General features: G+C 35.1%; 9 protein-coding genes and 1 long non-coding RNA gene across 18 annotated transcripts; 6 read left to right on the plus strand and 4 right to left on the minus strand.

The window, feature by feature from the left end:
- The first annotated feature begins 19,715 nt into the window (after nt 1-19,715).
- On the plus strand, nt 19,716-21,136 carry LOC117315216 (spindle pole body component 97-like). The gene is made up of 2 exons (XM_033869361.1): nt 19,716-20,349; nt 20,922-21,136. Exons 1-2 carry the CDS (start codon nt 19,716-19,718, stop codon nt 21,134-21,136), a joined length of 849 nt encoding a protein of 282 aa, XP_033725252.1.
- A 10,743-nt stretch (nt 21,137-31,879) lies between these two features.
- Nucleotides 31,880-101,854, plus strand: LOC117315026. Its single transcript, XM_033869157.1, is given in 91 exon segments — nt 31,880-31,996; nt 32,353-32,467; nt 33,105-33,239; nt 34,358-34,423; nt 35,306-35,371; nt 35,784-35,971; nt 36,909-37,006; nt 37,628-37,770; nt 38,605-38,660; nt 39,353-39,500; nt 40,063-40,139; nt 41,427-41,537; nt 41,720-41,887; nt 42,357-42,497; nt 43,679-43,760; nt 46,874-47,421; nt 47,799-47,954; nt 48,501-48,618; nt 49,168-49,288; nt 49,537-49,691; nt 50,450-50,563; nt 50,956-51,090; nt 51,521-51,586; nt 51,858-51,923; nt 52,483-52,664; nt 53,603-53,700; nt 54,084-54,217; nt 54,693-54,748; nt 55,286-55,433; nt 56,086-56,162; nt 56,601-56,711; nt 57,440-57,607; nt 58,188-58,328; nt 58,927-58,972; nt 58,974-59,009; nt 59,697-60,253; nt 60,613-60,768; nt 61,354-61,471; nt 62,290-62,410; nt 62,853-63,007; nt 63,180-63,293; nt 63,474-63,608; nt 63,929-63,994; nt 64,581-64,646; nt 65,144-65,325; nt 65,803-65,900; nt 66,293-66,426; nt 67,326-67,381; nt 67,747-67,974; nt 68,637-68,747; nt 69,120-69,287; nt 70,115-70,255; nt 71,379-71,460; nt 71,798-72,348; nt 72,755-72,910; nt 73,844-73,961; nt 74,466-74,586; nt 74,867-75,021; nt 75,496-75,609; nt 76,005-76,139; nt 76,561-76,626; nt 77,132-77,197; nt 78,082-78,263; nt 78,656-78,753; nt 79,366-79,499; nt 79,783-79,838; nt 80,153-80,380; nt 80,501-80,611; nt 81,386-81,553; nt 82,109-82,249; nt 82,568-82,649; nt 83,218-83,771; nt 84,045-84,203; nt 84,741-84,858; nt 85,062-85,182; nt 85,414-85,568; nt 86,053-86,166; nt 86,852-86,957; nt 86,960-86,985; nt 87,579-87,644; nt 88,919-88,984; nt 89,321-89,493; nt 89,983-90,080; nt 90,979-91,115; nt 91,919-91,974; nt 92,580-92,807; nt 93,401-93,514; nt 97,917-98,084; nt 99,146-99,286; nt 100,156-100,237; nt 100,586-101,854. Coding segments are annotated over 90 exon segments (12,399 nt in total). The 5' UTR covers nt 31,880-31,996; nt 32,353-32,428; the 3' UTR covers nt 100,739-101,854.
- LOC117315030 lies at nt 101,509-104,532 on the minus strand. The gene is made up of 2 exons (XR_004529667.1): nt 102,304-104,532; nt 101,509-102,271 (listed from the first exon to the last, which is right to left on the minus strand). It is a non-coding gene; the product is annotated as an uncharacterized LOC117315030 (long non-coding RNA).
- Nucleotides 104,533-109,272: 4,740 nt separating this feature from the next.
- On the minus strand, nt 109,273-128,268 carry LOC117315029 (tripartite motif-containing protein 2-like). Of its 2 annotated transcripts, none has more exons than XM_033869167.1 (2): nt 127,983-128,268; nt 109,273-112,487 (listed from the first exon to the last, which is right to left on the minus strand). In XM_033869167.1, the coding sequence occupies exon 2, from the start codon at nt 112,466-112,468 to the stop codon at nt 111,263-111,265; it is 1,206 nt and encodes a 401-aa protein (XP_033725058.1). In that variant the 5' UTR covers nt 112,469-112,487; nt 127,983-128,268; the 3' UTR covers nt 109,273-111,262. The 2 variants fall into 2 exon arrangements, with proteins under 2 accessions (XP_033725058.1, XP_033725057.1); XM_033869166.1 differs by lacking the exon at nt 127,983-128,268 and adding an exon at nt 117,021-117,291.
- Nucleotides 121,529-177,728, plus strand: LOC117315027 (pyruvate kinase PKM-like). 8 transcript variants are annotated; one of them, XM_033869165.1, is made up of 13 exons: nt 132,390-132,573; nt 135,072-135,089; nt 159,000-159,156; nt 159,582-159,673; nt 160,772-160,891; nt 161,541-161,727; nt 162,154-162,296; nt 163,706-163,833; nt 164,244-164,547; nt 164,876-165,042; nt 167,775-167,893; nt 171,800-171,839; nt 174,582-174,830. In XM_033869165.1, the coding sequence occupies exons 1-12, from the start codon at nt 132,466-132,468 to the stop codon at nt 171,808-171,810; spliced, it is 1,554 nt and encodes a 517-aa protein (XP_033725056.1). In that variant the 5' UTR covers nt 132,390-132,465; the 3' UTR covers nt 171,811-171,839; nt 174,582-174,830. The 8 variants fall into 8 exon arrangements, with proteins under 8 accessions (XP_033725050.1, XP_033725056.1, XP_033725049.1 ...); XM_033869162.1 differs by lacking the exon at nt 171,800-171,839 and adding an exon at nt 133,374-133,542 and having other exon boundaries at nt 132,424-132,573; nt 174,582-177,728; XM_033869159.1 differs by lacking the exons at nt 132,390-132,573; nt 171,800-171,839 and adding an exon at nt 121,529-121,693 and having other exon boundaries at nt 174,582-177,728.
- A 1,750-nt stretch (nt 177,729-179,478) lies between these two features.
- On the minus strand, nt 179,479-188,732 carry LOC117315031 (acidic leucine-rich nuclear phosphoprotein 32 family member B-like). Its single transcript, XM_033869168.1, has 8 exons — nt 188,542-188,732; nt 186,212-186,355; nt 185,765-185,884; nt 185,101-185,257; nt 184,037-184,087; nt 183,166-183,326; nt 182,676-182,754; nt 179,479-181,938 (listed from the first exon to the last, which is right to left on the minus strand). Exons 1-8 carry the CDS (start codon nt 188,593-188,595, stop codon nt 181,871-181,873), a joined length of 834 nt encoding a protein of 277 aa, XP_033725059.1. The 5' UTR covers nt 188,596-188,732; the 3' UTR covers nt 179,479-181,870.
- A 37,054-nt stretch (nt 188,733-225,786) lies between these two features.
- On the plus strand, nt 225,787-229,543 carry LOC117315032. The gene is made up of 4 exons (XM_033869169.1): nt 225,787-226,917; nt 227,398-227,466; nt 228,036-228,125; nt 228,831-229,543. The coding sequence occupies exons 1-4, from the start codon at nt 225,826-225,828 to the stop codon at nt 228,882-228,884; spliced, it is 1,305 nt and encodes a 434-aa protein (XP_033725060.1). The 5' UTR covers nt 225,787-225,825; the 3' UTR covers nt 228,885-229,543.
- Nucleotides 229,544-230,259: 716 nt separating this feature from the next.
- Nucleotides 230,260-237,149, minus strand: LOC117315034. Its single transcript, XM_033869170.1, has 4 exons — nt 236,188-237,149; nt 233,609-233,677; nt 232,376-232,465; nt 230,260-231,762 (listed from the first exon to the last, which is right to left on the minus strand). Exons 1-4 carry the CDS (start codon nt 237,115-237,117, stop codon nt 231,664-231,666), a joined length of 1,188 nt encoding a protein of 395 aa, XP_033725061.1. The 5' UTR covers nt 237,118-237,149; the 3' UTR covers nt 230,260-231,663.
- Nucleotides 237,150-242,947: 5,798 nt separating this feature from the next.
- On the plus strand, nt 242,948-250,464 carry LOC117315757. The gene is made up of 4 exons (XM_033870109.1): nt 242,948-244,996; nt 246,808-246,876; nt 247,078-247,167; nt 247,388-250,464. Exons 1-4 carry the CDS (start codon nt 244,754-244,756, stop codon nt 247,481-247,483), a joined length of 498 nt encoding a protein of 165 aa, XP_033726000.1. The 5' UTR covers nt 242,948-244,753; the 3' UTR covers nt 247,484-250,464.
- A 1,060-nt stretch (nt 250,465-251,524) lies between these two features.
- LOC117315756 lies at nt 251,525-256,723 on the plus strand. The gene is made up of 4 exons (XM_033870108.1): nt 251,525-253,555; nt 255,470-255,538; nt 256,221-256,310; nt 256,534-256,723. The coding sequence occupies exons 1-4, from the start codon at nt 252,470-252,472 to the stop codon at nt 256,627-256,629; spliced, it is 1,341 nt and encodes a 446-aa protein (XP_033725999.1). The 5' UTR covers nt 251,525-252,469; the 3' UTR covers nt 256,630-256,723.
- The last annotated feature ends 31,635 nt before the right edge of the window (nt 256,724-288,358 follow it).

Genomic DNA, 288,358 nt, shown 5'->3' on the forward strand with positions numbered 1-288,358 from the left:
AATATTCATATTTTCTGTATCAATCTTAGATTACACAATCAATATAACTTTATGACATAACAATATGTGACCCGTAATAACTATATGGGATATTAAATACTTTAAATCACTTGATCACTCGCGAACACTTTATTTTGCGGACTAACCTCTTCTCTTCAGAAATATTCGCGAATACATGATTTCGCGAACGCTGATCTAGAAATTACTTTAAATTCGGGAATGATGAGCTATAAGTTGACACCTATATCAGTAATCGATAGTATGGTCGCAAATCAAAGGTGTCACTTTCATACAGATAATCGTGTAACATTTGAATTGGCGATTGACTCCTCCTGTATTAAATAAAGATTTTACAACATTCCACTGTATCAATTCTAAATAAAAAATAATGTTTTGTTTACCTCTAGGTATTCTGTTGGATGTTTTTGTGCTAAGAAGCTAAAGCTTAATGCTACGAGTGTGCAAATTGATGTAAATACGTATTCCTTTTGAAGTCAAGAACAGATATTTTTCTAACCTCGTCATCACTTTACTACATGCTATATAGAGAAGCAGACACTCATTATACTGCAAATCACTTATATTTCGCTTGGGATTAATTTTCGCGTTTACACGCGGGGAGAGTGAAGCACGAATTTAAATCCTTCGCGATCATTTATACGAAAATAAAACCTTAGGATGGCGACCAAGCTATCTGTTACCAATATAGGAATCTTGGCGAGTCCATGGCTTTAATAGCTCATCATTTGCGAATTAAAATAGTCATTTCTAGATTAGCGTTCGCGAAATAAAGTATTTGCGAAATCAAAGTGTTTTACAGTATCCAATATTGTTGATACCGACATAAGTGTGGGGCTGTCAGAGCCCAGTTGTTTCAAGGTGATTAGCGTAATCACTTAATTACTGAAAATCTCATTTCTCTTTTACTTCAAAATTCTAGTGTGCGTATTCCTTAAAATAGGCAGGTACGAAGAGAATGACTAGCTTTAAAGTTTCATATAATTTTGTCACGATAGTTTTACCAGAAATTATTTTATTAGGATTTTCAAATTGTTGTTAAACTGTGATTAGCCTAATCACCGTTTGAATAAATGGACCCAGGTGATTATTTTGAGGCTTCCAGATTTTCTGGATAAATAATGGTTCAAATTTTACATGGTGCACTTTACTTAGTTACATAGAGATGCATGGGTTTTTCCTGACAGCTTAAGACGATAATAGGCCAATAAAATGTGCTGACAAGTACGTTTTCTTGTGAACTGAAATATTGTAACGATGTCATTACGCTGTCTTTACATATCAACGCTGGAAAGTTTGTTTTTGTCCTGGTAAGATAGGAATCATAATCCCTATTCTTTAGCATCACTGACGAGTCTTATAAGGACGAAACAACTGTATGAGGTCCCTACCATTACTGACGAGTCTTAGAAAGACGGAGCATTTGTATTATGTCCCTAAAATCATTGACGAGTCTTAGAAGGACGAACAACTGTATGAGGTTCCTAAAATCACTGACGAGTCTTAGAAGGACGAAACAGCTGTATGATGTCCCTTCCATCACTGACGAGTCTTAGAAGGACGAAACAGCTGTATGATGTCCCTACCATCACTGACGAGTCTTAGAAGGACGAAACAGCTGTATGAGGTCCCTACCATCACTGACGAGTCTTAGATGGACGAAACAGCCGTATGATGTCCCTATCATCACTGACGAGTCTTAGAAGGACGAAACAACTGTATGATGTCCCTACCATCACTGACGAGTCTCAGAAGTAAAAAACAACTGTATGAGGTCCCTACCATTACTGAAGAGTCTTAGATGGACGAAACAGCCGTATCAGGTCCCTACCATCACTGACGAGTCTCAGAAGGACGAAACAACGGCATGATGTCTCTAACATCACTGACGAGTCTCAGAAGGACGAAACAACGGCATGATGTCTCTAACATCACTGACGAGTCTCAGAAGGACGAAACAACTGTATAATGTCCCTACCATCACTGACGAGTCTTAGAAGGACGAAACAGCTGTATGATGTCCCTACCATCACTGGCGAGTCTTAGAAGGACGAAACAACTGTATGATGTCCCTACCATCACTGGCGAGTCTTAGAAGGACGAAACAGCTGTATGATGTCCCTACCATCACTGACGAGTCTTAGAAGGACGAAACAACTGTATGATGTCCCTACCATCACTGACGAGTCTTAGAAGGACGAAACAGCTGTATGATGTCCCTAACATCACTGACGAGTCTCAGAAGTATAAAACAACAGTACGATGTCCTAACATCACTGACGAGTTTCAGAAGTATAAAACAACAGTACGATGTCCTAACATCACTGACGAGTCTCAGAAGTATAAAACAACAGTACGACGCAGCTTAATTCAATGTTTGGTTCCACTGTTTCGGATTCTTTTTTAAGCTGCTTATTTTTTTTTTCTTTTTGCAAACCATTTCGAAAGTCATTTTGTAGCTTATTTTGTTATATGAATATATTTTCGTGGATTCCTTGACTCCATGTATTGCATCATCATCTATCTACATCTATCAGTTTATCATGAAACTTTTTCTAATAACAGAAAAATTAAACAACATGAAACGGTTAGATCAGATTAAGATGTACAATGTAAGTTAACTTATAAATCCGCAGAGAAGTGTTATAGTATGTAGACATGTCGCGTGGAAAAAGGGAAAAGACAGTCATTACAGTCAAGGGAAGTCGTGTTTGGTGTATGGGAGTATTTCTTAACCGTCCATTGAATAACTATGATTTGTGACAAAGTATCCTTCGTATAGGACGACCCGACAAACAAGAGAATTGAATAGTAGTTTTGATTTAAACATATTTTTATTGCCATGAATCAAAGCAGATAGGATTGGCCACAAGTAACTTTTTTAAAACCCTTCCCCAAATAAATACAAACGTCCAACATTTGGCAAAAAGTGTGAAGAAAAATGTTACAAAAATATTCAATTCATGATCTTCACTTTTTTTGCCAAATGTTGAATATCAGTTTGTCTTATATAATACGTTTTATTATCATATTGTTTCGTGTGATATGACACATCGTCATATGATAAAAAAATAACCATAGGATGGAATTCGTGGTCAAAGGCCACAGGTTAGCCAATCAGAATTGTTGGAGGTCAGAAATGACCAATCGGAGGCTTTGAAAGTGGTTATACACCGCGGTGTGTAAACAAAAACAATAACACACTGTTACGAATTTTATCACGTGCCATATCAGTCCTGAAACGATAATAGCTACGGAATGAATATAATTATTGGATAATATTTCTGAAATGAGTAAAATTGCATTCTTTACACCAGTCAACATAAATTTTGTATTTTTTGATAATGAAAATTAAAACAAATATTAGTAGGTTTTGGTGAATGAAATCTTTGCCAAATTAAATAACTGAAATGTCCCTTTCTAGATAATAGTATAACATACAATTTTGGTTATTTTTCAGACATTGGGTCGAGATGAAGTCAAACACCACCGAAAAATGATCTTCCGTAAAGAAAGCACAAACGTTTGTGCAATCGGGAAACGTCCGTATTTTCCGGAAAAGATGATATATATGTAATCGTTTACGGAAAGTACCGACGATTGCCGATTACAAGTTTCGGTTCTATAACATTTCTTTTTAAACTTGAACTCTTTTGGAATGGAGATACATATTTAAGCATCTGGGATGTAACATTTTCCAGCTATTTAAATGCACTCGTAGAAATTATTTCTTCTACACACGCGATATCACCGTGTGACTGTGATTCTACCTGTGTAACAATATCACAATCGCGAGGTTGACATTCACGTCAAACTTTAATAAAACATGTGTTAGAAGTGTTAATGTTCAACAATAATGTTTTCTTCTTAAACGTATCCTGTTTGGGGAAAAAACTCTACGCCTTCAATAAGTGTTAATAATATTCACCATACCGACCTTCATACGCCTCTTGACTCGTTTCTGACAAATACATATATGTAACTGTTACATTTGGAAACTATCATCATAGATTTCCATTTTATTAATTTTTTTTTTGAAAACTTGTGATTTTTATAGTGTGATATTAGTTGATATTGGTTATTGAAAGATAAGTATTATCAAAATGCCTTACTTCTGCAATACATACCTTGCGGAGTTTCAATAAAGTGTTTGTTCACTAAAATGATTTTTTTCTTTTGTGTGGGATAATTCTTATACTGATTTTATGGTGCAATTTAGAAAAGAAATTTGATTTTTCATTCATTACTTGATAGTTTTGACCTGCCCTGCAGGTAGGGCGTAAGAATTGTACGAGGCGACTAAATTTGGGATCTTTTCTGTTCTCTTCTTATCAACTTTCTTCTTCCTAACGTCTCCCTTGACACTGCCTCACTTTTGGCCTTTAGTTGAGGAAGGCTTTGGGTTCTGTCCCCTGGCCGAGACATACCAGAGTCTTTAAAAATGGTAGTTGCTGCTCCTGCTTAGCGCTCAGCATACAAGGAGTGGGACGACTGGTTCGCCCGTTGTCAGTATAATGTGACCGGGTGGGGTGTCCTGCTTGGTGATTTCGGCAGTATGCTTCAGTGAGGTAGCACTATAAATCGGCAAACGTTCCGGCCTATCACAAGGAGACTTAACACGAACATACCGCAGCCTCCCAAAACACACATACGCACTCAACACACGCATGCATGTCGCACGCACGGGAAGCCGTCCTTAAATGACCTTAGCTGTTAATAGGACGTTAAACAAAATAAACCAAACCAAACCAAACCCAAAACACACATACGCACTCACCACACGCATGCATGTCGCACGCACGGGAGGCCGTCCTTAAATGACCTTAGCTGTTAATAGGACGTTAAACAAAATAAACCAAACCAAACCAAACCCAAAACACACATACGCACTCACCACACGCATGCATGTCGCACGCACGGGAGGCCGTCCTTAAATGACCTTAGCTGTTAGTAGGACGTTAAACAAAATAAACCTGTGACGTTTACAGGGTCCGTATCAGTCACTACTGATGATCCATATTGTCTAACATATAATTAGTTTTACTCGAGTCCTCAGTGCAAAAATATACAGAAATATACAGCTGACCTGGCTGTGTTTATGTAATATACATCAAGTACCAACTAGCTATACAGTTGAAATATAACACAATGATTGCTCAGTTCCTCTGAGTAATCCTACAGTAGAAATACAAATATACCTAAACAGAGAGCTAGTTATATTAACAGAACGGAATAATATACTACATGAAATAATGAGTGCTCCCTGACCAAAATGAATCTTCCCTATCTGGGGTTTATTCCGGGCAATATCACATTATACAACTATGATTACTTTATATATGAGGGTAAGAGAGTTTCAACACTCATTGACCGAGTGAGCACTCACTTTGACTGAGTGCTCACTTTTACCGAGCGCTCACTTCACTGAGTACTCACTGCTACCGAGCACTCACTTCTACCGAGCACTCACTGAGTACTCACTTCTTACTGAGCACTCCCTAGCATATATTTAACGTTAGGCATGTACGTACAGTACAATACTCGGGGCTCTCAGACACTTTCTTATAAACCACGAGCAGACCCAAGGCTATTGATATTAATACACTTACAACGTATGTGATGTACCGACCACATAGACTAACTAGAGTCCCCACGGAGAAGGGAAGCCTTACTCAGGCACATCTGCCTCCGTACTCTACCGTAAGTTATTACATACACAATAAGTACTTTGATATAGGAAAGCCTTGTTCAGGCACGTCTATATCTTAACTAATACCTTTTTGTCCGGCCTTATCTCGTTCGTGTCAGACGAAGAAGTGAACCATATCTAGTTTCGACCGCCGCCTTTTATACTCTCGCGAAAGGGAAACTAGCGCCACCTATTATAAAATCAGGATCTTTAGAACGCTTCTAAACCTCCTAGGTGTATGTTACTTACAAACGTCTACCTGACGTCGAGACTAATAAACAAAGTAGAAGACGGACAGTCCGGAACGACAGGTAACATAACACACAAACCAAACCAAACCAATGATACTTTCGACTATATGCCAATCATCGCTATAATGTCGACGCTGTGATGTTAAAAGTATTTGTAATTAACATGTATAAATTAATTACTTATATCTTAGAAGTAAGTGTTATATTTCATAGTGATGACGTAGCTTGCGTACACAATTTATTTTCTCATATGTCAAAATAAATTTCAAACAATACCTTTGTCTAGATCGTAAACAGTATTACAGAACCATCACATTGACGGTATTTCCTTGTCAACTAAAATATTCGATCTTTTGTAGCTATTATATTTGAACCTTTTGTTTAATATGGTCTCACCATTAAAGCAATGATACACAGCTTCATACATATATTTAAAATAAACTTTCCTGAAGAGCAGCAAGAGCTGTGAAAGCGCTGGAAAGTTTGTCGTTAAAGTTTTTTATTTTTGTTTAAATATTTTTTTGGGATATATCCAACTCTATATGGACGCGAACTGTTTTTCCTGGATATATATAAAGTATATTTTAATCAAAAAGTCAAGCTTATTCACAAACTACCGGGCCCAGGACAACTTCATGACAAGCCAGAGCGTCTCGTATCAAGCTAACATCCTGGAAGCTTTCTCTACACCAAAACGAAGTTGTGTCGTGTAGCTATAAATTTCGGCGAAATTAAACCACGAACAAGATTTTTGCCGCCTGACAAGTTCACCTGACCTCACATGATTACGTGGACAATTTCACTACTAGGTAAATTTATTGCTTGTACAGATGTTTTAAGTTTTAAGAAAACATATCCCATGGTGTGTGTTCAGTGACCACAGTATCATCTACTCCTATAAATGACTTGCAGGAAACCCCGCATACCTCAGAGTGTTGGGTAACTTACCTATATAAGTGTCCCAGTTTTAAATGATTTTAAACATTATTGATGAATACTATTGGACTGTACGGAGATTTCTGAATGAAGTAATCATTTCGGGACAAGTGCCTTCTAGTCTGACGTTCAGTAGCCGTTACTTCTGATGGGCCACCAGTCTTGGGTATACTGTACACGTACGTGTGTCAGGTTCGCGTGAGTTGTCCACGCTTTTATAGAAAGTTTACAAACATCTTACCTAGGACCCGTAAGACACACACTAAGGCGGCTGTTCTAGACTCAAACATTCTAGTCCATGACCAGCTAAGTTTGTACGGAAAATTTATTTCGCACGTTTTGAGGCATGTGACCTTTGACCTTTTGTCAAAATGTATTTTGGTCTGACAATATAATTTATATCTTCTTGTGTATTTTTTTATTTTGACATTTCCGGTTTTAAACGGTTGACAAATCCCATCAAAATGGGAAAGTACGAATCCTTCACCTTTTCTGAAACAGCCAGCGCTACGTCGTCCTACAAATCCCGTAGTGGGTGTTTTGTGAAGGTAACCACCGGTGTTATTTTTGCATTTGTAACCGTTGCCATAGTAATCGGAGTTGGCTTAATAGTTCATTTCACCGAAAAAGGTCAATCGTCATCTTGTGCTAACGATAAAGTTCAACTTCCGGGACATGCAGCAGCAGAATCTGGAGGAAAGAACCAAACTAATGGAGTTGGGACCACATCCTCCCCGAGGGACTTGTCCCAAACATGTAAAACCATGGCAACTGACAACAAAAATGGTATATGTAAGTATTTCCATTTAATTTATATAGCTATATAATGTGTTAGGAAATGAGTACCGGGGTGGCACAGTGGTAACACACATGCCTTTCACCTGGGCGGCCGGGGTTCGATTCCCCGATCATACGTGAAAAGGTACGGGGTCACCTGCCCGACCACGTCGGTTTTCCCGGGAGGGTTCTCCGGTTTCCTCCCACAGTAAGACTCTCGCACGCAGGGGGTGTTGTCTGATTTTTTCAGCCTTTCCTTACTTTATTTATATGGTCAGCTTAACAATAAAAAATGTTAGTCTTTTTGAATCTAGTACATGCATTTTATCACAAAGATTTAACTGGTAGGGTCCCCATAGTCTCTATTATCCTCTGACGACACACCGTCAAGTTGACCATACTTACAATGTTTTGCACCTATAACCGGGATTCAACGTCTCAATTAACTGTACACATTATGACATAATGTTGACTACCTTGGGCGGAATGTGGTGGCTGTATATTAACACTAATGGATTCCCTGTCCGCGCCTTGTAAGACAACGTCCTTCAAACACAACAACATTTTTGTATTTACACAACACACAAATTCCATATAGTTTTTCCTGTTACATATGCATTTTACTTTCTCATGACATTAAGAGATTATGACATATTAATATTTTTTTTATAAAATGTTGAATTACATTTAGCTGTCATTTTAAAGTGCATTATTACACGCTATGGTTGTGTCCAATTCTGTTATTGGCAATAAAATATGTTTAAACAACCGTATACGCTATGCAAACAATTTTAACTTCGAGCCTCTTCAATACAGTAGTATTACTCATTATAAAGTTATTATATTTTACAACTTATATTGTGTAAACGCAAAGTAATTCGTAAGATAAAAACCTATATTTATACAATATATACAATTCGACACTCGACATGCACTTTATTCATTCAAGCCTGCCCAATATATACTTGTAAGGCAGTGAGTAAACACGGACGTTTGCTAGATCAGATACAAATCTCAAACCTGCAGTTTATATAATACACACAAAACATGGTGTCATATTACAGACTAGGTAAGGCCAGTCACGTAAAATACAAATACAGAAGTTTGTTTTCATTCTGAACAACTTTTAATGCGTACAAACGAATCCCGTAGTACGCTCGGTCAGAACGTGACGTCACATGCTGTTTACCCCAGGGACTTTGTCAGCTGTGTGGGGCTTTCGTCGCTTGCAGCACATCATTTTAAACTCAAACACGTTGAGAGCTTATTTCCATTGCTGTATATAAATATAATGTTTACGCACGGTTATACGTTTCTTAACTGCCCTGTCTCTGGAATATAAAAATTATCAATAGGATTAAGGTTTATGATTTTGGTCTATAGGATATGTCTGATCCGGAAGTTCAAACTAGGTGGAACTGAGCTAGTATTATAGCCGAGCAGTTCTTAATAAATAATTTAGGGGCTATTGGCCAGTCTTAATATTTCATTCGTCAAAATAAAAAAAAATAAAAAAAAAATTGTATTAAAAAAAACATAACTTAATAAGGACTACATATTCAAGAATTTACTTTGTAACGAAAACCTAACATTAAAACAAAAAATTGTGGACGAATGTCTCTGACGTCAAAATTTTAAGAAAGGAAAGCATAACAACACAATTAAATGTCATTATAGACATTAAATACAGTAACAGATTGGGATATGGCCTATAAGACTTCCTGATGTTATTGATAAACTACCAGTTCGTCATAATAACCGCAATACCATTACGTCTTATCAAACTATAATATATAAATAGTGCCCTTGTCTGAGGGGAATATGGAGGATTGTTTCCCCTCGAGAACATTATCTTCCCGAGCCTATTTATTTTATTATACCGAATAGATATCAATTTATCGATATCCTCCTCAAATATTGAGGCAAACGTCTTGGACGTCTGCTCCATGTTTACAAGTTGTCTGTGTCACTGTTGCGTCTGTAAGAATTGTCTCCCTTCTCAATGTTCGGGATTTTCCGTAAGAAACAATCGTGCGTTTTCGGGCGGAGCGGGGAACATTGCAATATCCAACGGCAATGTTGACCGCTGTTTCTGACACTGCATATTGTTTCAGGTCATGTGATTAGGAATTGACCAATAATAAGGCGATAATCTTACATAAGGTATAATAACACTATTTGTTAAGGGCACCTGGATCTCTGGTATTGTCAATTTGGGAACGTGTAAACACTTGTGTCTCAAGAGTTTTCCAATTTTTGTTTTTACCTGGTTGATAATTTATGTATATTCTTAGAAATACGATGTTTTTTCATTATATACGTATAATTTTTTTTTTAAATGTATAACATTTTTATTTTTTGACGATAACTTTACCATGAATATATATATATATATATATAATTTCCATTTGGATAACTTTACTGAAAATATCTAATAACTAATTTATATCTACCATTGTGGGAATCATAAAATAGAAAAAAAATAATGCTGCCATAATAGATTGGGACGTTTTGAGTAGCGTAATTTACGTTGGATTTCGTCTCAACACCAGTCTGTCATGATGACATAGGCTGTGGCACTGGTAATCATATTCAACGACCCCGACCCCCCCCCCCCCCCCCACCACCAAAATAAAAAAAGAAAGAAAAAAAACAACTTGAATTCTATAAAGCTTTCCTACGTTAAAGAATCTCCTTAAAATAAGGAATATTGATAAAAGAAAAAAAAAAGCCTGGTTTTATTTCATTTGCGTGCCATAAACTTTAACAGCACCAAGCCACCAATTGTGTTTTCCCATTTTAAAACAAACGCCAAAAAGTAGTGAATCTTAACCCAGAAGTTGTTTTCTTAATTATCAATGACTTATCAAACAGTAGTTATAAAGCAGTATAATTATTTCATATCTACGTAAACTGGTTAATGGTTATTAAAATATCTAAATGTGCCATCTTTTGTACAATAGTTTCACAAATATTATCATTGTTCGTTCCTGGACTGTTCATTAGTTTAAACAATATTTATTCATTAATGAAAATAATCAATACATACACAAATATTTTTATGGGATGGGAAAACAAGCTTAGAGCTGATATTAATTCCTTACCCATGTACATACAAAGGTAAATATAAATCTTCGGGACTGGAACACCTTACATCAATATGAAATGAAATAATGATATTTATTGGTTACAATTAAAACCAATAGACATATATTTACATGTGGTGAATATAATTAATAGTAGAAATAAACGACAGTGACACCAGGTGAACAGTCATTTATACGTAGCTTAATAAGTTAATTTTATTTACAGGTCACCTGTAAATAAAATTAACTTATTAAGCTACGCATAAATGACTGTTCATTGTGTTAAATGTCATAGACAGGGCAACAAGTATGATTATTTATTGTTTGTTTTTTACCGGTGAAGTCTTAACGAAATGCCAGTTCATGTATTGGCTTTAGAGGCTCAGGATCAAAGTCAATCATTCTAACAATCTTTATGGTGTTATATATTAACAAGAAGCTGTTATGTCGTGTGGTGACCTGTTATCTCTTCTATCACTTTGATAAATTAGTTTTAACCGTTATATATTAAAATGTTACCGGAGGTTTCCGTAGAGATTATTGGCCTATTATAATGACCCTTTAGTCTAGAGGTTATTACCATCAGTGTTGTCCAGGGTAAATGGCCATCAGCTTGTCTGAGGATAACGTCTGACCTGATAACATTGATATACACATATAGGCCAATAAGTCGCCCTTACCATTCGGCTGTTGTATCCGTGAGGCGATGGACTTAGCGTGATTCTGTTGCCGCGTTACCATATCACGATGTCACGTGATTAAGATACGCTTGTTTAAAGTGTACCTTCTTTGTTAAAGAGTTCAACGCATCAAAGTGGACATATTTTTATCAATTACAATTTTTGAAATATTCTATGACCTATATATGATATTCAGAATGTATAATAGTGTAATGTATTTGTGAAGAATCTAAAAACATACAGAACTTTACCTAAACTATCTAATATTGTCATTTAATAAACTACTTGTATTACTATACAATGACTACTGACCAAAATGTCATTTTTGACTTAAATTTACATAAATGCATTATGACAACAAACTATGAAGATGTTTTTAAAAGTGCAATATCTCAAATACTTGGATGCAATGTAAATGTGGACACTTCAGTTCAAATAATTCAGATGTAGAATCACCGTACATGATTTTGAAGCTTTTCAAAATATATAAATAGCTTTTGAGTGTGAATACCCTTTTAAAGATTCTTTTTCACAGGTAGACATTAGCCTTCGTATCTCGTTAGTTTAAACAATATTTTATTTAATATTTACATGTCATATATATGCTACATAATAATAAAAGGATTCAGAAAAAAGTATGAAAATACTTATTTAAATATGTCTCCTTAAGTAACAGATTGGCGGGTGACAAAACCGTATAGCCATTTATTAATCTCATAATGATTTATCAATCAAACAGTTTTACCTAACCGATATTATAGCAATATAACACCACGTGTTCCCATAGTGTTATTCTAGTAAAACGTACAGCTAGAGAAATGAAACAATTAACGATATTTTAGTTGATTTTGAGAATACCACCTAAAGTTTAACTATAATTCAAAAAACAAAAAAAACAACAAAAAAACTTGCAAAAACCACACAAAAAAACCCCTAAAAACTAGACAAATACACTTCAAACTGAATTAGATATTTTCACAATTGAGAAGTCAATAGATGCATGATGTATTTCAGCTCTGTCGGTAAATATATATCATCATTATTGCTAGTAGTGTAACTCATTCAGAATTGTTTTCAGTTTATGTTTTGATACATATAGATGTAAATTATATCGGAAGTAGCGAGGTAACGCAACAGGACAAAAATTATTTAAAAAAAACCAAAAAAACCCCATAAAATCTTTTTAAAATGTGTCTGTCATCATTCTATGTCACGAAGACAATCACTATCGTGGTATTTAGGACGATTCGTCCGTTCGCTGTCGAGGTGCAGGATTTGTATACAGACGTCAAGTCGGACACCAAATCTCCTTGTTGATAAATATCGTCGAACAACACCCACAATGTTTTACATATTCGGCTCAGATTAAATATCCTCTACTTGCTAAACGACCCGATAATTCTACACGCCACAGTGAAATATTGGATACATGTTGCATTATTCCATACATATAATTTTTTATCATACAGGCTTTTGCACTCGCACTTTATCATTGAGACTTGAGTTCCGTGATCGGATGTGGTAACTATGGTGTCGTCTGCCAGATCACGTGGGTTTCTATCCATGTGTTCCTTTATCAGGTTCGTGCCAGTTGTACCAAACAGGTACGGTATCATATAATGGAACGCAAACGAATCATATGGAACGCCATAGCTGCCTTATGTGGTAACTTATATTATATGATGTATTCGCTTCATTATATGCAGTGATTATTTCATTTTATGAAGTGATGGCTTCATTATATGAAGTGATCGTTTCATTACATGAAGTGATGGTTTCATTATATCAGAGACCTATATACTATAGTATATAGGTCTCTGATTATATGAAGTGATGGTTTCATTATATGAAGTGATTGTTTCATTATATGAAGTGATCGTTTCATTATATGGAGTGGTCGTTTCGTTATGATGACCAAATATCTTTATGACTACACTTTTAGATTGATAATACAGAAATAAAACCGGTAGAAATATCCGGACGCTTTTAATTCCGTAAATCTTTTTGTAAATAATTGCACACACACACCGTCTTTTTCTTTAAAAAATACATGGAAATTAAACCTTTTTTAATTGTAATTTTGTGTACTTAATAAGTCCGTAAAGTGAATCTAAATGAAACAAGAGGCCCATAGGGCCTGTATCGCTCACCTGGTTGGATTTGACCCAATGTCAAAATAATGCTCATGTTCAATTCGCGTTATTTGTAAATCTCAAACAATGCTATATATGGTTATAGTGTGGGGATCCCAACTGATTTAAAGAAATAATGAAGTCCAGACTCTCTAAGGTCTGAAAGATCTCAAGAATTGTTTTTAGAACATGCATTCATCACTTAATGACTAGTAGAGATTTAGATGAATTACGTTTATTTCCCCTTATTGGGCCCCGCCCCTTTGGCCCCTCAGGGGTCAGAGTCACCATTTATGCAAAATCTGTTCCCCCTTCCCCCAGGGATGTTTCTGACCAAATTGGGTTGAAATCCATTCATAACTTATTGACAAGTAACGATTTAAAGGCATTACTTCTATTTCCACTATTGGGCCCCGCCCCTTTGGTCCCTCAGGGGTCAGAGTCACCATTTATGCAAAATCTGTTCCCCCTTCCCCCAAGGATGTTTCTGACCAAATTGGGTTCAAATCCATTCATAACTCTATGACAAGTAACGATTTAAAGACATTACTTCTATTTCCCCTATTGGGCCCCGCCCCTTTGGCCCCTCAGGGGTCAGAGTCACCATTTATGCAAAACCTGTTCCCCCTTCCCCCAATGATGTTTCTGACTAAATTGGGTTCAAATACATTCATAACTTATTGACAAGAAGTGATTTAAAGGAATTACCTCTATTTCCCCTTTGGGGCCACGCCCCTTTGGAACCTCGGGGTCAGAGCCACCATTTATGCAAAATCTGTTCCCCTTCCCCGAAGGATGCTTCTGACCAAATTGTGTTCAAATCCATTCATAACTTTATGACTAGTATCGATTTAAAGGAATTGTATCAATTTCCCATATTGGGCCCGCCCCTCCGGCCCCCATTTATGCAAAATCTGATCCCCTTCCACTAAGGATGTTTCTGACCAAATTAGGTAAAAATTCAATAAGAACTTTTTGACTAATAGCGATTTGAAACAAATGTTGACGGACGGACGACGGACGGACGGACGACGGACGCCGCGCCATGACATAAGCTCACCGGACCTTCGGTCCAGGTGAGCTAAAAATGTGCATGAAATGTGAGCGTGTTAAGGGGGATAACTCGCAAAGATGCTTGAAACAGTGATGCTGTGGGTACACGTGTACGTGACCTATATTCCTTGTTGGTTCCCTAGGTAAGTGTCATTTAAAGACTGTTTTGTTAAGGTATTCCAGATATGATTGGGATATTTTGGCCCCGGATATGACGCGACAGGTGGCGTTACTGATCAAGATGAAATATGTGATTGGTCAATGTAGCGGTCAATGCAAAATGCAGATATACAGTTAAAAACGAAACAAAGTTAAAGGAACCTCACGATAAACCAATATTTATTTTGTATTTTTTATCATATTATTGGGTATATCTTTTAAAAAAATAACCTTCTGAACAGTAACCATTCGAATTCGATGTATGTAAATAAAAACATCAATTATCAATTATTAAAAGGTTATCACAATTCGCTGATCAACAATCTGAATATGCAAAAATTTTGTGACATATACGATAAACGCATGCGCACAACAAACTAAAACACATGGAAACAAAAATGGCTTCCAATGTGAATCGACTGCGGTTGAAAACGATAACAGCTTCCGCAATGAAAAGAATAATAGGAAAATGGGTCAAACACAATCCTAGAATTAAACTTGGGAAGCAGTACAATAGACTGTAACAGTTCAAACATGAAAACAGCAGTAATACAGACGCCGCTCGTATTCTGCTTGATTGTTTGATAGTAGGTCATGACAATCTCGGTAATATTTACAAAAACTCTGTAAGATTTCCACAATCTCGGTAATATTTACACAAACTCGGTAATATTTACACAAACTCGGTAATATTAACACAAACTCGGTAATAGTTCCACAAACTCGGTAATATTTATACAGTCTGTACCAGTACATCGCTACATGTACTGTCACTATACTATATGAACAATGTTTACACTTATTTACACATAAATATGTGTGCCGTAATATATACAGAACGTGTTATTTAACATTTAAACCACTGTATAATATCGTCATCCAACTAACCCAGATGGAATATAGATATCGCCTTGTAAACGATCGTGTGTTTGTGCTGACACGATTTCAAAACAGTCACGTAATGATTTAAAAATAATTTCCGCGCTAAATTTAGGGGGGGGGATTCCCAACTAAATCGAGTGGTCAAGCTGGACATAGGGATTGACTGTGAACATTGGGACAGCACAGAAACATAACTGGAAAGAAACAAAACGCGTACATTCAGTGAAAATTGCAACGTTTTTACCGTGATGTCCCTTTTAAATTGAATGCAAGCTGAATAAGCGGATGCATCTATTCAAATGACACATTTGCAGTCTTATTATCACCAAAAATGATTCAAACTGATATAATTTTGTTATCTGTGCTGAAACTGCGCATTTATTAATTACAATGTAGTTCGTTAACTTATTTCACCAGTAGTTTTACATTATAACCACCAGCATTAAAACTATGCCGTTTATCTTTTTTAAAGATATTTCTTGTTATTTCTGTCGTCGGAACTACAGAAATCTTACGCTAGGCCTATCAACACATACAACTCGAGTCGAAACTGGGTCATACACTCTCACAGCATATCTAAACATACAGTATACGTTATATTTTGTTATCATAACTGAGATTAAACAAACTACAGTGTAGAGTATGATTACATGATATATATAGCCAACCTTTAACGTAAATGTTCCAAATGACAATGATTATTCCTCCAACGAACATAACAAAATGCAAATGTCGTATCTAGTCCAACAGCGCCATCTCTCTCTGTGTGTATGTGTATATTAGCATTTATTAGCATAAATAATGGTCGCAGGCTTGTAGCCTCTATATCATATCAATATCAATACATAGTATAATATAAATATTTCCTATGTAATTAATGGCTTTATATTAGTTCCTGTACATTCATGAATAAAAACGGTTATTTTTCCAATGATCATCCAACATTATTTCAAATTTTATGACAGAATCAGCATTGACAACAATTTGTGGCAAGCTATTCCATAAATCAATAACTCGGTAACTGAAAAAATGTTTCCTTCCATCAAGACGACATCGCTTTTTGAATATTTTCTTATCGTGACCTCTGGTTCTACTCATCTTGTCCATTTGGAAAAAGTTTTTTGTTATTCTACTATCGTATATGTTATTTACTATCTTAAAAACGTTAATCATATCTCCTCTGGTCCTACGGTGCTGTAGCGTTGGGAGATTTAACCGTTGTAGCCGTTCCGGGTACGATATATTTTTAAATCCAGGGATCAGTTTTGTTGCCCTTCTCTGCACATTTTCAATGAGTTCTATATCTTTTAATTTTGATGGGTTCCAAACACTTGCAGCATACTCAAGGTGGGGTCTAACTAGAGCTTTAAATAGCATTTTGAACAGGAGTTCGTCCAGATACACGAAAGATCTTCTTAATAGTCCAACAATACTGTTAGCTTTAATGACAATTAACTGTATGTGCGTTTTGATGTTTAAATCCTCATCTATGGTGACGCCAATGTCCTTTTCGTTCATGTTCCAGTTGGATTCTTTCTCCTCCCGATCCTTCCATATAGTATTTTCGTTTTTGAGTTGCTTTAAGCGAAATAACTAAAGGTGTAAAATGGTATCTTTCCATTCAAGTCCAATTTACGAAACCTAATAGAGAGACAGTGGAGCGAGTCACACCCCATTTTAGAGGGAAATGCCAGATCAGTCTCAAATCCGAAGATTTAGACGAGAGTATGAAAGAATCGATCAAAAAGATATATTCATCGTTTATAGAATATCAGAGACAGGGTAGCAACTGGACCCTTCACAAAGTTCTCAAAATCCAAATACATATGACCAGTTACAAACCTTTGAAAGCCTCTAGCTACATCCCTCTCTCGATGAAATTAAGGACGAAACATTCGATAATCAATGTTCAAAACAAGGACAAGAAATGCTTCATGTGGTCGGTAATAGCAGCATTGCACCCAGCCAAAAAGGATCCACAACGCGTGAGTAAATACATTCAGTTCCAGACAGAGCTGGATTTTACGGGAATTTCATTTCCGATGTCTATGACAGACATTCCAAAGTTTGAGACTCAGAACCAGATCAGTGTGAATGTCCTGGGGTATGAAAAAGGTGCTCTATTTCCCATTCACGTAACTAAAAATCGCTTCGAGAAACATGTCGATTTACTCATGATATCAGACCTTAAAAAGTCACATTACTGTTGGATCAAGAATGTAGACAGGCTTTTGAGCGATCAACACACGCATAAAACCCAATATTTCCATTGTATTTATTGTCTGCAGGGATTCACCAAGAAACGAATTTTGAATGACCACATGCAGTATTGTCGCGAGCACGGTACCCAAAAAGTCGAACCCCCGAAAGAAGAAGATAAATGGATGTTTTACAAAGACTTTAGGAAACAAATGAAAGTCCCATATACCATATATGCGGATTTTGAGTCGTTTCAAGTACCGATATCTGGTTGTTTTAAAGAGCCGAGTGCGTCATACACCGAAAAAACGACACAACACGTACCGTCTAGTTTCGCGTACAAAGTGGTAGGTCTCCCACAGGAGACATCCAAACCGCCCGTGGTCTATAGAGGACCAGACGTCGCAGATAAATTCATCGAATGTATGGTTAAAGAGCAAGATGAAATAGAACAGCGCTTTAAACATGTCGAACCAATGGTCATGGCTGGTAAAGATTGGCAGTCATTCAAAAATGCCACATTTGTAAGAAAGACCTGGGGAAAGAGAGAGTACGTGATCATTGTCACGTAACTGGCCAATTCAGGGGCGCAGCACACAATGAATGTAACATCAACTACAAATACACCGGTCGTATTCCGGTCGTTTTTCACAACATGAGAGGTACGATTCTCATCTCATCAATGCAGGCCATAGGTAAAATTCAAAAAAACAGAAATCAAATGTATACCCAATAATATGGAGAAGTACATATCTTTTTCACTGGGATGCATGGATTTCATAGATAGCTATCAATTTCTGCCAACTTCTCTTGAAAAATTAATGAAGAATTTGGCAAAAGAGGAAGTAGCAAAATTCAAGCACATGACACAACATTTTGGGAACGACCACATCGATCCTTTACTTCAGAAATAAGTCTACCCATACGATTATTTTGACGGACCCCAAAGATTCCAAGAAAAAGAACTACCACCACACGAAGCATTCCATAGTAGCTTGACGGGAGAGGGTGTAACACAAGAGGCATACGAGCATGCCAAACCTGTATGGGAGAACTTTGAGATTCAGAACCTCGGTCAGTACTCCGACCTTTACGTTCTGACAGATGTTTTAGGCCTTGCCGATGTGTTCGAGAATTTTAGGAATCTGTGCCTCGACTCGTACGGTCTCGATGCTGCCCATTTTTATACATTTCCAGGTCTAGCCTGGCAAGCAGCACTCCAAATGACTGGCGTTTAACTCGAGCTACTCACCGATATTGATCAACATTTATTTATCGAGAAAAGCTTGCGAGGTGGTATATCTATGATAACTCACCGACACGCCAAAGCTAATAATCCTTACGTCCCGGGTTATGACCCTAGTAAGGATAAAGAATATATTGCATACTTAGACGCAAACAATTTGTATGGTTGGGCCATGTCGCAGTCTCTCCCAACCCATGACTTTTGTTGGCTTAATGATCAAGAAATGGAAACATTCGATGTGATGGGTATTTCAGACGATTCACAAGAAGGTTACATCCTAGAAGTAGATCTAGATTATCCCAGTGAGCTCCACGATCTCCATAACGACTATCCATTGGCCCCCGAGCGAATTCAAGCTACTGCAGACATGTTGTCCCCCTATGCCTCAAAATTACTAGAAGATCTTGAGTTAAAACGGACATCGACTGAAAAACTAATTCCAAATTTGAACCCCAAAACTAATATGTTCTACACTATCGCAACTTCAAACAATATCTCTCGTTAGGTATGAAATTGACCAAAGTCCACCGGGTGCTCTCCTTTCAACAGTCGTCATGACTCAAGACATACATCGATTTTAATACGGAGAGGAGAAAGATGGCAAAGAATGACTTCGAAAAGGACTCTGAGGAAGCGAGTGGATGTGAAACTCGTCAACAGTCAGAAGAAAGCCAAGAAGCTAACCTGCAAACCATCATTCCATGCATTCAAGATATTCTCTGAAGAGCTTGTCGCCGTTCATATGTTAAAACAGAAGCTTTACTTCAACCGACCCATCTATGTTGGCTTCAGTATCCTCGATATCTCTAAAACCCTCATGTATGATTTCCACTACAACTACATCAAGAGCAAATATGAGTCTAAGGCAACACTGCTCTTTACAGATACGGATTCCCTGGCGTATGTCTTACGCACAAATGACCTATACGAGGACATGTTGCAAGATCAATGCCTTTTCGATACATCAGAATATGACAAAGACCATCCACTTTACAGCCTGACGAACAAATCAGTACTCGGAAAGATGAAGGATGAAACACATGGGAATGCCATACATGCCTTCATTGGATTGAAATCAAAAATGTACGCCTACGTCTACGACACAACATCAACGACAGAGGTGGATGGAGAGCTTGTGAAAACCACAACTCATGTCGAGACGAAAAGAGCAAAAGGAATTAAGAAAAACGTCGTCCAGAACCAAACACACTACGAGCAATATCAGCAATGTTTATTTGGTCGTACGCTACTCATATCAAATATGACGCAAATAAGAAGCTATGACCATCAATTGTATAACATCAACATGAACACGATTGGATTGTCACCATTCGATGACAAACGTTATTTGTTGGACGATGGGATCACTAGCTATGCATATGGACATTGGCGGATAACTAATTAGGAGAGTAAACTATCCTGGAAAGGTCTAATATCAGGACCCCGTTTCATGGGAAAGGGTTTACATATACACAGATCATTCGAGTACCATTATTCGGGTGGTAGATGAGTCTCAGTAATATAAATATTGTACATTTTAGAGTAGGTTTTATGTACAGGCATACACAAGATGGGTCCCTGACTTGTGTACTGTCTTATTGACAGGGACTATACATATTTGATGTAACAAAAAAAAAAAAAATGTCGAGTTATTTTTACCCATAATGCATCTGATACAGTATATATAAAGGGCCAGATAGCAAATTTCTCATTTAGTATCTGGACGGCGAAGAGAACGCATCGCCATGAAGCATCATTGTCATATTTGCTTTAGTCAATATATCTGGCCACAGGATTTAAAACGTCACGTAAGACAAACATTCGGACGGCGAGAATGTTTTTGCTCAGCAGCAGCAGCAGCAGCAAGAAATATCCAGTAGAGAGAGGTTGATTAAGTCAGCACAAGATGAACTTAACCGGCAGCAGCAGCAGCAGCAGCAGCAGCAACAGCAGCAGCAACAGCAACAGCAGCAACAGCAGCAGATTTCCAATAGAGAGTTTGATTCAGCCAGCACACAATGGATTTAACCAGCAGCAGCAGCAAGATTGTGTGTTTAAGCATCCTTTTACTGCAAATGTTTCCGGGCCGACCTCGTGTGGAAAGACCTATTTTGTCAAAACTCTGCTTCAAACTTGTATGGCAAAGATATTACCAACTCCACAGCGTATCATATGGCTGTACAAACGGTGGCAACCACTATATGATATCATCGCGTCAACTGTTTGGCCGAAAGTAGAATTCATCCGAGGTATTCCTTTGGATTTAGACCAGGATTCTTTTATTAATCCAAATGTTAGGAACTTGTTGATATTGGATGATCTCATGTCGACGGCGAGCAAGGATCCTCGCGTTAACGAATTATTTACGGAGGGGAGCCACCACAGAAACTTGTACAATAAAGATCAAACACAGAGGAAGAATTGTCATTATTTAGTGCTCTTCAACAATCCTATCGATAAACAGCAAGTCATGACTCTTTCGAGACAGATGTATCCTGGGAATCACGAATACTTGATGAGACATTTCAAAGAGGCCACTAATAAACCTTATGGATATCTGCTCATCGAATTAAAACCCTCAACACCCGAGTCTTCACGCATGCGCTATGACATATTTTCTGAACGGTCTATAAAAGGACCACAAAAGTACACCAACGATCATTTTGAGGCTGACACTCCAACTGTGCAGACGTATACTCAGCAGCAGCAGGAAGAAGAATTGGGAGAGCTAGATTCGGAGGATATGTCAGCTTGCGACGACTGTGGTATCATGTTTCAAGACATACACGATTTACAAAGACACTTGAAGAACTGGTGCCCCGAAAGTGATTCCCGAAAAAGAAAGCTACCATCAAACGAAGAGAATGAACCCGTAGCTAAGAAATGGTTGTCTTTGGAGAGTTTAGAATCACTTGACAAAGAATTCGATAGTGATGAACACGAGGTTTTAAATGTCATTATGGAAAAAGCCAACACTGCAAACGAAGAGGAATGGAATAAAAAGTATGAAAAATACGTTAACGAAGGCATGTCTGATGACGAAGTCAAAGAAAAAACAGAGGAACAAATGAAAGCTAAAGATATGGGTCTATTTCTTAAAGACTACGGATCGATTATTTTGTCCATTCTTCAATTACAACATGGGCCAATCCACGAACAGGTCAGGGAGGATGTGACCAATTTTATCAGCGATGGATATGAAGCCAGGAAAGCGATAAGAATGGCGCTCAAAAAGAACCGTCATGTCTTAGAAGAGATGTGGGATTATGAGGAATCAGATTCTGAAGAGGAAAATGGAGAGGAGGATGATGAATCGGATGTTGACTCCGAAGATGAGGAATCGGACGATGACTCCGAAGCGGATGAAAACTGATATAAATATAGTGTATCGTGTCTAAAAGTTTCATTTAACGTCTAGAAGTCAACAAGGAAGGATGCCTTCTTGGGAGGATTATTTAAGAGACATCTACTTCAACCCGTTAATGCAGGGAGTTTCTCTGGACCCGATAAATTGTATAGATATGTACGGAAAGACGGAAAATACGTCATCAGTAAATACAAAATAAGAAAATGGTTACAACGCCAAGAGCCATACAGTCTTCAGAGATCCCTATGACGTCCATTCAAGCGAAACAAAATCATAGTGACGGGTATCGACGACCAATGGTCGGCTGATCTCATGGACATGGTCAAGTTCAAGAGTGAAAACGACGATTATGCCTACGTACTCATAGTCATAGACGTGTTCTCCAAGTATATATCGATGAGACCTCTTAAAGACAAGAAAGGAACATCTGTATCAAAGGCATTAGCAGACATTCTCGGTCGGGGGAGACAACCCGGTCGGATCCGTACCGATAAGGGCCAAGAATTTCGATCGAAAGAGGTGAATACACTCATGGATGGATATGGCATACAACATCTCTATGCGCAAAACGAATCAAAAACAGCGGTAGCCAGCCGAGCGTGTAATCAAGACCACACAATCTAGATTGTACAGATATTTCACGCACAGAAGAAACTATGAATATGTGAAGAAATTACAAATGTTTGCCGAAAGCTACAATCAGACGTATCATAGCAAATGTAACTAAAGACAAGGAAACTTCTGTCTGGTGGAGAATATATTGGCCGAAGAAACAAAAAAGAAAAAAACCCGAGAAAAACGAAGAAGACTCATTAACCGTTCAAATTCAAGGTTGGAGATAAGGTACGGTTGTCTCATTTGAGAAACCTTTTCTCCCGAGAGTATGACGAAAAATGGACAGGAGAGATATTTACCATTTCTCAAAAGATACTACGGGGAGGTCTACCGGTGTACAGAGTCAAAGACTATGATGGAGACGAGATTAAAGGTACCTTTTATCAGTCGGAACTCCAGAAGGTGGAAGTTCGTGATGATGACATGTGGAAAGTGGAAAACATATTGAAGACCAGAGGAAAGGGACGAAACAAACAACACTTTGTGAAATGGCTTCACTGGCCTAAGAAATTTAATTCTTGGATACGCGCATCTGACGTTGTCGATTTGTAGGAGAGTGAACTATCCTAGAAAGGTCCAATGTCAGGACCCCGTAATATGGGAATGGGCGTTCACAGATCGTTCTAGTGCTATACTATGGGTGGAAGATGATTCTCGTTAGTTATAAATAATGATATTGTCCATGATAGAGTAGGTATTCTTTGTAAGGGTGGATGTGGGGATGGCTCTCCGACCTACATTCATTCCATCGCGACGGGGAAAATAAAATGTTGTACAAAAAACTTTTTTTTAATTTTTAATTTCAAATTCACCCGCAAGCCTAATTAACACACCGGATGTGTATACACTAAGGAATTTACACCTTTACACACACACACACATACACACACAGAGGTCGCTGTTGGACTAGATACATTTGCATTTTGTCATGTTCGCCGGAGGAATAATCATTGTCATTTGGACCATTTACGTTAAAGGTTGGCTATATATATTATGTAATCATACTCTACACTGTAGTTTGTTTAATCTCTGTTATGATAACAAAATGTAACGTATACTGTAGTTTAGATATGCTATGAGAGTGTATGACCTAGTTATCTTTTATTTTCCCTGATATGCATACGCATGACTTAATGATTATATTTCGCATTTTTTGTCCAATTGTAGGTCAGTCTTGTCCACATTCCACTTGTCCACCACAGTTGACTACTGCAGCGCCACCTATGTCTCCAAGTCCGAAAACGGCAGCACCACCGGTCGAATTCATCAGACTCCCGAAAACAATTGCTCCTGTTGAATATGACCTTGTGGTGACCCCTAATATGTATGGACCTGATCCGGATCAATTTACATTTGATGGAAATGTTAACATCAAGATAGAATGTAAAAATGGAACGGACAAAATAATCATACATTCAAAGGAACTTGTAATAGTGGACACGGACCTGAAACCAGAGGTGGCACCGGAAGATATAAAAATCGACAGTATGAGTGAAGATACGACACAACAACTTCTGACATTTAAGTTAAATAAGAACATGCTTCCTAATAGTATTTATCACCTGTCCATTAAATTCAACGGACCCCTGAAAAAGGACCTCGCGGGACTTTATCTTAGCTCGTATCAACAAGGAGGCGAGACCAAGTAAGTTATCTACAAATAAATAAATAAATAAATAAATAGATAAATAAATTAATTAATTAATAAATTTAAAAAAATCTAATTCAACAGAATTACGGGAGAAAAAGAAAGAAAACCAGTAAATTATTATTTCGTTTCCAAAGCGATCACTGTGTGCAACTTTGACTTACATTTACAAATGCTGATATCCATATAAACAAATGAATTTATCTAATTTACGATTGTGTTTAAAACTCAACACACGCATATTTCATTGTTGGATACTTGACGATTAGAGATTTCGATATTTTAATTGATTATATACATCTACATATACATGTGCATGCTGTTTAATAATCGAAACTGAAATAAAAACGTGATCAGTCAGAAGATAGACACATCGTCATCAATTTGTACAATGTATTACAAAAAATAAACAAATAAATTAAGAAATTAAGAAATAGCAAGAATAATATTTGGTGATAACTATGTTTCTACCATTTCCTGAATTTTATTTTATTTTCCCACCAGATATTTAGCAACAACACAGTTCCAACCCACCGACGCCAGGAAGGCGTTTCCCTGTTTCGATGAGCCAGGTTTTAAAGCCGTCTTTAAGATCACCATTCTGAGACAAGCTGGTTGGCATACATTGTCTAACTCCCCGATTGCTTCTACCGAAGACAGGTAATACCCATATTCTACAGTAGATAGGTAGTTCTCATATTCTATAGAAGATAGGTAATTATCATATTCTACCAAAGATAGGTAATTCTCATATTCTACAGAAGATAGGTAATTCTCATATTCTATAGAAGATACATGTAGGTAATTCTCATATTCTACAGAAGATAGGTAATTCTCATATTCTACAGAAGATAGGTAATTCTCATATTCTACAGAAAATAGGTAATTCTCATATTCTACAGAAGATAGGCAATTCTCAGATTCTACCGAAGATAAGCAATTCTCATATTCTACAGAAGATAGGTAATTCTCATATTTTACAGAAGATAGGTAATTCTCATATTCTACCGAAGATTGGTAATTTTCATATTCTATATTAGATAGGTAATTTTCATATTCTACAGAAGATAGGTCATTCTCATATTCTACAGAAGATAGGTAATTTTCAGATTCTACCGAAGATAAGCAATTCTCATATTCTACAGAAGATAGGTAATTCTCATATTTTACAGAAGATAGGTAATTCTCATATTTACAGAAGATAGGTAATTCTCATATTCTACAGAAGATAGGTAATACCCATATTCTACAGAAGATAGGTAATTCTCATATTTTACAGAAGATAGGTAATTCTCATATTCTACCGAAGATTGGTAATTTTCATATTCTATATTAGATAGGTAATTTTCATATTATACAGAAGATAGGCAATTTTTAGATTCTACCGAAGATAAGCAATTCTCATATTCTACAGAAGATAGGTAATTCTCATATTTTACAGAAGATAAGCAATTCTCATATTCTACAGAAGATAGGTAATTCTCATATTTTACAGAAGATAAGCAATTCTCATATTCTACAGAAGATAGGTAATACCCATATTCTACAGAAGATAGGTAATTCTCATATTCTACAGAAGATAGGTAATTCTCATATTCTACAGAAGTTAGGTAATTCTCATATTCTACAGAAGTTAGGTAATTCTCATATTCTACAGAAGATAGGTAATTCTCATATTCTACAGAAGATAGGTAATTCTCATATTCTACCGAAGATTGGTAATTTTCATATTCTATATTAGATAGGTAATTTTCATATTCTACAGAAGATAGGCAATTTTCAGATTCTACCGAAGATAGGTAATTCTCATATTTTACAGAAGATAGGTAATTCTCATATTCTACCGAAGATTTGTAATTTTCATATTCTACAGAAGATAGGTAATTCTCATATTCTACAGAAGATAGGTAATTCTCATATTCTACCGAAGATTTGTAATTTTCATATTCTACAGAAGATAGGAAATTCTCATATTCTACAGAAGATAGGTAATTCTCATATTTTACAGAAGATAGGTAATTCTCATATTCTACCGAAGATTGGTAATTTTCATATTCTATATTAGATAGGTAATTTTCATATTCTACAGAAGATAGGTCATTCTCATATTCTACAGAAAATAGGTAATTCTCATATTCTACAGAAGATAGGAAATACCCGTATTCTACAGAAGATAGGTAATTCTCATATTCTACAGAAGATAGGCAATTCTCAGATTCTACCGAAGATAGGTAATTCTCATATTTTACAGAAGATAGGTAATTCTCATATTTTACCGAAGATAGGTAATTTTCATATTCTACAGAAGATAGGTAATTCTCATATTCTACAGAAGATAGGCAATTTTCAGATTCTACAGAAGATAGGTAATTCTCATATTTTACAGAAGATAGGTAATTCTCATATTCTATATTAGAAAGGCAATTTTCAGATTCTACCGAAGATAAGCAATTCTCATATTCTACAGAAGATAGGTAATTCTCATATTTTACAGAAGATAGGTAATTCTCATATTCTACAGAAGATAGGTAATTCTCACATTCTACAGAAGATAGGTAATACCCATATTCTATAGAAGATAGGTAATTCTCATATTCTACAGAAGATAGGTAATTCTCATATTCTATATTAGATAGGTAATTTTCATATTCTACAGAAGATAGGCAATTCTCAGATTCTACCGAAGATAAGCAATTCTCATATTCTACAGAAGATAGGTAATTCTCATATTTTACAGAAGATAGGTAATTCTCATATTCTACAGAAGATAGGTAATTCTCATATTCTATATTAGATATGTAATTTTCATATTCTACAGAAGATAGGCAATTCTCAGATTCTACCGAAGATAAGCAATTCTCATATTCTACAGAAGATAGGTAATTCTCATATTTTACAGAAGATAGGTAATTCTCATATTTTACAGAAGATAGGTAATTCTCATATTCTACAGAAGATAGGTAATTCTCATATTCTACAGAAGATAGGTAATTCTCATATTCTACAGAAGATAGGAAATACCCATATTCTACAGAAGATAGGTAATACCCATATTCTACAGAAGATAGGTAATACCCATATTCTACAGAAGATAGGTAATACCCATATTCTACAGAAGATAGGTCATTCTCATATTCTACAGAAGATAGGTAATTCTCATATTCTACAGAACATAGGCAATTCTCAGATTCTACCGAAGATAAGCAATTCTCATATTCTACAGAAGATAGGTAATTCTCATATTTTACAGAAGATTGGTAATTTTCATATTCTATATTAGATAGGTAATTTTCATATTCTACCGAAGATAGGTCATTCTCATATTCTACAGAAGATAGGTAATTCTCATATTTTACAGAAGATTGGTAATTTTCATATTCTATATTAGATAGGTAATTTTCATATTCTACAGAAGATAGGTCATTCTCATATTCTACAGAAGATAGGTAATTTTCAGATTCTACCGAAGATAAGCAATTCTCATATTCTACAGAAGATAGGTAATTCTCATATTTTACAGAAGATAGGTAATTCTCATATTTACAGAAGATAGGTAATTCTCATATTCTACAGAAGATAGGTAATTCTCATATTCTACAGAAGATAGGTAATTCTCATATTTACAGAAGATAGGTCATTCTCATATTCTACAGAAGATAGGTAATACCCATATTCTACAGAAGATAGGTAATTCTCATATTTTACAGAAGATAGGTAATTCTCATATTCTACTGAATATTGGTAATTTTCATATTCTACCGAAGATTGGTAATTTTCATATTCTATATTAGATAGGTAATTCTCATATTCTACAGAAGATAGGAAATACCCGTATTCTACAGAAGATAGGTAATTCTCATATTCTACCGAAGATAAGCAATTCTCATATTCTACCGAAGATTGGTAATTTTCATATTCTATATTAGATAGGTAATTCTCATATTCTACAGAAGATAGGAAATACCCGTATTCTACAGAAGATAGGTAATTCTCATATTCTACCGAAGATAAGCAATTCTCATATTCTACCGAAGATTGGTAATTTTCATATTCTACAGAAGATAGGTCATTCTCATATTCTACAGAAGATAGGTAATTCTCATATTCTACAGAAGATAGGTAATTCTCATATTCTACAGAAGATAGGAAATACCCATATTCTACAGAAGATAGGTAATTCTCATATTCTACAGAAGATAGGCAATTTCAATATTCTACAGAAGATAGGTAATTCTCATATTCTACAGAATATAGGTAATTCTCATATTCTACAGAAGATAGGTAATTCTCATATTCTACAGAAGATATGTTATTCTCATATTCTACAGGAGAAGATAGGTAATTCTCATATTCTACAAAATATAGGTAATACCCATATTCTACAGAAGATAGGTAATACTCATATTCTACCGAAGATAGGTAATTCTCATATTCTACAAAAGATAGGTACTACCCATATTCTACAGAAGAAAGTTAATACCCATCCTCATTAATTCTCCGATTTCTTCTACCGAGGACAGTCTATACCCATAGTCAATCATCATTAAATGTATATGCCACTGTCAAAGTTCGTATCTAACGCCCTTAGGATTGATACGCCTTTCTGCTTATTACGCTATAAGTTAACATACCCGAATTCGGCTCAACTTGATTTATAATCCGATCCTAAAACAAATTTCGGAAATAACGAAGTATTCCCTCTGGTCCTGTTTGACGGTATGCTGATATTTCCCAGAAATAACGATGTTATGATAATTCCATTGATATGATCGGGGAATTAAGATAATATTAGAATCATATAGTTATCTTCTACGAATGAAGATTATTTTGATAATCATATTCTTATGCTCCAATCATGAATATGTCATAGCTATGATGTTGATCTTACCAGTAATATCTAGGAATGACGATTATCTTAGTAATCATTATTTTGTTGTCGCAGAATTAAGGGTCATCTATATAGCAGAATAATGTTGAATTTCAAACACGAATAAATAGCTTAAAATTTGCACAAAAATAGTCATGTAATATACCAAAATGTTTGTTTGGACATGTAGTGTCTTAAAATCACACCTAATTTGATGTAGATGCTAATAATTTCTTCTATAGAGTTACTTTGTGGTAAGTTGTAGCATGGAATAATTCTAAGCCACAAAACTAACCAAACCTGAAAAAAGCCCAGCTGTTATGCTCACAGGTGTCTATAGCACAGGGTAGGAGCATTTGTTTGACCGGATTTGACTTTATATGTATAAACACATATTTAGTTTTGACCTTGAAATGCAAATGGCGGCTGTGGATGATATTACACAAATATGGCATAAAGGGAGGCATTTCAGCCATTAAAAATGCTCCTATATCATACATTTAAGACATCTGATTATAGTAAGAATGACCATTTTAAGACAAATTGTCAAACTGGTGAGTTTTGGGCCTTTTTCAGAAATATATGTCTTTTACCCCAAACTCAACGGCTGAAATTTTTTTCCTAAAAACAGTCTTCCTGCCATGTCTAGAGTTCTCTATAGTATCTAATATGAGCATTTTTTACGTTTGAAATACCTTCTTATATGCCATAATTGTCTGATCTTATTCACAACCGCCATTTGCATTTCAAGGTCTAAATAAAATCAGTGTTAATACAGATCATAAAGTCCAATCTAGTCAAACCAATGCTCCTAGTTTGTGCTTTAGACCCTTGTGAGCAAAACGACATGACTGTTTTGCACAATAAATGAGATACGAATGAGTTAATTATGTCCCCCTGAAACATGCATTTTTCCCATGTTTTGTTGAAATTTACGAACTACTGAACAAATTGAATGTCAACAGCAAGGCCCAAAGTTTGACATGATACATATCAAAATTTTATCAAGTTACTTCTATTAAATTGCATACTAGTAGGGATGTATAGCCTTGTAAAATATCAACTGTTTTGGCTGGATTTGCTGTTTAGATGCCCCTTAACAGTAGAACTATTATACTTTAGCTATAACGATATTCCAGTTATAATATCTCTATTTCCGTGGAAAGAACATCCTAGTAATCAAATTGTTGAAGTTAGTGTTAGTATTTTTATATTGTTTTGTTCCAGAAATGAAATGAAGGCTGATATTTTCGCGCCAACCTTACGAATGTCGACATACCTGGTAGCTTTCGTTGTGTCCCAATTCCAAAACTCAAGCGGGACAACTCAGAACAACATCGAGGTTTGTTGTTATCTCCCTTGAACAATTGACCGATCTGCTCTGGTCGCCCAAATTCTCTTCCTTGTCGTTGGAAACATTCGGTGGCGTAATTGTAACACACTTCCCTTTCACCTTGGCGGTCGAGGTTAGATTCCCCGATCGGACGTAAAAACACCTGCCTAAATGAAACGTAAAAGTTATACCTAAGCCCCCGGTAGCGCCACCTATTGGCGTATCTTATGCCAAAGAGAAAATAATTACGTCCTAATTCTTCCCATCAACAGACTGAAATTATATATCTTGTAGCTGCCGTACTTAACTAAACTTTTATTGAAAGGTGTTAATATATCTTCTGTCTTCTGTATAATCCTTACAGTACGGCGCGTGGGCCAAGCCTGATTCTGTCCCCTACACACAGGAGGCGCTAAATCTCGGCATCAACATCATCACATTTTACGAAAAGCTGTTCGACATACCATTCCCTCTACAGAAACAAGGTTTGTTTCTAACTTCGGAAAATATGATTTGAAATTGAATTAAAGGAACATGAATTGTTATGACAGGATAAAGATTTGAATACGGCTTATTTGAAATCGCAGTTTCCAAACTATCCTGCAGAAATCAGAAATAGGGTTCATAACCTTTCGTTTCTAGAATTGACCCCAGCAAAATGAAATAAACTTGAAGACAAAAGATCGCCAATTTCCTTGTGTCATGTTTATATGAGAATAAGGATAAATTCAAGAAGCCTATGTCACTACAACTAAGTATAATTAACATATGGGCATATCTTACGACTTATCAAGTTTTTATTTTCTTTCTCCAACATTTGCTGTCTCTTTCGATTATAAACGGCCGTACATCGCAATAAATGATAATGCTGTCAGCAAATACGTCTATTGTCTTATATAACAGATATGATTGCGATCCCGGACTACCCTCTGGGAGGTATGGAGAACTGGGGACTTGTCACATACCGCGAGGAAGCCATGTTGTTCAATCCCAAAACAAACTCAGAGTACACCAAACAAAGGGTCACAAAGGTCATTGCGCATGAGCTCTCGCATCAGGTAAATTGTTATTAATGGTTTGAACTGTGTTAATGCTATGAGGTAGCTGAAAACAATGTGTATATTTTATTGGATATGGGTTAATGGTCATGAATTGATCAAAATATTATCCTTTAAATGAATTGATTGACTGCAGCTAAAACAAAATTTAATTTATTTTTGTAATTCTTTTTCTCAGCAGAATGACTCATTATACTTTTGTTGACGTTTTCTTCAATCACATCTCAGTAATGTCACTTTGTCGACTCTCTGCGCATAAAAAAGATAACATATAAACGCAAATATATAATTTTCTTATTACTATGACGTTTGACCATCAATGACCTTTGACCTGTCTCTTAACCTTTGACCTGCAGTGGTTCGGTGACCTTGTAACCATGCAATGGTGGGATGACCTCTGGCTGAACGAAGGTTTCGCTACCTACATGGAGTATGTGGGTACAAACTTCTCACATCCTGACTGGGAACATCGTAAGTATTCGTGTCAACCCAAGTATAGAGCATCGCTCACGAGATTTACAAATATGAAACAGAGATTGTTGTGGTTCTTTAGTCTAACTCTCAAATTGTATTGGAAGATGCTAGTATCTTATGTGTTTTGTATCCCCCCCCACCTATAAATGAACGATCTTTCTATCACGTGTCAGCGTACTCATTGTCCTCAATATTTAAGTGTGATGTAATTAATTAACACCTAATGTTCATTCATGTCCTTTCAAACAACTTATTTGTATGGTAAATTTTATATAGTAGACTTCTTCCCTTGCCAGAGGTTAAATTTAAAAGTAATTCAGAAACAATTAAGATTATCAGTTGATAACATGTATGCCACTCGTAGTGTCCAGGTTTTGTATCAATGTATGTCACCGTTTTGTAGAAGATATACGTTGGTTTTGCCTGTAGAAGAATTACATAGTCTTTTCCTGTTACTCAATCCAATTGTTTTGCATTTCTGTAATAAAATATTTCAGGTGACTCTTTTGACATATTTTATTACATTTTCTTTATATATTTATCATATTTTATTACATTTCTTTATATATTTATCATATTTTATTACATTTCTTTATATATATACCATATTTGTTGTTTCCACCCTGTACCACAGTTTGACCAGTTTGCCGTTGGAGACCTTTACGACGCCTTTGACTTTGATGGACACCGTACATCCCATCCTATATATGTACCCGTCAGCACTCCTGTAGAAATCGGCGAAATATTTGACCGCATATCGTACTCAAAGGTGAGTGGTTCATAGCCCTATGCATGCAGACGGTAAATACCGTAACACAGCCACACGTCAAAAGACACGTGAACCTGATTACATTTTCAGCTTAGAAAAAGAGTTAATAAGAATCAATAGTTTGATTAAAATATATTTTTTCCATAACTCTTTTCGCAATAAAAAGTAGAGTACTGCATTAATTAACCACAACATACATTAACATACCATTTCTCGTTCGTAAAATGTTTAGAAATTAATGTCATTAGTTGTATAAAAACAACAGCGAATATCGACATATCAGCGAAACCTTAATTCAAATTCAATATGGATTAAACGAGGGCAAAATAATAAAAAATATAAAGATTTGTATGGAGACTCCTTAAAAAGTACACGGAGAATAAGGACAGGCGCTCCGGAAGAGTAAGCGTCTTCTGCTTCATCGAGGATACCCCTCATACCAATCTAGGTCACGGCGACACCCCTCATACCAATCTAGGTCACGACGACACCCCTCATACCAATCTAGGTCACGGCGACACCCCTCATACCAATCTAGGTCACGACGACACCCCTCATAGATATCTAGGTCACGACGACACCCCTCATACCAATTTAGGTCACGGCGACACCCCTCATACAAATCTAGGTCACGACGACACCCCCCATTCCAATCTAGGTCACGACGACACCCCTTATACAAATCTAGGTCAAATCAAGGTTAATTAGGGATAACGGGAACATAAGTTTGATTACCCAATCAACCGGAACGTGTAAACACCGTCGTTAGGGGATAATTATAATCATAATCATTTAATTTACCATAACTATATCTATTGCGACGGCGTCAGTCCACCTTTAATTATGAATGTTCCGTTTAAAAAATAACGCTGTCGGAAAGGAATACATTCTTAATATTTTATCTCGCAATATATCAATTATCTGCAGAATTCTATCAAAGCACTTTGCTGTTTAATCGTTGAAATTTTGTGTTAAATCTATTGGATATTCGACAAAGTGATTTATATAAAAGATGATTGAATTAAATCCATATGATGTTAAAGTACAAGATCCAAATGTTGTGTAAAACATTTTGTTTGGGTACTAAATCTATCAACTTGTCATATTTTTCCTTACAGGGAGGCTCAGTTATTCGCATGATGAGATACTTCCTAGGAGGAGACACATTTGATACTGCACTAACGGTAAGTATATTGCAGATGTCAATTGAATCCATTCTATATTAAAACACCAAACGAAATCTTAACTTGGAACGTCAAATTTGTTGGTTGGCAACATTTGTATTCTTACGAATGGTTGCAAGTATAAGAATATATAAGCTTAGTTAATATGCAAATCCTAGTCCTATCATTGATGGAGAACCTTAGAAGGACGAATGAAATGATAATGTAATTTTATTCATTTAAGGATTTACTTGAAAAGTTTTGCTATGGAGATTAACCGCGAAGTTCCAAAACGTAAAAATATATTCAAGTTAATCGATAAAATCTTATATACTATACACAACCTATGGAAATCTACATTTATTGATGGACTTATTTCTGTTAGAAGGTTTATTATTACACAGCTGTATCAGCCAATCAAAAGCGACGTTACAAACGGTGATATCATTTTTTCCTAATTTTTAATCCAATGGACATTCTTATTACAAGCAGGATTAATTTATTGTTCAAATTCGAAGAATATAGATATATTTGTATGTCTTTTGTGGATTCTTTACTAGGGGAATACATTTGGAACATAACGTGTTCATACTATTACAAGCAAAACGTCCCAATACAATCATCAACAAATTGGATATTGATTTTATGCTTCCATTTTTCTTCTGTTATTTATTTAATAAAAACAACCAACATTAAACGTCACCGTTTTTATGAATAAATAGAATAACGACATAATAACGAACTATAATTCCAGCTCAAAATCGATCAAACGAAGACAAAATATGAACAAAAATTTGCATCAAAACTTCAGCAGTGAAATACTTAGCACATAAAGATATTTGCTGTAATTTTATGTGGTTGTGGATATCGATATCAGATTATAATGTTTTGAATTATTTGCAGACCTACCTCAAGGAATTGAAATTTGGCGTTGCAGAACATAATATTCTATTCAGCAAAATGAACGAGGTAAGAATCTACGGAGAATATACTTATCATTATCGTTAATTTTCAACGATATTTACGTTCATAGCATACTTCTCAACAAGTAACACGTTCAATTTAGAAATAAATATATATTCCATGCTTTTGTGAACAAATGCCCCAAATAAAAATACGAATATAATTCTTATTTTTAAGTAAAGTTTCTTAGGTAAAACATTCTCCTTGTAACAACTAAATATTTGCGGAGAATTGTGGCATTTTAATGTCCTTATTTTGAAATAATAGCTTTTAAAAAATTGCTTGATTTCTCCGAAATGTCTAGATATCAAGAAAGTTTGAAGTTTTCACAACAATCGATTCGGTGTCCCTTAAGATGACTTTTAAATATCAAACATAAGTAGAGAATTGAAATTTTAAAATCTATTCTTTTTTTCAGCAAGCAAAAAAAGATGGCAAACAATTACCATTTACTGTTAAAGACATTTTGGACACATGGATTCTGCAAATGAATTATCCTGTTGTCATGGTTACCAGATCTGAAAGCGGGAAACTCAAACTGGAGCAGAAACGTTTCCTAATGGACAGAAACTCTACTGTACCTGATAAACACCAGTCCAAGTTTGGGTAAATGGTTTATATAGCCACCTTATATAAATACACAAACCCTACATACCTAATCAATACAGTTAAAATTCTACATCAATACCCTTCTTGACGTCACCATCCATTGATAAATACAAATGTACTTTATTGACATAAAAAGCTTCAATACTGACGTCATCCATAGGCCAGTTTTATCTATTTTCCTTAACTTAAAGTAATTCCCTTACTTAAAGTTTTCCATGTGGAAGCATTACAACATTAAAGAAAAGTTTCTTAACTACGATTATTCCCTCCTAAATTATGAAATGCTTTCCCATGGAAAATTTAAAATTAAGCAATTCCCATCAGTTAAGGAATGTTGATGAAGCCATGGTCGGACAAGATATTAGCCGCTTCCTAGAGACTTGTTAAGGAAGACCAATCCGAAGAGTATCATACTTGTAAGCCAGAGGTCACGTGTTTGATCCCTAGTGGTAATATTGTAATAAATATGATAATGAACACATACATTAATACAATGCACGTGCGAGTTTTACTTTACATCAGTAGCGAAAGGCGGATTTAAACAATGAATTCTTACCAAGCATTCTAAATAGTCCACATTAAATAAAAAGTTGTTATACCAAAAATATATCCATTATTTGTATATAATGTTGATTATCCTCTTTTACATGTTTCTCCCATAAAACAGGAAATTTTGATAACAGCGAGGAATCCTAACATATGTAAAACCCAAATAACAGATCGGTACCTCAATACGACCAGAAAGCAACCTTCCACCTCATTTGCTTCTTCGATCAATTTTGTGGGTTTTTATGTACTTTTTTAATGCCGCTCACATCTGGATGAGTTCTCCCAACAGTAAATCGTTCGGTGTCAGCTTAAAAGGCGATTTGTCAGTCAAGGCAATCGAGACTGATACATTTTACAGAGTAGATATATTGATTTGTTCCTTCAGATACGTTTGGAAAATCCCATTTACATACACATCCAGCAAAGAATTCAATTTCGACAAAGATGGCACCAGTATCTCGTGGTTGGATGTAGCGAACAAAGGTAATATTGGAGTTTTCGCTTATCATGTTGAAATGAGAAATGCATTCTCATGAGGTTTTTTTTAATGTTTTTGAGTGTTTTTAGCTCCTGATGCAAAATGATTGTTGGTCATAATTTGCTCTCGTTCTATCGATTTTCATTTAGGGTTACGACTTCTTTTGCTTGTCGGCATTATGCGCTAGTTAAACGAAAATACGAACACTTTAAATTGGAATCAGTTTTAAAACACGAGTCCACAGTGCGTGAACATAACAAAGAAAAAATAATTGAGAGTGCGAGACCTTATACCTAAGTTATATTTTAAGAAAAAACCACCAATACATGTATTAGACTTGTGATCAGGTACAATCAAACAAAACATCGTCCGACCAATTATATCCGGAATTTGACCGGTCATTTCGATCAATTTCTCCAAACCGAACCCTCTGTAAACCAAACAAATATCCAGGTCTCATGTATTTTCGGTTTATAGAGGTTCCACTGTATTATATTTGAAGTTTGTCATGTGAAGGATATACGAGACGCTTGCCCTTCCGGAACCCTGGAAATACTTTTTAAAATTAATCTTTGAGATATATTTCCCAGTTATGTTTATCAGCCGTTATCTGATTGTTTATACAGATATAACCGATTCAGACCTACCCGATCCCTCTGACAAAGACAGCTGGGTGATCGGGAACCTCCAGCAGTACGGCGTGTATCGCGTTACATATGAGGACGATAACTGGAGAGCACTCATCAAACAACTCAAGACAGATCACAAGGTAAACATGTTGTTTATAATGTTTAAACCTATTGTTTATTGTAGTGTAGTATAGGTATTTATGATTTAAACATTTTAACAGTTATGCACTTTCTTGATGGTTGACTAACGTCCTGATCAAAGAATTGCAATCAGATACAGAATCAGAATTAAAAAGAATTTCTAAATATGAATTAAAGAGGCTTGCCCGCAAAGAGATCAGAAAAATTGGCTAATAGAAAAAGATTTTTTACACATGACAGATTGTTGGAATTGTTGAGTTTTTCATTTTATTTTCCTTATAAAACGCTGAAAAGTGATATTAAAACCTCATTTTTATTATTTAATCGCAACCAGCAATAAGTCTAATTTGATTGACACATCAAAGAAAAAAGCACATGCACAGTGCCGCACAGTGATAACTTCAAAGGCAGCGGCGATTTACAAAGGAGATTTGCCGTTATATTCCATACATTTCCCTCTCAGGTTGAGTTTTAAAACGTCTTTTAAATACATATTCTGTAATTGTTTTCAAGAAATAAAGTCGGAAAGCCTCTAATTTTGTCACATAGAAACGTGTACTGAAGTTTATTTAGTGATCGGAGATGTGCCGTTTACCGGTCCGTCTGCGGGTAAGCCTCTTTAAGTGATATAGTAGTTCCCCAGTATACCCCTAAGTCCCGGTTTTAATCGCCAACCCCGCATACTAAAATACCAGTATTGACAAAGGGTGTGGCGCTATAACGAGGGAGGACTTCTGTAAAGTAAACACCGAATATTAGATATAGAACTTTATCATACAATCAATGATTGATTTTGTGTGAATATGACTACATGCTCTAACATTGTGTTGTAGATAATACCAGTCATCAACAGAGGGCAGATTATAGACGATGCATGGAATCTGGCAAGGTGACAAGCACTTAACATTAGTTCGTTTATGTATCTACATACATCTAAACACTTGGACGACCGGGATTTTTGTTTAACAATTGTACTGCATCAAAACATTCAGATGACCCGGAAATTTAGCATAAAGAGTTTTATCAAATCTAAACTTTTAGATGACCCAGAATTGTCGCCCCATAATTAACCGCTTTATCAAATCAAAACATTAATTAAAAAAGTAGCTGGTTATGTAAAAGTGGAGAGTATATGTCATCTTACAGCCCATCATTAGCGTGGATTTTTCTTTAGTCTAGTGGTAAGATGTCTGCTCATTAGATGAAAGGTCAGTATTTCGAGACTCGCCGTGGATATGCTATGTTCGTTACTACATCCTTTTACAGACTAAGTGTCGTTTACCACCCAAATCGTTATAGCTATATGAGAGTGAGGCTTCCTTTAGGTAAAGAACCTGGATTACAGTTGCTTTTGCGGCAAAGACTTTGTGAAGGAGATATTAGTGCAAAGTTAGAGAATATAAGCCCACCTTAGGATAAGTAAAGCGGAAGTTTCCCCTTTGGTGTAGTGGTAGGTTGTCCGCTCGGACAGCAAAGTGGTGATAGTTGGAGACATTTCAGGGGCATGATATTTTCATAGCTCTTTCCTGTATAACACTTACACATATTTTTTCGGTATCCTAATATTGATAATTTTTACAGATCGGACCAACTTGGCATTGAGATAGCCCTGGAAACGGTTGAATACCTGGACAAGGAAATGGAGTATGTCCCTTGGCTTACAGCTAAAGGACAACTTAAATTTTTGGATACCATGTTGTCAAAGACTGATGCATATGGCTTATTTCAAGTAAATATAACCTTTATAATCTATATGAATAAAATAATGAGAATAAGATATCATAATATCCATGATAATATAACACAATTTTATCACATAACTGGCTCATTCTATGATGTAATACTGTTATATCATAGAGACAAAAGTGTAAAATATTTTTTTGTTCATCAATAATTTATGACGTCACAGAAAACATACCATCCTAGTCGAAATTTAGCTGTCTTATGTACATATATATATACACTATTTTTTCAAGTTTTCTTCTGTCATAAATGAGTTATGTGATAGATAAAATCTTACACTCGTGTAGCAATACATGTACGATTCCCTGTACAATGTATGTAAATATACCATTAAAATATTATATATAACCAGATTACATATCTGTAATAATTTTATTATGACGTATCACATAGCATACAACATCAGGTATGCATGCCAGGTCATGTATCGTGTGAAATAACACGTGACAAGTAGCATCATTATTCTTCATTCTACAATAATAAATACTAAACTGCCACGTACGACTGGTTGATATAAAACTACTCGTGTCAATTCTGAATGTTTTCAGAGTTTCATGAAGAAGAAGGTAGCCGGGCCGTATGAGAAAATCGGAATACACAAACCGGAGTCTACTCACATGGAATCGTAAGTAGACATAAACGGATAGATATGTAATACAGAAGACGTTTAACTTACGAAACACATGGTCTTTGTCTTCTGGCTTATCTAATGCTAATGTTATTAATCTTTCTCGCCATCATATTTTGTGAACAATCGATTAAGGTTTCACTAGAACACTTTAATTAATTTTTCTTTGTTTTCATGGTAAATACTCAAATGTGATTGGTCTAAAAATTCTTTTCATTCTTCTATGAAAGAAATTCCGAGAATGGCGCGAAAAATGTGACGACACAATGTGACAATTGACGTTGCGTATTGATTTGAGAAAAAGAATCCAAAAAAAAACCCGTACAATTATACAATTATAGTTATCAATACACTTTGTGTTGTATTGATATGTGCGTCGAAATTTAAACGGGTTTTCATTTTATCCCATAAAAAGATTTACTTGCTCTCCCTTACATTGGTGATTTTGTTATTTTCTGTTTTATACCTAGGTTGCTAAGGTCCCAGACTGTTGATTGTGGTATAATCTGTTTTATACCCAGGTTGCTAAGGTCCTAGACTGTTGATTGTGTCATTATCTGTTTTATACCCAGGTTGCTAAGGTCCCAGACTGTTGATGGTGTCATTATCTGTTTTATACCCAGGTTGCTAAGGTCCCAGACTGTTGATTGTGTCATTATCTGTTTTATACCTAGGTTGCTAAGGTCCCAGACTGTTGATTGTGTCATTATCTGTTTTATACCCAGGTTGCTAAGGTCCCAGACTGTTGATTGTGGTATAATCTGTTTTATACCCAGGTTGCTAAGGTCCCAGACTGTTGATTGTGTCATTATCTGTTTTATACCCAGGTTGCTAAGGAACCAGACTGTTGATTGTGTCATTATCTGTTTTATACCCAGGTTGCTAAGGTCCCAGACTGTTGATTGTGGTATAATCTGTTTTATACCCGGTTGCTAAGGTCCAGGAATGTGGATTGTGTCTTATCGTTTTAACCCAGGGTTGCTAAGGTCCCAGACTGTTGATTGTGTCATGTATCTGTTTTATACCCAGGTTGCTAAGGTCCCAGACTGTTGATTGTGTTATTATCTGTTTTATACCTAGGTTGCTAAGGTCCCAGACTGTTGATTGTGGTATAATCTGTTTTATACCCAGGTTGCTAAGGTCCCAGACTGTTGATTGTGTCATTATCTGTTTTATACCCAGGTTGCTAAGGAACCAGACTGTTGATTGTGTCATTATGTGTTTTATACCCAGGTTGCTAAGGTCCCAGACTGTTGATTGTGTCATTATCTGTTTTATTCCTAGGTTGCTAAGGTCCCAGATTGTTGCCACAGCGTGTGGGTACGGTGTTGAGTCATGCGTAGAAGACGCGGAGAACTTATATGAGACATGGATGGATGACCCGGACACTAACCCGTATGTACGATGAGTTAACATAATGCTGATATAGAATTTTAGTTTTAAAATCCTAAAAATATGCTGTTGTTATCCAGGGTGAGGCTTGTTGGGGGGATCACAACAGACTTCTTGTGTATTAGGTAAGAAAGGAAGGAGGCAATAGAGAACAATAGAACAATATAGCATGTCGTATTTTTCAGTATTCCGCCAGATATACAGGAGTCGGTATACTGTACAGCTATAGCGGACGGAGGCTGGGAGCCGTGGAACTTTGCTTTAGAACAACTCTCAAAGACTATTGATGTAGCTCAGATCTCTCTGATACAAAGAGCTTTGGCTTGTTCCAGGGAACCGTGGATCCTTAGACAGTAAGGATACCATCATCTAGGCTCGGAAGTCTTAAAATGGTTTCTTTAGTATTCATTACAATTCAACAAATTACTACACTGAACCATTTGGAATCCCCGCCGTTATGTCATTATGTAGTTAAGATATCAAACTTGTAGTCAACTTTTAATAAATTATACCAATCACAAAAACCATGCACATACTTTAAGGTTATAACTATGTAACTATGAACCGTATATCTGAAGTCTTTAAGGTTGAACAATTCATTCCAATACCGTAAATTACCGAGCCATTTGGAATCTTGGCCGTCGTGGCATTACACATGAATAATGATATCAAACTTGTAGCTATGAACTGACAACTCATTATTGAAGTGAAATAATGCATTGTTAACCGAAAGAACATTTAAGTTTCCTTTGTTATCCGAGGTTATTGTTCTTAACCAAACAATATCCATTGTTGTTAACTTTTTATATTGCTCTATCACAGTTACCTGAATTTGGCATTAAACTCCACATACGTCCGAAGTCAGGACACACTCACTGTAATAGAACACGTTGGGGACAACGCGATAGGAGCCTCATTCGCCTGGACGTTTTTAGTGGAGAACTGGGACTATATCCGAAGCAGGTAATAATACAGGATCTTTAATTTATTTTGATGTCAAAGGATATTTTATGAACGAATCTTGGATATTTATTTATCTATTTATTATTTATTTATTTATATGTATCTAATTTTTGCGTGCCGGATATTTCGACAGGATTTCAGGTCAAAATGTGAAGAACAAAATCATAGAGCCATTTTGTTGCACAATTTGCTATCTATGATGCCATTACCAATATCATGACGCCACAATTAATGTATGACTTGCGTAGTCAATGAAAGACGTTTCGGGAGATTATAACACAAATTTATATCATGGTCGAATTAACTTTCGCAAACCCTCTGCGATCACATCATGCGAGGCTATTTTTGAAAAGAACTAAAAAAAGGTCATGCTTGTTGTTAAATCCATTTTTATTCCGAAATAAAATTTGAAGCAAAAAAGGATGTATATTTCGCGGAAATTGTGAAACAGACCAAAACCAATTTTTAATTCATTTTTCCCATTTCTATCAGGTATATTGATATGTTATCGATTACTATAAACGTATTAATCTTGGTGCACTAAAATTTTCTTACATTTCCAATTTATAATAAATTAGCGCAATGAAGAATAAGCCCATTCTCTTATTTTGTTTGGAGATATAGCACATAGAAAATGTAATAAGCGCAATCATATCTTATCGAAATGCTTCAAGAGCGAAAGGCGCTAAAGTAAAATTACCTCTAAACAATAAAGTTATTTGACTAAGACATACTTTTAAGTTTACTATATTTTGTTCAGACACAATTTACCATTGAAATAAATTTTGTTATTATTTGTTAAACTATATACTGAGTGTTAACCTCTTTTTACAGGTCATGATAAGAAACATACTGATGACTATATTTATTTTTTTATTTTATTTCATTATTGGACATTGTTCCACTATTATACAGTGTTTTTATTGGAACCTAAATATATTATTGATTTCCAATACTGTTTTATCAAATTGTAGATTACTTGAAATAGGTATACATATATGTGTATGTTTATGGCAAATACTAATTAAAATTAAAAACTCTGCATCAAAGTACAATTTTCCAAAATATAAACATTATTACCAAAATACATGACACATTCAATGACATATTGGAACAACTCCTTGTTGTTATGAATGAAGTGGCTTCTTCTGTGCAGTATAATTGATGTCTTTATGTTCAAGTTTTGGAGGAGCCTGGTTTTCATTCGACCGGCTGGTCTCATCGGTGACAAAGTCTTTCAACACTGAAAGCGAGCTGAAAAAGGTAGGATATTATCAATTTAGAATCCTTAGCTCTTTATTTCCACAGATTATGTTTTCTTTCTATTTGGTTTCTACTTTAACCACAAACAATATAATAAGGAACAGTGGCTTCCTCTGTTCTCTTAATAATGTTGAAGACATTTAATGCTCCAGATCTTCAACTCATCTCATCAAAATTATCATTTACTAATATGATTTCAAATTATGTCCATGCTTAAGCTGTGTATGCATAAACCATAGATATAAAAATGCATGTGACTTCGAATTGATTAGTATTGCTGATTTATTTATTGAAAAATATCATCTTGAAAAAAGCATGCAAAACACCAACAGAAAGACACTGTAACTATTTGCGTAATATATATATAAAAAAAGCATGCATGCGAAAACACACATTCATACGAAAAGACACTTTTGGCATATCGGGTTGAACGTTTAAAATAATATACATTCATCTTAAAACAGAAAAGAAAGAGAGAGGTAAGTGAACTGTAGATAAGATAACCCTTGTGTAGTTGTATGTTAACGTTGTTTAGGACGATTTGAAAATTGCATAGCCTTCCTGGTCACCTATAACTATAACTCACACAGCTTCCCAATATCGATTATTTCTACCAGTTCTGTTGTTTTGAACTACATAATGTAACTCATGGGCATGCATATATTGTTTAGGATAAAACACTGTTTAAAGCTGGTTGATCTAGGTAAAAAACACAGTCTTTACCATTGATTAAGCAAGGGATTTATTATATTTTACGCAACTAGCATTCTATGGCATTGTTAATATCTTAATTGTCACGTGTCCATGTTATAGAGGTATTCCAAACTTAGCAATATTATTCCGGAGATTTGAGTTTTGAATTTAAGTATAATTAGTCCTCGCACTATTTAATCACCAAATCTATTGCCACCACGTTTGAACAAGAGTTATTGACTGATTAAGTGGACAGTGTTGATAGTTGTACACAGAGTGGGTGATCAGTCGAATCACCGGGAAGAACATCGGCCTTGCCTCTTAGTGCTGCACACCTGCAAACAATACTTCATACACAACCCAACGCTATCCTCCTGCTTAACGCTCGTCATTGGGAGTGGGAAGACTAGTTCGTCCGTCAGTATACTGTGACCGGGTGTGATGTCCTGCAGGATATATTCGATATTATAATGCAGCAATGTAGCAGAATCGCGAGGAGGCTAACAGAAAGATATCATAGCCTCAAAAAACATGAGCATCAACCACACGCATTCACCCTACAATCATACAATGGAAGCCATCCTTAACTGGCTGTGTTCATAGGACGGACGTTTTACAATACAAAACCAAACTGCTATGTACATGCGATTTTGAAAAAGAGAAAAACGACATTGAAAAGTAAACGGATTTCTTAAAAACTCAAATTCGACACTCTGACGACAAAATAGGAACACATTTTTGATCCTTAGACAAAATACAGGGATAATAAGACCGTTGGAATATGTGCCTTGCCATGATAATCTGCGTCAAATCCGGGTCAAGTCAAATTTAGACCCATTTCCGTTGGTTGGTATCAAGGCCAACAGTTGTGTCTAGGAGGCAGAAGGGGCTAATCTTTATCCCGCCTCTAAGTGAGTCTGAATTCCTATCCATTCGGCCTGAGTGAATTTCAAACGTAAGTCGATCTCTCTCTCGTCTATTTTCTGGCCGGCGTTTCCTTTTATAGTGTTTTACCCAGAAACTACCAGGGATAAAGGGTCTGTGTATTTATCAGCTGTATATCGAGCTAGTGGTGACTAGGGGCAGTTCTTTGTATATCAAGCTAGTATTTACTAGGAACAAAATTGAACTTTATAATCGGAAGAAGACCACGCGCATAATTGCCAAAATCAAAACCACATAAAACATAGAATTTACGATAAAAATATGTTAGCATTTTATTTTGTAATGGTATTTACAAGTAAACTGATATACAGTCAAATGCCATTGTATGGAATTCTCAGTATTCGAGTATATTTTACCTAGAACTTTATCATTTAAATTGAATATTCTCTTCGAGTAAAGCAGAGTCTTCGAGTTATCAAAGCTCGAGTAAACGATATTTACTGTGGTTCTAATTATACAATGATTGACAATAATCGTCCAAATGTAGTGACCGGGGTGAATTTCTGTATGTGAAACACCGTATCAAACAGAGGCAATTACATGGGTAGCAAGTATCAGACAAATGTCCGTTGTCTCATTACGTCATACGTTATAAATAATAAAATTGGGAAGTTTTCTTACGTTACTTAATATGATTTGATTTTTCGTAGTCACTTCCTCGGTTCTGATTTTGAGAGCATTACTCTACTAAGATTTGACATAGATTTAGATTTGAATTTCCGTTAAGTTTCTACTTCATAATTCATTTTTAATGAATTATCTTGAAAAATATATTCAATCTTAAAAAAACAAGTTTGATATATCTATAAAAGTTTTCGGTGGAGGAACAGATGTATTTATATAAAGTAAAATGTTGGTTTGTCCAAAGCTATTTGTTGTATAAAAAATATTCCGTATATTTCAAATTAGACCATTTGCTTTATTTTCAGCTTTTAAAAGATACATAGGACGATAATAATGTGTGGGAAGGGACAGAGAGAAAATATCAAAACAGTATTAAATAGCAAGGACGATGAATGAATGAATGAATGAATGAATGATGATGAGAAACCGGAAGTAATCCAACCAAGACATCTTATAATAGATACATGTAATTATAAAATAAGATTAAAAATAACCCAAAATAAATAAATTAATTAAAAAAAAAAAATAATAATAAAACAACAAGACATTTCCAACTGGTAAACAAAATAATGATCAATTTTTAGGGCAATACATAAACAAAAGATATATTCACAGGCCTATCCGTGGAATAATACTAAGTAAATTAGATCACGTGCTATGGAATAACGAGTGGCTTAGTATCAACGACCGTTATATATCTCAAATCAAGATAATCCCACTCCCTCAAAAAGAAGGCCGTGATAGCGACTTTAGAGCCACCTGGTATGTCACTTAGTTTTGAATGTATGATATGTAATTTATATTATTTATACTTACATTATGTATTTGTAATTTTCTTTTTAATTTTACAGCTCACAGATTTTATCGATACGCATCCGGATCTTGGCACGGGAACCACTGCCTTTTCACAGGCTGTTGAAAACACTAAAAACCAAATGAAGTTCATGGAAAAAAATTTCAAAACGATAAAATCATGGTTACAGCGAGTTTCGACTTCAGATGATGATGATGTCGTACAAGATGTACGTTTGCCTCGTAGTGTTAAACCTTACCATTACGAAGTGGAACTCAAACCTGATATGTATGGTACTGATCCGTCCACCTTCCGGTTCTATGGAAACGTTAAAATCCACGTAGACTGCTTGATTGACACCGATAACATTACACTCCATATCAACAAGCTGAAGATTAACGAGGACAGCGTGACAGTGTCAGATGAAGGGCAGGCGAAAGTTGAGGTCACAAGATTCGGTTATGATGAAGAGAGACAGTTTTTCATTGTCTACACTAAACTTTCAGCAGGCAAGAAATATACGCTAGCTATAGACTTTGATGGGCCGTTAAAAGATGATATGACAGGTCTCTATCTGAGCTCTTACACAAGAGGAAATAAAACGATGTAAGTATAATTAATTCGTGACGTCACATAGAATGTAAACATAGTACCATTCTGCTAAAAACGTATGAAGTTAATTAAAAAAGACATCAAATATTCATATGTCTTTATAATTAAGACATTTGAAGATCTAAGCTTGTTTTCTTCAGGCTCCTTTAAAATGTTTTTAAAAGTAAACTTTTTGAATTACAGAATAAAATACTGTTTAACACTAATACTAACCTCACTTAACGGTTACATTTGTCGCCGTTACCGTGTATATTATCTTAACAATTTAACATAATGAAACATTTTGGATATGAAGTAATAATCAACAATAGTATAAATTCTTCTACATTTTTCCAAAACCTAACTCATTTTTTGTGTTGCCATGGTGACAGTTACTTGGCGACCACCCAGATGGAGCCTACCGATGCAAGGAAGGCGTTTCCATGTTTCGATGAACCAGCGATGAAAGCAACGTTCCAAGTGACGTTGTTACGAAAACCACATCTGATGTCTCTATCGAATATGCCTAAAGAAAGTACAAAGAATAGGTAAGTTTGAGCATATGGCATGTCGAAGTGTAAAATAATAAAGGTTTACATATGGGCCGAAAAATTCCCTGAAAGGCTTTTAAGATTAAAACACGCTGGTGTGTGTGTGTGTTTTTTTTACCTGCTTGATATGAAGAATAGCGAAAACAGTTTACACCTAATAGACAAATCTTTTCACCTTAAAATCAAAACAAACTTTTTACATCACACAGATTACTGTAAACATACTTAAATTGATGATCTCAAATTTTAGCACAAAGCGACATGAAAACAGTTTAGCGAATTGATGATTTAGCGCACCATCAACAATTGACATAGAAACCAATGTAAATAAACAGCTCTGATTAAGTGGAATGATTCTAGCGCGAACAACGCTAAAATAAGATTACCTCGCTTACAGTATGATAAAACGTTGTGTACCTTTATGTTAAAAGTATGATGCTGATGATGATGATGATGATGATGATGGTGGCTAAATGTATATGTATTTGTCATTTATAATATCTATTTATCAAATTATCACGAATAACGTATTATGCGTTACAGTACTGACGGGTTTCTAGCGGACCGCTACATGACGTCTAGAAAGATGTCAACGTACCTTCTCGCCTTCGTCATCAGTGATTTTGTTGGGAAAACAGAACCAACGGCACACAATATAATGGTAGGTTTATTCTAAACCTTGTCAATATTTAATAGAAATCATCATTTTTTTTTTTACAAATCCGGGTAATGTAACCAGAAAATGAGAGGATTCCTTTGGTCAACCATGTGTTTTTTTAATTAACGGAAGTAGGTTTGATCCACAAAAACTAGGGGTGTATACTAATCACTAACTCAAGAGATTACCAATTAGGAAAGTCCTTTTTGGTTAATTCTAATTTAAACTTATCTAATGTTTATCTTTGAAAGAATCATTTATTCATACATTGAAAACATGAAAAACCTAAAACAAAAAATGAAAACCAAAAATTAGAACGCTGACGTTGTATAGACTATATAGGGTCCGGCTTGTCCTCACTAATAAACTTTTTCTTTTCTTTTGTTAATTCTAAATAATTACGAATGTGTCTTTTTAAAGTAAGTGATAAGGAATTGCATTTTTGAGGTAATACAACATGACTTCCTAGGAATTCCATACATGGTATTTTATCTATGTATTTTACTAGTTAGAGATTATTAGGACATTACAATGCTTTGTTGTTGGTTCTAGTACGGAGCCTGGGCCAGACGTGAATCTGTTGAACAGATCGACATGGCACTGGAGACAGGGAAGGAAACACTAACATTCTATGAAGACTTCTTTGGAATTGGGTTCCCTTTGCCTAAACAAGGTACATCAGTATTTGTTATTGGGTTCGTTTTGTCAAAACATTTTATTAAAGCGAGACAGATTGGACGCTTGTGATTGATAGTGGTATGTATTACTGTAAAAAATGCTGCTTGTACATATTTAAGACCATAATCGAAAAGATAAGCCAAAAATAAAATTGATTAAAAAAAACACGTTTCTCAGAATGCATTTTACAGCTGTTAGATCTTACTTTGTTTAATTGCTTTTTAAACTGTCCTCTGTCCATAGACATGATAGCCATCCCCGACTTTGCCGCCGGCGCCATGGAGAACTGGGGACTGATTACGTACAGAGAGAACTCAATGTTATACAAGAAAGGTTTATCCTCTACATCCGATAAGCAGTGGACAACGGAAACTATTACACACGAACTCGCACATCAGGTATGAATCAACTGTGAACGGATACGTATCTATTGGAGCTGTAAAAAAAAAACCCAAAAAAACCAAGCAATATTCGTTTAGAAAATACACTATTCGGAGTGAGAGCGCTTTTTTTGGATGGTAATTCAACATTGATGACACAAATATTGATAATGTATTTAAGGCTTGTAGGCAATGATGACATCTGAGTTAATCTGTATATGTCTAAACTTCTCCTTACTCATTTTTATTTACATACTAAAACTACATCAACTTTTTTGAACTGCAGTTCAATCAAAGGAACATCAAATCATCTGCAGAATCTTTTGCTTTCTTGTTGTATGCTTAACAGATCATTCGAATTCCAAACTAGATCTTCTGTCCCCGTTGCATCTAATACGATGCATATCTTGCGTTTTAATGATTATTATTCTCATTGAGCTTGTTTTCTACTGTTATTTCAACTTTATACCGGTCCTCATACTGTAAACCAATTTATTTTCGCGTATTTCGCGGAAGATTGAAATTCGTGAAAATTAATCGCCACAAAATTGTTTCAATGACAGGTACTGAAGGCCTTTATGACTATAACTCACGAAATTAAATCACCGCGAAAAAGTCCGTAGACTGGAACACACGAAATTAACTCGCCGCTAAAATTAGCAGGTTTACAGTATAACTATTTGAACCTGTCAATTCCGAATAAAGTTAACCTAAAAATAATCGGAATTAATCCTGTTTTAGTGTCTAACTTGATCTAATTATCGTCACTCTTGCAGTGGTTTGGCGACCTTGTGACTATGAATTGGTGGGATGACCTCTGGCTTAACGAAGGATTCGCTACATTTGTTCAACATCTGGGGGCAGATCACATGCACCCTGATTGGAAAATGGTAAATGCATTAATGGTCTAAACTACTAAAATAAAAAAGTCGGTTTGAAATTATCATTGATTTCGTTTCTATTGTCATACAGATATCAAGGTCTTACAAATGATTATCATGTCTTTGAATCAATGACGTATGAGTGATGTTTGATAAACTGATATTTCTATTGCTGTTATAGAAGCAATGGCTGAAATGATAATAGATATTTAAGCGTAAATGTGGCATTAATTTCATAGTGTGGTGTTTACAAAATCTGCTTATGGGTATAAGAGAATAAACAAGAATAAAAGAAAGTTCTGGTGTTGTTGGCTGATGTATCAACAGCAAGGTTAACTTTCTGTAAGGGATTTTACTGATAAAAATCGAAGTATGTAAAAAATTAATATGTTCCTCTCCAGTTTGACCAGTTTGTGGTGAAAGAACTCCAGGTCTCCATGGATTTTGACGGTCTGATATCCTCCCATCCTATGTATGCTCCTGTGAAGAACCCAGCCCAGATCAACGAGATTTTTGATAAAATTTCATACTCAAAGGTAAATGCTGAAGTCAAATTAAAAATGAAAAAAACCTTACATATTTTAACAAATGCCCTTAATTCTAAAAAAAAATCGAAAGAAGAGTTGCAAAGCAGTAAAACAATGTCATACGGAAATATAAAAGTACAATGATATTAGTGGTTATTTTCGCAGTGGTCGAACTTCACGATTTCGTTAGGTAAATTTCACGCATACTGTTATTTCAGTGATCGTTTAGGTTTTTCTTTTGCCCATGTTACATAAATAGCACATATATCGCAAAAAAAAACAAAAAAAAAACGCCTAGAGGAAAGTAACGCGGTCTAGTGACCTATGTATTTCTATGAAAGGATAAGCAATTATCTCACATAATACAATTGGCAATTGTTTCTATTGTATTCTTTCTCTGATATGGATAACTTCAGGATTACCTACATTTATATCATAGGGAGCAAGCATTATTCGAATGATGAGATTCTTTATCGGAGAGGACACGTTCAAGAGGGGAATCAAGGTGAGTACATTGAAATGAAAAACGTCATTAATAAAGTCATATTGGAGATTGAGAATGTTGTTGATAAATGTTTATCTACTTTACTAACTTGGATTTTCTGTTATCGCACACGGATACATATCTAAATAATAAATAGTGCAACATCAATTGCAACTTTATCACAGTGCTGTACTGTATCCCATCAGGATAAAATCTGTTATAGCATTAAGCAGTCTGTTAACTACATTTCAATTAAGACCTAGTATATATTACATTTTTATTTGTTATTTAGAAATACCTCCTGGACGCTTCTTACGCTAATGCCGTCCACGAAGACCTGTGGTATGCCATGGGGAATGTGAGTAATATTTCATAAAAGTTAAATTTTAACCAATACAGAACATTACAAATTATTCCCTCTCAGAGGTTTAGAATATTGGTATCTCTAGTTTCAATGTTTTTATTCAACCATTATTTATATTCAATTCAATATCTTCACTTATATACATTTACATTATCCAGATTAACGTTATTTTGATTATCTATTTTTTTTTTTTAGCAAACACAGTTTTATAAAGAGAATGTTATTATTTGAAGTGATTTTTTTCAAGACGATTTTCAAGATATTTCCATTAGTTTTCAATTGAAAGTTTAAATAGTATAGACTGCGAGAGAGAAATTCATGTCCTAATACAAATTAAGATTTCTGAATGCAACATAAACATTTATATATACATGTATATATAAATTAGATGTAATCTAACATATTTAAGAATAATAACCTGTTAAAAAATGGCAATATCTAATGTTGTTTTACTACTTTGTCTCACACTGTTAAAACAATTGCAATAAAATATTGTCTAAAACCAAAAAGGAAAGACATTTTGAGCATAAAAGTTTGTGTTCTATATTTACAGCAAACCATGATTGATGATCACCCTATTGACGTTAAAGCCATAATGGACACATGGGCATTACAAATGAATTACCCTGTGGTCACTCTCACTCGTATGGATAGTGTGAAGGTCAAGGTCACACAAAAGCGGTATCTACGGAACCCGGATGCTAAGGATCCTGGTCGATTTACCTCAAAATATGGGTATACATATATTTATTTTATTTTCCTGTTTTCCTGCTTGTTTAAAAGTCATCAGGTGATTTTAATCTTCATGGTTTACTGTAATCCGGTATGTCATTTGTCTGAAGAGTACTGTGTAGTTGGTAATATTTGAGGGAATTTAATTTCGCTATGTTCGCGGTCATTACATATAACGCAATAATGATAACCCTTTAAATATTAAGATATACATATATAGAAGTGTTTACTGTAGAATGTCTACAAGGCGTGCAAGTGCGTCAGTTGATACCTGCAAACTTCGCCGAATTGGACAAACGCAAAATATTTACCTCGTGAATTTTAGCAAAAGAATAAAGAAAATAAAAACATTTTCGCAATGATTCGTACAGTGAAACATAAGACAGATGAAACTTTTTAACATTGTAATGGCTCACGATTTATATTGATCATGTCAGATAGATAAATAAATCATATATTGAAAATAGTATTGACTTTGGTAAATTATGATTTTCCTGGTTCATGACATTATATCATGTCGATGTTTATGACATTATATCATCATGCTATTGTTAATGACATCATATCACCGTGACACTGTTTAAAACATTATATCATACTTTCACTGTGTATGACATTGTGTCACCGTGACAGTATTCATTACATTACATCATCATGTCGGTCTATGAAAAAAGTTAGATACCTCGAAAACTTCGATTTGTAAAAATTCGAACCATACAGAGGTTCGTTAGTAGCGTTATATTGTGAGAAAATTCGGGACCAAACAAAAAGTTCGATACAGTGAGAAATTCGAATCAACGAGATTTGACTGTAATTTGTGACAATCATTATTGAGCATATATGTACTCCGTCTAACTGACAATCAAACATACCTAAAAATAGCATTTAGTAAGACCATGTATTATTAAACGCTGTAATATATTCATTCTATCTTTCAACAGGTACATGTGGACTATACCTATCACCCTAACTACCAGTACAAATCCTAACTTTCAACAGACATACAATGACGTTAAACTATTTGGAGGCAAAGACCAAGGTGATCTATTGAATTAATAAGCACATATATTTTATCTTAATTCTTTATCACACCCCTCGGCACATCCATGTCAGCAGTAAGTTGCTTCAGAAAAGAGTTCTCTGCATTTAACGTAAAATATTTTGTATTTTTATACCTGTACTAAACAGATATAGCAACACGTCATTCACACAATCAGATGACGGGTGTGTTGTATGAAGTTTACGTAACAGAAGTGTTGTTACGTCCTTTACAACGAAATTGAGGATGGATACTTATACTACTAAATATAGTTTTTTCTCTTTTTACCAAGAAGGGGTGTCGCTAGATCAAGTACAACCAAAAGGAGGATGGGTTCTGTAGTCTTACTTTATAGATTATATTTGTTGCTTTTTACGTCACAGAGATGTCGCTGGGTACTTCCCTTCCGGACGACGGATGGGTTCTCGCTAATGTGATGCAGTACGGTTACTACAGAGTGAATTACGACAAACAGAACTGGAGAGCTCTTATCCAGCAACTCAAGAACGACCACTCGGTTTGTACATTTCCTATACCATATATCCAATATGTTTTTACATTTCCTTTGTCATAAATTCACTATGTTTGTACATTTCCTATATCATTAAATCAATCTGTTTGTACATTTCCTATACCATATATCCAATATGTTTGTACGTTTCTTGTGTCATAAATTCTCTTTGTTTGTACGATTCCTTTATCATTGATTCACTCGGTTTGTACATTTCCTGTATCATAAATTCACTCGGTTTGTACATTTCCTGTATCATAAATTCACTCGGTTGCTACATTTCCTGTATCATAAATTAACTCGGTTGGTACATTTCCTGTATCATAGATTCACTCTATTTGTACATTTCCTTTTTCATAAATTCAATCGGTGTGTACATTTCTAATATCATAAATTCAATCTGCTTGTACATTTCCTATACAATATATTTACTATGTTTTTACATTTCTTATATGTTTATATGTTTAAATATCGTTTCTAGGTTATCCACGTCACCAACAGAGCTCAAATCATCAACGATGCTTGGGCATTGGCAAAGTACGTACAGGAAATTAATGATCTGTCAATTTTCAATGATGTTTTTCAATATACATTTTCCATTGCTTCAAAAAAGGATTAAATTAAATATAGTTTTAGGTTTTGGAGATATAATTAAACAAATTGAGAGTTCTCATAATAGACCGCGACGTTAATCCATATAGATTAACTTACTATAAACAATCCATGTGATAACTGATTTTATTGATAAACTACTCTCCCGTAGAAATTATTACGCAGCTGTATCAACCAATCCAAATTGACGTTACAAACGGCGCGATTTCTTTTGCACGTTTTGTTACATTGAATTATCACAAAATGTCATAGAAGGAGTTAAAATTCATAACATATCATTAAACAATGGTTTTGTTTGTATTGAAATTCACACAAAATAATGTACTGAAATTACAATAAGCGTAATTATAATTTAGCGGAATGTTTCAAGCAGAATGAAACTCACTAAATATCAATACCGCTTAAATTTTTTCTTGTAAAGTATTATTTTCTGTGTTGGTATAAACAAACTTTCTTTGACAGATCCGGGGACCTGGACCTGACTATTGCTCTAGATACAATGGAGTACCTTGGAAAGGAGCTGGATTATGTCCCTTGGTCAGCAGCTACTTCAGAACTCTCCTATGTGGAGACGATGTTGGTTCGAACTCCATTGTACGGACAGTTTAAGGTACTTGTTTTAGCAGAAAATCTATACACATTTCACTTGTTGATCGATAACTAGTTTCATACGTTGTATGTATTCATGTGTTTTATTTTGTTAAAGTCTTTAATTGATTTTTTTTACTAATAATTAAAAATAACGTTATCATTACAAATAAGCAAAAGTATATCTTTCGGTGTAAGTTTCATTTTTAAGATGCTACATTGCCGAAAACTGTAATTATGATCAATCAAAACATAAGAAAAGACTTATACATTGTTACACAATACCAAAAGCTTCATGCTTACGTTACGGTATCACCGCCGTCCAAACCTTTGACCTTCTCATGTTACCTTTTTCAAATCTTAGCAGACAAATGATTTTTGCATCCCTAATAATCCTATCGTACTCTAACTATTTATTTTGCATGTGACTTTTCGTCTTTGATACGTGTGTTATTTGGACCCTGTCATTAAGTTTTTTAAACCCTCTTATTGGTGTTATAGATATATCTTTTATTATAATATAATTTGTGTAGGAAGCATTGCAAACACTGTCAGCTGTGTAGTATATATTTGCTTAAAGTTGTGGATAAGCTTTGATGCATCTGTGTCTTCGAAACCTTCCAGTATTTGGGTTTGTAGCTGTTGTGTTTAATACGAAATTATTTTCATCACAGAAATTTATGCACAGAATCATAGAAAAGCCCTATATGAAACTTGGAATAGACAATACAAATTCTAGTCACATGGAAAGGTGAGTATTTTTTTCAGAAAATTACTTTCAAATTAATTTCAAATTCCCACAAAGTGGAAATGATCACGATAATCTAGATATAGAGATAACTTGTTCAAGTAACTTCATAAAATTGATAATATTAATGTCCTTCGCTTGATACGTCTTAGCTTTTATTTCGTAAAAGATACGCATCTTGTAAAGTTCCCTTATTAGAGAAATGGAGCTTTACCGTTCGGTAAGCGTTACTATTTTGGCGTGCACAAATTTCAATAAAATACAACGATAAAATGGACTACCCAAAGTATTTTCTATTGACAAAATGTATAGAATATGCAATTAGGACCATTATGATATAGCTAATGTTCAAGCGCGGAAACGATATTACCGCTAAAATACGTACAATTGCAGTATAAGGCGCTGTATAATTCCCGTATTGAATTAAATGTCTTTCCACAGCAAGGCGCGGGCTATTATTGTATCAAAAGCCTGTGGTAACGAGGTGACGGACTGTCAGGAAGAGGCCAGTCAAAGGTTTCAGGATTGGATGGATCGCCCGGACATTAACATGTAAGTAAACGGCAATCCACAGTTTTGTTTCAAGTCATCTATTGAGGTCAATGTTGCTTTCCATTAAGTTTTGACTTCGCCTCATTATGTCTCTAGTTTTTTAAAGCCTTATTTACATTATTATTTGTAGTTCGTTGTTTAATATCCCGCTCTGTTTTTGTTGTCATTGCTTTCATTATTTAATTCGAGCTCGATAATTGGCTTTTTCTCATATTTTTGAATAGCGTTGTTGTTTTCATTAATCCATAATTTCTTTTAACTTTTTTTTGTAATACAGATAAATTAACTTTTCGTATATATCATATTGCGTTATGTTTCACATATCTTGTGGAAATTGGTTGTCAATTTAGATATATTCATATATTCATTTTCTAATAATAAAAATTCTCAACTATCTTAAACGCATTCAATACTGTGGATGTAAAATAACAATACAAAAATGTTAATCATTTAATGAAATAATTATTCAATAGATCGATATATCGATCAACAAAACAACTTCCTGATCAGATTAACCTTTCGATCTCCTAAAATATTTGTATTAAACGTTATTGACACAAAATGATTCACGAAATTAACAATATTTTTTTTTACAATGGACACAAAATACAAATTCAGAATAAGATAAGTACAGCTAAAAATGGTAGAACAGCTTCAAAATTTGATCTCTCATTTGATTGAAACATTTTCTAGATAATCAATTATCAATCAATGACGTACTGTTGAAGGATTGATCCTGACGTGAAGAGGTCAGTCCTGTGTGGTGGTATCAGTAAAGGTGGAGCTGACGAGTGGGATTTCCTGTACCGACAGTATAAACAATCAAATGTGGCCAATGAAAGAGTGATGATGTTGTACGCCCTGGGCTGTAGTCAACAGCCATGGATTCTCAGCAGGTAGCAAACAATGATTGAGATAATAAAGATATATATTATAAATATAAATATATATTATACAGGTAAATAATGTCCTTGTGATGAATGTACAATTATAATAAAACCACAAACCATGAAATCACTAGCGCTTTTCAGGTGAAATGAAAGGTTTTCTTTGTGCTAGGCGCGCGTATGGTGTTATCGGGGGTATCTAAGAAAAAAAACCACTAGGTACGTGACTGGTTCTTTCATTTGTTCGTTCGCATTTTTCCTTCATTCCGACGTTCATTATTTCTTCCTTTCGTTCGTTCGCTCGTTCGATTTTGTTTGTTTGTTGTTTTCACCTGTTTAAATTCAAACCAAATCCCTGACAGACTTGGTAAAAAGAGTGCGCTTTCAACACCACACGACAGTCAGTTATAATGGCCTTTATATTTATTTGGTGATACCTATACGATGATAATATCTGACACAATGTATTCATTCGCGCGATATAGTACATTTGCTTATGTATACGATCAATGTGTTGATTAAGTTTTTTTTACATGACTTAGTGTTCTATACTTTCTGTAGTCATTGATAACACGTGCTTACATTCCAGGTACCTGGCAATGTCTTTGGATACTAATGAAGTTCGTAAACAAGACGCTGATTACGTCATCAGATACGTCAGTGGCAATCCTATAGGAAGAGATCTGACCTGGAATTTCATGCAAGAAAACTGGTCTCTATATATTGAAAGGTATGCATTTACTTGGTTCTTTGAAGATCTATGGAATCAATTGTATTGATAATATTTGCATTTTCTGAAATAACAATAAAGGACTTACCTTAATATTTGAAAATACCTACGTGTGTAAATAAAACTTGATTTTACTCCACGTCGGAATCGGGAGTAATATCTACCACGGAATAATCTATTGTGTGTTCATATTTCATCCAAGCAAGGACTGAAAAGAAAATTTCGTATAGAGTATTGATAGTGCTTTTTATGTTATATAGATACCAATTATCTCTGACACAAATGTCAAGACTAGACCGGAGGGTCCAAAGTACATGTTTCTATATAGCGATATAGTTAAGGAATTGTAAGGACATGATATAATTATCAAAAGGGATTGAAACAAAACAGGTTCGATTTATGCAGGTTATGATAATTCCTCATATATATCAAACAATTATCTATCAGGCCTTCCTGTGAAGGTTATCAGAGAAAAATATTGTTATCATTGTAAAGTAGAACACAACAGGTAAATATCCCAGTCTAGGTACAGGTGTACTAGAGCCATGTTCGTATATGTCGTTTATAATATGCTTGTTTGTATTTATGTTTTGGAAAGATACGGAACCGGAGTGTTTTCCTTCAGTCATATGATCGGGTCGGCACTTGGACTCCTTCAATACAGAACTGGAACTAGAACAGGTAAATAACTCATTATAATCCTAGAAACACTAGAAATGGAACTAGAATAGATAACCGGTAGGTGACACGTGTGCCTATAGACATACAAATAGGAAAACAAATGAAGTTGACCCTTGATATTTTTCAGTGTGTTATGTACACGTATATAGTGAACATAAATTTGATCCGATTTACCACTTCCGGTTTAAGATATAGGTAAATGAGTGGCCGTCGTTGTGCCATAGTGCATGGGTCGTGGTTGTCTTCGGCGGAGAAGACTTTGTGAAGGAGCGAGTAGTGTAACATTGGAGAGTTTAGGCCACTTCACTTGCTTAAGCTAGCGGAAATTTTCCCTTTTGTGTAGTGGTAGGATGCTAACCTAGAGAGCGAGAGGTCGTCAGTTCGAGCCCATTTTCATTACTGCTACTTATACTTAGATCTGTATAATACTGCATTTACCTTTCAAACTAATATAGCAATGCAGCTAAATAAGTAGACATTTTCTTGAGTATCATTATTGGTTTGATTAGAAGGACGATACACATGACATTTGTTACATACGTCTATTGCATTCTTCATTTATATCTATCTACATATACATACTCATATCTGAAACAAAGACACACGTCATTAGGCAAATGAAGCTTGAATAATTTGAAATTGATCACTTGTACTATATAGATATACAACATAATTAATCAATTTCAGATAAAGGCATTCCAGGCTGATCATCCAGATATGGGATCTGGAACTCGAGCTTTCGAACAGGCCATAGAGAAAACTGAGGGCAACGTGCGCTGGATGAAGAGAAACTATGATACTATTAAATCGTGGCTGGACAAAACCATGGGTACAGAAACAAAGACTGCCGTAGAGGATGTTAGACTTCCAAGAGCAATTATGCCATCTTTATACGAATTGGAAATCTTCCCAGACTTTTACAAACCGGATCCAAAAGATTTTACTTTTAACGGCACAGTCAAGATACATATCTCATGTGTAGAAACTACCAAAAATATTACGCTGCACACACACAAGCTTTCTGTGCAGGAAAGTGATATAAAATTGGAAGCAGTTTCCGGAGAGCCAGTTCCGGCAATTGTAAAAATTACCCATGATGAAGTTAGACAGTTTCTGATATTGGACCTAGACGGAGACCTTAAGAGTTCAGTTGATTACACACTGGAGATGAAGTTTAGTGGGCCTTTGGTGGATGATATGGTCGGAATGTACTTTAGTTCATATCAACAGGGTAGTGATACAATGTAAGAGACTTTTCACTTCTCTCCCACTTAAATCCATCCGCTCAAAATAATCACTTCTAATATAACCCTTCCAAATAGATTTAATTTTTTGACAACATTGTAATATTATGTTTCTATAAAACTGATGTCAAACGACTACGATCATTAGCTGTCGTAAACCGGCTTCGCTATATCCGTAGTTTTCGTTTATTTCTTAATACAAAACTGTTATTGTACTTTTAAAAAAATTGTTGCCCTGCAATTACATTGTTTATTTCTGCAAATGTTATTATATATACACCAATAATGCATTCCCCAATTTTTCTTAGTAAAACGAAACTATAGCCCACAGTTTTTATCATATGTATGTACTTAATTAGGTATATGGCTACAACTCAGTTGGAACCAACAGATGCAAGAAAGATGTTTCCTTGTTTCGACGAACCAAATATGAAAGCACAGTTCAAAGTGACAGTCATCAGAAAAAAAGAACTCATCTCCTTATCAAATATGCAAATACAGACATCAGAACCAAGGTAGGTGTCAGTACCAGAATTTAACCTAACGAAGATCACATCAATATATTAAAATGAATAAATAAATAAAATTATAGAATGAAATTGATTGATGCCCTTAACATATGTTACTATCAATTGAATATTCGATATACAACTCATAGTGCGTAACGTCACCGTATATATATTTTCAATACATTCTGCTGCTATTTTTAAGCCTGTTGTACAGTTCGGTCGAAATAATACTGTGACTGGTGTTTGATCTATTATTACGACTATCCAGTTTTCTTAGCAGTGTTTCGAGTCTAATACGGAGAAAAGTCTTGAAAAGTGTATGTCTTTAGGAAAGTATGATTAGGGTAAACGTGTATTTGATATCTTGACACCAAACCAGATGCTACCCGTTGCCAAGGACAAAGATTTTTGTTGAGACTGCAGTGTGGAGAGGTTTTTGAGAGAAACTATGGGTGTGATATATTACATAACAATCCAGATATTTGCTATTGTTTGTACAATTCACGGCTCTAATACAGTGCAGTGATGCTGTAACTTGGATATCTATTATAACAATACCCCGGGTATTTGTCATTGTTTTTATCATTCCAGCGTCGCTGGTTACATGGCGGATCACTATTTTGTATCACCAATCATGTCGACGTACCTCGTAGCAATTGTTGTATGTGACTTCGCACATATAAACGGTACAACGAAAAATGGTATATATGTAAGTAAACTATATAATTAATATATCATCTAAACATTAAATGTCGTAACGAAAAATGATATATATGTAAGTAAACGTTATAGATAATCTATCATCTAAAAATTTAATGTCGTAACGAAAAATGGTATATATGTAAGTAAACTATATAGTTGATATACCATCTAAACATTAAATGTCGTAGTAGGATATCACATATTACATGTATATTGAAATTTAATCACTATGGTATATATGTAAGTAAACTATATAGTTAATCTAGTTCATATGTAGGTTTGTTTGGTTTGGTTTGGTCTGGTTATGTAGGTAATATTATAGAAGGGGATATTATATAAAAATGCAAAATCGCGTCAAAACTTTATATCGACATATGCAGATACGTCACAAAGTGTAACTGTGCATATAAAAATAATGAACGATTTTATGAAATATGTTTTGTCCAGAACTATTATGAGCATATAGTCTATAATGTCTTCTGTCGAACCCCGTTATGTTATCTCGTAGACAGCGGGGTATCGTTATATCCCATGTATTTGATATACAAAACTATATTTATCACACTTTTTACTGTAATAATTGCCTATTAACTTCGATTTAAAGAGAACCTCGAGATAACAGAGTTCAAGGTTATTGAGTTTGCCTGTATATGATGAAACAAACGTAATGACTTTAAGTTTAAAACCACATCTTTCAATAAATGTCTGAGATATATTTTTGATCTCTCCGTTGTAATTAATGTCTTCATTTATTGTAACGAAGGCTGAAAGTCTTTTTTGCATAACGTATGGAAACAGTATGACCTTGTAACCTTTATACTCCAGTACGGAGCATGGGCACCGAGAGAGTTGATAGACCAGGCAGATTTCGCTCTCGATGTTGGTATTGATACGATTACGCTATACGAGGAGTTCTTCGATATCAAGTTTCCACTAAAGAAGCAAGGTAAATATTTATTCATCAGTTGTTATTTCATTTTTGGCGCATATGAATGAAAAATGTCTTTGATATGAGTTTTATTCGGGTATTGTTGATGACAGAGAAGACGCTTACCCCCAGGAACATTTGCTCTTATTCGACGTTCTGTCTGCGTTTGGTATTAGTTTATGGGTAAACAATGTTCGTTGTATTTATATTTGTGGTTCAATAGCTAACACAAAAACACCGAAAGTTTTTACTCAACGGACATTTAATGTTATACAGTAGAAAGTGTTACGATATAGTAATATTTACCACCGATTAACCGATTTTGTATAAGAATTACGGTTTCGTTATTATGTCGGTATTCTCTGTTATTGCTGTCCTTTTTGTATCAATTTTCAGATGGAATTACATATCACATACTTGCTTTTTCTGACTTTATGTAATGATTAATATTTCTCGCTAGAAATGATCGCCATCCCCGACTTTGCGGCCGGCGCCATGGAGAACTGGGGACTAATTACATACAGAGAGACAGCCATGTTGTATGAACCAGGCGTGTCTTCAGAGTCTAATAAACAACGTGTCACTACCGTCATTACCCACGAACTCGCTCACCAGGTAACGTATCGTCATGGTAACGTGCATTTGGTGCGATTGCAGTGCTTATAATACGAAGCAATACATCAATCAGTCAGTTAATCGCACTAGTCACGGTGAATGACACATAACTTGTCGGTTGAACATTTGTACATTCCTTTTTCCAACTAAAGACTTTACTAACATTTTTCAGTGGTTTGGAAATCTTGTAACCTTGGACTGGTGGGATGACCTCTGGCTCAATGAAGGATTTGCAACATTTGTGGAATACTTTGGAGCCGACAATAAATTCCCGGACTGGAATTATGTATGTACCGCTGACTTAAAAAAAAAAAAAGATTATTGCATTGCAATTTTGCAATGTGTATGAATGTCGAAAGATTTGTTTTTCACAGGTTACTAAAACCATGTGTCGACCTTTTCAAAAGAATATAGTTGTGTAATGTATCTATTTTTCAATTGATGTGCAACTCTCTTTTTCTTTTAGTTTGATATCTTTACGATCGAACAAGTCCATGATGCGTTTGATTTTGACTCTCTTGTGACGTCACATCCGCTGCTTACTCCCGTATATACTCCAGATCAGATCAACGAAGTGTTCGACACTATTTCCTACGCAAAGGTCTGTAATATACTTTCATTACGTGGATATTAGATAAATTAATACAATGAAATAAGTGACATATTTGAAATTTTTTTCTTCCAATGTATTGACAATAATTCAGGATATCCATCATATATCAAAATATGTTACTTTTAGCAAAGAAATTTTATGAAAACCAAAGGTTTGAGTTGAGTGCACGAAAGAACTCGGAAATTTTTAATGTGAGAGGAAACCGGTTTTGAGAAAAGAGAAGAGTTCCATCCTAGGTATAACCAGAACACCCTGTCCTAGCTGATTTTTATTTCAGACAAAACTCTCATTATTTTGTTTTATTTAAGGGCGCTAGTGTTATACGGATGATGCGGTTCTTTGTCGGAGAAAGAACATTCCAGCTCGGAATACAGGTAAAGATAAGTTCCGTCTTGCCTTTTGTAAATCGATTTTATATGCTAATCATCACATCCTTACCCAACCATCAGTAATCAAGTCGACCGTTGTGCTTTAATCCTCGTTTTGTAAATGTTGCCTGTCGATGTTACAAAATTCCTTGTATATTGACGCTGTGATTTGCTCTTTTTTTCACTCACGTCGGTTGTACGTGTAATTTGTGTTTTCAGTTGGTTCGGTTAATTTTTTGTCTGTGTTTATTTATCAAATACGACAACGATATGTTTTGTCCTTATTGACGAAAGTGGTTTCCTTATTCTATAATCAAATCCTTATCATAATTTGATCTTTAATGTTGATGGTGTGGTATAACATTTGGCATCTGATTTTTTGTAATTTTTGTGACATTTTAATATGACTTCCTTTGAATTATGACAAATCTGACGTTCTTGTCTTGTATAGTTTTGTCTATGTGGGAATTATATTTTTGTGAGTAATTGTATTCTTTAAAAAAACGCCGATATTTACGGCATGGGTAAGGTTAAGTTTTATTTCAATTTATTAAAACTACAATAATTTTGAGATATATTGATCAAATTTTAGAAATACCTGAAGGAAAGAAAATACAAGAATGCCGACCACAATGACTTATGGACGGCCATGGAAGAGGTTGGTATTTCATCAATGACAAAACCAGTGTGTCTTTAGATTATTTCTTCTTCGCAAATAACAGAAAAAACTATAGACAACTTACTACCCAGACCACAGAAAATTCGACTATCACTGTTTACATTAGGCAGATACAGTTTTATTGTAAACAATGGCGTTGTACCAAGTAAGAAGAACGTTGGCATAATTGATGAAGTGTATTCACAATTCATGACGAGTTTTCCCTATTGATTTAAGTAATGACTTGGAGTCACAATTGAAGATGTTTATTTACAATACAAAAAGAGAATATCGTCTTTAGATACTTTTTGTATTCTTTATTAATTAATTTATTTATCTCTTTTGCGAAAATTAGAAATATATTTTACGTAAGGGACAGAATTTCTTATTTTCTTAATTAACCTTGATTGCTTTGTGGGAAATCGCATTATAACGCATATTAATTATTGAATTCTTCACGCGTATTTTTCATGGTAATGTTACTTTTGTTGTTTTAGCAAATAAAAGAAGAAGGTCGTGCCCTGGAAGTAACGAACATTATGAACACGTGGATCCTACAGATGAATTACCCCGTCGTTACCCTCAGTAGAGTCAATAACTCACAACTTCGGGCCACACAGAAGCGCTTTCTCACAAATCCTAACGCCAAAGACACGGGGAAATTTGTCTCCCCTTACAAGTGAGTAAACTCTTTCTAATCTGTTATTTACATATATATGTATTTACTTTACATGTCTATTCCTACATGTTGCCACATTAGAGTTTATATGAGAGAGAGAGAGAGAGAGAGAGAGAGAGAGAGAGAGAGAGAGAGAGAGAGTATGTCAAAGTAACAACTTTACAAATAATTTCCCTGATTTACCGAAAGAGTTGTATCAAAAAAAATAAATTAGAAGAAGTTGCTGCAATAATGATACAATACGATAGATTCGCCTTTCAATGCCGTAAATCACTCTGCATTACGATAAGACTAATTGCAAATTAAGATTGAATTGATAATGAATGTGAATTGAATTGAATTCACATGAAAAACAAGATAAAAAAAAAACCCAAATGGATATAGTTAAATAGACAAATTGATAATATCTACAAATTAATGGCATCTCCTGAGCTTTGTTTTAACATTATTATTTGTTTATACATTCTACACCTACAGCTACACATGGAGTGTCCCCGTTACAGTTACTTACAAATCTGACGTCAACTTTAACCAGACCAACGCGGATACTTATTGGCATAGAAACAAAGAGGATGGTGAGTCGTGTAGAACGGGGAATAAAAAGGTCACGTGATCTCGAGACGTTATCAAATATAAAACATTTATTATTGAATTTATTGGTTATTGATTTTTCTATGTATGTTTAACCGATTATAACATCTCATTCTCTGAAAGTATGCTGCAGGAAAACATATGTCCCTGTGGGTTACACTGCTGGAAAACCGGACTATTTTGTGTCTCGGGCCATTATTTATCTAACTATAGTTTCTGATAATTGCGTCATGTCTTCAAACACCAAACTAATACATTGAATGTTTTATTAAAACATTATATTCTCCGGCAACAAAAACAAAATATCATCAACCATTTAAAATTCTTTTCTCTTGGATTGCATAATTGTATTCTCATATCGTTCATTTACATTTAGTGATACAACTCCGAACGCCCATTCAGGATGGAGACTGGGTACTGGGTAATGTCCAGCAGTATGGGTATTACAGAGTTAATTATGACGAAAGCAATTGGGCTCTGCTGACAGACCAACTTAAAACAGACCACAAGGTATGTATCGAAATGAATATATTACAAAGTCGACTGAAAATGTCATAACATTCTGAATCTTTAGAGACCGCGTCCTTCTGTCTATCGAAATAAATATTACCAAGTCGACCAAAAATTTCAAGACATCCTAAAGCTTTGGAGACCGCGACCTTTTTGTCCATTGAAATGAATATATGGAATTAGATATTACCATGACGACTGAAAATTTTATGACATCTTAAATCTTTGGAGACCGCATCCTTCTGACCATTTATTGATGTCATGATTACGACAATATTTCTGCTCAATGAATGACATGAACATTCCAAACTTTACATGTATACCATACATGGTGAACATACTTGATCAGTTTTTATCCTTCACTTTCACCGAAACGGGGGATATTTATTCGGGTTTGTCCGTCCGTCTGTCACACTTCGTTTCCGTGCAATTACAACAAATATTATCGGATTTTCTTAAAACTTGGTAACAATATTAAATGCTTATATGGCGCCTCGGTCATGTTCGATCGGCCATAACTCCGCCAAATAACGTGCGTGGAAAAAAAAGCCGATCAAATATGACCGAGGCGCCATATAAGTATTTAATATTGATTGATGAAAAATGTTGCTAATTGACGTTTACGTGCAATTACAACAAATATTATCAGATTTTTCTTAACACGTGATAACAACATTAAATCCCTAAATGGCTGGGCGAACTTTGATGACCACTTTTCACGGACGTTATTTGGCGGAGTTTTGGCCCCTTGATAAACGAAAAATGTAATTTTTGGATATTTCCGTGCAATAAACGGTAACAATTATTATCAGATTAACCCCTCACGAAAGGGAGGAAAGCGGGGGATATATATCCTACGAATTAGCTTGTTAAAGTCTTCATGTTTTTTTCTTTGACAGGTTATTCACACAATAAACAGGGGACAGCTGATCAACGATGCGTGGAACCTTGCAAAGTATGTTGTTATACCTATTTCTATGACATTTCATGAATGATATAAATAAAAAGAACAAAACTGGATCAATGGTAAATCAAGTATGTACGCCCAATTAAGGCAAATATTACGTTGGGGCGTTTCTTAACGATCATGACAATGCATTAAAGAACTTCTTTCTAAGTATTACTTTCTTTAAAGCTTCATAAATAACCCCCGAAAAAAGAAATTGTCCTATAAATCAATATCACGAGGAAAAAAGGAAATAAATAAATTATGAGGAAATGAAATATTTAGAATACACCTATATCACATAAAGTGTAGGTAATGTAGAATATAACATCATCAGATGGATTCTGACCAATGATAAACGCCATTTTTTTCAGCGCTGGCGAGATCCCTTTGAAGATAGCCTTAGGCATGATAGATTATCTTCAAGATGAGATGGATTACGTCCCTTGGCATGCTGCCCTTGTCCAGTTGGGATATACAGATTCCATGCTGATGAGAACGGCACTTTACGGCAACTATACAAATGCTATGCGGAATTTGATCTCCAAACCGTTCGAAAGCGTTGGTCTTGTTGCAAAGGACACTGATGGTCATCTGGAAAAGTACGAAATATATAATTATACCAATAAATATTCTTTCAGGAATACTCAACAAAAAGATATGTCCGTGTATTGACCATAAGTTACATGATTGACGTTGCCGTCAGGTAGCTGTTTTATCGATTTTAAGGTTGAAATACATTTCTGCTTATATATTGATATGGTATTTGTGAAAGCTGCCTCTCTGGTGGGTGACCAATCTGAATTAAATGAATATCATTATACTTAAAAAGATAAAGATAAGGAAGAGCAAAGACATACTTCTGACACCTAATCAATGTTTTGTTATAAAGTTGTCAGCTTGGTAAGACACGACATATTGGCACTCTTCCATTGAATGATAAAACAATTTTATCGACAGATGTTAAAGCAAGGAGATCTTTATACACACACAAGTGTACTATGTTTCAAATGTAACCAAATCGACTTGAGTAATTGATAAGCGTATACTTGCATTCGTCAGTGTATATTGTGGCATTATCATAGATTCACAACAAAAAGTCCCCGCAGACTTTAGATGCAAAATACTTAAAACTTTTTTTATCAAAAATAGGAGAAAAAGTCGGGATAAAAATGCCACTAAAAATTCAGATGGCGATGTCGACAATGAGTTTGCCATTATATTTAACATGAATTTTAACACACAACACCTTGGTGTATAACAGGATGTTGCGTATCTCGATATCGAGTCAGGCGTGTGGTTACGGGGTCGAAGAGTGTGTGAGGACAGCTAAAGCTATATTCCAGGAATGGATGGTTGATCCTAGCAATAACAAGTAAGTAGAAGAATGGTATTCTCACGAATAACAAATCTCTGATAAAAAAGATCAGAAAGTTTTGCTTTGTAAAGGGCAAACGGTACTAAGTTTTAAGAAAATTTGATTGAAATGATGGTTGGCCGATCAAATACAGCGTTACATGTCTCGTGAAACAGTATTGTTTTGATAATAAAATATTCTAATCAGAATGTGTGTTTACTTTTTACGTGAAATATATACTCGATCAATTTGCTATAATTCACCGAGTGTAGGTACTGTCTGTGTGGTTGTTTGTCAGTTGTTGGGAATTGCTTGAGGATCTCATTACGGAACAGAGCGATGTTCTTGTAGTGACCCACTGCTGCATTTAAATGTGACTTTTCTCCCCAGGATTGATCCTGACGTGAAGCAGGCCGTGTACTGTACTGGTATTGCGGAGGGTGGTGCCCTGGAGTGGGATTTCCTCTATAGCCAGTACAAGTCAAGTAACAACGCCGCCGAAAAGAAACGAATTCTCTACTCTCTGTCGTGTTCCAAGGAGCCATGGATTCTAAGCAAGTAAGTGTGGCTATCACGTGATGGTTTTGGAAATCAATTTGGACATTTAGTACCTGTATCATTTTGTTTCATTGTGTTACGGAACTACAAAAATTATTTTGAAATTAGTGCTTATGTTAACATTTGTTACAGGAATGCGAACAAAATAATGCTTTAGAAACAAAGTGTTTGATTTAAAAAAAAAACACCAAAAATTACTTTCCTGCTCTATTTTAATTTGTAATTCCTTATATATCAATATGGCTACATAATATCTAAATTGACCATTGCAGCTAAGGTTAAGGATACTCTAATCTAACAAAAGTCTTCATTTTCGATAGTGATTTACTCAAAAGATTATATGTACTATATATAAGCATACATGTAAATCACACTCTGATAGAGTTTAAATTCCTTACGTTAATAACACCTGTGTGTATACTTGTGTACAATCTTAAATACTTTTTCATTTATAACTTCAAGGCAACCAGTATAATTTCGATTGTGAAGCCATCTTTCCGTGATTACTTACAATTATATTTATACATATAATGTTCGTCGCAAGAATATCACTACAGACCTTCTTTTACTAGGTTATCCTAATAAACGATTCTAAACGGAATTTCTTGACCGTTGCTTTATGATTATTTTGGTCATCATATGCCTCAAAATGAGTTAAGTATTTAAAAATCGTCAATATGACTGTTGTACCGGAACCGGAAATAGGTATCTGTTTTTTTGTTTTGTTTTTTGTTTTTGTTTAATTGTTTTTTCATCAAAATACCAATTTACGTTTCTTAGGTAATTAAGTTAAATGAGTAATTCTAGCAGCCATATTTTCTCATCAGATACCTCGAAATGAGTTTGGATGCGCGAGAGGTCAGAAAGCAGGACGCTGGTTACGTCATTCGATATGTGTCCGATCACTCCATTGGCCGAGACCTAGCCTGGAACTTTATCCGGGCTAAATGGGATGTTCTATTGACCGAGTGAGTATTGTTATCTACAAACCCTGTATTCAACTACTAGTACGCGTATCTCAAAATAATTAAGAAAATCCATATTTCACAACTGACTTGAAGGTATGCCTAACGTTAATGACTGCGTTGTCATCATGGAATGTATTTTATGTACACGTCATTTCCATCTAGAGACTGGTGTTGGAACTTGTAGTTAATCTTAAAAAGGCCTATATTATATTACGTTACCATTTGAGAACATTAACATCCTTGATAGCTGTGGTCAGTAAACCGATGACAGTAGAATGCGTCAGACCATTTTCTCCTCGTGAACCACAGGCAACAGCAGGGGATAATATTTTGAATAGTTGATTCCCCGCCGGTAGCTCTTTGTTCCCCCCCCCCCCCCCCCCCCCCCCCTCTCCCAATATCCAAAACAGCCCTCGTTCCCCTAAAGGCGTCTATATATAAGCTATATATACCTTTTATTATTTGTTAACCTTGTAAATGACAGGGAAAAGGTTATCTTCATTTTGTTTCATTTAGTAGACTATAAAAGTGTATTTTATAATATGAATTATGTATTAGAATCCAAGATATTCATAACGACTGATGAGCAAAGATAACTGAAATATCGACTAAGTATATGAAATTATTATAAGAAAAAACAATGGTTAAGGATATGTCATTAGACGTATACATGCATACTAAGTACCCTGCTCAGAAACAGAAATTGGTCACAGTATCGTAGGCTGCTTATGTTTTAATTCATTTGAATAAGGACATTATTAAGAAAGTACACATGTACTTAACGGTCTTCAGTTATCCAATATTGATTTTTTTTAACTTTAAAAAATTCATGAATTTGTTTACACCACCCAACCCAGATTTTGACATTTTTGGACCTATATCAAGTTTTTGATAGCCTATTATGTTCGCTTAAGGTCTTAAGCATCACAAGAAGGACCAAACTGATGTATGATGCAGTTTTAATTCATTTTGGCTCTACTGTATCCAACTAAGCTTGGTTTGAATGGCGCTGATACTGGTGTTGCTATCGCACAACCATTCCGCATTATATAACATTGATGAATAACACGAACAATAATTTAATGAATTAATACTTAACAATAAAAATCACATTATTTTACAGATTTGGTGGCGGATCGTTCTCATTTTCAAATATCATATCCGACACTACTAGTTCCTTTAACACCGAATTTGACCTGGAACAGGTTTGTAAGATATTTAAATGTGTTGAAATGGAATAGAACGGATACAAAATGTCAAATTTATATTTCTGTTACTGATTCTATATGTGTTCAAACTCTCATCAAAATATTGGTATTCACAATAATATATTTCTGTGATATTAAATGAAAATTGCCTTGTATAATGTGTTGGAAAGAAATATCACCGTTTATGTCTTATCCCAGTTTGAGACATGTATCAATATATCAGAAATTGTTATATAATTTAACCACAAAAATATTTGTCCTCCAAAAACAATTTTTTAAGAGTTATGCACACCCATTTGGACTTCTTAATTAATGTATTCGTATTTTGTTATAGCTTCGAAATTTTAAAGTTGAACACCCCGACATGGGCTCAGGAACCAGAGCTTACGAACAAGCAGTTGAAAAGACAGAATCCAATATTCAGTGGTTTAAACAAAACTTCGAAACAGTTAGATCTTGGTTGAGAGACAACACTAAAAAACAAATGGATGTTACTGATGTCAGACTTCCAAGGTCACTGCTGCCATATTTATATGAACTCGATATTTATCCAGATATTTATCAATCTGATCCGAAAGATTTTGAATTCACAGGGAAGGTTACTATTCACATAACCTGTGTAGCGTCTACTAGCAACATTACACTACATACCCATTTACTTACCATTGATGAGGATAGCGTCATTGTTACTTCCGGTTCCGGGGTCAGAGTTCCAAACGTGGTGAAGATTACGTATGACTTGGAGCGACAATTTCTTATCCTGGATTTAGACAGTGACCTACAGGCTGGATCGAACTACACGCTATTCATCGCCTTTAGTGGACCATTAAAGGACGACATGGTCGGGTTGTACTACAGTTCCTACCAGCAGGATAGCAAAACTGTGTATGTATATACATCTTTCGACCATGTTTTTGGTTTTACTTGTTTGTTTTTGTTTAAATTTGCCGTAGATTTCTTTGGCTTTCTTAATCATCAAATTCATGATAACGTAAAATAATCAATTAAATATGAATTTTTTAACATGATTTTTAAAAAATATTAATTGATTCGATCCTACTGGGAATCCATGACGATTGAGCGCCGCGTAAATTATGCTTCTACAATATATCGGCCATGTTTACTTCTGTACGTCATGGATCCTAAAAGGTGACGGATTTTTGGTTTATTCCTCTTCAAATGATAAGCAACAATTAATCAAAATTTAATGCACTATAGTTCATTCAACAAAACGGGAGAGGCATTCGAAACCTGCATCAATAAACCATATTTGTATGTATTTGTATTACAGATATATTGCCACCACACAGATGGAACCGACAGATGCCAGGAAAACATTTCCCTGTTTTGACGAACCAAACATGAAAGCTCAGTTCAAAATAACAGTCACCAGACAACCAGACTTGATATCATTATCAAACATGCAGATCCAGCAAACAAAATCAGTGTAATTATATTGACCAAAGACGCTTTCCCTTCTGGAGTATCTGGGCTCACGTAGCTCGACCACAGTGGGAACGCTGAGCATGATATAACACAATGCACCGTCGAAAAAGATATTCATCAACATGATAAAATTATTATTATTGGCATTCAGCACCAGGGTCCGTATTCATGAAACATAATATTTGTGCTCAAGCAAGTTTTTTTTAGAACTCGCTCAAAAATAATGAAATAACGGTTTAAATGAAAAAGCTAAACATCAAGCTCACTTGAAATTAATTTAAATTATTGACAAAGTATTAATTCAGATATCAGATTTATCATCAAAAGTATTTGAGCCTGAGCACAAAATTGGCATGAATATACGTTTGAATGAATACGGCCCAGTTTCAAAGTATCCAAGTGTGTTTCTATCCTTTATTTGTACTTTTAACTTTGGATGTAGAATTACGTTTTCCTTTAGGATTCAGTATTCTGTTGTCGTTGTTGTTTTCGCATTAAACAACCTTGATCAGTTTAAAAATAATAAAGATTACCGACATGAAACCACAATTCCCAACTCCAAATTGATAAAATGATGGAAAGATATCAACGAATTGTAGATTGCTCGGATACCAGAAAGTACAATGTGAATCAGACCAGATCATCCAGAAGAGGAAGCGTCTTCTGCTTCATTGACGCCTGTGTAAACTTAGACCGACATAAATATTCTTCTGAAGATATTTTACATTTGTTTTCTTGACCATAGTAAACTTTCAACTTACTATTTGTTATTAATGCCTTAATAATGAAATACTCCGAAATACAAAGCAACATTTCTTTCAACTATTTTGCATAAATGATACATAAATGGTTGTGTGACACCCGTTCTAACCAGAATGAGGTTATAAAGATCTATTATAATTCATTTTATGTATATTTGATTACTTTACTACAGAGATGGCGATCTTCGGGCTGACCAGTATTATGTATCGCCGATTATGTCCACGTACCTCGTAGCATTTGTTGTCTGTGACTTTGCCCATATAAACGGTACAACGAAAAATGGCATATATGTAAGTACAATTATGTAGTGAATAATATTATCGTAGATAAATAAGATAATTGTGTTTACTGTATGTATCACTACAACTTAAGTTTAACATTTTGTACCTCAAAAGCGAAAGCTGGTATAGTAAATAATAATTAGTTTCATTTAATGTTTCATAGATAAAAGAAAAAAACTGGAAGCATTTAAAACTAATATATCGGGGGAAAAAAATCCCCCCGATTTTATGGCAACTGTTCTAAATGCTTCTATAGAGAGGAAGTCAGAACGTCGCAGTAATACTTGACCAAACATAAACCAGTATTCATTTATACTTTTAAAACGGCATAAAATTCTTTACAGATCGATCTATATTGATTATTTTCCTGATGCTAATCATACGATGACGTCATTTTTATGACGTATTATGCTATGGTGTATATATAAAGCGTTCTGTGAATATGAATATGAATATGTATATGAATATGCATAGGATAACATCATTTTACCGCAATCCTTGCTTAATTCATAGTATGGAGCCCTGGCACCCAAGGATATGATAGACCAGGCAGTTTTCGCTCTCGATGTTGGTATTGATACGATTACTCTATACGAGGAGTTCTTCGATATCAAGTTTCCACTGAAGAAGCAAGGTAAGCATGGCTCCTGTCATTACCACGACATTTAATGTGACTTTTCGGAAAATAACTTACATGTTTTTTATCGATTGAGTTACTAAACAATTACAAGACGGCATAAAATAGTGTTCTGTAAGAAGTAAACTGTAAATCACAGTACAGAATCGTTTCGATTTAACAAGCATGATTAAAACGGAAGTATCTACTTCATTTAATTTTAGCAACATTTTGGCAATAAGAAATTTGACAGTTTTGTTTTGTTATCTAGTGATTTAATTGGTTGATATTTCTGCAGAAATGATCGCCATCCCCGACTTTGCGGCCGGCGCCATGGAGAACTGGGGACTAATTACATACAGAGAGACAGCCATGTTGTATGAACCAGGCGTGTCGTCAGAGTCCAACAAACAACGTGTCACCACCGTCATCACCCACGAACTCGCTCATCAGGTAACGTGTCGTCACACCCGAACTCGCTCACCATGTAACGCCACATATTTCTGCTTGGAAACCTTGTATACATATCTACAAAAAAATGTTTACCAGTTGTTTAAGAAAGCATTCATTATCTTATTTCAAATACAGACTTTTTTGTTGATGAGTGAAAGCCCAAAACAATCATTTTAAGAAACAATAACTTGACTCAAGAAACAATATGGTAATATAGCTGTTATCCTCCGGCTATCACAACAAACCATGTGACATCAAACTTTTTTATAGAGCGAATCTTCATATTTTTGATATCTTTACACTCTTCCTTCAGATTTGTATTTCATTTTCATCAAAATTATGTTATGAACCCTATTTACAGTAATTTGAACTTGATGTATACAATGCAATTTACTTTTTCACCTCAACAATTGATTATTTATGTTATTTAAGTGTTAATGTTCTTGTAGGAATTTGTTACCTTTATTTTGACAGTGGTTCGGAAACCTTGTGACACTGGATTGGTGGGACGATCTCTGGCTAAATGAAGGATTTGCAACTTTTGTGGAATACTTGGGAGCCGACAATAAATTCCCGGACTGGACCTACGTATGTTTTCTAATGTGATTAAATGGGTTAAATTTCGCGATTTCGATATGTAAACTTTACGCGTGGGGGTAATTTTCGCGATTGCCTTCATTTGTGGTTTTAGATTACTCAAAGTGATATCAAAATAATACGCGTAGTGGAAATTGTTCGCGATCAAGAGGACTCCGCATATTTAGCGTAAATTTGTCCCTCGCGTAAAATTTCCACGTTTACAGTATGAAAACAATTGTAATAAACCGTCTCTATAAACAATTTATTTCATTCATGCATTGCTCTTCAGAAAACAATGTAAATGTAGGCCAATTAATGATTATCATTATTTCGTTCAGAAGACACATCATAGATTTATAATGCTATTTTGTAATACATGTAAAGCGTTTTCATGTTTTTTGCAGTTTGATATATTCACCATTTCGGAGCTCCAGGATGCGTTTGACTTTGATGCTCTTGTGACATCACATCCGCTGTTCGCATCAGTAGCTAATCCTGACCAAATCAATGAAGTGTTCGACACGATATCCTACTCCAAGGTCAGACACAAGCAGTAGCGATTTTTTTAGTATTTCAAAGAACTTTACCATACATATTACAACTATTTCAATATGATATTCAAAAGAAAGGTATTGAAATATCATAAAACAATTCATATCCAGAAAACGTCAATGGGTTTAGGTACATTACGTACATATCGAAAATAGTTTCATATGATACAGTGTGAATGATTTCTTACAGAAATAAAAAGAAATAACCAACATGTATTTTTACTGAGAAATGTCTTTGCTTTCATTAACGTCACAACAGCATTACGTCACAGGTGTATTGTAATTTACGAATCATCATGTGAAAATAAAAGCATACGGTGTAAGCATAACAATGTCTAATCCTTTGTTTTGCATGCAAAATTTTATTACACGCTCTCAGATAAGAACATAACCTTATGATATTTCTCAGGGAGCCAGTGTGATCCGAATGATGCGGTTTTTCTGCGGAGACAAGACGTTTCAGCTTGGAATTCAGGTATATATTTTATCAGTTTTATAATTTTGGATATTTGATGACTGAAAGAAACATATTTTTAATCGATGGAATTATTCATATTATTTTCCTAACAAAAAAATAAAATATGGCTTCTCAATATATTTGCAAAGGACAATTACAATGGCATTTTATTACAAAATGCAACAATGATAATAATGTGAAATTTGCTAAATTAATTGAAAAAATATCAATATGAAATATTTTCTTTCACTGCTATGATTTAGAAATATATTACGAAATGTGTATTTGATAATTCCTAGTTTGGTTCGCAATTGAATAGACAAAACTCCTTCACTTCATAGCGTAAATAAATTATATAATGCAAATATAAATGAGGTAATGTAAATGTAAATAATGTAATATAAAGAAATCTAGCAGAATTTCTTATTCTATTTATTTTCTTTATCAAATGTCACTTGCCCGTGCGCATTGAGGTATTAGACTATTTTAAATGATGCAATCTAATATCTTCTACATTTTTCAGAGATACCTCAAACAGAGAGAATACAAAAATGCCGACCACAATGATTTATGGACTGCAATGGAACAGGTATGTATTGCTGTAGATACCTAAAACTTGACATGAGTCTCGAAAATTAAAGACTTTGTTCCTGTCAATCAAAACAACACACAATACCAACATATTAATGAAACTGTAATTCTGACTAAAATTCGGTTAACGTGGACAAAATGAGAACAAAAATATATATTTGCATCAGTACAGTTGAAAAAGTATCGAGAAATCAAGACCAGGTGATAAATGGGAGTTAGCGTCGTCTGCTTCATGGTTTAGTCACATTTTCAAAATCAGAACTAGGGTAGTGACAACGGCACCACCAGGCTTCGTTTAGCATCGAATATGACAGACTCAATATCGTATCAGGAAAAAGAATATTTCAAAATGAGATCATGTTGTTGATAAGAATTTCCCCATGGTCTTTATCAACCTGCATCTCTCAAAACCATGTTATGGCTTCATTTCTCCGTTATTCGTCCACATCTGTCACGGAAATTGTAATATTGGGAACAAGCTCCTGAATATCGATTAAACTTGGACATATTAACACCGTAAGTAGGGTAAATATGGTCACCTATAACCTCTATCATCAGTGTTTGCTCTTTATTATGGAAACAATAGCGTTCTAAATTTTTGCATCTTTTGAAAATTATCAAAATATCTCGACATCTTTCTGCAGCGCTATAAATAAACACATATATGTTGTATTCATAATCAAACATTTTAACATTTTTTGTTGCATGAATGTGGACAAATCGTAATTACTGTAAATTATAAAATTCATTTCTCGCAAGGTTTTTCCGATAAATGTTAATTATGAATAATTAATCTGTTTTTTCCCTTATTTTAATTTTGTTGTTTATTTTAGGTTTGCACTTTACTGAAATATTTCATATCAATTTATTCTATTATGTTAGCAAATTAAAGATGAGAAACGTGACCTTGAAGTGAAGAACATTATGAACACGTGGATACTTCAGATGAACTACCCCGTCGTTACCCTCCGTAAAGTCAACAATACACAATTACGGGCCACTCAGAAGCGCTTCCTTACCAACCCTAATGCCACAGACACTGGGAGATTTGTCTCCCCTTACAAGTACTTATGGATAATCATGAATTGCACAAGTATAAATCATCAATGATGACATTATTTCATGTCACAGAAAAATAAAGTTTAATATTATGCAGCTTCTTTTTTTCAATTAAAAGATATTTTTGTAGACGGTTTGGATATATGTAATACATTCATATGTTTTATATGTGATCAGCTTAGTCATAAATTCGTTTTTATTCCTTTTAAATACGAACTTTGTCAATGTTTTTTTTATTTATTTCACAAAACGGCTGTAAGATGGATAATGTTTATCTCGCATCAACACAATTGAGTTCATAATATTACTATTCAGCCTTTTTACCCTAAAATTTTATTCATAATTAATATGTATCAACGATGTTTTAGAAATTTTAATTAGATAATTGTTTCCATAGTTACACCTGGATGGTTCCAGCTACTGTTACTTTCAAATCTGATGTCAACTTTAACCAGACTAGTGCAGACGTGTACTGGCACAAAAACAAAGTAGACGGTGAGTCTTATTATCTTCATATGTATATTGTAGCAAAATGTCATTCTTTTTAAATATCATATAATTGGAATTAAGAAATTAGATAAATGGACGGGCTACTGCACGTGCCCGTCCAAATTTTGACATTTTTTTCATGGAATTTTGAGTTTCCGCCCTAACCTCATCGGTGTTAACACTTCAAGCCATTAGCACCACTTACGAGTCCCAGATGGACGAAATAGCTGTGCGATGCTTTTATTTTTTAATTCATCTTGGGTATAATATTTAGAATTTTGATTTATATTGATAGATACTATATCCTTGGTGTCGTTATAACAATGTTTATGAAAAAACAACAGATTTGTGAGAAATACCCCCCCCCCCCCCCTCCCCAAAAAAGGGAAAAAATAATAAAAAAAATCTCCAACCGACATCACTTAACATGACTCTCTGTTAGCTATTCGTCGACACCGTTGTTAGTTTGAAGTGGCCAATAGAGGAGCATATTGGGGAAAACATAATCCAAGGTAGCGTGTAGCTAACCAGGCGTCACTGATTTGTTTATAATACATATATATCGGAGAACAAAATATACAAAATGTCAAATATTTTCACGAGACGTTTATCAATCAGAAATAACACTGAAGAAACCTATGCAAGATGGTGACTGGTTTTTGGCAAACGTCCAACAATTTGGATTTTACCGGGTGAATTATGATAGTGACAACTGGGCTGCTTTAACTAATCAACTGAAGAATGATCACAAGGTAGGTAAAACCGATATATTTTTTAATGAATTACGTTAATTAAGTTCGTGGTACATAGCTACCTTTTTTTGTTTTTGTTTTTTGTTTTTTTGTTGACTGCAAAGAGGTAGTATATAGTTGTCTTGTTTTTAAACTTGACATGCATACATATCGCATGAAAGAATAATGAAATATCATCCCGTGGATATAGAATCCGGGATGTGAATCCCTGGGATGAGTGTGTCTAAGTTGCCAATTTGGGATACGTACATGTATAAACTATTCACTTGTGTATTCATAACAGGTTATTCACACTATCAACCGGGGACAGCTGATCAACGATGCCTGGAATCTTGCCAAGTAAGTGGTATCATAAAAGGGTATTTATCTAGAAAACAACAAGTGTACAATGTATTTTGTACCAATGCCTCTGCTTTATACTGGGAAGTAAAAACCGATCGATTTCTACAAAAAATCCGTTCCATACAAATCAGTTAATTCCTTAATGGAATTGTAATTGATAATTATTTACCACGGATTTGATATGAAACACGCTAAGAAAATAGTAAAAGAAAACATTAAAAAAAAAAAAAAAAAAAACCCAACATTATTGAATTATGTTCCATTTCCATGAGTTAAGGTGTGTGCGGTAAACACGGTGGTATATTTGACAGTGCTGGTGAACTGCCGTTGGAAACAGCCCTGGACATGATAGATTATCTGAGGGACGAACTGGATTACGTCCCTTGGCATGCTGCCCTCGCCCAGCTGGGATATGCCGACGAAATGCTGATGAGGACAGAACTATACGGAGACTTTACTGCAGTCATCAGAAATCTGGTCTCCAAACCGTTTGAAAGCGTCGGGCTGCGCGCAAAGGATACTGATGGACATCTTGAAAGGTAGATATAGGGAGAAGTCGTAAGACTTACTGACCTTTGTAATTTTACATGCCAATAAGATATGTTTAAACTGATAAAAACTGAATGATTGAGGTCAATTGACTGTTGTCTTTGTTTCAGGATGTTGCGTATCTCGATGTCGAGTCAGGCGTGTGGTAACGGGATCGAGGAGTGTGTGAGGACAGCTACCGACATGTTCCAGGAATGGATGGTTGATCCCAGCAGTAACAAGTAGGTCTTACAACAAGATACAGGCTGTATCCAACTGATTTGTCCCTTTTGATTGATTATCATAGCTCTTACTATATTGTACTCTAGGTAGGGGTAAAGGTTAAATGATATTGCACGGATATGAGTGTTTTCTCAGTCTGTGATGGGAGATATACACGGATTAGAATACGCCTTGTACATATAAAAACAAAACAAAATAAAGAGCCTTTATAAAAATAATATTAAGCTTATCTATACGTGGTATTCTCTCTTCTAAATATATCAAGAGACTCCTTGTGTAATCTATTGAAGCAACAACACAATACTATCAGAGAGAAAGCCTCTTTTCTGTGATCTGATTCGGTTTGTTCTACTGTCTTTAGATCTTCAAACATATTTACTTTCCCCTGGATTTTCTCATTGACGTTCCAATAAGAAAAATCCCTTTTGTCTTTATTTTGAATTTTTATCGAGTACCTTTATAGACTGTTCATTACATTTTGACACTCTTCAAGCAAAATATTTCTGAAGTCAAAGTATGTAGTCCTTTTATACAATCAATTTTGTAATGGACCTCAATGGAAAAAGAAATATTCCAATACGCAATAAATGTACATATATATTTTTTTGCTTTCCGTTAAGAAACAAACAAATTGTGTTATGTATTGACTAATCGAGATTTTAAATGGTTTAAATCAAGAGGAAATATCAGCAAGTTAAATTACTCGTCAATAAGTGGAAGAAAATATCATTTCCATGATCTTGATGGGATATAGTATTTTGTCTCTTCCCCAGGATCGACCCTGACGTGAAACAGGCCGTGTACTGTACTGGTATTGCAGAGGGTGGTGCCCTTGAGTGGGACTTCCTCTATAGCCAGTACAAGACAAGTAATAACGCCGCCGAAAAGAAACGAATCCTCTACTCTCTGTCGTGTTCCAAGAAGCCGTGGATTCTCAGCAAGTGAGTTTAATCACCAAGGGCTCAGAATAATAAGATACAACAGCGAATTTTTTTCTGTTACAATTTCATTATCATGTGTTTGTCTGAAGACAACGTTTATAACACGGAATATTTTCTGTTGAAATAACGTTTTCAATGGTTTGGTATTTTATTAAAGCATCTTTCCGCACATCAATGAACGAAAATAATAATAAGGATAAAATTTTAAAAAAAGAAGATAAAAACACTTGGATTTCACGTACCGTTTGTATTATGATTTGTTGATTTTTGCCTAAATAGAATCTTATTACAGCTGTTTTATATATTGAGATAATTGGTAATGCAGGGTACGACAGTTTATTAGGGTATAATTGGTTGTGTATCGATACCATTATCATTCACTTGATTTGATAAGGCTTGCCATGTTCCTTTATAAATCGAACCTTACCAGAGAACATTATTTTTACAATGTATAAAAAGACTAGACATTCAATTGTTTGAATTTTAAGCGATCAAGTGAGTTGGTCCTTCATTAATTTATCGCACATATATAGATGTGTATGGTTCATTTTATAGGTATCTCGATATGAGTTTGGATTCAAACGAGGTCAAAAAGCAGGACGCTAGTTACGTCATTATATATGTGTCTGGTCATTCCATTGGTCGGGATCTGGCATGGAACTTTGTTAGGGCCAAATGGAACACCCTGATGACAGAGTGAGTTATATTTAATGTCTCGTAATGGTCGAACATTAAGTTATAAAAGATAGATATGAAAATAATCATAAATCTGCATACACTAGAACCCTGACAAAGGTAGCACCTTCCACAAAATAGGTTTACTTTTAACGTTAATGAAAATGTTTTCCTTCCATTAAACACATTTGATAGAGCTATTTTCTGGTTAACGGTTCTAGTTTGCATCTTCTGATATATCTCACACGTTTCTGGCGTATTTATAGATTTGGATGAAGATAGTTTTCCTCTCTTTACCTTCTATTATGATGTCTCAAACTTTCCTGGCTTGTATTGTAGATTTGGAGGAGGATCATTTTCCTTTTCAAGTCTTATTTCTGGGGTAACTAGGTCCTTCAACACCGAATTTGACTTACAGCAGGTAAGTTGCGTTTTGCCAGCGCTTTATCATTAAATTGATTCTGTATATGTTTGATTATGTTTACTTTAAAAAAAGCATACTGCATTAATGTTAATTTCACGTCTAGAAAACATTAATATCCTATTCAGCGTGTTTATAGACATTCGCGCTGTATTTCATATTAGCAAATTAAAAAATGATTTCCCGTTATATTTTCAACTATACATTATTAAGCTCTACATACGGCGAATTGCGAAATGCAAAAACGTTTAGAAAGCACAGTGCTTAACATGTATATACCATATATATATTGTTTATTATTAACGGTCTATGCATTTAAAAAATATATTCTTTTGGCTACGGTGGAAAATTATTGAAAGTTAATAAGTTGACATTTTGTAAAAGTACAATAGATGCCACCCTTGAATAAAAACCATCGACATACACTTGTTATGTATTTCTAGGTCACTAACTCAAAGAACCGAAAATTGGGAAATAAATTGGGTATCTCTGATCGTGAGTTTACGTATAATTTTGTAACTGAAATGACAATGTAACTTAGCTTTAATAATACCATCGTTTTCTTCAGCTTAGAGACTTTAAAGTTGAAAATCCAAACATGGGCTCCGGAACCAGGGCTTACGAGCAAGCAGTAGAAAAGACAGAGTCCAACATCCAGTGGCTGCAAAAGAACAAGGAGACAATACGAGTCTGGCTTGGAAACAATGCTGGGAATGATCCGTCTAAAGTATTAACGGACGTAAGACTTCCACGGTCTGTCCTTCCGTCCTTGTATGAGCTCGAGATGTTCCCAGACTTTTATAAAACAGACCCGCAACAATTCACGTTCAGTGGTAACATAACAATACAAGTGTCGTGTGTAAAGAAGACAGACAATATCACATTACATCAAATTAATTTAGAAATTGATGAAGAGAATATTCGACTTGTTGACCAGAGAGGAAGTTCGGTGGGTGTGTCTAAAGTATCATATGATGATGAAAGACAGTTTATAATTATACACCTGTTGAAAGATTTGGCTGCTGGTCAGAACTACTCACTACATATGGCGTTTAGCGGAACATTGCGTGATAATATGGTTGGCATGTATTACAGTTCCTATCAGCATGGAAACCAAACAATGTAAGTTTTTGAAAAACTATTTATTTAATATTATTTTCGATGTAAATTTAAAAAAAAAAAATTTGATATATTTTAATGTAAGTTTTAAAAAAAGTTATTCATAATCATAAAACATGCTGCAAATAAATTACATTTTTGTTGAATTTGAAACTTAAATTGTTAACTTTATATGGGTGATTCATTTCTTATTAACTCCGAACAGTATTTGATCATTGTTTTAAATGTAAATATTTTAAAGATTCCATTAACCAAATACTAATTTAATTTTATCAGATACATGGCAACGACCAAGATGGAGCCAACACATGCCAGAAAAGCATTCCCTTGTTTTGATGAGCCAAATATGAAAGCAAAGTTTAAAATAACTTTGATTAGGAAATCGGAACTTGTTTCTTTATCGAACATGCCAACGGAAACCAAGGGAAAGACTTGGTGGGTTACGTTGAGTTAATAACATTAGAACAAATAGTCGTGTTATTACTGCTTCCACATAAATAAAACCGGATATGTATACGACGTTTGTATCTCAAATGTAAATAATCTGAGGCCAAAATATGAGCAAAACATATTTACACAGAAATGTTTGATAAAGTACTAAAATATGGTTAAGCAAGCATATTCTGCTTCAAAGTCTATGTCAATCCCAGGTAATGTCATGCTCTCAAAATGTGAACAAAAAACGGAATCAATATTCCAGAGAGAAATGTAGAGGGAAAGGAGCCTACATAATGCCCGCCTAGGTTTTCCTGATACTCTCTGATTTCATTAGATATTTGCGTATTAAAATGGTTTGATAGCATTGCTCGGTTAGGAAATATTTATAAATTTGGTGGCCAAAATGTGAGTCATATCGTAAAAGTATTATTTCTTATGAGTATGCTTGACTATTCAATTATTGATGAGGGCGAGTGCATTTTTAAGTCATGTGGTCATTATTGTCCAATCAGATTAGCCGTTTGATATTTTCAGGAAAGACGGATTCGTTGCTGATGTTTACCAGGAATCTCCAGTTATGTCTACATATCTAGTGGCCATGATCGTATGTAATTTCCAGAGCAAGTCTAACCTGACAAAAAACAGCGTTACGGTAAGAATTAAACATGTGCACATTGGTCAGCGTGAGAACAGTTTCTAACCTATAAAAATGCCTTTTCTGAAATAATTAGTTTTGTAAGTGTAATTTGCATGCATGTGTATTAATTTATGTAGGTAATAATGCGATAATGTATACAATGCAGCATTTTTGTGTTTGTGATGTTGTTGATGAAGATTCTATTTACTTTTATATAGTACAGCGCCTGGGCTACACCAGAAAAGGTAAACCAAGCTAATTTTGCACTGGATGTTGGGGTATCAACATTAAACTTTTACGAAGACTTCTTTGGAATAAGGTTCCCTCTACCAAAGCAAGGTATGGATGAAATGATTACTGTACCAATTCACATGCCCATTACAGTTAGCATCGAATGATCTTTTAACAACAGTTGTTATTGTTCATCAATGTCTTAACGTATCATATCAATGTATATTTTTTTTCTTCGACGAGGAAAGTGCATGAAAATGTTTTAAAAATGAAATGTAGATTTATATCCTTGTGCTGAATCGTATCTTGTGACTTTAAGTTTTAGCTATTTGTTATTAGACATGATCGCCATCCCCGACTTTGCGGCCGGCGCCATGGAGAACTGGGGACTAATTACATACAGAGAGACAGCCATGCTGTATGAACCAGGGGTGTCGTCAGAGTCTAATAAACAACGTGTCACCACCGTCATCACGCACGAACTCGCTCACCAGGTAACGTATCGTCACGCACGAACTAGCTCACCAGGTAAGGTGTCCTCACGTACAAACTAGCTCACCACAGGGACGAATTCACTTGTCGATATCTCGAATCAACGCACGCTATAACCCTCCTAGGAAAACCAAAAGGATCAACTTCAGTTGAGCAACGACATTTATTTTTGATATTGTAATGTCAAAATAAAGCCAATGCGGGAAGAAGAAAATCCAACTTCTCCACTGTAGAATCCATGTTTAACATAATGATTATCTTTTTATTATTGGTTTACGGTTTGTTCTGTAAACTTTCTTTTCCTACTACCAACAAGGATTTTCAAATGTACAATACAATTGTATGTATATAATGTAGGATAAACACACATTTGATAAGTATGGATAACATTACGTGCATAGTCATGCGTCACAGTAATGACTGCTTTATAAAGACACCAAATCTTTCACCAATATTATCTTGACATCCGCCCATTGTTTAATTTAGTGGTTCGGAAATCTAGTGACCATGGACTGGTGGGACGATCTGTGGCTCAATGAAGGATTTGCGACGTTCGTAGAATATTTTGGAGCAGACCATAAGTTTCCGGACTGGAAATATGTAAGTTAGCATGCATACACTTGCTAATAGGATTCACATATTGACGTAGTGGCGTTCATTTTCCTTATGCTTTGGTAAATTTTTGAAAACATCTATACTTAAAACCAGTTTATGATAAAAGGGAGGATATAGCGTTCTGTACGTGTGCTCGTCCAACCTTTTTCAACGACCTCATTTTAAAACGAATTATAAATAAACTTCATACATTATTCAAGCATGCAAATAACTCGTTCGTGTTTCCAGGTGCCAGGGTCAAGGACACGGCCACTATTATTATTATTTTTTTATTAGATTTCATCTCTTAAGCGACTTCATTTAAGACCAATGTTTTGATATACTTTTATGAAACAATAAACGAGATTGTCGCAAAACGTTTTGCAGTATGTTTAAGAGGTTTAACTGCAGGGGATTTGTGTCGATTTGATGACTTTTGTGTATAAACAACGGAGTTATAATTAGCTTTGGTCATGTATAATTACTGAGTTCGGCATCGATTGACCGAAGACGACTGAATGTATTATCTTAATACTTTGTTTTTATTTTCAAGGATATTGGTGTATAAGATAGCTTTATATAGGATTATATAGATCTTATTATTATTGTAAAATGGCAGATTTGATCATAATTGAATGCCACTGTTTTTTTAGTTTTTGAAACCTGAAAGTGTATTTCAACTTCCTTACAGTTCGAAATATTTGTCGTCGATGAACTTCAAGACGCTTTTGATGACGACGCCCTTGTAACGTCACATCCGATGGTTGCCGCTGTATACAATCCTACTCAGATAAAGAAGTCTTTGATTCCATATCGTATTCAAAGGTATCTATGATATATACTCTTGTATATCTATAATATATTCGCATGCGATGTATAGGATTTTTTGTGGTGCAGTATGATGTTGTTTAAGAATCTATAAAAGAAAAACAAAAATTATTGTTAACTCAGTTATGACGTGTCCCGTGGGTAGTCAAAATGTGGATTGATGAATCAACTGGAAAAGAAAAAAATCGTAACCTGTTTGTCACGTTTTTATTCATTTGAATATATACATATATTTAACGTTCAGCTGAGATCCAGAATTTAAAATAATTGAAATTCAATATTTCTGTTGACCTATTTCGAGTTTCGAGTTGCTCGCCTTTTATAACGAATACATTTGATCCACAGCATCATTGACGAGTCTTAGAAAAAAGAGGCAGGTGTATGATACCGCTTAATTAAGCTTCTTCTTCTTCTTCTTCTTCAAAGCGATGCTCTTATGTGCATTCCAAAGAAAAGGGTCGAAGGCTTGGAGAAAAACGTTTCAAAAGTCATAATCATTTCATGAAATTATCAAAACGGGCTCACCACGAAGACGATATTTATTCTATTTATAAGGCATCAAAGTTATGCTACAGTGTTGTGTGTTGCAGGGAGCCAGTATAATTCGCATGATGAAATTCTTTGTCGGGGACGACACCTTCCAGTTGGGAATCCAAGTAAGAATCCATTTAATTGCACTTAAAAATCTTTCTTTGCGAAATATGAGTAATCATGATCCTTTAAAAAACAAAAATAGGCTGTTGTATGTTTTTTATATCAAAAGTTATTTATGCATGCTCCACATAAAACTAAAACCAATGATTGAATTGAAAAGGCCATCTTATACAAGATGACAATTTATTAAAGAAACATGAAAAATATTATCATCAGAAATATTTTGAAAAGCTCATCATAAGATGGCTAATTCCGCATCATTATTAGAACAAAATACAAATTGTATGACAATTTACATCCTTAGGTGGGTATTCGACAGAATTACGCCACACAGCAAACAAGCATTGTTTTGCTGCCCCACCAAGCATATAATTCATGCTATCACCAACCCCTCAAATGTTTAGACTTCTCATTTTTTCCCCCCAAAGATAACCCAAAAGAAATTCTCTGGTGTTTCGTCTCCGTATAAACAATAAATATTTGGCATTTCTGTTTTTCATTCTTTGCTTTGAATAAGATACATTGCTACAGCCTGGATGACATTTTATGCAATGTGTGACAATAAGTGGATATGACGTAGGCGGTGTAGCATGTTAAATGGAAGTAATTAATATCAGTCGGACGCCTTTCTAAATCACATGCTGAAGTCAAGATTTTAAATACGTGTAAGAGATAATAATTTCGTACAATATGTATTGATTGATTGATTGAAAAAAAATCACATGCCACAAAGCAATTATAACAAATATAAAAACAGTAAAATAACACTCCTTTCCACAACGCAAACGAGACAGTTGATGAATACAAATACTTCGTGTATCACTTATTTCCTTGATCTCGAAACAAGGAGGTTTAATTACAATGGGATGATGACATTGAGAGGCCTTTATCTCTGAGAAATGTTTTGCTTTTAAAGACCTCATCCTGCAAGTTTTCCTGACGCGACAACATGGTTTAGCAAAAAGGAAAATAAATTGTTAACCATTTCGAAATGTTAAGATAAATGATGTACATATTTTTTATATGTTAACCAATTGGAAAATATATTTCCTCGTTTCCACAGAGGGCTATGGGGTGTTTAGAAATGGAGAGAAAATAACTCGAATGCAGAATGCAAACTATTTCCAGATGTATACCATAGCTGGAGATTCTTTAGTAACATATCACATATACATTTCAAAACGTCCTTAATGTGTAATGCAGTGATCAATGATATTCTTGGAAAAGCAGTTCTAATAAAAGAGACAGCCTCTTCATGTCACTTTGTTTGTTACAGAGGTACCTTAACAGTAAAATATATCAAAATGCTGCACACGACGATCTATGGAAGGCAATGACAGATGTAAGTAGTCTTCCTGCTCACAAAACTACCTATTTGAACGGTCATCTGATACGAAAGAGTAATGAGGTAGATGATATGTGTGATTAAAGAAAACAAGCATTATACAAAAACATCAATGCTAATGACACTTTTATTTATGAGTTGAGTAATGGATAGTCCAATGAATCTTACGGGGATCAAAGATTTCTTGAATCTGTAATCTCAAAACTTTAGTGCATATTTTAGTTAACATAAAAGCAAGCATAATTTTCATTATATTTTTTACTTAATATATATTATTTAATATAGAACATTATATAATACTATGATATTTTGTTTTTAATTTACCTGATACAGGTTTCTCCGCAAGGGTTAAAGGTTAAGGACATCATGGACACGTGGACGCTTCAGATGAACTACCCAGTAGTAACGATGAGACGAGAATCAAACACTGTCATATCTGTATCACAGAAACGCTTCCTTGCTAACGCCAATGCCACCGATCCAATGAGATTTGTCTCACCTTTCAAGTACGGATATTTTTATGGAGTCATGTTAGCAAATTACTCCTTAAATTTTTTTTTTACATTCATTATTTAGTGCAGAAAACGGATAACTGTTTTATTTCTGAAATGATGTTCACGGCAGTTACAAATTCACTGTTACTGCCGTGCATTATTTCTATATTTACCAATTCATATTTGAATGCAATCCCAAACTACTGTATATGATGCATTTCTACTATAAATATGTTGCTCGTTTTAAACCCAGATCTGCATGATGAATATATTTAGACTAATAACGTCTGTCTCTTACAACCCATCAGAGAATACTTTCACTGAAACGAAATGGTAATCATTAATTCTAAGTCTATGAAACTAGTGTACATACGGGGAAAATGGTGTACACGTCTTCATCAACAACACGAGGCATTAAAATGTGTCCCGATACTTGATACTATAGGAATATAATTTATAACAATACTAAATCGAAGATGCAATATTGTTTCTAACTTGTAGGTACCAGTGGAAGATACCCGTGACGCTGACACATCAGTCCCGTCCAAACTTTGACGTGTCCAGTAAAGATGTTCTTTGGATTAATGACGCACACAGTCGTAAGTAGATTACCGTGTGTGTTCCATACTGTAGAACATTCCACTGCTTGTAAAAACTCTAAATCGCATTTTTAATTAAAAGATAAAATGTTTGTAAAATGCTCCATATACTCCTCCTCTTTAGTGGAAAATAAAACAAAAACTAGCATGTGAAATATTAAACATAAAATCTCAATATGTGGATACATAAAAACTTTACGTATTTCAATTATCATTTTTGTTTGAACAATTGAATTGAATATCAGGTTTATGCCTGTTTAAATTAATAACCACAACATTGTTTTATTAACACTAGTAAGAAATGGAAAATGAAAGTGTATTTTTAAAAAGTATATACTGTAAATGCGTGTCAAACATTGTTAAGATACGTAGTAATATTATTGTATTGTATTCTTGTTATTTATATGGGTTGATTTGTTATTCATTTTCTATGTTTTGATTTTTTATTGTATCTGTTGTATTCATCTTTCGATATTCCTATTGTTTATTTACTATTTTTATTGTATTTTTATTGAATTGATTGCATTGTATTTTTATTGTATTATTACAATATGAGTAGCAAAAATACAATGTAAATGTCAAATATACAATATGAATAACATTAATATATAATTATCTGAATATTGCAAATACAATAATAATACCTAGATATACAACAAAAAATAACAATAAGATTTATTTTCTATACCTATCTTTAGTTAAATTGAAAATATTCAATATTTGACTGAAATATTCTCTCATTATAATAATTTACATTCGATCTTATTAATTTATTAAATGTAATTATGTATTTACTATGCATTTCTGATTAATTTATTAAATGTAATTATGTATTTACTATGCATTTCTTATTAATTTATTATTTCTGATATCACACTTAATGTATTTCTTCCTTCAGAAATACGTTTAAACGGCTCCGAGATCAAAGATGGTGAATGGTTCCTGGCAAATATACAACAGTTCGGTTACTACAGAGTAAACTACGATCAGTCCAACTGGAATGCACTTATCACCCAGTTAAAAACTAACCATACGGTCAGTTTGTTTGTAATAGATTGAACATAATGTGAACGTGTTTTTCGTGGTGATACAAATCTAACTATTTTCATTTTAAAAATTCCGCTAAATTATAATTGCTCTGAATTTGTTTATGTACACTGTTTTTTTATATTTCACATGCCTAATGATGAGGTCAATTCATAATGGTGCTATTCTGTTTAAATAAGGTCGTTTACAGTATTCTAGAGTAATTTTAAATGTTCTAATTTATTATTCAAACTTCACATCAGACATGCCGGTAGTTACTACTATGGTGTCGGACTATTTGTTTGTCCACCTGTTCATGTCTTTGTTTTTTTAATATTCCCATCAGAAAAGGATGCCTAATGATGAGGTCAATTCATAATGGTGCTATTCTGTTTAAATAAGGTCGTTTACAGTATTCTAGAGTAATTTTAAATGTTCTAATTTATTATTCAAACTTCACATCAGACATGCCGGTAGTTACTACTATGGTGTCGGACTATTTGTTTGTCCACCTGTTCATGTCTTTGTTTTTTTAATATTCCCATCAGAAAAGGTAGGACGCATATTAACCCCCCCCCCCCCCCCCCCCAATCTCTCTCTATGCTTTACCTTAATAAGCATATTAGCAATATATTGGTTTATCGCAAGCGCAAATAATTTAAATAAAAGGCGCAAAAATAAGATTACTGTATTTATTCTAGAGAGATAATTCTAATGTGATGTTTTGGAATGTCAATTGTTGTTGTTTTGTTGATATCATACGTTATGTCCCATTTTGAAAAGTTATTTGGTAAATGTTTTACCTTTTGAAGGTCATCCATACGATCAATAGAGGGCAAATAATAAACGACGCTTGGAGTTTAGCAAAGTAAGTAAGCTGAAAATGCCTAAACATCTCATTATCAGAACCATGCAGTTTTCCTTCCTACAGTATACACATTTTACAATTTTCCTAGGGACTATAAATTTTCATCAGGACAGAATAAAAACGCCAAATGGATAGTCTGAAAATGAAATAATTACAAGCCGTTTTTATATTTTTCAACAAAATACATTGCTTTAAAGTATTGGTAAACCAGTAAAATTTTAAATCATAGTGAAAAAACGTTTCTAGTAGTTTCTTTTTAAGAATAAGAATGTGTATCACACTTTGTTGTAAACATCACAACATGATAATCAAACATAATTTCCTTATCTTTTTATCAAATAGTTGATTCTTGCTTGTAGCAAGCATTTTCATTGGCTTACAATTTATGTTATCTGTCCGTAACGTTAAATGACGTGGCCATTTGTAATGCCGCTATTGATTGGTTGATTTAGCGGCAAAGGAACTTATAACAAAAAAGAGTCTATCAATAATTTTTACTATAACCATATCTTATAAATCAAATTAATATAAAATGCGCTGTACTTTAAGTATGTTAGCGAAAATATTGAATTAAGTGTTAGTTAATATCTCCAAATGCCACACAGGGCATCAGAACTGGACTTCTTGACGGCTCTCCAAACCATTGAATACTTGGATAAGGAAGATGAGTACGCTCCCTGGCGGGCTGCGTCAACTCAGTTCACCTACGTCTCCAGGATGCTTATGATGTCAAGCGTTTACGGAAAGTATTCAAACGTTATGAGGACATTAGTTACTAAGCCATTTAACACCGTAGGCATGAACTCTTCTGATGCCGAGGGACATACGAGGAAGTAAGTACTATATAATTTACATAGATAATATTATATTTGATAAATATGATAGATAATAAATATGACATATAATAAAATATGATATACTCCTTAACCAGTTTATGATTCAGTTACGAGGAAGCAAGTCATTCATGTAGTAAATAAACTCTATAATATAATATAATTATGTATACATGAATAGTATCTCCATACTGCCTTTACATTCTATGTTGCATTATTTACATATATTTACAGTTTAACATGGTTATCTATGTAACATAGTATTGACATATGATTTATATGTCTGGTAATTTGACGTATCCGAGTAGATCACGAAATAAATCAATGAAAAATTAACAAATGATTGAATATTTACCCATAAAACAACCGTATTTACACTGTAACTGGCTAATGTGCTGCATGTAAAAGAAACAAATAAACAAACAAATTGAAGCCATTAAAATATTACAGCGCAATTGTGAGTCTTATGATAGCTGAATTGTTCGATTTTGTAGTAACATAATCATTGTATGCACATATTTTATTAAAAATAACAATGTTATTGAAATTCTGCTGTATTTCTCCACTCATCTTTTAAATATTTCTTTAAACAGAATGCTCCGTATCCTCCTAACCAATTTAGCCTGCACCTACAACGTCGAGTCATGTGTGTCTAACGCTAAAGTTCTGTTTGAAACATGGATGGACGACAGTCAACATGTTAACACGTAAGTTTTTACAAATGGATAACTAACGTAAATTATCCGGCTTGTCCAACTATCCAATCTCGTCGAACTATCCAGCCTCGTCCAACTATTTAGTCTCGTCCAACTATCAAGTCTCGTCCAACTATCCAGCCTCGTCCAACTATTTAGTCTCGTCCAACTATCAAGTCTCGTCCAACTATCCAGCCTCGTCCAACTATCCAGTCTCGTCGAACTATCCAGCCTGGTCCATCTATCCAGCCTCATCCAACTATCCAGTCTCGTCGAACTATCCAGCCTGGTCCAACTCTTTAGCCTCTTTCAACTATTTAGCCTCGCCCAACTATCCAGTCTCGTCCAACTATCCAGCCTCGTCCATCTATCCAGTCTCGTCCAACTATCCAGCCTCGTCCAACTATCAAGTCTCGTTCAACTATCCAGCCTCGTTCAACTATCCAGCCTCGTCCATCTATCCAGTCTCGTTCAACTCTCCAGCCTCGTCCAACTATCCAGCCTTGTCCATCTATCCAGCCTCGTCCAACTCTCCAGCCTTGTCCAAATCTTTAGCCTCTTCCAACTATCAGTCTCGTCCAACTATCCAGCCTCGTCCAACTATCCAGTCTCGTCCAACTATCCAGCCTCGTCCATCTATCCAGTCTCGTCCAACTTTCCAGCCTCGTCCAACTATCGAACCTCGCCCAACTATCCAGTCTCGTCCAACTATCCAGCCTCGCCCAACTATCCAGTCTCGTCCATCTATCCAGCCTCGTCCAACTATCCAACCTCGCCCAACTATCCAGTCTCGTCCAACTATCCAGCCTCGCCCAACTATCCAGTCTCGTTCAAATAGCCAGCCTCGTCCATCTATCCAGCCTCGTCCAACTATCCAGTCTCGTCCAACTATCCAGCCTCGTCCATCTATCCAGCCTCGTCCAACTATCAAGTCTCGTTCAACTATCCAGCCTCGTCCAACTATCCAGCCTCGTCCAACTATCCAGCCTCGTCCAACTATCCAGCCTCGTTCAACTATCCAGTCTCGCCCAACTATCCAGTCTCGTCCAACTATCCAGCCTCGCCCAACTCTCCAGCGTCGTCCATCTATCCAGCCTCGTCCAACTATCCAGTCTCGTCCAACTATCCAGCCTCGTTCAACTATCAAGTCTCGTTCAACTATCCAGCCTCGTTCAACTATCCAGCCTCGTCCAACTATCCAGCCTCGTTCAACTATCCAGTCTCGTCCAACTATCCAGCCTCGTCCAACTATTTAGTCTCGTCCAACTATCAAGCGTCGTCCAACTATCCAGCCTCGTCCATCTATCCAGCCTCGTCCAACTATCCAGTCTCGTCCAACTATTTAGTCTTGTCCAACTATCAAGCGTCGTCCAACTATCCAGTCTCGTCCAACTATCCAGCCTCGTCCAACTATCCAGCCTCGTCCAACTATTTAGTCTCGTCCAACTATCAAGCGTCGTCCAACTATCCAGCCTCGTCCAACTATCCAGCCTCGTCCAACTATCCAGTCTCGTCCAACTATCCAGTCTCGTCCAACTATCCAGCCTCGTCCTCCCCAACTACTTCACTATCAGCCTCGTTCCAACTATCCATACGCTCGTCCAACTATCCACGCTCGTCCATATATCCAGCCTCGTCCAACTATCCAGTCTCGTCCAACTATCCAGTCTCGTCCATCTATCCAGCCTCGTCCAACTATCCAGTCTCGTCCACTATCCAGTCTCGTCCACTATCCAGTCTCGTCCACTATCCAGCCTCGTCCAACTATCCAGCCTCGTCCAACTATCCAGTCTCGTCCACTATCCAGCCTCGTCCAACTATCCAGTCTCGTCCAACTATCCAGTCTCGTCCATCTATCCAGCCTCGTCCAACTATCCAGTCTCGTCCAACTATTTAGCCTCTTCCAACTATCCAGCCTCGTCCAACTATCCAGCCTCGTCCATCTATCCAGTCTCGTCCAACTATCCAGCCTCGTCCAACTATCCAGTTTCGTCCAACTATCCAGCCTCGTCCATCTATCCAGTCTCGTCCAACTATTTAGCCTCGTCCAACTATCCAGCCTCGTCCAACTATCCAGCCTCGTCCATCTATCCAGTCTCGTCAAACTATCCAGCCTCGTCCATCTATCCAGTCTCGTCCAACTATTTAGCCTCGTCCAACTATCCAGTCTCGTCAAACTATCCAGCCTCGTCCATCTATCCAGTCTCGTCCAACTATCCAGCCTCGTCCATCTATCCAGTCTCGTCAAACTATCCAGCCTCGTCCATCTATCCAGCTTCGTCCAACTATCCAGTCTCGTCCATCTATCCAGTCTCGTCCAACTATCCAGCCTCGTCCATCTATCCAGCCTCGTCCAACTATCCAGTCTCGTCCAACTATCCAGTCTCGTCCAACTATCCAGTCTCGTCCAACTATCCAGTCTCGTCCATCTATCCAGCCTCGTCCAACTATCCAGTCTCGTCCAACTATCCAGTCTCGTCCATCTATCCAGCCTCGTTCATCTATCCAGCCTCGTCCAACTATCCAGTCTCGTCCAACTATCCAGTCTCGTCCAACTATCCAGCCTCGCCCAACTATCAAGTCTCGTTCAAATATCCAGCCTCGTTCAACTATTTAGCCTCGCCCAACTATCCAGTCTCGTCCACTATCCAGTCTCGTCCAACTATCCAGCCTCGTCCAACTATCCAGTCTCGTCCAACTATCCAGCCTCGTCCATCTATCCAGCCTCGTCCAACTATCCAGTCTCGCCCAACTATCCAGTCTCGTCCAACTATCCAGCCTCGCCCAACTATCCAGTCTCGTCCACTATCCAGCCTCGTCCATCTATCCAGTCTCGTCCAACTATCCAGCCTCGCCCAACTATCCAGTCTCGTCCACTATCCAGCCTCGTCCAACTATCCAGTCTCGCCCAACTATCCAGTCTCGTCCATCTATCCAGCCTCGTCCATCTATCCAGCCCGTCCAACTATCCAGCCTCGCCCAACTATCCAGTCTCGTCCACTATCCAGCCTCGTCCAACTATCCAGCCTCGTCCATCTATCCAGCCTTGTCCAACTATCCAGCTTCGTCCAACTATCCAGCCTCGTCCAACTATCCAGCTTCGTCCATCTATCCAGCCTCGTCCATCTATCAAGTCTCGTTCAACTATCCAGTCTCGCCCAACTATCCAGTCTCGTCCAACTATCCAGTCTCGCCCAACTATCCAGTCTCGTCCAACTATCCAGCCTCTTCCAACTATCCAGTCTCGTCCAACTATCCAGCCTCGTCCATCTATCAAGTCTCGTTCAACTATCCAGTCTCGCCCAACTATCCAGTCTCGTCCAACTATCCAGTCTCGCCCAACTATCCAGTCTCGTCCAACTCTTTAGCCTCTTCCAACTATCCAGACTCGTCCAACTATCCAGTCTCGTCCAACTATCCAGCCTCGTCCATCTATCCAGCCTCGTCCATCTATCCAGCCTCGCCCAACTATCCAGTCTCGTCCAACTATCCAGTCTCGTCCAACTATCCAGCCTCGTCCATCTATCCAGCCTCGCCCAACTATCCAGTCTCGTCCAACTATCCAGTCTCGCCCAACTATCCAGTCTCGTCCAACTCTTTAGCCTCTTCCAACTATCCAGACTCGTCCAACTATCCAGTCTCGTCCAACTATCCAGCCTCGTCCATCTATCCAGCCTCGCCCAACTATCCAGTCTCGTCCAACTATCCAGTCTCATCCAACTATCCAGCCTCGTTCAACTATTTAGCCTCTTCCAACTATCCAGCCTCGTCCATCTATCCAGTCTCGTCCAACTATCCAGTCTCGTCCAACTATCCAGTCTCGTCCATCTATCCAGTCTCGTCCAACTATCCAGTCTCGTCCAACTATCCAGTCTCGTTCATCTATCCAGTCTCGTCCAACTATCCAGCCTCGTCCAACTATCCAGTCTCGTCCATCTATCCAGCTTCGTCCAACTATCCAGCCTCGTCCATCTATCCAGCTTCGTCCAACTATCCAGCCTCGTCCAACTATCCAGTCTCGTCCAATTATCCAGTCTCGTCCAACTATCCAGCCTCGTTCAACTATTTAGCCTCGTTCATCTATCCAGACTCGTCAATCGAGTCACTTATCCTGTTATCATTTTTCGCTTGAATTTCACTTGAATTTTTTTTACGCAGCCATTTTAAATGAACTTTTCCATGCAATCTAAACACTTTCTGCTCTTACTTGGTAGCTGTTGTCAAATGAGTGTGTTATTGAATACTGCAATATATATTGCAGTAATGTATATTGCAGAAGTTGAATAAAAAACAACAAACAAACAAACAAAAAACCAATTTATTCTACCTTCACTTCATTTGCCCCTATATGCTGAGTAATTCAACACTAGCTTTCATGACTAATATTTGCTTTTAATTTTCATGTGACATACAGGATCGACCCTGACATCAAACAGGCGGTGTATTGTACGGCTATTTCAGAGGGCGGAGCAGATGAATGGGATTTCCTCTATAGCCAATACAAGACAAGCAACAACGCCGCCGAGAAGAAACGAATCCTCTACTCCCTGTCGTGCACAAAACAATCCTGGATACTGAGCAAGTGAGTAATTTACCTTCATTATTGCAACAATTAATTAAAAAAAATGCTATACTGCAGCACATAATATCGTTAACAAGGATGAATTATCATTGTCTATTCTGCCATAGGGATATACGTGAAACCGAATGAATACCATGCTCTCTAAATAAGAACCGGAATAATGACCGCATCAAGCTGGTCTAACAGCTTTTCCAAACATTAAGGCATTGTCACGTTTTGATTCATTTACATAGTGACATGTTTCAGAATATACATGTGTACTTAAAGTTCTTTAGAAATACAATATAATACAATATCCAAAATTATGAAATTTAACGAAATCATGGGTATTTGGTAGATGTACTTAAAGTTTTTAAGAAATACAAAATAATACAATATTCAAAATTATGAAATTTAACGAAATCATGGGTATTTGGTAGATGTACTTAAAGTTCTTTAGAAATACAATATAATACATTATACAAAATTATGAAATTTATTCAAATTTTGGGTATATGGTAGATATACTTAAAGTTCTCTGGCAATATAATATAATACAATATTCAAAATTATGAAATTTAACGAAATCATGGGTATTTGGTAGATGTACTTAAAGTTCTTTAGAAATACAATATAATACAATATACAAAATTATGAAATTTATTCAAATTTTGGGTATATGGTAGATATACTTAAGTTCTCTGGCAATATAATATAATACAATATTCAAAATTATGAAATTTAACGAAATCATGGGTATTTGGTAGATGTACATAGAGTTCTTTAGAAATACAATATAATACCATATTCAAAATTATGAAATTTACTGAAATTATGGGTTTTCGGTTCCTCCCCACACAGTTTTGACATTTCCATTTTGCTGTATTGACTAAAGTCGCCTATTATAACCATTTAGGCCCTTAGTATTACTGACGATTCTTGTATGTTGCAGCTTAATCCATTATGGCTCTACTGTATCTAACTCTCAAGTTGTTTTGAATGGTTCTTATATCTGTTGTGTCTTTTGATCAATCTTGAGGACGCTGATGATACATTAAATATTACTTACATTTTCTGTTAAGGTACCTGTCCCTCAGCTTGGACCCTAAAGAAATACGAAGACAGGATATAGTATATGTGATATCCTATGTAGCTGAACAATCCGCCGGACGAGACATTGCATGGAACTTTGTTAGTGATAAATGGGACTACCTAATTCAAGAGTGAGTATCGAGTGAGACAGAACCCAGAACTAAAGGTTTATCAGTTTGATTACTAAGATAGCGAATCATGAAATCGTGATATCGCTAACCGAACTGGTATCGAGTGGGACAGAACCCAGAACTAAAAGTCTAGCAGTTTGATTACAGAGATAGCGAATCGTGAAATCGTGATATCGCTAACCGAACTGGTATCGAGTGGGAAAGAACTCAGAACTAAAGGTTTAGCAGTTTGATTACAGAGATAGCGAATCATAAAATCGTCAGATGATATAGCTAGCCGAATGAGTTACTTTCATGTAGAGTTAGGGGGAAGCTGTGTATAAAAAGAACATAGATTTCATCTAGGTTGGCTACTATGAGTCCTATAGGGATGATATTTCTGCACGATGGAGTGCTGTACAATGCATTATTCAGCATACACTCAATCTTCTGTTTGATTCATACCCAAAAGCAATGTTTAATTGCATATCTTCAATTCAATATCAATCGTTATTAAACTATATTCATAACAATCAAACTGAATCAAGTGCACATATCATTTTTGAAACAGGAAATAGTCATTTTAGGTAGTTATTTGTTTAGTGGACGTGTGCATTATTTTGTATTGTTCAATCCTGTTAATCAGTCTTTCATATGTAATACAGCCGAACCTCGTTATCTCGAAGTGAATGAGTGACCATGTTACCCTGAGTGTTCCAGGAAGCCGTGTATGTTTTACAAACATATTTTACCGTCGTGACTGAAAAAAAGTTTAATTCGAGTTAAGCAGGATCTTCGAGTTACCAGAGCTCGAGATAATGAAATTTTACTCTATCAAAAATGTATGTCAATCAAATAGATCACAACTTATTAAATACTTCTTGTTTTAGATTTGGCCAGGCACAGTTTTCTTTTGCTGGTATCATCAAGGCGACATCTGTAACATTTAACACAGAATTCAACATGGACCAGGTATGTTGTTCAAATCATTTTAGGGCATGTTTTCTGTGAATTTGATTAATTTATCAAACATTTTAAACGTGATGGTCTTATTCTATTTTATGAATTTAATATCGATTGTAAAAGTTACATTGAATTGTCAAATTTTAGATAAATGAAGAAAAACCATTGTCAGTGCGAATTATATGCGAATCAAATATATCAAATATATATAAATTCTTTTATTTAAGATTAGAATTTATTTCATTTTATAACATAATTATAACACATTGATGTGTTTTTAAAGTTTTATAAAATTAAAGATTTTATAAAATTAGACATAAAAAAGTAACCTAATAAATATTTGTCTATCTATAACAGCTACTACAGTTCCGAAGAAATCATCCGGATCTGAGCTCTGGTAGACAGGCATTTACACAAGCTCTCGAGAGCACAGAGACGAATATACGATGGATGAAAGAGAACCTGGGCGTTATCAGTGATTGGTTGGACAATAGGATGAAAACCAGATAAAAGTGTCACGTGTTAATTCTAGATGATATATTATTCGATAGCGACACCTAATATGATAAGGAATAACATTATACTATATAAGTTGATGTATATAGAGAAGTCCGATGAGGGATTAAAGTGAGTGTTAGGAACAATTGTTTATTGCTGTACAAACTTTCCAGCCACCCGTCATCGCTATATCTATATGATTGATAATGGCTTTATGGCGTCTGATAATTAATGTTGATTAATATTGATATAGAAGTGAAATATATATGAATACCTCATTTTTATATCACTTATTATTTTTTTTTTTTACCTTAATGTACTTTTAATTTGATGCCCCGGTAATGTCAATTACATATTTCAGAAAGCTCTTGAAATAATAGACGAAATAAATTAGGTAAATCAATGCAAATAAAATGCTTTACTGTCAAACGTTAAAAGTTCATTAAACGGACTAAAACATTATCCATTATTTTTCATTTTAAGTAAACGTTGTCTGGATTAATTGACATTACCTGTGCTGTTATCGACAATCATCACGTGATTCGTGTAACTTTTACCTCAGATGTTAACTGTTGAGGAAATACATGGATCACTTTATCTGGTTAATGGTTGTGTGCGTGCGTGTATATGACATAAATCACGTGATCAAGTATTCAATGAAAATATTAACGTTATGCTTCCAGAATAAATTTCTCATATCATTTAGATCATCAATATACTTATTTTCATGTGATTTTCATGTGATTTTCATGTGATTTTCATTGTGTATATGTTTTTTTTTAAAAAGAGGCCGAAAATTAGATATTCTTATAATGACAAATTGGTAGAATGCTCTAAATCGTCCTCGGTCGATATTTTTTTCATGTTGATAAAACATCTATCGACCTAAAAAAAAGGGCTATAATTACATGATGAAATATTTTAACCAGATTCACACTTTGATGCTGATCATGATTTAACATGATACCGGATTATTAGTACAATGTGTCCCCATGTAATATGGTAATAGATTCAGGAAATATGTATATATTATGTGAGGACAACTCATTAAATCAAGATTATGCACTGACATGTCATTACAATAAAATGTAAATATTATAATTAAAATACTTCATAAGAATATACAAATTTAATGTGCTTTGTTATTTATTTTGAGCACGATGCCAGTGTTAATTAAACTAATGAACCTGCTGCAACTATCTCAAAAAACAGCCAGCAAATTGAATCTTCAATGTCCAGTGCTTAATATATGTGTCTATATTTTCTTTAAAATTTATTGTGATCATATTGTCATTCATTATCAGAAACCCCACATGGATATAAGTCGCTTTTGACATTAGAATTGCGTATCCTTCAAAGCGATAAAGAATGTAGATTGTCTCTTGACCTTATTAATCAAATTGGTTCCTATTAATGTCTACTTGACGAATGGATTATTATTATATGGACAAGTTTGCCTTGTTAACCGTATAATGTGACAAGGCCTGCTGTCATGTCGTTGTGTCTACGTATGGCATTTCAGTGTGATGACACTATAAAATGGACCTATTTGGTCCCGATGACACTATAAAATGGACCTATTTGGTCATATCACCAATGCCGACGTATTTACATAGCCGTTATTGCTCCCAGGAGGTAAAATCGGCTTGCACTGCAAGTAGAACCTGGTTAATCTGTGATATACACGTGGATGGCGATATCATTTGTTTCCAAATTTTTAATCTGGAGGATCCGCAGTCCATTCACTCATTGTTAAGGAAACTACAGAATCTAGAGCGCATCAATTTTAATCACAGGGGCTTGACACGTTTTGTGATACAGAAAATAAATTAACCCCATGGTTTGATCCTTAAAACACTTCTTACTGGCAAGGGTCGGACCCCTCAATTACTTATTATTGTCAATAATAAATAATCTAGGGGTAGACAATCTTATATTTTGATTTCGGCCATAGGAACGTGTCAAGCTCCTGTGGTCTTAACGAAATATTGTAACCTAAATTAACATAAAATGCCACACATCATGTTATTGTCAAATAGCAATATTCTTCTAATATAAAGAGAAACAAAATCGCTATGTTATATATTTGTTTATTAGTAATTTGCAATACTTTATTTAGCAAATGTACAATATGGTACTCTAAATGAGAATTAATGTCTCTCAAACATATTTTAATTAGGTACAGATCAGACTGACTTATAACGAAATACAAAAATGAAAGAGGTATATTAACATTATTATGACAGAGGGAATCAAATGTAGCAAGACAATCGATTGAGTAAAAACAACAATAACACAAGGCGGTACACAAGTAACTTAGAATAACATTAAGACCATGTATTTCTGAAGGGTGAGCGTCGTTTGTTTCACTGATCTTGTACAATAGCACCATATGTTACTGGAAAGCGTCTTTCTCTTCATGGATCTTATATAATCCTTATAAAATAGGAACATGTGTACCTGAAGAGTGAGCGTATTTAGCTTTATAGATCGAGTTGAGTAGGACACTGGGTTCCTGAGAAGTAAGCGTTACTTGCTTTATTAATATTTCATATGTAGGACCCTGTGTTCATAAGGAGCATGCGTCTTTTGTTTCATTAGTGATGTTAGCACATAAATCTTGAGAAAATCCAACCATCTCAACTTAGGGTTTGCTGTTACGTTCCAAATGATAAAAAGTACTTTAAGTGTTATCAGAGACATAGAACATAATCAGATTGTATAGAAGGACATTGTCCAGTTGATCAAAAGGTGATGACCTTAATTACATGATTAGATTAGTGATAATCTAATTACTCATTTCCCTCAAAACTCGTGTCGGTAAATTAGTACAAATGGCAGGCAGGAAGGAACTGAAGAGTGCTATAGAGTTTTTGTAAAATTAAGGTAAACACTACCAGATATATGTCTATCAGGATTTTTATTTTTTGAGAAATTCCAATTAGCCTAATCGCCTTTTAAACAACTTGGCAATTTTTTATGCTACCCTGTGGAACACGTCTACAACATTAACATGCTTCAATTCCTTAAGAGGTAATTGTCAAGACTTTGATGGCTATTGGTTCGGTTCAGAATATGGACCTGTGTTTCATGTACTTTAGAACAAAATTCAAATATATATATAAAAAATGTTTAAAAAAAAAGATTATTTATTTGGCTAATACAATTACCCTGTCATATTTCAACATTTGTTCACATCCTAGGTTTAGTACCAAGTCCTAGATTATCGTGTAGTTTTATATTAAAGATTCTATATATTCAGTATCGGTTATCAAATTCATTTTCATGGAGATTTCCACTTACTATAATCTCTACACACTACACTTAAGCTGAATATGTTACTACAAGCCAATAACCGTAATGTTAGTCTATGATTGCACCAAAATACCCGTGTACGTTATAACAGTAACCTTGACCTCAACGTTAACAAAAATTCTGTATATTTTATAATATTCGCGGGGGATTTATTTTCGCTATGTTTGCGGTAAAAATAACAACCCAGGTAATAAATGTTATTAGTCTATGACCACACCAAAAGAAAAAGACATAATTTCAACTGACAATAAATTCTGTATTATTTGATGATATTCGCGGAGGAGGGGGGAGGGGGGGAGGGGGGGGGGGTAATTTTAAAAGTACATGATTACAGAATATTGATTAATGAACTGTTTACTCATAACGTCTACAAAGCATGGTTGCGTGAACCTTAATTCGGTCCGCGAATAAGGTCCGATTGAAACAACCTCAGAATAATTGCCCCGGAAAATGTAACAACTGTACATATACATTATTACAGTATGCATATGCTGGTTCTAACAAATCAACAACTCTACGTGATAATAAACGATAATTGATATTAATGATAGTAACAGGAATCATCGATTGAATACGCAAATATGCAAGTAACTATAAATATATAAACAATTTTAATTGTGACATTGTTTATGACGTAATACCAATAATATATGAATTCATACTTTAAATAATATAGGATGTTGTAGGTATATTGTGCAACTACAGCAAGAGAAACAAAACCAGCCAGCTATAGTACAACCACGGTCAATACAACAAACCCAGTCAGCTATAGTACAACCACAGTCAATATAACAAAACCAGTCAGCTATAGTACAACCACAGTCAATACAACAAAACCAGCCAGCTATAGTACAACCACAGTCAATACAACAAAGCCAGTCAGCTATAGTACAACCACAGTCAATACAACAAAACCAGCCAGCTATAGTACAACCACAGTCAATACAACAAACCAGCCAGCTATAGTACAACCTCAGTCAATACAACAAAGCCAGTCAGCTATAGTACAACCACAGTCAATACAACAAAACCAGCCAGTTATAGTACAACCACAGTCAATACAACAAAGCCAGTCAGCTATAGTACAACCACAGTCAATACAACAAACCCAGCTATAGGACAACCACAGTCAATACAACAAAACCAGCCAGCTATAGTACAACCACAGTCAATACAACAAAACCAGTCAGCTTTAGTCCAACCACAGTCAATACAACAAAGTCAGCCAGCTTTAGTCCAACCACAGTCAATACAACAAACCCAGCCTGCTATAGTGTAACCAGTCAATACAACAAACCCAGCCAGTTATAGTACAACCACAGTCAATACAACAAAACCAGCCAGTTATAGTCCAACCTCAGTCAATATAAAAAACCCAGCCTGCTATAGTACAACCACAGTCAATACCACAAACCCAGCCAACTATAGTACAACCACTGTCAATACAACAAAACCAGCCTGCTATAGTACAACCACAGTCAATACAACAAAACCAGCAAGCTATAGTACAACCACAGTCAATACAACAAAACCAGTCAGCTATAGTACAACCACAGTCAATACAACAAAACCAGCCAGCTATAAGTACAACCTCAGTCAATACAACAAACCAGCCAGTTATAGTACAACCACAGTCAATACAACAAACCAGGCCAGCTATAGTACAACCACAGTCAATACAACAAACCCAGCCAGCTATAGTACAACCACAGTCAATACAACAAAACCAGGCCAGCTATAGTACAACCAGTCAATACAACAAAACCAGCCAGTTATAGTACAACCACAGTCAATACAACAAACCCAGTCAGCTATAGTACAACCACAGTCAATACAACAAACCTAGCCACCTATAGTACAACCATTATCAATACAACAAACCAGCCTGCTATAGTACAACCACAGTCAATACAACAAACCAGCCAGCTATAGTACAACCAGTCAATACAACAAACCAGTCAGCTATAGTACAACCACAGTCAATACAACAAACCCAGCCAGTTATAGTACAACCACAGCCAATACAACAAACCAGCTAGCTATAGTACAACCACAGTCAATACAACAAACCCAGCCAGCTATAGTACAACCAGTCAATACAACAAAACCAGCCAGTTATAGTACAACCACAGTCAATACAACAAAACCAGCCAGTTATAGTACAACCACAGTCAACACAACAAACCCAGCCAGCTATAGTCCAACCACAGTCAATACAACAAAACCAGCCAGCTATAGTACAACCAGTCAATACAACAAACCCAGCCAGCTATAGTACAACCAGTCAATACAACAAACCCAGCCAGTTATAGTACAACCAGTCAATACAACAAACCCAGCCAGCTATAGTCCAACCAGTCAATACAACAAACCCAGCCAGTTATAGTACAACCACAGTCAATACAACAAAACCAGCCAGTTATAGTACAACCACAGTCAATACAACAAAACCAGTCAGCTATAGTACAACCACAGTCAATACAACAAAACCAGTCAGATATAGTGCTACAGGCAGCTTATACTACAACAACAACAAAACCAGCCAGCTATATTACAGTTGCGGCCAAAATAACAAACCATACAATAAAACCAGTAAGCTTTATTTCAACAGTCAGCTTATACTACAACAACAAAGGCAGCAGCGACGACCACAGGCGCTTGCATAGAAAATGTTATTTTCATTTTTTTTTGACAGTGGTATGTGTAATCTGTTAACAGATTACACATACCACTGTCATATCAAAAAAAAATGAAAGTCATATTTTCTATGCAAGCACTTAACAGATTACACATACCACTGTCATATCAAAAAAAAATTGAAAGTCATATTTTCTATGCAAGCGCCTGTGGCGACGACAAGCAGGACAGCAGCAACAAAATCCTCATATGTTGGAAGACCCTCAGATATATTTCTGAGAAATAAAAATATTATTAGCAACAGCGATGACAATAAGACTCTTAAATATGTTTTAAATCTAATGATCATTCTTAAACATTTTTCTAATCTTGTTATTATTCTTAAATATTTTTCTGAACTAATCACTATTCTCAAATAGTTTCTGAACTTGATATTTAATATATTTACAAAATTCAACAATGACGATAACAACTGCATGGTAACGTGTGGGAAGACTGATAGAGATAGAACGCACTATGGTTCAAATTTACGTTTCCTTGATGTTCTATTCTGGTGTCATGGAAACCACATTTCTAGATCAGGCATCTATGGTAAACTAATTACAGACATACAGAAAAATTTTCCGGAACTTGGAGTTGAATCTGCTTAAACGTTAAAAACTGTAATCCGTACAAGTACATTATATATAACTGTTGGTATCGCCGGTTTATTGTATACAATACAAAATATACTACGTTAGTGGAATGAAAAATAATCCGAGCGCGGCCATGTTTTATCAAAGCCACCAGAGTCTATATAAAATATATAAAAAGGTTTTTGCCAATCCTGCTTAACGTTCAGCATAATAATACAGGATGTTAAACAACAATAAACAAAGCAAAACCGCAGAGACTACAAAACCGCAGAGTCTAAAACTAGAAACTACTAACGTCCGGAATGGGGACCCTGGCTGTTACCTCTGATTGTTTTATTGTGTCGCCTTCGATGGATGTCGGAAAGGCGGTACTTAGGAGTTGCCATGGCGACGGTGGCGACAACGATATTAAAGTTTTGAAAGGAAAATATGTTGCTCGTCTACTGATCACTTCTTGGAACAAAACTGCAAAACGGTTCTATAGCATACATGTTAGCGAATGATGATGATACCTAACACTGCTAGACCCAATCCATTACCAGGGGATAGGTTTGGACAAGGAGATAGGTTTGGACCAGGGATAGGTTTGGACCAGGGATAGGTTTGGACCAGGGATAGGTTTGGCCCTTGGAGCCTTTCGAACAACACCTTAGAAAAACTTGCATTATAGTTTGCAGCTCAATTAAATCAAACCCTAAAATTCCTGCTTTTGACCCAAAGTATTCAACCCAAAATACCAAAATTACTGTCAACAATTGGTATCCAAATTTAAAATGTCCTTCATAACATCAAAAAGACCAACATAGCTGAAATTATCATATCTGATGTTCCCCCATGGAACATACAAAAACTAATTTTAATTTCCCCTTTGAGAGAGGTACACAAACGGGCATATGGTGGTTAAAAAGGCAAAGGCAAGATCTAAGATGTTTGCTGGATTCTTTGTCTTATTACAAAAATAATGTTTCTTAAAATAAAATATTCACTATGAAAATAAACACTGAAAAAATTACTAAAAAAAGAAATTTCAACAATGATATAATAGCAATTATGTATATGTATTATAATCCGTGAACAGTTGTCAGGTTTGGTATATTATACACTATCGTTTTCATTTCAAAATATTTTATCACATCAAATGGTTTGACGGAATGGTCTGGTGTGAACTGGGCAACATGCTATACCTGTATAACCCGTTGACCACCATAGTAATGATATCGGTTTATGAACCCTTTTAATATTTCCAGTTTAGAAGGAAACATGTATGTATTTTGTGTTCATATGCTTCAAAAGAAAATTTAACAGATCAGATGATTTTGGAACATATGCCGCTTCAAATGTGAAGTGGTCAGATTAGATGAAGAAAATTGAACATATGACACTTCAAAAAGAAGTGAACAGATTATAGGATAAAACTGACCCGACTGAGGACACAATCGTTTACTTTGGCACACAACTAAATGACTAGTAATGTTACGAAGGTAAAATTAAAGGAAGCACGTGGATTTGTTCATCTTATGGTGTAATTAAGATTTTCATATACCAAACAAATATCAACATAACCTCAAAATATAGTGTTAACTGTAACCAACATATATTGTACCGGTGAACATAAGAATAAGCCAGTGTTCAAGGAAATTCAAAAACATTTGTGGATGTGAAAAAATGACAAAATCATGTTACAAAAATATAACAATGTCAAAACCATGACCTGCATGCTATTCCATTAAACACTGAACGGGAAACTTTGTGACTCGGACCTATAAACTCTTTCTATCCAACATGTGTTTTCTAAATATACAAATGTATAAGGAAATCTGAGTCATTCATGGATACTCTGGCACAAGGTTGTTGAATCGTGAAATATTCAGACTGATTTTCAGAGGAATAACGTCTAAATGAATCGGTGGGAAGAAGCTGGTATTGCACCATGACAATATAAAACAAACATAGAATTAATTCAAATTGATGACAATATAATTTTATATAGTTATACAAAAGTCTTTGTTTTATATGGTGTCGAACAGTAACTCTTACTTAGTATCTTACACGACTACCACTACAAACGATAATCTACCTACTCTATAAAGTGTTATTATATTGCTGCATGGTATACAAGTACATATATATTTTTTAATTAATCTCAAAACTAATACATCACATGTCTATATCGTATTCAAAGTTTTACAAATAACACAAAATACATGTATATCACAGCCTTAATAAGCGGAAATCATAAGTTTAGTTCATATGCTTCAACAGAAAAGTTCGTAGATTAGATGATGGATTTGGAACATATGCCGCTTCAAATAGGAGCTGAATAGTTCAGATGATGTAAATGGTAAATATGACGCTTCAAATGTGAAGTGGTCAGATTAGATAATGACAATTTAACGTATGACGCTTGAAACTGGAAATGAACATATCAGATAATGAAATTGGAACATGTATCGTTTCTAAAAGAAGTGAACAGATTGTGGATAAAATAAAAGCCATGTTAATTCAAAACAGAAATTAGCAGATTAGAAAATGAAAATTCAAATTGCTTAAAAATGTAAACTCATTAAAGGGTAAAATTCGAACATATAATACTTTAAAATATACGTGAACATATTATGCAAAATAATGCATTTGAGCAAGAACATAAATCAGTTAATTAATTATGTTACTTCAAGCACCTGTTAATGGTATGAAGATGGTATAAGTTTTAAATGATACGATTTCTGTGGTAAGTTACATTATTTTGTGACCTTGTGAATGCTGTTTCCATAATAATATACTGTCAAAAACTGACACATCTGTTAAAGATGCTACAGTGCCGACAGCTTACACACTGCTTCTTACAAAACAGCAGAACACGCCATTACATCCAATACATCTAATTAACACCAGCAAAGGAAAAACTACATCAGTATCCCAATAAAACTCGCTACTAAGATACAGATTACAGAGACAGGGTTCGATAGAATTTCTCTGCGATGCAATATATTAATACAAAATAAACATTATTTTAAAATATACATCATTAATACTTTCCTTACGGGTATAATGATATTGTGATATCACTTTCAGCGAGAATAATGTTAGGAAGAGATGTGAAAATGATGTCTGGATGTAAAACATATAAATAACTGCATACATACTCAACTATCTTACTTATGAGATATACTTCAGATATCACGTTAACATTCCACTACTTCCAATGAAACTTTAAACTGTCAATACTACAAATGAGTAAAATACCTGACACACCCTGTTCCAACCATATTGGTTTGCACCTCTGGAATATTTTCATCCAGTTTTAGTGGGGAATGGAATCGAATGATCTAGAATGCAAATGAAGCTCTCGATAAAGCTGTTCTTTCCTTTTCATTACTGACGGCAGCACTACCGCCCAACGAACTCCTTAAATAACAAACGGTGAAGACGTTGAAATGCTTCATTATAATCTATCCAATCGGGCAGAGCATTCTTCTCATCTCCTTATATATAGTCTAATCAGATTGTGGCTACCACTGTCCTCGCATCGCCCAATCAGATTGTGTCCTCCATTTTATTCACATCGAGCAATCAGAGAGTGGCCACGGAGTTCTCCAAATCGTCCAATCAGAGAGTGGCTACGGAGTTTCCAAAATTGCCCGATCAGAAAGTGGGTTCGGAGTTCTCCAAATCGCCCAAACAGAGAGTGACTACGGAGTTCTCCAAATCGTCCGAACAAAAAGTGGTTACGGAGTTCTCCAAATCGTCCGAACAGAAAGTGGCTACGGAGTTCTCCAAATCGCCCAATCAGAAAGTGGCTACGGAGTTCTCCAAATCGCCCAATCAGAAAGTGTCTACGGAGTTCCCCCAATGGCCCAATCAGAAAGTGGCTACGGAGTTCTCCAAATCGCCCAATCAGAAAGTGTCTACCGCTGTCGTCATATCGTCCATAGAGACAGCGGCTTTCTCCTCACACTGGGATGATAGTCTCGACCGTTATCTTTTTCAGAGTCCAGTAATTGTAAAACAGGAAGGAGTCATATTTGGAATTTACGTCACCTATACCTTGTCTATCGGTCAGCTTCCCGTATCTATATGGAGAAAAGTGGATACTGTGTCTATAGAAGGTCGACGGCCAGTGAATCTCAGGACGGCTTTGTGCCAACTGTTCCTGTAAAGATTTCAGCTCTTTGAACTTCTGACAGGCAGATCCTACTGTTTGAACAGCCCTTGCCATTTCTAGAAGATTTTTGTGATTACTGATATCAACTTCCAGTTGATCCAAATGAACTTTAATGTCGGCGTTTTTTTCTGTGTAGCACGTTTCGATCTGACGTAAAGTGGAGTCTTTTTTATTATCGATCATTACTCGGAGTTCCTGCGCTCGCTTAATCGCTTTATTCCGCATCGACTCGTGGGAATCTTCGAGTTTTTCGTGGAGGCGAGACCAATACGCACGACACTTTTCTAGTTCTTTAGATACTTTTTCAACGTCATTTATCAAACGCGAAATATCCCGTTGTACACTTTCCACAGTCGAACTAACGGGCGAAGTGCGATGTCGCTGATGAGACGGTAGTTGGCAGCATTGTTCGCACACTGGCTTTTTACATGGTACACAAAACCGCGTCATCCTCGAACCTGGGTGGTCTGGACAATCCTCGTCCTCTTTGTGACTGCGAAGTAAGTCATAGAGCTTGGTATCCCTGATTTCGTTAAGATTCACGGAGACATGCTCAGCATGAAGCCTCCGGTGTTTCTTTTCACATTTTTGACACAAATACCTGCAACATTCTACACAGTAAGTAGTTGCTGCGACGGTCTCTGCATCATCACACATCTCACAGATTTCGTCTTCCGGAATTTCTTCTTTTTCTTCTTGATCGTATTTCTCCAGCATTGACAAACAGTCCATAACCACATAATTCTTCGGGAAATTTCCCGCATTTTTTCCTTTCGGAAAGAATCGGGTTTTACATAATGGACAAAGGGCCGAGTTGACCCCTTCGGGATATTCCATGTAGACTCTTTGTATGCACACCAAACAGAAGGTGTGACCACACTCCAGAATTCGGGGGTCTTTCAGAGTATCTCGACAAACACGACATGATAAACATTCCTTCGTCTCCTCACACAAGTCCCCGATGAAGTTTGGATTCGGTCCTCCAACAGCCATCCCACGTCCTGGTTGAGTTCTGAAAGATAAAATTATGTTTTTAAGATCATACACGTAGATACGGAGATCTGAAACTGAAATATGATTCATGAAAAGATTAATTTCATGGCTCCACATACCGAACTTTTCCGACAGCAATTTGAGACAAATCGTGAATGCAATCGCAACATCTCGGGGGAATTTCCGGCAACACTCGGAGATTTCCGAGTGTTGCCGGAAATTCCCCCGAGATGTTGCGAATAATCTTGAATGGTAACATAGATGCAGATAAAATAAATTGAAAAGTTATTTAAAAAATATCCAGGACAACCTCGAGCACTGATTGCGATTAAATAAAAGCTGAAATGTAAACAAATCTCCGAATTAATATGCCCGTCAACACGAGTTTCTGAAATGAAATCAATTAATGTGGAAATTTATATTTTTGAAACCAGCTAGGTTTACCTGTTGTATGTTTGAAAGATATCACAAAATGAAAGCATGTATCTGGAATAATTAACAAAGAATGTAAAAAGTTATACTTGAGGGCGGGCTACACAAATAACCCCTGAACACAAATAGGGACATGTACAGTTTTAAGACTGGATTACTTGTCCTTGTTATTTTATTCCTCGCTAGGCTATGCTCGTTAATACTTTCAAAATAACGCAATCGGAACCCCTCGTCATTTTCTACCATCGCAGACGGAGGCGAAGTGTTCCGATTGGAAATAACGATTACAAATTATGAAGTGTAATAGGAAACTTCCGGGTTAGCCGACTAACGGGGATCTTACTGACGAAGTACCCGGATACAAACACTTCAACAATTACGAGGTCAAATGTTAATACACAAATAAAGTGTGTGTCTTAAAGCGTTTTCAAGTGGCAGATCATGTCAAAACCTGAACGATATAAAGTATGCTTAATAGATAAACAAGTTTAACAGTATTACATGCGTCTTGTAAACGACAATAAATTCGAATTGTCAACGTTCTGATCTATGAGAGTTACTTCCCTTTGCTACTCTGTGTTGATCAGTAGGCTGGACAGGATCTGTCAGTAACTAAGAAAAGTCTCATTATTTTTCATGGGGATGATGAAAATATCACGTCCAGTTTCTTTTCTTTACTCTATAGGTTACTTTTTAATTCCACTACCGGTGACCTTCCTCTCCGCGCGTGCTTGTGTACGTACTTGCACGAACGCCAAAGTTTGTCAGACCTCCAGTGACTTTAATCCAGGAAGGAATGTGATCAAACTTCCCACAATTCGAAAGGACCATAATATCTCGGACTGTTTAGAGTCTCAGGATTGTTGGGTCAAGGTCAAGGGCAAGGTCAAGGTCAAGGACAACGTTCCTATTTTTAGGAAGTCCTTGTCAGCGCTGTAGCGGGGGTCAGTTTGGGACATGATTATAATGCTTATCAACAAAAGTCAACGTTCGTTGTGTTTCCATATAGATAATCAACATTTATAAATATTTAATTTTTAATTCCTAATTGTAAGGACTATTTCTGTGTAAAGAATAGTTCAATGATTTGTAAGGATTCCATCCACTACATACCCGAGATTTATAAATAAATAAACTTAAATTGAAGTAAGGAAGCAAAACGAAGTATGTATGTCTCGCACCCTCTGAACTCAACCTGACGTCCTAGATAAGTCTCCTTAGTCAGAGGAACACATAACAATTCATAAAGAGGCCTCGACCATTTAAGGGCTTCATTCCAACGTTTATTTATTTTACCAGTCAGACACACTTTTATGTGCAAACTAAACTTGGTATCGTGTGCACGTATGCATAGTTAACAAGGTAGTGGGTGGTCGGGTAGCACACGTCTTTCACCCAGGCGGCCTGGGTTCGATTCCCCGATCGGACGTAAAAAGGTATGGGGTCACCTGCCCGACCACGTAGATTTTCTATGAGTACTCGGTCGGTTTCTTCCCACAGTAAGACCACAGGCGTCTGCTTCTGGTCTTTATTAATAGAAAACGCTATTAGACCCTTATACTATATCAACTTAATATATAGTAGGCGTAGGGCTATATTTTTTTCTATTAATATTAACCAGAAGCAGACGCCTGTGGTAAGACCCTTCGCGCGCTTCCATCCGGGCCAACAAGTGATTAATATAAGTTGATATAACTTGTTTCGGAATTATTGTAAAATAAATAAAACTAAATTTTAAAAAGTTATATGTAGTGCATTAAAATAAACATCAGTTGTACATTCTTCACTGCAGTGCATTCATGTTCACTGTCAATTTCAAGTTTTCAACTGAAGTTCACATGGTAGTGCATACCATGTGAACTTCAGTTGAAAACTTGAAATTGACAGTGAACATGAATGCACTGCAGTGAAGAATGTACAACTGAACATGAGCATTCATGCCTAAAGGTAATAATATACACATTCCAGGTATGTATATCTATTAATATTTATATTTCCACTCCATTCAGACTCAATGAACCTACCACAGTTAAGTCGAGTCATTTTTCAATGAACTATATCAAGTCCAGCGTAGGAATACATTTGTCGAGCTTGGACTATATTTCTTTAATTCCTTTTCAAAAGTGATCATATTTATATGAAATAAATTCCTTTAAAACTAATATTTGTTTTAATTCGCTATTAAGTTTGTTCACGAAAGAAATCCTAAAAGTATTAACCATATGTAGACGAAGAGTGATGACGTACATTTCGGTAAGTACTGTGGTAGACTTGCACAAGTCCCTATTTGTCAAAGACAAAATATTGTACAAAATATCAAAAAAATATAAATATAAGGATTGAATAAAGTTATGTTGAGGTGTATGGGGGTATAAACCTCAATAGGTCTTGAGACAAATTTATTATGAACTGCGAAAATGGTTTATACCCCCATACACCCAAACATAACATTATTCAATCCTTAAATATATGGTGTATGATATCTAATACATTGTTATATTAATATACATCAATGGTATTCACCTGTAGTGAAGTTTACTTTGTGGGGAAGCATAACATACTTTCGTGAAAATTCCATTGAATTCATTGAACAATCTCTGTAATCATATGAATTCCAAATCACCCGTATCGTTGCCGTGCGTTCTAGTGCTAGATCCTTAGGGATTTGGCTAACATCTCTAATTCTGGACTAAATACCCTCAATTATTTGCAATATTAAGTTAGAAAATACACAATTTCATAAAACAAAAAGTCGAGAAAGTGCAAACGACATAGCGACTTTCGTTTCAGAGAAATCATTTTTCTTGAAATATCAGTGGTGACCAACTGATATATTTATATACATTGTACCTTGTATTATGGACTAAGGGTGGGTAAATAGATATCTGATGTTGAGTAATCTACATGACACAGCATATTATTGTAATCTCAATAAGTCCAGCACAACAATTTAACTTATCTTATTACCTAAATATAGAGATATGTTTAGATAAATATGAACCACAGACAAATTATACATATACGTATGACCGACCAATTAGACGAACGGGTATTCATATAATTCGTTTCAACTTGTTGACAAATTGTACGAAATGGGAAGATGAACCGTATTAGTATTATTTTAATATCATTTATTATATCTTTTGGTTTGAAATGTTTGTTTGTCCTATTTTCCTGTTTATTGCAAATAAATATTTAGTAGAACGTAAATGTTTTCCCTCTCGTCCCCTCCCTCGCCAGCATCTTCTTCCTCTCTTTCATTTTTCTTATATCAACGCTTCAACATTTTTTTGTCTGGAGACTAGATGGTAGACATACACGCCCACGTCTCTAAAATATTGAAATTATAAATAAAATTGAGTTTATAATATATCTGATCTTATCTAAGTCTTAAACTTGCGGGAGATGGAAGCAGATAGAATTTATCTGGGTAATTCTTTACAAGAAGTTGGGGGCTGGTAGCCAGTCTAGTCAGAAGGGGCGTTTCCTCAACTTGGTTTGTCATGAATATGTTCGCCGTGCGATATTAAAATGACTTCGCGATCCAGGTGGTCCTGTGTATACTTTCATTCACTTGTTCGAGTTTAGAAAACTGTGAAAACTGTTTACATTTTGTGTAAACTAATTTCATAGCTTAAAGTACTGTACTGTCATTTTGTGAATTTTTGTTATGTTTGTACGTAGCAAGCCATTTTGGTAAAAAAGATGCATTTATTGTAAATGAATAATTAATAATGATAAATGAATTGTTAATATTAATAAATGATCACAAGAATTATTAATATTAAAAAAACAACAGAATTTATCAATAAAAATAAATAATTTATTAATATTGATATATAACCAAACTTTTTTTCTACAACGGTTTGTCATATAAAAGATAACTTTAATATAAAAATGCATGAATTTATAATACGGCCTACTTAAACGTCACTACCCAGCCCAAGTCGATCGCCTTTGACCTTTGCATATGGCAAGCCGTTTTAACATTTAATCCCATTTCCTCTTAAGGTAAAATATGCTTCAAATTTATTTCACTAAAAAATATATACAATGATAAAAAATGATTGAATTATTTAAAACCAATTTTCCTAAGTATATATATTGTATGAATACCTACCGCCAGAATACTGTCACCTCTCACCTCACGTAGTGACGAAGGACCTCGTAATATATCCTTCCTGGAAGCTCGAAAAGTAGGTCAGATGGAAATTTCCAGTGTCGTACTCTCACAAGCCGCCATCAAATTTATATCCACATAATTTGGGCACGAAATCAACATCACTAGTGTCTAATTATATCAAAATATGAATAAAAAACTAGTAGTGTAAGGTATTATTGTATACAACAAGAAGTTTCATCACCACTCGATGTCGGCAAAGCTGTACGTTATCGGAAACCCCCTTTTTCTAAATTTAGACTGTCTGGATTTCTGTAAACCGAGTCTGACACCGTTTATCTCCCCTTAATCTGAAATGCATTATCAAAGTTTTAATTCTGCATCAAGCATGTTTAATGCTTGTTGTATACCATTTGTGAATACACTTAATTGAAAAATATAAATTTGTTTATTGTGAGTATACACTCGTTTATCTTCTTAACTAGATGTTTATATGTTAATATAAAAAACAATAATGATATTATAAAAAAACAACAACACACAAATAAAAAAAAAATATAAATATGATAATCGATAATCAGGGACATATAAGTCCCCGTAATAATGTTTACTTTTAAATTCTAATGTTGCTGAAAATATATATCATGTATGACCGATAATTGATATATGAATTATTAAAGTTTTGATAAATGATTAAATTTTGTTATTTCAACCTGCTGAACATTATTTTCCGAAATAGCTAGCACGTGCATTATTTCTATAATTAATAAGAACAATAGAGAGGATCCAATATTATTAACATAATGTTAATTAAGTCATCTTTAATGGTCTAAAATGATCTATACAAACAAAGACAGATCGAAATCCACATAGAACAAGTTATGAAGTCCCCGTGTTACAATAAGTAGTAATACATACTGTATATCGTTGTTAATTTCTACTTCAGCTCTCTAAAATTTCTTATGTTCCTACGTTCCTATGACCCAGAATGAAATATTAACCAAATGGTTGGACCCCAAGATCACTTGTTGATGATAAGCGATGATCTAGGGGTCGGATTCTGGGTTATTTTTTTTATTCTGGGTCATAGCAACGTTTCAGACCCATTTAACCTGAACTGGATATTAGTACCTATCTATTTATGGCGGAATGACAAAGACTTCTCACTCGACGACCATTCGTCTTTGGGTTTGTTTGTTTTTGTTTAACGTCCTATTAACAGCCAGGGTAATTTAAGGACGTGCCAGGTTTTGGAGGTGGAAGAAAGCCGGAGTACCCGGAGAAAAACCACCGGCCTACGGTCAGTACCTGACAACTGCCCCACGTAGGTATCGAACTCGCAACCCGGAGGTGGAGGGCTAGTGATAAAGTGTTGGGACACCTTAACCACTCGGCCATGGCGTCCCCTCGTCTTGGGGCTCACAGGGATTTCACTAAAATTAGCCACGGTTAATATATTATTATATAACATATACATCAATCAAATGAGGGTTTGGAATTTGCGTCAATCGCTTGTGTCGATTCCCTGTGTTAGGATATATCATTGGCCTTGTAACATAGATGTCTCTTTTTTCAAAAAATATTTTGTTGTTGGCCTAGAATCATTGAATTTGGGCTCAGAATCCGATTATGTTTCCCGCCTTTCTATAGTTCAAGAATCACATATACTGCCATGTAGATGTTTATAAAGTGTGCTTGTAGTCACTACCCCAATCAAATCTTTGAGAAACTAACATTAAATAATGTGACCTAGATTAACACGGCGGATGTTGTAAAAACATAAAATCTATTTATTTTACAACATTTCCCAAACTTATAATAATCAATCTTGTTGGCCCGGATGGCAGCGCGCGAGGGTTTTACTGTGGGATTCCGGAGAAAACCCACGTGGTCTGGCAGGTGACCCTCTCCCATACTACGTTTTGCCATATCGATCTAATTGAAGACGGGTACCCTTCTGGAACACCTGGTTAGCTGTCCTTGTACTTTCATTTCTGTGACAGTTCCACACCCCAGTATTTCGTATGTGTACTTTTAAAGCCTTTATCGCCCCGCCTTCATATCGAGATGTTCACCTTCCATCCCCCGGGTGTTTCATCGGCAACATAACTACAGCTAGGTATATCGATTCCTTGTAAACATGTGCATGACGTCAGGTAAAATACTTCAAAATCTGACATTCTGTAAACGTATTTTTCATCGAACGACATATTGATATTAGATGATATGAAAAGTCGATAATTCTGAATACAATATAGATGTATTTGTACATTTAGGCAGTCTTCTTTCTAATCGATAAGGTGTTGTGATCTATGTTAATTATAAAAAGGACTTCAGAACATAGGATTCGAATATGATTTGTATCGTGTCGTTATCGTATGGTATCGTGTCCTGAGTAGTATCGTGTCGTTATCGTATGGTATCATGTCCTGAGTAGTATCGTGTCTTTATCGTATGATATCGTGTCCTGAGTAGTATCGTGTCGTTATCGTATGGTATCGTGTCCTTAGTAGTATCGTGTCTTTATCGTATGATATCGTGTCCTGAGTAGTATCGTGTCGTTATCGTATGGTATCGTGTCCTGAGTAGTATCGTGTCGTTATCGTATGGTATCATGTCCTGAGTAGTATCGTGTCTTTATCGTATGATATCGTGTCCTTAGTAGTATCGTGTCTTTATCGTATGATATCGTGTCCTGAGTAGTATCGTGTCTTTATCGTATGGTATCGTGTCCTGAGTAGTATCGTGTCTTTATCGAATGGTATCGTGTCCTGAGTAGTATCGTGTCTTTATCGTATGATATCGTGTCCTGAGTAGTATCCTGTCCTGAGTGGTATCTTGTCGTTATAGTAAGATATCGTGTCCTGAGTAGTATCGTGTCGTTATCGTATGATATCGTGCCCTGAGTAGTATCGTGTCGTTAGTGTATGGTATCGTGCCCTGAGTAGTATCTTGTCGTTATCGTATGATATCGTGCCCTGAGTAGTATCGTGTCTTTATCGTATGGTATCGTGTCCTGAGTGGTATCGTGTCGTTATCGTATGGTATCGTGTCCTGAGTAGTATCGTGTCGTTATCGTATGGTATCGTGTCCTGAGTAGTATCGTGTCGTTATTGTATGGTTTCGTGCCCTGAGTAGTATCGTGTCGTTATCGTATGGTATCGTGTCCTGAGTAGTATCGTGTCCTGAGTAGTATCGTGTCGTTATATAGTATCGTGTCCTGAGTAGTATCGTGTCGTTATTGTATGGTTTCGTGCCCTGAGTAGTATCGTGTCGTTATCGTATGGTATCGTGCCTTGAGTAGTATCGTGTCCTGAGTAGTATCGTGTCCTGAGTAGTATCGTGCCCTGAGTAGTATCGTGTCCTGAGTAGTATCGTGTCCTGAGTAGTATCGTGTCCTGAGTAGTATCGTGCCCTGAGTAGTATCGTGTCCTGAGTAGTATCGTGTCCTGAGTAGTATCGTGTCCTGAGTAGTATCGTGTCCTGAGTAGTATCGTGTCCTGAGTAGTATCGTGCCCTGAGTAGTATCGTGTCGTTATTGTATGGTATTGTGCCCTGAGTAGTATCGTGTCCTGAGTAGTATCGTGTCCTGAGTAGTAACCACGATAGCCAAAAATAATCAAAATAAAAAACATACTATACACATGTAGTCAGTAATTATAACATCAGTACAGAGGCTGTGAGCGGACAACGTTAAAATTAAGTTAACATGATATGTTCTTTCCTTTTTCTCTTTGTTCTCTAAGTTTGTTTTTTGTCGCATTTTCCTTTTTCCTTTTTTCTTCCCAAATATGTCCAGTGATATTGTAATTTGTAATGTAACCTTGACTCCTCATATTCCTCTTTTCTATTATCTTCAGCTTTTCGACATGTTGATTGAAGTTACCCTCGGGCCATAATTTCTTTCTTAAATAATTTTTTTCTACAGAGGAAAGATTCGTAAAATTTAAAAGAACTTGTTTTAAAAATGCTCAATCACCAAGAGTGATTATGATCAATTCAAAACAAGAATATGATGTTATATATTTTTGTATAATTTAATCTTGCTTGTAAAAAGCATTTTAGTGGCTAAGAAAATCAAAGCCCCAAACGTAAAAAAAGACTCCGCTGTTTGTAACGTCGCTTTTGGTTGCTTGATACAGCGGCGTAATAATTTCTATGAGAAAATAGTTCCGTCAATAAAAAAAAAGAAAAAAAAAATTTCCACAGGGATTGTGTATAGTACTGTGTTAGGCTAAATTATAAGTATCAACTTGAATATATTATTCTTGTCATTCAGCTATGACACAAAAACTGCTTCGCGTTTAGTTATAGTGCACTCCGTTTTTTTGTTATATCTACAAAACATAAAAAATATAATCAAGCCGTAATCCTGAAATAACATCTATACTACATGTAGATCTAGTTCTTATTTCCATTCGAATCAGTGTATGGGGTTTCCATTTTCCATATCAATTGTTGATGACGTCATAGTTTATGACGTTGGTTTTTTGACGTTTGCGCAAACGTCATATTTTCCTGTGTATTATGAGAAGCTTGTCTTCCTTTACCAAGTTATTAAGTGTATGCTAGTTATTCGGCCTCATTGCTTTGTCAGACGATGTGAACTATTTGTAGAGACATTTGGGCGAAGAATCGGGAGCTTTGGAAGCAGGGGACTAGAACCGAATTGTGTAAGATTGAATTTTTAAGCTAATTGCGGCTTCGGTTTGACTGGTGACCGTTGCGTAACCAAAGCAGAATCTTGATAGATTATGAATCTTGAAGTTTTATGTCGGAAGACTATTTTATCCTTGAAAAATTATTCTCTTTTATTAACAAAATCGACGGCCGTCCAATACACATGCAGGGATGTGACAATTCGTTACAGCACGTGTCCTACACCCTACAGTAGTGTGCGTAGCACAGTTTTGTTTTGTTCTTTGTTGATTTTGCTGGTGGGGATGGGGATGCGTGGGGGTGCTTACCAACAAATTAAAATAATTGCATTAAGAAATTTATTAGTGGTTCTGATAATACAAATGTATTAAGGAAGATAGTGCACGCAACCTAATTCTATACTGTATTTTTTTTTCTAGTATTTGTTAGATTATCCTTGAAATAAACTAATCTAGAATTTTATTTTGATATGTCCATTATATACAGGTCTGAGGGTAAAATGTATAAAACAATATTACTACAAAAGACATTCTGTTTTTAAATTAATCCAACTATTATCTGTTAATAATGTTAGAGAGTTGTCAAATTTAGGTTAATATCTATACTTGGCTTGCAAAAGTGTAGATAATTTTATATTGAACAGTTTTCATGTACATGTATGTAACACTCTCCTGTACACATCTGTTTAATGTTATATATCTTATAGGCCTTAGAGCTCATCTGCACCCACCACTAGACCAGTGATTCGTTGATTTATTTCACCAGCAGTTTTACAGTATAAAAACCAGCATTAAAACTATGCCTTTTATCTTTTTTTTGTGATATTTCTTGTTTATTAGACAAATGCTATAGCAAAAGTCTTAAGTAAAATGAAAAAAAAAAAAACACTGTCATGTTTGATGATTGATTATATTTTATTATTTAGTATTGAAAACTTTGATAGTGCTTAGGTCATGTACCAATGGTAGATCTTTTCTTCTTTGGCTTTCTGAAAAAAAAATCAAGTTTAATAAGTATTGATACATTATGGTATAGAATAGGCAGAGAAGCTTCTATAAGATTTAAATTTGAAACATTCAAATTTCAAATACCCTGCAGTAAATTCATATACCCCAAATTAGCTATTATATTCCAACACACTCATTCCTCGATCAATCCCTGCAATTCTGTATCAAATATCTGTTTTGAAACACTAAATAATTTACAAAAAGTATAATATTTAATTTAATTTACATTAGACTGATTTATGCTTTTTTCAATTAGTTTCAATTAATGCATTTCTTTCAATAATGGCTTTATTATTCATGAGATCAATGTTAACAGAAGTCATGATTATACTATATAAAATTCTACAGATTATAGCTATCAAATCACTAATCTAATTATAAATATGATATTAAAGTTGAATTGAATATAATTAATGGATAGTTTAAATTATATACACCTTCCAGTTAAAAACAAAATAGACGATAGTATACCAGCCATCTTTTTCTCTTGTTTTGTTTACTAGCTAATTTTCACCGGGCAGTAACTAAATATTCACAATGAATTACACAACAAATTTGACTAAACGCGATACAGTAACTATCGAGCAAAATCATTTGAAAACCATTTTGAAATTGGTCAATAAATAAAAAAGGAGTTAATTATATAAACTGAAACCATGTAGCACTGTCCTTAACACCAGCCATTCACATGTACAGTATAACCATAAATTGTTTTGTTTACTTATTTTCACTGGGCAATAACTAAATATTCACAATGAATTACACAACAAATTTGACTAAACGCGATACAGTAACTATCGAGCAACAATTATTTGGAAACCATTTTGAAATTGGTCAATAAATAAAAAAGGAGTTAATTATATAAACTGAAACCATGTAGCACTGTCCTTAACACCAGCCATTCACAGTATAACCATAATTTGTTTTGTTTACTTATTTTCACTGGGCAATAACTAAATATTCACAATGAATTACACAACAAATGTGACTAAACGCGATACAGTAACTATCGAGCAACAATTATTTGAAAACCATTTTGAAATTGGTCAATAAATAAAAAAGGAGTTTAACAAGTAAACTAAAACCATGTAGCATCGTCTTTAACACCATACATAAGCTAACCAGCATGGTAATCGCCGTGAAAAGAACGGTCACATGTGCAGTCTTCCGAACATAAAGTACGACGGAATACGTTTGGAACACCAGTTTACATAAGAAATAATTGCACTTACGTTTGATTCCCGTGATTTGTAATCGGACAATAGTCTTCTATGAGCTGTCATAAAGCTGACCGTGTTTCAGGCGTACGTTCAATATGGCGTCTAAACACTGTTACAGTAGGAGCAGCAATGCACTATGGGATAAATTACCCGAACTTCCGCTCGGCGGTGACGTTTGGTAAGCCAAAGAGCTTGTTGCGAATCCCTAGTATATAGGTCTCTGGTAAAAGGTTATGCTTGAGGGCGGGCTACACAAATAACCCCTGAACACAAACAGGGACATGTACAGTTTTAAGACTGGATTACTTGCCCTTGTAACCTTTTTCCTCGCTAGGCTGCGCTCGTTATAACGATTACAAATTATAAAGTGCAATAGGAAACTTCCGGGTTGGCCGAGTAACGGGATCTTACTGACGAAGTACCCGGATACAAACACTTCAACAATTACGAGGTCAAATGTTAATACACAAATAAAGTGTGTGTCTTAAAGCGTTTTCAAGTGGCAGATCATGTCAAAACGCTGAACGATATAAAGTATACTTAATAGATATCATAAACAAGTTTAACAGTATTACATGCGTCTAAATTCGAATTGTCAACGTTCTGATCTATGAGAGTTACTTCCCTTTGCTACTCTTTGTTGATCAGTAGGCTGGGCATGATCTGTCAGTAACTAAGAAAAGTCTCATTATTTTTCATGGGGATGATGAAAGTATCACGTCCAGTTTCTATTCTTTACTCTATAGGTTACTTTTTAATTCCACTACCGTTGACCTTCCTCTCCGCGCGTGCTTGTGTACGTACTTGCACGAACGCCAAAGTTTGTCAGACCTCCAGTGACTTCAATCCAGGAAGGAATGTGATCAAACTTCCCACAATTCGAAAAGACAATAATATCTCGGACTGTTTAGAGTCTCAGGATTGTTGGGTCAAGGTCAAGGTCAAGGACAACGTTCCTATTTTTAGGAAGTCCTTGTCGGCGCTGTAGCGGGGGTCAGTTTGGGACATGATTATAATGCTTATCATTAACATTTATAAATATTTAATTTTTATTTCCTATTTGTAAGGACCATTTCTGTGTAAAGAATAGCTCAATGATTTGTAAGGATTCCAATAGCGGTCTCATCCACTACATACCCGAGATTTATAAATAAATAAATGAAATTAAAAAAACCCTGAACTTTATTCTGCTAAAGGACATAATTATTTTGACAAACATAAATATTTTTTGAAGTAAGGAAGCAAAACGAATTCTGTATGTCTCGCACTCTCTGAACTCAACCTGACGTCCTAGATAATTCTCCTTAGTCAGAGGGACAAATAACAATTCATAAAGAGGCCTCGACCATTTAAGGACATTATTCCAACGTTTATTTATTTTACCAGTCAGACACACTTTTGCGTGCAAACTAAACTTGGTATCCTGTGCACGTATGCATAGTTAACAAGGTAGTGGGTGGTCGGGTAGCACAGTGGCAGCACACGTCTTTCACCCAGGCGGCCTGGGTTCGATTCCCCGATCGGACGTAAAAAGGTATGGGGTCACCTGCCCGACCACGTAGATTTTCTATGAGTACTCGGTCGGTTTCTTCCCACAGTAAGACCACAGGCGTCTGCTTCTGGTCTTTATTAATAGAAAACGCTATTAGACCCTTCTCATACTATATCAACTTAATATATAGTAGGCGTAGGGCTATTTTTTTTCTATTAATATTAACCAGAAGCAGACGCCTGTGGTAAGACCCTTCGCGCGCTTCCATCCGGGCCAACAAGTGATTAATATAAGTTGATATAACTTGTTTCGGAATTATTGTAAAATAAATAAAACAAAATTTTAAAAAGTTATATGTAGTGCATTAAAATAAACATCGGCGTGCACTACCATGTAAACTTCAGTTGAAAACTTGAAATTGACAGTGAACATGAATGTACTGCAGTGGAGAATGTACAACTGAACATGAGCATTCATGCCTAAAGGTAATAATATACACATTCCAGGTATGTATATCTATTAATATTTATATTTCCACTCAATTCAGACTCAATGAACCTACCACAGTTAACTTGAGTCATTTTTCAATGAACTATATCAAGTCCGGCGTAGGAATACATTTGTCGAGCTTGGACTATATTTCTTTAATTCCTTTTCAAAAGTGATCATATTTATATGAAATAAATTCCTTTAAAACTAATATTTGTTTTAATTCGCTATTAAGTTTGTTCACGAAAGAAATCCTAAAAGTAATAACCATATGTAGACGAAGAGTGATCACGTACATTTCGGTAAGTTCTGTGGTAGACTTCCATAAGTCCCTATTTGTCAAAGACAAAATATTGTACAAAACATCAAAAAAATATAAATATAAGGATTGAATAAAGTTATGTTGAGGTGTATGGGGGTATAAACCTCAATAGGTCTTGAGACAAATTTATTATGAACTGCGAAAAAGGTTTATACCCCCATACACCCGAACATAACATTATTCAATCCTTAAATATATGGTGTATGATATCTAATACATTGTTATATTAATATAAATCAAATGGTATTCACCTGTAGTGAAGTTTACTTTGTGGGGAAGCATAACATACTTTCGTGAAAATTCCATTGAATTCATTGAACAATCTCTGTAATCATATACATTCCAAATCACCCGTATCGTTGCCATGCGTTCTAGTGCTAGATCCTTAGGGATTTGGCTAACATCTCTAATTCTGGACTAAATACCCTGAATTGTTTGCAATATTAAGTTTGAAAATACGCAATTTCATAAAACAAAAAGTCGAGAAAGTGCAAACGTCATAGCGACTTTCGTTTCAGAGAATTCATTTTTCTTGAAATATCAGTGGTGACCAACTGATATATTTATATACCTTGTATTATGGACTAAGGGTGGGTAAATAGATATCTGATGTTGAGTAATCTACATGACACAGCATATTATTGTAATCTCAATAAGTCCAGCACAACAATTTAACTTATCTTATTACCTAAATATAGAGATATGTTTAGATAAATATGAACCACAGACAAATTATACATATACGTATGACCGACCAATTAGACGAACGGGTATTCATAATTCGTTTCAACTTGTTGACAAATTGTACGAAATGGGAAGATGAACCGTATTAGTATTATTTTAATATCATTTATTATATCTTTTGGTTTGAAATGTTTGTTTGTCCTATTTTCCTGTTTATTGCAAATAAATATTTAGTAGAACGTAAATGTTTTCCCTCTCGTCCCCTCCCTCGCCAGCATCTTCTTCCTCTCTTTCATTTTTCCTATATCAACGCTTCAACAATTTTTTGTCTGGAGACTAGATGGTAGACATACACGCCCACGTCTCTAAAATATTGAAATTATAAATAAAATTGAGTTTATAATATATCTGATCCTATCTAAGTCTTAAACTTGCGGGGGATGGAAGCAGACAGAATGTATCTGGGTAATTCTTTGCAAGAAGTTGGGGGCTGGTAGCCAGTCTAGCCAGAAGGGGCGTTTCCTCAACTTGGTTTGTCATGAATATGTTCGCCGTACGATATTAAAATGACTTCGCGATCCAGGTCGTCCTGTGTATACTTTCATTCACTTGTTCGAGTTTAGAAAACTGTGAAAACTGTTGACATTTTGTGTAAACTAATTTCATAGCTTAAAGTACAGTACTGTCATTTTGTGAATTTTTGTTATGTTTGTACGTAGCAAGCCATTTTGGTAAAAAAGATACATTTATTGTAAATGAATAATTAATAATGATAAATGAATTGTTAATATTAATAAATGATCACAAGAATTATTAATATTAAAAAAACGACAGAATTTATCAATAAAAATAAATAATTTATTAATATTGATATATAACCAAGCCCTTTTTTTCTACAACGGTTTGTCATATAAAAGATAACTTTAATATAAAAATGCATGAATTTATAATACGGCCTACTAAACGTCACTACCCTGCCCAAGTCGATCGCCTTTGACCTTTGCAACAAAAAATATATACAATGATAAAAGAATGATTGAATTATTTAAAACCAATTTTCCTAAGTATATATATTGTATTAATACCTACCGCCAGAATACTGTCGTCTCTCACCTCACGTAGTGACGAAGGCCCCCGTAATATAGATCTCTATCCTTCCTGGAAGCTCGATAAGTCATTTAGTGGGTCAGATGGAAATTTCCAGTGTCGTACTCTCACAATCCGCCATCAAATTTACATCCACATAATTTGGGCACGAAATCAACATCATTAGTGTCTAATTATATCAAAATATGAATAAACAAATAGTATTGTAAGGTATTATTGTATACAACAAGAAGTTTCATCACCACTCGATGTCGGCAAAGCTGTACGTTATCGGAAACCCCCTTTTTCTAAATTTAGACTGTCTGGATTTCTGTAAACCGAGTCTGACACCGTTTATCTCCCCTTAATCTGAAATGCATTATCAAAGTTTTAATTCTGCATCAAGCATGTTTAATGCTTGTTGTATACCATTTGTGAATACACTTAATTGAAAAATATAAATCTGTTGATGTGTGATTATACACTCGTTTATCTTCTTAACTAGATGTTTATATGTTAATATAAAAAACAATAATGATATTATAAAAAAAAACAAAAAACACACAAATAAAAAAACATATAAACATGATAATCGATAATCAGGGACATATAATTCCCCGTAATAATGTTTACTTTTAAATTCTAATGTTGCTGAAAATATATATCATGTATGACCGATAATTGATATATGAATTATTAAAGTTTTGATAAATGATTCAATTTTGTTATTTCAACCTGCTGAACATTATTTTCCGAAATAGCTAGCACGTGCATTATTTCTATAATTAATAAGAACAATAGAGAGGATCCAATATTATTAACATAATGTTAATTAAGTCATCTTTAATGGTCTAAAATGATCTATACAAACAAAGACAGATCGAAATCCGCATAGAACAAGTTATCAAGTCCCCGTGTTACAATAAGTAGTAATACATACTGTATATCGTTGTTAATTTCTACTTCAGCTCTCTAAAATTTCTTATGTTCCTACGTTCCTATGACTCAGAATGAAATATTAACCAAATGGTTGGACCCCAAGATCACTTGTTGATGATAAGCGATGATCTAGGGGTCGGACTCTGGGTTAACTTTTTATTCTTGGTCATAGCAACGTTTCAGGCCCATTTGACCTGAACTGGATATTTATGGCGGAATGACAAAGACTTCTCACTCGACGAACATTCGTCTTTGGGTTTGTTTGTTTTTGTTTAACGTCCTATTAACAGCCAGGGTAATTTAAGGACGTGCCAAAACCTGGAGGTGGAAGAAAGCCGGAGTACCCGGAGAAAAACCACCGGCCTACGGTCAGTACCTGGCAACTGCCCCACGTAGGTATCGAACTCGCAACCCGGAGGTGGAGGGCTAGTGATATAGTGTCGGGACACCTTAACCACTCGGCCATGGCGTCCCCTCGTCTTGGGGCTCACAGGGATTTCACTAAAATTAGCCACGGTTCATATATTATTATATATCATATACATCAATCAAATGAGGGTTTGGAATTTGCGTCAATCGCTTGTGTCGATTCCCTGTGTTAGGATATAGCATTGGCCTTGTAACATAGATGTCTCTTTTTTCAAAAAATATTTTGTTGTTGGCCTAGAATCATTGAATTTGGGCTCAGAATCCGATTATGTTTCCCGCCTTTCTATAGTTCAAGAATCACATGTATACTGCCATGTGGATGTTTATAAAGTGTGCTTGTGGTCACTACCCCAATCAAATCTTTGAGAAACTAACATTAAATAATGTGACCTAGATTAACACGGCGGATGTTGTAAAAATATAAAATCTATTTATTTTACAACATTTCCCAGACTTATATTAATCAATCTTGTTGACCCGGATGGCAGCGCCCGAGGGTTTTACTGTGGGAGGATTCCGGAGAAAACCCACGTGGTCTGGCAGGTGACCCTCTACCCTCCTACCTTTGCCATAACGATCTAATTGAAGACGGGTGCCCTTCTGGAACACCTGGTTAGCCGTCCTTGTACTTTCATTTCTGTGACATTTTCACACCTCAGTCTTTCGTATGTGTAGTTTTAAAGCCTTTATCGAATACGATTGGCGTACGGTCCTGTTACCTGCTTTGTATCATGTCGTTAATGTATGGTATCGTGCCCTGAGTAGTATCGTGTCGTTATCGTATGGTATCGTGTCCTGAGTAGTATCGTGTCGTTATTGTATGGTATCGTGTCCTGGGTAGTATCGTGTCCTGAATAGTATCGTGTCTTTATCGTATGGTATCGTGCCCTGAGTAGTATCGTGTCGTTATCGTATGGTATCGTGTCCTGAGTAGTATCGTGTCGTTATTGTATGGTATCGTGTCCTGGGTAGTATCGTGTCCTGAATAGTATCGTGTCTTTATCGTATGGTATCGTGCCCTGAGTAGTATCGTGTCGTTATCGTATGGTATCGTACCCTGAGTAGTATCGTGTCGTTATCGTATGGTATCGTGTCCTGAGTAGTATCGTGTCGTTATTGTATGGTATCGTGTCCTGAGTAGTATCGTGTCGTTATCGTATGGTATCGTGTCCTGAGTAGTATCGTGTCGTTATCGTATGGTATCGTGTCCTGAGTAGTATCCTGTCCTGAGTGGTATCGTGTCGTTAGTGTATGATATCGTGCCCTGAGTAGTATCGTGTCGTTAGCGTATGATATCGTGCCCTGAGTAGTATCGTGTCGTTATCGTATGGTATCGTGCCCTGAGTAGTATCGTGTCGTTATCGTATGATATCGTGCCCTGGGTAGTATCGTGTCGTTATCGTATGGTATCGTGTCCTGAGTAGTATCCTGTCCTGAGTGGTATCGTGTCGTTATAGTATGATATCGTGCCCTGAGTAGTATCGTGTCGTTAGTGCATGGTATCGTGCCCTGAGTAGTATCGTGTCGTTATCGTATGGTATCGTGCCCTGAGTAGTATCGTGTCGTTATCGTATGATATCGTGCCCTGAGTAGTATCGTGTCTTTATCGTATGGTATCGTGTCCTGAGTAGTATCGTGTCGTTATCGTATGGTATCGTGTCCTGAGTAGTATCGTGTCGTTATTGTATGGTTTCGTGCCCTGAGTAGTATCTTGTCGTTATCGTATGGTATCGTGCCCTGAGTAGTATCGTGCCCTTAGTTGTATCGTGTCCTGAGTAGTATCGTGTCCTGAGTAGTATCGTGCCTTGAGTAGTATCGTGCCCTTAGTTGTATCGTGTCCTGAGTAGTATCGTGTCCTGAGTAGTATCGTGTCCTGAGTAGTATCGTGCCCTGAGTAGTATCATGCTCTGAGTAGTATCGTGTCCTGAGTAGTATCGTGTCGTTATTTATGGTATCGTGCCCTGAGTAGTATCGTGCCCTGAGTAGTATCGTGTCCTGAGTAGTATCGTGCCCTGAGTAGTATCGTGTCGTTATTTATGGTATCGTGCCCTGAGTAGTATCGTGCCCTGAGTAGTATCATGTCCTGAGTAGTATCGTGTCCTGAGTAGTATCGTGTCCTGAGTAGTAACTACGATAGCCAAAAATAATCAAAATAAAAAACATACTATACACATGTAGTCAGTAATTATAACATCAGTACAGAGGCTGTGAGTGGACAACGTTAAAATTAAATTAACGTGATAGGTTCTTTCCTTTTTCTCTTTTTTTTCTAAGTTTGTTTTTTGTCGCATTTTCCTTTTTCCTTCTTTCTTCCCAAATATGTCCAGTGATATTGTAATTTGTAATGTAACCTTGACTTCTCATATTCCTCTTTTCTATTATCTTCAGCTTTTCGACATGTTGATTGAAGTTACCATCGGGCCATAATTTCTTTCTGAAATGATTTTTTTTAAAAGAAGAAAGATTCGCAAAATTTAAAAGAACTTGTTTTAATAATGCTCAATCACCAAGAGTGATTATGATCAATTCAAAACAAGAATATGATGTTATATTTTTTTTTGTATAATTTAATCTTGCTTGTAAAAAGCATTTTAGTGGCTAAGAAAATCAAAGCCCCAAACGTAAAAAAAGACTCCGCTGTTTGTAACGTCGCTTTTGGTTGCTTGATACAGCGGCGTAATAATTTCTATGAGAAAATAGTTCCGTCAATAAAAAAAAAAACAAAAAAAAAAAAAAAGATTTCCACAGGGATTGTGTATAGTACTGTGTTAGGCTAAACTATAAGTATTAACTTGAATATATTATTCATGTCATTCAGCTATAACACAAAAACTGCTTCGCGGTTTAGTTATAGTGTACTCCGTTTTTTTGTTATATCTGCAAAACATAAAAAAATATAATCAAGCCGTAATCCTGAAATAACATCTATACTACATGTAGATCTAGTTCTTAATTCCATTCGAATCAGTGTATGGGGTTTCCATTTTCCATATTAATTGTTGATGACGTCATAGTTTATGACGTTGGCTTTTTGACGTTTGTGCAAACGTCATATTTTCCTGTGTATCAGGAGAAGCTTACAGTCTTCCTTTAGAAGGTCTACCAAGTTATTAAGCGTATGCTAGTTATTCGGCCTCATTGCTTTGTCAGACGATGTGAACTATTTGTAGAGACATTTGGGCGAAGAATCGGGAGCTTTGGAAGCAGGGGACCAGAACCGAATTGTGTAAGATTGAATTTTGACCGGTGACCGTTGCGTAACCAAAGCAGAATCTTGATGTATGAATCTTGAAGTTTTATGCCGGAAGATTATTTTATCCATGAATAATTATTCTCTTTTATTAACAAAATCGACGGCCGTCCAATACACATGCAGGGATGTGACAATTCGTTACAGCATGTGTCCTACACCCTACAGTAGTGTGCGTAGCACAGTTTTGTTTTGTTCTTTGTTGATTTTGCTGGTGAGGATGGGGATGCGTGGGAGTGCTTACCAACAAATTAAAATAATTGCATTAAGAAATATATTAGTGGTTCTGATAATACAAATGTATTAAGGAAGATAGTGCACGCAACCTAATTCTATACTGTATTTTTTTCTAGTATTTGTTAGATTATCCTTGAAATAAACTAGAATCTAAAAACTCAGGAGTGCCGGGAAGATCCAAACAACTGTGAATCAATGTGTGACTTTAAACTCGTTCAATATGTCCAGTTTATCGAGTACAGCAGAAGGACTACTAATCATTATGCATACTATAGTAGTGATATTTCTATCAAAATCAATATTTAGATCTTTGCATACATGTTTTAACGCTAGGTCTAGGCTGGTACTAAATTAAATTTCCCGCCATATTCTAATTATTTTATACGAAACTAAATAATTTAAATTATTTTATCTGATCTAAAACAATCTAATCCCAGCAACAATTAGGTAAAATGCAAGGTATAATGTCAAATAAAGTGTGTGCGATTTCGGTGATACTTATACAAGATTTAATTATATGCCCGGTCGTTGATTCGAAGGTTATTCACAGCGGTGCAAGGTCACCGATCACTTGCCGGAAGTGTGCAAAAAGCGACTTTGGGAAGGTTGACTGTGACCAAGCGAGGGAGATTTGGAGAGGATAGTCGCATTTTACACTGAAACATTTAGGTGCATCTTCATTGTCAACGCATTTGGACTAGCAGAAAGGTGATTAGGAATGGGCTGTGTTCGATTTTCTGATCTATTTAAGAGGAAACAATAGCAAAAACTAATTTTATTTTTATTATAAGCCTGAATCTGATTGTGTGGCTACGCTCCGTCTGTCACTGAGTCAGCTGTATTTTGTGATGTTATGTAAAGTATCCCTGTATGTTTCTCGGCATATGACTAAATTATGATCGATTTATGTGTCCCCGGCCATAGATAACAATTCAACATTATCGTGATTATGTTGTTTTTTGTCTCAAATATTTTATTCTCTTATAAATGTAGACCTACATCATGCTCTCCCACGGATGCTTTCACAGGTGAATACACGTGTGCCCGGGGGGCATGTCTGATGAATTATGATTTTTTTTTCTTCAAAATCCAACAGGCCTCTTATTAGTGTCAAGGTTTTAGGTGCAGGTAATGAATATCATACCCAAAATTATAAACCAGGTTTGGAACTCCTCAAAAATAGTCCTTTTTCTAAATGCAGGGATCACTTTGGGCAGAGATTTGGGGATTTTTACCCATGTTTTTCAAAAAAATCTCATTAAAAATTCAAAATTGTACCTCTTTATACAGACAAATCTCATAGGAATTTTGCTAATCTCATAAAATCTCCCATAGGTTTTAAGAGCCAGAGTTATCCCTGTAAACGGATAGAATCTAGATTGGTCAAAAATCATTTCACCCGAAAAAAGTCATAATGTGAAGATTTGAAGTTGATGCAGATTGCTATAAGAACCAGTGCACTCAATGGACTTCATTGCCTTGGCAGACCACTAGGCTGTCAGATTTTGAAATGAGTTAACCAGAGCAGTCTATATACTATTCATGCAGCCAAAGGTGAAGCCCCTTCAGTGGGATCTAAGGGCATGTCCCTCCAATGCAACCAAGCCCAGCTGATACCATACCACGGGGAGAATTGAATTCTGGATACAGTTCTCTGTATTATGGTTCATTCGGAGCATGAAATATTAAATTTTATATCAAGAGGTTATCCAGGGTTTTCTAAGATTTTGAAAATAAAATTATTGAAGTAAATGTAGAAAACTTGAGGTGGACATAATACATTGTTAATTTGGTTGAACATGTTGGCCAGGTCTGAACATTCTGGCAGCCTGACCAGATTCCAGGCAGAGCAGGGATAACTGTTAGTGGCCATCCCTGTAATCTCATTGCAAATGATACACTCTAATGCTATATTTTCTGAAAGTAATTATGGAGCAAGACATATAACATAATATATCGTTACATAATTAGAAATACAGCTATACCACTAAGATTATTTATATTTATGATAACAGAAGTACGGAAAGGACCTGTATAGGCTTAGCCTGTTGTCCAATCTATTTTTATATCTAAATTATATCTCTATTATGAAATATTGTATGTAAATTAATTAAAATGCTTGATTGAATAAAATATTTTGAAATGAAATGGAGCAAGACTGAAAATGCTCAACACCCCATTGAGAGGTTTTTATTGGCCCAAGGGAAGTAACTCTATGTACATTCTTTTCTTTTCAGATGTCCAACCAAAAGCATGTAAGTACAATGTAATTACTTTGAGTTTGATGTTCATTTTCTTTAGTTCATTAAAATATAATGTACATGAAGTAATGAACCAAGTCAACTTAAATTTCTTGCAAGTATATATATTTTTTTTCATTTTCAGCACACCTGTATTTTCTTTTGTGTCTATATACTACATGAATACATAGATATATATATATATATACAGTATTATGTTTCATCAAAAAGGTTTTATCATGGCTGTCTGCCAGATTTGTACAGCAAGCATTGATCAAGAAATTTAACACTTGAGATTTTATCTTTAGTTTCTTTATTTCTGTCTTATTTTGTAACATAGCATGTATCACAGGTCTATTAAATTGGTTGGACTAAATTCAATTGAAAACAATAATCGTCCTCATTCACCCTAATTTCTCCAGATAATTAAAATTATATGTACTAGCAATTTTGAAAATAAACCTCTATGGTGAGTTGTAACTTGTAGGTAAGCATGTATCGGTAACAAGGAGGTTAGCGCAAGTTTACATCTGTCCGTCAATGTGTCTAATGTCTGGTGTTGGGGCCAGAGGAAACTCGGGTTACATGTACCTTGGTACAGAATATAAAATGCATATTCAGGGGTTTCTAAGGGTAACTCCGGAAATACAGGCTACTAAATATGTAAACCTTTACAACACATAATCATATGCAGGGGTTTTTCTTGGCCGATAATGGACCTAATTTCCAGTGGAATATATTCTGTATATAAGCCAAGTTACCGAAATCTGCAATTTATTCCTGAAAGTAATTAGTTTCTTTCCCAATTCACCAATTTTCTTTCCGGAATGAGACAAAAAGTCTGATATATATGTGTTAAATGATACCTTAGGTTTACTAGGTAAAGAAAGTATTGCTCTTGTACATGATATGCCTTTTGGTATGAAGTGGTTTACATGATGTCATTACTTTCCTAGACTGTATGGAAGCAAATTATTAAAATCCTGAATATTACTGTTTCTGAAATACAACTCCAAAACATTAACTGTTAAAGAAAACATCATGAAACCTGGTACACGCATTGCTCAAGTGGTGCCATTTGGTATTGAGTGGTTTGTATTTTGTATTACTTTCCTAAAACCATGTAACTATATAATGACAGTAAGGAATGGGAAAATGTGAGGACAGTATGTTTTATAATCAGAGATATTTAAAGAAAGGAATAAATTGATTGATGTCAGATAAAATAGATAGAACGGAAGACAAAGTTAAGAGCAGGATGCTGTTGTGAGATAATGTATGATGTAAAAGAAGACAGGAAACTTGAATTGAACAAAAAGTTGTTGGATTGACTGGAACTGGGAAAAAAATGTGACTGGAATTTCTAAGTTCTGTGGGTTTCTGTATGGTTAAGGGAATAAATGAAGTCGCCTTTCCATTTCCAGCTTTTATTAAGTCTTCAGTTAATATTGGATAGCAATTAATCTCACACCTCCATTCTCCAGTATCGAAGGTCTACTCCTGATGTTACCTCTCTCTTCACAGACCTACATCATTGATGGTATCTCCTATGACTCTCTCCTCTCTGAGTAAAGGCTTTTAACATTCCTGATGGTATCCTCTCTGACGCTGTCCTCTCTGAGTAAAGGCTTTTAACATTCCTGATGGTATCCCCTCTGACGCTGTCCTCTCTGAGCAAAGGCCTTATATAGCTACATTCCTGATGGTATCCTCTCTGACGCTGTCCTCTCCGAGCAAAGGCCTTATATAGCTACATTCCTGATGGTATCCCCTCTGACAGTGACACTCTCCTCTCTGAGTAAAGGCTTTTAACATTCCTGATGGTATCCCCTCTGACAGTGACACTCTCCTCTCTGAGTAAAGGCTTTTAACATTCCTGATGGTATCCCCTCTGACGCTGTCCTCTCCGAGAAAAGGCCTTATATAGCTACATTCCTGATGGTATCCCCTCTGACAGTGACACTCTCCTCTCTGAGCACAGACCTACATTCCTGATGGTATCCCCTCTGATGCTGTCCTCTCCGAGCAAAGGCCTTATATAGCTACATTCCTGATGGTATCCCCTCTGATGCTGTCCTCTCCGAGCAAAGGCCTTATATAGCTACATTCCTGATGGTATCCCCTCTGACGCTGTCCTCTCCGAGCAAAGGCCTTATATAGCTACATTCCTGATGGTATCCCCTCTGACGCTGTCCTCTCCGAGCAAAGGCCTTATATAGCTACATTCCTGATGGTATCCCCTCTGACGCTGTCCTCTCTGAGTAAAGGCCTTATATAGCTACATTCCTGATGGTATCCCCTCTGACGCTGTCCTCTCCGAGCAAAGGCCTTATATAGCTACATTCCTGATGGTATCCCCTCTGACTCTCTCTATCTTGTACTGTCTTTGACTTTTGATGAAATTAGGATTTACTCAACTGACTGATGTTTCTATTGGTCAACTATATATAGGTGGGCTTAGCATCCAGAGATGGAAAGCTGTTTGGTGGTCCATTGTCAACTATGTATACTCTGTCCAGAGTTTCCCAGACTAAAATCAATAAACAACTTGTTCTCGTTAAGCAAAAGGCCCAGAGACCTGATATTGGGCCTTTAGCATGCTGGGGTGAACAAGATTGACCTCAAATTTAAGGTCACAGAAATCAAATCTGCCAAAATATATCAAAACTCAGGGGACCGTTAAGGCCCTATAGGCCTCTTGTTTAAGCTTAGTTTCTTATTTCCTTACAAGAGCTCAGGTCAGCATAATCTGATTTACAAATTATGTGGACTGCGCAATATGCATTGATATATACATACATAATTGTTTTACCAGATAAAAGGATGCATAATTCATCAAGTATATATAAATAATATGTACTGACTGGTTCAAATTTGTTACATAATATGTATACATATCTAACGTTGCAGATGTATTGGACATCTGTGGTCTAGCTCACAGGAGTAATCTTATTATGGTATAAATCGCATATACCTATATATAATCTGCCCACAAATAAGCCCCTTTCTAATTTTTAAAGAATCATCAAGTTTGAAATTCAGTAAGCTTGAAGTTGTTCACAAATAAGCCCTCCCCAAACTTTAACTTTTACACTAGTGGTAGGGTCTTATTTGAGGTTCTGGTAATAAACCCATGTCTCACACACAAGCACATTCATGTCTATTTACTCTAATGCGATTGTACAGCATCTATGCAATCAAAATACTTAAATTGCTATTTGATTTTTCTGCAGCAATACCATCCTATACAAATTTAATGTGTTGGCCTCTACCTCTCCTCTCCAGCTTTTAAAGGATACATTAGTACATATTATAATACAATAAAAAAACATGTCATGTCTGGAACAATAAGTCATCAGCTATTGAAATCAGAATTGATTAAAATTTTATAATGCTTGAACCAATTTTGCTGATCATTAGTTGTGAATGAAATAATTATTGATTTTCTTTAGATTTAATGGCCTGTCTGTGACATCATAATGTGTCTGATATGTACTTGGGTTCTGCAGGCTACTGGTGCCCTTTGAGGAAAAACATTACATGCTGTATCCAAAAAAGGAAATCATATCAAAACAATGGTGTGGCTGGGGCCTACATTGGATCAGGGGTTTTCTCCTGCTCTTGTGGCTTATATTAGGTGGCATGAAACTTTGATGAGACCAAAATTGATCTAGTCAATCAGTTAACTCAATCTGTATCTTCAATTTGAATCTTCATCTTCTTATTTCTACTTATGACCCCCAGCCACAATGAGGTTCTGCTATTGAAAATTTAAAATGCTTGCATGATTTCCCCTTTCTAATTAACTTGGAATTTTAAGTTTTTGCATGTTGATGATGTCAATATTGATCAGCTGATTTCTCTGTGTTGTGAAATCGGCGAAGAAGGGTGTGCTACATGCGAATACATTGTACATACTACATGTATATTTGTGCTGTTTGAGTTTTTCGAACAAGTGTTCAGGCCAAATACAGGTGATCATACAGGTTTGATATCTTGTTTAACTTTTTATGTAATATATTGATAATATTCATGTATATAAATGAATTTGCATGTTGTTGCTGGTTTGTGAAATTATGTTAATTTCATGCACCATGCATATGGAATGGTGTTAATGCTAAAGAGTCATTTGAATTTTTTGCTGTTTTAAGTTTGCTGCATAAAACAATTTTGTCAACAGGCTAATTTATTTTAAGCTTCTGGGTTAACATTGGTAACTTCAGATGTCATAATGACATCCTGAACGTAGAAAATTGTAAATTTAGATGAGCTGCTACCTGTTCTGTAGTGATTGTGTATATGTGTGGAGACTGTACTGTGTACACTTGTGTAACAGTTTTTACAAGCCTTACGAATGTTACATAAGCTCTATGGCTGTTTCTTGTAGTATTGGTTTAGTTACAATTTCCAGGATTGGACACGTGCACACCGGCGACGTTTTGAGACATGAAAACCCAGTTAACATTGTCTGCCATTCTGTCCTTTCCTCTGTCAGTCTGACTTTCCTCTGTCTATTTGTACATTTGAATTCCCTGAGTAACATTTGAATCTACAGTCAGCATGTTTGTAGCTGACTTTGGCATTCAAGAAGTGAGGGCATACATGACCTTGAAAAATTTAAAACATAAACAGAATAATTGGAAATTTATTCTTGTGTTCATGAATTTTTCTGATGAAGTATTATATGGAATTTGCAGCTTGCCTCTTACTCTTAGTGGACAGAGATTTTGGGAGTTAATAAAGCTTGCACTTACATGCATGTAAGTAGGTACATGTGCACTTAAAGGGATTTTAAATTATCTACACACTTTGGTTGTTGATTGTCCTTATAAATTGGTAAGTGATGATTTATTATACTATGTAGACAACCATGATGATTTATTAATCATAAGTTTTTCATTAAATATGCTTACAATGTATAGTGCACAGTTATTCATTCACAGATCATTAATTTTTAATTTTTTATTGCATCGCTCTTCCCGTTCTGCTCCATGAACCTTAATCCTGGAGTTACAGAGTTAAAGGATTCAGCAATGAAGTATTTTCTGGATTGATGTTAGTTTAATTCTGGATGGAATGTGATCCATTGGTATAAAACATGTGAAAATAAAAAAAAGGAAGAAAAAACTACTCAATACACCTGAAATACACTTTAAAGGTTCACAAAAGGTCTTATTGAACTTGTAAATTGGCATGAAAACACTTGTAAAAGGTAATTAATACACGTGTAAAAGGTCATTAATACACTTGTAACAGGTCATTAATACACTTGTAACAGGTCATTAATACACTTGTAACAGGTCATTAATACACTTGTAAATGGTCATTAATACACTTGTAAAAGGTCGTACACTTGTAAAAGGTCATTGATAATCTTGTAAATGGTCATTGATAATCTTGTAAATGGTCATTTATACACTTGTAGAGGTCATTTATACACTTGTAAAAGGTCATTAATACACTTGTAAAAGGTCATTTATACACTTGTAGAGGTCATTTATACACTTGTAGAGGTCATTAATACACTTGTAGAGGTCATTTATACACTTGTAGAGGTCATTAATACACTTGTAGAGGTCATTTATACACTTGTAGAGGTCATTTATACACTTGTAAAAGGTCATTTATACACTTGTAAAAGGTCATTTATACACTTGTAAAAGGTCATTAATAATCTTGTTAACGGTCGTTAATAATCATGGAAATGGTCATTAATACACTTGTAGAGGTCATTAATACACTTGTAAATGGTCATTGATATACTTGTTAAAGGTCATTCATTAATAATATACAGTAGTTGTAAAAGTTCTAATACACTTGTAAAATTATACACTTGTAAATGGTCATAATAAGGTTATTTTTTTGTTAACACTGGTTACATACAGCAGTAGAGCTCTTGTTTTATCAATGTGTGATAGTTTCTGTCAATAGATATACACAGTAGTTGATAATGATAAATTAAGATATGATAATGTCAGGAGCTGTTGACATCAAAATGTCTTTTGATGAATGTTTACTTGTCATTGGTACTGTGGTAGCTTCAGATATTTCTCTCTAGATGATTTAGTACTGCAGGTAAGGAATTTTAGGTCTGAGTACAAATAAAGAATTGTCTTCCTTCGTCGTATCATGAAAGTATGTAACAATAAAGGATACAGAACAGCCGGATATTGATTCTACACTGTTAAATTTAGAAAACTTTTTAATAGAGTCAGGTTCTAGTACATATATTTCAGTATCTACAGATTTCTTACTTTGATTTTTACAATCATCTTCCTCTTCAAATTTGAGATGTCCAGCCACTTTGAGTGCAATGCAGCATCCCTATAGGTATCCCGTAGTTATATCAACCACTGGCACTGCATCAAAGCTTTATTCTGACATTTATACTGCTGGTAAATCAATCCTTAGTCTGTCTGAAAAATACTCACAGTTATACATCATTTTACATAACATAATCCTGTATATTGGGAATAAATCTGTCTTTGCAAAGATCGATTCCTGATCTTGTCAGATGTTTCTGGTGTGGAAAGTCCTGGATCCATTGGATCTGATGGATGTATATATTGTTGATTGTGCTGTAGGTATAATGTCATTATTGTTGTTAGCGATAACCTTGTGTGGGGATTGTGCCAATCGCAGGTCTGTTTTCATCATACTGGTGGTGCAGTACTGCAGACGGCTGCTATATGTAGCTCAGCTATATGTACATATACCACCAGACACATGTATACACATCTCCAAGCTAGTGAAGAACAAGCTAAGTGTGAAGGACATTTTCTCTACCTTGCAAGGTTTGCCAAAATCAGGGCCTGATAGACAGTACCCATCACCAGATCTGCAGTTTCTGGACATTCTCTAGGTAAATATCAATTGTCATAAATATTGAACTTGTGATTTAAATCTGGTGATAACTGGTCAGTTTAACCTTGACCCCCTAACCAACTTATCCTACTGGACATGAATGATATCTATTATTATGTATGTGTTCTTGTCAGAAGTGTACAGTAATGAGGTTAGATTTCCCCACCTGTTAGTAAGAGAGTCTTGCTACACAGTAGTATAGTAAGGTGAGGTATAGTAAGGTGAGGGAGATCGCAAGAAAATAAGGAACATTTAGACAGGTGAGGAGCACAGCCTCTTTGGTAAGGATTTAGTCTCTATAGAAGTGACACAACCTCTTTGGTGTGGATTTAGTCTCTATAGAAGTGACACAGCCTCTTTGGTATGGATTTAGTCTCTGTAGATGTGACACAGCCTCTTTGGTATGGATTTAGCCTCTATAGAAGTGACACAGCCTCTTTGGTAAGGATTTAGTCTATAGAAGTGACACAGCCTCTTTGGTATGGATTTAGTCTCGATAGATGTGACACAGCCTCGTTGGTATGGATTTAGTCTCTATAGAAGTGACACAGCCTCTTTGGTATGGATTTAGTCTCTAAGAAGTGACACAGCCTCTTTGGTATGGATTTAGTCTATAGAAGTGGTACAGCCTCTTTGGTATGGATTTAGTCTCTGTAGAAGTGACAACCTCTTTGGTGTGGATTTAGTCTCTATAGAAGGGCACAGCCTCTTTGGTGTGGATTTAGTCTATAGAAGTGACACAGCCTCTTTGGTATGGATTTAGTCTATAGAAGTGACCCAGCCTCTTTGGTAAGGATTTAGTCTCTGTAGATGTGACACAGCCTCTTTGGTATGGATTTAGTCTCTATAGAAGTGACACAGCCTCTTTGGTATAGATTTAGTCTAGATAGAAGCTTAAGTGACACAACCTCTTTGGTATGGATTTAGTCTATAGAAGTGACCCAGCCTCTTTGGTGTGGATTTAGTCTATAGAAGTGACACAGCCTCTTTGGTATAGATTTAGTCTCTATAGAAGTGACACAGCCTCTTTGGTGTGGATTTAGTCTATAGAAGTGACACAGCCTCTTTGGTGTGGATTTAGTCTAGATAGAAGCTTAAGTGGCACAGCCTCTTTGGTATAGATTTAGTCTCTATAGAAGTGACACAGCCTCTTTGGTATGGATTTAGTCTCTATAGAAGTGACAGAGCCTCTTTGGTATGGATTTAGTCTCTGTAGAAGTGACACAGCCTCTTTGGTATGGATTTAGTCTCTATAGAAGTGACACAGCCTCGTTGGTATGGATTTAGTCTATAGAAGTGACACAGCCTCTTTGGTATGGATTTAGTCTATAGAAGTTACACAGCCTCTTTGGTATGGATTTAGTCTATAGAAGTTACACAGCCTCTTTGGTATGGATTTAGTCTCTATAGAAGTGACACAACCTCTTTGGTATGGATTTAGTCTATAGAAGTGGTACAGCCTCTTTGGTATGGATTTAGTCTCTATAGAAGTGACACAGCCTCTTTGGTATGGATTTAGTCTATAGAAGTGACACAGCCTCTTTGGTATGGATTTAGTCTATAGAAGTTACACAGCCTCTTTGGTATGGATTTAGTCTATAGAAGTGACACAGCCTTTTTGGTATAGATTGAGTCTCTATTGATGTGACACAGCCTCTTTGGTATGGATTTAGTCTATAGAAGTTACACAGCCTCTTTGGTATGGATTTAGTCTCTATAGAAGTGACACAGACTCTTTGGTATGGATTTAGTCTCTATAGAAGTGACACAGCCTCTTTGGTATGGATTTAGTCTCTATAGAAGTGACACAGCCTCTTTGGTATGGATTTAGTCTATAGAAGTGACACAGCCTCTTTGGTATGGATTTAGTCTCTATAGAAGTGACACAGCGTCTTTGGTATGGATTTAGTCTCTATAGAAGTGACACAGCCTCGTTGGTATGGATTTAGTCTCTATAGAAGTGACACAGCCTCTTTGGTATGGATTTAGTCTCTATAGAAGTGACACAGCCTCTTTGGTATGGATTTAGTCTATAGAAGTTACACAGCCTCTTTGGTATGGATTTAGTCTCTATAGAAGTGACACAGACTCTTTGGTATGGATTTAGTCTCTATAGAAGTGACACAGCCTCTTTGGTATGGATTTAGTCTCTATAGAAGTGACACAGCCTCGTTGGTATGGATTTAGTCTATAGAAGTGACACCTCTTTGGTATGGATTTAGTCTCTATAGAAGTGACACAGCCTCTTTGGTATGGATTTAGTCTCTATAGAAGTGACAGAGCCTCTTTGGTGTGGATTTAGTCTCTATAGAAGTGACACAGCCTCTTTGGTATGGATTTAGTCTATAGAAGTGACACAGCCTCTTTGGTATGGATTTAGAATCTATAGAAGTGACACAGCCTCTTTGGTATGGATTTAGTCTATAGAAGTGACACAGCCTCTTTGGTATGGATTTAGTCTATAGAAGTTACACAGCCTCTTTGGTATGGATTTAGTCTATAGAAGTTACACAGCCTCTTTGGTATAGATTGAGTATCTATTGATGTGACACAGCCTCTTTGGTATGGATTTAGTCTCTATAGATGTGACACAGCCTCTTTGGTATGGATTTAGTCTCTATAGAAGTGACACAGCCTCTTTGGTATGGATTTAGTCTCTATAGAAGTGACACAACCTCTTTGGTATGGATTTAGTCTATAGAAGTGACACAGCCTCTTTGGTATGGATTTAGTCTCTATAGAAGTGACACAGCCTCTTTGGTATGGATTTAGTCTATAGAAGTTACACAGCCTCTTTGGTATGGATTTAGTCTATAGAAGTTACACAGCCTCTTTGGTATGGATTTAGTCTCTATAGAAGTGACACAACCTCTTTGGTATGGATTTAGTCTCTATAGAAGTGACACAGCCTCTTTGGTATGGATTTAGTCTCTATAGAAGTGACAGAGCCTCTTTGGTGTGGATTTAGTCTCTATAGAAGTGACACAGCCTCTTTGGTATGGATTTAGTCTATAGAAGTGACACAGCCTCTTTGGTGTGGATTTAGTCTCTATAGAAGTGACAGAGCCTCTTTGGTGTGGATTTAGTCTCTATAGAAGTGACACAGCCTCTTTGGTATGGATTTAGTCTCTATAGAAGTGACAGAGCCTCTTTGGTATAGATTTAGTCTCTATAGAAGTGACACAGCCTCTTTGGTATGGATTTAGTCTATAGAAGTGACACAGCCTCTTTGGTATGGATTTAGTCTCTATAGAAGTGACACAGCCTCTTTGGTGTGGATTTAGTCTATAGAAGTGACACAGCCTCTTTGGTATAGATTTAGTCTCTATAGAAGTGACACAGCCTCTTTGGTGTGGATTTAGTCTCTATAGAAGTGACACAGCCTCTTTGGTATGGATTTAGTCTATAGAAGTGACAGCCTCTTTGGTATGGATTTAGTCTATAGAAGTGACACAGCCTCTTTGGTATGGATTTAGTCTCTATAGAAGTGACACAACCTCTTTGGTGTGGATTTAGTCTATAGAAGTGGTACAGCCTCTTTGGTATGGATTTAGTCTATAGAAGTGGCACAGCCTCTTTGGTATGGATTTAGTCTATAGAAGTGGTACAGCCTCTTTGGTATGGATTTAGTCTATAGAAGTGACACAGCCTCTTTGGTAAGGATTTAGTCTATAGAAGTGACACAGCCTCTTTGGTATGGATTTAGTCTATAGAAGTGGTACAGCCTCTTTGGTGTGGATTTAGTCTATAGAAGTGACAACCTCTTTGGTGTGGATTTAGTCTCTATAATGAAGTGAATTTAAGTTAACAGGCCAGACTGAGTTTCCAGTCAATAGGGGATTATAATTTGTCATCTGTTGATCATGTAAGGCTCATTATCCCTCTACAGTTAGACTTAGGTTTTGCATCCAGTTGCTATATTATAAATTCTCATCAATAAGATGAGGGCAACTTTTCTTATGCATTTAAAATTCCTTTTACTTATACATGTGAAATTAACAATTTTGAAGAAAATGTTTCCATTCTGCAGATGATATTAATGATTTCTTCAATGGGTGCGAGAACATTTCGCTTTTATGGATGTGTCAGATTATGTTAGTGAATACCTGTGAAATTAAGTGTGGATATATTTCCCTCCTTAGCAAATGTCCATGAATTCTATACAGCAGTTGTTGTTACCCTTGATTTCCATGAATTTTATACAGGAGTTGTTTCCCCTGCATCAGCCTTCACTCTGTTGCCTCAGATTTCATCAGTATAGAAATTGAAACAAATTATGTGAACTTGATTTAAACTGGTCTAGTTCTTTGACAGATTGACTAATGTCCTAGTATTCTGTGTTGTAAGTCTGCATTGCTTGGGGCCAAAAGGTCAGGGTGTATATTCATTTACATTGATAAACTTGTAATGTGGATTTGACACACTCATAATGGTGTTATCTGAGTAAACTCTAGCTATGAATATAGCTGATATAGTGACTTACATGCTAAACTTGTGGACAATTCATTCAAGACAAGCTGTTTTAAAAGGTATTTCTTTCAGTGAAGTTCGAGTGGAGGTTTTGCAAGAGTTATTATATTCGGGAAAGTCCATTATAATATTTGGGAGATCAGTTTTCAACTGGTTATAAAATGCAATAATTTTCCTTTTAATTCTTGAAATGTCTGACATTGCATTGATCTTGGAATATGCATATTTTAACATAAATGATGAAAAAAAAAAACCCAACATTTTTATCATTTTTAGCTCACCTGGACAAAGGACAAAGGTGAGCTTATGCCATTCCGTGGCGTCCGACGTCTGTCCATCTGCCAATTATTACCTTGTGAATATGACAACTTGAGTAAATATCAACGAAGTTTGATGAAACTTTGCATATAGCCATATATTGAAAAGATCTTTGATGAGTTCGAAAATTGGAATTATTCAACTGACAGAGTTGTTGCCCTTTGTAATGATATTGTACAAAATTAGCTCACCTGGCCAAAAGGATAAATCTTTTAGAAACGCTTCTAGTCCAGAAAAAACTAAATGGATTTTGATGAAATTTGGTCTTGAGAATTATTTGGAGAAAGGGGGCTCAATAAGGGAAATGTAGCAAAAAAAAAAAAAAAAAATAACACTTTTTCAAGAATGACAGGATTTAGTCAACCTTGTAGTTTGAACCATTATTAGGAGAGTCAGTTCAAAAATAGGAAAATATTTGAAATTCAACTTGAATCAGAGTATTTTGCCATACTTACTGAACTATCCAGGTGAGCGATACATGCCTTCTAGGCCTCTTGTTCATCATTTTCAATAAAATTTAAATTAAGTTCCATCATTTTGAAATGGAATCACTTTTAATTTCTACACCAGTAGATATGTGGTATAATCCCTAAAGTTGCAATGAATTAAAACTCCTACAACATATAATGTGTTTGAGGTAGATGTAATGTGTTTGAGGTAGATGTAATGCCTTAGCCATTTGAGATGCTGAAGTTTTTATGATCTATACTCAGTCAAGTAAAATAATCCTAGCAATTTTGGTATGTAGACAGGACAGAAATGGCAGAATTGATATAAATTCTGATCAGTCATGTTAAATCAGTTTCTCATAGACAAATCAATATCACAGGCTTGTTATCATACACAACACATACCAGTCGGTATATAATATATAAACTGTAGGTATGTTATACACGGCAGGATGTCAACCAAGCATTTTGTTTATAAACATCTACACAAAAATAGAAAATTATATAAAAATATCACCAGACAGATTGATTGTGTTTTTACTATCACATCAATCACGAACAGAAATTCAAAGAAAACATTTTATAAAATTATATAAAAACATATGTGTATTGAGAATATAGAGTGCATGCATTATACAACAAAAACAACCTGTCGGGCGCAGTAATAGGCTTTGGATGCAGTACCACATGTAGCTATACATTACGTCTGTACAAACAAATGTACTCAAGCATGCAACACTTTTGTTCCTGACATTGGGAACTTCTCGCGGCTGCTGCCAACTTGTCTTTATTGTAGAGTTTATCTTCTGTTAGTGCTGGACTGCTAACACCAAAAAGGCAATAACATGATCAACACTGGACGTGTATTTTAGTGTTTCATTGAATTTTAAACCAACTAATCAGTGGTAAGTATTTGGAATTTTTTTGTGGGGTGGCTGGTTTTTGTACATGTGTATTTGTTAAATGCTAATTGCTTAACATGTTTGTACAGAACATTACATGGTTTTAAAAAGATTGCAAAATTATTATTTTTTTAAAGATATTAAAAGCAAATTGCAAAAATACTTTAATAAACAGAGAGAGAGAGAGAATGAATTTTTGGGCAAATACTTAGATGGCAACTATGGCCAGCGAGCATTGATTTCATTGCATTTTTGAATGGTCTGCTTATGATAAATGATAAATGTAAGAAGCAATCATTTTCAACCAATGACCTTAGGACCAGTTTATCAAGCTTAGTTCTCTACCAAGTGGTCATCCTCACTGACTAGTAGGTAGGAAGTGGCTTTATATTGTAAAGTTTATCAAGCTTAGTTCTCTACCAAGTGGTCATCTTCACCTGTCCCAATCTTCACCAGTTACAACCTTAGTTCCTTAAGGAAGCAGTTTACCAGGATGACATGAAATGTAAGTCTACCGTATCAGATCGTCATGACAGGGGGACATGTTCTCATGAAACATTTAGTTGGCAAACTTCCTCAACACAACTCAGGTTTGGTTAGAAATGAAACAACTGGGGTCATTCTTTTGATTTGTCAGCCAGGTTGCATTCACACCAGTAATAAATACAATCTGACAACTACATACTTGCCAACTTTCCCGATTTAGTCGGGAATTTCCCGATTCCAGACACCCTGCCCCGTCTCCCGATCGTATAGATAAAACATAGTGTATTCTCCCGATTTTGGAGAATATGTCTTGATAACCCCGTATGGAGCCCCTATTCATCTTGTTAGATTCACTTAGGCCTATGACAGGTAACGCTTGCTGGCTGGTGAAAGGCATATGTGTGGGGCATTGGTCAGTTAACTGACCTCAGAGACCTGCTCACAGACCGTAACGAAATTCTGACACTTCACTGGCTGCAAGGGGTGACAATACCCCGATAAATAAACAATTAATTAAAACCAATTAAGCTGAGGACGCGTGGTGAAGGTTTTGTAGCAGGTCAGTCATGGTTGATTAAACGCTTGTAAATGGCTTCGTATACTGCCTTTGATGTCAAGCGCATAAACGACCTCTACTTGACAGTATATCTCGGACAGAAAAAGTGAAAACAACACTGTCAATGTTATCAACGGAGTATCAAATTTGACAGATTACTTATTAAAATGTTAACTACATTTAAACATTGGCTGATCTTTAGATAATTAGCACAAGGAAATAAATTCACAATAACGACCATATAGGCCGAAGGCCTGGTTGCCGGTAGGTAACGTCGTTTCAATCACTGTAGCATCAGCATACTTCGTGTCAATTAGCAGAGACTTATTTTGGCAGAAACTTTCCCAATTCACATTTTGAAAGACAGAAACATGTCCACAAATACTCACTTTCTTAAACTAAATACTGTCATGTTAAAACTTTGAATTTAAGTATCAGTCCCCACCTACAAAGTACTGAGTTGTAAGCCTATATAGTGATTACAACGGCTGGTACAGCCCTTTTTATTTTATTTTTTGTATTATTGTCTTTGTTGTAATCCAAAGGAAACATTTGAAATTTCATTCAGATATTATATTGTACTCTAGATATTTATCGTGACAGTTTAGGTATTTTCTTTTGAAGTTTACTGCTGGAGAGAAAGCTTGATAGAAAGCGATATCATTGTGATAATTTGCATTTAATTGACTGACATCTATCTTACAACATAATTTTCATAACATATCTAAGTAAATACTTTTATTTAGAGTGAACAGTGAGTTAAATCATTTCCAGAAATAATTAAAAATGATGTAATTTTGCAGTTTTTTTTTCTTTCTTGTAACTTGTTGCTTAAAGAATTATCTTTCCAAACTTGAATAAAAAAGATCATTGGCCAAGCTTGAAATAAGTTTTTTCCCACCTTTTTTCAGTGAGGGAAGGAAGCTTAAGTGTTCATGCAAGGAATTTATTTTCCAATAGCAAATTATCTCCCCTTAGTTTTTGTTTGCTAAATGTGTCGCGCGTGAAATGTGTTTTCCGGTCAAAAAAATGTCGCCCACGCACTTTCTCCCCCATGAGAATTTTAAAAAGTTGGCAAGTATGCAACTAATCCATTGAATGGGTTGATAAATACCCAATAATTCATGTTAACTGGTAGCTAACTGTCTGATTGTCGTTGACATGTGCACCTGCCATGAGAGATAGTTGACTGGTGATCTCTCTGACTCAAGACTGTTTAAGCTGATATGTCCTCCTCCTCCTCCTCCTCCTCCTCTATAATTTTACCTGTAAGTGGTTTCCTCCTTTGAGTGGTATACCAATGGTCAGTGCTAGCTAGCTGTCTCCACTTAGCAGGCTGAGTGTGTTTGTGTACACTGTGGTCCAGAGGCTGGGGCTTGCCAGCCAGACACACTCTAGTGTCAATCAGTAAGTGGTCATCTGATACAGATCTGTCTGGAATATTAGCCAGGTAGCCAGGCGTTTAATTTATTGTTAAAGGTAGGTAGTAGATACCAATGGCAGGAATTGCTTATATATGCTAATATGGGTGAGATATGGTTTCATGATTGACTATCACCACATTGACGCCTTTTAATCTTCATCAGATTAATTTCTTACAACACTTTCTTGTATTTCGTATTCATACACCTTCAACGGTAAACAAGGTACTTCACTATATCACTATAGTAAACAGGTTTACTGTTTCTAGATTAAGTCACATTAATTTCATGAATTTATAAAGTGTTTGGAATCTGTATTTTTATAGAGAGTATATAGCTTTACACAGAACACCAGATCATCGTGTCTGGTATAAAGTGTTTGGAATCTGTATTTTTATAAAGAGTATATAGCTTTACACAGAACACCAGATCATCGTGTCTGGTATAAAGTGTTTGGAATCTGTATTTTTATAGAGAGTATATAGCACAGAACACCAGATCATCGTGTCTGGTATAAAGTGTTTGGAATCTGTATTTTTATAGAGAGTATATAGCACAGAACACCAGATCATCGTGTCTGGTATAAAGTGTTTGGAATCTGTATTTTTATAGAGAGTATATAGCACAGAACACCAGATCATCGTGTCTGGTATAAAGTGTTTGGAATCTGTATTTTTATAGAGAGTATATAGCTTTACACAGGACACCAGATCATCGTGTCTGGTATAAAATGTTTGGAATCTGTATTTTTATAGAGAGTATATAGCTTTACACAGAACACCAGATCATCGTGTCTGGTATAAAGTGTTTGGAATCTGTATTTTTATAGAGAGTATATAGCTTTACACAGGACACCAGATCATCGTGTCTGGTATAAAATGTTTGGAATCTGTATTTTTATAGAGAGTATATAGCACAGAACACCAGATCATCGTGTCTGGTATATTGATCAATAAGTGACATTGGTGGTTTGACCTTGACGGTTTGACATTGAAGCCTGTTGGTGCATCCCGCCAGATTACCCTGGTGGTGAAAGGAGTTCTGTAATTGATAGACCTGGTTTGATGATTGTAGTATTTTACAAACCCTGGCTCACCTGTTACACAAATGTTAATGTAGGAGTTCTCGGTTAATCAGATTTCAAATGCGAGATTAAAAAATAGATTAACAACTTTTGAAGTAGGATCAAAAGCAGATTTTGTCAAATATTTAAATGTAGTTGGATGCAAGTTCTGAAAGGAAATATCGAAATTTGTTTTTAAAAAAATCTGAATATATATATTACTGGTATATATGCCAGTATGTGAACATATTGGTATTATCATTGGTGGTTTGAAATTGTGTTGCAACCAAAAGTATTGTTTTTGTACATCCTTGGGCGAAGACGACTCCATAGTTCTATAAATGTTTGGTCTTGTCCCCCAAGTCAGAGGGGTGGAGCCCAATTAGATGTTAGGATATCTTATCGCCAAATATCGGCTGTTTCCCCTATGCCAAAAATGTTGTATTTTTACCAACATTTCAATTAAGTTTCCCAATTAATAAAGTTGAAAAAATTAAAAAATTAAAAAATTTGTTTCTTTTATCTACTATCTGAAAATAACAACATCACAATTTTCTAGCCATAAAGTAATTTCCAAACCTAACTAATACGAACATTATCACTTCAAACATATTACATCATCCTGTAGGCCTAGAGGCGTGTGATCTTTGGTTTATCACTCAGGAGACCTGGGTTTGATTCCTGTCGGGCACTTGACAGGAATGTTTTACCCCTGTTCTTTCACATCTAAATACATTTATAAATTTATTAGCATTATTCTACAAAATTATTTTGATTTGGGTGCTAGGTTTGTTCTGTGTAGATCAGAAAAAAATTGTTTATACATTTTTTGTTATAATGCATGGCTGCATGTTCTCTACCAATAGATTTTAAACATCTCATTTAAATGTAAATATATAATAAGCTGTTGTAATGGCTGTCTTACACTTATGACAATAAAATCATAAAAATCCCAAACAGGAACAATTAATTCTAAATATACCTCACCACATAGCCTTATCACTGTCCACTGACCGATTACCATCCAGTGAGAAGTGGTCAGTTTGAATACTACATTTACTGTAGCCTGTGGAAGAACAAGGAAATGTGAACATAGCTGCTGGGAGAGCTATATTTGCTGTAGGTCAAGGTGAAGTCACCTACTCATGTATTTAAAATTTACCAGCTAACACTGAAACGCTTCAGCCAGTACAGTGTTATGTACAGGACTGGTGACACAGAAATATACTAAAACAGAAGGAAGGAAAATATGATACCAACTCATGACTGAAATTCTTGAAGATAAGTCTGATTTACTGTTTGTGATCTGTCTGTGAGGATCTGTTTTCACTGTGTCTGAAGACAGTTACAGTACAGACGGCCTTAATCCACCAAACATGGCCAAAGTTTCATGGGAAGAAAAAGAGAAGTTCTCAGCCCAACAGAGGATGATATACCATGATCAGCTGAAACCCAGCAATGGCGAAGAGGTGATCACTTATTTATTAATACAGCAATGATTTGTTTCTCCAGAAATGCTTTTTTTCCCCTCATTTATCTAATGCCCAATATATATACGTGGCAATTTTCTCTGGTGATGGTTTTAGATTTTATTGTAGATTTGACCAAGATACAGACATATTTGTTTTACATTTAATACTAAAGTGATCATCTGTTATTTAAAAGTCCAAGTTTATCTGACTGATTTCATTGATTCGTGTTTGTTTATTTGGATATATTTAGATAACCCATCCTGTTAGGTGTATATAGCATCAAACTAACAAGGCTTGTGTTTAATTAGCTAGATTCCCTATACAGGAGGCCAAGGTTATGGCTGATATTGGTCACCGACTTAATTTGGTCTGATAAAGGGTTTAGGGGATCCACAGATGGTATTTTCTGTCCAAACAACATGGTGACAAATGACAATAAACAAAGCTATTTCAAATCTGTAGTCTCCACTGCATATCCCCACCATGGATCTCAGTATTCCATTTGAATAAAATATATAGCTTATATCATTTTTATATGTAAACAATAGTATATGATCTGATATCAAGTATAGACTTTTATGTATAAGTTATTGAGTGTAACTTATGTCAGTGAATTAAATAATAACATGCATTATTTTCGAAGCCAATAAGATCCAGGCTATATGTACAGATTCTTCACTCGTTCACCACTTTAGATTTTGTATTGCTGTTGTTCACGTATATTATGATTGTGTATATATTATGTACCAACAGGCAATATGGCCCACAGTTTATAAAGGTCAGGAACTGATGTTTATATTAGGAAACTTCTACATTATTTGAGTAAAACAAGAAAGGTCAGCAGTGTTTGGATCTGTTGTTAATGATATATATGAGCGTGTCGGTTTATAGCCGATCAACTTACATAATGTCTGAAGGTCGCTAGTGAAAAACTTGTAAATGTAATTATACCCCAGAGATTTTTGCAGTCTTGACGTCAAATGCTGATGTCAAAAATTAAAAGAGGAAAACAACAACTCAATGTCCTTGTGTGGTTGATGGAGATTTGTGTACGTAAATGCATTGAACAGTTTTTAATTTCAATGAATAAAATCCCTGGTGTGACGCATTTTAGCTTGTTATGGGACAGTTTAATTATCAACCTTTTCTTCCTTGAATAATAGCGCAAGAATGACAAAAAAGCCTTTGATAATGGTATTTCAACAATAAAAAGTTGGAAAGATTTGTATCCATTTTCAAGGTTACAGAGGTCAAATCTTTAGAAAACAAAATAAGAAAAATAAAAATCTGCATTTCAAAGATGAGACTTCATGGCCAGAAATAGTTATATTGGATAGTTATATATGCTGGAAAGAACTATAATGTTGTTGAGTTTGTTTAGGTAGATGACATTCACTAGCACCCATAAGTCAAATTAATGGGGTACTTATGGTTTTAATTTGGTTAAGAGAGTACAACATGCTGGATACACAGGAAATCAAGAATACTCCAATGCAAGTCTGAAAATCAGTCAGTTTTGTTAAAATTAATAGCATTGACCAGTTATCATGGTAATGAATAATGTTAAAAAAGTCTGGATTTGAAAGACTTTGACCCACACTTTTAAGGTCATGTGCATCAATATGTTAATTTCAAGGAAAATTGACAGGAAAGCAAATATTCTGAGATGAATGGCTACAAAAATTAGTATTTACTTGAAACTTGTAATTTATGAAAGTGTAGATTTTGCATTTTGAACTGGGTCTGAAGAATTCCAATAAAACATGCATTAGAACAGCAGACAGTAAAACACATAATGGTCAAGTTTGAAAATAAATTGCCTCATGTCTCCGAAATAGTTGATATTTTTGCAGCAAGCTAGAACATCAGTGAAGCATAGTAGATCTACATTGCTCTGCCATTTTGACTGAGTTGTTGGGTGGTTGCATATACATTTAAACCTTGGCAAACTTGAGAAAGAATCTGGTATATTTTATGTAGATTTTGTTAACTGTGGAACTGAATGTTTTCTTCAGTTAAGCAGGATCTTGACTGTGTATATATACATATATTATCCCAAAGGTAAACATATGGATGTAATGTTAGATTAAAGGTGGTATTTGCACAGAAATGGAAAAAAGATAATCGCACAAAAATTTGAACACATTGAGTTTAAAATGAAAGAAATTTTGCCTCACGCCAGGAGATACCGTGTATGTCATACATATATCAATAGTCGACCATTCATTTTCTTCAAATGAAATTTCTTAAGAAATTTTAGAAACTTGAAATGGAGTGTATCATATAACACACTTTAGTTGACCTCAGTTTGAGCTTTAATTATGAAAATCCATAATTAGGTTTTCACTTAAAGGTATGTCTGACTGATCTAATACCTGTGTCTTCCAGGTATTTAAAACACAATTCTAGTCAGTAAACAACAAAAACCTTGCTATCTCTAGATCTATACAACACCTCAGTTATGTGATTGTAGTACTACTATTGACCTAAATAATGTGCTATTATCTCTCAACCTCAAGGTCAAATCACTACCCGGTTATACGACCGAATTTCACTCCCAATATATAATGCACTCCCAATATATAATGCACTCCCAATATATAATGCACCTAGTGTCGACACACAGGCAGCAGGTGTTGGTCATCCTGTTATACATCACAATTTGACCACAGGTCAAAGATTAGACTGGCCCCCTGTCTCTAGAATATTAAAATTATAAATAAAATTGAGCTTTATGATTTTGATCCCTAGGATATGTCTGATTCTAGACTAAATAAAATTGAGCTTTATGATTTTGATCCCTAGGATATGTCTGATTCTAGAAGTTTCAAACTAGGGGCAGATAATCTGGTATTAGAATTTAGCTTGGCAATTCTTAACAAGAAATATCTTTAAAAAAGATAAATGGCATAGTTTTAATGCTGGTGGTTATAATGAAAAACTACTGGTGAAATAAATTAACGAACTACGATGTAATTAATAAATGCGCAGTTTCAGCACGGATAACAAAATTATATCAGTTTGAATCATTTTTGGTGATAAGATATAAAGACTGCAAATGTGTCATTTGAATAGATGTATCCACTTATTCAGCTTGCATTCAATTTAAAAGGGACATCACGGTAAAAACGTTGCAATTTTCACTGAATGTACACGTTTTGTTCCTTTCCAGTTATATTTCTGTGCTGTTCCAATGTTCACAGTCAATCCCTATGTCCAGCTTGACCACTCGATTTAGTTGGGAATCCCCCTCTAAATTTAGCGCGGAAATTATTTTTAGATCATTACGCGACTGTTTTGAAATCGTGGCAACACAAACACACGATAGTTTACAAGGCGATATCTATATTCCATCTGGGTTAGTTGGATAACGATATTATACACAGTGGTTTAAATGTTAAATAACACATTCTGTAAATATTATTTATGTGTAAATAAGTGTAAACACTGTTCATATAGTATAGTGACAGTAGCGATGTACTGGTACAGACTGTATTTGTGTAAATATTACCGAGATTATCATGACCTACTATCAAACAATCAAGCAGAATACGAGCGGCGTCCGTATTACTGCTGTTTTCATGTTTGAACTGTTACAATCTATTGTACTGCTTCCCAAGTTTAATTCTAGGATTGTGTTTGACCCATTTTCCTATTATTCTCTTCATTGCGGAAGCTGTTATAGTTTTCAACCGCAGTCGATTCACATTGGAGGCCATTTTTGTTTCCATATATGTCACAACATTTGCATATTCAGCATTTTGCATTGACCGCTACATTGACCCATCACATACTTCATCTTGACCAGAACGCCACCTGTCGCGTCATATCCGGGGCCAAAACCAAATTAGACGGCTATGCCGGAAAAAAACAAAAACTTAGGGTCTGGTGGCCAGTCTAGTCAAAGATAGCAAGACCCTCTACAGACCAGTATTGGAATAATGGCCTATACTCAGTAAGATTGTAATCAAGTAAGAAAAAATCTATAGTTGTATTATTTTTGTTTGCAGCGTTTTGGTACTTTCTTTCTATCGTGATATGATTTTGATGCAGTAGCTAACAGTAACACACTTTGAAAACTTACAATCACATGTGTAGAGAAACAAGAATTTAAGTTACAATTTTGTTGACTATGTTAACTATACTACAGATTTTTCTTTGGTCTAATTGACAGAAACATCTGATATTATATATATATAAAGTGAAACGAGAAAAATCGAAAAAGAACCCCAAGAATGTTCCTGTTAATTTTATTTATCGCTTTTTATGCTTTTATTCTGACCTTGAGAATAGCAAGCATAAATCACGGAAAATAAACAGTTAGGTCCTATTGTACATAATGTATAACATAAAATATTCCTGGGTTTCAAAGTTAAAACTTTATGGGTACACACAAAAAAGTATTAGTGTGGTATTGTAATTTGTGAATGTTTAAATGCACAACTAACAATGTTCATGTTGTACGTATTACAGTAAGAAAGTGTTACAACACTTCAGTCTGATAATAAGGTAACAATCTTCAGTGTTGGAACTTCTCATCTCCACAGTGTCAGTTTGTGTGTAAAATCTCGCGCAGCTGTAATTTCACCTTGGGATTGATAAAACAAAGGAATGATGTGAACAAAAATAAGATTTGCATGAAGATACATTAAAAAAGTAAAAGGAGAAAAAGACGAGGTTTTCTAGAAGGGTAAACGTCTTCTGCTTCATCAACAATATGTAAATCATCTCGGACGAGAACAGTTAGGGTATATAGTCACAATGGAACTACCAACAGGCATACCAACAAGTACCAAACACATCTGACTTCACATTGCACAAGGAAATCAAATATATTTCTCCAATGAGATTGTGATATCAACCATAAAATTGTCTGATCAGGGTCTTCAAGTAATCATTAATTTACAGAGTACAGCTGATATTATTGTATTGTTTTTCCAAAGCTATGAATTGACAGCATGATAGTAGTTGCATCACCTAATTAATAATTATACATTTAAAAAAGCAATTTAAATAACTTATTTATAAGGAGCAAATCCTTTCACTATATATCTGTTGATTCATACCTGTGTAAACTTTTTGTTATAAAGTCTCTATAGGGAATTAATTGATAAACTCTGATGGTTATACAGTAAAACTCGGATAAGTTGAAGTCGACGGGACCAAGCAAAAAATTTGACTTATCCGATGGTTCGACTTATCCGTGTTTGTATACGGAGACAAAACCCGACTATCATCGGTTGTATGCAGAACAAGTGCTTGCATGATAACATAGTCGAAAATAAGCAATACATAATAACAAAGAAATTAATTAATTGTACATGATAACAATTATTCCTTTATCTAATAAACAATATTGTGCACAGTTACAGATAAAAACAAAGTTCATGCGTAAAATAGTCTTTGACATAGACACACGATTTACACACGGGAGTCGCAAATGACAGCATAATATTCTATGAAAACGTTACCTCCAATTTAACAATATTAAACAATAAACAGTCCGGGAAAATTGATCGACCGTACGCGTGCTGATTTTGTATCAAAGGTGAAGGCCGCGGTCAGTGTTTTATCGGCTGCATAATCATGCATTGCCACAATCTTTTGAACAGAGTAAAAACATCCCGCATAACATTGTTACTATTGCATCGTCGTATTCAGAATTTAGGCATATATAGATAAATCAATGACAGACAGGTATTTTTCTTTGCATTTTTCGATGGAAGATATGTAATTTATCGTTTACTTTTTCCTTATTTTTTTCGGCGGCCTTGTGCATGTAGTTTTCTTACCTACGACAATGCTCGCAGTACAAAACTGGTAAACAGCTATAGAATATGTTGTTTTGTGTATTTTTTATTTGTTTGTTTACCTTGATGCATGCTGACCATTTGTGGTAATGTGATACAACTTTTAAATTTCAGTTTAACATCCAAGACATGGAGCACACTGGAGATTACTATGTCCAGTCTCAGCAGCTCCAGACCGCCTCAGCTCGGTCACTTCTCGAACATATCTCCAGACTGGACATTGACTCTGAGCCGCATGAGGTCAGAAAGTCTGGTATCATCTGTACCATAGGTAAGGGAGATAACTCACAATTAAAAAGGATCCATTTTAGAATGATAATTTCAGAGAGATACTAGTTTAAATTTTGTAATTATCTATAAGAGAAATAACTGATTTAAATTCAAAATTATCTAAAACGGAGGTAACTCTTCTGAGTTTTGGAAAATATCCATAAGGGAGATAACTCATAAGATAACTCATAGATACAATTAAAAACATTCTATACCATAGTTATTGGATGAGAAGTTAATCTTTAAAAAGTAATGCTGACTAGATACAGCTGCATTCATAACTGTATAAACGCAGCTTCTCTTGGAAGTGTTCGTGTAGGGACATATAGTGGAAATGAAATCATAATATGATAACAAGCTAGTTATGTGGAACTCGGATAGTTAACATGGATGTGTCCAGGGGAGATAACTCTTCCTGTTTTATAGGTCCTGCCTGTCGGGAGGTTGGCGTTCTACAGAAGATGATCATTGAAGGAATGAACATCGCTCGTCTTAATTTCTCCCACGGAACACACGAGGTAATGTCTTGTTGATATAAATATTTACAGGTTAACCCCTAAAGACTTAACTGAATCCTTTACTTTGATAAAAACTGAATCCTTTACTTTGATAAAAACTGAACCCTTTACTTTGGTAAAAACTGAATCCTTTACTTTGGTAAAAACTGAATCCTTTATTTTGATAAATGTGCCTGTTGAGTAGAATAATAGAGATTAGTGTAACATTTTGGTGTGTTACATGTATTATTGGTTTTTAAGCGTTCCTGACTTTCAGTAGGACCAGTGTTGTATACAGCAGGTGGAATACAGTAGGAATCCTGCTGGCATCTCCACATGCATCAGAAACTTGTTTATTCAAAGAAGAAATCTTAAAGAATTACTCTTTTAGACATAAGCAGCTTTTGACATCTAGGAACATAGTTGCCATGTAATCATATTTTGACATCCTCAGGCTTTGTTTGTAAGAAAAATCTTGTATTACATTGATTTTATATCTCTGAGACTTGTTTTAAATCTTTATGGTCATGAGAAGGCAGTGTTTTAGCAACATTAAAGGGGATGATACTGCTTGAAATTTGACCTCAAGTACAGAAAAATCAAGTGATCAGGTGATTGTATACTGATAATGTGTACACATATACATGTATACATCACAGTACAGTGAACTGTGAAGTGTTACATACCTACATAGTTTATTACTAAAGAAGATTTTTTAAATGTTTCTGCAATATATACTGAATTTAAAGAAAATTGCTAAATTACATTGACAATCTTATGTGTCGGCCAAGCTCCAGTTTCACCAATAATACTTCTCTTTAGGAAGTCCCGTAGTAAAATGATCAATAGAAAGATCAAACCGATTTTAAGGAAATCTTCAACTAGGAATTTTTTCCTTAAATCCAATAAGGCTATCCAATAGAAAATTAAGTTTATAGGGAATATTTATGAAACTGGCCAGGTCTATTGCCGGAGTGACACTCTGAATTAATATGGTTAGTTTCTAGGATAGACAATGATTAATCTCTTAAACAGAGGTTTGAGATTCACTCGGCCAAGATTTATATGTACATTTGTACTGATTTTCTGTTTCCATCACTTGTGATATTTTGTTTGCAGTACCATGAAGGAACTATCAAAAACATTCGCACAGCCATTGAGGGCTTCTCCAACCGCCGCCCTGTCGCCATCGCCCTGGACACCAAGGGACCCGAGATCAGGACAGGTTTACTGGAAGGGGTCAGTTTTGTAGTCACTTCACCTACTCGTGTAATAAGGGAGGGGCAAGCTTCAGGGCTTTTTCTGAGGGCTTTGTGGGGCCGTTAATGGGCCCCATTCCCAATCCGGAATTATTTTATTTTAAATTAAATTCCCCAAATTGGCAGTTTACTCCTGAAAAAATCTTTCCCAGTTCACCAATTTTCTTCCCAAAATAGGACAAAAAGGCCCCATCCCAAACCAGTGAAAAAAATAGCCCTGAGCTTAATTATAGGATCTTGTCAGTCTGGGTGCCTAGTTATTGAAAACATTATGCCAAAATCTCCACCACCATTAAGAAGTTAAGAGATCTTGGATGTTGAGAAACCTGTAATGTAATGTTCCCCATATAGAGAGCTGAATACAATAAGTTATCTGACTAAGAACATCAACTCTTTTGTCTGAAACCAACAGGAGAGTTCTCCTATCCTTTATAGTTTTTCCTACCTTGATAAAAAGTTCACTGCAGAATTTGACCTTTCATTGACTGACCTTTCAGTTACAAGAACTGAACTTGACCTTACTCCCCCATTTGTAATCAAAACAAGATTTATTTTCTTCTGTTCTATCTGGCCTAGTTTCCTGACCATGTGCCTGTTAATCTCTGTAATATTTGACCTTGACCTTGTAGGGGCCATCGGCAGAAGTGACTCTCACTACAGGAGCTACTATTAAAATAACAACAGATGACCAGTATAAGGAGAAGTGTTCGAAGGACCTGCTCTGGCTCGACTACAAAAATATCACAAAGGTCATGAAGGTCAAGGACAGGATTTTCATTGACGATGGTCTCATCTCGGCTGTCGTACAGGAAGTTGGTAAGTGGTCGTCTTTCTGTTAAGTCTTATCTATATTATTGATGGATGCTTATCTTGGCTATCATTCAAAACATACACAGGCAGTCTCAGTATGGAAAGAAACTGGAGAGAACTTGTCCAGAGAAAAGTGATCAGGCAGGTGATCAAACCATACGACTGTAAGTCTGGTCTGAAAGTCAAATGTTATCTCTCCACTGTGTCATCCTTGTATATTTACTTTACATGTGTCAAGATTGTATTCAATCCCTCTATGATAACAATTTACTAATGTGTTTAATTTGTTTCACATGTCAATATACAATTATAATGTATTAAATAGGATCTAAAAATTCTTGATCAAAATTATATTTTAGACAAATTAAAGTAGATCTGATGATTCTTGACAAAAGTTATATTAGTGACGCTATGAAATCCTGTGTTGTCTAGGTGCTGACTTCCTGATCTGTACCATTGAGAATGGAGGAGATCTAGGCAGTAAGAAGGGCTGTAACCTCCCCGGGATCGCCGTAGATCTACCCGCTGTGTCAGAAAAGGACAGGGCTGACCTTCGATTTGGTGTTGAACAGGGTGTAAGTGTGCCATGTCATTAAATTGTTTGTCATATATTTGTAACCGAAATCACTTGTTCTCTGAAGTAAAATTCAGAACCAGATATATGTTGAGGTATAAGACAGATTTGTTTATAAACAATAAATTGGACTATCTTAAAGAACTAATTTATCAATACTGTAAACTGATCTATGTTGGTGCACTCAAATTTAAGTGCATAATTAAATTTGAACAGTTTATCATGATCATTGTATTTGCACATCCACAGAACTTGGTGTTGAAAACAAAATGCTCAAACTAAAATCAGCAAAGCGATTATGTAGTGGAAGGCTTTTAAAGTGAAAAGTGCTGTTCCAAAATTACTTATGTAGGAAGTATTAAATCATATTGAGTATGAGGATCTTGAAACTTACACCATCACACATCACATTTTAACAAAAGTGCCCCCCACCCCTCTCAGACAAATAATTCTGTAATAGCCCTAACCACAAAAATGTTTACATTTACATAATCCCAAAGTGTCCAGGCGAAGACTATATTGAAAAAGGTCTTTCTCAGATTGATAGTACATTAAGGTTATTCCAATAAAATTAATATATAAATGTATCCAAGAGGATTTCTCCAGAAATAAGAATTGCATGTAGTGTGGGTGCTGGAGAAAATGTGGCTAATTATAATGATAGTGTTCGAATTAAGTCTATTCTGTTGGACAAACTATGAGTCGTCCTGTTATAGCTCAGATAGTTAGAGCGCCGGCCACATAACCTCAGGTCAGAAGTGAAGGTCAGGAGTGAGTGGTTTGACGCTCCCTACCCGTGTTGGTTTGTGTTTTGCGGGCAGCTTAGAAACGGTCAGTCTGTGCTGTCTTTGTTATTAGTCCCCTGCCGTTTGAAAAACGGGGGGACTATAGGTTTACCCTCCGTCCGTCTGTCTGTCTGTCACGCAATAGTTGTCCGGACAACTCCTCCTAAAGTACTACTCCGATCTTAACGAAACTTGGTATACATGATCAGTATAACATGTAGTTGTGCATCCCACATTTGTTTTTTTCGAAAAACCATTTTTCAAAAAAAAATGGGAAATGAATAGCTGCACTTCTAGCTCAGGCAGGGGACTTTGTATTGCTGTTGCAATACTATCCATCCTTGTTTCCTTGGGAAAGACACCTTACCTTTATTGTTCTGGATGGCATGCGATGGGCCTCCAATATATTATTCAGTAAGGCTGTCGCCAACTACTAAAGGAGACCTAGCCTCAAAATTACCCTAGTTGTACACGGGGCGAAAAACCCAGTAAACAAACAAAACCTCACATTAATAGGAAGACATTTTACTGGTCCAGGAATAGCCCTTACATTGAATGTTGTAAACATCGGTAAGATATTGTGTCTAGAAATCCTGATCATAGCACTGACTTACACTTACAACAGGTGGACATGGTGTTTGCTTCCTTCATCAGGAGTGGACAGCACATCACAGACATCCGTAAAGTTCTCGGCCCTGAGGGCGCAAATATCAAAATCATTGCCAAGATTGAGAACCACGAGGGAGTGAAAAGGTAAGGCAGGCCCCATGTTGACTGATATAACATATAAGGCATCAGGATGAAAAAGAATACAACCAAAAGTATAAAAAAAATCTCCTTTTAAATTATTTTTCAAAGCTCCAGGTGTATAGGCTTTAGTTTGGAATCTGTATTAATGTGTATATCTTATCTTGGTAGAGGAAAAATCCTAACATCTCAGCTCTTAACTCATAGTTCTGATGCAAGTTTAAATGTGTACTTGGCCTGTAGAATTTGACATCTATTTGCTTTTCTTCAGTTTGTATATTACAGAGGACTTGTTAGGTTTTAGCTGCGATAGTGAGGCATTATAATTAGTTGTCCAGATTTGAGAGAAAGAATGGAATTAGAATAACACCATGATTGCTGTTATAATGCTATATATACATTTTATTGGCTTGCAGATTTGATGAGATTCTACAAGAAACTGACGGCGTCATGGTGGCTCGCGGGGATCTAGGTATTGAGATTCCAGCTGAGAAAGTTTTCCTCGCACAGAAGATGATGATCAGTCGCTGTAACCGTCAGGGCAAGCCCGTCATCTGTGCCACACAGATGCTTGAAAGTATGGTGAAGAAACCCCGTCCGACCAGGGCTGAGTCTAGTGACGTTGCCAACGCTGTCCTGGACGGAGCTGATTGTGTCATGTTATCGGGAGAGACTGCCAAGGGAGACTACCCACTTGAATCTGTCAAGATGATGCATAAGGTACTTGTTGAAAATAGCTACAGGGAGAGAAACTTACTTAATATTTCATTTAAATTCTGGCCTTTCTATGCTTCCTTTAAATTAAACTAGCTGCTCCTAAATGTTGTTAATATTTCTAAACAGTCTTCTGAAAGAATAGATGATAATTAATCAGTAAATACATATATATTAGGGCCAGGGCTGGCATTCCACTTATATTTGAAGGCTGATCAGTTTTTACAGATATAGGCCTATAGGGTTCCTACCCTTTCACATTCCTGTTTTAATAATGAATTAATTTCTGAAATAAATAGTCAACCTTGTGTAGATGTAAGGTGAATGTTTACAGATCTGCCGGGAGGCCGAGTCGGCCGTGTATACCAGTCAGTACTTTGAGGAGATCCGACAAGACACAGCTCTGCCAATCGAGGTCACCCACACTGTCGCCATCGCCGCTGTGGAGGCATCCTTCAAATGTATGGCTGCTGCCATCATTGTCATCACTACAACAGGACGGTAATAATCATCCAAGCCAGAATCTGTGTTCAAGGCATAACAATTCTGTCGGGTGAAAAATATTGATATTGCTTTCATAGAAAACTAAGAATATTTAGGTACAGCCAAATAACAGTCACAGAATCGAAAGTTCAGTTGGAATGATTTTTAACAGGAAAATAAGAACAAAAAGATATAGTTTCAAGGAAGGCTTCACAGAATGAAAAATGTGTTCCCACAAGATTTTCAAAAGAAGGTCATAAAATATATTTCTTTGTATGTTATGATAGGAGGTTGCTTTAGTTTTGCAAGAGGGGCTTGATAGACCTTGTACATAATGAAATGGAACTGTCTTTGTTTTTCGGTAAAATTATAGGATTGTGAGCAGAATTGATGGTATTGTAAGATAAAGTGATGGGATTGTGATATGAAGTGATGGGATTATGAGATGAAGTGATGGCATTGTGATATGAAGTGATGGGATTGTGAGATGAAGTGATGGGATTGTGAGTTGAAGTGATGGCATTGTGAGATAAAGTGATGGGATTGTGAGATGAAGTGATGGGATTGTGAGATGAAGTGATGGCATTGTGAGATGAAGTGATGGGATTGTAAGATGAAGTGATGGGATTGTGAGATGAAGTTATAGGATTGTGAGACGAAGTTATAGGATTGTGAGATGAAGTGATGGCATTGTGAGATGAAGTGATGGGATGGTGAGATGAAGTTATAGGATTGTGATATGAAGTGATGGCATTGTGAGATGAAGTTATAGGATTGTGAGATGATGTGATGGGATTGTGAGATAAAGTGATGGGATTGTGAGATGAAGTGATGGGATTGTGAGATGAAGTGATGGCATTGTGAGATGAAGTGATGGGATTGTGAGATGAAGTGATGGCATTGTGAGATGAAGTGATGGGATTGTGATATGAAGTGATGGCATTGTGAGAAGAAGTTATAGGATTGTGATATGAAGTGATGGCATTGTGAGATGAAGTGATGGGATTGTGAGATGAAGTGATGGCATTGTGAGATGAAGTGATGGGATTGTGAGATGAAGTGATGGGATTGTGAGATGAAGTTATAGGATTGTGAGATGAAGTGATAGGATTGTGAGATGAAGTGATGGCATTGTGAGATGAAGTGATGGCATTGTGAGATGAAGTTATAGAATTGTGAGATGAAGTGATGGGATTGTGAGATGAAGTTATAGGATTGTGAGATGAAGTGATGGGATTGTGAGATGAAGTGATGGCATTGTGAGATGAAGTGATGGGATTGTGAGATGAAGTGATGGGATGGTGAGATGAAGTGATGGCATTGTAAGATGAAGTGATAGGATTGTGAGATGAAGTGATGGGATTGTGAGATGAAGTGATAGGATTGTGAGATGAAGTGATGGGATTGTGAGATGAAGTTATAGGATTGTGAGATGAAGTGATGGCATTGTGAGATGAAGTGATGGGATTGTGAGACGAAGTTATAGGATTGTGAGATGAAGTGATGGGATTGTGAGATGAAGTTATAGGATTGTGAGATGAAGTGATGGGATTGTGAGATGAAGTTATAGGATTGTGAGATGAAGTGATAGGATTGTGAGATGAAGTGATGGGATTGTGAGATGAAGTTATAGGATTGTGAGATGAAGTGATGGCATTGTGAGATGAAGTGATGGCATTATGAGATGAAGTGATGGCATTGTGAGATGAAGTGATGGCATTGTGAGATGAAGTGATGGGATTGTGAGATGAAGTGATGGCATTGTGAGATGAAGTGATGGGATTGGTGAGATGAAGTGATGGGATTGTGAGATGAAGTGATGGGATTGTGAGATGAAGTGATGGATGGTGAGATGAAGTGATGGCATTGTGAGATGAAGTGATGGGATTGTGAGATGAAGTGATAGGATTGTGAGATGAAGTGATGGCATTGTGAGATGAAGTGATGGGATTGTGAGATGAAGTGATGGCATTGTGAGATGAAGTGATGGGATTGTGAGATGAAGTTATAGGATTGTGAGATGGATGGGATTGTGAGATGAAGTTATAGGATTGTGAGATGAAGTGATAGGATTGTGAGATGAAGTTATAGGATTGTGAGATGAAGTTATAGGATTGTGAGATGAAGTGATGGCATTGTGAGATGAAGTGATGGCATTGTGAGATGAAGGAATGGCATTGTGAGATGAAGTGATGGGATTGTGAGATGAAGTGATGGCATTGTGAGATGAAGTGATGGCATTGTGAGATGAAGTGATGGCATTGTGAGATGAAATGATGGCATTGTGAGATGAAGTGATGGGATTGTGAGATGAAGTTATAGGATTGTGAGATGAAGTGATGGCATTGTGAGATGAAGTGATGGCATTGTGAGATGAAGTGATGGCATTGTGAGATGAAGTGATGGCATTGTGAGATGAAGTGATGGCATTGTGAGATGAAGTGATGGGATTGTGAGATGAAGTGATGGCATTGTGAGATGAAGTGATGGGATTGTGAGATGAAGTGATGGCATTGTGAGATGAAGTGATGGGATTGTGAAATAGCTGGTTCACAGGGACAATAGAAAAATGTATGACTTCTATAATACAGTTGCAATAATAGAAGATCTAGGTTACCGAGAGCTGTAACCCAGACCTGGATTTTGAATCGAGAAACTCTGATCCATATGAGATAGTTTAATACATTCCTTACACATTAAATTTATGTTTTGCCTCCGTATGGCTATATATCTGTGATGTTGTGTTACAGATCTGCACAACTGATCTCCAAGTACCGACCCCGCTGTCCAATCCTGGCAATCACTCGCCAGGCCCAGACCGCTCGTCAGTGTCACTTATATCGTGGCGTGTTCCCCATACATTACGCAGGTAGGTGTACAAATTTAGAAGGATGAACTTTGATCTGTACTTCACAACTTTATACTTTCACTTCAGATTTAAAAGCTAACAGCTTAAAAGCCTTCATTTCACAACTTTCTATTTACACTGCACAATTTGAAAGTAATCTTCACCGCTTAAAAAAATCTTCACCTCAGAACTTCAACAAATGATAGACCCTGCAGGACTGTTTGTGGAAGGATTTTGACTTTTGGCATTAAAAAAAAAAAAATTAAACATTAATTTTAAGGACAAGTTCAGAAGTTTTCAAAACTTAACACTGATGAATGATACAGCACAAATTATTTCATGACTGAGCTGGAGAACAAAAACTCAATACGGGGTACAGAGCAAGATTAACTTCTGTAAATGTTATACTATTACTTAAAGTTAGATGTCAATGGGTCAGAGTTCAAAGTTCATACAGAGGTGTAGGAAGATTTCATTGTTGTTTCTATTAGTTTTAAGTGTTGCTAACTTGCTTATCCCTGTGTGTACTTGTTTCTACTTTGCCTTCCTGCTTGTGTAATCATCTACCTGCTGATTTCGTTCACCTTGGCCCTTTGTGGCTGGTTTCTTAAGTCATGTGTAATAACTTGTCTTTGTTTATACATAGACTAGGCCAAAAAAATGTGTGTTTCAGGTTTCTGTTAATTATTATGCTTGTTTGTTTGATTTTGATTTTCCGTATGTCCCACTCAACAGTTGTAATGGCTAAATAAAATGTTTGATCTGCAAATCAGAATTTGCAATAAAATCCTACCTTTCCTTTAAAAAAAATAAGGCAGGGGCATTTAGATTGAGGTTGCTCTACCAACCGACTGCGACAAAATTTTAGCAAGAGACCTGAAACATGACATAGTATTAGTTTTGCTTTGCCTGCCTGTACTTAAACTGTCGTCCCTAACTTGCATGTCCTTGCCTGGCGTTTTAACATTGCAGAACCACGACAACACCTCTGGACAGCCGACATGGATAAACGTGTGTATGAAACACTCGGCTTTGGTCGTGATAAAGGCATACTTAAAACTGGTGACTTGGTTGTGTTATTGAGCGGCTGGCAAGCTGGAAGTGGCAATACCAATACTCTCCGTATACTGGCAGTCACAGAGGGAGATAATCCGCCAATTCACCATTGTCTCCCTAACACTTCACATACCGATTAAAGCTACTCCGTCCTTAGTGATCAAAGTTCCATGAACATTTGGAATAAACATTTCTGTGTCTGTGATACAAGATAACGTATATCTGTGATAAAATATAAAAGTTTTTAAATGTTAACAAGTCCTGTGCTGTTTTATATGAAGACTTTCGTCTGATTTTCATCAAGAATTTGAATGGTATTCCTACTGTGATAAACTGATTTTCATCAGGAATTCAAATGTTATTCCTACTATGATAAAGCTGTCCATCATACCTTTATGTAGCTGACTCTACAGTTTACTGTAATAGCTGTTGTATTCAGTACCAATCAGTTTTTAAAAAAAGTCTAGTTTAAAAAGTTTAAAACATGAAACAAACTTATTTATATCAAGTTCATTTATTCGACTCGTATGTACTGAAGGGATATTCCATTAAAGTATATATCCTACGGGAAGACTCCAAAATAAAATATAGAAATTCTATACATGTTGGGACCTGGGAGAAAATGATGTCTTATTATAATAATTGTGTTTTAATTAAATTAAATTACTTTAGTTGGTGGTCCCAGCCTGGAGTCCTCCTTATTCCATTGGGTAGATATTTTATTCGAGTAACCTTAAAGAACAAATTAGTTTGATTTCTAGACACATCTTAAATACAGTTTTGTTACTGGAGTATCATTACTAGGATTAGATGTCTGATAATATCACTAATGTGAGGAAGTAAAGCCGATATATTAGTGGTTAATAAGACTGATTATTTGATACTGGGATCGAAGGAGGTACATGTTTACAGGGGATCCTAGTTATACTACAAACAAGTGCTAAGTACTTGTTAGAGCCTAACTCTGTTATAAAATCCTGTTCTATTTCTGGGCTTCACAAGTATAACAGGCCGATTATGTGATAAAATCCCGCTCTATTTCTGGGCTACAAAAGTATAACAGGCCGATTATGTGATAAAATCCCATTCTATTTCTGGGCTACACAAGTATAACAGGCCGATTATGTGATAAAATCCTGTTCTCTTTCTGGGCTACACAAGTGTAACTGGCCGATTATGTGATAAAATCCTGTTCTCTTTCTGGGCTACACAAGTGTAACTGGCCGATTATGTGATAAAATCCTGTTCTATTTCTGGGCTACACATGTATAACAGGCCGATTATGTGATAAAATCCCGTTCTATTTCTAGGCTACACAAGTATAACAGGCCGATTATGTGATAAAATCCTGTTCTATTTCTGGGCTACACAAGTATAACAGGCCGATTATGTGATAAAATCCCATTCTATTTTTGGGCTACACAAGTGTAACAGGCCGATTATGTGATAAAATCCCGTTCTATTTCTGGGCTATACAAGTATAACAGGCCGATTATGTGATAAAATCCCATTCTATTTCTGGGCTACACAAGTATAACAGGCCGATTATGTGATAAAATCCCATTCTATTTCTGGGCTAAACAAGTATAACAGGCCGATTATGTGATAAAATCCCGTTCTCTTTCTAGGCTACACAAATGTAACACTACAAATATGTGATAATAGTATATCTTTCTCTGCAGTACACAAATATAGCTGAAAATGTATTTGACCTTAATTTTACTATCAAAAGAGAAATTTGATAATAGACAATGTTGTGGTAAGGCTACAAACAAACAGAGTTGTATGTTGTTTTGAAGTTTATTTTTGTTGTTGTTGACCTGTTTTGTTTATCTTCCTTTTTACCCGTTTCCTTTGATGATAATGTTAAATTGTGCAATATTTTAAATGTTAGGAGATTTCCTTTGTTTTGTTGTCCCCCATTTGTAAGTGGACTTGGCAGTACCTCCACACCCAAATCCAATGTATATGATAATGTTACCGAAAAACCATACAATTCTGTAGTCTTACAGTTTTCTTAACTAACTTTGATAACAGGTGGTTTAATCTTTAACCATTTGACATTGATCAAATATTAGATTACCTCGAACAAGTTTGTGTTTCAGGGTGTCAAGTTCAAAAACAAGGTCATCATTACTATTTATAGAAAATCTCAGTCACTCTCTGCTGAATTCATTATTTAATGTTTTTTATCAAATTAGTCAAGAATGAGAATACCTCGAAAAAATTAGTATTTCAGGGTGTGTATATATGTGTGTACATATAATATTGGGACATCTGAATATTCATCTGTATAAAATTGTTTATCCATCCACTCGTCCATTGTTTCGTTCCACCATGTATCCTGTTAAATTGAGTGGTGTATGGTTTCAGTCTAAACTGTTGTACAAATTGTTTAGTTCCCAAGTCTGAAAATAATTCGCATAAATTTCTCACAATATTGCTCCCTCTGCTTTTATATGTAAATGGCTTCTATCACCACACTGTTGTAATCATACTGAATTTATTTTAATCTGTCTACTTAGGGTGAAGCCATGGTAATGATATAAGTAATTAGTGGGGCACGGGGTAGGTACATTTTACATTAAAACCTCGGTCTGGTTCCCTAGTTTCTAGATTATACTTAGAATGGGATTGAAACCAATATACCGGTAATTAAATTTTGACATGTAATATTCACTCCTCCATATTGTACAAGTATTGCAGTGTATTGTAGAGAAAAAGAAAGTCTCATTTTGGTTAGAATGGGTTGAATCAGGTTTACACATTCTAGTTACGAATATAAAGATACGTTATTTATTGAAAAAATTACATTAATATTTTGAAATGTCACACATTTTGAATTTTCAAATTGTGCTGTCTCTTTTGAAGTGTACCCCTGATGAGTTAGAATTTCCGTCGGATACTCCAGGTACAGTGAGTTCGATCCTGACCCAACAGTTTTGTATGCTTGCATTATATTGCTTTGAGAAGCATGGCAATGTTGGCTCCTATATCAAAGCGTACTATTTAACAAAGCTCTAGTTTTGTTTGTTTGGGATCTAGCTACATGAAGCCATCGTATGATATTGTAAATATTCCTCATTTTGGCTGTGTTACTCTAGTTTTACACAATGGATCAATCCCCAGGTTTTTACCACCGGTACTCGATCATGATACTGTATCAATGCCACAGGTTAAGTGTGCATTATTCCACAACAGTAAAAAAATAGAATCTGTTGCCTTTTAATCAAATACTTCATATTTAACATTTTGATATATCAAGAGTTACTTCCCTTTGTTCTTCCCTACCAGATGGTATAGCGATAAGCTTGACAACTGATGGGGGCCAAGAATACATACCAGGTACCCAGTATGTGACTGTTGTAGAAGTTTTGTAGGCTCCTTAGTCTGACATTGTTGTTCATCTTCTGATCGTATCCTTCTCCTTGAAAGTATTTTGCGTATAAATCCTGGTTTACTATCTGGTGTTGTAATGTTTTTGAAATTAAAAAAAAAATTGATCTGGTTATTTTAGGATTGTATTTTTTAAAGCACTTCCATTGTATAAATAATGAAGAAGAAAAAATCCATTGTGTTTCTTTTCTCTGCAAAGTGTTGTGAATGATTTCTGCCCTCAACATTTGTAGAAACTGCAGCAGTATACATTAGTATACAGCACTGATTTCAGTTATCATAGATCCAAAGTTTGTCAGATGTTTTTTTTGCATGAGTTAGTGATTTTGTTCATTACTGATTTGTTGTGCCTGAATCTTTTATTCTCTCCTTACCGTGATGCTGTTAATAACATTAAAGAAGAACAAGTTTATTGATACAGATTCATACATATTTCTGTTTAGACTGGATAGATAATGAGTAAATCATAAGGCTGTTTAGACTGGATAAATAATGAGAAAATCATAAGGCTGTTTAGACTGGATAGATAATGAGTAAATCATAAGGCTGTTTCAATATAATGACTTCTCTGTCTGTCAGGACCACTTGGATATGAATATAAAACTAATGTCGGATATATATAATAAACGTAAAAACAGAATATTTTAAACAATATACAATCATAACCCTGTATTGACATCTGTATAGTGAATTATGAACCATTAGGAAGATTATATTTATAATTTTTCCTAAATGTTGAAATACATGTATGTTGAAAATTTTTAATTCAGCAATACCTAAATTTTTAATGCTTTTATGTTAATTTATGTTCAAGTTTGAATTAATCATTTTGACAGAAGTTGATTTGACTTAATTCATTATTCGCATCCTTCAAAGGTTTATGATCTGTGTTGAAATCTTGAAATTTTCTAATGATTACTTTTAGTTACGAGGGGATTTGTAGCCAGTAGCTTCGTCAGATTGCTATTCTACATTTTACATAATTATTGGAAATCTTAATTCTTTCAACTAAATATCAAAAAATTTCACAATTGATGTCAAAATTTCCTTGTCTTCAAAACTATGGTTTTAGTTGACAGATTTGAAATTAAAAAAAAAATGTACTAGTGATGAAGCAGAAAACCAGTACCTGTGAATTGTTAGTAGAAAATAAAGTCTAATGTGATACCTTGACACAACATGATGTAGCATAATGCTCTTAGCAGTTGACAATTTGATATCTATAGATCCGATTGTTTGTAAGCTGGCTGAAATGTTTTGACTGAATCCCTTGTTTCGTTCTGTTGTGTTACACACTCAAATTCCTTACCACAGTTTGAATTTTGCTGGTTTTGTTGAGGGGTGTTCAATTTCACTAAGCCCCAACTCACAGGTAGTAGATTTGATGTCTGTATTTAAGGAAGATTTTCAATATACCATGAAATTATGAGTTGGCATTGTACCGGAATCTGCCAGCAGGGTTTACATAGAACAGTGCTACTCCCAATATGAAATTGCACACCCCTATAGTTAGTATGTATTGTCATTTGTGGCATGGATTGGAACAGTAAAAAAATCCTGTACATGGTATCAAAATTATGTGTTACTTGAATTGATTTGTGTTCATTTTATGTTATATCTGATTTGGAAACAAAGTTTATTATGGGATAGTTAAACTAATTTACACTTCAATTTACTACAGTATATTTAAATTTTTATGTTGTCATATTTCATGATTAATGGGGTCGATTACTGGCAGCAAACAGTTTCTTTAACATTGATATTTTATTACTGATACTGAACATATTTTCAGAAGAAAAATTAATGAGTGGAAAAAGTGTAATTTGGTGAGGTCAGTAGTGTATGTCTTAAATAATTTGTTCAGATAAGTTTTAAAAAATGTTCACCTTTAAATTTTGCTGAAATTGACCTGATAAACAAAAAATATGATTGGAAAATGTTTTTGATATTAACATTAGTTGACTGAACCTACATCATCTACAGTCTCAGTATTTAATGCTTGTACACTCATTTACTGTTAAGTATTCATTTAGCATCGCTGTATTCTGTAGTCGTCATAATTTTGTTTGGATATTTTGAGCTTCTAGAGAGGACAATAAAACTATTGTAAGTACATGTATATCTGTATATACTTTGTTTAAAACTCTTTGTCATATCTTTTAAAAAAAAATTTTGAAGAAATTTGGTATATATTGTACTTGTCATTTTATGAAGGCAAATGTGCTTACCAATTCTTATATTTCTTGTTTTGCTTCAGAACCTGTCCTATCGGAGTGGACTGCAGATGTTGATCGCAGGATCTACAAGGGAATTGACGTAAGTATGAGGCGTGGCTTTGTCAAGGTCGGCGACCCTATTGTCATAGTAACAGGGTGGAAACCAGGATCTGGATCAACAAACACCATGAGGATCATCAACGCTGTGGAGACTGGCAAAATCGATAATTTGGCCCCGATCACCGGAATCTCCAGTGTGCCAAGTTTTACTAAAGCAGAAGAGAAAAAATAATGATGCACAGCTGATCTAGTTATAATTTCTACTATCATAGCTGTTTTTGGATTGTGCCCCACGGGATGTGTTTATGGTAATTTTGTGTAGAAGTCTTCTCTTTCATTTAAATATACAGAACTATATGCTCCTACACTGCATTCCATTGTGTATGTTGTCTACGAAGTAGCTTGGCTCATGGGAAGGAGATTCTTGTGCGTAAAACAGTCTAATTTGATCAGAAAGATGATATGGTTCGTACAAACCTTGAAAAGTGCTTGAAAAGTTGAGCAGTGCTCGAGAAATCATCAGTTTGCTTCACCAAAAATAAATTTTGAATTTTGACATATTGTCATTAAATTTTACTGAAAGTGCTCAATTTCATATTGAGTGCTTGGAAAATACTTTGGTGGAACTGTACGAACCATGGATGGGAAAAGGCTGACTTTCAAAATGAATAGAATCTGTTTAATTGGAGTTCTTGCCAAAATAGAATTAAATGCTGACTATGTATGCCTCCCACCTCCCCCTAATGTCTTAGTTGTCCTGACCAGACCAAAGCATGGTCAAGTCCATTTTAGGTAGAGAGGGTTGTCTGGTTCTGTAGTGAAATTATTTTTCAGCCCTACAACATACAACCCTCATTACTCCAGTACATTATTGTAAAGAGTGTTATTTTATTAGTGGAGCCAACAGTGTGGACATTTATAAATTAGTTGTAGGATTTTTCACGGTAATGCAGAAGTTTATAAAGTTTTTTTGTATGAAAATGTTGTTTGTTATTCTAGGGTGTGTCTGTCCATGTTAAATTATTTCTGAACAGACAGGGTATAGGAAAGGGGAGATAAATCTGACAGGATTAACGAGCATGTGATGCTTAGACTCAAAGTTATTTGCGATACATGAATTTAATACTCTGTTGTATCATTGTGATGTGGAATTGTTGAGAACAATAGAAACAAGATATTTTGTATGCTGATAAATCTTTTGAGGCTAGCTGTAGGACTTGGTCTCGGACACATTGTAACCCATACAGTTTTTGATGTAGAACTCACAGGTTGGGAGCTGGTATCCCTAACAGTGTTTGTAAAGTGGACATAGTGTCCAGGCACTGCTTGTGGGGGAAATAAAACATGTGAACGTTTTATGTAAATTGAACATGGAGTACTGCACTGTTTAAAAAAAGTCTGGAATTAATTGACTGGACAAATCAGATTTTTGGATTGGGGAAGTACTGCACTGTTTAAAAAAAGTCTGGAATTAATTGAATGGACAAATAAAATTTTTGGATTAGGGAAGATTTAACTGTGTTTGTAGATCATAGAAAAGACCATAAAGGTGTAAAATTTAAATGTATTATTGTGTATGAATTTAAGAGGTACAACTGTTGTTTAAGCAATGACATGTTGGTCATGCTGGATTTGTTGAAAACTCTTGTGTGCTATATCTGATGTTTCACATACAAAAGTTTGTTACTAAATATAAGATGTTACTAAATATAAGATATTGTTAATATTTTCAATCTGTCTTGAAATCTTTGTCCAGTTATTGTTGTCAAAGCTTATGTATCTGGTTCCATGGATAAACACAACATCTCTCTTAAATATGGCGATTGTTAATAACCCCATAGACTGTGTTTAACTGGTATTGAGTTATTGAATATCAACTACATATCAATAATATTTCTCCCTGTGACCTTGATGTACTGCCTCCGTACCACCAACACAGGACAACTTTATCTTTATTTCATAAAGGGCACTTCTTGTGGTCAATTCTAACCTGCTTTTTTTAAATCTTGAGAAATCATTAAGAATTCTTCATTTCAATTGCTGTCAGTTTTGTTCATTGATAACTCAGCTATAAAGATATCAAGAAGGGATGGGAGAAATTTGAATTTAGTCGGGTCAGTTTTGAGATAGGAGACATATGAATTTAGAGAGGCTGTTTATAAGATGTGAGATGTATGAATTTAGACAGGTGGATTATGATATGAGAGACTATAAATTTAGACAGGTCGATTATGGTAAATTTCAACCAACAGGAGTTGGATACATATGTATTGTACTTGTATATTACGATTATTCCTACCAGATTAAAATGATCTGTATAGAGATCTGTTGATTACATTAATTAATTATGTGAGAGTCGGTGTAAAGCCATATTTCAAATGTGAAATAGTCATCGGTGTTACTGTTCTCAAGCAGGTGGAGGATGTTGAATTTAAAGGAGGAAATAAATTTCAATCTAAGTTATAGAGATAAATCTGTGCTGTGACGATAATTCAAATATAGGTATTTAAAAGAACAAAGTGTGAAGAACTTCACAGTAGATGTGTCGTGAGAAATGTTTTTTTCTGCAGTGACTAGATGTTGAAAGTGCTACCGTTAATTATTTGTCGATTCATTACTTTTATGTTTTGAATCTAACTAAAGTGCTATTAGTGAATACTTTTTGTGTTATAGTTATATTTGTTAGCTTGCAAAGCGCATATAAATGCCATATTTATTTTACCCAATTAAATTATATTCATTATTGAGTTTTCAGATGCCATTTCTCAAGTGTGCATATTTTTGAGGTAGTTATCTCCCTTATATAAGCTTGGATATATTAAGTTGTGTAAAAACACTAATATGATAACTACATTTAATAATTATTTATTTTATGACGTACCATATTTTTTTTCCCTGAGTTTATTTCATTCCTTCTGAAGACTTAAGATAATGAAATTGTGTTATTACGATATGATCCTGAGTACCGAAAATTTCTGATATTATTTCTCCACAGCGAAAATCAAGCCCTTGTCTTGTAAACAGCTTTGTTTGTCTGCCCCAAGTTGTTACTTCAAACAATAGAACAGCCATGGAAATTGTATGTTTTGTTTCACTGTAAACAAATAAAAAAATACTGTACAAGTGAATTTTGTGTTTGTCATAATTTGTTGCTGTGAGGTTGGGGATATTGTGCATAAGATGCAAAATTTCAGGCTGTTCTGTACATTTTAAGAAAATTTTCTAATGACTTCAAAAACTATTCTCAGCTTCAAATATCTTTCCTGTGGTCAGTTTGGACAAGAAAAATTGATGGTAATACCTCTAGTTATATGTAATTAGACCCCCGAAATAAAGCAAATTGGGGGATCCGGAACTGATGACAAATTGGATAGAAGATTTGATGGAAGTATTCTTAATTTCTGCTGGAATAACAGTTTCATTGCTTCGTAAGTCTTAATTTCCTGTCAATTTTACAATGCAGGAAAAGAGAGTTCCTTTCCTAATAAATGCTATTTTAAACACTTTGAATTGTCCAAAAGGACTTTTACCCAACTGTATACGTCATGTACTTGGTATTACTTTGTGGATAAGATTCTCTTCTGGTAAAAACCTTTGTTTTCTCAAGTAAATCTGATGTAGATACAAATCAGAAGCATTGAACACTAAAACTTTCGTTTCCAATTGATAGATTCTACTTTAAAGTTGGGAAAGTAAGCTACAACTAGAACTGTCGCCAGGATGGCTGACTAATATCCCCGCAATCTGCACAAGTCAATGGTGAATTGGAACTGTTAATTAGAGGCTAACTAAGATAACGCAGTAATATAGTGACCAATTGCCATAGCAACCATAATTTTGAGAAAAAGAAAGTGGCATGCACATCTACACATGGTCCTCTATATTTGTGTGAATTTTCATTGAAATCGGCCCCTGGGGAGTTGTCTGGACAAACTTTAAAGTTATGGTTATTATCGGAAAACCTGTTTATAGTGACCAGTTGCCATAGTAACCATAATTTTGAGAAAAAGTGGCATGCATATCTACACATGGTCTCCTATATTTGTGTGAAGTTTCATTGAAATCGGTCCTTCGGTTTAGGTGAAGTAGTCCGGAAAAAATGTGTCTACAGACGGACAGACAACCCAATTCCAGTATACCCCCCTAACTTTGTTGCTGGGGTATAATAACATGAAGTGTTAACAAGGTTTTAAATTTTGACATATTTATTGAGTTTTGCCTGTAAGTGTTCTCAGCAATAGGATTGATCGGTGACATACATGTCCCTAGATTTATATATCTTCCATTCTGATGTAGTTAGGAGTGCCCTGTCCCTTCCACGGGAGAGTTGCTTGATAGTTATAGAACGAAGGAATTTTGACATATTTAAGAGTTTTGCCTGTTTTCAGCAATAGGATTGATCAGGGACATGTACTCTATATATGGTCCCAGATTGATATCAATCACTTCCATTCTATGTAGTTAGGAGTGCCCTTTCTTACAGCTGTGTCCTTTTCTTTGGAGCCAAACACCACAAAGTGGAGCATAACTAACTTTTTTCCTCCAAATTTCCCCCTTTGTCTTACACAAGTGAAAGTTAGTAATTCAGTACGCTAAGTATTTCCTTTCTTTTTTCATCATAGCTATTATGGCTTATCTTGACCATGATGATCCAAATTGTACAGTGGAAGCTGTAGTTTGAATTAAGACTTCTAGATGGAAAAGGCAGCAACACAAATTTTGTATTTGAACTTGGACATTTTCAGTTTTCAGTTAAGATAAAAGCTTGAGCAAAGTTCCACATAAATACAACTTCGCTAGCCAAGGGTGTTACGATACTCTTCTTTCTTTCAAAGAACACCCTTGGCTAGCGTAGTTCACAAAAATAACACAACACAGTTTTTACTTATATTTGCATATAAAGATGCATTCTATTTATTTACAAAGACCAAAACAAATATTGGTCCAAGAGTATGGTTTACCATGCGAGGATATCTCCCCACACTCTAACATCTGGACACCCAAGACAGTCTTGGCTGACCCAAATCTTCGCTCAGAGTTATCTCCACCAACCCAACATTTGTGAACACGTGTATTTTGTGACATTCTAAAAATATCGGTCTTAATTTCTCAAGATACAGGGCTTTCAGTCGACTCTTTTGACACGGAGCAATATGAGAAATTAAATCACAAAATTTGAACTTAACAGTCGCAACTAATTTTTCCATTTTTCCAGAGCCAAATACACAAAGTTAAGAGTCAAGTAAAAACCCTGTCTGATCAAATATGCGGTAGATTCTTTCTTCAGTCGATCAGCCCTTTGTTCCAAGCTTAAAGTGACCAGGAAGATAGTTTGATTGCCAATATTGTCATGTAAAACTTAAGACTGACCAGTCTTGTGGTTGCTGGATCAAAGGGCTGGACTGTACAGACTTTTTTCAGAATAGTTGCACCACAAAAATCTTCACAAGAAAAGTTATAAACTAAATATCGACCATCTAACAGGTTTATTTTTATCAAATGCAGAAAAAACGTGTCATTTCAAAAGTTTGAAATTTTCACAGCATTTCAACTGAATAAATAAATAATGAAGATGTAATGTAAAATTAACACTTTTTCATCATTTCATTTCCCAACACTATTCTACAGAGTCATAATTGGTTTGGTTAAATAACTCTAATTCACATCTCTTCCAGTAGAACAATACGGTGGCTAAATGCAAACTTTCAAAAGACATTCATGAGAAGATCCTCAGCAATCATTCCAAACAGTGATTTGTGCAAGAAATACGTTCCCTTCCACATCAAACATGCTTTCAAAATCCTTTACATAACACTCATAATTATGTACCAACAAAACTCCAACCCAAAATGAATGTTTTAAAACTCCTTTTGCTATATAGAATAAAGAGTTCGGACCAGTTAATAGTCAACAGAGATTAAAATTTCAAAAGAATTCAAGAATTCTTTGTAAACAAATTTGAATACATTCACAATGGGAGAGATCAGGCACTTTTCAAATCTTAACAAAACAAAGCATCAGTCAGAAACGGTATGGTATAATTGGATATTTCATCATTTCATGAATGTTCATATTCATCCAACAATAAACCCAGATCTTGAAACAAGCCCACCTGTATGTATGTACGACTTATTGGAGCACCGACTGATATATAATGGCACAATGACATCGCACACATTCCACAGGGATGTATATTGCTTTTCATATAAAATTCATATCATATTAAATAAACCCAAATCCATGTCATGAAAATGTTTTACCTTAGGTTTATAGCAGGATAAATACGATAATTTCACGGATTTAATAGTATTTCCCATTTTTACAAAACAATCTCAACGATTATTTCGGTGTCTTATAACAACCATGAAACAATAAAATAGCCAATTATCGCCCAAAGAAATTAATCGCTTACAATTTTTATCTGTTTACAGAAAACATATCATATCTACAAATTATTTTCCAAAACAGAAAATTCAACAGGTGTAGTACAGCTTCTGTCTGTAGTATTTTACAAATCAATCACATTCATTTCCCCAAACTTCATCAATGGCAGGCGTTTCCATGTCGACAGCAAACCAAATTAGTCCATACTAATACGTGTACACCCTCCAATAACTTGAAGTCAGGTCAGATGCAATCACAAGTGGTGGTCCTGGATTCTGTCCAGTCTTATCACTATTCTTCTTAATTTGAAATGTTGCTTAAACTTGAAGTAAGCCTTTTTCATTTTCATGTTTACAACAAAATGTTTATCATATTTGAGGAAAAAACTGGGATAATTCTGTGTCATGAATATTATTTGATAAAACTTTTTTTTTAAAGAAAGTTGATAAGATTTTCATGTACCATACATTTTTGAAGTTTGAAGTAAGAATAAAAGTCAAGATCCAGAAACTTTATCACAAAATTATCCCTGAAAATTCCACATTCAAATCATATGACTAACAAGCATTGTAAATTTTAAGATGAATGCAATATATTTTCCTCATTTCAAATTCAGATGAATGAAACACTAAACAGGTAATCCTGAACATCCTGTGTGGATCCAATATTGGGAGGATACAGGCAATTGAAGCCGCCAAGAAACTCCTCACAGAGCAAGTCAGTTCTCGTCAACACACAAAGTCAATTATTATACATAATATGATGATGAGAGAATGTTGACTCATTGTCTTTCAATCCATGTTTTGGATGGAGTTTAAGATGAAAATGGAGATGAATATTTAAATGACAATGAAATGATAGACCCCCTCTTCCCCATGTGTGTGAACTAATCATCTTCCTCATCTTCCACTTCATCGTCTCGTTTCCTCTTCACACCCTGGGGGACTACTTCTCCTAAAACACAAACAAGCAACATTTTATACAAAGACTTATCAATGACTTCACCAGGGATGCGTTTATTCAATCATAATGGCATAACCTAGATTTCTTATTGCCACTTTGACAAAATTTTTGAAATTTGTATTTCACAAAGCGGTATCAACAGAAATACCATACAGAGGGTAGTTGTTTTTTTATCATAATTTTGGTTGGAATAATTTTCATCAATACTTTGGTTGGAATTAGGCATCTCTGAATTCCTAAATTTAAAAAGTTCCAGATTTGCAGTAAGGAATATAACAACTTGTTTATACAGTGTCCACCTTAAATTATGATGTGGAAGTCTAGGCATAACAAAATGAAGTCTGTACATGAAAAATGGCCAAAAGCTGAACAAATTTATTCACTTCAATGAGTACATTCGTTTAATACAAAATTTCTCGCAATTTTCGACACAAGTTGCATCAACATCAGGGATAACTCTGGCTCTTAAAACATATGGGAGATTTTATGAGATTAGCAAAATTCCTATGAGATTTGTCCATATAAGTGGTACAATTTTGAATTTTTAATGAGATTTTTTTTGAAAAAAAAAGGGGTAAAAATCCCCAAATCTCTGCCCAAAGTCATCCCTGCAACATATCTCAATTTATTCTTGTTTTAATGAGAAATTACAGGAATTCACCACTCTGATTAAATATCTTACAAACCCAACTGTACTACAGAATACTATCAGGTATTGTTATATTTACCTTCTTCATCCTCATCTTCATCAAAATCTTCATCCTCATCTACATCTCCGGGTTCAAAGTCTTCTCCTTCTGAATCATCCTGGTAAAATCAAAACAATTACACAAGTTAGAAATATTTGTTTTGATATTATTTAAGCGAAGGTCATTTAAGAGGGCTTTTAAAACCATAATTATAATGGATTCCACTTAAAAGCTTCCAACTGAAATTATTTCATATTAAGTAGTGAATACCTTAAACTTTGCAGTTTACCTTAAACAATCTCATTCCAAATTCACTTGAAATTCCAAGTGTATAGAACAATTAAAACAAATCATACTGCATATATGCATCACTTTTGTATCAAAACGTGCAAGTTAAGGCAACCTTTTCTCCTGTACTCTTCAGCACCAATTTTTTTAAAAAGTTTTTCAGCACAAAATTCATTCTCTTCAATTTTAAATTTTAAAAGTTGACAGGTATGAAAACACTGTTATCAACAATAAATTTTACCTCAATGTTGTCTTTCTGTAACATTTGGAGTGCTGAGGCATCCTCATCATCTTCTTCATCATCATCAATGTCTTGTACTTCATCATCATCATCCAAGTCTTCATCATCGTCTTCGTCATCGTCGTCTTCATCATCATCTTCTCCATCCTCCTCTTCATCATCTAATACAAAAGAAATTTGATAATTTCAAAATGAACTCAACGAAAAAGCACTGAATCTTTATATAGTTCTATCGGATAGGAATTCTCCAGTACAAATTTGTACAATCTCTGGGTATGATATTTTTTTAAGACCTGGCTATGATATTTTTTTTACAGACCTATGTGTAAAGATCAACATTTTTAAAAATTCAATTCATAAAGACAATATTAAACATCAACCTGTCTTCTCTATGTAAATCTCTATGAACATATGTTATGGCAAAATAAAACAAGAACTGAATGGTAACAAGCAAAAGCCAGTGGGTACACAAGTAGTGATGTATTTCTAGTATCCTGTACATGTTGAGGCTAGACATTTTGTCAGCAGTGGCAAAAGGCGAGATCTGCACCAACAACTAAGTAGTTAAGTGCTCATGGCAACTACTTTTCAACACATTCACAGGGATTGGGAATACCAAGTCTAGGTACGGGCCATTTACCACTGTTTTATCAATTCTTATGAGCCTTTTTCTCTTTAATTTGTTATATTTTCAAATTTCTATGGGCCATAAATAATCTGTGTGCCCCCTGTCCTTCCCAACCCCTGCATTCACTACTGTAATATGTGAAATTATCTGCCTCTTGAAACAATGAAATAGCTAGTTTTTCCAAAATCTGATACGTTACAAGGGAAATATTTCCAAAAAATTGAATTCAATTTCATCACGTACCTTCATTTTCTTCTTCATCATCTTCCTCCTCATCTACTTCACCATCAACACCTGGAAATAGATTTAGTAAATAAATTAATCAAATGCAAGAATTATAATATTTTCCCAACAGACATGTAATTGACTACCAGTACCATAGTTATCTCCCTTTAACTACTTCATCAACCAACAAATGTTTCCCATTTCGATTCAAAACACAAAATTTGTAATACCCTTAAATTTCTTAATCAGATATTACATACAGCTGAATTCAAATTTGAAACTCTCTTGTGTCAATTCATTTCAACAATTAATCTGCTTTTTCAATCGTCCAAAGCAGAACTCCCCAAATTATCATGCCGACCAATATTTTGAAGGAGATTTAAATAATGCAGAGTTAAATCTTCATGCCAGTCCAGCATTCTGTACTTGTAGAATTTAGATGGGACACAAATGCTTTCTCGACATATTTAAATTTGAAATTGTGAGAATTTGACCCTAAACAACTCAAATTGCTGATAGGCGGTAAAACAATACATGATCCATTGTCAAATTGATCTTTTTTTTATTGTTAGCAATATAGTCTATAAGAATATTCTTTGCTGCAAATTTGTTTTGTCCTTGGCCTATGGGCATGATATTTTGTCCTAATTGCCCTGGGTAAAATGCTACAGACCTCACATGCTACACTGTTCATTTAGGTAGTTACTACAAAGAGCCAAAATTTCCCTGAAATCCAACAAACTTATCATAGTTTGGTGTCTCGGGGCTCAAAGCGGTGCCTTAAATTCACCATTGGTGACCAATTATTGACTTTAAGGCGCCTGCATAGCCCCTACATTTTTTTTTGTAATTTTGCAATTGTGTTAATCTTTCAAAGCTTGCAGTCATCAGTGCTAAAATGACATTCACAATCGAAAAAGTTAGAGAGATGTTATACTGTATTAAAGAATTTTTTTTTTTTCAAATGTTAAGACAACTTGGTCGGGTGACTAATTTTTCCGATTGGCACCTAGATTTTAGGACTTGGTAGCCATATAGGCCACCTGGTAGAAATATCCACTTTGAGTTGTCTTATTACTTACCTTCATCTTCATCCTCGTCAGCCTCTCTGTCATCCTTGTCGTAACCGTCTAAGAAATTTAGGTTAGGTAGCAATTCAAACATTTTCTCTTTATAGTCGTCTAATGCTGTTACTTCACAGTTAAATAAATCTAAATTTGATAGATTCTCCAGCTCTGCCTGAAATTAGAAGAATGCAAAAATGGCATGAACACTTGTTTGATTAGATTGCCAAGTTGTCAGAATTCATTCTTTAAACTTTACCAGCCTAACCACAAGAACGTTCAACTTTCAAATGAATTTTTTGAAATCAGTGTATCTCAGTTATTTTATATCTCCAGCACATCTAGACCAAAAATACCATTGCACTTTTTTGAAAGCTTTGAATTCCAAAGAAATGTACTGACATTCAACAGTAATTATTCGTTCAAGGATGCAGGTTGCAAATTTCCTGAACGACTTAGAATTTGAGTTAATTATCCTATATTCGCATTTCTGATTTGACAAAATGATTGCTTTTTCTACTTTGACATCAATCAGCCAATTCATTTCATCTTCTCCATTATCATTATCGAGAGGTTGCTTCTAAAAACTCCCAACTGATTTGCATCAATTAACAGCACATTCCCAATAGTTTTAAGCATTCTTACGAAAATTGAGCACGACTGGTGACTCAACAATACTTACCAATGGTTTTAATGTTTCAATATCTTTGATTTTGTTCCCACTTAATGTCAAGTGTTCCAGCTTTGGGCATCCTGCAAGATGGTTGAGTGTCCCAGAAATTCTGTTGTCGCTTAGTTCCAACTGAACAAAGACAAGATCACAAAATTAATTATTAAATCATTATCATTAGAATGTAATCAACTAAATCGTTCCAACAATATAATTTATACATTGAAAAGATATAATATTGTTCTGTGTACATTTTCCCAGTCTAAATCTTATTTTCCATTCTCAATTTTATAAACCCAAATCCCCCTTCAAAGTCTTTCCATCTCTTAAGAAAAGAAAGGAAATGTTATCATGGAAGGAAGGATATTTAGTTAGCACTGGAGGTAGAGGAAATATTCATATTTATATGTAACAAAATAACTTGATAAACAATTAACAAGTCAGTAAAACCATTCTTACTTTCTTTAGATTTGGTAGATTTGGGAATCCTTTTAATGTGGTGAGCCCAACATTAATGAGACTAAGACTTTTGAGATTTGTATATTCATCTGTAAGTCCTTCAACTTGTGTGGCTCTGCAGTTATCAAGGTTCAACTCCAAAATCTGAAGAAAAAAAATAAGATAAATTTCAAAAGTCAGTTTGTATAGAACAAACATAAGCTCAGAGACACAAAAAAAACCCACTACTGATTATTAATGTAATGTTCAATATGGCACATTTAAGCATGGCTATTTTAACTGTTCTTTCGACAATATTTTTTTAAAAGAAACATATTTTTGACAAGATTTAAATTTTGCAATTATTTTTTTTGTAAGTAACACAATTTCCTTAAATAACAACACAGCAATTATTTTAATTCGATATATTGGTAAGTATGTGTGTATAACATTGAATACTCAATGCATACAAGTATTTTTTCGAGAAAAACAAGGAACTAGAATGACTGGAACTATTTTTCTTCCTTCCGCGTAGCAATACGTAAATAACCTTATGACGATCACGTGACCAAGCACCTTGGCAAGACATCGCTGTTAAAGCTTAAGTACAAGCAAGTGAAAACGTATGATTTTACCAGCAATTTTCATTAAAATGGCCTCAGTGTATTTATAATTGACCAAATTTAATACCAAAATTACTGTCATTGATTTTATATCCGTGAATTCGCTGGTATCGTGAAGCCCCCGCAAGGCAGTGGGTCTACATTAGGTTGTGCGCAGTTAGGACGCTTGAGTGTACAATATGCGAACAAAGGCACTTTATCTCGACAAGCCATTGACGTAGCACCACCACGTAAAACGCTACGTTATATCCTGAATTAAAGAGTGAATTACTCGCGCTTAGGTATTTGGTAAGTTTTATACCAACTTTACTTGTAATATGAATTTGAAAACATCAAAAGAAATTGTCGAATTAAGTCAAATGTGGTCGGAGAATGTCGACCTGAATGCCGATACTTTGCAGTAAGAATTCAATATGGCGGACCGTGAAAGGTAACGCTAACCAGAAGCAAAGTGAGAAAATAACTTTCTGCAAAGTTTTCTGAATTAAAAATCATATCAAAAGATCAACAATCAACAGTTTTAAGGTGAATTTTTTGTTACATTTCATAATACCCTATATTTGCTCCATTTGTGATCAATCGATTTTCAGTGAAACATGGCCCAGTACGTGGAAGATTCGTTTGTGTGACGAAAGTAGGTCACCGACCTGGATGTGTTTTGCACTTTCCAACCTATCAAAATTCACCAAGACATTTATATAATGCTTCGGATTGGTACAAATGGTCTAAATGAATCAAAATGATGTAAACACGACCTGTAAAGTGTGAATTTATCGTAGATGAAGCTAGACGGGCTAATGGCGGACAAACCATATACAAGTCACTGTGACCGTGGCATGGCTCGTAGGGTGCCACTGACAAGACTGGTTTCTACAGACGCGCTTGAATATAAATGAGGCCGCTGTTTCGTGAAAATGATTTTTATAATATTTTCAACATTTCATGCATGTATATACATCAACTAGCCGGAAGAAAGATGTTGTGGACAGATTCAACATGGCGAACCAATGTTGTTGTCGTTGAACGTTGTTGCATTGAGGCCAGGCACCATCAAGTTTACAATCACTCGTGTTAGACGAATGTATTGAGAATATTGCTCTGTAAGGTCATCGTTACAATATATATAATTACATGTACATGGGAATGGGTACAAACAAAGCAAGGCATGTGTGATGAAACCAGTCCATTTACCGGACAAAGCGGACATAATCGGTCTGAAAGTTTTCATCAGCAAACACAAGTTGTGGGTCCAGTTGACTGGTGACCATATTAATCGACATTCAAGTTGAAACCAACATGTCACATGATATTTATATGTATATGCAACAATTATTATCACATGTATTCAGATGATTAGTCGTTAATTTGCAGGATAGAGAGATATTCTGAACATTGACAACTCATTCTGTACAAACAAGAGGCGCCATATTTGAGCCGACATCAGAGTACAGACTACACAAAAACATGCAGAAGTAAACAATTTTCTCTGTACATTCATCCCTGAAAAACACTGCCAACACAACTAAAATTATCCTGTTCAAACTTCTGTCTTTTTAGCGGTCGATTTCAAGCCCAAAACTTAAAATTATATTTGAAAATAGCCTTGTCCCCCTCAGAAGACACACTTGATAAGCACATGTTCGGCTGCCCCGAGGTCATGTAAACACCAAACAAACTGATAAAATGCTATTTAAATCAGGAAAAAAGTAAAGAAATAATCTGTACTACCTCACACGTCGGTTTCTTCCTCGACTCCAACTCTATCCTTTTTGGCATTTCCATGTTTGCACGTTTTTAGTATACAATATCACCACCTACTTGCGGCAGAAACGATTGTTGAGAATCCAGAGTGCGCGGGCTGATCAATTGTTCCTAGAGGGGTCTCGGAATTGGTCAATTGTAACACCCCAAACATGTGAATCGGATATGAATATGAATGAGGCGTGTGACTTCTCAACCAATCAACATCGAGGGATTCTATGATGTCATCCTACATTTCCCACAAACCACAACAAATTTTACACACGCGTTTTACTACGATCATCGACGACAAAAAAAGGGTTCATTCAGAAAAAGAATTAATTAATTTACTTTTAACTCAAAATTAACATCATTGAAATTAAATTCAGACAAAATAATATCGGAATTTGAACTTAATTGAGAAAGATGAACAACCGAAACAACAGGATTAATTAAATCTGATATAATTGGCTATTTAATGTTTATTTATTAAATAGTATAAATCAAAAAATTGAGGTGATACAGAAAGTTGAAGAATTTATTGATATAACAGTTATATACACATATCACTGAATGCAATAATCAGTGAACAAGTTGAGTATCATGTTAGGAATTTTCAAAACAATAGCTTAAAGTTATAGATACAATACACTCTGACATTCACTGTGGTTTGATAAACGTGCTATTATATCGGTTTATTTACAATGCAGAAATTATTTTAGCAGAGAATATTATGAATAGTGATATTTTAGCCTGTTTTATAGCCAAAAATAGTTAATCTTTATAAAATTGGGTAGTACCTCCCACTGTAAAAAAAAAAAAAGGATTTCTCAAATTTTAAGTAGACACAGGGTGTTGTTTATGTAAGTTGGAAGTAAGACTCGGCATGGACTTTTTGAAGTTCGAACACAATTTTATGAAACATACGTGTTGTGTTACTTCATAGAACTATGTCTCACCAAAGAGTACTTTCGTGAGGAGATTTGAGGATTTTATCAATATTTTTACAGAAAATGTTAGTGAATTTTTCCTGAATTTACTACATTTGTTTATATAGAGTATGAAAATCAATTTCAAATTATTCAAACTTTTAGAGGGCTAATTTTTGGGTACGATTAAAGATTTTTTTCTTCATGTTACTGAAAACCTCATTCATTTTTTTTAATCCTAGGAATTCTTTCATATCGGTCATAATTATTCCTGTTTCGTTATATATCGTGTGACAAATAATCATACCAGTCTGATAAAAAAAAAAACCACATATATATATTTAAACAATATAAACATTTGAATATAATATATACCATGTGAATATCTGATATGAAAATATATTTTCTACAACTTGGATTTTGAGCACAAAATTTAACAGCACAATGTATTTCCACCTCGACTATCAGTACAAATTATATTATTGGAAACTTCGAATTTCAACAAGTTACTTTATTTATAAAATTACGAGAATAAAATAAGAACAGGGCCCGGATGTTCCAGTGTCTCTAAGTTAAGGGAACTCATTAGTCTTAATTTTTCTATATAAAAGCATTATTGGATTTAAAGGGGAAATCTTAGGTAAGGAACTTTCCTTCAATTCGTTAATGTTTTTAATGACGAACAAATAATAACACTAAGTGAAGAAGTGTCCTTACGTTAAGGAATATAGATTGTTAGTTTTATTTTAAAAGCGTTAGCCTGCACTGATACAAAAATAGGAATAAACAAAAATACTTAAATGTTTTTTATTTGAAGCGTTGCTCTCATTTCTCATCGCTGTATTCTTTCGAAAAATAATTATCAATAAATGATTATATATTTTGAATTTAATATAAGGAATATTAGTATCCTTTGTTTAAAAAAAAAAGAAAGAAAGAATTAATGATGATATCTAAGCAGGTTTTAGACGCACGGATAATATATTTGTACTGCTGATTACTGACACTTGCTATATTACTGCGCTTCACAAGCTTTCAGGGGCCTCCAAGAAATTACCGAAAAAGTCTAGATGTGACATACACTATGCCAAGGTAAGTTCAGAGAAAGCTTTTTATGTTACCATGGTTAAAAAAGTCTGAATACATTTAATTTTTCACATCCATTATATTAACTGAACTGATTTTTTTGATATTTTAAAAGGACACATCCTGCCATTTTAATACACAAACGTATTTAACGTCTTGCAAAGTCCAAGAAAGTGTCAACATGATCGACTGAAAACAGAACAGTTTGTTGTTTATTTTATACAAAGTTTAAAATGACATAGTGAATGCTATCCACTCTCCAAAAGTTTGAGTTTGTCTGAAAATTTGAAGTTATTAATTCCACACGAAGAGATATGACCTGCCCTGTCTCTTTATATTGGACATGCTATTTCCGGTCTTGTAAAGAGATCTCGTTCAAGAACGCTGTTATTTTTTCCCTGATGTTATTTAGATATATTTCTATATCGAAGATGCAATTTTAGGTCGATGAATTTTGTAACGAACAGTTTTATACGCTGTCGGCGGTATTTCATCTTTAAAGATGACCTCAATTTAAAAATAGACGATATAATATCAAAATAAGCATTAGTCCACGAAAAAGAATAATTAACTAATTGGCAACAATGTTTTAAACTTACGAAGATTAAATTGACTAATAATACGGGCTTTTGTTTAACTGTATGCGTCCGGAACTTTCAGCTGACAGTAATACTTGTTTCATCGTCCAAGAATTAGTTTTAACGTTTATTTGCCGAATGATATCACATTGGTCGCAGGCCCTGAATCTTGAATGTAAAAGCTCTCAAATTGACAGAATGCATGAAAATACTGCGTGTCACTTCCTTATTTTATAAGCATCATCCAATCTTTCGGTTCTCTATCTTTTTTCTCTCCCCACGTTCCCGTTCTTTTATGTAAAATATACTATTTGCTGATCATATTTAGATCATTGCTATATTTTGTGCATATGTACATACTTATTATGGATAGGACATTGATAAGTTGCGATAACTTGCGTCAGGCCAATGCCCATATGGAACTCAAATTCCAAATATTTCTTATCAAATTAACATATGCAATCAACTATTTTTATTTTTCAAAGCGGTTTGTATTATGCACACCAAAGATGACTCGTTCATCATCATCATCATCATCATCATCATCATCATCATCATCATCATCATCATCATCATCATCATCATCATCTTTCAAAGCGATTTGTATTATGCACACCAAAGATGACTCGCTCATCATCATCATCATCATCATCATCATAGAATCATCATCATCATCATCATCATCATCATCATAGAATCATCATCATCATCATCATCATCATCATCATAGAATCATCATCATAGAATCATCATCATCATCATAGAATCATCATCATCACAGAATCATAGAATCATAGAATCAAAATTGGTCAGAAATGTATATCAATATTCACTGTCACAGTCGGTGATATTGGCAAAATTATTTTTTAACGTCCTGAAACGAATACACGGGTTCTAGATGAATTGTCATATTAGCATTCTAAGCTGACAATGAGATTTAACAATGAGAAAAAACATGAAATAAAACAAATTAAGGTTAATTAATCATAAACAAACAAAATATTTACACGAGAGTGCAACGATTTGAAGACCAGAAGTACAAGTGTCCATTGTTTGAAAAAAAGAAGTGAAAGAACTTCAGTATATAAAACTTTGAAACAAAATCGATGAACCGAAGATTAGTTATGAACAAACAGAATATTTACGCGAATGTGTAACGATTTAAAGACCGGAAGAGCAAGTGTCCGTGGCTTGGGACCAAAAATTGAAAAGAATAATGGTAAATAAATCGTTAATTATGAACAAACAAAATATTTAAACGGCTAGCTTCAACATAGACCAACGATTAAAAACCAGGTTTTCTGCAATGGCTTTGTGTTGTAAATGAAGGCCAAACCCCCGAAATGGCACGTTCCCGAAATGAAAACCGGGGCAGTGCAATACCGTAAGATACGTTCAATTGATATAATGACGATACCTATGAAACCTGCATGTACGCGGTACTCATCAACATGTCTCCATCCAATCACGTGATGTTTGTATGTCAAAACATGCCACAAAAACGCAATACTGGAGACCGGCAACTTTTTGTTGTTTTTTAACGACGACATCACTTTGTAAATGTAGGTCAAGGTCATATCTTTTGACTAAACTTTTTGGCTTTATTCCATTAAATCATAACCAGAAGTCGTTGGAGTGATTACACATTATATCCTTTTGTATCGGTTTATAAATTAATTTTTTCCCCCGGAAACTCTTCATGACTTCAATCCAGGAAGTTATTAGCGAAATATGAGTCTGCTGATTAGAAGAAGCCGTTAGATTGTTAAACAAATATGATCACCGTGACCTGGGTTATAGGTTAACTTTGTTTTGTTTCGTCACACTGAGTTGTTTGCCCAAGATTATTACTCCTTGTCTGTTATTATTGACATACCAACCCTTTGGACAGGTGATCCAAACTAAAGCTTTACTACAAATAGATAAATAAGTATGTAGATAACAGAAATCCATCAGAAATAAAAAGGAAATCAAGGTGAAACACCCACATGTAGACGATAAAATCAATAAAACGATGGCAAGATATGAACAAAATGACAGATTTACACGGAAACGTTTGAAGAAGAATGAGACCAGGTGTTCTGGAAGAGAAAGCGTCTTCTGTACAGGAAGAGATGTAAAGTTAGGTCAAACACAGACCAATATAACGGTCTTAATATCAGGTTACTAGTCTTTGTAAAGGAAGACATGTAAAGTTAGGTCAAACACAGACCAATATAACGGTCTTAACATCAGGTTACTAGTCTTTGTACAGGAAGACATGTAAAGTTAGGTCAAACACAGACCAATATAACGGTCTTAACATCAGGTTACTAGTCTTTGTGCAGGAAGACAGGTAAAGTTAGGTAAACACAGACCAATATAACGGTCTTAACATCAGGTTACTAGTCTTTGTGCAGGAAGACAGGTAAAGTTAGGTAAACACAGACCAATATAACGGTCTTAACATCAGGTTACTAGTCTTTGTGCAGGAAGACATGTAAAGTTAGGTAAACACAGACCAATATAACGGTCTTAACATCAGGTTACTAGTCTTTGTGCAGGAAGACATGTAAAGTTAGGTAAAACACAGACCAATATAACGGTCTTAACATCAGGTTTCTAGTCTTTGTACAGGAAGACATGTAAAGTTAGGTAAACACAGACCAATATAACGGTCTTAACATCAGGTTACTTGTCTTTGTACAGGAAGACATGTAAAGTTAGGTAAACACAGAAAGCTTCCCCAAGTTTCTTGAGAGGGTGGAAGGAAAGAAAGCTTCCCCAAGTTTCCTAGGGAGGGTGGGAGGAAAGAAAGCTTCCCCAAGTTTCCCTGAGAGGGTGTGAGGAAAGAAAGCTTCCCCAAGTTTCCTTGAGAGGGTGGGAGGAAAGAAAACTTTCCCAAGTTTCCTTGAGAGGGTGGGAGGAAAGAAAGCTTTTCCAGGTTTCCTTGAGAGGGTGGGAGGAAAGAAAGCTTCCCCAAGTTTCCTTGAGAGGGTGGGAGGAAAGAAAGCTTCCCCAAGTTTCCTTGAGAGGGTGGGAGGAAAGAAAGCTTCCCTAAGTTTCCTTGAGAGGGTGGGAGGAAAGAAAGCTTCTCCGAATTTCCTTGAGAGGGTGGGAGGAAAGAAAGCTTCTCCGAATTTCCTTGAGAGGGTGGGAGGAAAGAAAGTTTTCCCAAGTTTCCTTGAGAGGGTGGGAGGAAAGAAAGCTTCCCCAAGTTTCCTTGAGAGGGTGGGAGGAAAGAAAGCTTTTCCAAGTTTCCTTGAGAGGGTGGGAGGAAAGAAAGCTTCCCCAAGTTTCCTTGAGAGGGTGGGAGGAAAGAAAGCTTCCCCAAGTTTCCTTGAGAGGGTGGGAGGAAAGAAAGCTTCCCCAAGTTTCCTTGAGAGGGTGGGAGGAAAGAAAGCTTCCCCAAGTTTCCTTGAGAGGGTGGGAGGAAAGAAAGCTTCCCCAAGTTTCCTTGAGAGGGTGGGAGGAAAGAAAGCTTCCCCAAGTTTCCTTGAGAGGGTGGGAGGAAAGAAAGCTTCCCCAAGTTTCCTAGGGAGGGTGGGAGGAAAGAAAGCTTCCCCACGTTTCCTTGAGAGGGTGGGAGGAAAGAAAACTTTCCCAAGTTTCCTTGAGAGGATGGGAGGAAAGAGAGCTTCCCATAGTTTCCTTGAGAGGGTGGGAGGAAAGAAAGCTTTCCAAAGTTTCCTTAAGAGGGTGGGAGGAAAGAATTCTTCCCCAAGTTTCGTTGAGAGGGTGGGAGGAAAGAAAGCTTCCCCAAGTTTCCTTGAGAGGGTGGGAGGAAAGAAAGCTTCCCCAAGTTTCCTTGAGAGGGTGGGAGGAAAGAAAGCTTCCCCAAGTTTCCTAGGGAGGGTGGGAGGAAAGAAAGCTTCCCCACGTTTCCTTGAGAGGGTGGGAGGAAAGAAAACTTTCCCAAGTTTCCTTGAGAGGATGGGAGGAAAGAGAGCTTCCCATAGTTTCGTTGAGAGGGTGGGAGGAAAGAAAGCTTTCCAAAGTTTCCTTAAGAGGGTGGGAGGAAAGAATTCTTCCCCAAGTTTCGTTGAGAGGGTGGGAGGAAAGAAAGCTTCCCCAAGTTTCCTTAAGAGGGTGGGAGGAAAGAAAGCTTCCCCACGTTTCCTTGAGAGGGTGGGAGGAAAGAAAGCTTCCCCACGTTTCCTTGAGAGGGTGGGAGGAAAGAAAACTTTCCCAAGTTTCCTTGAGAGGGTGGGAGGAAAGAAAGCTTCCCCACGTTTCCTTGAGAGGGTGGGAGGAAAGAAAACTTTCCCATAGTTTCCTTGAGAGGGTGGGAGGAAAGAAAGCTTCCCCACGTTTCCTTGAGAGGGTGGGAGGAAAGAAAACTTTCCCAAGTTTCCTTGAGAGGGTGGGAGGAAAGAAAGCTTCCCCACGTTTCCTTGAGAGGGTGGGAGGAAAGAAAACTTTCCCAAGTTTCCTTGAGAGGGTGGGAGGAAAGAAAGCTTCCCCAAGTTTCCTTGAGAGGGTGGGAGGAAAGAAAGCTTTCCATAGTTTCCTTGAGAGGGTGGGAGGAAAAGAGGTGGGGCGTATAACAAGGATGGTTATCCAATGTTCAGAACAACAAAAGACACAGGAGATGAAAACTCGTCCAGATCTCACGGGATCTGGTATTACTCGTGTCTTACGATTATATTTAGTAGATACTGTTTGACTACTGTATTAAATATATTAGATATAAGGGAGGTTATTTATGGACGGTATCAAATTAAATGGGACAAATACGTGGATCGTTTAATAGCACCATTTTACTGAAATGTCATGTGGCAGACCATTTGGATGACATCACTTCCGGCTAATTATATATGAAACTGAATGGACCAGCATTGTCGTCTTGAGCAAGATCTCCGTTGTTGACCAGACACATCGGCATGTCATCATTTCCGGTTAATTATATTAACACCTGAATGGATCAGCGCTGTCTCATTGAGCAGACTGTACATTCTTAAGCAGACACATCGGCATGGCATCGCTTCCGGTTAAGTATATTGACACCCTAATTGACTAGCTCTGTCTCATTGAGTGAATTCTCCAGTCCTGAGCTGACACATCGGCATGTCGTATACCCCAATGCTGTCACCAGAATGGGCCAGTGGTGTGTGTATGTCTTCATTGTGACAGAGACAACGAGGAAGTAACAAGAACCATTTCTAATGAATTTAGTATGCCAATGGCTTGGGAAAGAACCGTAGTACTAGTAGCTCTTTATTGGAGTGAACGTTCAACCTAAAGACCACAATGGAGGCAACATGAAGGGAGACATTAGAAAAAATAGTTCAGATGAAAAGATAAAATCCAAAGCTAGGTCGCATCATATGATAATGCAATGCGGACAGCAGGTCATATGTCCTTACAGTAATTATTATCTATAAACAATATCACAGCAACCGACATATAAATCAAGAGATAGAATCACTTTACAGTATGACCCACCTTATCTAAAACCAATGTTTGCATATAATTGCGACTGAAAAGCCTGCAAATTATGACTTTGGTTTCGACGGGAAAAAGTGAATGACTATCGCGGAGTCAACATCTTGTGGATAAGTTGTTGAGTACAAAAAGTCCAAGAAGGAATTTCAGAAGTTTAAAATGCTTTACGAGGGATGGTATCACTACATGTCGCCTGGGACAATGACGAGATTCTGATGAGAAAACTAGGTGTAACATGTTGACCTTGGAAAGGTGTTTGCAATTTCGAATTATAGAACTAGCAACGGCTAGGGTTGTTTTCGAGTTAATGTTTTGGAAAAGAAGCTTTTCAGTATCTCATTTCTCTATGTAATCTGCTAGCTTATTTGCTTCCACGCAAGGACTTGTCACAGGTGATAAGAACAATGGTCAAAATCGAATTCACCTGATCCAGAATAATAGATAGCAACATGAATAATCAATACTGAATCTCATTGAATCACGTACCACTGATAGGATGTCGGGTACCCACAAAATATATAAAGCCAGTGATGACCCTGTGATATATTGATAGTGCCAGTGATGACCCTGTGATATATTGATAGTGCCAGCGATGACCCTGTGATATATTGATAGTGCCAGCGATGACCCTGTGATATATTGATAGTGCCACAAGAAAACCTATGATAGACTGACAACGTAACAAGGAATCCTATGATAGACGGATAGCGCCACAAGAAACTATATGATATACTGACAGAGCCACAAGAAACATTGTGATAGACTGACAGCGCTACAAGAAACCACGTGATAGACTGACAGCGCCAAAGAAAACATGTGATAGACTGACAGCGCTACAAGAAACCCTGTGATAGACTGACAGCGCCACAAGAAACCATGTGATAGACTGACAGAGCCACAAGAAACTCTGTGATGGACTGACAGCGCCACAAGAAACCATGTGATAGACTGACAGCGCCAAAGAAAACATGTGATAGACTGACAGCGCCACAAGAAACCATGTGATAGACTGACAGCGCCACGAGAAACCATGTGATAGGCTGACAGCGCCACAAGAAACCACGTGATAGACTGACAGCGCTACAAGAAACCACGTGATAGACTGACAGCGCCACAAGGAACCCTGTGATAGACTGACAGCGCCACAAGAAACCCTGTGATAGACTGATAGCGCCACAAGAAACCCTGTGATAGACTGACATCGCTACAAGGAACCCTGTGATAGACTGACGGCGCCACAAGAAACCCTGTGATAGATTGACAGAGCTACAAGAAACCCTGTGATAGACTGACAGCGCCACAAGAAACCATGTGATAGGCTGACAGCGCCACAAGAAACCACGTGATAGACTGACAGCGCTACAAGAAACCACGTGATAGACTGACAGCGCCACAAGGAACCCTGTGATAGACTGACAGCGCCACAAGAAACCCTGTGATAGACTGACAGCGCCACAAGAAACCCTGTGATGACTGACATCGCTACAAGGAACCCTGTGATAGACTGACGGCGCCACAAGAAACCCTGTGATAGATTGACAGAGCTACAAGAAACCCTGTGATAGACTGACAGCGCCACAAGAAACCTTGTGATAGACTGAGAGCTACAAGAACTCTGTGATAGACTGAGAGCTACAAGAACTCTGTGATAGACTGACAGCGCTACAAGAAACCCTGTGATAGACTGACAGCGCTACAAGAAACCCTGTGATAGACTGACAGCACTACAAGGAACCACGTGATATACTGATAGAGCTACAAGGAACCCTGTGATAGACTGACAGAGCTACAAGAAACCCTGTGATAGACTGACAGAGTCACAAGAAACCCTGTGATAGACTGACAGCACTACAAGGAACCACGTGATAGACTGACAGAGCTACAAGAAACCCTGTGATAGACTGACAGCGCCACAAGAAACCCTGTGATAGACTGACAGCACTACAAGGAACCCTGTGATAGACTGACAGCGCTACAAGAAACCCTGTGATAGACTGACAGCACTACAAGGAACCCTGTGATAGACTGACAGCACTACAAGGAACCACGTGATAGACTGACAGCGCCACAAGAAACCCTTGGATTGCTGGATAGTACCACATTTAATAATGGAATAGATTGATAAGGCCACAAAGGTGCATAGGATATTTGATTGCGTCACAAGGAAGTTCGGGATAGTGCGATAAGGAATCCTTGAAATATTCCAAGGATTGATAGCTTCGCAAATAGCCTTCAGCGACTGCCAACTTGACTACTCGGAAGCAGCGATCAGACGGTAAAAAATGATGGAATTCAAATTCCGTACGCATGTTGCACAAATGCAGATTTAAAGTATATTTCAAATAGAAAAATAAGAACAAAAGGATAAATTCAAAATTTTCATCTTTTTAAAATCGGAAAAAGTTCAAAATTTATACTTACGAAAATTTGAATATACTATACTTTTTTGTACATGTGTTACACAGAAGGAAACCAAAGAATATAATCGAAACTCCATTATCGTTCCATTGGAAATCAAGCCATAAAGATTTACACTACAGACGTATTTATTGACGGACACACTAAACAGTGCTGTTGTGTAATGACGGGAGTTCCACGTGTCGGGTTCATTGACATGTGATAACGCGGATTAATACAAGCCTTACATATAGATCTAGCCTGAGGATCTATTTCAGACGAAAGTATTGACATGGGGCCTAGGATTGCTTCATTTAATATTTAAAATAAAACAATTCTTGACTTTTTTATTAATCATAAATCGAATAGAAAATATTACTAAATGGTATATTATGTTATTTGCTTAGGTTCGTTGGAATTTTCATGACATCAACATTGCCTGCCTGGTACTATTTCTCAAGAATATATAATTAGTTTTATGATTTTGGTTTGTAGGATATGATTGAAGTTTCAAAGTTGGGGGATATAAGCTAGCATTAGCATTTCGCTGAGGAATTGTTAACAAAACAAAAATAAAAAAAAGCCTTGCTGACTGGCGGCTAGTCTAGGTATGGACTTGATATCTAAAAAAATATCTGAATTACCAACATTTTGATCCAAAAACCGTATTGCATTGGTGATAACATAGGCAATTCGAACTTTACTGACAAGACCTTTTTATAGTGCTATCACAGTGGAATGCCACCACTGAACACCAGTGTGACATCCTACCTTCTGGCAATATACTGACTAACCAATACTTATTGCAAACTTTACAGCTAAATGTCAAGCAAAGAACTTAGCGTGCCTAGCAGAAACCATGGATTCTAAGATATGTATTCATATAAAGATAATTTAGTGATATAAAAAGTAGGTGATTCCATAAATATGTCTTCTTTTCATTAAATGTAAAAATTTAATAAACCCACTAGGGGTCCTCTCCTTCTGTGTCTTTTGTGTGTAGAATATGGCATTGTCAAGCCAAATGTTTGTTGTTAGACCTTTTATTGGTTTCTGACATAAGCCTGACCAATCTGTTGGTAGTTGAAATATTTTTGATTTCATAATATTTTATTGTCAAGATGGTACAGACAAAGGGAATTGGGCAACAGGACAAGCCTATAAAAGCCTAGTTGACATATCATTAACGCTAGTATAATATGAGCGGCTGGAGTGTCACACTACTGTGTCTAAGTTTGGCATTTCAGTGTGATGGCACTATAAAAGTGTTCCTCAGTGGCCAAATAATACTAAACCAATCCAGACACCATAGGCGAAAAAATGGCATTTCACCCAAATTGGAAACTAATTTGCCCATAGCTTGTACAAAGCACTTGGTATTGTCATCTAATATAACAATGGTATAGAGAAGATAATGCACATGAAGAAGGAACCAGGGATATCGACGATTTGTGATTTTAGGTAACATTATATCTTTATCTGTGTGTTAATCTTTAGTGTGTATATCGACGATTTGTGAGTTTAGGTAACATTAGATTTTTTGCTCTGTATGTTCATGATCATATGTTTAGTGTCGATATCGACGATTTGTGATTGTTTACAAAATTAAACTTTTTCGCTGTGTGTTTTTTTCAATTCGAGGTAGCATTCCACAGGAATCCAGTACCGACATGTAGCCTCAGGTTAGTTTTCACAACTTATTATTATAATGCATCGTGTTTGTTATTCAATCTGAAATTTGCGTGAAATTGTATATATAGAAATCTTGTATGTAATGTACATAAGGATTTAAATGATTTTAGATAGATAATGTAAAACTTATATTGATTTTTAAATGATTTTCAAATGTTTATGTGTTATTTATATATGTTATTTTTATTATTTATCTTAAATATTGTGATTATCACTCAAAACTACTTCAACTCATTGAAAGGTCTTGTGTATAATTCACATAGTTATCTTAAAAAAATGCAAATTATACTAATTTATAAAGTGAATTTTAGTCTGTTATTGATATGAGAGTACGTTATATTACAATATACCTTAGAGGAGATTATCTTGAATATTTTTTCGCATTATCAACACCAACATTTAATTCTGAGTATGTATACGTCAATGATTCCGTTTCTTACATCAGGTAGAGTCTGTGATTATGTTTCATAAAGATGTTGACAATTCATATCAATTTTAGGTTTTGTTTAAAATCTATATTGGTTTCTTTTGATTTATTTCGAGATTAGGTTTTTGTCGCCTCCTATCATCAACTCTTTAGACCCTTAGTGTCCTAGAGGTATGACGTAGTTTAATTTATATATTTAATTTTCAATGTTTAAGCATTGTTACATACACATGTACCATTGTAGTTTACTGTAGTTTCTGTGTGTGTTATTTACATAGAATATAACTTACAACACTTAATTTAAATCATTACCCATGCATGGGTTATTTCACTTCTTCCACTATATTAAACATTTCTTTGTGGCCATTTTGATTTTCATGACTTTCCTCTGGATTTTTTTTCAAATTTGATTCCTAAAATCACTGACGAGTCCTAGAAGGACGAAACAGTTGTATGATGTCCCTAGCATCACTGTCTAGTCCTAGAAGGACGAAACAGTTGTATGATGTCCCTAGCATCACTGACAAGTCCTAGAAGGACGAAACAGCTGAATTATGTATCTAGCATTACTGACGAGTCCTAGAAAAACGAAACAGTTGTATGATGTCCCTAGCATCACTGTCTAGTCTTAGAAGGACGAAACAGTTGTATGATGTCCCTAGCTTCACTGACAAGTTCTAGAAGGACGAAACAGCTGTATGATGTCCCTAGCATCACTGTCTAGTCCTAGAAGGACGAAACAGCTGTATGATGTCCCTAGCATCACTGACAAGTTCTAGAAGGACGAAACAGTTGTATGATGTCCCTAGCATCACTGACAAGTTCTAGAAGGACGAAACAGCTGCATAATGTATCTAGCATCAATGTCTAGTCCTAGAAGGACGAAACAGCTGAATAATGTATCTAGCATCACTGACGAGTCCAAGAAGGACGAAACAGTTGTATGATGTCCCTAGCATCACTGACGAGTCCTTGAAGGACGAAACAGTTGTATGATGCCCCTAGCATCACTGTCTAGTCCTAGAAGGACGAAACAGGTGTATGATGTCCCTAGCAGCACTGACGAGTCCTAGAATGACGAAACAGTTGTATGATGGCCCTGGCTGGCATCCCCGTCTCTAGCATCATACTCGAGTCATATAAGGTCTGAACAACTGCATGATGTCTCTAGCATCACAGACGAGTCCCCTACAAAGGACTAAACAGCTGTATGTTATACCTAGCTTCATAGACATTTCCTAGAGGGACGAAACAGCGAAATGATGTATTCAAATTCATTATTCGGTGTATTCTCCATCTATTAGTTTAGTTAAAGATGCTTTCTCTCCTTGGGTTTGGGTTGCACGTGTTTAAGATCACTTGGTCGGGTGGCACAATGGATAGCACAATACGCATTTTAAGCAAAAACGGACGGGAATCGATTACCGATCGGTTGTTTGAAATGATTTGGCCTTCTACTAGATTATGTAGACTATCTCCGGGGATTACCGTTTTCACAGATATTTTTTACAAACTGTTGGTGCTTCCAGGCCAACAAGAGCAACCATAATTAAATGATTCAGTCTGTTTGATGATTAAAGTAATGAAGTTTAATCTTATTTTGTCCGGGTTTTTGTTCCCTGTTAGTATTTTTTCACACAAACGCCCCCTTTATTATTACGCCCCTTTATTATAACGTCCCTCTTTATTATAACGCCCCCTTTATTATAACGCCCCCTTAATTATGTAAAAAATAGCGTAAAATAATCCTCGCATGTAGTTTATGTATTTGGTTTTTCAGATAGCAATCTATTTTCTCTTGAGACAATTATCGTTATACATCCATTTCAAATTTGGCGCCTTTTAGGTCACATGACCACGTGATTGTTAGGGCAGTAAATGGCTGATGTCTACCACCCTCCTCGCTAGAGAAACAGGCAAATTTCCCTTATATTTCGATGTAAATAGATCACTTACCTGGGTCTAAATTTTGACAGCCACCAAATGATGACGCTTAGCCATTCTCAATTTCATAGGTCTCGCACAAAGTGGCTCTTTTCCTTGAAATGTCAATATTAATACTGAAAACAGTAGCAAATACTGTCTTTTCCATTTTCATTAAATTCCTGATGAATCAACTTGGAAAAATCAAATAGTATTTTGTTAATTAATGTTGTTAAGGCTGCTATACTTAAAACCTTGTTGTAACTGCAAATCTCAAAATTCAATATGGCGGCTGTTGGGTTATGCAGTCAATAGCTAACGACAAACGCCTAGATTCTACAGAGCTTGTCTCGCCCGTAATGCTACTACCCCCCTCTACCAAGTATTGCCGAGTCGGCGTGGGCCTACGTTATTACTACCTATAGTGTATATTTTAGTAGGATGATATACCTACATTGATTAAAACACGTGCTACGTAGGGAATTGGTGTATATGACACTCATGACAGACCAGAACCGCTGGTGTAGTACTGGGCTATGTATATATATGTAGACTGGACCATACCGGTTTGTTTGTGGTATCTGGGTCACACACTCAGTCAGCACACAGCTGACACGTTCATATGACGTCTTCACGAGGCAACCATATACCAAAATATCTAAGTTTATATCGACAATAGGGTAATAAAATAAGCACCAAGTGTAGAGAAAATTAAAAAAATAATAACACCATTATTAGCAAAAAATCTTATTAGACCAACTTTAATTTTATCTAGTTTAAGCTGACAATACTTTGTCATGACGTTTAAATTGTTTACTTGGCTGTACACACGTCTGACTATTATGTCTAATGGTCACAACCCTTGCGGCTGTTTACATGTCTTGTAATACATCCCGCCCGCCAAATTTCTTCAATTGTGTCGTCTGCTTCTAAGTGGTAATATCACGTGCCTGGTCTGAGCGCTAACGTTTGTAGCCGAGACATCCACCTGCATGTTTGAATGCATTGTACAGTCTGCAACAGGCACACTATTTCAACATCTCGGCCATTATCGACAAGACTCGGAAATCAAATTGTTTGTTCGGAGACTTGACGGAATTGGCCGAGATGTTGCGATTGGTCCCTCAGTAATGTTCAACCCGAGTTCGTAATCGGCAGCCTTATTCATATGACCCCTATGACCCCTAAACCCCTGATACAAACCAGATATCATTGCACAGGTGGTTCGTTGAAAATAAAAATATGAATTAGAAGGGAGGCTACTCCTAAACTCCTAAGTTGCGGGAACATTGGTGTGATGTGATGATACGTTTGGACGAAGCCATCATTTGATGTAATGTCAAGTGTTATATTCTACTGATTTAGGTTGTCTGATTGACTTACAATATTGCAGCTATATATAGATTTATCACAGGATAGTACAAGGGAGACAGAAATTTGGTTAAAATATCATCAATGATAAAGTTTAATAATGATGAAAATTATATCAATACTAAATATTGATCATACTTCTATACTGAATAGATAATATGCTATGCTATATCATTACACATACTAAGATCAATATGCTGAATAGCTAATATACTATGCTTCATCATGATAAATGAATAATAATAAAAATATGAATATTTATAAAGTGCGCTTTCTAATTTGCAAAAATACCCTAATGCTCTTTTCAGTGTTATACAATTTACAGAACATATTATTTACGTCAATATCTCAGGATAAGCCGTCAACATCGGCGAGTTCACTCGAAGGAATATTTGACAATATTCATCAAAGAAAACCATCTTAAAATCCAAGAACGAATGAAAGAAAAGAAGAAATATGTTGCAGATGAATTAAAACGTGTGGTGAAACTGAGATGATGTTTGGTTATTAATGTATAAACCGAGATGATGTTTGGTTATTAATGTATCAATTGAGATGATGTTTGGTTATTAATGTATCAACTGAGATGATGTTTGGTTATTAATGTATACATTGAGATGATGTTTGGTTGTTAATGTATAAACTGAGATGATGTTTGGTTATTAATGTATAAACTGAGATGATGTTTGGTTATTAATGTATAAACTGAGATGATGTTTGGTTGTTAATGTATAAACTGAGATAATGTTTGGTTATTAATGTATAAACTGAGATGATGTTTGGTTATTAATGTATAAATTGACATGATGTTTGGTTGTTAATGTATAAACTGAGATGATGTTTGGTTATTAATGTTTAAACTGAGATGATGTTTGGTTAATAATGTATAAATTGAGATGATGTTTGGTTATTAATGTATAAACTGAGATGATGTTTGGTTATTAATGTATAAATTGAGATGATGTTTGGTTATTAATGTATAGATTGAGATGATGTTTGGTTATTGATGTATAAATTGAGATGATGTTTGGTTATTAATGTATAAACCGAGATGATGTTTGGTTATTAATGTATAAACTGAGATGATGTTTGGTTATTAATGTATAAACTGAGATGTTTGGTTATTAATGTATAAACTGAGATGATGTTTGGTTATTAATGTATAAACTGAGATGATGTTTGGTTATTGATGTATCAACTGAGATGATGTTTGGTTATTAATGTATACATTGAGATGATGTTTGGTTATTAATGTATGAACTGAGATGATCTTTGGTTATTAATGTATAAACTGAGATGATGTTTGGTTATTAATGTATGAACTGAGATGATGTTTGGTTATTAATTTTTAAACTGAGATGATGTTTGGTTATTAATGTATAAACTGAGATGATGTTTGATTTTTAATGTTTAAACTGAGATGATGTTTGGTTATTAATGTATAAATTGAGATGATGTTTGATTATTAATGTATAAACTGAGATGATGTTTGGTTATTAATGTTTAAACTGAGATGATGTTTGGTTAATAATGTATAAATTGAGATGATGTTTGGATATTAATGTATAAACTGAGATGATGTTTGGTTATTAATGTTTAAACAGAGATGATGTTTGGTTATTAATGTATAAATTAAGATGATGTTTGGTTATTGATGTATAAATCGAGATGATGTTTGGTTATTAATGTATCAACTGAGATGATGTTTGGTTATTAATGTATCAACCGAGATGATGTTTGGTTATTAATGTATACATTGAGATGATGTTTGGTTATTAATGTATAAATTGAGATGATGTTTGGATATTAATGTATAGATTGAGATGATGTTTGGTTATTAATGTATAAACTGAGATGATGTTTGGTTATCAATGTATCAATTGAGATGATGTTTGGTTATTAATGTACAAACTGAGATGATGTTTGGTTATCAATGTATAAATTGAGATGATGTTTGGTTATTAATGTATACATTAAGATGATGCTTGGTTATTAATGTATAAATTGAGATGATGTTTGGATAGTAATGTATAAACTGAGATGATGTTTGGTTATTAATGTATAAACCGAGAGGATGTTTGGTTATTAATGTATGAACTGAGATGATGTTTGGTTATTAATGTATAAACTGAGATGATGTTTGGTTATTAATGTATAAATTAAGATGATGTTTGGTTATTAATGTATAAATTAAGATGATGTTTGGTTATTAATGTATAAACCGAGATGATGTTTGGTTATCAATGTATAAACTGAGATGGTGTTTGGTTATTAATGTATACATTAAGATGATGTTTGGTTATTAATGTATAAACCGAGAGGATGTTTGGTTATTAATGTATGAACTGAGATGATGTTTGGTTATTAATGTATAAACTGAGATGATGTTTGGTTATTAATGTATCAACTGAGATGATGTTTGGTTATTAATGTATAAACTGAGATGATGTTTGGTTATTAATGTATAAACTGAGATGATGTTTGGTTATTAATGTATAAACTGAGATGATGTTTGGTTATTAATGTATAAACTGAGATGATGTTTGGTTATTAATGTATAAATCGAGATGATGTTTGGTTATTAATGTATCAACTGAGATGATGTTTGGTTATTAATGTATAAACTGAGATGATGTTTGGTTATTAATGTATAAACTGAGATGATGTTTGGTTATTAATGTATAAACTGAGATGATGTTTGGTTATTAATGTATAAATTGAGATGATGTTTGGTTATTAATGTATAAACTGAGATGATGTTTGGTTATTAATGTATAAACTGAGATGATGTTTGGTTATTAATGTATAAATTGAGATGATGTTTGGTTATTAATGTATAAACTGAGATGATGTTTGGTTATTAATGTATAAATTGAGATGATGTTTGGTTATTAATGTATAAATTGAGATGATGTTTGGATATTAATGTATAAACGAGATGATGTTGGTTATTAATGTATAAAACCGAGAGATGTTTGGTTATTAAATGTAATGAACTGAGATGATGTTTGGTTATTAATGTATATATTGAGATGATGTTTGGTTATTAATGTATAAATTGAGATGGTTTTTTGGTTATTAATGTATAAATTAAGATGATGTTTGGTTATTAATGGATAAACCGAGATGATGTTTGGTTATCAATGTATAAACTGAGATGATGTTTGGTTATTAATGTATACATTAAGATGATGTTTGGTTATAAGTAAATAACCCGAGAGGATGTTTGGTTATTAATGTATGAACTGAGATGATGTTTGGTTATTAAGTATAAACTGAGATGATGTTTGGTTATGAATGTATAAATTAAGATGAGGTTTGGTTATTAATGTATAAACTGAGAATGATGTTTGGTTATTAATGTGTAAAACCGAGAGGATGTTTGGTTATTACTGTATGAACTGAGATGAGGTTTGGATATTAATGTTATAACTGAGATGATGTTTGGTTATTAATGTATACACTGAGATGATGTTTGGTTATTAATGTATAAACGAGATGATGTTTGGTTATTAATGTATAAACTGAGATGATGTTGGTTATTAATGTATAAACTGAGATGATGTTTGGTATTAATGTATAACTGAGATGATGTTTGGTTATTAATGTATAAACTGAGATTGATGTTTGGTATTAATGTATAACCTGAGATGATGTTTGGTTATTAATGTATAAACTGAGATGATGTTTGGTATATTAATGTATAAACTGAGATGATGTTTGGTTATTAATGTATAAACTGAGATGATGTTTTTGGTTATAATGTGTAAACCGAGATGATGTTTGGTTATTAATGTATAAACTGAGATGATGTTTGGTTATTAATGTATAAACTTGAGATGATGTTTGGTTATTAATGTATAAGACTTGAGATGATGTTTGGTTATTAATGTATATTGAGATGATGTTTGGTTATTAATGTATGAACTGAGATGATGTTTGGTTATTAATGTATAAACTGAGATGATGTTTGGTTATTAATGTATAAATTGAGATGATGTTTGGTTATTAATGTATAAACTGAGATGATGTTTGGTTATTAATGTATAAACTGAGATGATGTTTGGTTATTAATGTATGAACTGAGATGATGTTTGGTTATTAATGTATAAATTGAGATGATGTTTGGTTATTAATGTATAAACTGAGATGATGTTTGGTTATTAATGTATAAACTGAGATGATGTTTGGTTATTAATGTATAAACTGAGATGATGTTTGGTTATTAATGTATAAATTGAGATGATGTTTGGTTATTAATGTATAAACTGAGATGATGTTTGGTTATTAATGTATAAACTTGAGATGATGTTTGGTTATTAATGTATAACTGAGATGATGTTTGGTTATTAATGTATAAACTGAGATGATGTTTGGTTATTAATGTATAAACTGAGATGATGTTTGGTTATTAATGTATAAACTGAGATGATGTTTGGTTATTAATGTATAAACTGAGATGATGTTTGGTTATTAATGTATAAATGAGATGATGTTTGGTTATTAATGTATAAATGAGATGATGTTTGGTTATTAATGTATAAACTGAGATGATGTTTGGTTATTAATGTATAAACTGAGATGATGTTTGGTTATTAATGTATAAACTGAGATGATGTTTGGTTATTAATGTATAAACTGAGATGATGTTTGGTTATTAATGTATAAACTGAGATGATGTTTGGTTATTAATGTATAAACTGAGATGATGTTTGGTTATTAATGTATAACTGAGATGATGTTTGGTTATTAATGTATAAACTGAGATGATGTTTGGTTATTAATGTATAAACTGAGATGATGTTTGGTTATTAATGTATAAACTGAGATGATGTTTGGTTATTAATGTATAAACTGAGATGATGTTTGGTTATTAATGTATAAACTGAGATGATGTTTGGTTATTAATGTATAAACTGAGATGATGTTTGGTTATTAATGTATAAACTGAGATGATGTTTGGTTATTAATGTATCAACTGAGATGATGTTTGGTTATTAATGTATAAACCGAGATGATGTTTGGTTATTAATGTATATAACTGAGATGATGTTTGCGTTTATTAATGTATCAACTGAGATGATGTTTGGTTATTAATGTATAAACTTGAGATGATGTTGGTTATTAATGTATAAACTGAGATGATGTTTGGTTATTAATGTATAAACTGAGATGATGTTTGGTTATTAATGTATAAACTGAGATGATGTTTGGTTATTAATGTATAACTGAGATGATGTTGGTTATTAATGTATTAAACTGAGATGATGTTTGGTTATTAATGTATAAATGAGATGATGTTTGGTTATTATGTATAAACTGAGATGATGTTTGGTTATTAATGTATAAACTGAGATGATGTTTGGTTATTAATGTATAAACTGAGATGATGTTTGGTTATTAATGTATAAACTGAGATGATGTTTGGTTATTAATGTATAAACTGAGATGATGTTTGGTTATTAATGTATACATTGAGATGATGTTTTGGTTATTAATGTATAAGACTGAGATGATGTTTGGTTATTAATGTATAACATTGAGATGATGTTTGGTATTAATGTATAATTAGATGATGTTTGGTATTATATAGATTGAGATGATGTTTGGTTATTAATGTATAAACTGAGATGATGTTTGGTTATCAATGTATAAATTGAGATGATGTTTGGTTATTAATGTACAAACTGAGATGATGTTTGGTTATCAATGTATAAATTGAGATGATGTTTGGTTATTAATGTATACATTAAGATGATGTTTGGTTATTAATGTATAAATTGAGATGATGTTTGGATAGTAATGTATAAACTGAGATGATGTTTGGTTATTAATGTATAAACCGAGAGGATGTTTGGTTATTAATGTATGAACTGAGATGATGTTTGGTTATTAATGTATAAACTGAGATGATGTTTGGTTATTAATGTATAAATTAAGATGATGTTTGGTTATTAATGTATAAATTAAGATGATGTTTGGTTATTAATGTATAAACCGAGATGATGTTTGGTTATCAATGTATAAACTGAGATGATGTTTGGTTATTAATGTATACATTAAGATGATGTTTGGTTATTAATGTATAAACCGAGAGGATGTTTGGTTATTAATGTATGAACTGAGATGATGTTTGGTTATTAATGTATAAACTGAGATGATGTTTGGTTATTAATGTATAAATTAAGATGATGTTTGGTTATTAATGTATAAACCGAGAGGATGTTTGGTTATTAATGTATGAACTGAGATGATGTTTGGTTATTAATGTATAAACTGAGATGATGTTTGGTTATTAATGTATAAATGAAGATGATGTTTGGTTATTAATGTATAAATCGAGATGATGTTTGGTTATTAATGTATCAACTGAGATGATGTTTGGTTATTAATGTATAAACCGAGATGATGTTTGGTTATTAATGTATACATTGAGATGATGTTTGGTTATTAATGTATAAATTGAGATGATGTTTGGATATTAATGTATAGATTGAGATGATGTTTGGTTATTAATGTATAAACTGAGATGATGTTTGGTTATCAATGTATAAATTGAGATGATGTTTGGATATTAATGTATAAACTGAGATGATGTTTGGTTATCAATGTATAAATTGAGATGATGTTTGGTTATTAATGTATACATTAAGATGATGTTTGGTTATTAATGTATAAATTGAGATGATGTTTGGATATTAATGTATAAACTGAGATGATGTTTGGTTATTAATGTATAAACCGAGAGGATGTTTGGTTATTAATGTATGAACTGAGATGATGTTTGGTTATTAATGTATAAACTGAGATGATGTTTGGTTATTAATGTATAAATTAAGATGATGTTTGGTTATTAATGTATAAATTAAGATGATGTTTGGTTATTAATGTATAAACCGAGATGATGTTTGGTTATCAATGTATAAACTGAGATGATGTTTGGTTATTAATGTATACATTAAGATGATGTTTGGTTATTAATGTATCAACTGAGATGATGTTTGGTTATTAATTGATATATTGAAATGATGTTTGGTTATTAATGTATAAATTGAGATGATGTTTGGTTATTAATGTATAAACTGAGATGATGTTTGGTTATTAATGTATAAACTGAGATGATGTTTGGTTATTAATGTATAAATTGAGATGATGTTTGGTTATTAATATATAAACTGAGATGATGTTTGGTTATTAATGTATAAACTGAGATGATGTTTGGTTATTAATGTAAAACTGAGATGTTGTTTGGTTATTAATGTATAAACTGATATGATGTTTGGTCATTAATGTATAAACTGAGATGATGTTTGGTTATTAATGTATGAACTGAGATGATGTTTGGTTATTAATGTATGAACTGAGATGATGTTTGGTTATTGATGTATGAACTGAGATGATGTTTGGTTATTAATGTATAAACTGAGATGATGTTTGGTTATTAATGTATAAATTGAGATGATGCTTGGTTATTAATGTATAGATTGAGATGATGTTTGGTTATTAATGTATAAATTGAGATGGTGTTTGGTTATTAATGTATAAACTGAGATGATGTTTGGTTATTAATGTACCGTATAGCGGGAAATTTTAGCCGTCATAAAATTTGGCGATTTGGTCATGAAAACTGAAAGTTAAATTTTGGCGGGTTAAAATTTAGCGATTTCCCTTAAATCTAGGATTTTAATTTGGCGTTGAGCATATACATTACCTACCGGTATATATAGATAATTATGTTATGTCCATACATCCTATCCATGTTGATTAAGTGTGTTGTGTATTATCAATCCTCTGTCTCGAAACCGGAAACTATTACCAAAAACAATTAAGACGAACACATACAGAGTGTACATGTAGATTTGTCAAATTAGTGTTTATATGAGTATGTGTACAAGCAACAGACAAAGAGAATTTAATCAACCGTGTGATATTGCAGTGGTCATCTATTTTATTATGTGTATATGTACAGGTAAGTTAAACAATGAGTCTACAGGTAAAGTGTTAACATCAGTTCACTGAATGGTTGGGTAGATGGCTTTGTTTTCACAAAAAATCAATTATGATGGTGATAAATGTCATACTTGTATTGCTATACATGTATCGTGAGTAGTTGTTCACTAACTATTCGTATTACATGTACCTATTGGCATTTTGGCCGAAAGTTGCCAGGCAGCAACCAATGTTACGCACCAGTCGTTACTCTCGGAAATTATCAAAGGTAAATGGCAGTCGGAACAGAAACTATTGGCGAAATTGAAATTTTCGCGTCTTTTTAATTGGCGGTGTTAAAATTTGATGGGTTAAATTTTGGCGATCTATATACGGACCCGCCAAATCGCCAAATTAAAGCCCCGCTAACATTTCCCGCTATACGGTATTTATTCCGTCCTCATATGACTGGTTGTGCGAGGACGTTAAACCCCTGATACAAACATTTATTTGTATACTGATACTTTACAGTTGTATATCTATGAAGAAAATATTCTAAAGGTTTACAATGCTTGCTTTTTTGTTTTGCATTGTTTTACGTCCTACCAACAGTTTTGGTCACTTAAGGATACCTTTTCTGTGTTGGTTCACGTATAATGGAATGCTATATTTTTAGCACTATTTAGCTCTTTAGTCAGGTACGAATTTTAAGATACCAGAGTGGTGCAGAATGCAGATCGTTGACCATAAATACATGAAATTTCTATTACAAAAGGGGGTCTTAAAGCTGACGGGAAATCGTGATTAGAAAAAAAAAAGAAAAAAAAAAAAAGAATGAAGCGACGTTGTCTATGAATGATGCCTTAAAACAGTTCAAAAGTAGGTAGTTTGCAATTGGCTACTGAATACTAAGATCAAACTACACTTTAATACATGGTATAAATAAACAGAAATGCAAAGAAGATGTTACAATCGAATGCGGATAGGAAACACAACAAAGAAAATAATCCCACAACAGACCATATTTGCATATTAACTATTCTAAGCGAACACACAATCAAATTTAGGTATCCCATTCCAACTACATGTTCTATTAAAATTCTTAGGAAGAGTAATCATCGGTTCAAAACAAACACACACACATGCCTCACGTTAAAAACAATCTAATATAATATACACGTATTAAGTTGTTTTTGTTATGGCTTTGTGTAATTTCTTTTGCTTTAGATTTGGACGTTTATGAACGTTCATTTATATTTCTTCACATTTCTTGACACTTGGACTCTTGTATCAATGAAGAAACACAAAAGGACGAAACAACTGTATGGCAGATTTTTATGTTACCATCACAGACGAGACCTAGAAAGGTGGGACAGCTGTGTGACGTAATTCTTTATCGCCATCACTGATGAGACCTAGAAGGACGAAACAGCTGTATGATGTAATTTTACGTGGAAGCAGAAGACGCCTATTCAACAGGAGCACATGGTCTGATTTTCCGTGTATGTTTTCAATGGTCTCCATGCAAATCTATATTTTTTGTTCATATTTTGTTCCTTTTTATCGATTTTGAATTAGAATTACGATTTTGTTATTATATCAGTATTCTCTTCCTATTCCCTTGGGTGTAGGAAAATTATAAAAAAGTTAAATTATAAATATTTTAAAACAACATTCTCTTATGTGATTATCCAAAACTTTCAAGGGAAAAAACAGTGTTGTAATCACACTTTTAGTCTTATGAAATGGGGTAAATTATATCTATTCCTTTCGCATTGTTAACCACGCTATTTAAAGTGTATATTTGTTCTACATAAAATTATTATATATTCATTAAGAGCAACATTCATATGTGTGTTGTATCCAAAGTGTTTAAAGATAAATAAAGAATATTGTATTGCCATGCGTTAAAGAGAACGTTGCAGTGCAGCGTAATTGTTTAAGGCTAGACGAGTTGTCTTCCTTTGTAAACGTATTGCGTCCCACATGTTTCCTGCGTTAAACTTGTGAAATGATGCATTTTATTAATTATTTGACAAGCGCTGTACCGATTACTTCATAATAATACTGTATATAGAGGATATGCAACAGTATCCTCAGTAAAAGCAAATATATTTTCCGAATTGGGCTAATATTTTGATATTTTCGCACGAGTGAAAAATCTCAAAATATTAGCCCCATTCGTGAAATATATTTGGTATTACTGAAGATACTGTTAGATATTCTGTTTATTATATTTTATAGCAAAACATACAAGGTCACCTCTTATTTTCCTCATTATCGTCTGTAAGCAGCGTTTTGATTGGTCAAATCAGACAAATATCAGAAAAAATGAGACAAATATGACTTATAGAATGAATATTTTTCGATTTTTCACTGGTAAAAATGTAATAAATAAAGCTACTACATCGCCGACATCTTATACAATGATTATCAAAAAATTGAACGTATTTAATAAATATAAATAAATAAAACAAAGTTGATAACCGTATGCTGTACAAAATACAGAGGCAGAACAGGAGAGAATTTCCCCGATATACAATCAAACTTTATTCACTTTAAATTAAAAGATAAAGTATGAAGCTAAAAATCCCGAAGGGTGACAATAGCGTTAATGTCATATGCAACTATTGGTTATGTATAAAGATTAAAAAAAATCTATTGTATCATGAAACTGACCTTGTGTCGGAGATGAAGCATGAAGAGTGCACGTCAATGGTAAGTCCTTCCATTAGGGATCTTATTGGTATGAACTAAAGTTTCTAATTATTGAAATGTTAAGAGCCCAAAATTGTGCATTATCCTGTTCATCTGATATAAAATTATGATCATGTTCGGTATCGCAGTAATCAAAATTGTACAGGAATGGAAGGAATGATAAAATATTTGCTCTAAAACTATCGTACAAATCTGTCAGATAATGAAAGTAAAATCAACAATTGTGAGAAGGAAGAAGAAATAAATTTGGTACAGTAACGTAATATGTTGAAATTAAGTGATTACATTCTTTGCTTCATAAAGTATTTTATCAAATATTGTTTGTCAAAGTAACGTATCTATCTATACGATAATTGCACTTACCGTTTTAGAGAGGATTTATATGCAGTGAATATGTTTATAAAGGTAAGGCAGGAAGATTGGTGTAAACTCTTTGCTCCATTGGAATCCCACTGGACACAAAAATGGTACAAAACGTGAATGTATATCATATACATCAATCTTAAAACTTGATAGAATCATTAATCGTTTCCATTCGGATTGACGATTTACACAAAGGCCAAATTTACAATATTTCTATGAAATGAATCTTTTTAAGGCGAAATAAACTGTCTATTAATGTCAACTAAATACAAACAATTCACAAGCAAAATCGTGGTAATGTTACACATGTACTTATGTTCATTAAGATTACCTCTGCTTAACGATCAGCATTTTGAATGTGAAGTGACTGGTGTGCCCATTGTCAGTTTAAGGTGACCGGAAGTAATGTCTTGGTGGGTGTCCTCAGCAGTATGCTTCAGTAAGGTAAGTCTTTGAAGTCGGCATCAGTTTCACGCTATCACAAGGAGACAAACACGAACATACCACAGCCTCCACAAAAACACATACACTCACCACACGCATTCATCTCGCACACAGAGGAAGCCGGCCTTAGATGGTCATACTAAACCAAACTAATAAGATTACTCACGAACTTTTTCTCTCTTCTTTTAAGCCCATGAAAGTTTTTTAAGGCTGTACGATGCATTTTATGGATTTTGCAAATGTTGTGCTTTATAACAAGAAACGTTCGTCCTGTATGAACTTGTTTTCATTGTTAGTTTAAACAATACTTTTTTCGAATACACACTACATCACAATACAATTAATTCTTTCAGTAGGAATGGAAAAAAAAACTATATGATCATATTAATTCCTCAGCTATGGAATCACAAATATAAATATAACGAATATTACCGTATATTTTATCATAAAAAATATTTTTTGTATGTATTAATGTTATATTAGTGTTATACCACGAAGGTTTGTATCCACAAATATAATTTGATACCTACAAACCACAAAAGAAAATACACGTATAGTTCATGTTATACTGTATCTATTACAGAATCATGTTAAAGCTGTTAAATCTTCCCATTGTGTAATTTTGCAAAACTCCGTCCGATGTGGAACTTTGCGGTATAATACGGATTATACAATAGACACACACGGTATTAGCACCTTTCAATACATGATGTAGACATAGTATATCAATAAGTGTCTATAAATAGAAGCTAATAGAGTAAATAACATATTTTCTGGAACAATGGACTCCGTACAAAAAAACTGTATAGGAGTTTATTTTGTGGTAAGTGTTGAATTAAAAAAAGACAATGGGAGGCATAGGCCTGGAAAGTAATAGATGAAGAAAAGCTGGAAACACCTGCAAAATTAAACTCTTTTCGCTGCTTCAAGCTTTTCCCCATATATTTCATACGTTAACCAATGCTTATACTAATGTTTTGTAAAGATTTCATGTCTTTCGAGATATGCTGATTTTCAAGGTGCATCAAGCCAAATACAGCGGGTAAAATACTAGCTTAAGAATTTATTCCACATATCGGTAGAAAATTTGGGTTAAATCTATCATTTTCATCAAAATCAGAAATATATGAAAAAGGGTAACATCAGCTAAAAAAACATTTATAAAACATTAATGTATATTCATTGCTTGTCAGAAAAAAAGTTCTATTTGCCTGGTAAGCCACATCGGCTCAAATAAGTTTTTGTAGTGCTTGTCAATAATGATGTAGCATATTTCTACTCAATGCTGTAAAAGTACTTATTTTGTCGCGATCAAATTTTTAGCGCATAACCAAATTTTAACAGAATGGTGTAGTGATTGATTGTCGCACCAACATTATTTTCTACATAAATAGTATGGAGAAAGTGTTATTGGCGCAAATACCGCTTAAATAAGTTTACCGCTAAAACATCAACGTTTTTGTACGTCTATAGTATATAACAGCTGAGCACAAAGACAGAGGTGCTCACTGAAGTTACACAGAAGAGCAAAGTTAACCTGTAGACTGTACCGGGCAGACCAGACTGGTTTGGTAAATGTATGTCTTGTTAGCCTTACTTATGATTGTTAAAAAGTCAATACCTGAAGTCGTCCTAAAAATACTGGATATTTCTTTGGGCTCAATTTTTCAACGCACATGATCTGTGAAATGTCTTCACAAAAACATCGAATTGTCTTGTAAAAACGCCTCTGTGATCATTTCACAGACCATTAATTTCTATTATATTTGCAAACAAGAGTTCTTTCCCCTTTACCAAATACGTATTGTAAACATATTTTTATCAAACGCATGACATGTATATGGCGTCCAGCAAGGGGCCAGTGTCATCAATATTCTTTAAATCCCTGCAGTTAAAAGTTTCAATAAGAAAGCATTACAGTATTTAAGGAAGGTTTCTCAGCTAAGATTTCCCCGTTAGATTCTGTGATAATTTGATTTATTTACCTTCCTATAGAAAATGTTAGGCAAAGGACTTAAGAAAAGAGACTTTAAGGAATCCTTTTGAAGTATATATACTATGTAAATTATAATGAATTAATTAAAACAATGATACAAAAGCACCTAAACAACAGATGAGATATCATGAAACCAGGCAAAACCATAGACGCAAGCAGTCGCCATTAAAATCAATACGAAACTAGGCCGTTATCATAATGGAAACGGCATAATTATGAATCGAGTACCTAGTTGGGTACATTAAACCTGTTAAACATACATATTTGATGCTATGAGTTCTAGAAATGGGACAGATTTACAACATTATGGCCATATAGGACTGGGAGAGTAGCAGGTTGATGAAGACCATGTCATAGTTTTATGGTAATATCACTGGGAAATATGTTATAACCTTGTGCGATATCAAGTCAGGCGTGTTCGATGATTGTTGATAACCTTATAGCTCTATTGACACAACACAAGTTCTCGTTTGACCCAGATTTGACCCTGATTTGACCTACATTTGTATGCCGTGTGCTGTCCTCCACCTACAAAACCTAGCACGTCCTTAAATGACCCTGGCTGTTAATAGGACGTTAAACAAATACAAACCAAAAGTATATACATAATTATCATATAACTACATAATAACTAAAATACTTACGAAACAGCAATTCACTTCCGCAGATAAGCCAGTTCCCCTTTCATTTTTATTTGAATGAACACATCTTAGATATTTGCTTATCAACATGTATCATAAAATATCTCCTAAACATTTCCAATGATTAATCAATCAATTAAAATTATCTCTTTAACTGTTTATGAATAACAATGGATCTTTAAAACACTTTTGCATTCCTATACTTAATAGCTTATTTTTCAAATTACCATTAGATAAGTATTATCATATCTTTCTCTCTAATAGTTGACACTTGGTTTTCACCTTGACGGCCGGGGTTCGATTCCCCGATCGGACGTGGAAATGTGTGGAGTCACATACCACATCACATGGGATTCCCTTAGCACTACGCTTTCCTTCCACAGTAAGACCCGTCGCGCACTTCCATCCAGGCCAACGAGTGTGATTATTATAAGTTGATATACTTTGTTTCGCAATTATTGGAAAACATATAAAGTTTACATTATTTATTTCCCTTCTTGAACAGTTAATCAGTGTCGTTCTTGGATATTCTATGAAGTCATGCATGTCGTTAATAGTTTATAGAAGGATCTAGATCTCCATTGAAAATCAATAGACTCGTAAATGGCCTATTACCGCAGCTTCCTAGTGGCTTTCGCTGACTCTACCTGAGACTCTACCTGACAATGCGGAGATGAAAGGTATATGTGATGACATGCCTGGAGAATGGTAAATAGAATTGGGAATTACGGAAATGTACCTAATACCCATAAAGGGCAAGGCATGTCACGTTCGGCTGTTCATGTATCACGTACGCTGTGACAAAAATAACGAACGAAAGCAAAGATGATGACATTTTGACCTTGAGTGTATGACATGACACTATAAATGTGAAGGATTAAGAATTAGAAGTATTCCAATATGACTAAAGATGCAAACAACATTGCTAAACAAAGACTTATAAGCATGTTAATATTACCATGGATACATATAACATTGAAGTCTGAAGAAGAATGACCACTGGTATTGATATCATTAATGTATGAAGAAGTAAGACCGAGGATATTGACAGCTTTGAAGTATGAAGAAATATGACAAAGAATATTGGCATCATTGAAGTATGAAGAAGTATGACAAAGAATATTGGCATCATTAAAGTATGAAGACGTATGACAAAGAATATTGGCATCATTGAAGTATGAAGAAGTATGACAAAGAATATTGGCATCATTAATGTATGAAGAAGTATGACAAAGAATATTGACAGCATTGAAGTATGAAGAAGTATGACAAAGAATATTGGCATCATTGAAGTATGAAGAAGTATGACAAAGAATATTGGCATCATTGAAGTATGAAGAAGTAAGACCGAGAATATCGGCAGCATTAAAGTATAAAGAAGAATGGCCATTCCAACACGACCGAGGATTTCGGAAACATTGAAGTGTGATTATTCCCAAATGACCTAGGATACCTGATGACTAAGTGATGACATTGAAATCGATGAATCGTACTATGATATCCCAGGCATTGTACTTTTCCTACTATTGGTAGTCCCAGGCCTTGTATTACTTCTACAATGCTGACGACATTGTGATTTAAGATATCCATGTCGCCTGTTCTTTGTGTCAAACATTATATATATAAGATAAGGATTACACTGGGAACATTTTTCTGAAGAGCCTTGATACAGGAAGTGTCGTATCGTAAGTATAATTACGTTACTTGATAACGATTAAACTTATTTGTTCTGAGTTTTCTGAATGGCACAGTATTTAAAATTAAAACAATTTATTATTTTCTATTCATCTATACTAACTCCAGCATATAATAGAGATTCATGGTTGCCGTCTCTTTTCCTATTCCAGTACGATGTTATGAATGGTCTGATTGGTAACATTATCATATTGTAATTATCGACCAGAGGAACAATTAAGTTATTGAAACTCAGAGTGTTTGTGGTTCTCGAATTGTTAGTCTCAATATGGCTATAGAGTGTATTTATTTAGCACCAATCGCGAAACAGATTATATCGTTTTATATCAACCACTCTTGCTTGCCCAGATGGAAGCGTAAGAGGGGTTCTACTGGGGGAATACCCGGAGTAAACCCAGGCAGGCGACCCCATACCTTCGATCAAGCTATGTCAGTAGTCTGGTAGAATGAACAGCCGATAAATGAACGATCGGTACATTTCCGAAATGTCTAAAAACCTACATAAATGAGTTACACTTTTTGTAAAATGGAAGAAAAAAAAAAAAAAAAAAAAAAAAAAATCAATGTTTAAGAGGATCGCATACATATACTGTTTGAGTGATTTGAAATTAATTTTGATATGCATTTCATTCCATTTGACATTGATAAGAAAATAATTAATTATTTTTTAAGTAATCGAAATTAATGACCATTTTATTTTACGGGCTGACTGGCCAATATTTAGACCATTTTTAATGAATTTGGTATGTTGGTGACTTTTACATCACAAGCGTCATCAAAAGTTCAATTTTCGGATTGAATACAAGCACAGCCGTTCTTGGTGAAATTTGAAATATCATCAGATGATACATCTTAGGCAGTATAACACTTTAAAGCAACTATATCTGCAGATTTCATACTCATTGAGCGGCTATATCTGTTGATTTCACACTCATTAAAGCGACTATATCTGCAGATTTCATACTCATTAAAGCGAATATATCTGTTGATTTCACACTCATTAAAACGACTATATCTGTAGATTTCATACTCATTAAAGCGACTATAACTGTAGATTTCACACTCATTAAAGCGACTATTTTGTAGATTTCATACTCATTAAAGCGACTATAACTGTTGATTTCACACTCATTAAAGCGACTATATCTGCAGATTTCATACTCATTAAAGCGACTATATCTGTTGATTTCACACTCATTAAAGCGACTATATCTGCAGATTTCATACTCATTAAAGCGAATATATCTGTTGATTTCACACTCATTAAAACGACTATATCTGTAGATTTCATACTCATTAAAGCGACTATAACTGTAGATTTCACACTCATTAAAGCGACTATTTTGTAGATTTCATACTCATTAAAGCGACTATAACTGTAGATTTCATACTCATTAAAGCGACTATATCTGTAGATATCATACTCATTAAAGCGACTCTATCTAAAGATTTCATACTCATTAAAGCGACTTTATCTGTAGATATCATACTCATTAAAGCGACTATAACTGTAGATTTCATACTCATTAAAGCGACTCTATCTGTAGATTTCATACTCATTAAAGCGACTCTATCTGTAGATTTCATACTCATTAAAGCGACCATATCTGCAGATTCCATACTCATTAAAGCGACTATATCTGTAGATTTCATACTCATTAAAGCGACTATATCTGTTGATTTCACACTCATTAAAGCGACTATATCTGTTGATTTCACGCTCATTAAAGCGACTATATCTGTAGATTTCATACTCATTAAAGCGACTATATCTGTAGATTTCATACTCATTAAAGCGACTATGTCTGTAGATTTCATACTCATTAAAGCGAATATATCTGTAGATTCCATGCTCATTAAAGCGGACTACATCTGCATATTTCATACTCATTAAAAAGACTATATCTGCAGATTCCATACTCATTAAAGCGACTATATATGCAGATTTCATATTCATTAAAGCGACCATAACTGTACCTGTAGATTTCATACACATTAAAGCGACTATATATGCAGATTTCATTTTCATTAAAGCGATTATATTTGTAGATATATTAAAGCGGCTATATCTGAAGTTTTTAAAACAATGTTTTCTGTTTGTAAAGATTGCTACACGGACAAAGCCGAGTGGAGTCACGAGGGTACGAATGTCGAATCCGTGTACAGCGTTCTGCTTACGATATGTAACTGATTTAGATATTTAAAGAACACGAATGCGGACGCTTGATATTTCCGGTATTAAGTGAAAGTATTCATTATTTAATAAAAAAAAAAAACCCAGAGAATACCGACATAACTTCGAAATTACAATTTAAAATTGATAACACGAGGGCAGGAATATGAGAGAATACCGACATGATAACGAAACTCTAAGTATCGATAAAACGAGGACAACATATAAACAAAAACTCCATGTAAACGTCATAGAGATACCAGAAAAAGTACAATGAGAATTAAACCAAGTGTTCCGCAAGGGTAAACGTCTTATGATTTATCGACGAACTGATTATACCTTAATTTACTAGATGACTACAATTTAAATATATACTGTAATAAGTCTTTATGATAGTACAGAGTAAAATCTCGATTATTTTAATTGTTAAATGTTTTTTACTACATCGAGTTTAAATCTCCAGGGGTAATATCAGTAATTACATTTTATTAACAAATCGAGAACCGAGTGAAGAATGCAGAACGAATAACAAATGTTTGTAATGTCTATAGAGAAATGATAGTACTATATATCATCACGTTTTTACAATATACCATTATTGATTTTCCTCATGATTAATTTGATGTCGTGTTTTATTATTCTTGGTGGTGTTGTCGTAGACAGACAGTAACATTAACAATGGACTTCCCGGCAGGACACAATACTGATCTAAAGTGTGATAAATAGAATTATCGTGTCATCAAATGATGATTTACACACAAACATTAATACTGTAAATAATGCATGGCACATTACTAGTGATTTTGTTTTTATCAATATATCGCATCGACGAGGCTATGTTATTGATATCGGAGTTATATTTATACTATATTACATATTGCATGACCCCATATTGTTGGGGCCGCGGTGGCCGAGTGGTTAGGGTGTCACTTTATCACTAGACCTTCACCTCTGGGTCGCGAGTTCGAAACCTACATGGGGCATTTGTATAGTAATGACCGTAGGACGGTGGCTTTCTCCGGGTGCTCCAGCCTTCCTCTCCGCCTCTAAAACCTGGCACATTCTTAAATGACACTGGTTGTTACTAGAACCAAATCATACTGTTGTGTTCAAACGTGCGACAAAACAGATGACGCTCTTGTTTTTTCCTATGGTTACGCTGCATAAAATGGTGATGTCATAACACTGACTGTGAGTCTTGATCTTCTTAGAATGAAGGCGATTGGAGTTCTTTCCAACTTAAGGAACGCCTTCGTTCTCTTGAAAAGAGCTCCCTTTTCAAAGAAGGCGTTTAAAGCGGATATACTGTATGAGTTCTATACGGAAGTATATTTCTTATTTTCGTAAACATGACTCTGGATCATAGAAAAAATATACCGAAAATGCAATCGACTGAGTTTATCGCGGCCTTGAACAAATGACCTTCTTTGTGACAATTGTAATAACTATATATACCATTCATGTTAATTTAATGAGTAGCTATCGATATATCTCGTCCACAAATGAGGTTACAACGAGACACACTCACAGCTTGATCCCACTGTGAGTTACAAGGACAGGTCTTCTACGGCATCAATAACCATATCCAATTTATATACTCTAAATCACGTTGATTTCGCAAATAATTTATTACGTGCATACAATGATTTCTCAAACGCTGATCTAGAAATGACTTTTATTTCGTGAATGATGAACTTGGCGTCATGAACTACGCAAGGCTCCTATATCGGTAATCAGCGCTTGGCCAACATCTAGAGGTGTAAGTGATCTACAATATTGGAATTATTGTCGATATCAAGAAATATGACATTATTTTTTTATCTAATATGTTAGATATACATAGGGATTAAGGCATCTACATTATATGCGACCACTGGGTGGGAGAGAGAGGGGTGTCTGCTCGCATGCTGGCTATAAATTTGAATAATGAAATTGTTTCTGTGCAAAAATATCTGATAACAGTTTTACCGTTACACTATAACTATAGGACAAGGTACGAAATCAGTTTTACATAATGCATATAAAGCGCTTTTACTTTATCTTTGTTTCCTTAACCTTTTGGTTTGTTTTTGTTTAACGTCCTATTAACAGCCACGGTCATTTAAGGACGTGCCAGGTTTTGGAGGTGGAGGAAAGCCGGAGTACCCGGAGAAAAACCACCGGCCTACGGTCAGTACCTGGCAACTGCCCCACGTAGGTTTCGAACTCGCAACCCAGAGGTGGAGGGCTAGTGTTAAAGTGTCGGTACACTTAACCACTCGGCCACCGCGGCCCCATTCCTTAACCTTACTATCAATGTACTGATAAGACTTCTCATCATGAAGTATCGAACAAAAACGAAACACGTGAAAAGCACATGGGAATTTTGCAATAGATAAAGTATACACCAAATGATGGATATAAACTGCATCATGTAGTCAATAAAATCAAATTCGGCCTACTTTATGTACACTTACTCTTCCTGAACACCTGGTCTGATTATCTATATGTTTTTCAGTAGTCTTCATGCGAATCTATATTTTTTGTTTATATTGCGCTTCAATCTGATGTATTTTGATTTTTAATCATGGTTTGATTATTGTGTCGGCTTTCTTTTATAGGGTCTAATTCATACGTGTATCGATGTTTATTTTAGTATACTTTGCGATGTATTAAAGCACTGAAGAGTCCAATATTGACTCAACGCCATTGCCATCACATATCACTTCCTGCTGTTGAGGTCTATGTCAATGCAAACAAATAATATAATTGTTTGTTCAGTGCAGATGGTGATGTGGTGTTGCGTCGGAAGATCGCCGTATTAGACAATACTGATTTAAGCTTCGGATTTTCATCCATCAGAGTGTTCCTGATTTTTTTTTTATATCATTTGTATAATAGATTTTTCAACACATGAATCATGCTAGCTTTATACCTTTTATTTATTTAGCTTGTGCTAATTTTATCGATCATTCTTCTCTTTCTGCGTTTATTTGGATTTCTGTACAACTTTTTATCTCTATCAATGGCGCCTCGAATAAATTTTCCAGCATAGCTGAGATCACGGAGCCTCCTGTCCTGCCGTTGTTGAGTCCTAATATTAGGTATCTTACCCTCTCTTGATAGCTACCAGTTACTACACAGCATACCCACTTTTGATGTGGCGATGAGATTGGGTAAGCATGTAAACAACATCAGAAGGGTATTGTAATCATTTTCCTCTTTTGCAGAAACAAAGACTTCATTGAAGGCGCAAGAAATCTCGTTACAGAAGACAGCTACCAACATTTTGGTCTTTGGACAATAAATACAGAATGAAACACAAGCAAAGTGAATATTGCACAAGAACTTTAAAAGAACTTCAGGAAGAACAATGTGTCAGAAATCCGTAAAAATGATTCCATGACCACGTGGCAAAACTCTGTCACATGATATCATATATGATTTATACATGATTGATTGACAGTTTGATCTACATCACGTTTATCAAATTATCTACAGTGAAATATGTCAGGTATGATCAACCGTCATACAAAAGTTACAGGAAAATTTACTTTCCGCAATGCCAGGACGCCCGTAACAAAGGTAAGACCTTTAGGCGAACACCGGCAAAGAAATCCGGATGTCGAGGGTCAACGGTATGGTCAGAGAAATGCCCTGCTCATAGCTCTCCGGCCACTACTATTGTGCATGACACTCAGTGGAACATTTGACCACTGGAAGATCGAAGGAGGACATAACTCTTGTAGACCACTGATATCGAAATGTTTGAAATGTTATCGAATTACAATGTTGGTATTATTTGTGATAAACTTTTTCCGGTATATTCCAACTTATTTGGAAATAACTGCTTTCGGCCCGGATCTGCTTACAAAACTAATGGTACACCTCTGGTACCTGTTGTGCATTCTTAACGGATATGCTTGTTACAAAATGGTGGAAGATCATGGTAGACTTACGAATCTGTTACAGTTGATAAATAGTTATCAAGATCAGTTCGAAAATGAAGAAGAGAAAAAGGCTGTTTATTCCAAAGTTAGACTAATCACAAACATTAGCATGGGCCTCGGGTGGTTTTTCAATATCGGAAATGTGGTGTTCGCTGGCTACATGCTCTATAAATCGGATATATTTGATAATTTCATCGCTCCATTTACAAACAAAAATTCAATGTCATCACTTATTAAAGCAGTGTACTTATTTATCCATTTTCTTTTATCCTGCACGTGGATTTTTACGTGTATAGCTACGATGATATTTTCCTTAGCAATATATTTCCTTCTGAAACGATTTGCACGTAGGATTGAAAAGATCAAAACTCGGAGTACACCGGAAGTACAAAATATACTGGAGAGTTACCGGAAACAGCACAATGCATTGTGTGAAATGATTGACGTAGCAGACGACAGTTTTAGTTTATACGTGGCTTTCAGTTTGACGGTTTCCATGTTGCTTGCCCTGATGCTTCTCTACAATATCTGCTGGTATGAAAGTATAAGGTCAGATCCCGGCCAGCTCATCTCTCACATCTTCTGGTTGATGGCAGTTCTTTCCAATCTAAGTGCTGTAGCCATATCAACTGGTATGATCAACCAATGGGTAAGTCCATTCTCCAGCATTATATTGTATGGTGTAATGTACATTCCTTGTCTTTGGTTAAGGTGTAACGACGCTTTATCACCAGCCCTCCACCTCTAGGTTGCTAGTTCTTTTGGTTAAGGTGCAACGACGCTTTATCACTAGCCCTCCACCTCTAGGTTGCTAGTTCGAAACCGACGTGGGGTAGTTAACTGCCTGGAACTGACCGTGTTTTTTTTCCTGGTATTCATCTTCAGGTTTAGGCTCATTAATAGTTTCTCGATTTTACAGATTTTGTGTCTATTACTTAATTGTATACGCTTGTGTGTATTTGTTAAATCCATTGAATATTTCTATGGAAGCAAAATAGAATCCATGGAAAAATACATTAAATAGTTTGAATAGTTTAATCCAAATGTGATTCAACACTATATTGTCTATCAACGGAGTATAAGATAAGATAGTTTATGATGGATTTTATGTCTTTTTTTCCCTAATCAGGCCCATGCTCCTTTGCGCACACTCTACAACCTCTCTTTGACTGATGTCTCCGGAGATTTCTCCCTGCAGGTGAGAATACACCTCAGATAATTACGAGCTACCTTTTATATGGAAATTCTATGTGAGTAAATTTGTATCAAGGGAAATTAGTAAACATGTAAAGTTTACCTTTCTGTTCTTCGATCCTTGCATTGACCAGCTTCCGTTTGATGATTTCTCATTCCAGATGAAAGGTTTCTTATAACGTAAGAACAGTAAATACTACACATATTTTTTCGCTTACAACTGGTAATTGACATGTGCGTTGTTTGTGTTAAATTATTGCCGTTGAAGATCATCCATCAGTATTCTGTTCTCATTGATTTGTTTTTAATGTTTACTTTGAAAAAGAGACCATATATTGTATTTGTTTATTGATGTGTATTTGGTTTTGCTTATTCCAGATGAATGTATTTGACCATTCGTTGTGTTTTGTTTATTGATATGTATTTGGTTTTGTTTATTCCAGATGAATGTATTTGCCTATTCGTTGTGTTTTGTTTATTGATATGTATTTGGTTTTGTTTATTCCAGATGAATGTATTTGACCATTTGTTGTGTTTTGTTTATTGATATGTATTTGGTTCTGTTTATTCCAGATGAATGTATTTTTACAAAGACTGAATGGTGCTCCTATAGGTCTGTCAGCGTACAAACTCGTCCTAATGGATAAACATACCTTTATCCAAGTAAGTAATTGTAGGCGCCAATGCTTGGTGTTTCTAAGTAAATATATCACATAATGTTTTTATGTTTAGCAATGACAATCAAACCGAGTTTGTCTAAATCATAGTTCAATTGCCTGAGCTGTCGTGAATATTGGGTCACATCAGATGGATTCTTTCTTGTTCCCCCTGTGCTTCTCTCCCAAAGAACATCGTCATTCTCAGCTTCCACCAGGACCAAATATAGTTCCTAGGTCAGAAATCTTACAAAATGTGGCTACATTTTTTTTTATCTATGATAATACATTCTTCCCCTACATCTAGATGCATAATCCAATTGTTTCTTTACTTGGCTGGAAAACTAGATAGGCAGAACAGTCGTCCTGATTAGATTATATAGACATACTTGTTAGAGACTGGTATATCAGTTTTGAAAATAAAACAATAAAACTACGCCTTTAAGATCGTTGTTAATACCTCCAACGAGTAATGGGATACAGCGAGCCTTAGTTCTTACCTCAGTAATGTCCACGTACCAGACTTACATAGTAGTGCCACAATTAGTCACCTCCCACGACTTGCAGTGAGATAAAACATGCATATTCTTTTTTAGCTCCCGCTGGGGTTTAGGGTAGACTTATAGTGATCTATTCATTTAGATTTTGTCACTCTTTCCTAAGTTATCAAACATTATATGAGATCTTTTAATGTCGATTTTTTATATTACAGATCGGAGGAGTCCTAGCCACGTATTTTGTTGTGTTACTTCAGTTCCAGCAATGACTTAACATAACGGAAAGGAAGACAATTCTCACCTTTGTGACAATCGATGGATATCGACTCGTCAATATCAGGCCGGAAACTGTTGTCGCAATATCATTCTGTCACACACGAGTTGTTCAACTGGACTCATTAATGACCGCATTTTAGTACAATGAGCCTAATATCGTAAGATCGATTTTACATCCAAAAAGAAAACGAAGAATTTAATTCAGGAAACAGGAAGTGTTTTTTCAATTGTCTATCATTTTGTGCTTTGTTGCGATCGAAAAGCACCGAGCGTTTGTTTCCTAGATTGTATATTGACGTTGGTTGTTTATTTTGCAATTGCATTCCTTAAGCGTTTCATTTTTGTTGATAAATTGTGCATTACGTTAACGTGAAACAAATTATTTTTGATTGACGAGAATTAAAAATTGTTTATTTTTGTGGTATGAACGAGATAATTTACTTGTAATTTTGTTAAAGAGTATATAAAAAGTAGTTAAAGATCTTATAACACAAGTACAACTGGAACTGTTATCCCAAAGTAAACAAATATCCTCGTTACCTATCATTTTCATCCGTTTGTACAGTTCTGATCGGCGAATATACAAAGTACTGTGTATTGTGACATGGTTACCATGGTAACTTTTAACAACTTTAGAAGTTCATCTAGCTTTCACATCTACTATATACTCTGAAATATTGCTTAGGTCTTTTTTTTTTGTTATCATGACAACCAAATGACATCCAATATTTTGAAAAATAGTACCAATGAAATTACCATGAAAAAACTTTGACTAATCTGAAGCCTCATTATCTTTCCATAGTAACGGACCTGTTTCTTTTATTGAGTAACATCTTGACCAAGTTAAATTGTGAATTATATGATATTACACAGATACCTCTGTTTAAAAACTGATCTGCATACATATTTACACACGGTCCTTAACAAGTCTGTTAAGGAGGATTTGTCCGGAAATCTCTTAAACGACAGGACGGAGAGACAGGCAGAGATATATGCCGTTTTGATGCAATATGATGTTTTGATTGCATCATAACGCGTCATTGTTGCACTGAAAAGCGACCAATTGCAGGAATGAAAGTAATGTTCCTTAGGATCACTGGCATCGATTTTATGAAATGTTTTAAAGGTTAATCAAAAGTCGCTTGATATTTATTTGCAACATATCTCGATTTCATACATCAGGTAATGTGAAATCGATTACCTCGGGTATGGAAATCCAGTTATTACAGTAAACGTCAACGCTTATAGTTAAATAATAGATTACCACAATGGTGACAATGTCTGAACATTAGTAATAAACAATATCGACATAGACTTCGGTCCAATGGGGACTTTTTTTAGGTTAATAAAACCACGTGTCAATCGAAGTCAAAAAGGTTATACAAAATTTATTACAAAATGACAGCTTAAGAAAACAACGACCACAAGTTACTACGGTATTAAAAGATACTACACTGATCAATAATGAGACATTTGTAATAATTGAATGAACTTTTTTCCAAACACTATACAATTCAGATTGTAAGACTGTGCTTGAAATGCTTCAATGCATATTGATGAATATGAAATAACTCAAACGTTTCAGCGATATATATAACTTCTTCATGAAGTTGTTTATATATTAGACATTAAACCTTCCCAAAGGTAATTTACTAAAATATATTATAAAGAAAGGTCCTGTCATTTAACTTGACACGTGACGCTCATATATGTATTGTGAGGTTATCTTTTTATAACAGGAAGAAATAAAATGCAAAATTAACATTAACAAAACACCGAAGCGTAAACATCCCTCCTTTAAAATCAATTACATGAGGCCAAACAAAATATTATTTTAGACATTTGAAAAAGTAAAATGGAATAATGTTCTTTGAAGACACGTGTCCTTTACGTCATCGGCCTATTCCGGGAAATGCAACGTCCTCAAAATGAGAAAAATGATGTTGCCATGGGAACAAAAAAACATTGATACTTTTCTCTTCATAGAAGAGTATAAAATAAAGTCTGCTTAGACCAGAATGTCAACCATAAAACGTTCATATTCCCTCAGCTCTTAAAAATATAAACATGATTTCTTTTGCAACAATTATGAAACAATTATATCAAATAATATTAATCACTCGTGTTGACCCAGATGTAGGCGCGTGAAGTATGTTTCTGTGGGAAGAACCCGAAATTCCCGGAGCGAACCCATGTAGCTAGACAGGTAGCCCCCGTTCCTTTTTTCACGTCCGATCACTGATGCTGAATATGAAATTATGATTTTAAAGAAAATCACATTGCAAATATAGCCATCAATATCATATGTAAGCCTATGTAAGCCTACAAAGAAGTATAAAACAACAGAAACTATTTACGACATAGCCCTACATACAATCGAGCCAAAATGTAAAGGGAACCATTTATCGTGTTATATATATTCATTTCAGTCAGGTGACATAACTCGGAAAAAAATATATATACACAGGTGTATGGATATAAAAAAGTGACAAAATCGTAATTCAAACTCGATGATAAGACATGACAAGGACATGAGGTCATTCGAGGTCTTTGATAACGTTGTAAGAAAAAAGACCCGGCCCAGGTTTCAGCAATGTTCTTCAGTCTTAATTGAAGAAAATTTCATAGGTCAATAACTCGATGCAATCAAAACATTCCCCGCAGAAACAAAATGCATGAACTGATCCAAAGAAAATGTTTGTCATGTTCCGCTTTCTCACACCTGTGCTGTATCACATACTAGTTCCAAGCTTCTTGGATTTAAATGCCATTTTAGGCTACTGTATCATTTAAACTGGTTGCAGCGGTACCAGCTGCTGATTGCTGAAACTGGAGCAAGACAACAAAGTAGGTGGCCAGTATTCCCGCAACCTAAAACGAGAAATGTGAGATAGTCAACATAATTTAATCAGACAGAAGGAGTGTTCCTAAAGATCATAAGAGACAATTAATATATTTCTATCTATTTCACTAATGTTGGCCCCGCCGAGCAGCAACTTTCGGTCGGTCAGATTTCTTGGTATTTCCATATGTACTTAATGAATCATAACGTATGCTGAATCATGAATACCAAAGACATGTTTCGTCCTTTTTTGGTCCAAAAAAATGTCCATGAGAAGTAAGGTGAATCAATGCCCGAATGCATATTAAAATATAGAAAATGAGGTTAATTAGTTAAATACGTAATAAATATGAATACATCATTATAGAAAAAGACATATACACCAACCCTGTATATATAGACTGTAAAACTCGCCAGTAGTGCCTGTATATTTGGTAGGGAACATTGTTATAACAGTATACACATGCACTTTGTGCGTGCGATTTAAAAGGACAGTTTGCTCTATAGAACCGAAGCAAAATAGCTGGAAGCTTCTTCTCATCTCACCTTCCCAAATTACATTTTTTTCCTGATATTATTATTTTCACTCCTGTGATACCCTTTGCTACTTCTTACTCTGTCGTATATATTGTAAGTACTTACACTGACAATGACCTGATTGTCTATCACAAACAGGGACCATGCCGTTAGACCGATTGGTGGCCCGTTCAGTCGGTGTAGGAATACATTCACCTGAAAATAGTACCGTCAGAAAAAGTAGTACCGTAATGGATTTCGCATATATCGCTTATTAATGAAATAATGGTATTAGTGTGACAATTATTATTTCCCGTTATTGTAGGAAGCATTTTCCTAGAGTTTCCTCCCCTTACACATTCTCCGGCCTGAACCGCAAGAGGTCACTCAAAACAAGAATATATATATAGAAGATATTGAATGGTTTCCCGTTTAATAGCCTATAACATATATTTAACTAGTATGACAGAATATCAATATTTTTACAAGAGCGAAGCACGAGTGAAAAATATCGAATTATTCTGTCCTACGAGTGAAATAAATGTTATATTTAACAGGAACCATTCAATTTTCTTTTTATTGCATTTCATACTTAAAAACAAAATTAAAAACATCGAAAAAATTAATAGTTTCAAAAAGTGCGGGAATCGGTAATGACGTCATTTCTTTGTGACGTTACTCCACGTCAACTTGACGGCGCTATTATGAAAGGACTGGTCAACGCGATTTAAGCGTTTTCTGCTGTTATCGGAGAATCTGTGAATGAATAGCTAACGTCAAGTGAGTATTTTGTCAAAAACTAGTCAGAATATTTCAGAAATAGAGCAGAATAACCAATTTATCTACCTCCGCTTCGATTGGAAAAATCGGTAAGTTTCAATGAGGTGAATACAAACGTTCACTCTGGTTGGTCAAAAACGGAAAACTTATATTTTCACTGCAAAATCTTTATATTTTCACTGTTCATCGCTGCAGTGAAAATATAAGTTTTATTAGTTTGATTATTTTCTATATCTCACTGGCAAAAATGCAATTAATACAAATATTTTGTTTTTAAATTTAAAAAAGTTTTTCCGTCATGTTTTTTTCCTTCTAATATTCAATCAATGATATTGATATATTGTATATCAAGTAGAGGACGATACATGATGGCTATATTGAGATACATTCATACTACATATGGTTAAAATCGAAATAATCAAAAATGATTGATGCAAAATTATGATAAGTGTTGTCTCATATTACACTGATAATCATGACGTCATCATTACGTCATGATATTGTCACGTGATGTAAAATGTATCTTAGGTCATGTGGATGAAGATTTGTAACGAAGTATAAGTCGATGATAAAACTTACTTGTAAGGCGAAATCAGCGGTGATGTCTTTCATTGACAAATTGTATATGAATTTTGCAGGTTCGTGGGCCTGTGTAAAATGAATAAGAAATATTATGATACCTACATATTACTGTTAACACTTTCTATACTGGTATATACTTATCGAAATATAATGTTTGATGCATAAATGCTATATGGCTCCTATTTTCTGACGTAATATATGAAATCAAACGTGCTCTGTGGTTTTTGATATGCCTAATATTTCCGTGGTCACAACTCTGGTTCTCGTTTCGTGAATCTGAATTAACCCAGATTTGACCTAAATATGTATGGCGGGTGTCGCCGTGACCTAGATTTGTATGGCGGGTGTCGCCGTGACCTAGATTTGTATGGCGGGTGTCGTCGTGACCTAGATTTGTATGGCGGGTGTCGTCGTGACCTAGATTTGTATGGCGAGTGTCGTCGACGAAATATAAGACGCTTACCCTTCCAAAACACCTGTTCTTATTCTCCTTGATCTTTACAAAGGGTCTACGCAAATCTATATGTTGTCCTTGATTTTTTTCGCTAGAATTACATATTTAGAAACGAGGAACCAAGGTGAGCTTATGCCATACCGTGGCGTCAGGCGTCCGTCGTCCGTCCGTCCGTACTCACTCAACATCCTTGCGGGGGGCATTCACCGATTCATTGCGTCAAAATATCTTCGTCGCCTATAGGTGACGAATGTAAAAGTATATTTCTTTTTTTACCCATAAATCAACGTTAAATCTCACTACGCATGTTAGCGACAGAATGAACGGAAATAAAATAAAAAATTTGAAATTCTGATTGACTTGCGCTGTGCACCCCACAAGTTTACAGACAAAACACTGCACCCCACTAATCGACCCTGGCCGTTCGACTATCCCTCCGTCAACACAATTGACTTCTTCTTCTGAACCGCTGATAAAAATTTAACCAAATTAGGTGGCTGGGATTCAGATTTATACAAATGATGGGCTGATGACCCAGGGGCCTGAGGGGCGGGGCAAACGGGACCAATTTGACTATATTGCTATAAAGGACTTCTTACATTTTCGAAACTATCAAGATCAAGCTATGAATACAACCCTGATGTAAAATTAAGCCCATGGGTCCTTCCCCACCCCCAAGGGGCTTTAGGTTTCTTTAAACACAATCATGTTGAGTCTTCTAGGTTATATTTTAATAAAATGACATTAAATGGACATATTTCATACTTTGTTGTTCTTGAAATATACATATATCCTACAAACATAGCTAAAGTCGTGTCTTGCTGATCTTGAGGGAGATTTATAGCATAAATACAATTTAAATCAATAAATATAATTTATTTCATGGAAATAAATACATTTGTGTAAGATGGTTTTTTCCCCTTTGCTATTTTTAACATTTTAATTGTTCTGATACTATTGTGTGTATCTATATGCATGGTTAATTCATATGAGGCTGGCTCTAGATTATGTGATTAGAGGTTATTATTTTCAGTCCGTGGTCATCTCCCAGTTACTGACCAGCTGTGGCTATTTTGGCTATCACGTGTTTTGGACATGCATGCCTTATCCCTTAGGGAGTCATCACGCTTGATCAGTGCATGGGGGTCAGCATGACCCTTGCCGTGTTAGCCCCGACTGACCAATCATATAGGGCGTGTATTCTGTGGACCAATCCGCGTTGCTCACTGCCCAGCGGAGATTCTGGCCATGCATCGCCATCTTACATTAGTCATATAATTCCGTGCGTCTCCACGTGTTTTTCAGCCATTCATATGCTGTGGACATTTGTGTTTATAAAACCCACCCTTTTTTATCCCACCCTTTATGTTTATTCTAGAGCCAGACCTGCCTATCATTTGTACCCCATCTTTGTTACTACATCATTATATTCAGTAAATACACTCTGCTTTTTCCATTAAATCAAACATTATTCATGTTGAATAATGATATATTGTGGACTCGCAAGAGTTCATCAGTCATTCAATAAATGACCTTTTAACTACAATATAATTTTTGCTGTCTTTAATTTGCGAGTCATCTTTTTGCAACAAACAAGCTTCAGTCTCTGAACATGATCCAGGCTTACACAAATACATTTATGTTGTACATCGAAATATTTATATATTTTCAGTTAAAATACAATTTCTTATAAAAGTGAGAAATAGTAAATACATTGCCAATCGAGTTCGCCACAAAAGTGAGAAGTAGAAAATTCAAGGTAAATCGAGTATGCCCATCTAAAATTATCTGGCGCTATTAGCCAATCAAATACATGGATTCAGGTCATGTGATATCAACAAAAAATTAGATGGTGGATAGGCGCTCGGAAATGTTTGGTCCCACCGTAAGACGAGGACTGCTTGGGTGAGGCCGACGTAATGGCTGACATCAGGAAAGAAAACACACGAACAAACAGTTAACTTTTACTTTTGGTGTAATTTTGGAAAGATGACACAAATCTAACGGTTGATGACATTAAGTAACGGAATGTGGATGAACGGAAACGAGGGAAACAATAAGAACGTATGTAGTCAAAGTTACAGCCATAATTATAGAAGACAATTGAGGTTAAACGACTCACCCTGATGTTCACGAGAGAACAAACAGCCATGACGATGGTTGCCATAGAAACCGCCCCTAAGAGCCAAAACACATGACCGAAGAGTTGTCCTAAATCCCCCCGAACTGCGTCGTGCCAGCAAAGGTTGTAAAGTAACAGAAGAGTGTTGAAGATATGTATAAATATACACATCCCGACATGGTTCTTTAGTACCATATCACCAGTGTCTAACATATCGCAGAGGGCTGTGTGTTGCATCCGGATAGCTTCCATGTTTTCCCGTATTTGTGAAGAAGACAAATTTTGTGTCATTTTCTCAATTCTTAGGACGAGATTTTTAAATTCGTGATATACAGACAGAGATAAAACTATAAGAAAAGTAGCGATAAACATCCAAGTGGAGGAAGCGTACGCTAAAGCAATTAGGCCGAAACCTGCAATCAAGGGAAATAATTCGTGCGTGTTTGTAATTGGTTCAAGGAGGTTTGGTTCACTATCCGGATGAAATATCAAATAACAAATAAAACTGATATTTGCAATAAAAAGACACAATGTCACAAACGTAGCAATTGTGGCGTGTTTTCGCATTTGCCTCCACGAACATTCTTGACCGTCATCCGGTGTATTCGGCCCATTCTTTACCATCATCCAATACTGTTTCCATTGTGTAAAAAACCGAATTAGATTTGTAGGATACTGCACCATTCTGTAGTTCGTAACAGAATAGGCGAAACATAGAAAGAACCAAGCATGTACATAAATTGTTGTAAGCAGATCCGATCCAAAGTCAAAAGAATGATATGCCAGGAAATAGCGGGAAAAGTTTAAACCGAGGAGACAAATTACTCCTATTTGGTATAATTTGAAAAATGTTCTTCTCCATCCGGGTTTTTCATCTCCGTAGTTAAAGATCTTCCAAACATCAAACAATCCAACGAATGACATGGACATAAGTAATGGACTTAAGGCAGATACCAGGCAGTTCCACGGTTTCTGATCTTCTGGTGTTTTGCATATGGTTTCCGATTGAATTTTAGAAGATTCTATGGAATCGCTGATTCCTAAACTGACTGCCGAAATCTTTGTCTTTGTCATGACGTATGTTCGGTATATGATCAGCTTCTTTGTCTTAGTCCAGGAAGTATCTTAAAAAAGCAACATTCACAATGCAAATATATGTGTTAATAAAGATATAAGGCATAGTACTAAAGTATTAAAATACTGCTCAATTTAGATGTTCCGGTTCCTGAATCAACTTCATAATTTAATTAACATCAATACAATATCCATGATAAACAAAATATCTATGATATAAGATTCTCTCCAGATACGAACGAAATCATACCAACTGTTGTTTTAATGATAAGAGGCTCTGAAATATATTTTCTTTGTATTGATATTCAACTTATCGCTTTTAACTAATCATTAAAATATTGCTAATTATTTATAATTTGTCGATTTACTAAAATTTGGTTAATGTTTCTGATACCTGATTTTTCCAGGTGAGAATGACAGGATATTAGATATCTCTTTATGATATGTCGTCCTGAAGGATATTAGATATCTCTTTATGATATGTCGTCCTGAAGGATATTAGATATCTCTTTATGATATGTCGTCCTGAAGGATATTAGATATCTCTTTATGATATGTCGTCCTGAAGGATATTAGATATCTCTTTATGATATGTCGTCCTGAAGGATATTAGATATCTCTTTATGATATGTCGTCCTGAAGGATATTAGATATCTCTTTATGATATGTCGTCCTGAAGGATATTAGATATCTCTTTATGATATGTCGTCCTGAAGGATATTAGATATCTCTTTATGATATGTCGTCCTGAAGGATATTAGATATCTCTTTATGATATGTCGTCCTGAAGGATATTAGATATCTCTTTATCATATGTCGTCCTGAAGGATATTAGATATCTCTTTATGATATGTCGTCCTGAAGGATATTAGATATCTCTTTATGATATGTCGTCCTGAAGGATATTAGATATCTCTTTATGATATGTCGTCCTGAAGGATATTAGATATCTCTTTATGATATGTCGTCCTGAAGGATATTAGATATCTCTTTATGATATGTCGTCCTGAAGGATATTAGATATCTCTTTATGATATGTCGTCCTGAAGGATATTAGATATCTCTTTATGATATGTCGTCCTGAAGGATATTAGATATCTCTTTATGATATGTCGTCCTGAAGGATATTAAATATCTCTTTATGATATGTCGTCCTGAAGGATATTAGATATCTCTTTATGATATGTCGTCCTGAAGGATATTAGATATCTCTTTATGATATGTCGTCCTGAAGGATATTAGATATCTCTTTATGATATGTCGTCCTGAAAGATATTAGATATCTCTTTATGATATGTCGTCCTGAAAGATATTAGATATCTCTTTATGATATGTCGTCCTGAAGGATATTAGATATCTCTTTATGATATGTCGTCCTGAAAGATATTTTGTTTGTAGTTTTTAGACTATATACTTGGGAAGTAAATATCATCTTATTGTCAACACTTCACTGCAAACCGAAGTTTATATATCTATATCTGCAAAAACAGCCTGGTTCTGGAACAAAAACAAAAAAAACAAAAAAACTCTGTGGAATTCTCCGGTCCCTCATTTAGGACTAGGTGAGTATAAATTCCGCAAAACTAGAAGAAATGAATCAACAGCCTCGCAACGGGTGTCCTGTATCCTCATCAACTTACCTTTCTATAATGTTATCCTTACACTCTCGCAATGGGTGTCCTGTATCCTCACAACTTACCTTTCTATAATGTTACCCTTACACTCTCGCAATGGGTGGCCTGTATCTTCATCAACTTACCTTTCTATAACGTTACCCTTACACTCTCGCAATGGGTGGCCTGTATCTTCATCAACTTACCTTTCTATAACGTTACCCTTACACTCTCGCAATGAGTGTCCTGTATCTTCATCAACTTACCTTTCTATAACGTTACCCTTACACTCTCGCAATGGGTGTCCTGTATCTTCATCAACTTACCTTTCTATAGCGTACACCTTCCGGAAATGCCTATCTCAGGGCAGTCAAGTTTTCCTTAATTAGCAGCTGTTAATCTAGTGTTCTGTTGGTAAGTTACGGTTTGATTAAACTCGTGAGAATTTTGCTTTTAAAATTATCACGTGTTCAACATAAAATTATCCATACTTTATAGGAATACCAATCCATGTGATAACAGCTTCAGAGTAAACAAAACGATCCAAACACCATTACAGTAATTGAGGAAAAACAATGACTTTTCTAACAATGGCTATTTGTAGTATATTAGAATCAGAGCCATATCCATTAGCTAGCGGTCATCTTGATTTCATCCGAACAATTTCACAATGGCCTTTTGATGTATTATATCCAGTGTCAATCCATTATCTAGCAGTCAGTTTAATTGCATCTTATATGTTCACAATAGATGTTCATCGACAATTTTCAGGTTAAAAAAGTGATCGATATATACTGTATATGTCCATGATTACAATTAATCAACCTTCCTTTTAAGTATATACGTTAATTTCGTGATTTCGATATATAAACTGTTTCTTCGTTTGAAGTTCGAGATTACGCAAATTGATATATTGCGTAGGGAATTTTCGCGATCAAAAGTATTTCTTCACCCAAACGAACACTGCCAAATCAAAGTAAGTATCTTATATACACAAAAGGTAATGCTGGCATTTCCAACACAATGCAACAATGAGATCTACAAAATCAATAAATATGCGAAAGGTAAAAGACCCTTTCCAAAGTATTTTTTCACCCAAACGAACACTGCCAAATCAAAGTAAGTATCTTATATACACAAAAGGTAATGCTATCCGACTTACCTTCTATACTATGTAAATTTGCCGATGTCTCTTTACTTTACTTTACTTTAAACATATTTTATTTCAATAAAGGAAAAGGGATTAGGCACAAGTTATTGCAACTTACTAAGGCCTTCTCCCGATGTCTCTAATGGCCGTGTGATATTTCGTACTCCTCTGATGAGTGGTGTTGTGTCTCAATAAAAAGTTCAGTATGCTTTAAGCTTGGTAAAGAATATGATATAACGAGTAACTATTTTTAAAATGACATTTTGATAGATGTTTCAATAACAGTATGTAATTTGATGCATATTGTCATTTATGCTTTTGAACCTCAAAATGTGATTAGATGGGAAAAGTAAATTTTAAAACGCAGTGAAAGCAATAAGATAACGTTACACTAGGGAGAGCAGCTTACCCAACCCTATAATATCTGTGTTACATATTCTCACCAGTTTTCTGTTATGATAATTGCTTTCATTGAAATTGCAGACACCGAACCTTCCAATTTCATCGATTTCTATATATAATAACTGTCATGTTTACATGACGATATTCTCCTGTTGATCCTGGTGATCAATATCATCCATTAACTTAATGATTTATTAATTGCAAGTGCGAAAACCAACGGTTTGTTTGCTTTTGATCAACAGATAAAGTCGTTTAAGAACGGCATTGACAATAGTCGAGTACCCATGGCTGGTTGAACTACTCTAGGGCTACCATTGGGTATCCGACGATGGACATTGAAAGGCTATTTTAAAGTGTTATCACACTGAAATACCACACCTCGATTCGTTAGTACGGCACTCCGTAATCTTCTTCCTGTGGCGAACGCTCTACTTAAGTCGGCATCGGCCAGGGAGCAATTAGGGGGGAATATTGTTTATGAGGAAGAGAAAATATAAAATCCCAAATTTAGTCGCCACTTACCTGTCGTAGATACAATTCTTGCCCCGTTCCTGCAGGGACTAGAAAGGAACACATTGACATGACACTGTCATATATACTTTGTACGTTATATATTTTGACGTTAATAGTTTTTAAAAATTGCTTCGAACCAGAAAGTCGTTTAAAGGAACTGATGACTGATAATAAAGTAATCTAACCACATAATTTATCAGGAGTAACAATCACTATCCCAGCACCACACTATCCTCATAATAATTACACCTAATCCCATAGTATATACTTGTACGTAAATTTAGAACAGATATCTTTTCTTTTCCCCAGAAAAGTTTCTTCCTGCGTAAATCTGCCTTCACACTACCTTATGTCTGTCCCCCGACTCGAACGCTCTGTGAAGAAAACTATAGTTTCTGTTCCCAAGCCATCAAATAGTATATATTAACTAAGCTCTCTGGTTGATGCTCAGAAATGGAGGGCTTGCTCAAACGACAAAACTGGTCATTCAGACGTCAGTATAAAGGACAGGAAATGATGTCATGCCAGTGTGCCTGGAACATGACATTTCAATATCCTATGCACAGGACATGGTATCGGCCCTATTCCAGTAGACCTTGTGCCTTTAATAAGCTTTTTGTGTTGCTGTTAAACAGTACTTAATGATATTTCGGCCAAGAATAAAGTACACTTATCAGTGGGTCATATGATATACCCACCAAAACATTAATTTACTATATTGATCAACAGTGGTACTAGTCTCTGAGGCTTTGCTCCAGTTCGTAAACCCCTCAGGTATTTATTATAAACTCACGTATAAAATAAATCCATTAATTACACTATGTTCCACTAAGCTGATGAAGGAAATAACCCCATGTCTGGTCCAGAACGTGGGATATATATAACAGAACCTGCCAAATCTATAATGTCAATGACAGGACTCTTATGATGACGGAAGCGATAGAAAACTTAATAAGATCTCTTTTAACATTGTGAAACATCAGATCTCTTCTTATGACAAAAAACGATGACAAAAACTACTCTCGTTCTGTGAGGAAACCATAAAAAAATAAATAAAAAAATCTTGGAATATCGAAGGTATAATCTTCCGAAGATTTCATTTTGCGCTTTGTTGAAGTTCATTTGACCTTATCATAACTAGCAGCTAATGAATCAATATTCTAATATACATTATGAAGTCGATTTCAACAATTACGTTGCGAAATCGATTTAATTGAGTTTAAATCTAAAAACGTACAATAACGAGATATTAGGACCATATACCCACAATTATTTTTATCGATTTCATATGATTTATAATTACATTTATTTGCTGCAGCTCACACGGTTGTGAAAAACAAATATGTACTCTTCTTTTTACAGATCAGTCCAGCAGTAATTAATACTTTCTAAACGCGACATATCCACAATCAATTAGTGGTGTTTATACAAGAGAAGGAGGAGAGGCATGCAGCAGTTGTCACAGTCACAGGAAACGTCAGTAACGAGGGGCAGTGTCGGACCATGCGGATGCCCGATGGAGGAATTTCAGACGTATGTCACATATTATCAATACTTGAATTGGTAAGATATTACCATGCTATGTTAAGAACTGTGTCTAGACTATGACAATAAGCGTTAAACTCTGTGGGACGAGCATGCAATAAGCATTACGTAAGTTGTGCTGGTGGATACTCTCCAAATATCGATGCTTATTGTGTTTTATGTCAGTGAATAAGCAGTTATAAACGGTATATATACTTGGCGGTAACCGCTTAATGTGTTAGTTGGTGTTAGGTGAACAATAAGCAAGGGGAGTTATTCACCTAATCTTAAGATAAAAAGCTTGTTAGCTTGACATGAAGCCAGTGGCGTCAGTTCGGGATGTCTTCGCTTAAAACTATCCACTTACTGAAAGACGAATTAGGATAGTCGGTCGTTTGTGATGACTAGTCTGCACCTACAAAATATCGGCTTACTGTTAGTGACACAACGAACCATGAAAGTCGATTGTTTGTGATGACTTGTGTACGCTCAGAAATATCGGCTCATTGTTAGTTAGGCAAAGAGCCATGAAAGTCAGTTATTTGTGATGAATTGTGTACGCTCAGAAATATCGGCTCATTGCTAGTTGAACAGCGAACCAGGAGAGTCGGTTATTTGTGATGTCGGTTATTTATGATGACTTATCTACACCTACAGATATCGGCTCATTGTTAGTTAAACAGCGAATCAGGAAGGTTGTCTATTCATGGCGATTTGTCATCACCTACATATATCGGTTCACTGTGTTGGCTGAATAAGAAAAGTGTAGATTCTGACTTTATATACAGATAACGCCGTACCGTGTAAACTGAAGAAGAGATTTGGGGAATCAGTTCTATTTCGCTCACAGAAAACGGTGGCGATGTTAGTCGAATAAGAAATGAAGTGATGAACCCTGTTATGACGACCGCTTATTGCGTAGAAAATAAGTAGACGGCCGCTTGTACGAATCTATCGGTAAAACTGTGGTGGCTTGGAAAGCAGTCAGAACATTTGAGCCGATGATTTTAATTGACGCTTTATGATGTGGGGATAAGCAGGTCTTTGAGCATAGTTTTCTACCGTTAATAAACAGTGGTTTTATCTTATTGTCAGGAAAAAGTCAACACTTCAAGTGTAATTCGTCTCTGGAAATACTCATTAAAATAATGTGTGGATTAACACGTAAATCAATGTGATTCGTGGAAGTTATTTAATCAATGATCTCGTGGGATTAACACTCTCAATTAGTAAACAGCTCTTTAAGTGACTCGCAATCCACCTTAGATTTTAGGATATTTTGATAATTACAATTGTTAGGAAGTGATGTTTGTAGTATCGGTGGAATAATTTGAGATGTTTTACAGGAGAAGAAATTTGTCAATACATGTTGATGGCTCTGAAATGACCGTGTAAGAAGTGGATACTATAGACATACATTATCGTTAGAACTATAAACAATTCGACATGCCGAGCACAAAAATATCGGTAGCAAGTGTCGGAATGATTAATTCTGAGGAATCTTCCAAAGTACACTGGGAATCTGATTTCAGCACGGAAAAGGTGACAGCAGAAGATGCTAAACGTTCGAATTGTCTAGTATCGGCTTTACGTCCATTGCTCCTGTCAATGTCGTTGGTGGGTTTGTTTGATATTTGGAAAATTCAAGAATACGGAAATGAAAAATCAGGAAGCAGAAGAGCTTTTTTCAAGGTATACCGATTAGGGATACTTGGTATATTGACTTTTAATTGTATCCGATTTTTTCTGGCATATCAATCCTTTGAATTTGGATCCGAGCTACTTTCATCCATTCTATTACACGCTTGGTTTATTCTTTGTCTCAGTTACGCTTTAACATGCTACAAAATGGTTGAAAATCCTACAAATCTTGTTCGCTTTTTCAACCTTTGGCGGAAGTATTGGAATTTGATAAAAAGCGCGCAGAATGAATCCAGTGCCGAGCAAGCATGTTCCTGGCGTCGAGTCCGAAAATATGCGATCGTTTCCACGGTCATTGGATGGTCTACAGTTCTCGGAAATATAGGATTTTGCAGTTACACCGTGATAACCGGGACAGCCTTTAAAAACATACTAGAACCATTTCCAAGGACACATGATCTTTTCCCGGTAATTGCAGCATTATTCCATGTCATTATTGTATGCCTTTCTTGTGCATGGCCATTTGCTACAATATTGATGATTGTGCTAGCCTTATCAATGTATCAAGAATTTAAACATTTCGCCGAAAGACTGGAGAAAGTCACGCAAAAGTAAACAGGTTTCAGAAGTGCAGGAAAATCTAGAATCCATGAGGAAGCAGCATAACGCCCTCTGTAATATGTTAGATATTGGGGATGACGTCTTAAAACATCAAGTCGGTCTTTGTCTGGTCCTAAATGTCTTCATTACGCTCATACTTATATACAACATTTGCTGGTATGAAGCGGTTCGAAAGGATATTGGAACACTCGTCAGTCACATCTTCTGGCTCTCTGGTTCAGGCACCATGTTAATTTCCCTGATGGCGGTCTGTTGTATGGTAAACATTCAGGTGAGGCATTAAATTTATAGTAAGAATGCGTTCGATTACATCGAACAAACAAAACAGTGTGTAGTGCATTCGATTACGCAATAATTGCAAACTGAAGCCCACTGAGAAGTGGTTACAAAAATGAATTGTGTCAAGTCTTTTATAAATGTCCCAGGAGACAGACAATTTAAACTAGGAGTTCTACAGTAGAATCGAAATACATCAAAACAGCTTGTTACTTATTTGTGTAATATACAATCTTTTGAGATTAATTGACGGCAGGCTTTCCAAGAGGATAGTTGTCTAAAACCGCTTTGTCATGTAAACACAAATTAACAGTGATATCGGTTAAAATGAATGACGTTTCTGACTTTCTTTAAATTAACTGAATAAATATCAATAGCCATTCTATGCCATTTTTATCCAAATCTCTCATTTTGTGCTCCCCATCTTTCATATCTTAAGTAGATTTTCATATTTGGATTTTCATACATTTGGTCAATAGAATTACTGATAAGATCAATTATAGCTAAAAAGCTGTATGACAAATATTTATATTCATTACACGACATTTTTTGTTTGTTGAATTGTTGTCGTTTGTTTTGTTAATATGTTATAGTGATTTGGATGTATATGCTAATTCTTAACTAGCTTATATCTCCTTCAACTGTACCAAAAGTTTCGTAAAACATCGGGACCCATAACATTGTAAAATAAAGATCAATATGCGAAATTCCTGTACTTGTCAGTAAAGATAACCTCTGGGAAGATATATAAATATCTTGTTTAAAATGTTCGTTACATATCTTCACTCCAATGATATTGATGATTCAATAATCATTGGTAATCGATAAGCGTTCACATTATCATCATCTTTATTGACGTCACTACAGAACAGACAATGAACGATGGTTATCTCTGCAGTAATATATATGTTACAAAGTCAATACTAATTCCAAAGAGTCAACAAATACGCCGTTATATATTGTGCCCTATGAACTCATTAGCGGTCATTGTCTAGCCGACAATAACATTGATCTTTACTGACGTTTGTTGTTTTGTTCGCTGGTTGGCATCCTTGCACTATCTAATACCAAATTAAGATGTGCACAAAAGATGAAAAACATTGCTTAAGCATTACAATTGAATAAACACATCAGTTCTGTTCTTGATTAAAAACGTACGTGAAATTATGTTACTGGAGTATGTGAAAGCACGATACCGGAGTATGCGAAAGTCCGTTCAAAATTTTATTCACGCTGTGGTTATTTTTTAACATAACAAATACCACAAACGACTCACCTAAGGTTTTAACAAAAAATCACGTCAAACATTAGCAGTTATTACGTTAGGTTAACTATGTTATTTCTAAATATGTAAAGGTAGGTCAGTTATTACGTCACCAGTAGGTTAACTACGCTAAAATACGTTATTTCTAAATATAGATGTAGGTGAAGGCTATTTAACGCATGTGTGACCAGGTTAATCGCCTGTTACCATCACTTGTTATATAACAGGTCTAACCAGCAGCCATTTTTTCTTGGCAAAGTCATTTCTATGTTACGTATTTAATTCTTCTTTCTACCGTTGTAGGAGTCTGTTACTATAGGTATAGTAGATATATATATTATTATATATATTACTAGAAATCTCGTAACAAGACACAAGATTATCTAACAAATGACGATGGCTTCTTCACAATATACCACATAGCGAATTCAGGATGTAGTATTGGAAAACATCTATGATATATATATCTAAATTAACAAAATATCCTGCCGAAATGACTGGTGAGAACAATGTTTGAATATAATGTGTATTTTTACGTTCAGGCGCACGAACCTGCAAAATTCATACACAACCTTTCCATGAAAGACGTTACGGCTGAATTTGCATTGCAGGTAAGTACATATTCTTTTGTATATGTTTGCATCATAATGATAGTGTTCCCCTTGCATGTAGTTTTTGTTCTTTAACTGCCCAAAGACGATATTTGTAGAATAATAATAATACTGCCAAAGACGATATTTGTAGAATAATAATAGAAATTCTGTGGAATTGTGGATGCAAACGGTACTATTTTGTTATGTTTCTGTTTACAGGTTACTGTATTCCTACACCGACTGAACGGACCACCCCTTGGTCTTACGGCTTGGTCCCTGTTTGTGGTAGACAATCAAGTTGTTGTCAGTGTAAGTAACGTACACACAAATATAAACTCCAAAGACTACTGATAATTATATGATCAGGGTAAAACAGCAGCAATAAAAGTTATACTAATCCTAGATGTTAAACAATGGTGATTTCTAGTAAGTACGGACATGAGGATGTTGTATAGATCTTCGCAGTGTTATTACAGAAAATTATAATGATAAATTAACAAATAATATCAGATATGTTTTCTCTCTTCAGGTCGCTGGAATGATTGCAACCTATTTCGTTGTACTGCTACAGTTTCAACAGGCATCGACTACACCGAATACCGCTGGGAATACCACATTAACGTAGAATTGTGATGGAGCATATTACAAAATATTAACTACCAAATATATCAGTTTGAGTTCCGAAATAACTAAAATGTCAACAACATGTCGCAAAAATAACAAAGAACTCAAATTGACAATGAGAATGGCACAGTTTTGTTTAATGAAACCAAATTACGTAGCGAAAAGGTAATGCTCTTCTCAAAATGACTGGGGATTCCACAGTTGTTTTTAATGATCGAAAAGTATATAAAAAACCCCGTATTTATACTAAACTTTATTCGGTAGTTTTAGAAGGAATTTAAATACTCAAAATAAGAAATAAAATACCTCTGTTAACTACACTGATGCCAGACGAAATACGCTATCTACCATGGTAGTTATGATTACATTACATTGTTTTGTAAACCAAAACATTGAACGAAATATTGATATTTTATTGCTTTTTTGCCTTTGAAATAAAAAAATTTATCAAATTGATGAAACCTTATTTTCACTGCATCGATGGGCAGTAAAATTTGTGAGATTTTTGTAGCGAAAATATAAGGTTTTCGTTTTTGACCAATCAGAGTGAACCTTTGTATTCATCTCATTGAAACATGCCGATTTTTCCAATCTAAGTGAAGATAGATAAATTGATTATTTTGCTGTATTTCTGAAATATTCAGACTAGTTTTTGACAAAATGCTCACTTGATGTTACCTATTCATACAAAGATTCTCCGATGACAGCTGAAAGGCTACAATTGCGTTGATCAATCCTTTCAAAATGGCGCCGTCAAGTTGACGTGGAGTAACGTCATCCAAGAAATGACGTCATGAATTTCCTACACTTCTTGACACTTTAACTTTTTCGGTGTTATAAATTTTGTTTTTAAGTATATAAAATGCGATAAGAAGAAACTCGTATGACAGAATATTCCGATATTCTATCATATTTGTGAAATATATGTTATATTAAATGGGAAACCTGTCAATATCCTCCATGTACTTACATGATTGTGGAAGTTCCACATTTGTCTAAGAAGACGGCCAAAACAACCAAAACAAGGGTTAGTACAGAATCAGATGTTTTCGGTCATGATAAAGAACTAAACAACTAAGTATCTAACAATATCACAAAATAAAAAGTTACAATTAAATACTTGGTTGATTTAAACATGTCAACAAATAAAGCCCATTAACTCACGAATCCCTTGTTTTTGAAGCTCCATCTTTTACCTACTTGTTACTAATTATCATCTATTAAACTCTAGTAAAAAGCTCTGGTATTCACCTTCGATTCCTTCACCAAGATTTCTACCAACCAGCACTGTGTTGAACCACTGCTGTGTGTTATGCTACCTGTCGTTCCGGACTGTCCGTCTTCCACTTTGTTTATTAGTCTCGACGTCAGGTCGACGTTTGTAAGTAATATACACCTAGGAGGTTTAGAAGCGTTCTAAAGATCCTGATTTTATAATAGGTGGCGCCAGTTTCCCTTTCGCGAGAGTATAAAAGGCGGCGGTCGAAACTAGACAGGGTTCATTTCTTCATCTGACACGGACGCGTTAAGGCCGTACAAAAAGGTAATAGTAAAGATATAGACGTGCCCGAACAAGGCTTCCCTATATCAAAGTACTGTATTGTGTATTTAATAACTTACGGTAGAGTACGGAGGTAGATGTGCCTGAGTAAGGCTTCCCTTCTCCGTTGGGACTCTAGTTAGTCTATGTGATCGGTACATCACATAAGTTGTAAGTTTATCAATATCAATAGCCTTGGGTCTGCTCGTGGTTTATAAGAAAGTGTCTGAGAGCACAGAGTGTGGTACGTTCATGCCTAACGTTAATTATATGCTAGGGAGTGCTCAGTAAGAAGTGAGTACTCAGTGAGTGCTCAGTATTTTGAGTGCACGGTAGCAGTGAGTACTCAGTGAAGTGAGCGCTCGGTAAAAGTGAGCACTCAGTCAAAGTGAGTGCTCACTCGGTCAATGAGTGTTGAAACTCTCTTACCCTCATAGTAATTATCGTTGTATAATGTGATATTGCCCTGAATAAACCCCAGATAGGGAAGGTTCATTTTGGTCAGGGAGCACTCATTATTTCATGTAGAATATCATTCTGTTCTGTTAATATAAATAGCTCTCTGTTTAGGTATATTTGTATTTATACTGTAGGATTACTCAGAGGAACTGAGCAATCATTGTGCTATATTTCAACTGTATAGCTAGTTGGTACTTGATGTATATTACATAAACACAGCCGGGTCAGCTGTATATTTCTGTATATATTTGCACTGAGGACTCGAGTAAAACTAATTATATGTTAGACAATATGGATCATCAGTAGTGACTGATACGGACCCTGTAAACGTCACAGCACCTGAAGAAAGTTGGACTGTTCTGTCCCGTTTTCTATAGAGCTCTATCAGAATACTCCGGTATCTTCCCTCGATTCCTTCAACCAGACATCTACCAAACAGCACCTACAGAAAGTTGGACTCCTCTGCCCCGTTTTCTATGGAGCTCTACTAGAATACTTCGGTATCCACCCTGGATTCCTTCATTAAGTACATACAGGACGTTGGCCGTCTTCTCATCTCTGTGTTGTTTTCACTTTGTAAACATACATATCTTATTTTTAATAAGCGGTTTTCTTATTTTAGCGTTTTTAAAAGGAACAAAAATCATTATAGCTCTAAATGCATTATGTACATGTATATACCATATTCTACTCGTCATTGAGCTTATCTATGTTTAAATCCCCCTTTTTGCGCTTGATCCTGAGTGAGCCAACATACATACCTTGATGTGATAAATTAAACAACATCACTATGTATGATTTATAAAATTGACAATTCTTACAAGCTCAGTAAGTGTTCGACAGCGTAATGAAGATTTTGTATATTGGGCTGCTATGAAAAGGTACACAGCTACATTTTTTTTTAAATTTAAAATTCGTTTTTGATAGTGAAATCTTCCAAATTGAAGAATGATTTCTTTTTGATTAAAACAGTTTGCTTATTATTTCGTGTTATTGTTATTGTTTTCTATGAGTCAAATCGTCATTGTGTGTCCATGCAATTCAATAAACAGGGAAATGGTTATAAGATAAAATGAAACATGCTACATGCGGTTTTTCTGGACTTATACATAAAAATAACAACAGACCAAAAAACAACAAAAACAGAACAAAACAAAAAAAAAAACAAAAAAAAACAGTGGTATATTCGGAAGACTACATTTTGCGCTTTGTTGAAGCTCACTTGACCGTATCATAACTAGCAGCTAATGAATCAATATTCAAATAAACACTGTGAAGTCGATTTCAACAATTACGTTGCGAAATCGATTTAATTGAGTTTAAATCTAAAAATGTACAATAACGATAAATAAGGACCACATACTCACACTTATTATTATTGATTTCATATGATTCATAATTACATTTATTTGCTGCAGCTCATACGGGTTGTGAAAATACAAATATGTACTCTTCTTTTTACTGATCGTCCAGTAGTAATTAATATCCACAATCAATTAATGGTGTTTATACAAGAGAAGGAGGAGAGGCATGCAGCAGTTGTCACAGTCACAGGAAACGTCAGTAACGAGGAGCTGTGTCGGAGGATACGGATGTTCCGGAGTAGGAATTTTAGATGCATGTCACATATTATCAATACTTGAATTGGTTAAACATTACCATACTATGTTAAGAACTGTGTCTAGACTATGACAATAAGCGTTAAACTCTGTGGGACGAGCATGCAATAAGCATTCCGTAAGTTGTGCTGGTGGATACTCCCAACATATCGATGCTTATTGTGTTTTATGTCAGTGAATAAGCAGTTATAAATGGCAGTATCTATACTTGGCGACAACCGCTTATTGTGTTAGTTGATGTAAGGTGAATAATAAGCAAGGGGAGTTATTCACCTAATCTTAAGATGAAAAGCTTGTCAGCTTGACAAGAAACAAGTGGAGTCAGTTCGAGCTGTCTTCGCTTAAAACATCCTTTTACTGAAAGACGAGTTAGGAAAGTCGTTCGTGTGTGAAGACTAGGTTGCACCTAAAAAATATCGGCTTACTGTTAGTGACACAACGAACCATGGAAGTCAGTTATTTGTGATGAATTTTGTACGCTCAGAAATATCGGCTCATTGTTAGTTGAACAGCGAACCAGGAGAGTCGGTTATTTGTGATGTCGGTTATTTATGATGACTTATTTTCACCTACAGATATCGGCTCACTGTTAGTTAAACAACGAACCAGGAAAGTTGGCTATTAGTGATGATTTGTCATCACCTACATTTAGCGGTTCACTGTGTTGGCTGAATAAGAAAAGTGTAGATACTGACTTTATATACAGATAACGGCGTACCGTGTAAACTGACGAAGAGATTTGGGGAATCAGTTCTCTTTCGCTAACAGAAAAAGGTGGTTATGTTAGTCGAATAAGAAATGAAGTGATGATTGCTGTTATGACTACCGCTTATTGTGTAGAAAATAAGTAGACGACCACTTGTACGAATCTATCGGTAAAACTGTGGTGGCTTGGACAGCAGTCAGAACATTTGAGTCGCTGATTTAAATTGACGCTTTATGATGTGGGGATAAGCCGGTTATTGAGCCTAGTTTTCTACCGTTAATAAACAGTGGTTTTATCTTATTGTCAGGAATAAAGGCAACACTTCCAGTGTATTTCGTCTCTGGCAATACTCATTAAAATAATGTGTGGATTAACACGTAAATCAATGTGATTCGTGGAAGTTATTTAATCAATGATCTCGTGGGATTAACACGCTCCATTGGTAAACAGCTCTTTACGTGGCTCGCAATCAACCTTAGATTTCAGTATATTTTGATAATTACGGTTGTTAGGAAGTGATGTCTGTAGGTACCGATGAAATAATTTGAGATGTTTTACAGAAGAAGAAGAAATTTGTCAATACATGTTGATGGCTCTGAAATGTCCGTGTAAGAAGTGGATATTATAGACATATATTATCGTTAGAACTATAAATAATTCGACATGCCGAGTACAAAAATATCGGTAGCAAGTGTCGGAATGATCAATTCTGAGGAATCTTCCAACGTTCACTGGGAATCTGATTTCAGCACAGAAAAGGTGACAGCAGAAGATGCTAAACGTTCGAATTGTCTAGTATCAGCTTTACGTCCATTGCTCCTGTCAATGTCGTTGGTGGGTTTGTTTGATATTTGGAAAATTCAAGAATACGGAAATGAAAAATCAGGAAGCAGAAGAGCTTTTTTCAAGGTATACCGATTAGGGATACTTGGTATATTGACTTTTAATTGTATCCGATTTTTTCTGGCATATCACTCGTTTGAATTTGGATCCGAGCTACTTTCATCCATTCTATTACACGCGTGGTTTATTCTGTGTCTCAGTTACGCTTTAACATGCTACAAAATGGTTGAAAATCCTACAAATCTTGTTCGCTTTTTCAACCTTTGGCGGAAGTATTGGAATTTGGTAAAAAGCGCGCAGAATGAATCCAGTGCCGAGCAAGCATGTTCCTGGCGTCGAGTCCGAAAATATGCGATCGTTTCCACGGTCATTGGATGGTCTGCAGTTCTCGGAAATATAGGATTTTGCAGTTACACCATGATAACCGGGACAGCCTTCAAAAACATACTAGAACCATTTCCAAGGACAAATGATCTTTTCCCGGTAATTGCAGCATTATTCCATGTCATTATTGTATGTCTTTCTTGCGCATGGGCATTTGCTACAACATTGATGATTGTGCTAGCCTTATCAATGTATCAAGAATTTAAACATTTCGCCGAAAGACTGGAGAAAGTCACGCAAAATAAACAGGTTTCAGAAGTGCAGGAAAATCTAGAATCCATGAGGCAGCAGCATAACGCCCTCTGTAATATGTTAGATACTGGGGATGACGTCTTAAAACATCAAGTCGGTCTTTGTCTGGTCCTAAATGTCTTCATTACGCTCATACTTATATACAACATTTGCTGGTATGAAGCGGTTCGAAAGGATATTGGAACACTCGTCAGTCACATCTTCTGGCTCTCCGGTTCAGGCACCATGTTAATTTCCCTGATGGCGGTCTGTTGTATGGTAAACATTCAGGTGAGGCATTTAATTTATAGTAAGAATGTGTTCGATTACATGGAACAAACATATCAGTGTGTAGTGTATACAGGCAATATTCCTTCACGTGTAATTCACGTGAAATTAACATGAAATTCATGTGAATTTTTTCATGTGAATTTCAGTTTTTTGCCCTTTTCACGTGAAATTCACGTCAAAATTTTTACGTGAATTTCACGTGAACGAATATTGCCTGTGTATTCGATTACGTAATAATTACAAACTGAAACCCACTGAGAAGTGGTTACAAATATGAACTGTGTTAAGTCTTTTATAAATGCCAAAAAGACACAGACAATTTAAATTAGGAGTTCTACAGTAGAATAGAAATAAATGAAACAGCGTGTCACTTCTTTGTTTGATACAATCTTTTGAGATTAATTGGCGGTAGGCTTTCGAAGAGAATAGTTGTCTAAAACCGCCTTGTCATGTAAACACAAATTAACAGTGATATCGGTTAAAAATGGATAAAGTTTCTGACTTTCTTTAAGATAACTTAATAAATATCAATATCCATTCAATGCCATTTTTATTCAAATCACTCATTTTGTGCTCCCTATTTTTTATATCCTTAGTAGATTTTCATATTTTGATTTTCATACTTTTGGTCAATAGAATTACTGATAAGATCAATAATAGCTAAATAGCTCTATGACAAATATTTACACTCATTACACCACATTTTTTATTGTTTTTTTGTTGTTGTCGTTTGTTTCGTTAATATGTTATAGTGATTTGGATGTATATGCTAAATCTTAACTAGATTATATCCCTTCAACTGTCCCCGAAGTACCGTAAAAACATCGGGACCTATAAAATTGTGAAATATAGATAAATATGCAAAATTCTTGTACTTGTCAGTAAAGCTAACCCTGGGAAGATATATGAATATCTTGTTTAAAAACATTCGTTACATATCTTCACTCCAATGATATTGATGATTCAATAATCATTGGTAATCGATAAACGTTCACATTATCATTACCTTTATTGACGTCAACACAGAACAGACAATGAACGATGGTTATCTCTGCAATAATATATATGTTTCAAAGTCAATACTTATTTCAAAGAGGCAAACACACCGTTATATATTGTGCCCTATGAACTCATTAGCGGTCATTGTCTAGCCGACAGTAACATTGATCTTTACTGGCGTTTGTTGTTTTGTTCGCTGGCTGGCGTCCTTACACTATCTAATACCAAATTAAGATGTGCACAAAAGATGAAAAACATGGCTTAAGCAATACAATTGAATAAACACATCAGTTCTGTTCTTGATTAAAAACGTACGTGAAATTACGTTACTGGAGTATGTGAAAGCACGATACTGGAGTATGCGAAAGTCCGTTCAAAATTTTATTCACGCTGTGGTTATTTTTTAACATAACAAATACCACAAACGACACACCTAAGGTTTTAACAAGTTGTTTGGAAATAAAATCACGCCAAACTTTAGCAGTTATTACGTCACCAGTAGGTTAACTACGCTAAAATACGTTATTTCTAAATATAGATGTAGGTTATGGCTATTTAACGCATGTGTGACCAGGTTAATCGCCTGTTACCATCACTTGTTATATAACAGGTCTAACCAGCAGCCATTTTTTCTTGGCTAAATCATTTCTATGTTCCGTATCTAATTCTTCTTTCCACCGCTGTAGTAGTCTGTTACTATGGGTATAGTAGATACATATATTTTACTAGAAATCTCGTAACAAGAGACAAGATTAAGTAACAAATGACGATGCTGCTTCACAATATACCACATGGCAAATTCAGGATGTAGTATTGGGAAACATCTATGATAAATCTATCTTAATTAAAAAAAATATCTTGCCGAAGAGACTGGTGAGAACAATGATTGAATATGATGTGCATTTTTACGAACAGGCGCACGAACCTGCAAAATTCATACACAACCTTTCCATGAAAGACGTTACGGCTGAATTTGCATTGCAGGTAAGTACATACGTTTGTTTTATAGATTTGCATCATAATGATAGTGTTCCCCTTGCATGTAGTTTTTGTTCTTTAACTGCCCAAAGACGATATTTGTAGAATAATAATAGAAATCTTTATTCACTTCTTCTTCTTTTGTTAATAAAAAAGCACTAAGTCACGCGAGAGTTGCTCACTATCTAATGTCAGCAAACGGAAATTAAAAAAAAAATTAAAAAAAATTGGATGCAGAATCTCTGACAGTTCAATGTAAGACTTTATATTTTCCTATTTTATACTTCATTAATTTTGTTATTGTATTATATATTTTACTTCCTTCCATCTACATTGCTTGTGTGTATATGTAAGGTTGCCACTATGTTTTAATTTCTTATCATTTCGAGTGTTGTTCTAACCACTTGGTTCATGAAGATGATGGTAGTGATATATATATAACACAGTTTATATCATTCTTCTGTGCTACCAGCACAAGTCAAATACTTCAGTACTATAGTATTTACATTTTAATCTGCTAGTATTTCAGGTAAATGTATTCCTACACCAACTGAGTAACGCTTGCATCTGTCTGAGGACCTTTTCGTATTAGAAAATGAAGTATGAAATACAAGTTATGTAATCTAATATTAACACTTCAAGGTTACATAAAGCAAACAGTACTATTTTGTTATGTTTCTGTTTACAGGTAACTGTATTCCTACACCGACTAAACGGACCACCTCTTGGTCTGACAGCTTGGTCCCTGTTTGTGGTAGACAATCAAGTTGTTGTCAGTGTAAGTAATGTACACACAAATAAAAACTCCAAACACAACTGATAATTATATGATCAGGCTAAAACAGCAGTAATAAAAGTTATACTAATCCTAGATGTTATACAGTGGTGATTTCTAGTAAGTACGGACATTAGGCTGTTGTTGTAATGATCTTCGTAGTGTTATTACAGAAAATTATAATGATAAATTAACAAATAACAATAGATATTTGTTCTCTCTTCAGGTCGCTGGAATGCTTGCAACCTATTTCGTTGTTCTGCTACAGTTTCAACAGGCATCGACTACAACGAATACCGCTGGGAATACCACATTAACTTAGAATTATGATAGAGCATATTACAAAATATTAACTACCAAAAATAGCAGTTTGAATTCCAAAATAACTAAAATGACAAAAAACATGTCACAAAAATAACAAATAGCAAATAACAAATTGACAATGAGAATGACACAGTTTTCTTTAATGATAGCAAAATTACGTAGCGAAAAGGTAATGCTCTTCTCAAAATGACTGGGGATTCCACAGTTGTTTTTTATGATCGATAAGTATATAAAAAACCAGTATTTATACTAAACTTTATTTGGTAGTTTTAGAAGGAATTTAAATGCTCAAAATAAGAAATAAAATACCACGGTTAACTACACTGATGGCAGACGAAATATAGGTACGCTATCTACCATGGTAGTTGTGATAACATTGTTGTGTAAACCAAAACATTTAACAAAATATTGATATTTTATTGCATTTTTGCTTTTGAAATATAGAAATTTATCATCAAACTGATTAAACCTATATTTTCACTGCAGCGATGGGCAGTGAAAATATAAGATTTTGCAGCAAAAAAATAAGTTTTACAGTGAAAATATAAGATTTTCGTTTCTGACCAATCAAAGCGAACCTTTGTATTCATCTCATTGAAACATGCCGATATTTCCAATCGAAGTGAAGATAGAAAAAATGTTATTTTGCTGTATTTCTTAAATATTCAGACTAGATTTTGACAAAATGCTTACTTGACGTTACCTATTCATGCACAGATTCTCCGATAACAGCAGAAAAGGCTAAAATTGCGTTGATCTATCCTTTCAAAATGGATCTGTCAAGTTGACGTGGAGTAACGTCACAAAGAGATGATGTCATAAATTCCCACACTTTTTGATACTATTACTTTTTCGGTGTTATAAATTTTGTTTTAAGTATATAAAATGCAATAAAAAGAAACTCGTATGACAGAATATTTCGATATTCTATCATACTCGTGAAATATATGTTATGTTAAACGGGAAACCATTTAATATCCTCCATGTACTAACATGATTGTGGAAATTCCACATTTGTCTAAGAAGACTGCCAAAACAACCAAAACAAGGGTTAGTACAGAATCAGATGTTTTCGGTCGTGATAAAGAACTAAATAACTAAGTATCTAACAATATCACAAAATAGAAAGATACAATTAAATACTTGGTTGATTTAAACATGTCAACAAATAAAGCCCATTAACTCACGAATCCCCTGTTGTTAATGCTCCATCTTTTACCTACTTGTTACTAACTATCGTCTATAGATTTCTTTTAGAATACTCCAGTATCCACTCTCGATTTCTTCAACGAGACTTCTTCCAACCAGCACCTACAGAAAGTTGTACTGATCTGCCTCCTTTTCTATGGAGCTCTATCAGAATACTCCGGTATCCACCCTCGATTCCTTCAACGAGCCATTAAGTACATACAGGACGTTGGCCGTCTTCTCATCTTTGTGTTGCTTTCACTCTGTAAACATACATATCTTAGCAGTATTCTTATTGTAACGTTTTTAATTCCGCTAAATCATGATTGCTCTAGTTGCATTATGTATATACTATTTTCTAATCGTCACTGCGCTTATCTATTTTTAGATCCTTTTTTGCGCCGAGTCTTGAGTGAGCCAACATATATACGTTGACGTGATTTATTTAACATCATCACTATGTAAGCTTTATAAAATAGACAAGAAAACAACATCTTGCAAACTCAGTAAGAGTTCGACAGCGTAATGAAGATTTTGTTTATTGGGCTGCTATGGAAAATAACTCAGATCAACATTTGTCGTTAATTTTATCTTCGTTATAGGCGAAATCTGCCAAGTTGAGGAATGATTTCTTTTTTATTAAAACAGTTTGATTATTATTTTACGTGTTATTGTTATTGAATTATCAATGAGTCAAACAGTCAGTGTTTGTCCATGCAAATCAATTAACAGGGAAATGGTTATAAATTAATATGAAACATGTTACATACGGTATTTCTGGACTGATACATAAAAATAACAACAGAGCAGCACGTTCGTCTTTTTAGATGACGTGGCTTTGTGTAATTAAATTAATAATTCCTGTCAAAGTCTACAACGCCTGAAAAGTTGATGTATGGAACTGAAGACATTATGAAATCTATAAAATACAATGCACAATTTATCAAATCAACATTAGTAAACACCGCACATTTCAGTGGACATTATATGAATTGCTTCCCTTGGCACATTGTTTTTAAATACAGAACTGTACATCATTTTGTTTTGGTCAATGTCGAAAACTCTTGATAAATGGATATAGTTCATTGAAAATTTCAATCAATGGTGGCTTAGAAATTACATATGCTTATGTCTGTCTAGAAAATGATGTGACATGTTAACAACGTATTACACTAAAGCAAAATATTGTTTCTTTGTTCCATCCGTATTCCATATCTTATTTTTCAGTCCTTTTAGGGTTGCATTTGGTAGACATGGTAAGTGGACGTTATATAAACAATTAAAATATTCTGATAAAAGATGAAAATATTCGTAATATCGGTTTTGTCTCATTATGCGCTGAAAAGTTATGCATACCCTTTACATAAATGAAAATAATTATAGAATATTATTTCATAGTCCGTATTTAAAAAAAAAAAAAAACTAATGAATATTGATATAATAACAAGAATATAATTTTAAGTCAAAGTGATTGAAATGAGGGGAAAATAAAATAGAAATATGAATTTGCATGGAAACTTTTGAAAAAGACTAAGGATAATAAACCAGATGTTCCGGAAGATTAAGCGTCTTCTGCTTCATCGAGGATACCCGGCTTACCAACCTAGGTCTAATCCGTGTAAAGCTGCAATCTCAAAAGAAATTCAAGGTAGTGATAACGCAACCATTTAAAAAAAATGGCTGAAAAATCAAAACGGCGCAAAACGGTTTAGAAATAAAGAGGGGAAGGTTCGCAAAATCAAAATATGTGGTAAACTTTAGATATTACAAAACAGCATCGATATAACTTGTCTTTGCTGAGCAGACAAAACTATTGGTAGGAATTCTAAACCTGACATTTAGGATAACGATCAACTTCAGAGATGTACGTCCACCAGCAAATCTTAACTTCCAGACAAACTTGCTGGTTCCGAATATACACCAATGTTTCATGTTGTTTTAAATAATCCTGATTCAAAATACAGGACACTGACAATATTTACTGGTTACTTCACACAATGATCGATACTTTAAGACTTAAAACAAGTATTGTCTTAGATTTCGCCATAAGGAAACGAAGAGTTCGGCCTATGAATAATGAACTATACCCATAATAAAGACAAGGATTGTTGCAATTTTAATTCAATTAACATATAGAAAGTATTAGTTTTATAATAAACTCTTGGAAAATATCACGCTTTGTATTTTTTCTGTTAGTGTTTTTTTTTTTTTAACTTTATAGTTCGTTAAACATCAGTGACAAGTCCTGGATGGACAAATTAGTTTAATTAATTTTGACTCTACTTTATCTAACTCTCAAAAATTTGGAAACAGTGTAAATGTATGCTGTCTTTTAACTACACATCGCGACATGGATCGATGTATTACCTGGAATCTATAGAGGTAGCTTTAAAAATAATCCTAACGTTAATTTTTATCCATTACAATCATCGTAGTTATTTCGTTTGTTTGTTCAACATTCTGATACAAGTGCAATCTCTATCATCATCTGATTTATATGGTCCGTTCATTGTGAATAGATCGTGCCTCCACACAACAACATTTAACGTTGATAGATGGAACCGCTCTATTGCTATTTCGTTGTTTGCCGTCCTTTTTTTATTATTTATTTTTTTAATTTTGCGCTGACTACGAGATAGTTCGGATTTCAATGAGGAATCTACTTTGTATTCCACTAAAATTCTGTTGCCATAATATCATATTAATGATCGATTTCTGTTGTAATTTGTATTTTCAGCAACTTGCTTGATGTTAAATTTTACAATTCTGCAGTTCCTCGATTTTAAAAATAACGTGACACCAGGGCCAGGTGTGGCATTATAACGTGACGGCACTATACAAGTATAACATGGTTTTTAGACAACACAATTCCGAAACATCGGGCCTTTTTCTTTGGGAAAATATCAAAATAAGTGGGTTTTCGTACCGATTATAGAATTTATCAAATCTATGTTACAAGTGTATTAGCATTTTGAAGTGTAAGAGTGATAGAAAATATAAACAAAAATTACAAATGAACCAAATTTATTTATAAACATATCATCATGTTATCAAAGTGAAAACTTTAACAGGAAATAACAATTGGTTTACAAAACAATTTCCTTGAAAGAATAGCATTCTTTTCATACAAACATTTAGAACATACTGCTACCAGACAAATATATCATAATAATATCAAAATATTTAAAAAACACAAACAAAAACATTAAGTGGTTTATTATGAAATAGAGTTACTACAAACATATTTTTTTTGCGTAGATATTATTTTTGCGCAATTATTGTTGCAATATCCCGCTTATTAAAACTCCGCTAGTTTCAGTTTCTTCTGAACACATAATGCGATATGCTCTTTCTGTTCGCTATCAATATCAAAAGTAAAACAGATAGAGCATCCGCTAATCGTGCCTTATATTCATAAAAAATTAATCGGTAATCAAATCTGTAGATAAAGATCGTCGTTAGTGTAAGCAACGTACAGATAAATACAAAATGAAATAAATTTGACAAAATTATGATAACATTTAATGAAATTAATCAGCAAAAAAATGATATTGTATTTCATCGCGGTAAAAGGGTAGAAATAAAAGGAAAATAATACTATTCCTGGATGTTAGAGCTAATCGTCAATAAATACTATTTCTCTTCTCAGGTTGCAGACTTGCTGGTAACCGATTTGTTTGTGTTACTTCAGCTTCAATCGGCATCGACGTCGGCGAATAACAAATATTTGAATGTGACAGTAGTTTAAGATGATGACAAATGTATGATACGAGTTATCAAGGCTCATTTCAATATTTTGCAAATTAAAGTCAGAGTATTTGTTCATACAGAATATTATTCTATACAATCAAAATAGTCTAATGATCTTCACGAGTATGCACAGTTCAGAAAATGATAACAATTACGATCACTACGTCTCGCCACTGACAATGTTTTAATAAAACATGTGAACATTTATGTTAAATTAATATTAAAGACCAAGTATTATGAAAATTGCTTGAGGCCTGTTTTTTTCTATTTTCGTTTTGTCATGTTAACTGCAGCACGAATGTGCTTTTTCCCCCTGGATATCTGCTTCATTGACATTACTAAGTCCCTTTAACAGAGCAGATTCGCCTCTTGCGTTTACATTGCTTCATGATAAATATCTGGGTCTAATGATGGAGTAGGAAGATCACTATTAAATGCAGTTTTATCCTCACCTACTTTGTTACACAACAGGCATGTACTATCTGATAGTTCTACATTATACCATCGACCCGATTCTAAATTTGTGGTTGTAAAGGGCCCGTATTCACGACACCATTCTAATGTTCAAACATGAAGTTTACTCAACCAATTTGTCCTGAAGAAATTAAATAAAAGCAGGAAGCAAAGGACACGATGATGTGTAATAATCATATAATTTTATAATGTTATCAATTTATCAATGTCATTATATTCATAACTATAAAACACAATACACATTTACAATGTTTACATAAAATGCAGTAGACATATAATTATGAGTTCGCTCCCTTTATATATTGATGCCACCAGAAGGTACATCGATATGCACAATACAATTATAATTCTCTATGAAACTTAGCAACCGAAAACATTCAGATTAATGTCAAACTAACAACGTTTAGTTGTTCCTGGGGATAATATTTCGCGATTACCCCTTTCGGAATTCGTTTCACAGGTTGGGGTTTCAAAATGGCCTAGGAAGCAAATACGATAGTTTATATGTGCTGTTGGTAGCCTCCGTAGTCCTACATTACAAATATGAGTTTTGTGCAAAGTAATTAAAATTGATCGACATAAAGTCTACTCAACCAATTGAGACAGGAAGCCAATGTAACGATGATTTACAATAACAATATATTTTGAAGGTGCTACACCTTAGACAAATAGTTTTTTTCTATCAATTAAAAACACGAATAGAATCATATTATTTTTCTACAGCAATAAAAGTTACACACTTTACACTATTACCAACCTCAGAAATTGTCATCTTCTTATTCATCTTTAAAATCAAAAAAAGAAACAAAATTGATTGCGTCCCGAAGAAATTCCATTTCGCTCTGCCTCCATATTGAAAGAAATACTGATTGCGCATGCGCCGAAAACAAAAACACAAACAAGAAATGGCGATCGTACAAGGAAGCAAGGAAGGCCACAAGTGTTAACATCTCCAGAAAAGACGGAATTTTGATTATGAAACGAATGAAGGGAAGGATTTTATTCTGAAACTGCATAGACAGGTAGAATTATATATATATAAAGGACAATGAAATCGGAACACATGCGGAAATGGCACAGTTTTGTATACGTAGGTAGTGTAACGTTCGGTCATCTCTACTGAAAACTGTAAGCATATAAATGGTTAAGATTTATTTTGTGATATGTATTGATTGCAGGTTGACTATTTATCGTTCACCAGCTTAAACATTAAAAAATCCATAAAATGGGGTCAAAGGGGGTAACGTAAAGAAACCTTTTCAGTTCGTGAGTGGCAGCATGCAGAGGATCGTGATTTTTCATGACAGATGATACTGATATTTTGTTTTTATGTCTTTTTTTTGGATTAAAACCTCGGCATGTTAAATTTGTAGTTATGATAGTCAACATGCAGTATTTGCCCCAGCTGAGTTCAACTATATTTGTTTTCTTCTGTATGTAAATCTCCCCATAATGCACTGCGATCAAAGTCACGTGCATGCAAATGTTGGTCTCTTTCGGGGGCATGGATTTTCAAAAGTTTGTAACTTCTTGGCTTCATTACGACACTTTTTGACGCTATGATTTGTTTTACTTGTAAGTCTTAAATAGGCATACATATAAGGACAAAATTTAATTTATTGTCAAAATAATAATTTATTACCCTCTGTCGTAGGTGTAGCATCTTTAACAATGTTTTTATATCTGTACTGTCATAATATCTATAATAATATAAAACACAATATATATATTTACAATATTTACACACAATACAGGGGACATATTTTTACGAGAGTTTCCTCCCTTCACACTGTGATATATTGATGACACGAACAGAAATTACACCACCAGATTTATGTTAGAATTGCCCACCGAATTCATGCTAATAACAGATTATCTCCACCTAGTATGAAACAACTTAGGCTAATCAGATATATCCTAGGGACCAAAATCATAACGGTCAATTTTCTTCATCATTTTGACATTCTAGAGACAGGGGGCCAGTCTACGGTATGCATAATGCAGGTATAAATCTCCATGAAATCGAATCCATTCTGATCAATCTCAAACTAATACAGCATAGTTGTTATGTTTTACGGGGCTAATATTTCGCGATTACCCCAGTCGGAACTAGGTTTACGAGTATCCAATTTCGCGCAACACCGTCTTTTGCGATGTTTATCTATATTTCTCGCTTCATTAAATAAACGCGAGGATAGCGAAATTAAATTCCTCGAAATTTAACCAACTATGCAGTAACGAAAATGGATAATTGGTGATAGAGGTGATACTTCACGATACAGTCATCATTCATTTTTAATAAAAAACGAATGTTAACTAGTTCATGACATGACAGTAATAAATAAGTAATAATAAAGAGCAGGAAACACATACAATTACGTATTTAAGTGTTTAACATAACAATACCAATGACCATGAGATAAAATTTCTTTGTGTAAATCACCCGCCAATCATGCATCGTAAATATACATTTATCAGTGACAATAGTACATCGCGTTTGAATAAATCATACATCGATGTGGGCTCCCGTGGTCTGGAGCACTTTTTGTTTTGCAGTATTATGTTTTATTGAGCGTGTGCTGTTGCCAAGTGACAGTTTGTTTGCGATGACACTCCTCGCATATGTTATTAACAGATGAAAACAACAGAGGTCATAGGTCATGTTGACTACGAATGATTCAAAACAACCTTAATTAGTGTCTTCGCCAACATCGCAAGTATTTGCTTAAATTTTTAAGCCGTCGTAACACTAAGGGTCATCGGTCACGGTGACCATGGCTGATTGGTCAACTCAAATGTCATAACACAATGATAAAAACAACATTAATTACTCTCTTCGCCAACGCCATAAGTATTTGCTTGGCTTTCTAATCCCTTGCAACACGAAGAGTCATAGGTCACGGTGATCATGACTGAATGGTCAAATGTGATGACAACGCATATATAATACAATACGGATCTGTTACACGTAGCATGACGTGACAAACCAACCGTGCATATTGTCCTTATAAAAACGCTCTATCGACTGATAACCAAAGTAAATGATTCATTGCTGTAAACCAATAATGTGTCGATGGTGTTTAATTACTTCTTGCTGAATATCATATATATTTAACGAGTAGAAGTAGAACAGAATATCTCTCAATCTATTTTGTTCGTTAACATCCTCGCAACAGTTAGGGTCATGCACGTGTAAACACGCGTGTGGTGATACACGTGTGAACACATTTGTTGTCATGTACCGAGAGGATACAAAACCACAGAAAGACGGGGGATACATAGATTTGCAAGCGGGTAGTCAGTGTTATATTCCCTTAGTATAAGACTGCCGTAATCACTGAACCATCAGACGACAATTTGTTTAGGTGTACTAACATAGACAGCAAAGGTAAAAAAGAGAAATTATACATAGGAATGACAACACAAATATGTTAACTGTTATATCTTAGCATTCTGTCCATGGTATTAACACTTTTAAAGCATCTAAACAACACCCACGAAACACTGGGAAATAAATAAATAGATAAACAAAATTGAAAAAAATAAATTAAATGCAAAAACTTCTCACAGTAATTAAGTTCATAGTCGAAAAATACGATAATATTGCGAATGTGTGAAGACGAGAAACGACAGGCTCTTGCTGTCATTTTAAAACGTCAAACGAAAATGAACAACCAGTTTAGTATTACTCTATCAAATGATAGACACATAGATAGACTAACGATGAACAAACAGTCCAAGACTAAGGCGTTCATATCGTGTAACGTAGGGACATACTGAGCCGTTTTAAAGTATGGAACAACGCCATCAGTATGCATGAACGTCGAGTGTGTCCGAGCACAGAACAGAATAATTTCAACTTGCATCCACCGTATCTTCATGTTTCCTTATAATTGAATTGGTACACATGCTGTAGATTATATTGTTATTTAGCCTTGGTCTGGTTATTGATGAATCTCGTTTTAAACTTTGCAGGACCGATAATCTCCATTTATTCCGAACATGCATCACGAACTATTTTCTGAAAGGTCTGCTGTGTATTTGTAGATGGCATTTCTATTTGTATTAAGACCCTGTAGTTGTCTTTAAGGATAATTTCTTATCCTTTACACAAAGTTATAATAGCTTCACCTGCCCGACGTCTTTCCGCAGCGAAATCGGACAACAGAACCGTACGTTGCAAGATATCCAACCTTTCTAGCCAAAACCGTCTAACAACACTCACCAAATTGGTGTAGTACGAAGATAGGCGATCAAGATAGTGTGCATCACACCATCGACTGTGCTACTGTATCATTGTTTCATAAGTGAATTTACAGTGATAAGATAAACTGTTAAACTGAGCTAACCTCAATATTGTTTGTGAATCTTTCAATAGAACTCAGTAGAGAAAGCATAGAAGAATATAACAAATCTGCCTCTTCCCCTTTTCACGCATGAACAATCTCTGGTTTACATCTGATAATTGTTTCAAATGGTCACGGAAACGTCCATAGCTAGTCTATGATCCATCCAAATATCATTTATTGTGTCGGTTGAACTGACTGAAAAAAAGATGACGTCATTTCTGAGGACAGGGAAGTCAACCTATGTTACAATCAGCCCAAGATTCATTTCCCTTATTTCGAGAGTCCAGAATTCTTCTTCTGCCAAAGAATCTGATCATGTCGATGACGTCTGGTACCACAATCGCACTGATACAAAATACCAGAAAGACAATGGCCGCACTTCCGAGTGTAATACTGCTAACACGTGACTCATATATGCTTGTGAACTGACGTCGATAAAGCGACGTATTGGTTTTCTTGACAGTCAGTTGTAACCTTAGTTTCCGAATGGATTCTAGCAAATCCTCCTGATTTATTGTCACGGTGGTGGTGGTGGTGATAGCAGCCGTTATTTCCTTCACAGTCGATGTTGCGGATGTAGAGCTTGGTACCGTTTTCATTGTAGTTTGTAATTCAGACGTTTCCGGCGTTTCTGTTGTGGTTGTTGATGTAGCGACAGATGATGAATCAGTTGGGGTCGATGTCGTTGAAGTAACGGAAGCTGACGTTTCCGCGGCCGACGTTGAAGTTGTAACGACTGGCGATGCTGTAGTAGACGGTGAAGTCTGTTCAACGGCTGGCGTTGTTGATTTAATAGCACCTGTAATAACAGAACAAAATGTATATGCTCGTTTAAAGATTTTGTTCAGCTCCATTTTAGCTTTCGCTGATTCAAAGTATGTTGAAACACAATTGCTATATAATTCTTCCTGATAAAATTATCTTAAAACAGCAAACCATACCGACATAATAAAAAAATCCGTATTGGATATATATTGAGAGGAACTAGTTGATACACAAAAGAACGCGTCTTCTGCTTTTCGGCGACACCCGACACGAAAATAAGGTCAAAATTGGGTCACACTCTGAAATGAGAGTTAGAATTGTGACAACGGAACCACTAGACATAGCAAGAAGCATCGATACTGTCCGCGTTTAAATTTATAATATTACGTTACAATGTGTAATACAAAAAAAGCATGGAACTTAATTTAACCTCGAATGTTACGCGGAGAAAAATGAATTTCATTTGTTAAAAAATGGTAGATAATTATTTTCGGTATGATAAAAAGGTCGAATGAAACTCCGCCTGTTCGAGTTCGAACTAACACGATAGTTGCGCAAGCACCTGGAAAGCGAGAGGAAAAATGTCAATAAAATCCACGAGGCCGTGGTCTTAGGAGGCGACGGAAGACCAAAATATATTTGAAAAAGTCGTTGTGGACAAAGCTCCCTCCATTATAAGCCGATTCGATTTTCCGTCTGGATATATATTGTCAAATATTTTGCGCATTCTAGTTTGTACACAAGTATAGAAGAAATCTCAATTACCGGAAAACCTCGATTTCTTACCTTCCGCCAAAACATATCGTCAATTTAAGAAATAATTAACGATGATTCGTGTATTATTGCAGGATATACAACGAGGACGAGGATATTTTGCAATTGAATTAATAACGAAGGCCGCACGCCTGAGTTATTAATTAAAATTGCAAAATATCCGAGTCCGAGTTGTATATCCTGCAACAATACACGAGTCAAAGTTGATTATTTCTATTCTACCATGTACTATTTAGTTCTTAGATCGATCTCTTTCTAATAGAAAAAACAGCAAAGAAACCCCGAGAAAACCTTGTAATTTATTTCTTGAGTATTGCATTATTTGTTGATGAAATATACAGGCAATACAGTACTACGATCAAGAGCATCTTTCATATGGCATTGATTTTGAAAATAAAAAAAAAAGGATAAAAAAAAAAGGTGGGCCTCCGTAGGATTCGAACTCGCGTCGTGATAAAAATAAATGAATGACTAACCCATTAGCCCACTCGGCTATAGTAACCTTTAATAAAATCGGTGAATATTAGATATATAAAATTGTTACAGCCGTGACTCCCGACCGTGTATTATTGGCACGAGCGTGGGTTATTGGAAAATAATACATAGTTTTAAACCAATCAAAACTGGCCTTGCATAGCAAACATGGTAGAATACCATATAATGTCGGGGAAAAGAAAAGACTATAGGATATATTTATGCATTTATTCAACCTGAGAATCTTTTTGCTGAAAACCTGACATCGGTATTAACACATAAATATTATAGACCATATGGCTTTAAGGAAATCGAATAGCACAGCTATGGAAAACACTTTAAGATGGTGTTTATTAACCTGGATCTATCAAAATTTCAGAAGTCGACGTCTTTTACGGAAATTGTGATAAGTCACATTTTTATTATGTTATTTGTATCCTAAAAAAGTCTACTTTTGATTCCAGGCCAAGAATTGTTATCACTATTTTTTGGGAAATACTGGACAGATTTCGTACACAGATCTCTTTTCAGTTCCTTTCGTATCATATTTTGGTATATTACGATGGCCGACAAGAGCCTTGCAAAATGAAATGAACAGACTGTAACACTTTTTTAATAATACAGTTTTTTCACATCTTTTTGTACCAATTTTGTAATAGTTTAAATTTTTAATGGTGATCCCATTTTTGAGCACTTTTCTGGAAAAAAAAGTTCCGCTAAATTATTATTTTGCTTATTTAATTCCTGTTAACTGTTTTCTCATGTTAGCATTTTGCGGCCCCGTAAACCACTTTGAGTGCGTTTAATTAAATTATAATAAAACATATATTGCGTGATTCAACAATGTTGCTGCTCACCTCTCTCGCATACTGCGATGTTTTTTTGGTCTGTGCATGCTTTTCGGTGTACCTTCTCGTCCTTCTGATGCACGTGTACACATTGGTCAACATCGTCGCACGTTTCAGGGAACGTGGAACACCACCAGGCTACGTTAGTGGTGTCGAAACACCCTGTTGAACCACAAAGCGTTGACTGATATTTGTAGCCAAGCCAAAAATTTTCATCTCTGAAAAACATCAACAACAGTATTCTCAGCATCAAATGAAATGTTTTTTTTTTATAGTTATCAGTTTAGTTTGGGTCTTATAATCAATTCTTATTTTGTCATTTTAAGAGTTGATTCGAAACTTTGGGTGTCATTTCATTTATTTGCTTTGTGACAAGCAGTGTTTACACCGTCATCGATGTAGCTTTGAAATGTCAATGATGATTGGTGCCAGATGTGTAATTCAAATGTTAACTAAATTATCGTATTTGTATATGCATATCATATTTCGTATTTACCAAATATTGAATATTTATTACTACACCGTTACGAATTCCTTTATAATGACACACGCCTTTTTACCATCTCGCCAAATAATAAAGGCAAAACCATATTATTTTAAATTAATAGAAACCCTGGTCTTGTAATAGAATACCTTTGATTAATTGATTGGTATATATGCTTACTTAAATATGCGACATTACCAAGAAAGAGTAAGTAATTATAATCAATTAAGTGGGAATAGGCTGCTGCATATTATATTATACCCAAAGATACATACTAAAGCTAATCTAAGAGAATAATTGATAAATTACAATAAGAAAACATATATATATTGACCTTCTCTCCTATATTTCGTTTGTAACAACTTTCGGAGTTATAGACAATCCGTTTCATGTTACAATCTCCTTCTTATATGTTTTTGTTAATATGTTTTATCCCATAAGCAGCCTATTATCCTGTAACTTCAGTGTCATACATTTGTATATATCATTAGTTTAACATATTCTGGGACTTTGTTTCATTGACTGCGCTTGTCAGAAATCGACTATGACGTCAAAATAATGACAATGACATGTCGTCATGAACTGTGTATGGCGAAACAGTCCTAAACATTTTGACAAGGAAACCTGAAAAAATTAAAGTTTCCTGAGTAATATGAAAAAGTTATCTTAAATTTGTTTTAATGTGATACAATACTGTATCAAACTCATCTTATTTTTAAATATTTTTGCTCGCCAGTGTTTGCAAAAATAAAAAAAAACTTCCAAGACTCCTTCAATAAAATCTTATATGAAATGAAAACTGATTTAAGATACTTTATTTCTGTCTTTTGTACAATTCCTAGATATACATTTGTTTGTGGCAACCACTGTAATTACTGCCGGTAGTGTGTCACCTTAAATTTACTGACTCTAACTCAAAGGAAACAATGTTAAAAGGATCAAACTACTCAATCGAATCCGCTACTAGCAACCTTCTACAATATTAATTTTTTTTTTTTTTTTTCAAACAAACATTTTATTCACTCAGATTTATAGCAATACACATTACAATATTTGTCCTCTCACAAGAGGGCTCTCACTCGTCATACTTCATTCACACACTGATTTAATTTACTAGTTTCCATATTGTGTACTGTACCTTATATATCTATTGACTAGGCCTAAAAAATAAAAATAAAAAATATATTACACGGTTTTTGTGTTGTTTTTTTAAATCCGCTTATCCGACGACCGTATCGTTGTATTACCCGCCATGCTTACATTTCCGGTTTATATTGGGCATGTGGATTGTGTGTGTGCAGTGTACGTATCGTCTATTATTAAAATTCTATAGAAGTGAGGCAAACTATAGATAACATGAAAACCCGAGTCTTACTTAAGAGACACTTGAAACAGGTCGCTCGCTTTGAAGTTAATCCATTTCTCTTGGGTGTCAAAAACAATGACGGTTCCATTATTCTGGTTACAGTAGAGCTCTGCCTCTGAGTAAATCTTCTCATCGCTACTGATAAAGAAATCTTCGGATCCAGAACCAAATCCCCCTAAAACGTAAGGAATGAATTTTATTAAGTCTTAACGTACAACATTAATTTGTATGCACTATATTGCGATTGATTTTGATTGTGGCAGGGGGACATGAGCTTTTAACAATGTAAAACAATATCTCATCAAAACATCTACACATTACAACAAAATGTATACATTTCTTAATATAAAATTATTTATTATCAAACAAATCCGTCTCTTACGACAAGCTGTTTACGTGTAACAATATAAAACTTAAAATAAAAATAACTTGCCTCTAAGAACAAACTTTAAACGATTAACAATATAAAACAAGCATCATTAATCAAACTGATCCGCCTCTTAGCAAATGATGAACATTGATCTACATGTACTGTATGTCCATTGCATGTATTTAATGCTAATCACCGGTGCCATCATTTGTACCCCATCTTTGTTGCTACATCATTATATTCAGTAAATACACTTTGTTTTTTCCATAACATCAAACATTATTCATGTTGAATAATGATATATTGTGGACTCGAAAGAGTTTATCAGTCATTCAATAAATGACATTGTAACAACAACATAATTTTTGTTGTCTTTAATTTGCGAGTCATATTTTTTCAACAAACAAGCTTCAGTCTCTGAACATGATCCAGACTTACACAAAAATAATTTGCCTCTGAGAACAAACTTTAAACGATAAACAATATAAAACAAGCAGCATTAATCAAACTGATCCGCCTCTTAGCAATAACAATAGCAGTAAACGGCCTTTTATAAGCGTATATTCGATTCTTGGCCTCCTGTTTAAGGTCAATGAAATAAATGTCAGCGCATGCGCTCCTCGGTCACAAAAAGCTGTCACATAATGACCATATTGTTTCATCATACAGTAATATTGAATGTATTTCGAATTAGTTATGATATTGTTAATTAGAAAGTTAAATTGATGACGTCTCTGAAAGGCGTACATACTAATGTGACCACACAATAATTAAGTGACATAAGAATAACGCCCAGCCATTAAAATTGTCGCAGGTAGTATTGTTTAAACTGACGTAATGGCTGTACGTGGTAAATTGGAAATTCATTATATTTTAAAATTAGAGAAAATGTGGTTTTTTTGTCAATTTAACAGTAGTGTCATCGAAACGTTTATAAATGTAATAAAGATATTGAAACAGTGTCTTAATTGCGTCAAATAACTTGACACATTGCCTTTTAGTGACCAACCAACCAATTGTTTTTCCATAAACTTCAGTGTTAACGTTTTGGAGTTTATCATTGAAATTCTTGAATTCAATATGGCAATTATTGTTTATAACAAAAGTTTAGGGTCTCATGCCATTTTGAAAATGGGTGAATTTCGCAGTTAAAATTCTCAGAAATCTGAAATGTTTACCTGTTAATTATTATTACCGGAACTTTTAGGAAACAAATCAATCGGACTTTAAAATTGATATCAACATTAATGGTACAATTAAGTATTGGCCATATCATTGAGGAAATATTGTTAACTTTTCGGAAATATCTCTCTTGAATGATTGTTGTACCAGTTATCATGACCAGTACTACAATACAGGTATAACAAGGATCGATCGCAATGATATATTAATATCTAGATGTATTTTACCCATCTGTGATAAATGATACACTATTGATTCGCCTGATCAGTAAACCCGCGGGGATACTACTTCACCAAGATGTTGTATATACACAGTGTTGCTCAATTATTAAACATAAATACAGTGACAGGATCCATTTCTAAGCGACGAGTTCAATATATATTACTATAGCCTTATCTGTCTGAATAAATGTTTGCCGTTAATAACAATACATTCACACTACTACAGTCACCTGTTGCGGTATATATAACAGCGCTGATGCTATTTTTTTTTTTGAAAGCTTTGTTTTTTTTATTGGAATTGTTTCTTATTTTTTAGGTTATCGGCTATCCCTTGTTAACTTTATTTGCCATTACGCACCTATTTATACAAACGTACATGTATATCAATCCTTCCTGCTTGCCCGGATGTAAGCGCGAGAGAAGTCTTTACTGTGGGAGGAAACATTAGTACCCGGCGCAAATCCCGGCCGCCTTAAGTTAGCATTCAGGCTGTATTGTGATCAAAATTGAGTGTGTCAATGTCCTCCTGGGGGTTTGATATATGCTGATATCGCTAAACACAACACAGCGAGTGCAGAGCTTAGGGACTACCGACGTCTATACAGAACTATACCTATACCTAACTCAAAATCGATAAAACAATAATAATAGCAACGTAGGATATGTTCCAAGGTATTTAACATATATACAAGGATACTAACACGATATTGCGTGTCGTTTGTTTTATCAATAACACTCACCTAGGAGAACTCATTGTAATGTTCCGTTCTCAATATAAGAACAGGGGCAGTAAAAACTTTTTTATTGATTATCATGGAACATATCAGATCTCAGCGCACAAAGCAATACTGTCATATATTCAAGTAAGCGTCTGGTGAAGTTCCTTGATTGCCCCTATTGTTTTCATCAACGTGTATCTGTCAAAAATTAGCGGTTTAGTGTATTTGCAAAGCCAAGGACAAATGAGGAGGGGTCAAGGAGAGACCAACAGCCAGTATAATGTGAGGAAATCGGTCACGGAAACACCAACTGCCAGAACCATGTGAGGACGGGTATAAGGAGACATATCAACTCAGGGTCATATTTCAAAAGACATACCACAATATAGCATCGTTACAAATATTACTTTTTAATTGACATTGTCCCTATACTCTGATTGGTCCACACATCTCTCATAGGTCAACATATATAGCAAGGTTACAATGCGTCTGTGCACGCGAGGTGAATATAACAATTCAAACCTCGTCAGCCGCCACGTAAATGGATATTACAATCCAGTAACCTTAACATGTGTTATATATTTAGTTCCACACAAGGAATGTCATATACAGTTATTGACCTGGACTGGAGAGATATCATCTTCCTTCACTGGTTAATAAACACTAGTATTCACTTCTAAACATGTCAATAATTGTACAATATGGAACAAAATGGAAAAAAATCATAATGCACCTGTTTCGTTCTTGTATGACTCATCAGTAATGCAAGGAACCATAAACGACGGAAATAAAACTAGGACTGAACAAATGGTTTTAGTATCATATAAAATATATATTGAAAATTAATGTGGATAATTTTGAAGCAGCATTGAATGCGCGGTTACAAGTACATTCTGAAATTAATGTTTGACCTTTAGAGAGTTAAACGTCCTGGTAACACCCAAAAGTCACAAATAGAGAAAAATAAAGTAGTGAAAACAGGAAGGGGCGATTAAAGATACTAAGTGATGCAATGAGGCAGAAAATGGTTCCCGTAAATAGAAGCCACAGAGGTTAATCACGATTCTACACAGGGGTTGCTTTGCCTTCTATGATTAACATGCAATTAGATACATCAGACCTTATTATAGTGCTCACCAATGTTCTCTGAATAACAGACGTTGCGTAGAAACCACCCCCGATCTAGCATCTTAAGGCATTCAGTGAGAGGCAGCAGACATATCATTTCCCCGCTCGCGCTTCTAAAATGTCTTACTCAACTCCCAGAGGAGCAAACAACGGGGGCTGCCATTTCGGCGATAACGGCTAATACGTGTTACTTCTTGCGCTATTCGTTCACGTACTTATTCACTGTGCCGACCGGAAATACAATGTCCTCATAATATAACCAAACCAGAACAATTAGCCGTGAAAAAGTCTTTCATGTTAATGATGCACTTTCCATAATTTATCAAATTGATGATAGTATCTGGAAGAAAATCAACTCTGGGATCCTTTTTGATTCTCCTTGCTTTCCATCTCAAATTATAGACTTTTGCGTTACTGACAAGTCGTGGAAAACTACAACCCTAATATTGTTATTCAGTTTTCACTATCAACAGTATCCATAACCTAACTAATGTTAAAGATCTCCTTAAGTCGTGTCTCTACAATTCTCTAAATTATTTCTCTTTTAAGCTTTAGTTTAATGAAATGTAAGCTAAAATATTCTGCAACTTTCTGATATGTCCATGCTTTCAAAACCATTTTTGACTAATCTGACCAATTTTTCATTATTCCATCATTTCTTTAACCCTTTAAATAATATTAATTGATAATCAGTTTTCATCATCAAAAGTGAATATGTCTAAACTCCAGTTTAACTCTTTCCGTACTTTGTGTTCTTTCCGGATTCCGTACCGGAAGTAGTTATTAGGCTCGCCCCCCGGAAGTTTAAACAAAATGGCAGACTATATGAGCATTTTTGGTGTGTTGTGTTTTTCATATAGAAACAGAAAGGTTAGTGTTATCTTTTTACATGATTAAGAAATATATAACAAAATAAGATCTAGATCAGATTTATCACTCTGAAACGTCCCAGACTCTGAAATCTAAAATGCAAATGTAGCAAAACGCCATATTGTTTACATTAAGAACATATTGAGAAAATATCAACTATTACTCTACCGAAAAAATACGTAACACAAACGAAATAAAAACTAATTGATCTACCAAAGTTTTGTTTCAAAAGTTTTGAACGCATTTAATATGTCATTGCATTTAGTAATTGTATATGTCGGTTGATTCTTTCAACAAATCAACACTTTAAAAACGTCAACTTACGCTGTCGACTATAGTCGACAGCGGGGAAGACGGAGCTTGAATTCATGTCGATTATAGTCGACAACGGGGAAGAGGGAGCACATTTTTTAAGTCGACTATAGTCGACAACGGTACTGAAAGCGTTAAAGACGTTATCCAGTTTTGTTTGGTTTGTTTTATTTAACGTCCTATTAACAGCCAGGGTCATTAAAGGACATGTCAGGTTTTGAAAGTAGAGGAAAGCTGGAGTACCCTGAGAAAAACCACTGGCCTACGGTCAGTACCCGACAACTGCACCACGTAGGTTTCGAACTTGCAACCCAGAGGTGGAGGGCTAGTGATAAAGTGTCGGGACACCTTAACCACTCGGTTCCAGTTCCCTTCGGTCCCTTCCAGTTTTGTCTCTTTTTTTTCAACTTCCGGTTTTATTTTCCAGACATATAATATTGGGAGGCTGCCAAGGTTGGAGCCTTGGAATCAGCCTCCCTTGGACAAAACATGTCCTCACGCAGGAGGGCTCTCCCTCCACATAAACAATACATCTACTTTCATATTATACATTCCAGTTTTGAGTACATTATAGCAGAGACACTGATTATAGGCATAAAAAAATTGTTCCGACAGACATCGGTATCACACGTGTTTCGACTTGCACAGCAGACACACAGGAATCATCCTCTCAGCCTCTCTCACAAGTAAGTAAGTATTTGTTTTATATTTTTTATTTTTTCCTATTTCTATCTTTATTTTGTTTAGTATATTATTGAAATATACTACGTTCGTAAACCAGTCTAGAGCCACGTGCCGTGGCGTGGGTACGCGTAGGCCTAGTGTGTATAAAAGAAACAGTCAGAAACAAATCTATAGGCCTTTATATATATATGAATTGAGAAGTATTAGCAAGTTAATAGTTAAACAATGCATTATTAAAAGGACATCATAGAAACTTAAAAGGTAATGCATTGTATAACCATAAATAGTATTGTGAATTTAGCCGGAAGTTGCTATTAACATATGAGGAAACCCCCTCGATATGTGTAAACACAGCATGCTGCGCCTACGTTGTTTGTAGATTCTATATTTATTTATTTATTTTCCTTACAGGATATACTTTAAAACCTGGACAGCTATAACTCAGAGCAGAGATAATTAAAGACAGAGATATTTTGGAATTTATTGCGAAAGTGCTTGGGAGCTGAAGACTAGAGAAGAGGATTTATTACAGAAGATTTTGAAATTGTGTAAGGATATTTGGTACTTGACAATGCCTAGATTTGTATACTGAGAGATGCAGATTAATTTTAATTTTTAATATGTTGAGCAGGTTTACATTTTTTGTTTTTAAATTACTTATGTAATAGGCCTTGTATATTGTGAAAGCTATATAGGTCAACAGAAGGTTTACTGCTTCATAATTGTATGATATCTTGTATCCAATAACAATGTTTTTCAGTGTGATCATGTCATTACCAAATCCCAGAGAAGTAAAAATATTATTCACGGTCTCCTTGAAGCCTTGAATAAATTGACATTTAATGAAGAAATGGTCATAATCTGCAATTAATCCACATTTGTTACACAAAGGATTGGGTGTTATTTTCCATTTAAAAAGTAATAAACTATTTGGGAGAATTTTTTGTAATAGTTTCCATCTGAACATTTTAAATTTATTATCATGTGATTTATTGAAAGTAAAATCTAGTGTGTGCTGCACATTATATGATAATCCATCAATGATTTTTTCCCAGTATAGATAAGCAGTAGGTTTTTGTGAATTTTGATATATTATTGATTTATACAACATCTGATTTGTCACCTTATCAATCTTAACAATTTTCCTTTCAATTTTGATACTTGGTGATAATTGCGAGTTAATTTGATATTTGTTTACATCTGAGTTTTTTTTAGCTTTTCTTTCCAATCTTTTGGAATAGACATTTTAACTATTGTTACTTCAGCTATCCAATTTACTTTGGAGATTAATTGGTTAAAAATCTGTACATTACTGATATGCCCATTTTCATCAAGTAAGTCTATGATTCTTATAATTTTGCTATCAATCTAGTTTTTAAATATAAGTACCTTATTGTTGTGTTTTATTTGTTTATTGCCCCATATATTCTGCATAGCAATATCAAGGGCTGTTTTACTTTTATTAACTTCGTTGTTAGGGCTTAGCTCAATCCAGCTTCTTATTATATTTTGATAAAAGTTAGGAATATCCTTGTAATTTTCCAGGCTTTTTATATTATCTAGATTCATTTTAAATATGAACAGATCACTGCCATATTTATTTAAGTAGTGTTTTGGTATTACTTTCCGTAGAACATTGATTCATTGTCTATTTTAGAACAATATGATATAACCACCTTTCCTATGTATTCATGCTTTCCGAAAACAGTTGCGATTGCATCCTGCCAATTTGTCGTTATATAATCTATAGTAGAACATAACAAAGAAAGGTAAAGATCCTTTTAGATTTAACATTTATGGATAACAACAAGCTCTATCATTATTTCTTGAGTGCTTTTTTTATCTTAATTCTTTAATTAACTAAACCAAGCAATACCTCTTTGGGAAAACTAATAAGCTGACAAGAGTAAAAAGTACATATTCTGATACGTAGAATATAAATTTTGCGAAAAGGTAAGGTAACTTACCCCAAATGAAAGCAATGTACACCATTATCAATACCAACGCATCCATCTTTGGGTTCTATTTTGTTCCTGGTCGGGTAAGGCCCGAACCGATTATAGTATATACGATGTGATTGACTGACCTAATAGTGTTATCACAGCGTACACATACTTACGTGCTAGAGTTTCCTATCCAAGCAATTTATGGCTGATAATTATTGATATTTCTTGCTCTCTTCGTTGTCCTTTTGTTGAAAACTGGTCCAGGCATATGATAGAAGGCTGTATTATGCACGGATCTTTGATCCATTCCAGTGACATTACTTTGTCTTGATAAGGGAGCTGTCATAGTGATGTAGATATGTATTAATTGATTCATCATGTACTTTGAAATCAATACACTTGTTTGACCCGTGCAGATCTTTAACAGATTAAAAGACTCTTTCATATATGTGTATGTAGTATAGGGATATTCCACTCGAGGGGTCACAAAATGTTGTGAAACCTGAGGCTTGCCGAGGGTTTTACTACATTTTTTGATCCCGACGGTAGAATATCCCTATCCTACATACATAGATAATAAAAAAAAATTTTTTCTCTCATATCACTACCTATTTCTGTCAAAAATGTTTCTCAGCCATCCATTTTCCTCATTATTTTATATCTTTGTTCGACGTTTTAACCAAAAAGGAAGTTCTATAAACAATACTATGAAAAAAATCAACGACGAAATGAGTTTTCCAATTTTACATATACATTGATTTGCACCTTGACATATTTGATCATTTTAAGGAACACACTGTACTTTTTATTGCCCAGTCACATTTTTATAAAATGCTACGTTACTGCATGACGTCAAGACTGTCTTTGAAATTTCATTCATAATTCAAGGCTGAGAGTGATGTCGATCGCGATCGCCATAACGGGGCGATGTTTAGTGGGTGGTAATATTTATGGTAATTTTGGCAAATTAACGTGTGCACCAGCGAACAGTGACTCGATCCGAGTATTGATATTTTCTGTGACACAGAATTATGAGTGAACAGGTTTTCTTGACTGCCGATAATGAAAGGAAGGTTAGGTGACTGTTACTTTTCCTGGCGGTTTTTCACAAATATAGACTTTGTGTTACAATTAAAGCATTTTTGATATGAGCAACGGGAGGTGTCATTATTACCGAATGTTCGTTAATTTAAGCCGGAGCCAAAAACGTCTGAAAATGTGCTTCACACTAGCATACGTCCTACTTTTTAAACAACGACGACGACTGATAGATGTAAACAAAAACAGACGAATTTGTAAGAGTTGTCACTCTTGAACACATATATTACTCCGCGCGCTTTAAATACTATGTAAGATAGAATTTCCTTACAATGCTTTCTGACATGGGCTAACACTATCCAACATGGCAAGATATGAGAGAGAAAAGCGATGCTACTATATATTCACCTACATTGTCAAACGTTTCAATAAACGTGATTAATTCCAATTGAAAACAAACGCCCATTCTACATTTCTTTAATTGATCCATCGAGTACATTGCATGTATAACTTTTCTACTTTATTACAATAATTAATTCCAATTTCAATTTCTACTTAAGTAGGACTCGATGAAAGTAGCACTAGTCTGTTTTATTTGATTATGAACTAGACCTGGAAAACATCAGTCTGCGCGTATGAATAAATAGTGCACAAGCCGTCTGCTTCTGCGCAATGCTGAAGGTCTAACCCATTCCTAAGGTTACATTAGGCCTGTTTGGGAGGAAATTTCAATATGATTATTTGGCAGGAATAGCTCTAGGTCAGAAATAACTTACATGTTAGATTATGAGGGCTTTGGAGGAGGAGAATTAGACTGTTCTTTTAGATCTACATAAAAGGCATAATGAAGCCTAAATTAAGACTCCGGGAATTTCATTGATTAACTCATAGTGTTTTAAATATGTCCATTTATAATCAAAATAGTTACATAATTATCACATAAAGTGACCATCTATGCCCCAATCGTGTACATTGTTCGAAATGACAGTTGACTAGGAATATGTGCAGAGGAGCCGCGGTGGCCGAGTGGTTAAGGTGTCCCGACACTTTATCACTAGCCCTCCACCTCTTGGTTGCGAGTTCGAAACCTAAGTGGGGCAGTTGCCAGATACTGACCGTAGGCCGGTGGTTTTTCTCCGGATACTCCGGCTTTCCTCCACCTCCAAAACCTGGCACGTCCTTAAATGACCCTGGCTGTTAATAGGACGTTAAACAAAAACAAACAAACCCAAACAAACTAGGAATATGTATTCGTTCCTGTGTGTCAGGAGGTCGAAAGAACGCCTCTTTTATAAACCACAAATACAAGGAAGATCAATCAATCAAAATGAACTATCATTAAACTTTCAATAAACGAAGCTTCATCCTTTTAAATGTTGTGGAGCTTTCATCGCGGTCACAACCAACTCCATAACATATTTCGTAAAGATGGCTGCTCAGTTCGAATCGAAGCGGGAGAAAACCGGAGTCTTGCCATTATTCCTCCGCGCATTCGCAAATCGTTATATTATTCGCTAGGGTAACTCAATCACCCCATGAAATCGACCAAACAACATAAAATCCTTAATACAACAGAAATCAATTCAGTATTTCCAATAAAGATGCTACGTCGTAGCATACACTGCTTCCCACATAAAAGAGCACATATTCTATAGTTCTATAGTTAACACACACAAAAAACTATAAAAAAATGAAAATAATAACAGTAGCCTAAAATGATCACCTTTTAGACAGAAAGTTTAATACAAACTACAGAAGTGGAGCAGGGTAGAATTTCTGCTGGATTTGAAAGATAAAAAAATCCCTTTTAGACGGTGGTAAAGGCGTACAGTATGTAACATTTTGTATTGTGTGATGTTAACATGAAGCAGGTCACTGCCGTCAAGGGCCCAGTTATTCAACAGCTGATTATGCTAATCACGGTTTTACAGCAATTTAAAATTCTTGAATAACCATTACTGGTAAAACTTGGAAAATTTTCAGAAAACACTACAGCATCCTTCACTCCCATCCTAACTGCCTATTCTAAGGAATGTTCACACGAAATCTTTTTTTTTTTGTCTTTCAAAATTTTTCATTACATGTAAAACATAATATTATGGCAAAGTTATGTACTATTGTTTTTAGCAAATCTAACGGAGAAAACGTTTAGAGGTTGCATGCATTGCTGTGAAAGTTTAACAATGTCTATCAAATCATTACAACAAGCCGTAAACATTTAACAATACAAAACAACAAATAATCAAACCGATCCGCCTCTTACAACAAGCTGTTAACATTCAATATAAAAACAACATTTCATCATTACACTTATTTATGATCTAGTTAATTAGAAAGTTAATTGGATGACGAGTCATAAATGATTAAACTGCTCAGATAATGATGAAGTGGCCTGTATAAAACGTGAGTCAACATGTACACGTGTCTAGCCAAACGACCATTCAAATTGTCACATGAAGTATTGTAAAACTGGCGAACTTTTAGTACATGATACATTGGACGCTTTGATAATGTACATCATTGTCATTGTTCCATACCTACGCACGTAATTAGTATCCTACTCCAGGTACCTGATCAGTTACCTGTATTATATAACGAGATGGGTATATCACGGTATAGATAATCAGGCCCGTTACCTGTATCATATAACGAGATAGGTATATCACGATATAGATAATCAGACCCGTTACCTGTATCATATAACGAGATGGGTATAGCACGGTATAGATAATCAGACCCGTTACCTGTATTATATAACGAGATAGGTATAGCACGGTATAGATAATCAGACCCGTTACCTGTATTATATAACGAGATAGGTATAGCACGGTATAGATAATCAGACCCGTTACCTGTATTATATAACGAGATGGGTATATCACGGTATAGATAATCAGACCCGTTACCTGTATTATATAACGAGATAGGTATATATATTACGGTATAGATAATCAGACCCGTTACCTGTATTATATAACGAGATATGTATAGCACGGTATAGATAATCAGACCCGTTACCTGTATCATATAACGAGATGGGTATATTACGGTATAGATAATCAGACCCGTTACCTGTATCATGTAACGAGATAGGTATAGCACGGTATAGATAATCAGACCCGTTACCTGTATCATATAACGAGATGGGTATATCACGGTATAGATAATCAGACCCGTTACCTGTATCATGTAACGAGATGGGTATAGCACGGTATAGATAATCAGACCCGTTACCTGTATCATATAACGAGATAGGTATAGCACGGTATAGATAATCAGACCCGTTACCTGTATCATGTAACGAGATAGGTATAGCACGGTATAGATAATCAGACCCGTTACCTGTATCATATAACGAGATAGGTATAGCACGGTATAGATAATCAGACCCGTTACCTGTATCATATAACGAGATAGGTATAGCACGGTATAGATAATCAGACCCGTTACCTGTATCATATAACGAGATGCGTATATCACGGTATAGATAATCAGACCCGTTACCTGTATTATATAACGAGATGGGTATATCACGGTATAGATAATCAGACCCGTTACCTGTATTATATAACGAGATAGGTATATCACGGTATAGATAACTTGGGTACGTGTAAACTATCAGAATATAATATTTACGAAAACTGATTTTCTTGGTATTGTAGAATCACCAGTGTCTAAATGGGTTATGTACTCATAAATATTTATTGAAATAGGACGATTATCGTGCGTATGTGTGTGTTTATGAGAGAGAATGTGAGAGGGGTTTAAGTAGAGAGGGGAGAAGCGCTCTTATGATATTTTGATACATTGTCTTTAGTCTAATTTTGAGATAACTGATATTATATTAATGGTTAAAATGGACAGTAATCTTACCCATTATTGTAACCGTTTTGAAAATGTTATTGAGGATATATAGAGCATGTATGTTTCATTCTGTTGATCATATTCTTAGACACTGATTGTTTGATTCAAAATTAAATCAAACAACAAGATATCTGTAAAGTTCATTCGGATGTAGTTTTTTCAATGTAACCGAACACACGCGATGAATTCCGAAACCTATAATATGCATTTTCGGTCGGATATGGTGATATACATTTTTCGACCAGCGCCCTGATATGGCTAAGGTAAATGTAGCCGTATAACATAGGGTGGGAATGCAGTATCTAGGACTAAGTATATGACATATTGTTTAATTATCAGAAATATCTGGCTCACGACTGGTATAGCACTTATACTGATTAGTTATACAATACAAGTTTAAAACCGATCTTATTTGGAAAAGATGGATCGTAATGAGATATTAATATCTAGTTGTATTTTACCCATCTGTGATAAATGATACGTTATTGATTTGAGTGATCAGTAAAGCCGAGGGGATTCGACTTCACCAGTATATTGTATATATACAGTGTGTTGTATACAAACGAGGTTGTTCAATTATTAAACATAAATACAGTGACAGGATCCATTTCTAAGCGACGAGTTTGATATTAATTAATATAGCCTTATCTGTCTAAATAACTGTTGGTCGTTATTAACAATAGGTTGACACTACTATAGTTACCTGTGGTAGATATCACACCGCTTATATATATATATATATATATATTTTAAATGTTTGTCTTTATTCCCCCCAGACATGTAAAACATTGGAGGGCTGCCAAGGTTGGGGCCTTGGGGTCAGCCCTCAATATAAATCATGTCCCCACACAGGGTGGCTCTCACTCACCGCACTCGACACACAAAATACCACGCACCCAAACTCTAAACATTCTGTCAAAATAAATTAGTCAGTTATACTTGAAAATAAACAATAATAAATATGATACACGTTTTATTTTTGTCAATAACAAAACAGTTAATAAATAATTTTCACTTCATATATACACACCCACACCATCATCATACACCCACACTCACATACATACATACATACATACATACATACATACATACATACATACATACATACATACATACATACATTACATTACATAACATAACACAACATAACATAACATAACACAACACACACACACAACTACATAAATAAAACATAACATGTAACATAACATGGAATATATCACATAAGACGTAACATAAGCATAACATATTCATAACATAACTGTAACATAACATAACATACTTACATCCATCTTAACCACTAATATACAAACATAAAACATATGCCTACATCTTTCCCTCACACGTGTGTGTCACATAAATGTAAACAAATCTGTTACAGGAACATAGACAAACACAAAGCACAAACATGGAAGATACTGGTGTAGTTGAAAACAGCCTTGGTCTCTTCTCGTATTAAATATATATATGATATTTAAATGTATAATAATATATAATATTGCCATAACAATTTTTCCAAGGGAAATTTGAGTAGGGGAATTAAGCTGAAGTATCATTATTACTTTAAAATACCTCATATGAGAATTGGAAGATATTCCCTAGTGTCACTCAGCTAGGTGGTAGGATTACAGTACTTATACTATATAGCTATAAGCCATACATAAATATATAAATTAAACTATACATAAATTGGCTCATAGAGGATTACACTAACTATAATATATAGCTTTAAACTATACATGGACTGGCTCGTAGAGGTTTACAGTGAATATACTATAAACTATACTATACTTTTAAACGATACTAATACATTAACTGGCTCAGAGAAGATTACAGTAACGATACCATTGTTTTACACTGTAAATGCACATATTACAAATATGTTTACTGTATTTTGATTTACAAATTAAAAATATGTGACCAAACTTCCCAAGTCTTTTCAAATTTCTCAGTTTCATCCCTTCTTTGGGCTACAACTTTGTCAATTTCATATATATTTGATAAATACTTGATAAATTCATTTAAAGTGGGTTTTCTTTTCTGTCTTGAGGTATAATATATAAAAAAAAAACTTAGCATGAAACATAATGGTATTAACAGGAATACAGTTTTGAAATTCCGAAGTTTTACCAAATAAAATAAAGTCCTCTTTAATTTCAAAGTTTTGTTCAGTTTTTGAGTAAATCCATCTATGTATGTCCTGCCAGAAACTCTGTGATATTTGACAATCATAAAAAGGTGCTCTATAGTTTCCTTGCTGTTTTGGCATAAATTACATAATTCACATTGTCTAATTCACATTGTCTAATTCACATTGTCTAATTCACATTGTTTAATTCACATTGTCTAATTCACATTGTCTAATTCCAATTACTTTTAGATAGTGGTTGAGCGGAAGTATTCTTGACATTAGTCTAAAGATGAACCATTGAATACTACTGTCTTTTGTTATTTTAAAAGGGAGAGCATAACTAGCTTTCCAATTAACGTTGGAAAAAGATGGTTTAATAGAAAGCCATTTTTCTTTTGCTGTGTTAGTATGATTTTTATCATTAATGAGAATATTGTACATGTCCCTAGTTCCTTTTCTATTTTGTAATACCACATTAATGTGAAAAGGTATCAAAGGTTTTTGAATAAATGAATGATGTGGTGTGATATCATTGTCTCTCATAAATCTTTTTATTGACTCACAGATGCTTCTATATTGTAAACAAATTCCAGTGACAATGTTAAACTTATCTTTAAAGTCTGCATAACTTAAAAATTCACCATTCTCTTGAAATATATCTCCAACATAGACTATGTTTTGTAAATACCATTCATTATAGCAAAAATGATCATTATTAATTTTAAAGTTTCTATTATACCAAATTGGCGATTTTAAAAGATCTTCAAAGTTTTTAATGGTTATCCTTTCTTTACGTTGGACAATGCTTCGAAGACATCTCTCCAAAATATGTTTTGTGTCCTGATATTTTTAACGAAAATAGCTCCAAAATCTGCTATTTTTTTTGGTCGACATATTTCTTCGTATACATTTAGCCATTCACTATCTACAGAAGTAAGTATTCTCCTGATCCATGTAGACTTTAAGCCATATATAAAATTTTCAAGGTCAATCATTCTGAGCCCACCTTCACAGAAGTCTTGAATGATTGTTGAGCGTTTAATTCGATCGAATGGTGATTGCCAAATGAAATTGTAAAAAATTTTATTCAGTGAATTAATAATGTCTTTACTGGGAGTAGGTAGAGATATAAATAAATGATTCATTTTCGGAATAATTAAAGATTTAAGAACTGCTATTCTCCCTATAGTTGTTAAGATTATCTTTGACCAATGAAGTAGCTTGCTATCTATAACAGAAAAGATTTTATTGAAATTTAAAGCAACCATGTCTTCCAAATCTACAGAAAAATCAATACCAAGCATGGTAAATTTGGTTGTTCCCCATTTCAGTTTCCACCTATGATGGTACACGTCAGCACTAAACTTCTTGCTACCTATCCAGGTTACATTCGTTTTTTTCAGTATTTACCTTCAGGCCCGATATTTTAGCATATTTGTCCAGTATGTGTATAGCCTCTATGAAAGAAGATTTTGAGCCATTTAAAATAAAGGATGTGTCATCAGCAAACTGTGAGAGCCTGTGCTCTTTGTTATGTATTTGTATGCCCTTAAGGTTTTCATTACTCTTTACCATAACAGCTAATATTGCTTTCTTTTGAAAGTTTTGTTGTTTTTTACTTTATAAGAATTCTTCCTTACTTCTGTGGTTATCGGCTATCGATTGTTCATTTATTTAATTACGAACCAATTTATATATAAACTTATATCAATCATCCTCTAGATTGCCCGGATGGAAGCGCAACAGGAGTCCTTACTGTGAGAGGAAAACGGAGTACCCAGAGCAAACCTACCCGACGGGGAATCAAACCCAGGCCGCCTAGGTGAAATGTAAGCATTAAGGCTGATCACGTGGTTAAATTTGAGTTTGCTACAATCAGCATACGCTTTTCGGGGTTTGAGATAAGCTGTGATCGCCAGAGGCGACACAGCGTTTTGCAGACCGATACAGAGCTTAGTTAGAGAGAGTACCAACGCCTACACTAAGCTATACCTATAACTCAAAATAGATAAAATGATTCATCGATAAAACCCACCCAGGTATAATCAATATAATGTCCCGTTCTCAATATAAGTACCGGGGCAGTGAAAACCGGAAAATCTCGGCACACAAACCAATACTGTCACATATTTCAGTAAGCGTTTGGTGACGTCGTATTATCGTCCCCTTTGTCTTCATTTTATCTGTCGAAAATCTATGCTTATTTTGTAAACCGTCACGGGGTTTATTTCCATGCAGAGCCAAGAAAAAATGGGGACGGTTGTCAAGGAGAGACCAACAGCCGTAATCACACAGGGACAGGGGACAAGGAGACACAAATAGCCAGGGTCATGTAAGGACGAGTGTAAAGGAGACACCAACAGCTAGGGTCATATGAGGACAGAGACAAAGAGACACCAACAGCCAGAGTCATGTGAGGACGGGTGTAAAGGAGACATCAACAGCTATGGTCATATAGGGACAAGGTCAAGACTACACCAACAGTCAGATTCATATCTTAACAGGAGTCAAGGAGTTATCAACAGCAAGCGAGACCAACTGATGGAAACAAAGTATAGGTTGACAGAGTAGATGTGAAGCTACTAAATTTTCGACAGGTGAAGTCGACATTGATTAATTATAAATAATTTTAATTGACAGATGAATTAATACCTGATAGAACCCTGAAGTCAATCTTATAAACAATTAATGTAATCAAGATGATAAAGACAAGTTCATACTTTTTCGTTAAATCCGAAGAGCGGCACCCCTCGATTTAAAGGATTGGTTTGGTTTGGTTTATTTTGT

This window comes from Pecten maximus, chromosome 17, assembly GCF_902652985.1.
Source record: "Pecten maximus chromosome 17, xPecMax1.1, whole genome shotgun sequence".
In the NCBI taxonomy this organism is placed as follows: domain Eukaryota; kingdom Metazoa; phylum Mollusca; class Bivalvia; order Pectinida; family Pectinidae; genus Pecten; species Pecten maximus.

Bases quoted from the DNA above. Each gene is read 5' to 3' on its own strand.
- LOC117315216 (XM_033869361.1), top strand. From the start codon at position 19,716: ATGACTTCGAAAAGGACTCTGAGGAAGCGAGTGGATGTGAAACTCGTC. The intron at 20,350-20,921 runs GTACGCTACTCA...ACGTCACGTAAG, and splicing joins TCAGCAATGTTTATTTGGTC to ACAAACATTCGGACGGCGAG.
- LOC117315029 (XM_033869167.1), bottom strand. From the start codon at position 112,468: ATGGCTGTTGGAGGACCGAATCCAAACTTCATCGGGGACTTGTGTGAG.
- LOC117315027 (XM_033869159.1), top strand. From the start codon at position 121,586: ATGCTAGTTATTCGGCCTCATTGCTTTGTCAGACGATGTGAACTATTT. The intron at 161,728-162,153 runs GTAAGTGGTCGT...TGTGTTGTCTAG, and splicing joins GGCTGTCGTACAGGAAGTTG to GTGCTGACTTCCTGATCTGT. The intron at 167,894-174,581 runs GTAGGTGTACAA...GTTTTGCTTCAG, and splicing joins GTTCCCCATACATTACGCAG to AACCTGTCCTATCGGAGTGG.
- LOC117315031 (XM_033869168.1), bottom strand. From the start codon at position 188,595: ATGGAAATGCCAAAAAGGATAGAGTTGGAGTCGAGGAAGAAACCGACG. The intron at 186,356-188,541 runs GTAGTACAGATT...TTTTTTCTTCAG, and splicing joins GGAAGAAACCGACGTGTGAG to ATTTTGGAGTTGAACCTTGA. The intron at 183,327-184,036 runs GTACGTGATGAA...CTTTTGTATTAG, and splicing joins TGATGAAGAAGAAAATGAAG to ATGATGAAGAGGAGGATGGA.
- LOC117315032 (XM_033869169.1), top strand. From the start codon at position 225,826: ATGTCAGGTATGATCAACCGTCATACAAAAGTTACAGGAAAATTTACT. The intron at 226,918-227,397 runs GTAAGTCCATTC...TTCCCTAATCAG, and splicing joins CTGGTATGATCAACCAATGG to GCCCATGCTCCTTTGCGCAC. The intron at 228,126-228,830 runs GTAAGTAATTGT...TTTATATTACAG, and splicing joins ATAAACATACCTTTATCCAA to ATCGGAGGAGTCCTAGCCAC.
- LOC117315034 (XM_033869170.1), bottom strand. From the start codon at position 237,117: ATGTCCATGTCATTCGTTGGATTGTTTGATGTTTGGAAGATCTTTAAC. The intron at 233,678-236,187 runs GTGAGTCGTTTA...CATTTTACACAG, and splicing joins GTTCTCTCGTGAACATCAGG to GCCCACGAACCTGCAAAATT. The intron at 232,466-233,608 runs GTAAGTTTTATC...TACTATTTTCAG, and splicing joins CCGCTGATTTCGCCTTACAA to GTGAATGTATTCCTACACCG.
- LOC117315757 (XM_033870109.1), top strand. From the start codon at position 244,754: ATGAGGAAGCAGCATAACGCCCTCTGTAATATGTTAGATATTGGGGAT. The intron at 244,997-246,807 runs GTGAGGCATTAA...TTTTACGTTCAG, and splicing joins GTTGTATGGTAAACATTCAG to GCGCACGAACCTGCAAAATT. The intron at 246,877-247,077 runs GTAAGTACATAT...TTCTGTTTACAG, and splicing joins CGGCTGAATTTGCATTGCAG to GTTACTGTATTCCTACACCG.
- LOC117315756 (XM_033870108.1), top strand. From the start codon at position 252,470: ATGCCGAGTACAAAAATATCGGTAGCAAGTGTCGGAATGATCAATTCT. The intron at 253,556-255,469 runs GTGAGGCATTTA...TTTTACGAACAG, and splicing joins GTTGTATGGTAAACATTCAG to GCGCACGAACCTGCAAAATT. The intron at 256,311-256,533 runs GTAAGTAATGTA...TTCTCTCTTCAG, and splicing joins ACAATCAAGTTGTTGTCAGT to GTCGCTGGAATGCTTGCAAC.